Raw genomic sequence first — 288,358 nt, forward strand, 5'->3', positions numbered from 1 at the left:
GCTTTGTACAGATATTTGCTTCATCATTAGCTACTGGTGACATTCCAGAAGACTGCAGTACAGGGAATAAGGTGAATGATCTTGCAACGCACTTAGAGATCGGTGTTCATGACACTGTGGGCATCACTGAGTCGTAAATGAAAGGAGAACACAGTTGGGAGCTTAACATCCAAGGATACACCTTGTATCAAAAAGACAGGCAGGTAGGCAGAGGGGATAGAGTGGCTCAGTTGGTTAAAAATTAATTCTAATCCTTAGAAAGAAGTGATATAGGATCAGAAAATGTAGAATCCTTGTGGGTAGAGTTAAGAAACTGCAAGGTTAAAAATACCCTGATAGGAGTTATATACAGGCCTTCAAGTAGTAGCCAGGACATGGTCTACAAATTATAATGGGAGATAAAAAATGCATGTCAAAAAGGCAACGTTATGGTAGTTATCAGAGATTTCAATATCCAGGCCACTTGGGAAAATCAGGTTGGTACCGAGAGGTAATTTGTAGAATGCCTATAAGAAGGGTTTTTACAGCAGCTTGTGGTTGTGCCCACTCGGGGAAAGGCAAGTCTGGATTAGGTGCTGTATAATGAACTGAATTTGATTAGGGAGTTTAAGGTAAATGAACCCTTAGGAGTGAATGAACATATGATAAAATTCACCCTGCAATTTGAGAGGAAGAAGCTGAAGTCTGATACATTAATATTACACTGGAGTAAAGGGAATTAGTGAGGCATGAGAGGGGAGCTGGCCAAAGTTGATTGCAAGGAAACATTAGCAGGGATGATGGCAGAACAGCAATGGCTGGAGTTTCTGGGAGAAATTCGGAAGGTGCAGGATAGATACATCCCAAAGGAGAAGAAATGTTTGAAAGGCAGGATGCTGGAACCGTGGCTGATAGGGGAAGTCAAGAACACCATAAAAGCAAAAGCTAATGCATGTAATAGAGCAATGAAGGACAAGGAAATGGTGGACAACTAAATGTATATTTTGCATCTGTGTTCACTGTGGAAGACACTAGCAGTATGCTGGAAGTTCAAGAGAGTCAGAGGGCAGAAGTGAGTTCAATTTGTATTACTAAGGAGAAGGTGCTTAGGAAGCTGAAAATTTGAAGGTAGATAAGTCACCTATATCAGATGGACTACACCCCAATGTTCTGAATAATATAGCTAAAGAAATAGTGGAAGTATTAGTATTAGTAATGATATTTCAAGAATCAATAGATTCTTGCATGGCTCTGCAGGACTGCAAAATTGCAAATGTTACTCCGCTCCTCAAGAAGGGAGAGAGGCAGAAGAAAGGAAATTATAGGCTAAGTTACTAGTTGGGAAAAAGTTGATGTGGATTGTTAAAGATGAGGTCTCAGGGTACTTGGGGGAGTATTATAAAATAGACCAAAATCAGCATGATTTCCTTAAGGGAAAATTTTGCCTGAAAAATCCATTGGAAATCTTTGGGCAAATAACAAGTGGGGAATCAGTGGATGTTATGTACTTGGATTTTCAGAATGCTTTTGACAAGGAGCCACACATGAGACTACTTAACAAGATAAGGTTCCATGGTATTACAGGAAAGATATTAGCACAGATAGAGGATTGGCTGATTAGTAGGAGACAAAGAGTGGGAATAAAGGAGGCCTTTTATGGCTGGCTGCTTATGACTAGTGGTGTTCTGCAGGGACTGCTTTTCTTATGTTATATGTCAATGATTTGGATGATAGAATTGATGTCCTTATGGCCAGGTTTGTGGAAGATACAAAGCTAGGTGGAGGAGAAGATAGTTTTGAGGAAATGGAGAGACTACAGAAAAATTTAGACAGATTAAGAGAATGGGGAAAGAGATGACAGATGTAATACAGTGTGGGGAAACGTATGGACATGCAGTTTAGTAGAAGGAACAAAAACACAGACTACTTTCTAACCAGCCAGGAAATTTAAAACTCTGAGGTGCAAAGGGAATTGGGAGTCCTCATACAGTAATATAACCATAAAACAATTACAGCACGGAAACAGGCCATCTTGGCCCTTCTAGTCTGTGCCGAACACTTACTCTCACCTAGTCTAGCTGCACTCAGCCCATAACCCTCCATTCCTTTCCTGTCCATATACCTATCCAATTTTTTTTAATGACAAAGTCGAACCTGCCTCTACCACTTCTGCTGGAATCTCATTCCACACTGCTACCACTCTCTGACTAAAGAATTTCCCCCTCATGTTACCCCTAAACTTTTGCCCCTTAACTCTCAACTCATGTCCTTTTGTTTGAATCTCCCCCACTCTCAATGGAAAAAGCCTATCTACGTCAACTCTATCTATCCCCCTCATAATTTTAAATACCTCTATCAAGTCCTCCCTCAACCTTCTACGCTCTAAAGAATAAAGACCTAACTTGTTCAACCTTTCTCTGTAACTTAAGTGCTGAAACCCAGGTAACATACTAGTAAATCTCTTCTGTACTCTATTTGTTGACATCTTTCCTATAATTTGGTGACCAGAACTGTATACAATACTCCAAATTTGGCCTCACCAATGCCTTGTACAATTTTAGCATTACATCCCAACTCCTATACTCAATACTCTGATTTATAAAGGCCAGCATACTAAAAGCTTTCTTCACCACCCTATCCACATGAGATTCCACCTTCAGGCAACTATGCACCATTATTCCTAGATCCCTCTGTTCTACTGCATTCTTCAATGCCCTATCATTTACCATGTATGTCCTATTTTGATTAGTCCTACCAAAATGTAGCACCTCACACTTATCAGCATTAAACTCCATCTGCCATCTTTCAGCCCACTCTTCTAACTGGCCCAAATCTCTCTGCAAGCTTTGAAAACCTACTTCATTATCCACAACGCCACCTATCTTAGTATCATCTGCATATTTACTAATCCAATTTACCACCTCATCATCCCTAAAGGTTAACATATAGTTGAGTTGGTGGTGAGGAAGGCACATGCAATGTTGGCATTCATTTAAAGAGGAATAGAATGTAAAAGCAAGGATGTAGTACTGAGGTTTTATAAGGCACTGGTGAGGCCTCACTTGGAGTGTTATGAACAGTTTTGAGCCCCCTTTCTAAGTGTAACCCTCTCACCAGGCTCATAGGCAAACTTGGCTCAATAGCGAACTCAGCTAACAGCCACATGTCTCAACAGTGAGAAGGCCACCTCTGTAAACAATATGTCTAGGGTTAGATGCAAACAACAGGAATTCTGCAGATGCTGGAAATTCAAGCAATACACATAAAAGTTGCTGGTGAACACAGCAGGCCAGGCAGCATCTCTAGGAAGAGGTGCAGTCGACGTTTCAGGCCGAGACCCTTCGTCAGGACTAACTGAAGGAAGAGTGAGTAAGGGATTTGAAAGTTGGAGGGGGAGGGGGAGATCCAAAATGATAGGAGAAGACAGGAGGGGAGGGATGGAGCCAAGAGCTGGACAGGTGATAGGCAAAAGGGATACGAGAGGATCATGGGACAGGAGGTCCGGGAAGAAAGACAAGGGGGGGGAGGACCCAGAGGATGGGCAAGAGGTATATTCAGAGGGACTGAGGAAGAAAAAGGAGAGTGAGAGAAAGAATGTGTGTATAAAAATAAGTAACAGATGGGGTACAAGGGGGAGGTGGGGTATTAGCGGAAGTTAGAGAAGTCGATGTTCATGCCATCAGGTTGGAGGCTACCCAGACAGAATATAAGGTGTTGTTCCTCCAACCTGAGTGTAGCTTCATCTTTACAGTAGGGGAGGCCGTAGATAGACATGTCAGAATGGGAATGGGATGTGGAATTAAAATGTGTGGCCACTGGGAGATCCTGCTTTCTCTGGCGGACGGAGTGTAGATGTTCAGCAAAGCGGTTTCCCAGTCTGCGTCGGGTCTCACCGATATATAAAAGGTCACATCGGGAGCACCGGACACAGTATATCACCCCAGCCGACTCACAGGTGAAGTGTTGCCTCACCTGGAAGGACTGTCTGGGGCCCTGAATGGTGGTAAAGGAGGAAGTGTAAGGGCATGTGTAGCACTTGTTCCGCTTACACGGATAAGTGCCAGGAGGGAGATCAGTGGGGAGGGATGGGGGGGACGAATGGACAAGGGAGTTGCGTAGGGAGCGATCCCTGCAGAATGCAGGGGGGGGGGGGAGGGAAAGATGTGCTTAGTGGTGGGATCCCGTTGGAGGTGGCGGAAGTTACGGAGAATAATATGTTGGACCCGGAGGCTGGTGGGGTGGTAGGTGAGGACCAGGGGAACCCTATTCCTAGTGGGGTGGTGGGAGGATGGAGTGAGAGCAGATGTACGTGAAATGGGGGAGATGCGTTTAAGAGCAGAGTTGATAGTGGAGGAAGGGAAGCCCCTTTCTTTAAAAAAGGAAGACATGTCCCTCTTCCTAGAATGAAAAGCCTCATCCTGAGAGCAGATGCGACGGAGACGAAGGAATTGCGAGAAGGGGATTGCGTTTTTACAAGAGATATGGTGAGAAGAGGAATAGTCCAGATAGCTGTGAGAGTCAGTAGGCTTATATTAGACATCAGTGGATAAGCTGTCTCCAGAGACAGAGACAGAAATATCTAGAAAGGGGAGGGAGATGTCAGAAATGGACCGGGTAAACTTGAGGGCAGGGTGAAAGTTGGAGGCAAAGTTAATGAAGTCAACGAGCTCTGCATGCGTGCAGGAAGCAGCGCCAATGCAGTCGTCGATGTAGCAAAGGAAAAGTGGGGGACAGATACCAGAATAGGCACGGAACATAGATTGTTCCACAAAGCCAACAACAAGGCAGGCATAGCTAGGATTAGGATGATAAGCATAGGATGATTTTAAGTTACGTTCTTAAACTTTTCGATGATTTTAAGTTACGCTCTTAAACTTTTCGATGATTTTAAGTTACGCTCTTAAACTTTTTGATGATTTTAAGTTCCCTGGCCCCCACCGCTTTATTTTCACCATGGATGTCCAGTCCCTATATACTTCCATCCCCCATCAGGAAGGTCTCAAAGCTCTACGCTTCTTTTTGGATTCCAGACCTAATCAGTTCCCCTCTACCACCACTCTGCTCCGTCCAGCGGAATTAGTCCTTACTCTTAATAATTTCTCCTTTGGCTCCTCCCACTTCCTCCAAACTAAAGGTGTAGCTATGGGCACCCGCCGCATATTCGAACTCCCCTCAAAGACCATGTTGAGCGATCTCTCTCTCTCTCTCTTATTGTCATTCCTCTTTGGAGTCATTCGTCTGCACAAAGCACTTCTTGCAAAGGAAACTGTCCTTCCAACGGCATTCTGTGGTATCATGTCTTCTGTCCCTCTCTGCAACTCCCACCAAAACACCCCAAACCAGACTACTATACATCACAAAATGCTCTCTGCCCCACTCTCTCTAAACCTCGTTCCAATCCCTCTATCCTAATTGCCTGACACAACATTCCTAAGTTGAACAACTGGTGTCTTATCTCTAGCCAAAACCAAAACACTCTATGCAGGACACACTGCTTTCGCAGAAAATTGCTAAAATGAAATGCCTACAGCATAGCAGTAGAAATCTTAACCAGGGTGTTATATAAGAAAGAATTGTTGACATTAGAGAGGATTTAAAGGAGGTTCACGAGAATGATTACAGGAATTAATGGATTAACATTTGAGAAGTTTTTATGGCTCTGGTACAGGTACTTGCTGAAGTGAGGTAGGATTTCATTGAAACCTATCGAACGTTGAAAGGTCTAGATAGAGTGTATGTGGAGAGGACACTTCCTATGAGGACCAGAGGGCACACACCAAGAACAGAGGGATGTCAATTTAGAACAGAGATGCGAAGGAATTTCTTTAGCAAGGGGGTGGTGAAATTGTTGTCCCAGCATGCTGTGGAGGCCAGGCCATTGAATGTATTTATGGCAAAGGTTGATATGTTCTTCATTAGTCAGGGCATGAAAGGTTATGGAGAGAAGGCCGTATTTTGGGTAATGATGAGTTTGAGTACAGAGGGGAAATTAAGAACCAGGTGGCATGGTGCGAAGACAATAACCTATCCCTCAACGTCAGCAAGATGAAGAAATTGGTTGTTGACTTCAGAAGGAGTAGCAGACCGCACGACCTAATTTACATCGGTGGTGCGCAAGTGGAATAGGTCAAAAGCTTTAAGTTCCTTGGGGTCAATATCACAAATGACCTGACTTGGGCCAACCAAGCAGAGTTCACTGCCAAGAAGGTCCACCAGCGCCTTTGCTTCCTGAGAAAACTAAAGAAATTTGGCCTGTCCCCTAAAATCCTCACTAATTTTTATGGATGCACCGTAGAAAGCATTCTGCTAGGGTGCATCACAACCTGGTATGGAAGTTGTCCTGTCCAAGACTGAAAGAAGCTGCAGAAGATCGTGAACATGGAGCAGCACATCACACAAACTAATCAAACCAATCTTCCGTCTGTGGACTCACTTTACACCGCACGCTGTTGGAGCAGTGCTGCCAGGATAATCAAGGACCTGACCTACCCAGCCACTTTTCGTCCCTCTTCCCTCCGGGAGAAAGTTCAGGAGATTGAAGACTTGTATGGCCAGATTTGGGAACAGCTTTTTTCCAACTGTGATAAGACTGCTGAACGGATCCTGACCCAGATCTGGGCCGTACCCTCCAAATATCCGGACCTGCCTCTCAGTTTTTTTGCACTACCTTAGTTCCCATTTTTCTATTTTCTATTTATGATTTATAATTTAAATTTTTAATATTTACTAATCTTAACTATTTTAAATATTTTTAATAGTTAATATTTGTAATAGAAACCATAGAAAAACTACAGTACAGAAACAGGCCTTTTGGCCCTTCTTGGCTGTGCCGAACCATTTTCTGCCTAGTCTCACTGACATGCACACAGACCATATCCCTCCATACACCTCCCATCCATGTATCTGTCCAATTTCTTTTTAAATGTTAAAAAAGAACTCGCATTTACCACCTCGTCTGGCAGCTCATTCCATACTCCCACCACTCTCTGTGTGAAGAAGCCCCCGCTAATGTTCCCTTTAAACTTTTCTCCCCTCACCCTTAACCCATGTCCTCTGATTTTTTTCTCCCCTTGCCTCAGCAGAAGAAGCCTGCTTGCATTCACTCTATCTATACCCATCATAATTTTATATACCTCTATCAAATCTCCCCTCATTCTTCTACGCTCCAGGGAATAAAGTCCTAACCTATTCAACCTTTCTCTGTAACTGAGTTTCTCAAGTCCCGGCAACATCCTTGTAAACCTTCTCTGCACTCTTTCAACCTTATTTATATCCTTCCTGTAATTTGGTGACCGAAACTGAACACAATACTCTAGATTCGGCCTCACCAATGCCTTATACAACCTCATCATAACATTGTGGTGGTGGTTGTGGTGGTAGGGGATTTTAATTTTCCATATATATATTGGGACTCCCATACTGTTAGGGGTCTAGATGGTTCAGAGTTTGTAAAATGTGTTCAGGAAAGTTTTCTAAATCAATATATAGAGGGACCAACTAGAGGGAATGCAATATTGGATCTCCTGTTGGGAAACAAGTTAGGACAAGTGACAGAAGTCTGTGTAGGGGAGCAGTTTGGTTCCAGTGATCATAACACCACTAGTTTCAACTTGATCATGGACAAGGATAGATCTGGTCCTAGGGTTGAGGTTCTTAACTGGAAGAAGGCCAAATTTGAAGAAATGAGAAAGGATCTAAAAAGCGTGGATTGGGACAGGTTGTTCTCTGGCAAGGATGTGATCAGTAGGTGAGAAGCCTTCAAAGGTGAAATTTTGAGAGTGCAGAATTTGTATATTCCTGTCAGGATTAAAGGCAAAGTGAATAGGAATAAGGAACCTTGGTTCTTAAGGGATATTGCAACTCTGATAAAGAAGAAGAGGGAGTTGTATGACATGTATAGGAAGCAGGGAGTAAATAAGATGCTTGAGGAGTATAAGAAGTGCAAGAAAATACTTAAGAAAGAAATCAGGAGGGCTAAAAGAAGACATAAGGTTGCCTTGGCAGTCAAAGAGAAGGATAATCCTAAGAGCTTTTACAGGTATATCAAGAGCAAAAGGATTGTAAGGGATAAAATTGGTCCTCTTGAAGATCAGAGTGGTCGGCTATGTGCGAAACCAAAGGAAATTGGGGAGATCTTAAATAGGTTTTTTGCGTCTGTACTTACTAGGGAAACTGGCATGAAGTCCATGGAATTAAGGGAAACAAGTAGTGAGATCATGGAAACTATACAGATCAAAAAGGAGGAGGTCCTTGCTGTCTTGAGGAAAATTAAAGTGGATAAATCCCCGGGACCTGACAGGGTGTTCCCTCGGACCTTGAAGGAGACTAGTGTTGAAATTGCAGGGGCCCTGGCAGAAATATTTAAAATGTCGCTGTCTACAGGTGAGGTGCCGGAGGATTGGGGAGTGGCTCATGTTGTTCCGTTGTTTAAAAAAGGATCGAAAAGTAATCCAGGAAATTATAGGCTAGTAAGTTTAACATCGGTAGTAGGTAAGTTATTGGAGGGAGTACTAAGAGACAGAATCTACAAGCATTTGGATAGACAGGGACTTATCAGGGAGAGTCAACATGGCTTTGTGCGTGGTAGGTCATGTTTGACCAATCTATTGGAGTTTTTTGAGGAGGTTACCAGGAGAGTGGATGAAGGGAAGGCAGAGCATATTGTCTACATGGACTTCAGTAAGGCCGTTGACAAGGTCCCGCATGGGAGGTTAGTTAGGAAAATTCAGTCACTAGGTATACATGGAGAGGTGGTAAATTGAATTAGACATTGGCTCAATGGAAGAAGCTGAAGAGTGGTGGTAGAGAATTGCTTCTCTGAGTGGAGGCCTGTGACTAGTGGTGTGCCACAGGGATCAGTGCTGGGTCCATTGTTATTTGTCATCTATATCAATGATCTGGATGATAATGTGGTAAATTGGATCAGCAAATTTGCTGATTATACAAAGATTGGAGGTGTAGTAGATAGTGAGGAAGGTTTTCAGAGCCTGCAGAGGGACTTGGACCAGCTGGGAAAATGGGCTGAAAAATGGCAGATGGAGTTTGATACAGACAAGTGTGAGGTATTGCACGTTGGAAGGACAAACCGAGGTGAACATACAGGGTTAATGGTAAGGCACTGAGGAGTGCAGTGGAACAGAGGGATCTGGGAATACAGATACAAAATTCCCTAAAAGTAACGTCACAGGTAGATAGGGTCGTAAAGAGAGCTTTTGGTACATTGGCCTTTATTAATCAAAGTATTGAGTATAAGAGCTGGAATGTTATGAGGAGGTTGTATAAGGCATTGGTGAGGTCGAATCTGGAGTATTGAGTTCAGTTTTGGTCACCAAATTACAGGAAGGATATAAATAAGGTTGAAAGAGTGCAGAGAAGGTTTACAAGGATGTTGCCAGGACTTGAGAAACTCAGTTACAGAGAAAGGTTGAATAGGTTAGGACGTTATTCCCTGGAGTGTAGAAGAATGAGGGGAGATTTGATAGAGGTATATAAAATTATGATGGGTATAGATAGAGTGAATGCAAGCAGGCTTTTTCCACTGAGGCAAGGGGAGAAAAAAACCAGAGGACATGGGTTAAGGGTGAGGGGGGAAAAGTTTAAAGGGAACATTAGCGGGGGCTTCTTCACACAGAGAGTGGTGGGAGTATGGAATGAGCTGCCAGACGAGGTGATAAATGTGGGTTCTTTTTTAACATTTAAGAATAAATTGGACAGATACATGGATGGGAGGTGTATGGAGGGATATGGTCCGTGTGCAGGTCAGTGGGACTAGGCAGAAAATGGTTCGCCACAGCCAAGAAGGGCCAAAAGGCCTGTTTCTGTGCTGTAGTTTCTATGGTTTCTATGGTTCTATTCCAGCTCTTATACTCAATACTTTGATTAATCCAGGGAGTGTGAAGCGCAGAATCAAATATTGCTGTGATGATTGTGCATTCTAGTACCAATTGTTTGGCGACAATAAAGTATAAAGTAAAGGTAGGAGAATGGGGTTGAGAGGGAAAATGGATCTGCCATGATGAACTGTTCGAGCAGACTCGGATTCAGATTGGCTGAGTGGCCTAATTCTTATTTTATCACTTACGGTCTTATGGACTGGAGGCTGGCTAAAGTTATTCCATTTTTCAAGAAGGTTAGCGTGAACCTGCCTTCAATTGTAGGGATGTTACTTGCAGGGAATTCTGAAGGATAAGATCTTCCTTCATTTCAATAGTCAAGGCTTGATTGGGAGTATTGTGTGGGAGGTGATGTCCAATGAAACTTTCCAGTTTTCCAAGAGGTAACAAAGGGTATAAGTAGGGTAGCAGATGATTTCTATATGTAGTTTAGTAAGGCCTGTGATAAGGTCCCACATGGAAGACTGGTCTGGAAGGTTAGGTGGCTCGGGATTGAGGGGGAACTAGCAATATAGACTCAGAATTGGCTTGTTGTTATGAAGCAGTACGTGATGGTTGAAGGTCAATCCAATGACTGGATGCCAGTATCTAGTGGGGTGCCCCATAAGTCACTGATGAGACCTTCATTATCACGATTTATATAAATGATTTAGGGTTAGAAGTCTGCTGATTATACTGAATTAATGGTTTTTATTTATAGTGAAGCAGGTTACAGTGAATTGCAAAGAGATCTTGAGCATCACACACAAAATGCTGAAGGTACTCAGCAAGTTAGGCAGCATCTATGGAGGATAATAAACAGTGGATGCTTTGGGCCAATAACATTCATCAGGGCTGAAAAGGATTGAGGCTGAATCCACAATAAGAAATAGAGGAGGAAATACCTCTCCAGCATTTTATTGTTTTAGTTATTTCTGAGACTGCACTTGGAATATTGTGTCCAATTTTGGTCACCCTCCCATACGAAAGACATTGTCAAGCTGGAGAAGTTACAGAAGAGACTTACAAGGATGCTGACTGGACTAAAGGACGTAAGTTATAGGGAGAGGTTGACTGTGCTGGATCTTTATTCTCTGGAGCGCAGGAGATTGAGGAGTGACATCACAGAAATATATAAAACTGTGAGGGATATGGATAAGGTGGATGGGTATCATCATTTTCCCCAGTGATAGGGAGTTGAAAACAAAAGAGCACGGATACCAGATAAGATGTGACCCGAGAGGTGACTTCATGACACAGCAGGTAGTGAGTACCTGGAGTGAGTTGCTAGAGGAAGTAGTTAAGGCAGATGCAATTGCAATATTTAAGGGGCATTTGGACAGGTACATGGTGGAGGGAAGCTTGGCAGGTTATGGGCCAAATGTGGACACTGGGGCTAGCAGAGAGAATGCATCCAGTATGGACTTGTTGGGTCAAAGGCATATCACTCTAAGACAGTCCGACTTAGTTAAAAGAATTAATTGCATTTAAATCACATGTCAAATAAAAATGTCATAAAACCCTTATATGGATTTCTATTCTTCCCATTAAATGAAGTGAGGCCAGTAATCACACAGGAAAGCTAACTTAATACAAACCCAGAGGCAGATTTCCTAGTCTAGGAGCTGCAAAACCTAAAGAAGTCTGTGTCTTCCCCAGTGGACTTCAGCAGAGTCCTAGACTCTTCCACTATTGAAAGCTGCCACTATATTCAAATGGAGTTGGCTATGCCTGATGCTAACCAATGAGGAAAGTCTGCCCTGACCTCTGTAACTTAAGTGTCATTAACTTCCATACACAATCCATCAATACCATGACTGTGTGTAGGTATTATAGACTTTGTGCCCATGATACAAGGAGAATGGTGGGGTGCAGAACATCACTAATCAGCAGGAAAGAACTTTTGTGCACCACAGTCCCAAGGAGATATCGGGTTCTGCAGAGGGAGAGAGAGTTTAAATGAGTCAAGTGGGGGCAGTCGGCACATTTGGAGCATCTCAGTCGCCGAGGAGACATCAGATTGTGCATAATTAGGTACTTGGCAAGGGTCAATAAAAAGAAGTTGATTTTAAGTGCAGTGGCCATTGTGTGAGTGGACCAGTGTGGGAGTAGGGAAATGAGGCTTTGGTTCATCAAGGCTTTGGTGAGGTGAGGCGTAGGATTTGGCTTTTTTTGATATTTATTCTTTCTTTCTTGTTGTACATTTAGGGCAGTGGGTATGCCAGACAGGATAGTGGAATGCATCCCTTGCAGGATATGGGAAGGCAGGAAGACCTCCAGTGTCCCTGATGGCTACACCTACAAGAAGTGCACCCATGTTAAGGAGTTGAAGCTGGAACTGGATGAACTCCAGATCATTTGGGAGGCTGAGGTATTGATAAACAGGACATACATTTGCACCCAACCTGCAGGACACAGATCAGGAGCGGAGCCAGTGCAGAGTACCTCTGTGGCCTTTCCCCTCAACAAGAAGTATACTGCTTTGGATACTGTTGGGAGGAATGACCTAGCAGGTTTTTAAAGCTTGCAGAGAGACTTAGGCCAGTTAGAAGAGTGGGCTGAAAGATGGCAGATGGAGTTTAATGCTGATAAGTGTGAGGTGCTACATTTTGGTAGGACTAATCAAAATAGGACATACATGGTAAATGGTAGGGCATTGAGGAATGCAGTAGAACAGAGGGATCTAGAAATAATGGTGCATAGTTCCCTGAAGGTGGAATCTCATGTAGGTAGTGTGGTGAAGAAAGCTTTTGTTATGCTGGCCTTTATAAATCAGAGCATTGAGTATAGGAGTTGGAATGTATGTTAGAATTGTACAAGGCATTGGTAAGGACAAATTTGGAGTATTGTGTACAGTTCTGGTCAACGAATTATAGGAAAGATGTCAACAAAATAAAGAGTATGGAGAAGATTTACTTGAATGTTACCTGGGTTTCAGCGCCTGAGATACAGAGAAAGGTTGAACAAGTTAGGTCTTTATTCTTTGGAGTGTGGAAGGTTGATGGGGGGACTTGATAGAGGTATTTAAAATTGTGAGGGGGATAGATAGAGTTGACATGGATAGGCTTTTTCCATTAAGAGTAGGGGAAATTCAAAGAAGAGGACACGAATTGAGAGTTAGGGGGCAAAAATTTAGGGGTAACACGAGGGGGAACTTCTTTACTCAGAGATCGGTGGCAGTGGTGGAACGAGCTTCCAGTAGAAGTGGTAGAGGCAGGTTTGATATTGTCATTTAAAGAAAAATTGGATAGGTATATGGACAGGAAAGGAATGGAGGGTTATGGGCTGAGTGCAGATCAGTGGGACTAGGTAAGAGTAAGCGTTCGGCACGGACTAGAAGGGCCGAGATGGCTTGTTTCTGTGCTATAATTGTTATATGGTTATATAGCAGAGAAAAGCCACAGCAGCCAGGTCTCTGGCACTGAGTCTGGCTCAGAGGCTCAGAAGGGACAAGCTGTAGTGACAGGGGATTTGTTGATTAGGGGAACAGAAAGAAAGTTCTGTGGATGAGAATGAGAATGGTTTGCTGCCTCCTGGATGCCAGGATCTCAGACATCTTGTATTAAGTCTACAGCATTCTTAAGTGGGAGGGTGAGTTCCCAGATGCTGTGGTCAATGTCAGGACCAATGACATAGGTCGGATGGGTGCTGAGGTCCTGCAGAGTGAGTTCAGGGAGTTAAGTGCTAATCTGAAGTACAGGACCTCCAGGGTTGTGATCTCAGGATTGCTACCCATGTCAGGTGCTAGTGAGGCGATAAATAGGAAGATCATACACTGTAACGCATGTATTGACCATTCATCAATGGAACTAGATTAGGAAATTCACTACGCAGCACTTAATTGAAACTTGCACTTTATTGCCTTTGCACAAACAACAATTTAACTCTGTTGACCCAGATCAGCAACTTAGGACATGAATTCTACTGTTCCCTTTCTGCCAATACTCACTCGGACAATTTCTCCCATATATAACATGGAAACAGAGGATTTCCCATTGGCCAGATAATCAATGCTTCCTCTCCCAACCCCTGGCAAGGGTGTTCTTCCTTGTGATGGTTAATCTCCGGAATTGTTGTTACTTTGCATTCGAAGCCCCTGCTTTCATATTCACTCCTTACCAGTTCATATGTTACATTTCAGAGTTATTGGCTAAGGGTCATCTAATTTATAACACCTTCCCATTGGACTGCACAACTTCTTTTGTTCAAACCAGGCAAATCAGGTCACTCAAATACTGGGCCAAGATAATGAGCTTACCCCTGCAAAGCAACACACACAAATTGCTGGAGGAACTGAGCAGATCAGGCAGCATCTATAGAAAAGTGTAAATTAGACATTTCAGACTGAAAACCTTCTTCAGGACTTGAAGAGGTGTCCTGGCCCAAATTGACGACTGCTTACTCTTTTCCAAAGATGTTGCCAGATCTGCTGAGTTCCTCCAGAATTTTGTGTGTGTTGCTCAAGATTTCCAATATCTGTAGATTTTCTCATGTTTGTGATTTACTTCTGCAAATCTGCCACTGCACACAATACACAGTTTATCTGAGAATGATCTCAGGTTTAGCAGGTCAATAGCAGAAACTCCTTGTGTCCATGTTCAATTGCTCTATCCCAGAGCAAGAATCAGTTCTCAAACAGTTCACAAGTTGGTTACAGAGCAACTTCACAAAATGGCAGCCTCCATTTCTTCAAGCACATGACAAGAACAAAGACAATTGGTTTGTCTGTTTCCACTGCTCTTGACCGATTCTAGTTCAATGGTTTCTTCCATATTTTAAATTCTTGATGGCCAACAAGTGGCTAAGGAGTTGATGCATGTGGGAAGGCTTCAGATTGTATGATCATTGGGGTCTCTTCCAGGGAAGGTGGAACCTGTACAGAAGGGGCAGGGTACATCTGAATTGGAAGGAAACTAATATCCTAGTTGGAAGTTTTACTAGTTCTGCATGGTAGGGTTTAAACAAGATTTGCAGGGGGGTGGGAATCGGAGCACCAGAGCAGGTAGTGGAGTGATTGTGAAGACAGATGTTGTTAAGCCTACATACAAGGTCAGGAATCAAACTGTTCTGAGCTGAGTATATTTCAGTGCAAGGAGTATTGTAGAAAAGGCGGATGAGCTTAGGGTATGAACCAGCATGTGGAAATATGACATTGTAACCATTAGTGAGACTTGGTTGCAGGAAGGGCAGGACTAGCAGCTCAATATTCCAGTTTTCCAGTGTTTTAGACATGACAGAACAGGAGGGATTAAAGGGGAGGGGTAGCATTACTGTCACGGCATGGTTCAGTCAGAACAGACTAAAGAGCTGGTCTAGTGAGGATTTGTGGGTAGAACTGAGGAACAGGAAAGGTATGGTCACATGAATGGGATTATTTATAGTCCAGTCAACAAATTGCAGGATTTAGAGGAGCAAATTTGTAGATCGATTCCAGACTGTTGCAAGAAACATAAGGTTGTGACAGTAGGTGATTTTAGCTGTCCACCTATTGACTGGGACTCCTATACTGGAAAAACACTGGATAGGAAAGGGTTTGTTAAATGTGTTCAGGGAAGTTTCCTAAATCAACATGTAGAGAGAGTGTGATACTGCATGTCCTATTAGGGAATGAGACAGGAAAAGTGACCCAAGTTTGTGAAGGGGAACACTTTGCATCTCGTAATCTTAATGCCTTTAGTTTCAAGGTAATTATGGCAAAGGATAGGTCTGATCTTTGGGTTGAAATTCAAAACTGGAGAAAGGACAATTTTGATGGTCTCAGAAAAGATCTGGCAAGTGTCATTTGGGATAGGTTGTTTTCTAGGAAGGGTGTACTTGGTAAGTGGAAGGCTTTCAAAAGTGAAATTTTGAGAGTACAGAGTTTGTATGTTCCTGTCAGAATAAAAGGCAAGTATAACAGGTTTATATTACTTGTTTTTTTGAGAGTTTTTGAAGTCCTAGTTATGAAAAAAAGAGGACACCAAGTTTGGGAGTGCAGTGGACAATGAGGAAGGAAATTAAGGCTTGCAACGAGATCTGGACCAGCTTGAAAAATGGGCTAAAGTAAATGGCAGGTAGAATTTGATGCAGACAAGAGTGAGGTGTTGCATTTCTGGAGGACCTGCCAGGGTAGTCTTACAGTGTGAGCAGAAGGGAACTGAGAATTTCAGTAGAAAAAAGGATCTGGGAATAGAGGTCTGGTATTCTTTGAAAGTGGTGTCACGGGTAAATAGGTTGTAAAAATAGACTTTGGCACATTAGCCTTCATAAATCAATCCATTAATTACAGGAGTTGGAATGTTACGTTGAAATTTTATAAGACATTGGTGAGGCCTAATTTTGCGTATTATTTTGCGTTTCAAACACCTACGTATAGGGGAATCTTGAATAATATTGAGAGAAAATTTACAAGGATGTTGCCAGATCTGGAGGACCTGAATTATAGGAAAAGATCGAATAGGTTATGACATTATTCCCTAGAACACAGAAGATTAAGGGGAGATTTGATAGTGGTAAAATACATAATACTTAATATAATAATATGACAAAGTTGCACTCATTAATTATCATAAAATATAATATCAAGTAAAGAAAAATGACAGTAATCATGTACTTTACCATTTTAAAAGTAATTATCTACTTACCAAATGCCACCAATGAGAAATTTCACAATAATTTCCACAAAGGGTCAGGTGTAATATGTGTTCGGTGGTCTGAAGCAACTCTTGTCCTGGTGTCATCTGCTGATCTGTAGTATCGCAGCCATGATGTGACATACGGTTCAGGATTCCACCGAACTAGAGGAGGTCCGTGTAGTTTAACAAACATAAGTGTTGATACATGCTTTATGAGAATTCTCGAGGGTGTTGTTGTTATTATCAAGTTCATGTGACTTAATCCTCTCTCACACTCAGCAGTACTAATAGCAGTACTTGTGAACAGCTTAATAATGGGCGTAAATCTTGGGGACGCAGCGTCCACGATCCTCCATATAATCTCTGAAGGCATTTATTACAGAGGAAGAAGAAAGTTTAAACCTCTTACAGAGAGATGATATTGCAGCTTCTCCATAATTAGGTGGTATTTCAGCAGGCCAGTTATCTTTATCAAGGACACACATTTCATTTAGCAGGGATTTATACATACCTTGAGGTTTAGAAGTTTGAAGACCTTTCAAGGATGTTGCCGTGAACATGCGGTGCTGCAAATTGTTTATAGGGCTAGTAAGAAACTGTAGATAATTAATAGAGACAATTTTGTTGTTGCTTGTTGAGGTAATTTCTCCAAACTTCCCCTTTTCAACTGCCTCTTGAGCTTCTAGAGTTTTTGTACCAGGTTGCTCTTTCACTCCATGCAGTGATCTTATGCTCCGTTGGATCAGTTTGTCTGCATAAACAATCGTAGTAGTGCGTTTCTGTAAACACTCTGACAGTAAACCAAGTTCATGCAACGTGTCATACATTAGAGCTAAGTCCAATAGAAACTGTTCTGAAGAGAGTCTTTTCAACAGACCTTCATAGGTTTTTCTGACACTCCCAGATCTTGTTTCATCCTTCATTGCTTTTTCAAAATGAAAACACAGTGCTTCATAATTTTGCCACACTGATGAAACAGTTCGAAATGAGCTAGCTACTGAATCACCTACTGCAAGTTCTAATCTGTGATTAAGACAGTGCCAAATTATCACATTAGGGTAATGTTCCTTGAGAATTGTAGCAACACCATATTTGACACCAAGCATTATGCTCGCCCCGTCGCTAGCAAATGCTACAAGGTTCTGTTTCAAGTAAGAGTCGTCAAACCCATGGTTACTGAGACAGTTCAATAGATGCTTAGCAATAGTTGCAGCTTTCTGGTCAGGCAGTTCAATTAGATCTAAAAACATAAAATGGAGATCACCATCCTTTTCACTTTCACATTTCAAATAAACTGTTAGGGTGGTCTTAATGCTCAGGCTTGTTGATTCATCAATGAGAACAGAAAATGTGCTATTTATTTGCTTGATATGCTGGCAAATTTTCTTTTTCATATTAATGGCTATGTGATTAATTATCTTTGTAGTACTAGTGTGGGAATGCAGTCCAATTCCAATGTCAATACCATTTTTTTTTGAAGTTCCAATAAGCCAAGGTGATCAGAGTATGGTCTGTCATTCTGAGCTAAATAATATGCAGAACGAAAAATTGAACAAGTTGCCTTTGGATGCGAAGCATTCATGGTGTCACATAATTTTTCAAGAGCATCTTCACTAGCTATATTTTCAACACTTAGACCAGCAGTGTGAGCTTTTGATAGTCTGTGATCAACAATCTTTTTTCTGAGAGACTTCAAGCGTGTGCTTCGATCGGCTCCATAATAGGATACTTGGTACATCTGCCATGCTGATTCTCCCGTGATCCTTAAGTTCTTGAGGCTGTAGCGCTTTACATAGCTAGCCAGCCATCCCTTACTAGCCTCACACTCCTTCCACTCGCTCTCCTCAACCCCCTCACCATAGTGCTCATGAAGGCTAAGTGGTTTTTCACACATAATTTTTCCATCAACAGGGATATGCTTCTGTGACATATCCTCTAGCCACACACTTAATGCTTTCTCAGTCTTTGCAAGCACTTTATCACGAGCCAGAGAGACAATTTTTGCCATTGTAGGGGTAGCACTAACACTTCCACGAATTTCAGCTTTTTTCAGCTTTATTGTGCGAATGCTCGATTCGTTCTTACCGAACTTACGGCCCACTTCGGCAAGTGACATGCCACTTTTTGAAAAAAACTAAGATTTTTATTTTCTCGGTGAACGATGCTCAAACAATGAGTGCTGGAGAGAGATTGAGGATCTGTGACATGGCAGAAGGCTACAGCAGGGTATGCTGGGACAATGGGTCGAGCGAGGAGGAATTTCACAAATACCTAAATAAAAAAGTCACAGCTCCAGGATTTCACCAAAAACGATCAAGTATCCTAATATTATTAGTGGTATTTTCCCCAACAGCCACCACCCCCTCTCCCCAACCCCCGCTTCCGTAAAATTCCCTCTATGTAATATGCAGCTGCTGCTAAATTCCCCGCTTGTTCATTTTGACTTTTTTTTCCCCCACAGAGGTGCTGGAGCAGTGCTCCACTGAGCTCCGGCAGCACTGCACCCCTGGGTTACGGAGGAATCAGTTTTGGGACCACTGCTGTTCTTAATTTAATGATTTGGGTTAGCACATAACAAATAAACTAGTAAAGTTTGTAGATGACACAAAATTAGGGGGGCAGGCTGCTAACATTCAGACAGCAAGAATCCAGAAGTGGCTGCGTGACCTTGGCTTCACTAGAAGAGAGATCAAGTCAACCAGCAGGGCTGTAGCTGAGGCAGCAGAGAAAGGATCAGCATGGGTGTGGACCAAGTATGTCCCGAGGGGCAGATAGTCAGACAGTGTATACATACCTTGCAAACCCTTCAGTAGTTGCATAGACACCTGAAGAGCAGACTATCTGTTGGATGGAAGTGACCAACAACTCTGATGGAGGCAGATGCCAAGTTTTTAAGCTCACCAGTGGGAGGTGGTGCTTTAGCACTGCTGGCCCACCACCTCGAGGGAGTCTTGATCATAAGCGGGCCGAAACTCCTGAAGACAGGTGGCAGATCAACTGATGATCCCACTGGTGATAGCACAGGACAGTTAACATCTTAGTCCACGTGTATTTTGTAACATACAGTTAGATCTAAACAAAATCCAGATGTGGGCAGATAAATGGCAGATGAAATTTAATATAAGTAAACACAAAGTATTGCATATTGGAGGTAGAAATATTAGATACAAGTATACAATTGGGGTCTCTTGAGTTAGAAAATGCACTCTATGAGAAGGATCTGGGCGTCTTGGTAAACTCATCACTATCAACATCTAGACAATTCACAAAAGTGATTAGGAAGGCTAATAAGAATTTTGAGCTATATAATGCACCCAGTGTAGTTCAAGTTTAGAGACGTACTCTTTAAGCTGTATAATGTGCTTGTGAGGCCACACCTTGAGTACTGTGTACAATTTTGGTCTCCGTATTTCGTGAGCAATGAGAAGGCAGTGGAGATGGTTCAGAGAAGGGCAACCAGACTCATTCCAGGTCTGCAGTGTAAGACTATGAAGAAAGATTAAAATAATTAAATCTTTTCAACATAAATAGATGCAGTATGAGAAGAGACATGATAGAAGTGTTCAAAATCATTAAGGGTAAGGTGGATGCCAGCTGCTACTTCAAAATTAATCTGTCATCAAGGACACGGGGCCATACGTGGAGATTGGTTAAAGGGAGATTTCAGCCTAACATCAGGAAGCATTCCTTTATACAGTGAATTGTGGACACCAGGAACAAACTACCTAGTTATGTTGTTGAGAGTATTATCTTAAATACTTTCAAATCTAATCTCATTAGTTACTTTAACACACTTTTTGAATAGGAATTTGGCAAGCTTTCTTGGGCCAAATGGCTTGTTCTTGTCAAAAATTTTCTAATGTTCTAACATAATTTTCAACGACTCCCAACACTCCAGCCACCCAAAATGAATGCTAACCCCCATTGTCTCTCTATCTGCATTCATGCGTATGCAGACATCTCTGGTGATCAATCCCAGTCTGCAGAACCAAAGTTCACAGCTACAATTTACATTCAATCTGCAATCCACATTCAAATCTAACTCCAGGCCGGGTCTTTATGTGCTGCCATTGTGACTCCCGTCTCCCCTTCCCCCACCACCACTCTGCAACCCCGTTTCCCTCAGATCCCACCGTCAGCTCCTGGGCCCTCAGAGGCTCCATCTTCCTCTCACCCCAACCCTCCCCTCTCCACTGACACCCCCAGCCTCCCCCCTCCCCCCTCTGATCCCAGCTCTCATCCGTGCCAGGTCTTTACCATCCCGTCTGACCTTCAACTGTCTGAGGCAGAATGCTCTGTCCTCAGTAAGGGCCTCACCTTTGTCCCCCTTCGCCCACACCTCAGTGAATTCTGTGTTCGCCATGACGCGGAACTCTTCTTCCGCCATCTCCATCTCCGAGCCTACTTCTTCGGCAAGGACTCTTCCACCCCCACCGATGACCCCTTCTCCCGTCTTCAACCCTCCTCCTCTTCATGGACACCCCGCTCTGGTCTTCTGCCTGCTCTGGATCTCTTTATTGCTAACTGCTGATGAGATATCAACCGTCTCGACTTCACCGCATCTTGTTCCCATTCCAACCTCACTCCTTCCGAACGCTCTGCTCTCCACTCCCTCCGCACTAATCCTAACCTTATTATTGAACCCGCCGATAAGGGGGTTATTGTTGTAGTCTGGTGTACTGACCTCTACCTTGCCGAGGCACAACGACAACTCGCGGATACCTCTTCTTATTTACTCCTTGATGGTGACCCCACTAAGGAGCACCAGGCCATTGTCTCCCACACCATCACCGACTTTATCCGCTCAGGGGATCTCCCATCCACTGCTACCAACCTTATAGTTTCCACACCTCGCACTTCCCGTTTCTATCTCAAGATCCACAAACCTGCCTGTCCAGGTAGACCCATTGTCTCAGCTTGCTCCTGCCCCACCGAACTCTTTCTGCATACCTCGACACTGTTTTATCCCCCCTTGTTCAATCCCTTCCTACCAATGTTCGTGACACTTCTCACGCTCTTAAATTTTTTGCTGATTTTAAGTTCCCTGGCCCCCCCTGCTTTATTTTCACCATGGATGTCCAGCCCCTATATACTTCTATCCCCCATCAGGAAGGTCTCAAAGCTTTCCGCTTCTTTTTGGATTCCAGACTTAATCAGTTCCCCTCTACCACCACTCTGCTCCGTCTAGTGGAATTAGTCCTTACTCTTAATAATTTCTCCTTTGGCTCCTCCCACTTCCTCCAAACTAAAGGTGTAGCTATGGGCACCCACATGGGTTCCAGCTATGCCTGTCTTTTTGTTGGCTTTGTGGAACAATCTATGTTCCAAACCTATTCTGCTATCTGTCCCCCACTTTTCCTTCGCTACATCGACGACTGCATTGGCGCTGCTTCCTGCACACATGCTGAGCTCGTTGACTTCATTAACTTTGCCTCCAACTTTCACCCTGCCCTCAAGTTTACCCGGTCCATTTCCGACACCTCCCTCCCCTTTCTAGATCTTTCTGTCTCTGTCTCTGGAGACAGCTTATCTACTGATGTCTACTATAAGCCTACTGACTCTCACAGCTGTCTGGACTATTCCTGTTCTCACCCTGTCTCTTGCAAAAATGCCATCCCCTTCTCCCAATTCCTCCGTCTCTGCCGCATCTGCTCTCAGGAGGAGGCTTTTCATTCCAGGACGAGGGAGATGTCCTCCTTTTTTAATGGAAGGGGCTTCCCTTCCTCCATCATCAACTCTGCTCTCAAACGCATCTCCCCCATTTTACGCACATCTGCTCTCACTCCATCCTCCCGTCACCCCACTAGGAATAGGGTTCCCCTGGTCCTCGCCTACCACCCCACCAGCCTCCGGTTCCAACATATTATTCTCCGTAACTTCTGCCACCTCCAACGGGATCCAACCACTAAGCACATCTTTCCCTCCCCCCCACCCCGCTTTCCGCAGGGATCACTCCCTACGCAAATCCCTTGTCCATTCGTCCCCCCCATCCCTCCCCCCCCCCACTGATCTCCCTCCTGGCACTTATCCTTGTAAGCAGAACAAGTGTTACATATGCCCTTTCACTTCCTCCCTTACCACCATTCAGGGCCCCAGACGTCCTTCCAGGTGAGGCAACACTTCACCTGTGAGTCGACTGGGGTGATATACTGCGTCCGGTGCTCCCGATGTGGCCTTCTATATATTGGCGAGACCCGACGCAGACTGGGAGATCGCTTTGCTGAACACCTACGCTCTGTCCGCCAGAGAAAGCAGGATCTCCCAGTGGGCACACATTTTAATTCCACATCTCATTCCCATTCTGACATGTCTATCCATGGCCTCCTCTACTGTAAAGATGAAGCCACACTCAGGTTGGAGGAACAACACCTTATATTCCATCTGGTTAGCCTCCAACCGGATTGCATGAACACTGACTTCTCTAACTTCCGATAATGCCCCACCTCCCCCTCGTACCCTATCTGTTATTTATTTATATACACATTCTTTCTCTCTCTCTCTCTCTCTCCTTTTTCTTCCTCTGTCCCTCTCACTATACCCCTTGCCCAACCTCTGTGTTTTCCTCCCCCTCCCCCTTTTCTTTCTCCCTAGACCTTCTGTCCCATGATCCTCTCATATCCCTTTTGCCAATCACCTGACCAGCTCTTGGCTCCCTCCCTCCCCCTCCTGTCTTCTCCTATCATTTTGGATCTCCCCCTCCCCTTCCCACTTTCAAATCTCTTACTAACTCTTCCTTCAGTTAGTCCTGGCGAAGGGTCTCGGCCTGAAACGTCGACTATACCTCTTCCTAGAGATGCTGCCTGGCCTGATGCGTTCACCAGCAACTTTAATGTGTGTTGCTTCAAATCTAAAGACTGGCTGCCGCTAGATTAATATTTGTTATATACCTTAACTCCAGAATACAACCTAATAATGGATATCTATATTACAAGCAAAAGTATCTGATGTGTGTTGCTTCAAATCTAAAGACTGGCTGCTGCTAGATTAATATTTGCTATATACCTTAACTCCAGAATACAACCTAATAATGGATATCTATATTACAAGCAAAAGCAAGCATGTTGCAGTGTTGTTTAGCACTATAAAAAGCTCTTAAAGTTTCTCATTAATAGGAAGCCCAGAAGACCTTGCTGACTATCAAGTGTCAGACCTACTAACTGGGAGATTTTTCATCTTATCCATTAGTATGAGCTTCATAGTTTATAACAGCAATTACTAATTGCAGTAAGTAATTGAAAAGCAGAAGGTGGTTTTTAGTTAAGTCACCATGCTTAGTGAAGTTCCAAAGAGATGAGAAACTGGAGCAGAGTGTCAGGGCACTGGAGCAGGTATCCAATCGCAGACCAAGTACTGTGCACACAGTGATATTAATTGAGTAACAAATCCCAAGGTGCAAACAGGCAGAGATCAAAGCATCCAGAGAAATCCAGAAACCAGAATCAGGGAACAGGCAGAGTACAGATACAAATACTGGAAAGGCTCAGGAAAATTCACTAGCACAACCTGACAACAAACAGGTGAAAACACAGGACTAAAATACACTGAGCAATAAACAGAGAGGCAGATGATAGGTGGAGCACAATGAGACAGAAGTGGCAGCAAAGCAGGTAACAATGAGAAACAGGTGAGAGGCGGAGTACTCAGTAATACAGGTGCCAGAGTAGAACAGGAGCTGGGGCAGCGGCACATAGGACATGAAAACAAACAAGAGCACGTAGAAATACAAAACCACAGACTGATGGCTAGGGGGAAAACACACAAAAAGACAAAGTTCAGCTGGAGGTAGTGACACAGAGTTTCCCAACCTTTTTTGTGCCATGGACTAATACCATTAAGCAAGAGGTCCACAGACACCAATTTGGGAACCTCCTGATCTAGGGGGATTTGTTGCACAATTTAGCTAACCTGCTTTTCAGAGCCCTGTTCTGTCTTTCAGTTGTCCCATAAAATTGAGGATGGTAAGTCATAGTCATAGTCATACTTTATTGATCCGGGGGGAAATTGGTTTTCGTTACAGTTGCACCATAAATAATGCATAGTAATAGAACCATAAATAGTTAAATAGTAATATGTAAATTATGCCAGTAAATTATGAAATAAGTCCAGGACCAGCCTATTGGCTCAGGGTGTCTGACCCTCCAAGGGAGGAGTTGTAAAGTTTGATGGCCACAGGCAGGAATTACTTCCTAAGACTCTCTGTGTTGCATCTCGGTGGAATGAATGTACTCCTGTGCCCAGCCAGTACATTATGTAGTGGATGGGAGACATTGTCCAAGATGGCATGCAACTTGGACAACATCCCCTTTTCAGACACCGCCGTCAGAGAGTCCAGTTCCATCCCTACAACATCACTGGCCTTACGAATGAGTTTGTTGATTCTGCTGGTGTCTGCTACCCTTAGCCTGCTGCCCCAGCATGCAACAGCAAACATGATAGCACTGGCCACCACAGACTCGTAGAACATCCTCAACATCTTCCGGCAGGTGGTAAAGGACATCAGTCTCCTCAGGAAATAGAGACGGCTCTGACCCTCCTTATAGACAGCCTCAGTGTTCTTTGACCAGTCCAGTTTATTGTCAATTCGTATCCCCAGGTATTTGTAATCCTCCACCATGTCCACACTGACCCCCTGGATGGAAACAGGGGTCACCGGTACCTTAGCTCTCCTCAGCTCTACACCAGCTCCTTAGTCTTTTTCACATTAAGCTGCAGATAATTCTGCTCACACCATGTGACAAAGTTTCCTACCGTAGCCCTGTACTCAGCCTCATCTCCCTTGCTGATGCATCCAACTATGGCAGAGTCATCCGAAAACTTCTGAAGATGACAAGACTCTGTGCAGTAGTTGAAGTCCGAGGTGTAAATGGTGAAGAGAAAGGGAGACAAGACAGTCCCTTGTGGAGCCCCAGTGCTGCTGATCACTCTGTCGGACACACAGTGTTGCAAGCACACGTACTGTGGTCTGCCAGTCAGCTAATCAAGAATCCATGATACCAGGGAAGCATCCACCTGTATCGCTGTCAGCTTCTTCCCCAGCAGAGCAGGGCGGATGGTGTTGAACGCACTGGAGAAGTCAAAAAACATGACCCTCACAGTGCTCGCTGGCTTGTCCAGGTGGGCGTAGACACGGTTCTGCAGGTAGACGACAGTATCCTCAACTCCTATTCGGGGCTGGTAGGCGAACTGGAGGGGATCTAAGTGTGGCCTGACCATAGGCCGGAGCAGCTCCAGAACAAGTCTCTCCAGAACAAGTAAGGGCAGGAGAAATGATGCTTACACTACAAGGCATTCATCAATAGCAATGAGAAGAATGAGGGGTAACCTCACTGAAAACTGCGGAATGCTGAAAGGCCTCGATAGAGTGGATGTAGAGAGGATGTTTTTTTTATGGTGGGGGAGTCTAAGATGAGAATACAGCCTCAGAATAGAGTTCTGGAATGGAGGAGAGGGGGGATTTCTTTAACCTGAGAGTGCTGAATCTGTGGAATTTGTTGCCACAAGTGGCCGTACATCGTAAGTCATTGGGTATATTTAAGGCAGAAGTTGATAGGTTCATAAGAACATAAGAAATAGGAGCAGGAGTAGGTCATCTGGCCCATTGAGCTTGCTCCGCTATTCAATAAGATCATGGTTGATCTGACCATGGACTCATTTCCACCTACCTGCCTTTTCCCCATAACCCTTAATTCCCCTACTATGCAAAAATCTGTCCAACCTTGTCTTAAGTATATTTATTGAGGTAGCCTCCACTGCTTCATTGGACTGAGAATTCCATAGATTCCTCCTGAGAAAAGCAGTTCCTCTTCATCTCCATCCTGAATTTACTCCCCCGAATCTTGAAGCTATGTCCCCTAGTTCTAGTCTCACCTACCAGTGGAACAACTTTCCTGCCTCTATCTTATCTATCCCTTTCATAATTTTATATGTTTCTATAAGATCTCCTGAATTCCAGCAGGTACAGTCCCAGGTGGCTCCATCTCCCCTCATAGTTTAACCCTCTCATCTTCGATTCTTGATTAGTCAGGGCATGAGTGGATATTGGAAGAAGGCAGGAGTTTGGGGCTGAGAGGAAAGATAGATCAGCCATGATAAAATGGCAGAATAGACTCGATGCGTCAAATGGCCTAATTCTATTCTTATATCTTATGGTCTTCTGGTCTAACTCATATAACTTTATATCCACTCATATAGCAACTGTAACGAAAACCAATTTCCCCCGGGATCAATAAAGTATGACTATGACTATGACTATCAGTAAAGTGAGGACCGTTCTCACTTGAGATATTCTTGGGAATCCCAAACCTAGGAATAAATTCTCATAACAATAATTATCAATTCTCCGAATTGGATCAGTTTCTACCCAAGGAAATAACAAACAAAATAACAAGTGCACAATCACAGCTCAAACATCTAGGTAGCTGCCTAAAGTCCATTTGGAGATGCAGAAATGAATTCCAGGGGACGGACCCAGCAGCCGCAGATACAACAGTGTCCTTCAGAAATGGGTCTCTGGCAAATCATACAGTGCAGTTACCTTTCCTGCTATGGTCGAGAATCTCTTATTTTTGATTATATCCATCGTCCTTTATAGTTTTGCACATAGTGTTATTTAGTTCATAAAGTCCTTTCAGCCTGCGACACAACATGCTGTAATTGTATTTCATCAAAGAACTCAGGAAGTATTGGCAGCCTGATCATGTTCGAGTGCTACGTGGCCATAACGATCCGCTGTCCCTGCCTTTGCAAAGGAGTCATCTCGCTTGTTCCCTCCAGTCATTTCATCCTTCCCATTAGTATGAGCCGCACAGGTTATAAAAGCAATTGCAGTAAGTAAATTGAAAAGCAGGAAAAGTTCATAGTTAGTTCACAGCGTTTTATCAAAGTTCCGAAGAGGTGAGAAATCCATGTCTTTTCCATAATTATCCATTGTTATGTGCTACTCCTGAGGCATACTGAGATTCCATTCACCGGCTGAAAGGATGTAGGATTTTGTTCAGCAAAAAGGTTCAGCTGCTTGAGTAGGGCTGTGGGGAAGGTAGCTGCCCCGCCTCATTTGTTACATGACGTGCGCACACCACATATACACTGAAATAAACAAAAACAAACAAGAGAAAATCGAGCCGTGACCCTTCATCAGGACTGGTTCTACTAAGTTTCTTTTCCCAGTATCAGATCGGGAGGAAAACAACTAAAGAAGTTACGTGCAGGCTTACATCAGGAGGCATTTTTCAACGGGCAGAATTAAAATTGTACAAGATCTTTAACAGATTGTTTAAATTAAACTGTGCAGCTTAAATTAAACTGTTGGTAGTAGAGGAGGCGAAACTTATCAAAGTTGCCTCAGCCTGAGAGCATATTCGAGCCCAGGTGCCAGGCTGTCCGCAAGCAAAAACATTCCCCTCGTGGCAACTCCATGTTTACCTACCGTGTCCACCATCCCATTTCCTCACTCGTTGGATCAAAGAACTGTAAAACCCATACATTTAGAATAATACTATCGAAACAACTACGCTTTTCAAAACAAAAACTGACAGTCTCAGGTGAGTCACATGGGGCACATGTGTATAAAACAGGTCATGTTAAAAATGAAGTTTACAGTTAAATTTTATGTAGAAGTTAATCTGGGTAAGGACTAGCCAAAATTTGGTCACTGTCAAGTTTGCTAAATATAAAACAAAGCTACAAGTTGAAATAATATTCAAATTGTTTCGGATAGTTATCGCAATAGCTTTATAACAATGTCCAGTACTGCCCGGAGACCATAGTGCAGCACTGGGGCTCCACAGGGGACTGTCTTGTCTCCCTTTCTCTTCACCATTTACACCTCGGACTTCAACTACTGCACAGAGTCTTGTCATCTTCAGAAGTTTTCGGATGATTCTGCCATAGTTGGATGCATCAGCAAGGGAGATGAGGTTGAGTACAGGGCTACGGTAGGAAACTTTGTCACATGGTGTGAGCAGAATTATCTGCAGCTTAATGTGAAACAGACTAAGGAGCTGGTGGTAGACCTGAGGAGAGCTAAGGTACCGGTGACCCCTGTTTTCATCCAGGGGGTTAGTGTGGACATGGTGGAGGATTACAAATACCTGGGGATATGAATTGACAATAAACTGGACTGGTCAAAGAACACTGAGGCTGTCTACAAGAAGGGTCAGAGCCTTCTCTATTTCCTGAGGACAATGAGATCCTTTAACATCTGCCGGACGATGCTGAGGATGTTCTACGAGTCTGTGGTGGCCAGTGCTATCATGTTTGCTGTTGTGTGCTGGGGCAGCAGGCTGAGGGTAGCAGACACCAACAGAATCAACAAACTCATTCGTAAGGCCAGTGATGTTGTAGGGATGGAACTAGACTCTCTCACGGTGGTGTCTGAAAAGAGAACGCTGTCTAAGTTGCATGCCATCTTGGACAATGTCTCCCATCCACTACATAATGTACTGGGTGGACACAGGAGTACATTCAGCCAGAGACTCATTCCACCGAGATGCAACACAGAGCGTCATAGGAAGTCATTCCTGCCTGTGGCCATCAGACTTTACAACTCCTCCCTTGGAGGGTCAGACACTCTGAGCCAATAGGCTGGTCCTGGACTTATTTCATAATTTACTGGCATAATTTACATATTACTATTTAACTATTTATTGTTTTATTACTACTTATTATTTATGGTGCAACTGTAATGAAAACCAGTTTCCCCCGGGATCAATAAAGTACAACTAATCTAATCTGATAGTGGAGCAGCAGGGAAGTCTGACACAAGTATTGTTCCCATTCACGGTAACAGCTTTAATCCCTTGACATTGTAGTTGCTTTTGGCAATATTGTACTGCACTCGCAATTTAACCTAACTTTCTCATCTCACGCAAGTAACAGTACGTGTTTTTACCTTTAACCTAAATTGCAATTTAATTACGACAACATCTATCAAAATGGGCACAAACACGAGGTAGTCTGCAGATGCTGGAAATTCAAGCAACGCACATAAAAAATGCTAGTGAGCGCAGCAGATCAGGCCCTCAATCAGATCATCCCTCAGCCTCCAGCACTCCAAAGAAAACAACCTACATTTATCCAATGTCTCATGATAGCACATGCCCTCTAATCCAGGCAGCATACTCCAGATGTGGCCTAACCAGAGGTTTATAAAGTTGCAACGTAATCTTCTGACTTTTGAACTTGATGCCTTGACTAATAAAAACTAGCATTCCATCAGTCTTTAACTACCTTATTTCCCTACTAGCCTCACTAGCCACTTTCAAGGACCTATGAACATGGATCCCAAGACCTCTTTGCTCAGCAACACTGTTGCCCTTTACAGTGTACTGTCTCCTTGCATTTGCCCTGCTGGAGTACAGCACCTCACATTTATCTGGGTTAAACTCTGTCTGCCATTTCTCAACCCATATCTGCAACTGATCTATATCATGCCGTATTTTTTTTGCCAGTCTTCTACACTATACACAACTGTCAATCTTGGTATAATCTGCAAATTTACTAACCCACCCATCTACATTTTCATCCAGGCCATCTATATACATCATTTATATACATCATAGCAGAGGTCCAGCACAGATCCTTGCGGAACCCCACTAATTACAGACCTCCAGCTCAAATAAGTCCCTTTAAATACTGTCCTCAGTCTTCCATGTGTAAACCAGTTCTGAATCTAAACAGCCAATTCACTGCAAATCCCATGCATCTTAATTTTAGTCATAGTCATAGTCACAGTCATACTTTATTGATCCCAGGGGAAACTGGTTTTCATTACAGTTGTACCATAAATAATAAATAGTAATAGAACCATAAATAGTTAAATAGTAATATGTAAATTATGCCAGTAAATTATGAAATAAGTCCAGGACCAGCCTATTGGCTCAGGGTGTCTGACCCTCCAAGGGAGGAGTTGTAAAGTTTGGTGGCCACAGGCAGGAATGACTTCCTATGATGCTCTGTGCTACATCTCGGTGGAATGAGTCTCTGGCTGAATGTACTCCTGTGCCCACCCAGTACATTATGTAGTGGGTGGGAGACATTGACCAAGATGGCATGCAACTTAGACAGCATCCTCTTTTCAGACACCACCGTGAGAGAGCCCAGTTCCATCCCCACAACATCACTGGCCTTACGAATGAGTTTGTTGATTCTGCTGGTGTCTGCTACCCTCAGCCTGCTGCCCCAGCACATAACAGCAAACATGATAGCACTGGCCACCACAGACTCGTAGAACATCCTCAGCATCGTCCGGCAGATGTTAAAGGACCTCAGTGTCCTCAGGAAATAGAGATGGCTCTGACCCTTCTTGTAGACAGCCTCAGAGTTCTTTGACCAGTCCAGTTTATTGTCAATTCGTATCCCAGGTATTTGTAATCCTCCACCATGTCCACACTAATCCCCTGGATAAAAACAGGGGTCACCGGTACCTTAGCTCTCCTCAGGTCTACCACCAGCTCCTTAGTCTTTTTCACATTAAGCTGCAGATAACTCTGCTCACACCATGTGACACAGTTTCCTACCGTAGACCTGTACTCAGCCTCATCTCCCTTGCTGATGCATCCAACTATGGCAGAGTCATCCGAAAACTTCTGAAGATGACAAGACTCTGTGCAGTAGTTAAAGTCCGAGGTGTAAATGGTGAAGAGAAAAGGAGACAAGACAGTCCCCTGTGGAGCCCCAGTGCTGCTGATCACTCTGTCGTACACACAGTGTTGCAAGCACACGTACTGTGGTCTGCCAGTCAGCTAATCAAGAATCCATGATACCAGGAAAGCATCCACCTGCATTGCTGGATTAGCGTCCCACAAGGGATTTTCTCCATTTTAGTGAAATGTCCTAGTAATTGCCATCACTAATAATAAAATAAAATAACTAAAATAAATGGGCTCAGAACTCACAAACTCTTATCACTCTAAAATGCCTTTTATTTTGCTTCAGTACAAGGCGAACAGCATGGGCCTTGTCACCCACATTGTTATGAAGCTGAACACAAAACTGCTATTTTTATATAGAATTGGCTTATCAGATTTGGATATTGATCATTGTAGATTACACAGCACGTGTTTGAATTCCTCATTTGAAAGATCAGTCACCATTCACAACACAGGCATTAAAGTCAATTGAAACTTCAAACTGACAGCCGATGATATTTAGAAATTCGTAAAGACAACAGAGCCTTAGTTGTTGGGAATGTTTCTTATCCTTCTGTTATCCTTATCTTATCTACCTCTACCAACCCCCTATTGTGTAAAGGGTTGTTATGTTTCATTTAGTCCTGACGAAGGGTCTCGGCCAGAAACGTCGACTGTACCTCTTCCTAGAGATGCTGCCTGGCCTGCTGCGTTCACCAGCAACTTTTATGTGAGTTGCTTATGTTTTAGCAAGACCTTTCTTGAAAAATCTCATTACAGAGTCCTCACTTGTTTGGCTTGAGTACACATTGCCCCATTGCCCAACCTATCTTGTCTGTAGTAAGCAACTGCCTTGGCTTTCCTTGTCTTAACTCAACTACCCACAGTTGTACCCATGGCTCATGATTTCCAGAGATTAAGAAAGTGTTGGAATTCATTCTTCTTATTAAGAATAAACATTTTATCTCTCAGATTACTGGTTTGGCCCTCAGAGGGTCTATAAAACATTTTAAGGATTTTTATTTGATTTGAGTGCATTATCAACTGGTGTGGGTTGTTGTGTGTTTGGGGTACCTGGGTTTGCACTTGTATTTAAGATTTATTCTCTCTCAGTAGCGCATCCACCCTCTGTGTAAAATAATGTAGCTCTGAAATCCACTCTATACTTGCCTCCAATCACCTTAAAATTATGACCCCTTCTATTAGAATTTCCAACACCTTTGGAAATCCTGGCTGTCCATTTGGTAAAATCAAGTGAAGTGGCTGCAAAATGACTTCCTTACTCTTATATTCAATGCCTTAACAAACGAAGACAAACATTCTGCACACCTTACCACCATATATATCTATGCAGCCATTGAAGTGATTCCAATGTTCCTCTGTACATCAATACCCTCAATTGTATACTTTCCCCTTACATTTGATGTCCCAGAGTGCCATCTCTTCCACCACTATTCTCTGTATTCAATGGACAAGCCAACTCTGAAAGCAAACTACCAAGTCACCATAGACCTATGAACTTTAATGTTTGGGATCAGCCTACCATTTAAAAGCCTTACTAAAATCCATGTTTACATCATCTACTGCCTTTCCCTCATCAGTCACCTTTGTCACCTCAGCAAAAACGCTAAATTAAGTTTGTATGGCATGACCTACCTTGCATAAATCCAAGCTGACTGTACCTAATCAGACCTAGCTTTCCCAAATGTGCTTAAACCCTATCCCTAAGAATCCTCTTCAGAAGCTTCCCTCCCATTGATGAGAGGTTAGCCAGCCTGTAGTTTCTTGGATCATCCCTATTTTTCTTGTTGAGCAAAGGAACTCTATTGTCTACCCTCATCTGTGGCTAGAGGACACAAAGATCTCCAGAGCTCCAGCAATCTCATCTCTTGCCTCTTTCAAAAACCTGAGATATTTTCCATCAGGCCCTGAGGACATCCGGCTTGCTGCTCTCCAGAAGAACCAATGCCACCTCCTGTTGACCTCTAAATGCCCCAGTACGTCAGCAAGCCCCATACTAATCTCTCTGTCTTCCAATTCTTTCTATTTGGTGACCACCAGTACAAAGTAATTTAACACTACCTCTTCCACATCCTTCAAGCATCAAATCCCTCATATGTCCTTGAGTAGTCCCCTCCTCCTACACGTTCCCTAGTTATCCTCTTGGTGTTAACGTAAATGTAATACCCCGGTTAAGATTTCTACTGCTATGCTGTGAGGTTTTTCTTTAGTTTAGCAGTTTGAAGTTCACTAACAGGACACGTTGCACTTGTACAGTAGTCCGGTTTGGGGCTTTTGGCCAGAGCTGCAGAGCAGAACACAAGGGAGGATGCTCACATAATGCCGCTTGAAGCAGAGACCCTGTTGCCTTTTCTGCTAACTGTTTGGAAAATCGGTAAATATATTTCCTTGTATTTTATGCCAATGTATGATCTGTCATTTCCTGGTGAATGATAACGGTGTATGGGGCAGTATTTATACAGCATTTGCTATAATCTATGTCCCTCAATCAGAACATCCCAACTTTCCTGATTGGTGGAACCCAAATAAGATGGACCTTAGACATGTGTTGATTATGCAAGGTGGACTTCTCACTATTGAGTCTCGTGGTTATTAGCTGAGTTAGCTAATGAGGGCAGATCTTGTATATGAGCCTCAGTGAGAGGGTTGTATAAGAATCTTTTTAATCCTACTTGCCAAGTGCATTTATTGCCCCTTATCAGTCTTCCTTATCCTCTGTTTGAGCTCTTTCCTGTCATCATTATATTCCTCAGGATATAATTGATGAGTTAACACATCTGTTAGGCAGATCAACTCCCAAAAGGTTCTCCACAAAATCTAGACGTCCCCCATCCCAGGTAGTACAATGCCTTAAGTTGCTAAATCATCTTTGCTGAGTGAACCGAAGTATATGATCCAGGCTTGGGGTTTTCGACTATTAGATCAAGATTTGAGAAGAAGGAATGAATCAAATCCCTGAGCTACCTATTGTGGATGTATTAAAAAAAAACAGTTCTCTGAATTATAGCAGTTTCACAAACAGGACAGACTTGTATGATGGCTATACTTCGGAGACGGTCAATTCAAATACACAAACCAATCCTCCAAAACAACATTAAGCACACACTTTCTTTGGTTCATTGGGAGTTTGAAGTTGGTTTAGAGTCCATAAACGGAAAGTTGGTTTATGTAAAAGAACTTTGACCCTTGCATGCTCTCCCCCAATTTCTTCTCTCATCTATTCTCTAAAGTCATCCACACTTCAATTTTTTAGCTCTTTCTCAAACCATGAATGCTGCAAAAATTAACAGTTCAGAGTTTGGTAGTGCTCCTAACAGAAACATGTAATTGTGAATGCAACCTGTTTTATAGAAAGGAATTTCTTTTATTTTTATTATTTAGACATATAACACACTGACAGGCCCTTCTGGTCCAACGTGTTCATGCCACCCAATTGTCCCACTAATCTATCTGTCATTTTTTGGCAGCCTCCAAACTGATGGCATGAACATTGATTTCTCTAGCTTCTGGTAATTTTTCTCCCCCTCCCTTCCCTTTACTTCCATTCCTCACTCTAGCTCTCCTCATCACTTCTCCTTATTTGCCTATCACCTCCCCCTGGTGACCCTCCTCCTTCCATAGTCTACTCTTCTCTCCCAGCAGATTCCTTCTTCTTCAGCCCCTTACATTTTCCACCTGTCCTCTCCCTGCTTCCCACTTTATCCCCCTACCCCCACTTCCACCTACCTGGTTTCACCTATCACTTTCTAGCTTGTCCTCCTTCACTTCCTCCCCACTTTCATATTCTGGCTTCTTCCCCCTTCCTTTCCAGTCCTAATGAAAGGTCTTGGCCCAAAACATTGCTTGTTTACTCCTTTCCATAGGTGTACCTGAGATGCTGAGTTCTTCCAGCATTTCGTGTCAATTGCTTTGGGTTTTCAGTATCTGCAGAATCTCTTGTGCTTGTGTCTTTCTTTGGAATATGGGAGCAGACTGGAACATCCAGAGGAAACTCACGCTGCCACGGTGAGAACATACAAACTCCATACATACAGCACCGGGAATTGAACTCACATCCCTGGCATTGTAAAAATGTTACACTACACGCTACACTAACATGCAACCCTTTGTAATGTCGAAACACAGAAATGCAGTGACATGGGTACATTTACACCATTAGACCTTAAGATATAGGAGCAGAATTAGGCCTTTTGGCTCCTCAAGAGCTTGACCATTTCATCATGCCTGATCCATTTTCCCATTCCGCCCCAATCTCCTGCCTTACCCCTGTATCTTTTCATGCCCTGACTATTCAAGAATCTACCAACCTCTGTCCCAAATATACCAAATGACTTGGCCTCCAGGGACACCTGAGGCAATGAATTTCACAGAAGGACCATTCTCTGGCTAAAGAAATTCCTCCTCAGCTCTGCTCTAAATAGATATCTCTCTATTCTGAGGCTGCGGCACATAATACATTTTCTTGCTCACTGTCACACGGTAATACTGACGCTCATCCCATATTTCTTCTTGATCAAAACCATTATTTCAGCAGTTTGTAACACCGAGGTTCGAGTTTACAGGAGGGTTGTGTGATTGCCGGTGTCACATGCTAAATATGGTACTCTGGAGAAATAGCATAAAGTAAAAGGCACTCGAGTTGCACAAAAATAGAAAATTTTGGGTCAAATGTAGTCCACTGCAATCAGATTACACATCTAGTTCTTGCAGTTGGTTTATATTCGAACAAGTCTGCATTGTCAAAATGCTTAATATAAAAATACAATGAATAAGGTAACTAGAGAAAAACCAAATGATTATTTACAATATAAGAGACAATGAATCGATATTCTGCAATCAGGTGAATCCAACAATAGAAGTGTTAAAAAGTAATCATTGCATGCCAAGTACTGTTTGAAAATTGTTTGGTTTAGCACTCACATAAATACTTAACCACTAATAGATTGAGTAGCAGCTTCAATGGTATCAGTGACACATCACCAGTTAGCAATCTGTCATTATCCTATCAACTCCTTCTGATTGCAAAATGGCAGAGAAGCGATTACAGCTTGCAAATCAGCTTTCAATCCATGGGGGCCGTTATGTCTCAGAGCATTTAGAAATGTTCACTGCTGTCTAATCAGTTATCCTGAAAATAGTGAAGCAACATGTCCAAAACGCAGAAGTGGTTGGCGTTCAGCTGCCATCTCCTATGGCAGCAACACGGTGTATGAAAGAAAGAAAGATTAGCTTTAAGTAAATTGAAACATCAAAATATCCAGTGAAATGCGCCATTTTTGCTTCAAAGATCGGTCTGAGGATTGTCCTAGGGTAGATCACAGAGCTCTCCATGCTTCTGGCACCAACAGAGCATGCCCATAGCTCACGAACTCTGACTGTACGTGTTTGGAATGTAGAAGGAAACCCCAACACCCAGTGGAAACCCATGCAGTCACAGGAAAAACATCCAAGCTCCTTATAGACAGCAGCGGGAATTGACTTCCAAGCGATTCTGCTAACTGCTACACTACCATGCCACCCTTAGCTTTACTCCCACTTATCCCCAACCATCTCTTCAGTGAGCCATTTCAGGCTTGGAGATACATAAAGCCCTCTGTCCTATCAAGAACTTTTCATGGAGCATGAGGAACCAACCTGCAAGGAAAGGCTTGATATGTGCAATAAAGGTGTGTGCAAGAACAGTGTTGCTGAAAAAGAAGTGCAAAGTGAACACTTCTTAACTTTACAATAGGACTTAATTAGGTTCATCTGTACACCTGCTCCTTTATGCAAAGATCTAGTCAGTCAATCAGCAACTCAGTGCATTAATGATGCAGCTCTATAAAACTCTTGTCAGGCCACACTTGGAGTACTGTGTCCAGTTCTGATCGCCTCACTATAGGAAGGATGTGGAAGCATTGGAAAGGGTACAGAGGAGATTTACCAGGATGCTGCCTGGTTCAGAGAGTATGCATTATGATCAGAGGTTAAGGGAGCTAGGGCTTTACTCTTTGGAGAGAAGGAGGATGAGAGGAGACATGATAGGGGTGTACAAGATAATAAGAGGAATAGATAGAGTGGATAGTCAGCGCCTCTTCCCCAGGGCACCACTGCTCAATACAAGAGGACATGGCTTTAAGGTAAGGGGTGGGAAGTTCAAGGGGGATATAAGAGGAAGGTTTTTTACTCAGAGAGTGGTTGGTGCGTGGAATGCACGGCCCGAGTCAGTGGTGGAGGCAGATACACCCGTGAAGTTTAAGAGACTACTAGACAGGTATATGGAGGAATTTAAGGTGGGGGGTTATATGGGAGACAGGGTTTGAGGGTCGACACAACATTGTGGGCTGAAGGGCCTGTAATGTGCTGTACTATTCTATGTTCTATAAAACATGCAGACATGGTCAAGAGGTTCAGTTGTTGTTCAGAGAAAACATCAGAATGGGTAGGAAATGTGATCTTAGTGACTTCAACCATTGACTGATTGTTGATGCTACATGGTGTGGTTTGAGTATCTCAGAAACTGCTGATTGCCCGGGATTTTCACGTACAATAGTCTCCAGAGTTTACATAGAATGAATCAGAATCAGAATCAGGTTTATTATCACCGGCATGTGATGTGAAATTTGTTAACTTAGCAGCAGCAGTTCAATGCAATACATAATATAGAAGAGAAAAAATAAATAAAATAAAAAAGTAATAAATAAATAAGTAAATCGATTACAGTATACGTATGTTGAATAGATTAACAATGTGAAAAAAATGGTGCAAAAAAAATCCAGTGAGTGACAATTCTGCGGGTGAAAATGCCTTGTCAATGAGAGAGGTCAGAGAAGAATGGTCAGGCTGGTTCACGATGACAGGACTTACCTATTTAAGCCCATCACCCCTACTAGGGCATAAGCCACCAATATCAGCTCGACAGAGTTCTCTGTCCTTTCTTTCAAATTGTCCCCGGGCATAGCCCATCTTCTTGGTGTATCTTTCCTCTCCCGGGGATGAGGTTGCAGTTTCTGCTGGTATTTCTGTAGCATGGGTTTTTATGGGATGGGTTTGCTAGCCCCATGCCCAACCCTCCATGGCGAAGTTAAGTTGACAGGAAGGCAACAGTAACTCAAATATGCTCGCATTACAATAGTGATGCACAGAAGAGCATCACTGAATGCACAACATTCCGAACCTTGCAGTGGCTGGGCTAGAGCAGCATAAGAGCATGAACCTACACTCAGTGGCCACTTTATTAGGAACAGAAGGTATGTACCTAATAAAGTGGCCACTGAATGTATGGTATAATCATAGCATTTGTTATTGATGAGGGTTAGAATTTAACAGATAAAGGTACACTTATGAAAGGCTGACATTCTACAATGTGTCAGTAACTGCAAACCATGTAAAAGTAAAGAGGGATGACATACTATTAAACAATAAACTTGTAATTTGGAGAAATCCTTTGAGAAACAGAGAGATGAAGATGGAGTTTAGGTGTCAAGGATAGATTACATTAAACAGACCACAAAAGATGCACAAATGAAGTAGTTGCTGGAGAGTCTCTTCGTAAATGCTTTTCACTCCTTTATTTACAGCACAGAGATGGGCAATTTGGCCCCACTGGTCAAGTAATTGGGCTTTAATCTGTACACTTTCTCTTGCTCTTTTTATCCCCTTTCACTCTGCCCTTTTATATTATGCTCCTTTTCTTTACACAAGCTCAATTAAAATGTATGAAGATTTTTTTTTCTTTAATCTTTCTATTTGACACTGAATTCCAAGTTCTTATCACTGTGCAAAGGAGCTCTCCTGAATTCCCTTTCTGTGCTGTTAGATTTTATGTTTCTTGTGGATTCGATCATCCTCCTCCAACCAATTCAACCTTATGTTAAAGGTACTTCATCAGGTTTTCTCCTCTCCAGAGCAGAGAACTTCTGCCGACTTAATCTTACCAATCCCTCTTCCCAGCTTTACTCACTGAAGGCATGTAAAATACTTAATATCGCAAACTAAAATGTATTAAAATTAGTTCCAAGTTACAGGCTTTTAAGCTCACTGCATGCTATCAGCCACTCATCTCTAGCCTTTTGTAGCTGATTCTGTAGAAATCTCAATTTTTATGGAGCAAGGAAAGATTACAGTCGACTTGCTAGAGATACAGATATAAGAGGCAGAGATAGGGTGATCAGACAGCACATTTTTCCTTAGCCCAGAAATGGCCACTACAAGAGAAGATAATTTGAAAGTGATTGAAGGAAAGTATGGGGGATATTACAGAGTCTGAATTTTTTAACCTCTGTATAAAACCTGTGTAGTTTTTTTTCTACACAGAGGGTGGTGGGTGTATGGAAACTGCTGCCATGGTTGGTGGTAGAATTAGAAATATTTGGGACATTTAGGATACTCTTAGAAAGAAGCATGGATGATAGAGGAATGGAAGGCGATGTGGGATGGATCTTGAAGTAGATTAAATGGTCCAAACACTCCAAAGGGCCTGTTCTGTGTTCTATGTTCTAAACTACCCAGGGAAATATTGGAATGCAAGACCAAGAAATTTAGCTCTGCAAAACCACTGGCCTTGATTTAGATGTATGCTAATTCAGTGGGTGGTGCTTCCGGCAAAAGTGTGAGAATTCTAAAGGGCTATTTCTATTTATATGGTGGAGATTCTCACCATCTGACATTTCTGTCAAAACAGACAAATGTCACCCGTTTAAGCACTATAAATGACAGAAACAGGAAAGAAATTCATCACCTTTGAAGTATTGAACTAAGCTGTTGTCTTCAAATGACACTGATGTATACCCGCACAGGTTTTGTGAGGTGATTACGTCAAGGCATTTACATTTTTGAATGTTAACAATGCATCCTGGGAGGTTTCCAATACTACACAGGAATGAGTTTCAATTGAGAGTTACTGATCTGGAAAACAACACTGAAGCAAAGATTTCAGCAGCAGTTATGGCCTCTGAAAACATCAATTGCTAACCACTGCTTTCACTCCTGCTGTATCTCTGCCTCAAACAATACTTTATTTAAGAAATGGCAGTACAATTTATCACTGGGTAACAAATAGTTCTGATTTTTCTAATGTCTGTATATAAATCAGAAAATGCTCAAAAATTACTTGATATGATAATGATATACCTTCAGAGAAGTATGTAATGAATGGTGTCATAAGCACGCAAGATGGATAAAAAAAACAGTAATTACAAGGAGTGGATAAAAGAGAAACAATTTCTGCTGTTTGTAACAACAAACTTATTTATGTTTGTTGGACTTCCCAATTTAATAATATTATTGGAGCTCACTTGTGTGAACATGTATCAATAAGTGGTGTTAACTTTTGGATGACTTGAAGTAAGTTGCTTTCATTACATAAAATATTAAATATGATCACTTTTATTTAATCAAAGAGAAGTAGAACCAGATAGTCAATGACTCAGGATGACAGAAGTAAGATTCAGAGGATAGTTCATACTGTATATCAAGGTTCAAAGGAACTTTATTATCAAAGTATGTACAGTACATGTTACCATACGCAGTACTGTGCAAACGTGTGTGGCGCGTGGCCAAGTGGTTAGGGTGTTGGGCTCACGATCTCGGCCAAGGCAGCCTGTTGTGTCTTTGAGCAAGGCACTTAACCACACACTGCTCCAGTCCACTCAGCTGAAAATGGGTACCGGCAAATGCTGGGGATTAACCTCACGATAGACTGGCGTCCTATCGGGGGGTGGGGGTGTCTCGTACTCTCAGTCACTTCACGCCACAGAAACCAGCATACGCACCGGCCTGATGGGCCACAAGGCTTGGGACAGACTTTAACTAGACTGTGCAAATGTTTTACGCACATATATATAGCTAGGTTAAAAATTTTGTACAGTACTGTATTTGTCAACATGGATAGGAGAGTGAGTTTGGAAATTTGGTCAGAGCAAAGAATGTTGGGAATGGCAAGGATGGAGCACCGTGGGAGGGGTAAAGGACTGGTGGCAGAGAAAGAGTGTCAGGGAGGAGGGAAGGGTGTGTTGCAGACACACCCATCCCTGAGACACCAAGCAAGGTCACTTGATTCCAAACGATTGGTTTATTGATCATTAGATAATGTCTCTCAGGTGCTTCCTGCTCCCTCCCTTCTCCCTTCCCCCTTTCCTAATCATGATTCCTCTCTCCCTGCCCCCTTCCCATTCTCAGTCCACAATAGAGACCCATATTAGAATCAGGTTTATCATCCTCAGGACACGGCCTGGATGACTAATGTGCCCTCATGGCACTGGAGTTTCATGGGTCTGGAGACCTGCTGATTCTAGGCCGGTGCCCCTGACTGAAGCATCGTCGGAAAACACAGAACATCGGGAGCAGCAGGTTAGCTGCTGTGGGTTGTGTGTCCAGAGAGCTGCTAACTCTCTGGGTGCAGAGCTCGAGAAAAAGCAACGCAACAGACTTTTAACATTGTAAATCAGTTGTTGTTTGTTATATCTCCCCTCTCTCTGTTAAATGGGGACACCTCTTTTCCCTTATTAGGAAGAGAGAGAAAGCCTGTGGAATGTCAAATTACCGGGTGAACGAGTAGTCTTTTGAGTACTACAACTATGTACCTTTATTGATACATGCTACACATACTCAATGAAGGGTGCTGATACTTTTTTGCTGGTGGAGGTGGGGGTGGGGAGGTGTCGTTGCCTTGTTACTGCTTGTGCATGGTAGAGGGAGCTGGGGGTGACTTTCTGGTTCCAATGTTTAAATATCATTCATTCTTCGCAGCACTCCTCTGTTTTCATGGATGTTTGCACAGAAAAAGAATTTCAGGATGTATATTGTATACATTTCTCTGACATTAAATGCACCTATTGAACCTATTGAATCTATTGAACTCACGTATGTCATGAAATGTGTGTGTTTTTTGTGGAAGCAGTACAGTACAATACATAAAATCACTACCAGTACTGTGCAAATTTCTTAGGTACCCTAGCTATGCATATGTGCCTAAGACTTTTGCACAGTACTGTACCACCTTAAAATTTATTTTCAGAAAAAAACAGTAGAATTTATAAAAAAAGAATACATAGACATTGAAAAAGTGCCAAACAATCAATATTCAAAAGAGACTAACTAAGCAAATAAAGAAAAATGCTATGAGTGAGTTGTAAAGAGTCATTGAAGCAGAGTCTGTAGATTGTAGAATCAGTCCAGGGTGTAGTGATTGACTTTATCAATGCTGGTTCAGTTGCCCGATGGTTGTAGGAAATAGCCGTTCCTGAACCCAGTGGTGGGGGGTGGGGGGTTCTAAGGCTCCTACACGTCCTGATTTATGGTAGAAGTGAGAAGAGAGCAGGCCTGGATGGTGGGTTTCTTTAATGATGGATGCTGCTTTCTGTGGCACTGCTCTTTGTAAGTGTACTCAGTGATGGTGAGTGCTTTTGCTGTGTTTGACTGGGCTGTATCCACCATTTTCTGCATCCTTATCTGTTCCTGGGCATGTGTGGTTCCACACCAGGCCATGATGCAACTAATTGAGATACTTGTCACTGTGGATCTATAGAAATTTGTCCACATAGATGAGTAGTGGTTTTGATTTGAGTGTGGTATGTAAAGGGATCAGGAAATGGATGGAATGTTTTATTGAGCACCTTCACTCCATCCGCCACAAAAAACGTGATTTCCTGGTGGCCACCCATTTTAATTCTACACCTATTCTCATTCTGACATGTCAATCCAGAGGCTCCTCTACTGCTGCAATGGGGCCATTCTGTTGGTGGAGCAACGCCTCATCGGGTGGTGTCCAACTTGTGGCATGAACATTGATTTCTATAACATCCCGTAATTTAAACACCCTTCTCTTTCTCTCGTCTTACCTTCCCTTCCCTATTCTGTCTTCTCACTTGTCCTTCCCTTCTCCTCACCTGCTCATCACCTCCCTCTGTTTCCTCTCGTCCTTTCCTTTCTCCCATAGACCACTCTCCTCATCTATGAGATTCTTCAACCCTTTACATCTTCATCCTATCATCTCTCTTCTTCCACCCACTCGCCTTCCCCTCACCTGGTCTCACCTATAACCTCCCAGCTTGTACTACTTCCCCCCATCTTTTTATTCTGTCTTTATCCCCCATTCTTTCCAGTCCTGGTGAAGGGTCTTGACCCGAAATGTTGGCTGTTTATTTCCCTCCACAGGTGATGACTGACTTGCTGAGTTCTTTCAGCATTCTAGATTTCCAGCAACTGCAGGATATCTGTGTGTACTTCCCTGGCTTGTATATCACGTAGACCACTGGGACACAATATCGATGGTCAACCCTGATGACGGAGGTTCTCAAATGGATGAAGTAGTAACTTTCAATAGCAAATTCAAAATGTATTGACAAAGGGAAATCTTATAAGGATATGGCTAAATGGATTAATACACTGAAGTGTATATGATCCTTAACTGAACCAATAAAAATTTCTTCCCTCTGCTCCTCTTCTCCCTGTCAGAGGAAGGATACTGGTCCAAGCAACATTCATAGACTGCTGGAGGAACTCATCAGACCCGTCAGCATCTATGGAAAAAGTACAGTCAACATTTCAGGCTAAGACCCTTCGGATACAGGTCCACTTGTTCTCACCTTTCACCAACCAGCGTCTATCCTCAATACTCATTTTCTGTCATTCCATACACCTTTAATCAGATGCTACCACCAGATGCATCTTTTCCTTCCCTCCCCTTCCTGCATTCTGAAGGGACTGCTTCCTTCATTACACCTCAAAGGTTCAAATGTTCATTAATTATCAAAGTATACAACTCTGAAATTCTTCATCTTCAGATGGCCACGAAAACAAGAAAGAAAAGAAGAGCAGCATGATCATTAACCCCTATAACCCTCTCTTCTGCGCAAAAAAATTTGAGGAAGATCGGGCGAAAAACGCAGCACACAAAAATCCATAAGACTGAAAGAAAGTCCACAGTCCAAGTGCACATCCAAAATGCAGAAAACCTGGGCAACATTCTCCATCTCGTAGCGCTTACATCTATTTTTTCTTCTCCACCCACTCCTTCCCATGTGGCACAATTGCATGTAATGGTAGGAGATGTATCACTCTCCTTCTCACCTCCTCCTTCTTCAATCCAACTCCTCAAACACTTTTAGAACATAGAACATTACAGCACAGTACAGGTCCTTCAGTCCATAAAGTTGTGCAGATCTTTTAACCTACTCTAAGATCAATCTAGCTCTTCATTCCCACATAACCCTCCATTTTCCTATTATCTATTATTTGCCTGTCTAAGAATTTCTTAAATGCCCCTAATACTTCTGTCTCTACCACCACCACTGTAGGGTGTTCCTACCTTTTAAAAAAACGCTGTACAAAAACAATCCACATATACTTTTCTTGAATCACCTTAAAATTATACACCCTTGTATTGGCCATCTCTGTTCTGGGAAAAAGTCTCTGGCTGTCCACTCTGTATATGCCTTTTATTATTTTCTACACCTCCAATAAGTCACCTTTCATCCTCCTTCACTCCAAAGAGAAAAGCCGCAGCTTGCTGAGCCTATCTTCATAAGACATTCTTTCTAATCCAGTCACAAACCTGGCAAATCTTAACTGCATCCTCTCTAAAGCTTCCACATCCTTCCTATAATAAGGCACCCAGAAATGAACACAATATTCCAAGTGTGGTCTCAGCAGGGTTTTATAGAGCTGTAATATTATCTTGTGGCTCTTGAACTCAGTCCCTCAAGTAATATACATCTTGTTAACAACCCTATCAACCTCTGGGCACAGAGCTCGGAAAGAGCGATGTAACGGAGTTTTAACATCATAAACCAGCGAGCTGTTTGTTATGTTTCCCCGCTGGCTGGTGAAAAACGGAGACACCTTTTCCTCCCTTATTAGGGAGAGAGAGAATCTGCAGTGTGTCAAATACTGGGTGTAAAGTGAAGTCTTTGGGGTAACTGCAAGTCTGTGTCCTTGCTATTGCTTTGCTTACACTGAGTGCTCGTTGGTGGTGATGAAGCTTGCTTTTTTTTGCCGGTGGGTGGGGGGGGGGAATTGCTGCTCACTGCCGCTTATGCACGGGAGGGAGGGGAGCTGGGGGAGGACTTTGCAGTTCTTACATTTATCTGTTGTTCATTCTTTGTGGCATTCCTCTGTTTTCGTGCATGTTTTACAAAGAAAAAGCATTTCAGGATGTACTAACGTATATTATACATATTCCTCTGACATTAAATCGGACCTTTAAACCTTTGAACCTTTGAACCCGCGTGGGAACTTTGAGGAAACCTATGGACCCCAAGATCCTTCTGTTGCTTCACACTGCCATTAACTATATATTCTGCCTTCATATTTGACATTCCAATATTAATCGCTTCACACTTTTCAGGGTTGAACTCCATCTGCCACTTCTCAGCCCAGTTCTGCATCCTGTCAATGATCATTATCATCCTACAACACCCTCCACACTACCCACAACTCCACCGACCTTCGTGTCATCTGCAAACATACTAACCCACCTTTCCACTTGCTTATCCAAATAATTTATACAAATCACAAGGGAAGGTGTTCCAGAACAGATCCCTGTGGAACATCACTGGTCACCGATTTCTTGGCAGAATACTCTCCACCTACTACTATTCTGTGCCTTCTTTGACAAACCAATTCTTTATCCACGCAGCCAAATTTTTCTGGATCCTATGCCTCCTGACTTTCTGAATGAAATTTCTGCCAATGAAAGAAACAATTTAATCCTTCCTCTTTGTGTATTGCATTTGTTGCTCCCAGTGTGGTCTCCTCTATATTTGGGAAAGCAAATTGGATTTGGAATTGGAATTGGTTTATCATTATCAGATATACCAAGATACAATGAAAAGCTTGTCTTGCATTCTGCTCATACAGATCAGATCATTACACAGTGCATTGAGGTAGAACAAGCTAAGACAATAGCAATGCAGAATAAAGTGTAAGAGCTGTAATGCACGTAAACAGTAAGGTGCAAGATCATAACGAGATTTTACCGAGATAGATTGTGAGGTCAAGAATCCAATTTATTGTAGCAACGAACTTTTAATTAGCCTTATAATGGTGGGACAGAAGCTGTCCTTGAGCCTGGTGATACATATTTTCAGGCTTTTTATGGGAGAGGTTTGGGGGTTCGGCTCAAGCTAACAACCCTGACTATTAAAACAAAATTGTTACAGAAACAGCAATGACGAATCCTTCTATATCTGAGTGCAATGGTATTCCTCAGTCTCCACCCAGGACTTACGTGACTGACAGTACTGAATACTGAGAGGAAGCTACTGACGCAATGAAAGAAGCCCAAAACACTGCCCGAGATGGAGGACCTTCATTCCTGCTCCGAATGCCAAAGGCCTAACAGGCAGTAAGTTCCACTACTGCCAACCAAGTTCACAATAACATTTGAGGAGCAGCACCTGATCTTCTGATGTAGTTATGTCACCTCTTTTCAAACTCATTGTTGAATTGAACAATTTCAGTGAATCAGCCATCCTAACCTTGTATCTCACTTTCTTTTAGTTCCTCTCTTCTGTTGGTGATTTTGCATTTCATCTCTCTCCAACTACTGAGAAAAAAATGAAAAATGAAAAGTGAGAAAATACTAACCATATAACATATAACCATATAACAATTACAGCAGGGAAACAGGCCATCTTGGCCCTTCTAGTCCGTGCCGAACTCTTACTCTCACCTAGTCCCACCAACCTGCACTCAGCCCATAATCCTCCATTCCTTTCCTGTCCATATATCTATCCAATTTAACTTTAAATGACAACATCGAATCTGCCTCAGCCACTTCTGCTGGAAGCTCGTTCCACACAGCTACCACTCTCTGAGTAAAGAAGTTCCCCCTCATGTTACCCCTAAACTTTTGCCCTCTAACTCTCAACTCATGTCCTCTTGTTTGAATCTCTCCCATTCTCAATGGAAAAAGCCTATCCATGTCAACTCTATCAAACCCCCTCATAATTTTAAACACCTCTATCAAGTCCCCCTCAACCTTCAACGCTCCAAAGAATAAAGACCTAACTTGTTCAACCTTTCTCTGTAACTTAAGAGATGAAACCCAGGCAACGTTTTAGTCAACCTCCTCTGAACTCTCTCAATTTTATTGACATCTTTCCTATAATTCGGTGACCAGAACTGTACACAATACTCCAAATTTGGGCTTACCAATGCCTTATACAATTTCAACATTACATCCCAACTCCTATACTCAATGCTCTGGTTTATAAAGGCCAGCATACCAAAAGCTTTCTTCACCACCCTATCCACGTGAGATTGCACCTTCAGGGAACTATGCAACATTATTCCTAGATCCCTCTGTTCTACAGCATTCCTCAATGCCCTACCATTTACCATGTATGTCCTATTTTGATTAGTCCTACCAAAATGTAGCACCTCACATTTTTCAGCTTTAAACTCCATCTGCCATCTTTCAGCCCACTCTTCTAACTGGCCTAAATCTCTCTGCAAACTTTGAAAACCTACTTCATTATCCACAACGCCACCTATCTTAGTATCATCTGCATATTTAGTAATCCAATTTATCACCCCATCATCCAGATGATTAATATATATGACAAACAACATTGGATCCAGTACAGATCCCTGAGGCACACCGCTACACACCCTCCTCCAATCTGACATACAGTTATCCACCACTACTCTCTGGCTTCTCCCATCTAGCCACTGCTGAATCCATTTTACTACTTCGATATTAATGCCTAATGATTGAACCTTCCCAACTAACCTTCCGTGTGGAACCTTGTCAAAGGCCTTACTGAAGTCCATATAGACAACATCCACTGCTTTACCGTCATCAACTTTCTTAGTAACCTCATCAAAAAATTCAATAAGTTTTGTCAAACATGACCTTCCACGCACAAATCCATGTTGACTGTTCCTAATCAGACCCTGTCTATCCAGATAATTATATACATCATCTCTAAGAATACTTTCCATCAATTTACCCACCACTGACGTCAAACTCACAGGCCGATAATTGCTAGGTTTACTCTTAGAATCCTTTTTAAACAATGGAACCACAAGAGCAATACGTCAATCCTCTGGCGCCATCCCCGTTTCTAATGAAATTTGAAACATTTCTGTCAGTGTCCCTGCTATTTCCCTCAAAGTCCTAGGGATTATCTTGTCTGGACCCAGAGACTTATCCACTTTTATATTCCTTAAAAACACCAGTACTTCCTCTTCTTTTGATCATCATACTTTCCATAACTACCCTTCTTGTTTCCTTTACGTTATGCAATTCAATATCCTCTACTGAAGAAAAGAAATTGTTCAAAATCTCCCCCATCTCTTTTGGCTCCGCACATAGCCGTCCACTCTGATTCTCTAAGGGACAAATTTTATCCCTCACTATCCTTTTGCTATTAACATAACTGTAAAAACCCTTTGGATTTGTGTAGAAACCCTTTGGATAGTTAAGGAAATAATAGAAAACTGAGATAAAAGGAACAGCAGAGTAAGGCTTGTGAATTGTAAGTGACATCTTACAAAAAAATTCACAAGCCTTTATCAATTCTGTCATCCATTTCATTTTTGTTAGCCAGTCTCTGCTTGTCTTCGTTGACTAATGTTTTGTTCTTTCCCACTCTTTCCTATTAGTCTACAAGTTACAATTATTCTGATCTCAAACTTTCCCCCATTCTGATGCAAAATAATTGACTTGTTATGTTAATGTTGTTACTCTCTGCCTGACTAGCTGAGTTTTATTTCAACCTTTCCTGTATTTATTTCAAATTCTGCATTTCACTATAGTCAGTTGATCACAGTCCACCAGAACCATTGAGAGCTGAGTGTGGCTTCATTGTAATGGCCAGCAATGACTTGCTTATGTTTGTTCATTTGGCTGCTGGTAACAGACATTGTTAAGTGAAATGTTACCCTTCAGAATGGCGAAAAACCTTTTTGATTAACACAAGCAGACAATTTATTTGCCAGTCAGACTATAATGATCCTTTGAATGGCAGTGTATAATCTTTTATTGAAATGGCATCTGTTGCCAGAAGTAGAGCGACAGGCATTTCAGTTAAAGGCCCATCTTTTCTACTTTGTCAGCTCTTTGGCTTCCATCTATCCAGAAAGAGTATACTTCACTGATATTTCTGATAAATTCTGCAATATGTCCAGGAGATTCCCTTCTCATTCTTATGCACCAATTTCTTAATGTTATTGTAGTGACAAACCCATTACAAGGGAGAGTCAGAAAATAAATATTTTTACAAATGAAAATATGAGCAGGAGTGGGCCATAAGGGCCCACAAGCCTGTCCCACCATTCAGTGTAGTTATAATCACTTTTTCAGGCTTGCGTGGGGTGCCAGAGATCACTGGGCTCTGAGGTTTTTCTAGTAGCTGAATTGATTAATTGTTGTTTAACAGCAGTTGTTTAATCATTTAGAGTTCCTTCTGTCTTTTTTATTTTGTTATGTTTATTTTGATACGCTCATGGATTCCATGTTTCTTGTATTATTTATGCAGATGCTTGATTGGCGCTAATTGCAGTGTCCTAGTTTTGAGAATGTTACCTCTCGCAGTATACTCAGCTCAGCCGCCGATGTTCTTTTGACATTATTGTAAATAAACTCTCATCGTCATCTCTACATCAAAGTCTGTTTGTCCTCTGCATTTGGGTTTGAATATTGCCAGCGCATATCGTGACAATAGTCATGGTTGATCTATGCTGAACTCAGCTACTCGATACCCATTCCCCATAATTCTCCATTCTTTGATCATTCAAGTATTTGTCCATCCCCTCCTTAAGTATACCCACATAAACTCAGTGACCACTTTATTATACCTGCATGTTCATGCAAATAACAAATTAGCCAATCATGCAGTAACAATTCAATGCATAAAAACTGCAGACCTTGTTGTTCTGATCAGACATCAGAATGGGAAAGAGATGTGATCTAATTGACTTTGATCGTGGAACGATTTGTTCTGACTGTGAACAAGGTCACCGGGAGATACTGAAATGGTGAGATATGGAAATCTTCATTCAGCAAAACAAGCCTGCATCATACTCGAGACACTTTTGGAAGAAGGGGCCTTCTGACCCAATATTACATTATATTTTATATGTTAAAGAACAAAGGTAACAGGATAATTTCTATAGTTACAATACCACTTTTGAGTTACATGTAATTTTTCAAATACCTGGATCTTCCCACCAACGCACCCAAAAATGAGTGTTAATGGGTGGTTTCTAAGTCATATTCATGCATATATAGACACCTCAGGTGAATGGATGTTTCCTGGTTTGCAATCAACCCCGGTCTGCAGCTCCAGGAAGACTATTGTTCTGGGCTCCATTTTAAGTTCAATTTATAGTCCACGTTCAGGTCTGAAAACTGGTTGCTGTTGAAATTAATATTTGCTATACACCATAACTCCATAATATGCCTTAACATTACAACTGGTGCCAAGTGGTGTGGTTTGAATGTCTCAGAAACTGCTAATCTGGGATTTTCACACACAACAGTCTCTGGAGTTTACAGAGAATGGTGCGAGAAACATAAAAAAAATCCAGTGAGCAGCGATTCTGAGGGTAAAACTGCCTTGTTAATGAGAGAGGTCAGAGGACAATGGCCAAACTGGTTCAGGCTGAGGTGACAGTAACTCAAATAACCATGCGTTACAACAGTATTGTACAGAAGAAATCTCTGAATGCACAGCACGTTGAAACTTAAGTGGATGAGCTACAGCAGCAAAAGACCATGAACAAATGCACAGTTGCCACTTTATTAGATGCAGAAGTTACCTAATAGAGTGGGTAGAGTTTACCCATTTTATATGATCTGGCCTCCACCATCCTCTAGGCGTAAAGAATTCCAGAGATTGCTATTCTGAGAGAAGACATTTCTATACAGCTTAGCTTTAAATGATCAACCTCTTATTTTACAGCAATGTCCGCTTGTTCCTGACTCTTCACACTAGCAAGAATTTCTCAATATTTATCCTTCTAAGTCTTCTTTGGACTTTAATTGTCTGAAAGAGGCTATATTACTAAACTCCAAATTATGCAAATCTAAACTATCCAGCCTCTCTTTCTTTTCAAATCTTTTTATTGTTATATTTTACAAAAGAAATAACACGAGTACATTGAAGTAACAACACTTACAATGTCTCAAAAAAGACATTATCTTAAAGATCGAAAAAAAAAATTGTGATTTTTCCAGCCTCTCTTGATTGGACAACACTCTTCTTCGGGAAAGAATTTTCTTCAGTTTGCCTTCAGTGTTACTATATTCTTTTTCTTCAGTGAAAGGACCAAAACTATTCTCCACCCCCCCCCCCCCCGCCGCCCACCTACAGCCTGTAAAAATGTGATAATACCTCCTATTCTTTGCAGTTCGGATGAAGGATCTATCTAGGCCTTTTAACGTTCGGTAGGTTTCAATGCAATCTGCCCTCCTTCATCCTTCTAAGCTTCAGCGAGTACAATCCCAGAGCCATCAAATGCTCTTTATACATTAACCCCTTCATTCCGTGGTTTATTCTCGGGAACCTTCTATGGACCCCCTTAAATGCCAGCACATCTTTTCTTAGCCTGGTATGTCAACAATACTCCAAATGCAGTCTGACCAATGCCTTAAAAAACCTCAGCATTACATACTTGCTTTTATATTCTGGTCCTCTCAAAATGAATACTGACCTTTCGAATGAATGCCATGCTCTGTTCTTGGATCTGACATGGAATAAATGATTGTGATGGAAAGCTGGGCCACAATTAAGCAGCAGTTTTGTGCTGTGATTAAAACAGAAATTGCCAGGAACACTGAGCAGGTCAGGCGGCATCTCTGAATAGAAACTACTAGTGATTCAAGTCTGCCACCCTTCATTGTGGCTCTTCAGTTGAATGGATTATTTGTGCCCTATAATATAAACAAAGTGCTGACCTTTGCTTTCTTTATATTTGTTTAAAGTATGATATGACAACTGGAACCATTATTTTCTTGACTAATATCATCGCTTACTTTTTGTAGGTGTACACATTCTAATTAATTAAAATTGATTCAATGGGTATAGTGTTCATTGCGAATAACTTAATTAATGCACATTAATAAATGACTGAATTAATTTAAGCATGTGTAAGGCAGATTCAAAACTTTTCAAATGATAGTTTATAAACCATTGTTCTATATGGAACGATGTTTTGTTCAGCTGTAATCATGTTTGCTTGAATGATAATTGAACTTCAATCGCCACAGTGCGCATGCGCCAGTCGTGCATGCAGCCTGGTACAGCCGTTCCGATCTATTCTTACTTTCTTCTTCTTACTTTTTAATTTACATTATTTTTTGTTTTTTTTTCTCACGGTAACACGTCGAAGTTGCACCCTCTCTAACATGCTGGTAGAGAGAGTTTTATTTGGGTTTTCTTCAGCGCTGGAAATGGTTTCATCCCGACACGCGGGACAGAAGCAAGGTCGCATTGCGTATTCCACAGACCAGCAAAGACCGGCCGGCTTAGCGAACAAAGCGGCGGACACCCCTGCTGAAATCCGGAGGAAAACACACAGAGGAAAGCCAAGGAAAGAGGACCGGGTTGAGACAACAGAGACTTTTGGAGAAGAGGAGTTCGGTGGGTAATACCGTTCGGGCTGACCAGAAGTGCACTGAGAGCGGTAAGCATAAAGGAATTGGGTGCTTACTGTTCTGGCTAACAACGGATGGTGCAATCCGGGGTATATTACGATCGAGGAACGTGTTTGCAGACTGGATATTGAACTTTTTACTGTTGGACTTCGGCCACATTCCACCGTGATACAACACTTGGCGGCACGGGAGGTTGTTCCTGCCTGTGGCCATCGAACGTGCAGCTCCTCCCGTGGAGGGTCAGACACCCTGAGCCAATAGACTGGTCCTGGACTTATTTTCCATCTGGCATAGTTTGCATTTTGGTGTTTGATTGTTGGGATTTTTTGTATTGCTATATTTACGCTCTATTCTTGTTTGGTGCGGCTGTAATGAAACCAAATTTTCCTCGGGATTAATGAAGTATATCTATCTATCTATCTATCTATCTAACTTGAACTTGAAACCCTATTCCCTTGCCACTGACTCAATTCCTCCTCTGTCACTGAAATGAAACCAGCAAGTTTGCAAACCTATTTTCATCTTTAACCTTGAGGTGACGTTTGGATCTCAGACGTAGGTAATTATTAGGACAGTATATTTCCATTGCCTTAATCACAGTACATTTTCTGCTCATCATACCTTTTTACTTCTGGAGTTGACTATTTTAAGGTATGCTGGGATGACCTCCTTCATTACCTTCTCCATTAAATTGAGGTCATCCAAAATTCTCATACCTAACACCTAATTTACACCAAACCTACACCAAACCATCCACCTGCAATCAATCAGCTTCTTCGATGAACAGTGGGTCCTTGTTATGCAACATAGAATTTTAAAAATTTCCTTCCTTGTTGCCAAATTTCTCCACAGATGTCCTATGTCATCGAACACTATGGCACAGAAACAGGCCCTTCAGCCCATTTTGTCCATGCTGAACTATTACTTAATTCCAGAAACCTGTACCCAGATCATAGCCCTCCAAACTGCTCCCGTCCATGTACCTATCCAAATTCCTTTTGAGTGGTGAAAATGAACTCACGTCCATCACTTTGTGTGGCAACTCATTTCACACTCTCAGCATCCTCTGAATGAAGGAATTTCCATCATGTTCCCCTTAAAATTTCACGTTTCATCCTTAACCTAAGATCTCTATTTTTAGTCTCACACAACCTCGGTGGAAAAAGCCTGCTTGCCTTTACCTACTCCTCATAATTTTGTATACTTCGGTCAAATCTCCCTTCACTTCTCTGTGCTCTAGGGAATGAAGTGCTAACCTATTCAACCTTTCCCCATCTGCCTCCATCCATAGGGATTACTGTACTCTTTAAATTCTGTCTCATCTCAGAACTATTCACTCCAGCACGAGCAACCAAATCCTAAATCTCTAGATAATACTTCCCTTAATCACAGGACTCTGCAGAGAGTGGTGCAGACAGCCCAGCGCATCTGTAGTTGTGAACTTCCCATGATTCAGGATAAGGACAGGTGTGTAAAAATGGCCTGTAGGTTCACTGGGGACCCAAGCCATCCCAGCCACAATCTATTCCAGCTGCTACCATCCAGGAAGCGGTACCGCAACATAAAAGCCAGGACCAACAGGCTCTGGGACAGCTTCTTCCACCAGGCCATCAGACTGATTAACTCGCGCTGACTTGAGTGTACTCTATATTACATTTACTGTTCTATTTATTATAAATTATTATAAATTACTATGATTGCACATTGCACATTTAGACGGAGATGTCACGTAAAGATTTTTACTCCTCGTGTATGTGAAGGATGTAAGAAATAAAATCAATTCAATTCAATATTTCCCTCTAAACCTGATTGCTTCCCTATACTTCTTTAAGAAGTTATTCTTTGAAGAAAATCTATTGGCTAACTTTGTATTCATCAGTACTAAGCTCCCCCCCCCCGCCCCATGTGGCATTTGAAGCTTATGTATCGTGTGATTGTGCTGAAATGTTTTGAGACATTTTACCTACATTATGGTGTTTTATCTTTGATAGGGAGTGCTTGTTTTTGGTTTGTATTTCCCAAGCCAAAAATATACCAAAAAATAATTACAGAATAATTTTTCATATTTGCTGCCCATTACACTGCTGGGATTTATGGCAGTAACAAAGGTCCTCCATCTCTGATGGTGCTGAGGGCTTTCTTCATCAAGTCAATGGTTTCTTCTTTGTTCTTCCTACCGTCAGTCAAGCAAGCATGGGCGAAGACCCAGGAATATCATTATACTCAGATGCAGGATTCATCATTGCTGTTTCAGTAACAATTTTGTTTTACCAGGCAGAGTTGTTAGCCCTGAACTTAAACCCCCAAACCTAGTGGACCTCTCTCAGTCAGATTTATACCTTTTGATCTGTTTGGCATGAGTGACCCTACCAATAGCCAAAATATAAAGCTCTGACTCCAGCCAACATAGCTCTCCGGGTCATTGCGGCATGCAAGTCTGCAAACCATGACAAGGTTGTGGTCCTCTTGGAGAATACATGATATGGTTGTTACTTAACAGTAATGAACATAGAATATCACAGCATAGCACAAGCTCTTCATCACATAATACTGTGCCAACCTTTTAATCTAAGATCAATCTAACCCTTCCCTCCTATATAGCTTTCCATTTTTCTATCGTCCATGTGCCTTTCTAAGAGATTCCTTCGTGTATCTGCCTCTATCATAACCCCTGGCAGCATGTTTCTCTCATCCACCAATCTCTGTGTGAAATCTTCCCACTGCTAACCCTCCCTATAGTTTCCTCCAATCACCTTAAATTATGTCCCCATATCTAAGCCATTTTCTCCCTGGGAAAAAGTCTTTGGCTATCCACTCGATCGACACTCAGTGGCCATTTTATTATCTGCTGTATCTATAAAGTGACCACTGACTGTATGCTTGTGATCTTCTGCTACTGTGGTCCATCCACCTCAAGGCTCGAGATGTAGTGAATTCAAGGATGTTCTTCTGCAGACCATGGTTTCTAACACGTGGTCATTTGAGTTACTGTCGTCTTCCTGTCAGTTTGAACCAGTCTGGCCATTGTCCTCTGACCTCTCTCATTAACAACATGTTTTCAAGCACAGAACTGCCGCTCACTCAATTTTTTCTTGCACGTTTCTTCTTACACTCTGGAGACTGTTGTTTGTGAACACCCCAGGAGATTAGCAGTTTCTGAGATACTCAAACCCACCCGGTCTGGCACCAACAATCATCCCACAATCAAAGTCATGTAGGTCACTCTATTCTTCCCCATTTTGATGTTTGGTCTGAACAAAAACTGAACCCCTTGACCATGTCTTCATGTGTTTATGCATTCAATTGCTGCAACGTGACTGGCTGATTAGATATTTGCATTATTGAGCAGTTGTACAGGTGTTCTTAATAAAGTGGCAACTGAGAGTCTGTCTCTTATCATCTTATACGTCTCTAACAAGTCACTTCACATTATAATTCACTCCAATTCACATCCTCCTAAGACATGGTCACCAGCACAGGCATCATTCTGATAAATTTCCTCTGCACCCTGTTTTTCTGTAATCTTCCTATCATGTAGTGACTAGAACTGAATTCAATATTCCAACTGTGGAGTAACCAGAGTATGAAAGAGCATTATCTCACAGCTCTCAAACTCGGTGTCCTGGCTAATGAAGGGTCAACACAACTTGGACCTTATCACCCCCTTCAACTTGTACTGTAACTTTGAGGGTTCTCTGGATGTGGGACAAGCAATTTGAATGCATATTTTAAAGCAACCATTTTGAATGCATGTTTTAGTCTTAGTAAATGTAACACTTACATATTGTTAAGAAGCATCCATCAGTTCAATGTACTTCCAGGTATTTAAGTGTCTCTCTGCACTTATTCCAAATTCAGCTTTAATTAAGTAGTAAAATCTTTTGATAGTGAACTTAAAACACCACATGAGTCAATTAACAGTGAAGGAAATAAAACACTGCTCAAATTAAATAATGTTCAGTATTTTAAAATGGAATTTATATTAATTATCAAGATGAAACAAAACAGTTCTACAACTTGCACAATAGACATTTCAATGCCTTGATTAAAGGAGATTCACAGAATTATATTTGTATCTTGCCCAGCAATGATGGCATTGCCTAAAGAGATGCACTTTGTATGAATGAAGCAGGAGCATAAGAAAGGATCAATAAAGAGGAGGTTGCTCCCTGAGGAATGTCTACTCAGTGCTCAAATGAACTCACTAGCTGTGATTGTGAAGCTGCATATAAGGACATTTAGGCTCAATAGAGAAGTAATTACTATATTTGTGAATTGCTGACTACATATGAAGCCGCATCCTCTTTGACTCCAACTGCTTTGATTGTAGTTCTTTAAGTTGCAGTATTCATTAACTACTTTGACCATTGAGCCCTTCCAGACCCTAGAGGTACATTAGTCAAGGTTCCTTGGTCTCTGTCAATGTTCATGAGATGACTGATGCAGTGCTCCTCAGGACTGACATATTCATTCATTTCTCCAGCAAGGCAGTAAAAGCATCTGAGCATGTTATAAAAATGTATGCAATTCCAAGTTTATCAGAGACCTGGGCATAGTTGATTGCACCTGAGCATTGAAGGATGCATCAATCAATACAGTTAATTTTGCCAGTGAGTAAAACATGTATTCCTGTACCACTCAGGTATTTGGAGCTGTTAGAAAATAAACTTCATTATGACTGTCAGTTACCTGGGTTTAATGTGCATCTTTGGTTCCATGGGCAATTTCATTTTGAGAGAGAGGGAGAGACTGACACTCTTATATATCTGCTTCTACCACCATATCAGGTAGCAGATTCCAGGTATCCACCACTCTCTGAGTAAAAATTTACCCCTCACATCCGAGTGTGGAGTTCAACTCTGACACTGTCTGAAAATCGTCTTGCTGTTGTGTGTAAGGAGTCTTGGATGTCATGTGATTCGGCAAAGGTTAAATCGGGAATAGCTGGGCAGGGTGGCTCAAAGCGATGGAGGGGCCTGTTCCACGCTGTGTCACAACAATTAAAAAAAAAATCTTTGTACATCCTTCCCGTCAGTGTATGGGTTTTATCCAGGCTTCTTCCCGCATTGCAAAGATGTACTGATTAGTAGGTCGTTGTAAATTGTCCTGTGATTAGGCAAGGGTTACAGTAAATGGGTGGTTTGCTAGGCAGTGTGGGTCTTTGGGCCAGATGGGCCTGTTCTGCTTTAAATAAATAAAATAAAAATAAAATAAAATGACTCCTAGTGTTGCAGTAATAAAGCCCAGTGCCATCATAGAGAGCATCTTTACATCAGCCTGGCTTGGTGCAACAACCTCTCACAATATACGAAAACTACAGCAGAAAAGGTCATCGGCTGAAGACTACCATCATTACAGGACTTGCATGTGTTGTTGGTTTCTGATGTTTGAATCTAAGGTTCTTTCAGAAGTCAGGAAAGAGTCATAAAACTTGTTGCTTCACAATTGCTTTATGAAGTGTTGACTGAGGATGAGAGGTGGAGAGGGTCAACAACTTTAAAATCCTTGGTGTTATCATTTCAGGGGATCTGTCCCGGGCCCAGCACATAGGTGCAACTACAAAGAAAGCACAGCAGAACCTCTACTTCCTTTGGAGTTTGCGAAGATTCAACATGACATCTAAAACTTTTGCAAACTTCTGTAGATGTGCGGTGAAGGGTATATTGATGGACTGCATCACTACCTGGTATGGAATCGCCAATGTCCTTGAATGGAAGATCCTACAAAGAGTAGTGGATATGGTCTATCATGGGTAGAATCCTCTCCACCATTGAGCACACCTACATGGAGTGTTGCAGGAAAGCAGCATCCACCACACTCGACATGCTCTCTTCTCGCTGCTGCCATCAAGGAGAAGGTACAGGAGCCTCAGAACCCACATCACCAGGTTCAGGAACAGATATTACCCATCAACCATCAAACTATTGAACCAGAAGGGATAACTTCACTCAACTTCACTTGCCCCATCATTGAAATGTTCCCACAACCTCTGGACTCACGTTGAAGGAATCTTCATCTCATGTTCTCGATATTTATTGTTGATTTATTTATTATTAGTATTTCTTTCTTTTTGTATTTGCACAGTCTGTGGTCTTTTACACACCGGTTGAATGCACGAGCTGGTGTTTTCTTTTACTGATTCCATTCTGGAAATTATTCTGTTATAGACTTATTGAGCATATCTTAAAGAAAAAAATCTCAGGGTTGCACATATACGGTGACATAGGTACTTTGATAATAAATTTACTTTGAATTTTGAACTTTGAACAAAGGAATACTGAAGCAAATGGTGAGGGGGGGAGGGGAAGAGGGGAATGTCGCCTCAGACCATGAGAGGCCCGCGTCGGGCATTTTCATGCCTTACAAGGTGCTGATAGAGGTTTATTAAGTGAAGGGAGAGACAAAAGAACTAAGTTCTAAGAAGATGTCACCCAGAATGGAGCAGCGGCTTTGTACTATGCAGATAACTGAAAATTCCGTTAAATTTGTAGACAAGAGTTAACCAAAGGGAAAGGCATAACTCAAATAATGCAGAACAAAGAATCTTTCAGAATCAAGTCTAGTTCATTACATAACACCCAATCCAGAATTGCCTTTCCCCTAGTGAGCTCAACCACAAGCTGCTCTAAAAAGCCATTTTGTAGGTATTCTACAAATTCCCTCTCTTGGGATGCAGCATCAATCTGGTTTTCCCAATCTACCTGCGTATTGAAATCTCCTATGACTAATGTAACATTGCCCTTACTACATGCCTTTTCTATTTCCCTTTGAAATAGAGAGATATTAAAGCCAAAAAAAAACGTCATCTTCAAACAACAGGAATTCTGCAGATGCTGGAAATTCAAACAACACACATCAAAGTTGCTGGTGAACACAGCAGGCCAGGCAGCATCTCTAGGAAGAGGTACAGTCGACGTTTCAGGCCGAGACCCTTCGTCAGGACTAACTGAATGAAGAGTTAGTTCCCACTTTCAAACCTCTTACTAACCCTTCCTTCAGTTAGTCCTGACGAAGGGTCTCGGCCTGAAACATCGACTGTACCTCTTCCTAGAGATGCTGCCTGGCCTGCTGCGTTCACCAGCAACTTTGATGTGTGGTGCTTGTCATCTTCAAAGTTATTTTCCTCAGGAAAGTTTCTCGTCTCATCTAATCAACTACTCCAGTTAGAATCCCCCCCCCATCTATTACCCCCATCACTGCACTGTATTTGCTGTATTGTGTATACTTTAAACCGTTTTTTGTAATACTGTTTACATTATAAATATATGCTGCTATTTGTATTGTGCATCTATGTTCATTTTCTTCCATATCTGTACTTTAACCTTTAACTTTATATAATTCTTTTTAGTTGTTGAATGTTGTTTTTTTATTGCATGTTGCACCCTGATCAACACACCACAGCAAATTTGTAATGCATGTAAACGTACTGTACAGCATATAGTGAATAAAGCTAATCCCTTATCCTTGCATAACTTCAAATGCAAAACATATTCTGCTCTAGTAATATACATTTGTATAACTGGGGAAGCAATCATAGTACAATGTCAGGGTTAACGATCTATTGTACAGCTGTAGGTGAGGCAACGTTAATAGCTCTGGTGCCATCAGAAATGGATATCTTAGGGCAGTAGTTCATTATCGGGATGATGACATGGCACTTGAGGAGCAGCTGAATATATTTGTTTTCCTTCGTCCGCTGGAGACTGTTGTGTTCCTTGAAATACATAATATAGTTCAGGAATTCATTCTCTTGGATCAGATACCAAATTATGGTTATTAATGTTTATGTGTTAGTCAAGATAAATGCTGTTAAAATGGGGAGTTGTAATTGGATTGTATGGCCCAGTGTGTGTACCTTAGGGCCTGAGGAAATTTAGCCAGGAGCTTGGGTTGCAGGTGAGTTTTAAAGTCCTGATCAATCACAGTGTTCTTAGTGGTTTTTGTGAGTAAAAGTGATTTTCCAATCAAAATTTTTCTTCAAGTAGCATTTTTGTACTGTTTGAAACTACAATGCATTAAAGCTAGTTCTACCTCACATTGTGAATTATAGCCGCAAACATGAGGAAATCTGCAGATGCTGGAATTTCAAGCAACACACATAAAAGTTGCTGGTGAACGCAGCAGGCCAGGCAGCATCTCTAGGAAGAGGTAGAGTCGATGTCTCGGGCCGAGACCTATCGTCAGGACTAACTGAAAGAAAGCTGTAAGAGATATGAAAGTGGGAGGGTGAGGGGGACATCCGAAATGATAGAAGAAGGCAGGAGTTCTTACAGATTTTGTTCACCGCATTATCAACTTTACCCAGTACTCCACAATGTGATCGATTTGATACCAGTCTAAAAAACACAGATTTTTGGGATTTGGGATGGAGGAACAAATGGGTTATGTAGCAAAATCTATGATTGGTTTAAGTATCAACTTTACTGTATGATGTTTTATGTGGGCGAAAGACCTCATTAGAGAGTGCAAGATGGCAGTGGTATGGCGGTGTTCAGCAGGCTGTGTACAGTACTTCTAAATATACCTCTTTTGAATTACTCTCATTAGGTATTCATACATATGTATGTCAAACTGATTGATTGACATTTGCTTGAAATATGCATCACTGCTTAAAAAAAGATGTAAGAGATTTGCTTTATTTGTCACATCTCATTGAAACATATAACTAAATACATCTTTTGGGTCAACTACAAACACAGTGAATTTGTGCTGGGGTAGACTGCAAGGTCGCCAAGTTTCCAGCACCACCATAGCATGCACAAAGCTTACTAATCCTAACATGAGTGTCTTTGGAAAGTGGAAGGAAAGTGGAGGAAGCCAACGTGGTCATGGGCAAAATGTACAGACTCCTTACAGACAGTGGTGGGAATTGAACCCCAGGTGCTGTTGACTGACTATGACTTGTTTTTTTTTTACCTTATTGCAGAATTGCTCTCACCTTAATGCAGTGTTGTTTAGAATAGAGAGAAGTAATCATGATGTAACTGGAAAGTCAGTCAATACTAAGACCATAAAACCAAAAGATATTGGAGCAGAATTGGGCCAAGGTATGGTCCGTCATGAGTGATGCCACCTTTATAAGACCATAAGATATAGGACCAAATTTAGGCCATTTGGCCCATCAAGTCTGCTCTGTCATTTCATCATGGCTGATCTAATTTTCCTCTCAGCCCTAATCTCTGGCCTTTTCCCTTCATGCCCTGACTAATCAAGAATCTACCAACCTTTGCCTTAAATATACACAAAGACTTGGCCTCCACAGCTGCCTGTGGCAAAGAATTCTACAGATTCACCACCCTCTGGCTAAAGAGATTCCTCCTCAGCTCCATTCTAAATGGACGCCCCTCTATTTTGAAGCTATGTCTTAGACTCTCCCACAATAGGAAACATCCTCTCCAAATCCACTCTATCAAGGCCCTTTACCATTTTATAGGTTTCAATGAAGTCACCCACCATTCTTCTGAATTCTAGTGAATACAGGCCCAGAGCCATCAGATACTCTTCATATAACAAACCATTCAATCCTGGAATCATTTTCATGAACCTCCTTTGAATCATCTCCTGATTCAGAATACACATCAAAGTTGCTGGTGAACGCAGCAGGCCAGGCAGCATCTCTAGGAAGAGTTAGTTCGACGTTTCAGGCCGAGACCCTTCGTCAGGACTAACTGAAGGAAGAGTTAGTTTCCGCTTTCAAATCCCTTACTAACTCATCCTTCAGTTAGTCCTGACGAAGGGTCTCGGCCTGAAACGTAAACTGTACCTCTTCCTAGAGATGCTGCCTGGCCTGCTGCGTTCACCAACAACTTTGATGTGTGTTGCTTGAATTTCCAGCATCTGCAGAATTCCTGTTGTTTCCTGATTCAGAATGTCCTGTCTATGATAAGGGGCCCAAAACTGCTCACAATACTCCAAGTGAGTGCTTTATAAAATCTCAACATTATATCCTTGCTTTTTGTAATTCTGGGGTATCTGAAATATCAGTTTGCCAAAACATCTTAAGTAATTAATCTGTAACAGATTGATCTTTTAGCAGATGCAATGCAACTATTGCTCCATGTATTGTAAAGTCACGTAATAAAATATTCAGCCACGATGGTTAATCTAGACTGTCAGGATTGAACCAACAGTTTACACTTGCGTGAAATTTATTTGTCACTCAGTTCAGGATAAAACACAGCTGGTGATAAAACTGGGGTGTATTAACTGTGCTTTTCTGAAACCAGCTTCTGAGGGGTAATAGGTGGCCGCATGCTCGACAGTTCAAAGCTAGGTTCATTAATTCCCTTCAGGATATCGCACAAACCTTCTTTCGTTAATGGAAATGTTAACAGTGGAAAATATGTGGTGTATGGATCCATCTAGAGGACTTTATGAGATTTCTTTGTACCTAATAAAATAAAGTGAAAAACAGAATTTTTACTGACATGAGAAAATCTGCAGATGCTGGAAATCCGAGCAACACCCACAAAATGCTGGGGGACCTCAGCAGGCCAGGCAGCATCGATGGGAATGAGTAAACAGTCAACATTTCAGCCTGAGACCCTTCATCGGGACTGGAAAGGAAAGGAAGAAACCAGATTAAGAAGGTGTGGGGAGGGAGGAAGACGTAGGAGGTGGCCTGTGATAGGTGAAACTGCGAGGGGGGAAAGGTGAAGTAAAGAGCTGGAAAGTTGATTGGTGAAAGAGATAAAGGGCTGGAAAAGAGGACATCTGTTAGGAGATGACAGAAGACCATGGAAGAAAGGGAAGGGGGTGCAGCACTAGAGGGAGGTGATGGGCAGGTAAGAAGAGAAGATGTGAAAGGGAAGCAGGAGTGGGGAATGGTGAAGAAGAGGAGGGGAGGACAATTACTGGAAGTTTGAGAAATCAATGATTATGCAATCAGGTTGGAAGCTCCCCAGACAGGATGGAGATAAGAACATTTTCCTGAAATTAATATAAAATGCAGATACTACTAAAAGTGTTTAAAAGCACAGATCATTTTTTGATTATCTGGAGTACAGGATATAATGAGCATATGCAAGGCAATTTTTTAAGTGCATATTCTTACCATGGGGCATACAGTAGCACAGTGGTTACTGTAACACTTCACAGTTCCAGCAACTCAGGTTCAAATCCTTACTGTTTGCAAGGAAATTGTATCTTCTCCCTAAAACTGCATGGGTTTCTCCAACATTCCAAAGATGTACGGTTTATGGTTAGCAAGTACTGGACAAGCTAAATTGGCACAAAAAGCATGGCGATACTTGTTGGCTGTCCCCAGCATATCATGAGACCAAAAGATATAGGAGGAGAATAAGGCCATTTGTCCATCAAGTCTGCTGTGCCATTTCATTCTGGCTGATCCAATTTTCCTCGCAACCCCAATCTCCTGCCTTCTCCCCATATCCCTTCATGCCCTGACCAATCAATAATCTATCAAGCTCTGCCTTAAATAAGCATAAATACTTGGCCTCGACAGCTGCCTGTGGCAAAGAATTCCACAGATTCACCACTCTCTGATTAAAGGAATTCTTCCTCATCTCCATTCTTAAATGATACTCCTCTATTCTGAAGCTGGGTCCTCTGATCTTAGACTCTCTCACCATAGGAAACAACCTCTCCACATCCGCTCTATCAAGGCCTTTCATCATTCGATAGGGTTCAATGAGGTCACCTTTCATTCTACTGAATGCTAGTAAATACAGGCTCAGAGGCATCAAACACTCTTCATATGACAAGCCATTTAATCCTGGAATCATTTTCGTAAACCTCCTTTCAATCCCCTCCAATTTCAGAATGTCCTGTCTAAGATAAGGAGCTCAAACTTGCTCCCTGGTGAAGCCTCACCAGTGCTTTATAAAGTCTCAACATGACATCCTTACTTTTATATTTTAGTGCTTTTGAAATGAATTGCCCTTCCTCACCACAGACTCAACCTGCAAATTAACCTTTAGGGAATCCTGCATAAGGACTTCCAAGTCCCTTTGTGGCTCAGTGCTTTGTATTTTCTCTCCATTTAGAAAATACTCAACTTTTTCATTTATTCAACCAAAATGCATAACTGTATACTATATTCTATCTGCCACTTTTTTGCCCATTCTCCTAATCTAAGTCCTTCTGTACCCTCTATCTCCTCAAAACTATCTACCCCTCCATCCATCTTCATACCGTCTGAAAACTTTGCAACAATGCCAACAATTCCATCATCCAAATCATTGATATAAAACAGCGGTCCCCAGCCACCGGGCCGTGGACCAGTACCGGGCTGCAAAGCATGTGCTACCTGGCCGCGAGGAAACGATATGAGTCAGCTGCAACTTTTCTCATTCCCTGTCACGCCCACTGTTGAACTTTAACACACGCGAGGTCATCAGTGACCCAAGACGTGCAAAGGAATGGGTCCATGACCCACTTGTGAATGTCCCCGGTGAATCTTCCATGTCAGCGCGGGAAAAAATGAACTCCTCGAGCTTGCAAATGACGGTGGTCCGAAAAGTATGTTCGACATAACATCTCTGCCGGCATTCTGGATCAAAGTCGAGGCTGAATATCCTGAGTTAGCCACGAAAGCACTGAAAACGTTGCTTCCATTTGCAACATCATATCGCTACGAAGCGGTGTTTTCTACGTTGAATGCAACGAAATCTAAATTGCGAAATAGACTGACATAAGGAACCCCCTTCGAGTATTGCTGTCCATCACCCCTCAAAGGGACTGTCTTGTTGCAGGGAAACAAGCCCAGGGCTCCCACTGATTCAGCGATATTTGTGTGTTGCAATGATTTTATATGTTCATACAGGGAAAATATGCACTGTGTGTTTAATATCCAAATGTTACTTATAATGTTATGATGCTATTGACTAATAATTCAGTGGTCCCCAACCTCCGGGCTGCGAAGAATGCAGCAGTACAGCGGTGGCCGGGACGCACCCAGCACATCTTTAAGAAAAAACCCGAAATAAACAAGCTAATTAATTAGGTGCCGCCCGGCACGTAAATGTTGGCCCAGATCCGATTGCATCGCCTCTGATCTGGGCCAACACTTATGTGCCCAGCGGCACTAAATCAATTAGCGTGTTTATTTCAGTAATTTTTCTTAAAGAGGTGCTGGGTGCGTTCGGACTACCACTGTACCGCTGCATTCTTCACGGCAATGTATCAGTCCACGGCCCGGAGGTTGGGAACCACTGTTATAATTGACTTATCACTACATTCATACGAGGAAAATATGCGCTGTGTGTTTACTATTAAATTTGTTAGATAAACCCCTTTAGAACTGAAATTGAGTGTATTAGCCACTTATGAGTGACTTATCACCTATTTTTCCAGTCGTGATTAACACCCATCCCGTCCCGCCCTGCCCCCCCGGTCGGCCAGTCCGCAAGAATATTGTTAATATTAAACCGGTCCGCGGTGGAAAAAAGGTCAGGGACCCCTGATATAAAATATCTCTTCAGCCATCTCTCTTCTCTCTTGGAACCCTGGTGTGTACACCATCTGGTCCAGGTGACTTAACTACCAGGTGACTTTTCAGTTTCTCAAGAATCTTCTCTCTAGTAATGATAACTTCACACATTTCATGACACCTGACACCTAGAACTTCCACTACACTGCTAATATCTTCCACAGTGAAGACTGATGCAAAATACTTACTAGGTTCATCCTCCATTTCATTACTACCTGTCCAGCATTGTTTTCCAGTGGTCCAATATCCACTCTTGCTCTCTTTACACAATCCTTGGGTTGTGTTTGTCATGGATGCAAATGATGCATTTCACTGCATACTTCAATGTTTTCATATACATGATATAAGCAAATTAGGCTAATCTTTATCAGTGAGTGCTTAATTTTAAATCTTTTCATAAAAGAAGCATAATAATAAAAATGAATAAATACAACTTAATAAATAACAAATATTGAAAAGTTAACTTGCAGTCTGTAGAAAGATGGTCAATTTCTGTTTGGTTGCATTCAAGACAACCAAGAAAATAACCTGGGTATCGCAGGTCTAGGGTAGAGCAAACCAGCTGGAGTGCGCAGTCCTGATAGCTTTCTTGTAGGTGATATTAGAACAATAGAGGGCAGAAGTGAGCCGAGTCGTGGTGCTTACCTCAAACCCTCCATTTACTGTTAGAGTGAGGTTATTAATCTTACATTAGAAGAAAACCCTAAACAAGATTCTAGAACATTAGTGCCACAAATGGAACTACAAGCTAACATTCAGGAAAAAGAGAAATCACTCTACAATACCATAAATAAAATTACCAAAAACAAATAAAGTTAACCAAGCAGATTAAACATTTGTGTAACCCTAAATTTACCCTTTGACTGAACTGCTTGCTTTAAACTCTAACACTTGTTTCCCTTTCTTTGTCTAATGTTTTCTTATCAAGAAATGTCTTGAAAATAATTTCATCTCAAATTTAAAATTATAAATGTTTTGTATGTAAATTCTGCTCTTACATAATAAAAAAAACAATGCTTTTCTTCCAAGTCACAAAAACAGTGTTTCAAACTTCATATTGGGATCGTGTGAATAAATATATTGCCACAGTTTATGTTTCAAGAATGCCTTATTCTTAAGTCATCTTCAGCATCATAGCAACCAATTGCAACAAAAACAAGAAATACATGATAATGTATTTAACAACAGGAATTCTGCAGATGCTGGAAATTCAAGCAACACACATCAAAGTTGCTGGTGAATGCAGCAGGCCAGGCAGCATCTCTAGGAAGAGGTGCAGTCGACGTTTCAGGCCGAGACCCTTCGTCAGGACTAACTGAAGGAAGAGTGAGTAAGAGATTTGAAAGTTGGAGGGGGAGGGGGAGATCCAAAATGATAGGAGAAGACAGGAGGGGGAGGGATAGAGCCAAGAGCTGGACAGGTGATAGGCAAAAGGGATATGAGAGGATCATGGGACAGGAGGTCCGGGAAGAAAGGCAGGGGGGGGGGACCCAGAGGATGGGCAAGGGTTATATTCAGAGGGACAGAGGGAGAAAAAGGAGAGTGAGAGAAAGAATGTGTGCATAAAAATAAGTAACAGATGGGGTACGAGGGGAAGGTGGGGCCTTAGCGGAAGTTAAAGAAGTTGATGTTCTGCCATCAGGTTGGAGGCTACCCAGACGGAATATAAGGTGTTGTTCCTCCAACCTGAGTGTGGCTTCATCTTTACAGTAGAGGAGGCCGTGGATAGACATGTCAGAATGGGAATGGGATGTGGAATTAAAATGTGTGGCCACTGGGAGATCCTGCTTTCTCTGGCGGACAGAGCGTAGATGTTCAGCAAAGCAGTCTCCCAGTCTGCGTCGGGTCTCGCCAATATATAAAAGATCACATCGGGAGCACCGGACGCAGTATATCACCCCAGTCGACTCACAGGTGAAGTGTTGCCTCACCTGGAAGGATTGCTTGGGGCCCTGAATGGTGGTAAGGGAGGAAGTGTAAGGGCATGTGTAGCACTTGTTCCACTTACACGGATAAGTGCCAGGAGGGAGATCAGTGGGGAGGGATGGGGGGGACGAATGGACAAGGGAGTTGCGTAGGGAGCGATCCCTGCGGAATGCAGAGAGAGGGAGGGAGGGAAAGATGTGCTTAGTGGTGGGATCCCATTGGAGGTGGCGGAAGTTACGGAGAATAATATGTTGGACCCGGAGGCTGGTGGGGTGGTAGGTGAGGACCAGGGGAACCCTATTCCTAGTGGGGTGGCGAGAGGATGGAGTGAGAGCAGATGTCCGTGAAATGGGGGAGATGCGTTTAAGAGCAGAGTTGATAGTGGAGGAAGGGAAGCCCCTTTCTTTAAAAAAGGAAAACATCTCCCTCGTCCTAGAATGAAAAGCCTCATCCTGAGAGCAGATGCGGCGGAGACGGAGGAATTGCGAGAAGCGGATGGCGTTTTTGCAAGAGACAGGGTGAGAAGAGGAATAGTCCAGATAGCTGTGAGAGACAGTAGGCTTATAGTAGACATGTAGACATCAGTGGATAAGCTGTCTCCAGAGACAGAGACAGAAAGATCTAGAAAGGGGAGGGAGGTGTCGGAAATGGACCAGGTAAACTTGAGGGCAGGGTGAAAGTTGGAGGCAAAGTTAATAAAGTCAACGAGTTCTGCATGCGTGCAGGAAGCAGCGCCAATGCAGTCGTCGATGTAGCGAAGGAAAAGTGGGGGACAGATACCAGAATAGGCACGGAACATAGATTGTTCCACAAACCCAACAAAAAGGCAGGCATAGCTGGGACCCATACAGGTGCCCATAGCTACAGCTTTAGTTTGGAGGAAGTGGGAGGAGCCAAAGAAGAAATTATTAAGAGTAAGGACTAATTCCACTAGACGGAGCAGAGTGGTGGTAGAGGGGAACTGATTAGGTCTGGAATCCAAAAAGAAGCGTAGAGCTTTGAGACCTTCCTGATGGGGGATGGAAGTATATAAGGACTGGACTTCCATGGTGAAAATAAAGCGGTGGGAGCCAGGGAACTTAAAATCATCGAAAAGTTTAAGAGCGTGAGAAGTGTCACGAACATAGGTCGGAAGGGATTGAACAAGGGGTGATAAAACCGTGTCGAGGTATGCAGAAACGAGTTCCGTGGGGCAGGAGCAAGCTGAGACAATAGGTCGGCCAGGACAGGCAGGTTTGTGGATCTTGGGTAGGAGGTAGAAACGGGAAGTGCGGGGTGTGGGAACTATAAGGTTGGTAGCAGTGGATGGGAGATCCCCTGAGCGGATAAAGTCGGTGATGGTGTGGGAGACAATGGCCTGGTGCTCCTTAGTGGGGTCACGATCGAGGGGTAAATAAGAGGAGGTATCCGCGAGTTGTCGCTGTGCCTCGGCAAGGTAGAGGTCAGCCTATGTTTTTCTTAGGTTTTGTAACTTCAAAACATTAAACTAATTCAAAGGAAGGCACGGGAGTCCGTAATGTAAGTCCAACTTCGAGTTTACTTTAAGCGAGGTGCGCACGTGTCACGTGGTAGTGTGATGATGTATGCAATTCATGTTTTTCGTACATATACCCAGTAATGATTTATTGAAATGAATAAAAATGCTTAATCAAGCAATATATTTATAATATTACTTAAATAATAACCACACAACTGTATTATACAAAGTATTTGACAAATAAGAAAAACTTGCTCTGTATAAAAACTTATGTTCAAAGTTCAAGGTTCAAAGTAAAATTTATTAACAGATATTACATACCTGTCACCATTTACAAACTTGAGATTCTTTTTCCTGCAGAAGTACTCAGCAAATTTGTAGAACAGTACTATAAAAGGATCAATAAAAGAGCAAGCATAGCATAGAAGACAGCAAACTGCAAATGCAAAATAAATAAATTGCAATAAATAACAAGAGCATGAAATATCATGATAAAGAGTCCTTAATATGAGATCATTAGTTATGGGAACATCTCAATAGATGAGTGTAGTTATCCTCTTTTGTCCAAGAGATGGTTAAGGGGTAGTATCTGCTCTTGAACCTGGTGGCGCGAGTCCTGAGGCTCTTGTATTTTCTACCTGCTGTGTTTTCTCTCATACACTTCAAGTCTTTTGTTTGAACATCAGGTGACAACAATATAATGCTTTCCTATGCGCAAAATTTTGCTGTTGTGATTGCCTGTTAAAAGCTAGAAAGATCTTTCAGGGGATATCAGTGTCCACATTACCACTGAGCAGGATAAATGTGTTAGTCTTTGGAATTCATGCTGATGTTTGTGGTGTCCAGGGAGTAAGAGTCCTCTCTAAATATTAAAACCTGCCAGTGCGGACCGAAGTTGGGAAAGAGTGAGAGAATGCTAGAAATTTAGGAGTCTCATCCATAAAGAGCGTATTATTTTATTAATCAAGGGGTAAGAAGCCACAAATTCATGGATTAGACTTACACATTTAAGACGGTCAGATGCTGCCTGACTTGCCAGGAATGTTTCCAGCATTTTCTACTTTAAATCAGGTTTTCAACTGCTATACATTTTTAATATATTTTCAGTAGGTTGTTTAAATGTGTGGGTTTGTTCCTTAAATTCCTGGCTGTTTTTGACCTTATTTCATAAACCGATCTCCTCCCTTAATCCCTTGGTATCTTTGGTTAATTTAAAAACACATGCTCTTTATGGATGAGAATCCTAAATTTCTAGCACTCTCTCACACTTTTTTGACTTCAGCTGGAAACACTCGACAGGCCAGGCAGCATCTATGGAGAGTGAAAACTGGTGACATTTTAGGTTGTAGACCATGCAGCAGATTTCTCATAGCTTACCACGTTCATGTGTTCAGCAGAATTAAGAGAATCAGCAAAGACATGGTAGATGGAATACAGTGCAGGGAAGTGTATGGTCATGCACTTTGGTAGAAGGAATAAAGGCATGGACTATTTTTTAAATGGGGACCAAATTCAGAAATCAGAGGTTCGTTGACTATCAAAGTATGATGAAGTCAGTTCATTTATTATCAAAGTATTTATGCCATATGCAACTCTGAGGTCCGTCTTCTCTGGATAGCCACAAAACAAAGAAAACCATGGAAGTTAGTTCAAAAAAAAAGCAGATCCACCCCCTCCCCACGTAATAAAAAGAATGGCAATATGATCATCAACCTCCCGAAACCCCTTCTCCACACAAATTGCAACAAGACCATTGCCTCCCAAATCCCACTCCTCCACACAAAAAAAAAACAAAACACAGCAGGAACAATGACCCCCAAACTCCCTCATCTGCACTACAAAACATCAACAAAAATGCACTGGCAAAAACAAACAATATGAAAAGGATAAGACTGAACAATTCCATAGTCCACAGACCAAATCCATAATCGCAGTACCTCGGTAATATCCTCAATGGGCAGAATGGCTTAAATCTGCCCCTATCTCTTATAGTCTTGTCATGTTTCTATGCTTTGCTTTCAGATTTTGCCACTGGCAAAACATCAGACCAGCATCGAATTCATAAGACCATAAGACTATAAGACATAGGAGCAGAATTAGGCCATTTAGCCCATTGAATCTGCTCTACCATTCAATCATGGCTGATCTTTTTTTCCCCTCCTCAGCCCCATTCCCCAGTCTTCTCTCCATAACCTTTGATGCCATGTCCAATCAAGAACCTATTAATCTCTATCTTAAGTACACCCAATGACCTGGCCTCCACAGCTGCATGTGGAAACCAATTCCACAAATTCATCACCCTCTGGCTGAAGAAGTTTCTCTGCATCTCTGTTTTAAATGGATGCCCCTCTATCTTGAGGCTGTGCCCTGTTGTCCCGGACTCACCCACCAAGTCACCACCAACACAACATTCAAGTTAACCTTTAGTGTGTTTTGGACAAGGTCTCCCAAGTCCCTTTGTATCTCAGAGTTTTGGATTTTCTCCCATTTAAGAAATAGCCTGCACAGTTATTTCAACTATCAAAGTGCATGATGCATTTTCCAACATTGTATTTCATTTGCCACTTTCTTGCCCATTCTCTTAATCTGTCTAAGTCCTTCTGCCACACTACCTGCCGCTCCACCAATCTTTAGCATTATCTGCAAACTTGACAACAAACCCATCTATTCCTTTATCTAAATTATTAATATATAGCATAAAAAGGGAGCTTAAGGTAAAAGAACCCTCAGGAATCAGTGATCACAATATGATTGAGTTCAACTTGAAATTTGATAGGGAGAAAGTAAAATCTGATGTAGCAGTATTTCAGTGGGGTAAGGGAAATTACGGTGGTACGAGAGAGGAACTGGCCAAAGTAAATTAGAAGGAGCTGCTGGCATGGATGTCAGCAGAGCAACAATGGTGCACATTTCTGGGGAAAATGAGGAAGGTGCGGGATAGATGTATTCCAAAAATGAAGAAATACACAAACGGTAAAATAGTACAACAGTGGCTGACAAGGGAAGTCAAAGCTATTGTAAAAGCAAAAAAAAGGGCATAGAGCAAAGCAAAAGTCAGTGGGAAGATAGAGAATTGGGAAGTTTTTTTAAAAACTACAGAGAGCAACTAAAAAAGTCATTAGAAGGGAAAAGATGAAATATGAAAGCAAGTTAGCAAATAATATCAAAGTGGATAGTAAAAGTTTTTTTCAAGTATGTTAAAAATAAAAGAGAAATGAGAGTGGACATAGAATCTCTAGAAAATGAGGCAGAAGAAGTAATAACGGGGGACAAAGAGATGGCTGATGAACTAAATGAGTATTTTGCATCAGTCTTCACTGTGGAAGACACTGACGGTATGCCTGATATTGCAGTGTTTAAAGGAAGAGAAGTAGGTGCCATTACTATGGAAAGAAAGAAGGTTTTCAAAAAGCTAAAATAACTAAAAGTGCTTTAATCACCTGGACCAAATTTGGAGGAGGCAGAGATTGAGAATAAATGGATCCTTTTCTGGTTGGCTGTCAGTGACTAGTGGTGTTCAGTGGGGGGGGGGGGGCGGGGGGGGGCGGGTGGAATCGGTGTTGGGACCGCTTCTTTTAATGCTGTATATAAATGAATTAGATGATGGAACAGATGGCTTCGTTGTCAAGTTTGCAGATGATACAAAGATTGGTGGAGGGGCAGGTAATGTTGAGGAAACAGGTAGGATGCAGAGGACTTAGATTCGGAGAATGGGCAAGAAATTGGCAAATGAAATACAATGCTGGAAAATGCATGGTCATGCACTTTGGTAGTAGCAATAAATGTGTGGACTATTTTCTAGACAGGGAGAAAATCCAAAAATCTGAGATGCAAAGGGACTTGTGAGTCCTTGTGCAGAACACCCTAAAGGTTAGTTTGCAGGTCCAGTTGGTAGTGAGGAAGGCAAATGCTACGTTAGCATTCATTTCAAGAGGTCCAGAATACAAGAGCAAGAATGTGATGCTGAGACTTTATAAGGCACTGGTGAGGCCTCACCTTGAGTATTGTGAACAGTTTTGGGCCCTTCATCTTAGAAAAGATGTGCTGGCATTGGAGAGGGTTCAGAGGACGTTGACAAGGATGATTCCAGGAATGTAAGAGTTATCATATGAGGAGCATTTGATGGCTCTGGGTCTGTACTCACTGGAATTCAGAAAGATGAGGGGGGATCTCATTGAAACCTTTTGAATATTACCCAATTTCCCTTGGGATAAGTAAAGTATATCTATCTATCTATCTATCTATCTATCTATTAAAAGGCCTAGACAGAGTAACGTGGAAAGGATGTTTCCCATGGTGGGAGAGTCTAAGACAAGACTCAGGATAGAGGGGCGCCCTTTCAAAACATAGATGTGGAGAAATTCCTTTAGCCAAAGGGTGCTGAATTTGTGGAATTTGCTGCCACATGCAGCTGTGGAGGACAATCGTTGGGCATATTTAAGGCAGAGTTTGATAGGTTCTTGATTGGACATGGCATCAAAGATTACAGGGAGGAGGCCAGGAACGTGGGGTTGAGGAGGAGAAAAATAAAGAATCAGCCATGATTGAATGGCAGAGCAGACTCAATAGGCCAAATGACCTAATTCTGCTCCTATGACCCATTATCTTATTATCTTATGGTCTAATATCCACTGCATCCCCTTTATCTATCCTACTTGTAATTTCCTCAAAAAATTACATCAAGTTTGTCAGGAAAGATTTTTGCTTAAGGAAACCCCACTGACTTTCTCCTAACTTGTCCTGTGTCATTAAGTACTCCAAAACCTCATCCTTAACAATTGACTCCAACATCTTCCCAACCACCGAGGACAGACTAGCTGATCTATAATTTCCTTTCTGCTACCTTCCTTCGTCCTTCCTTGAAGAGTGGAGTGACTTTTGTGATTTTCCAGTCCTCTGGCACCATGCCGGACTTCAATGCTTTTTGAAAAATCATTAGTAATGCTTCCACAATCTCTGATGCTACCTCTTTCAGAGCCCTAGGGTGCAGTTAACCTGGTCCAGGTGACTTCTGTACCCTTAGGTCTTCCAGCTTTTTGAGCACCTTCTCCCCTGTAATAGTAACTGCACTCACTTCTCTTCCCTCATACCCTGCAACATCTGGCACACTGCTTGTGTCTTCCACAGTGAAGACTGATGCAAAATACTCATTTAGTTCATCTGCCATCTCCTTGTCCCTCGTTATTATTTCTCCTGCCTCATTTTCTAGTGGTCCGATATCCACTCTCATCTCTCTTCTGTTTTTTACATATTTGAAAAAGCTTTTATTATCCACTTTGATATTATTTGCTGGCTTGCTTTCATATTTCATTTTTTCCCTTCTAATGATTCTTTTAATTACTCTCTGCAGGCTTTTAAAAGCTTCCCAATCCTTTATCTTCCCGCTAATTTTAGCTTTGTTGTGTGCCTTCTCTTTTACTTTCATACTAGTTTTGACTTTCCTTGTCCACCGTTGTACTATTTTGCCATTTGAGTTTTTGGAATGCGTCTATCCTGCACCTTCCTCATTTTTTTCCAGAAGTTTATGTCATTGCTGGTCTGCTGTCATCTATGCCAGCTGCTCCTTCCAATTTACTTTGGCCAACTCCCCTCTCATACCACTCCCCTGAAATACTGCTATTTTGAACTTTATTTTCTCTCTATTAAATTTCAGATCGTATTGTGATCTGTAGCTCCTATGTGCTCTTTTATCTCAAGCTCCCTCATCACCTCTGGTTCATTACGTAATACCCGATCCAGTATAGTTGATCCACTAGCAGGCTCAACGACAAACATGAATGGTCGGGCACTAGGGCTTGTAAAGAAACAAAGGAGCCCAGGAGTACAAGTGCGTGGTTCATTGATTTCGGGTAGGCATTGTGGTGAAAATGGTGTTTAGCATACTGGGCTTCCACACGGGTCATTGAGTTTGGACATTGCGTTGGAGTTGGATAAGGAGTTGTCAAGGCCACATTGGGAGTACTGTGCACAGATCTGGTCAACCTGTTATAGGGAAGACAGGGTTAAACTGCAAAAGTTGCAGACAAATTTTCCAAATATACAGCCATGACTTGAGGGACCAATCTTTAGGGTTAGATTGGGCAGGCTAGATCTTCAACGTTTGGAATGTTGCAGAATGAAAGGTGACCTTTTATAAGTATTTGCAATTACAACGGGCACAGATAAAGTAGCAGTCTTTGCCCCAGGGTAGTTGAGTCCAGACTACAAGGCACAGATTTAGATATACCCAAAATGAGTGTTAATTACTATGGTGTCTGAGGCATATTCATGCAATGGGGTGTTGCTTGTATTCATGCATATGTAGACCTCTCAGGCCAATTGCAAGTTCCTTCATCTGCAACTTACTCTTAGGGTACGTCCACACTACGCCGGATAATTTTGAAAACGAATCTTTTTCTCTTCGTTTTGCCCTCCCGTCCACACTGAGCCGGCGTTTTCAGCCCCCGAAAACGGAGATTTTCGAAAACACTCTCCAGAGTGAATAAATCTGAAAACGCTTAATATCTGGTATAGTGTGTACGGGGTAACCGGAGAGCTTTTAAAACGCTGTCATGACAACACAACAACAATGCTTTTTTCTGCTTCTACTTGGTACTGCGCAAGCTGTTATAACGCGCAGTTGGTGTGAACGGCGTGAGAGTTAAATTGTAAAGTGAGTTTTTTTGACTATTTAAAAATGCTGTCAAGACGTGCCGGATCAGATGTTCGTTGTTTTCTTGAACGCCACCACCTAACAATTCAGAACAGACGGACGAGACTGAAGCCAGTTGACCCATAGCTTACTGAATAAATAAGTATACTCACTTCGCCCTGTTTTCTATCCTTGCTTGTATGAAGGTGGTTTACCTATTTATGCAAGTACTTCTCTGACAATAGATGTGTAACAGCCTAATGTTACATTGTATGGAAATACAAGATAACGCTGATGCAGACGTTTTATACATTTAACAAGGTGCTTTATTAATGTAACAGAGTTAGTTTTTCGTTGTCAGCTGGGTCATACTGTCCGTGAACTCCCTGTCGGTTGCCTCCATACGCTCCAGTATTTGTTTTTTTTTTAAGTTTTAAGTCCTCCTGTGCGAAAGCCAAGAGCAATTCCTTTAAAGTTTTTCTACTCTGTAACTGGACAAACGCGCACGAAGTATATCGTTCCCTCTTCGCTTATTTTCTGTGTGTGTGTGTCCTGCACATGCCCAGTAGGAGGAGATTCACCCAAATATCCGCCTCATGTGGACGGAGATATTTTGAAAAATCCTTCGTCTGGTCGCCTGTCGTTTTCACTCGAAACCGGCATTTTCAAAATTATCTGGTGTAGTCTGGACGTAGCCTAAAATTCAGCTCAGGAAGACTATTCTTCTGAGCTGCATTTTAAATTCAATTTCCAATCCATTTTCAGGTATGAAAACTGGTTGTTGTTGAAATTAATAGTTGCTATATTGCATATCTCCAGAATAGTAAGCGGGTTATAGGCCTAATGCAGGAACTTGGGACTAGCTGGGTGTGAATTATGGTCAGCATGGACTTTTTGGTTTAAAAATTATCAAAAGCTATTAAAAGGATAAAGTATTACATTCATGCTGTAATACACTATGACTGTTTAATGCAGAAGACTCCAATGCAGCAGATATAGCAAAAATGGACGTGATCTTTAATGCAAGGAGCATACACTGAGATGTAATGTGAATCTGTATTATGAACTCTTTTCACTTGTAAAATTATGCTTATTTCTCCACACAACACACATCAAAGTTGCTGGTGAACGCAGCAGGCCAGGCAGCATCTCTAGGAAGAGGTACAGTCGACGTTTCAGGCCGAGACCCTTTTGCAGCTTAACCATGTTTTTCCTGTGTCCTGACGAAGGGTCTCGGCCTGAAACGTCGACTCTGAAACTCTTCCTAGAGATGCTGCCTGGCCTGCTGCGTTCACCAGCAACTCTGATGTGTGTTGCTTGAATTTCCAGCATCTGCCTGTTGTTTGCTTATTTCTCCATAAGTCACTTCACTGCATCTTCCAATGTAGGAGGCATCATGTTGTATGTACTGATTTAAATTAACAGAGGATGGAGATTTCTGTGCCTTAACGTGTTCTTGCATGTTAACAGATCTTTAATGTATTAAAATATAAACATTATGTCAAAACATATAAATATGGTGCCAATCATATTAAAAAGAAAGTCTGAAAATTTTTTTTAAACCGCCGAAGAATAATGGGAGCAAACAGAGTGTCGTTTCAAAAATCTCTAACAAGCAAAACTTTATGAAGCAAATTTTGTCGAATTATTCCATGTCAAGAGCCATGAGGTAATGCTGCAGCTCTATAAAACTCTGGTTTAGGCCACACTTGGAATATTGTTTTCAGTTCTTATCACCTCATTATAGGAAGGAAGTGGAAGCTACAGAGATGTTAAAGAGTTTTACTAGGATGCCTCCTTAACTGGTCCTTCACAAAGAGCAGATTATTATTTAAATTGTCAAAAAATGCAGTATGCTGCTGTGCAGAGAGACTTGGGAGTGCTTGTGCATGAATCACAAAAGGTTGGTTTGCAGGTGCAGCAGGCTATCAAGAATGCAAATAGAATGTTGGCCTTCATTACTAGAGGGATTGAATTTAAGAGCAGGAAGGTTATACTGCAGCTGTACAGGGTACTATTGAAGCCACATCTGGAGTACTGTATGCAGTTCTTGTCGTCTTACTTGAGGAAGGATATACTGAATTTGGAGATGGTGCAGAGGAGGCTCATCAGATTCATTCCAAAGATGAGGGGGTTAGACTATGAGGAGAGATTGAGTTGCCTGGGACTGTACTCGCTGGAGTTCAGAAGAATGAGAGGAGATCTTATAGAAACATATAAAATTATGAAAGGGATAGATAAGACAGAGGTAGGAAAGTTGTTTCCACTAGTGGCTGAGGCTAGAACTAGGGGACATATTCTCAAGATTCGGGGGAGTAGATTTAGGATGGAGATGAGGAGGAATTGTTTTTCCCAGAGAGTGGTGAATCTGTGGAATTCTCTGCCCAATGAAGTAGTGGAGACTACCTCAGTAAATATATTTAAGGCAAGATTGGATAGATTTTTGCATAGTAGGGAAATTTAGGGTTATGGGGAAAAGGGAGGTAGGTGGCGATGAGTCCATGACCAGATCAGCCATGATCTTATTGAATGACGGAGCAGACTCGATGGGCCAGAAGGCCGACTCCTGCTCCTATTTCTTATGTCCTTATATTCTTATGGTTGAGTAAACTAGGGCTTTCCCCTTTGGAATGAAGGAAGATAAGAGGTGACTGAGTGAACAGCCAGAGATATTTTCCCAATTGAAAATGGCTAATACAAGAAAAAAAAATTAAGCTATATATTGAAGAAATTTAAGAGACTCTTTGATAGAATATGAATGATAAAAATATGGGATGGAACAGTTAGAATGATCTTAGAGCAGGATAAATGGTCAGCATAACAGCATGATCCAAAAGGTCCGTACTGTACCGTAATGCCTATAAAATGCCTCAAGGCTAGCAAATTGATGAGGAGAATTTTGAGTCATGGGTAGTGTCAGAGGACCAGCAATGGGAATGGGGAAAGTTCAACGATCTTACTGTGTAAAGAAGCAAACTTTTAAAGAGCTTCTTTGGAAAGAGAAGCTTAAGTTCAATGGAGATTAGAATTGAGAACGTGCTGTATTATTAAATACACCTCAATTCTTATAACCCCTTCAAATTCAGTAAGATACCTTGAAGAAAGTTGGGTGTGGGATGCTGTTATAAAGAGTGATAATGGAACCATGCACAGATTTTGGTTGTGTTGCTAGATGGACTAAAAGTTGGGAGTATATTTTTTGATAGAAGAAATTACATAAATTGAAGTCACAGAATTAAGTCACAGGAACCAGTGCGGACTAGGAGGGCCAAGATGGCCTGTTTCCGTGCTGTAATTGTTATATGGCTATGTATGATACGCATGAGCAATAGGTACAGCTGTTAGAATAGAACCTGTAAAAATGTTTCAAGAACCAGTTTGACTGGGTGTAGAAACGATAAATGTTAGGATTCATACTGAAATGATGTGACACTTCAATTTCATCTGGTAGGATGTCATTGGTATTAAACAAATAATATGTTGGACAGAAGTAAGATTTACAATGTATCGCAAAGAAGAGCGTTGACCTAAAGCATTTCTTCTCTATGTAATCTGTATCTTTATCTATATCTCTGTTGGCTGTCTTCAATTGAATTACACCAATCCATCTTTACCGGCTGTGTTTTATTCATTACTGTTTATTTCAGCAGTGATTAGAAACAAGTGTCACATTTTATGCATCCTAGCGGTGAACTGTAGATCATGTCTCAAGCAGGATCTGTGAAGGAACATGCAACGAGGGATGGGTATAAATTTATTCTGGATAGCGATCGAATTTGCTGAATTTTTGAAGGTTGCATATTTTCAACTTCAGCTCACCAGAGTTCAATTTTTTTAGATTAGATTATGAGGACCCACAGTCCTCTTAATTGTCATTTAGTAATGCATGCATTAAGAAATGATACAATGTTTCTCCAGAATGATATCACAGAAACACAAGACAAATGAAGACTGAAAAACTGACAAAAACCACATAATTACAACATATAGTTACAACAGTGCAAAACAATACTGTACTTTGATAAAGAGCAGACCACGGGCACGGTAAAAAAAGTCTCAAAGTCTCTCGAAAGCCCCATCATATCACGCAGACGGTAGAAGGAAGAAAAAAAACTCTCTGCCATGAACCTCCAGCGCCGCAAACTTGCCGATGCAGCATCCTGGAAGCACCCAACCACAGCCGACTCTTGAGTCCGTCCGAAAACTTCGAGCCTCCAACCAGCCCTCCGACGCCGAGCACCGAGCACCATCTCTGCCGAGTGCTCCAACCCCGGCCCTGGCAATAGGCAAAGCCGAGGATTTGGGACCTTCCCCTCTGGAGATTCTTGATCGCACAGTAGCAGCAGCAACGAAGCAGGCATTTCAAAGTTTTCTGCAGATGTTCCTCCATGCTTCTCACGTCTGTCTCCATCAAATCAGGATTGTACACGGGCTCTACTTAACAAACACAATATCATTTCGGAGCGGCTGCACGCGCTGCGTTGCACCGCCATCTTCTCCTCCCCTCCTGTTTGAAGAACATGTAGGATTTTATTCCTTGAAGCACAGGAGAATGAGAGGAAATTTGGTAGAGGTATACAAAATTATGAGGGCTATATGTAGATAGGGTAAATGCAAGAAGGATTTTCCCACTGTGGTTGTTTGAGATTAGATGTAGAGGTCATGGGTTAAGGCTGAAGAGCGAAATGTTTAAGAGGAACATAGAGGCAACTTCTTCAATCAGAGGGTCATGAGAGTGTGGAACAAGCTGCCAGTGGAAGTGGTGGATACAGGTTTAGTTTCAACATTTAAGATAAATTTGGATAGGTACAGTACATAGATGGAAGGAGTTTGGGTAGCCATGGTCCAGATGCAAGAATGTGGGACAAGGCAGAATAATAGTTTGGCAGGGTCTAGATGGGCTGAAGGTCATTTTTCTGTGTTATACTGCTCTATAGTTCTATGACTCTATGAAATAGAATCGAGAGGATCTGAAAGATCTTATCCCCTCCGCCTACAATGTCCATTCACCTTATTCTGATCATCACCTGAAATTAAATCAAGTAGAAACTTTGGTAGGTCACAAAGTTAGAACAGATTAGCAGACTGCATTGAAAGCAATGCAGGCAATGGAAAGCGGAGGGTGATGATAAAAGGAGTAAAGCTTTACCTGAATTTAATGACTGGTTGAAATCTGCAGAGTTTCCTGTACGTTATGCACACAGGAAAACACCATTGTAATATGTAAAAATTTGTCGCTGAAACTGAACCATGCAGCCAGATGTTGTGCCGAAGGCACATTTATTGCATTCAAGTGGATTTGGATCACTGAAGCAACGGATGACAGATGGATGTTAATGTAGATGGATGTGTGATATTTTATAATTGAGCAGGAAATATTAAACAGGTACACAGGTAAAGATTTGTTAAAAATGACAACTGGATTAGAACTTGTTTATGAACACAAATATATTGTTCACAAATTTGACATTAAGCAATATTACAGAGAAGAAAACAGTCAATGATATTCCACCAACTAAAAATACTAAATCTGAAATTATAACAATTAGTCAAGCGTTGCATTCTGTCCTGAGGTCAGCCAGCATCTATTGAGAAAGAAACATTTCAGATTGTTTCAGAAGTTTCTATGTTTCTAAGTTTGGATGAAAGGTCATTGACATGAAACTATGAAACACAGATACTGCTTTCTTGCAATAACACTCCTTGTAGATGTGCTCAATGGTGGGAAGGGCTTTAGCCGTGATGGACTGGGCTGTATGCACTATTTTTTGTAGGACTTTCTGTTCAATGGCATTGGCATTTCTAAACCAGGCTGTGATGCAACAAGTCAGTATACTCTCCACCACAGAGCTATAGAAGTTTGTCAAAGTTTTAGATATTATGCCGAATCTTTGCAAACTCCTAAGAAAGTAGAGGCGCTGCTGTGCTTTCTTTGCAATGACACTTACATGCTGGACCCAAGACAGTTCCTCTGAAGTGAAATGATAACGCCAATGAATTTAAAGTTGCTCACCCTCACCATCTCTGATCCCCCAATGATGATTGGCTTTTTGACCTCTGGATTCCTCCTCCTGGGGTTAATAATCAGCTCCTTGGTCTTGCTGCTATTGAGTGAGAGGTTGTTGTTGTGGCACCACTCAGCCAGGTTTTCAGTCAACCCTGCTACCTGGTGATTTGTCACCACCTGTGATTCGGCCAGGGACAGTGGTGTTGTCAGCAAACTTAAATATGTGCTTAGCCTCATAGAATGGTTTCTCCTCTCTTCCTTTCATAAAGTCATAGAGTCATAGAAAATTACACCACAAAGGCCCTTCAGCCCAACTAGTCAATCCCGAACCATTTAAACTGCCTGCTCCCATTGACCTGAAGCCAGAGCCTTCCATACCCCTACCATCCATGTACCTATCCAAACTTACCTAAAACATTGAAATCGAGCTTGCATGCACCACTTGCGCTGGCAGCTTGTTCCACACTATCACGACCCTCCGAGTGAAGAAGTGTCCCCTCATGTTCTCCTTAAACTTTTCACCTTTCACCCTTAACCCATGGCTTCTAGTTGTAGTTCCACCCAACCTCAGTAGTAAAAGCCTATTTACATTTACCCTATCTATAACCCTGTTAATTTTGTATACCTCTATCAAATCTTCCCTCAAATCCTGATGAAGAGCCTTGGCCTGAAAGGTCGACTGTTCATTTCCCTCTGTAGGTGCTGCCTGACTTGCCGAGTTCCCTCAGCATTTTGTATGTGTTGATGAAACTTCTCTGCACTTCCTTTGTTACGGGTCCATCTTTCCTTAAGTCGGGGGACCAGAGGTATTTCCAAATGTGGCCTCTATGTAACTAGAGCAAGGAGTCTCTACTGTTGTATTTATGCAACAAGTACCAATATAATGATTGCCTTCCTAATTGCTTGCCCTTGCTCCCTGTTAATGTTGACTTTGATCTCTGCTGCTCCAGTCCTGATGAAGGGTCTCACCTGAAACATCAACTGTTCACTTCTCTCCATAGAAGCTGCCTAACCTGCTGAGTTCCACCTGCATTTTGTGTGTTACTGCAGACCTCCAGCTTCTGAAGTCTCTCTTGTGTCTCCAGCTCATGAAAATAATCTTTGCCATTGGGATTCCGTAAGTAAAAAAGTAGAATGATTTGAACGTTTCTCAAATCATATAAAATTAAAGACGAGAAAAACTGCAGATGCTGGAAATCCAAGCAACACCCACAAAATGTTGGAGGAACTCAGTAGACAAGCCGCATCTACGGAAAAGAGTAAGCCATTGATATTTTGGGCTGAGACCCTTCACCAGTCCTGACGAAGGGTCTCAGCCCAAAAAATCGACTGTACGCTTTTCCATAGGTGCTGCCTGGCCTGCAGAGTTCTCCCAGCATTTTATGAGTGTTGCTTTTATAAAATTCAAAATCTATTCAATGCAAATACGTTAACTTCCGTCTAAGTTCATGGCTGCTGAAGATCTTCCAGAGGTAAAATATCTTAACAGAACTGAAGTATTTTAAGAGGATAACCACACTGCTCAGGTTGATGACCAGACCTTACTGTGTCTCTGTAGATTCTTATTTATTTGTTTGTTTGTTGTGATACAGAGCAGACGAGGACTGTAAGAAGGCTAAGCCTGAACTGCTCTCTGTTACTACTGATGATGAGGACCTACAAGTACCTGGGGGTGCACCTGGAGGACAGACTTGAGGCTGTGTAGAAGGGCCAGAGTTGCCTCTACTTCCTGAGGAGATTGAAATTCTTTGGAGTATGCAGGCCTCTCCTTCACATGTTCTACCTGCCTGTTGTCACCAGTACGGTCTTCTATACGCTGGTTTCTGGGGCAATGACATCAACATAAGTGATGCCAGTAGGCTCAACAAACTGATTAGGAAGGCTGTCTCTGTTATAGGAGTCAAACTGGACACAGGCTGTGGGAGAACAAAGGACCCTACAGAAAATCCTGGCAATTCTGGACAATGTTTCTCACCCCCTGTGTGTCATCTTGGTTGAACAAAGAAGCATTTTTAGCAATAGACTAAGATATCTGCACTGCTCCAAAGAGCGCTATATGAGGTCATTCTTACCCTCAGCCATCAGCTCTATAGCCAGAGAAGTGACCTTATACTCTTTGACTTTTAAATCTTGTACATTTCATTTTTAAGGTAACTTATTTTTATTCTTTCTTACTTCTCTTCTAATATTTGTATATCTGGACACTTGTAATGCTACTACGACACTGTAATTTCCTTTGGAATCAATTAAGTATCCAATAAAAAGGCCATCATGCTGCACTGGCCAGCAACCCCTGATTAATATCGGGACAATTTAATATGACCAATTAACCTGACAACCAGTACATGGAGGAAACCAATACAATCACAAGGAGAATGTACAAACTCCTTTCAGTCAGTAGCAGGACTTGAACTGGGGTTGCTGGTAATATAAAACTTTGTGCTAATCACTACACTACGGTGCTGCCCCATGTTTTTGGCTGCTGGGATTTCAGGAGCAGGCCACATACCCAGACTCTTCTAACTACTCCTGTGCTTGAGTGCCTAACAACACACTCAGAGGCCACTTTATTAGGTACAAGAGTTGAACCCGGCTTGGCGTTCTATTGCTATAGCCCTTCCACTTCAAGGTTCAGTGCACTTAGAGATGCTCTTTTGCAAACCGCTATTGTTATGGGAGGTTACTTACGTAACTGTTACCTTTCTGTCAGCTCAAACCAATCTGGCCATTCCTCTGACTGCTCCCAATAACAAGGCATTTTTGCCCACAGAAACTTAGCTCACAGGACTTTTTTTTGTTTTTTTTTGCACCATTCTGTGTAAACTCTAGAGACTGTTATGTGTGAAAATCTCAGGAGATAAGTAGTTTCTGAGATACTCAAGCCACCCATATAGCACTAATAATCATTCCACAGTTAAAGTTACTTAGATCACATTTCTTCACCATTCTGATGTTTGTTCTGAACAACAATTGAACCTCTTGACCACATCTGCATGCTTTTATGTATTGAGATGCTGCCACATGATTGGCTGATTAGATATTTGCATTAACAAGCCAGGTCAAGTGAAGTCAAGCAACACGCATAAAAGTTGCTGGAGAACGCAGCAGGCCAGGCAGCATCTCTAGGAAGAGGTACAGTCGACGTTTCGAGCCGAGACCCTTCGTCAGGACTAACTGAAAGAAGAGCTAGAAAAGATTTGAAAGAGGGAGGGGGAGGGGGAGATCCAAAATGATAGGAGAAGACAGAAGGGGGAGGGATGGAGCCAAGAGCTGGACAGGTGATTGGCAAAAGGGATATGAGAGGATCATGGGACGGGAGGCCTAGGGAGAAAGAAAAGGGGAGGGGGGAAGCCCAGAGGATGGGCAAAGGGTATAGTGAGAGGGACAGAGGGAGAAAAAGGAGAGAATGAGAAAGAATATATATATCTCTCTCTCTCATAATAAATAATAAATATAAATACATAAGTAAATAACAGATGGGGTACGGGGGGGAGGTGGGGCAGTAGAGAAGTCAATGTTCATGCCATCAGGTTGGAGGCTACCCAGATGGAATATAAGGTGTTGTTCCTCCAACCTGAGTGTGGCTTCACCTTGACAGTAGAGGAGGCCGTGGATAGACATCAGAATGGGAATGGGACGTGAAATCAAGTGAAGTCAATTTTATTGACATGCATACAATGTATATGGCCATATAATGTACATAGAAACAAGATAATGTTTCTTCAGATCAGGATGTAAACCACAGCAGTACACATAACATAGATAACACATGATAACTTATGAAGATAAGTTAACAAAGACGTATAGGATGTGGATAAACTGTTACACCCAGAGACAAGGTGGTCGCTGCATCCGAATGTGCTGCTAATTTGGACCACCTTGGATGTACAAGTGTACCCAATGAAGTGTCTACTGAGTGCATTTCCAAATCATTAAAAAAACATTGCCTGGAAGGGCCCATGTGAAATCATTATCATGGCTCCAATTGGCCAGCACCTCCTGCAGAAACAGGCCAGGCCTGAGTTTCAGAAATGAAGCTAGAATTCATATTTCTTTTCTCAGCTAGTCTTTGTTATGTTCAGAGACAAGTAAAAATCAAAACATTTACTGGAGAATCCAAATAACATTTCTTCATCCTTCATGATCTCATCATCAAGACAACTAAATCTATCAGCTTTTAGAAATACAAACAGTGAAGCAGAAGCAATCTATTTTAATACAGTGTGGTGCCAGAAGGGCCATTCTGCTTACTCACTCTGTTGGCAGAGTCATTTAATCTCAACATTTTTGCCTTACGAATATGATACCTACAATCGTCTGGTAGATTTTATATTCAGGTATTCTCAGCAAATATACCAATTCAATGGATATAAATGTACATCTTGAAACACAAGAGGCAAATACATGAAATAAATCTGATATTTACACTGCAGAAAGAAACTTAAGCTCTCATTATGACTTGAAGGTTTGGACAGCAAATGTATTCTCAGGATCTGTTGAATAATAGCTTCATCTAGCTGTGAAGGGCGGTATCTCTGTATCAGTTCTCATTGCATATACAGACTCTCTTGCTGATGTACAATGACACTAAGTATAACTCGGAGACAATCCAACCTGTTAATAATAATTGGTCTGGACATCCAGAAATTATTCCTATCACAATCCAGCTGTACTACTGAATTGTTTACAGTGTAAGGAAAAATACATCTCTTTAAGGTATAGATTAGTTTTATTTTTCACATGCACTTCAAAACATTGAAATGTACAGCAAAATGCGTCTTTTGCTAGAATGCGCTGAGAGCTGACCGCAAGTGTCATCATCCTTCCGAAGCCATCATAGCATGCCCACAACTTACTAACAATATACAACCCAAGTCATTAGGTATATCTAAGGCAGAGGTTGATAGATTCTTGAGTACGCAGGTATGAAGGAATACGAGGGGTGGTGAAGGCAGGAATTGGCGCTGAATGGAAAATTGGATCAGCCAAGATGAAATGGCAGAGCAGACTCGATGGGCCAAATGGCTTAATTCTGCTCCTATATCTTATATTCTCATGTTCCATATTTGGAACATAGGAGGGAACTGGGGCAAGAGGAGGAAAACCACATGGTCACGGAGATAACGTTCGAACTTCTTACAGACAATACAGGTCTTGGACTCTGGTGATCACTGACAGTGTAAAGTGTTATGCTAGCTGCTACATGATCATGACGCCTACCCTGAAGGAGCTTTCCTCCTCTCTTCCATGGGAGTTCTGTGAGACCTCTCTCACTGGAACCCTCCCCCGCCACCCGTAATCTCCACTACTGCAGTCCTGATGGAGGGTTCAAGCCTATAATGTTGATAGTTTATTTCTCTCGATAGATGTACTGAGTGGTAGGGTGGATAGACATCTCTACCAAAGGAGGTTTTAAGATGCTTCTTCCCTCCGCTAGCCTGCAGGTCATGCTTGGACAAGTTGTAGAACCTGCTTAGCCTCCCCACCAAGAAGCCATGGGTGCAGGTGTTGGATGGTCATATGAGCAGCTGGTGCATATCATATGTCTTGGTTATGTGACCACTGACGCCAATCTCTGAAGAGTATTGGTAATAACTGGGGTCACCCATCCTGTCAAGAAACTACCCAGAAGAAGGCAATGGCAAAACACTTCTGGAGAAAAATTTGCCAAGAACAGTCATGGTCATGGAAAGACCATGATTACCTACGTCATATGACATGGCACATAACAATCGATAGATTTGCCCTGACATGCTGAATTCATCCAGCATTTTGTGTGTGTTACTGCAAATTTCCAGCATCTGCAATCTCTCTTGTGTCTCCAGCTAACTAAAATGTATCTTTTTCATTGGGATTCATTAATTAAAAATGTAGAATGATTTGAATGCAACTCAAATTATATAAAATAAAAAATCTATTCAATAGAAATATATTAAAAAGCAGACAGTAATTTTTAAAACATCTTTCACATGGATAAGTAACATTCTTTCATTGAGAAGTTTGAAGAATGAATTAATCAGTAATGAATTCATAAATCTGCCAAAGTAATCCTGACTAAATCTTTGCTCACCTTGCCATCTGGAAGACTCTAATCAGTTCTCTTATTTACACCATCTTTTTTGTACCTGCTCTGATGAAGGGGTTTCTACACAGTTGTCTCAAAGCTGCCTTCTTTCTCCTTCACCTTAACGTCCGATCAGTCATAATTGGAAGAGTTCTTGGCTATGTTTTATCTAATTCCCATACCTCTGTACTCTGCTCAAATCCTCCCGTTAAAACCAAGTACATAGTTCCTAGTTCCTCACCTTCTACCTCATTAGCCATGCATTCACTGAATCAGCCTTCATCACTTTATTTCCAATAGGATTTCATGAGCAGACAGATTGAATCGTAGAGCACCACAGTGCAGTCCCCTTGCCCCATCCAGTCCATACCACATATTATTCTACCTAAATCCATCTATCTGCACGCAGATCATAGCTCTCCATTCTCCTCACATCCATGTACCTCTCCAAACTTCTCTTAAATGTTGAAATCAAACTTGAATCTACCACTTCCATTCTCAGCTTGTTCCACGCCCACAATACCCTCTGAGTGAACACATTCCCCCTCATGTTCCCAATGTTCAAAGTTCAAAGTAAATTTATTAGAACACAGAACGGTATAACACAGGAACAGGCCATTCAGCCTACAATGTTGTGCTGAACCAGATAAAAAGCAAATCATAAACAGCCAAACACTAATCCCTCCTACCTACACCATGCTCCATGTGCGTATCCAAATCTCTTAAAAGCCTCTAATGTATTACTTGTTTCTACCACCATACCAGACAGCGCATTCCAGGCATCCACAACTCTCCGAGTAAAAAACTTACCCCTCACATCCCCTTTGACTCTACCCCCAATGCATGCCCACAGGTATTAGTCATTTCAACCTTGGGAAACAGATACTCTTTGTCTATTCTATCTATGCCTCTCATATATCCAAGGGTACTTAAGGAGGTCTGTGATTGTATATACAAACCCCCAACATTTATTTTTCAAAAGTCAGTTAAGATTGTTGACTGCAAATGGGTTAATGTTGTCCCGGTACATAATAAGGGTGACCACGTTGACCCAGGTAACAATCGACCAGTAAGCTTAACGTGTATTGTAAGTAAGGTAATGCAAACAATAATAAAGAATGAGATGGAACAGCAGCTGATAACTATATAACAAACCATATAACCATATAACAATTACAGCACGGAAACAGGCCATCTCGGCCCTTCTAGTCCGTGCTGAACTCCTACTCTCACCTAGTCCCACTGACCTGCACTCAGCCCATAACCCTCCATTCCCTTCCTGTGCATATATCTATCCAATTTAACTTTAAACGACAGCATCAACCACTTCTGCTGGAAGCTCGTTCCACACAGCCACCACTCTCCGAGTAAAGAAGTTCCCCCTCATGTTACCCCTAAACTTTTGCCTTTTAACTCTCAACTCATGTCCTCTTGTTTGAATCTCCCCCACCCTCAATGGAAAAAGCTTATCCACGTCAACTCTATCAATCCCTTCATAATTTTAAACACCTCTATCAAGTCCCCTCTCAACCTTCTACGCTCCAAAGAATAAAGACCTAACTTGTTCAACCTTTTTCTGTAACTTAGGAGGTGAAACCCAGGCAACATTTTAGTAAACCTCCTCTGTACTCTCTCAATTTTATTGACATCTTTCCTATAATTTGGTGACCTGAACTGTACACAATACTCCAAATTTGGGCTTACCAATGCCTTATACAATTTCAACATTACATCCCAACTCCTATACTCAATGCTCTGATTTATAAAGGCCAGCATACCAAAAGCTCTCTTCACCACCCTATCCACATGAGATTCCACCTTCAGGGAACTATGCACCATTATTCCTAGATCCCTCTGTTCTTCAGCATTCTTCAATACCCTACCATTTACCATGTATGTCCTATTTTGATTAGTCCTATCAAAATGTAGCACCTCACACTTATCAGCATTAAACTCCATCTGCCATCTTTCAGCCCACTCTTCTAACTGGCCTAAATCTCTCTGCAAGCCTTGAAAGTCTACTTCATTATCCACAACGTCACCTATTTTAGTATCATCTACATATTTATTAATCCAATTTACCACCCCATCATCCAGATCATTAATATATATGACAAACAACATTGGATCCAGAATATAAGAACAGGCATGTTAGCAGAAAGCCAGCATGGGTTCAGAAAAGGGAAATCATGTTTTACTAATATGCTGGATTTCTATGAAGAGGCAACTAAAATTTATGATAATAGAGTGCTTAATATCATTTACTTGGACTTTCAGAAGGCTTTTGACAAGGTATCCCATAATTTTGTGTACCTCTATCAGATTTCCCTTCATTCTTCTGTGCTTCAGGGAATAACATCCTAACCCATTCAACCTTTCCTTATAACTCAGATCTGGCCACCTCCTCGTAAATTTTTTCTATACTCTTTCAACCATTTTGATATCCTTCCTGCAGTTAGGTGACCAAAACTGCACTCAATACTCAAAAATAGGCCTTATCTTTCTTTCATTCAAACTTCTGAAAGGTCTATTCCCTTTGATATTAACTAGTCCTCTTTTAGATCTCCATCAATTATTTCCTACTCTCCGATCTTTCCTCAGGCACCACAGGAGATGGAATGACTTGCTTTTAACTCATACTTCCATATTGTATGGGGATGCCATAAATTCTTTCAGATGATGCAATGATCTGCTTAACCTAATTCCAACACAGATTGGGTGAGTGCCTTACGGAGTAACTTCACAGGTTACGGAGGTGAGTCTGAGCCTGTCAGTTTCATTTTCCACCCCACTCACTCTCTGACATGCCTCTCTGTGGCCCAATGCACTAATCCAATGGCATCCAGTGTAATCTTGAAGAATTGTATCTTATTCTTCATCTAGGCAGATTGTAACCTTCCAGATTTAATAGTGAATTGAACAAGTTTAGATAATTCATGTTTTCTGATTGTATCTGGACTGGTCAGTTATACTATAAGTGTATCCAAGTGTTCAAAGTTCAAGGTTCAAATTAATTATCAAGGAATGTATGTCATATACAACCTTGAGATTTGTCTTCTTGCAGGCACCCAGAAAACCAAAGAAACACAATAGAATCGATGAAAAACCAGACACAATCAAAACTGACAAACATCTAATGCGCAAAAGAGTACAAATTTTGCAAATTGTTAAAAAAAACAAAAAATACACAGAACCTGAGCTGCAGAGTCCCTCAAAGTGAGTCTACAGGTTGTGGAGGCAGTTCAGTACTGTTGCCTGCCAAGCAATAACTGCTCTCTGCCCTGGCGGTGTGGAACCCAAGGCTCCTGCACCTCACATCCAATGGCAGTAGCGAGGAGAGAGGGAGATAGGTCTACTGATTCCATTGTTACCTTTTTTTACAGACATCGCTGAGATTGGCTTCTGACATTTTTCTTTCAATATCTAGTTTAGGCAACAACTCTGACCTGCATTTCTCAATGTTTACATGCCCTTTTGTTTGTCCTTTCTAACTTTTCTCATTAATCGATAGATGGCAGACCAGATGGCATGGTAAACCGTGTATTGCTACTTACTACCTCCATTGTTCTGCTCTCTGCACTAACGTTGCCACCAACTATACCCATTGTATCTCGTCTCCGCCAGGACGCCACCAAAAGGATCAAAGATTTGCATTCTTTATTCCATTTTGATGCTGAGTTTAATTTTTCAAATGTTCATTATTTCATTTTTATTGCATCTGTAGTAAGTACTTGGTAAATAACAGGGCAGTCAGTCAATCTGCATTCGGCTAATGTTAATTATTAAACATTTATTTGGACCTTCACAGTAACCTCTATGGTAGTTCCTATCAATGGAAAATACTTTTACCAGAGCAACACACACACAAAACACTGGAGCAACTCAGCAATCCAGGCAGCTTCTATGGAAATGATTAAACAGTTGATATTTCCACCCGAGACCCTTCACCAGGATCGGAAAGGAAGGGGGAAGAAGCTGCCTGACCTGCTGAGTTCCTTCAAGATTTTGTGTGTGTTGTTGTGGATTTCCAGCATCTCCAGAGTCTCATGTGTTTACATTTTTGCCAGATGTGTTTGCATATCAACATATTTGATGTTTGCCTTCAACAGATTTGATTATATGACTTACTTGGCAACCATCACCTTCACAGAGGAGTGGTTTGCAGCTGATTCCATTGAAATCCTTTTCCTACAATTGATCTGGCGTGTTCTTCTGCTGCTCAGTTGGACTGCTCCAGAGTGAGGTCTTTTTGTTCCTTTATTGTCAGTTCTGCTGATAAATTGGCCATCTCAAAGTTGTTTATATACCAAAGCTCATCTCTGAGCTTTAAGGCAGCACAAAAATGAAGGTGCTTTGCCTGTGAGCAAGAGGAAAAGGGGGGACAGTTTAACATCTCTTTATTGCCTTTCCATCTGCTAAAGGTTGAATTTTACATAATCCCAAGGAACCAATCTCAGAAGGCTTGTGGCCCATAGCTATTTAAAATGGTAGCCTTGATTCATGTATTCATAAATTCCTTTGAACATTGTTAGTCAGCAGATTACTAAATATATGGAATACAGCATTTCATCTCAGAAAGTTCATGCTTTACTTGCTTCAGTCATTTAATGAGAGTTGTGCAGGAAATTATTATAAATCGTTTCCCTCCTATTATTAGCTACTATATGTTAATACCTTTATATTTCAAGGATTTCAATATAATGTGGCAACCATTAAAATTCGATGTAGATTAAGTTCTCTTGAAGAATAAAGTGCTTGTTTATTTTGTTTTATTTTCTTTGTGTCTGACTGACTGCAATTGGGATGCATTACTGGAGTTAGGATTCTTTTTGTATGATGGTTGTATCTGCACTAAATTTGTTAGGTCAGGTTCTAACTAGTCGTATTACTGTACCATTTAGACCAGGGGTTTCTAACCTGGGGCAGTACCATTAACCCTTGCTCCATGGTCCATGGCATAACAAAAGGCTGGGAACCCCCGATTTAGACATTACAGCCTGCAGCACAGTGCTCATAATGCAAAACAGCATTATGAGCTCCACCTTCATCACTCCCAAAAAGAAATTTACAAAATTATTTGTGGGAATGTCACCAAACATGAGCAATATTTATTAACCTTGAGAATGGCCACACTGGATCACTTCTTAGATGAGGTCCAATGTATCAACATATTGTACAGTGAACAACACACACAAAATACTAGAGAAACACAGTAGGTCAGACAGCATCTCTAGAAGGAAATGTTTTATCTCAAAAAATAGTGCGACATTAGAGGATTGGGAAGCTTTTAAAAACCAACAAAAGGCAACTAAAAACAATGAGGAGAGAAAAGATGAAATATGAAAATAAGCTAGCTAATAATATATATCAGGATGCCAAATGTTTTTTTCAGATATATAACGATCAAAAGAGAGACGAGAGTGGATCACTGGAAAATGACACTGAGAGGTGGCAATGGGGGCAAACTTCATAGTATTTTGCATTAGTCTTCATCCTGGAAGACACTAGCATTTTGCCAGAAATTAGAAAGTGTTGGTGGTGGGGAGAAGTGAATGTAGTCACTATCACTAAGGAAAAGGTGTTTGGAAGTAGAAAGGTCTAAAGATAAATAAGTCTATGAGTATTGTGGGAAAGGCGGATGAGCCTAGGGCATGGATCAGCATGAGGAATTATGACATTGTAGCCATTAATGAGATTTGATTGCAGGGCAGGCAGATCATTGTTCAGGGGTTCTGTTGTTTTAGATGTGACAGAGCGGGAAGGATTACTCGTCAGGGAAAATGTCACGGCAGTGCTCAGACAAGACAGACTGGAGAGCTCAGCTATTGAGGCTTTATGGTGGAACTGAAGAATAAGAAAGGTATAATCACATTAATGGGATTATATCATAGACCACTCAACAGTCCCTGGGATTTAGAGGAGCAAATTTGTAGAGAGGTCACAAATTATTGCAAGAAACATAAAGTTGTGATAGTACGTGATTTTAACTCTTGACTTGTTGAATGGGACTCCCGTACGGTAAAAAGGAGTAGATGGGAAAGAGTTTGTCAAGTGTGCTCAGGAAAGTTTTCTTAATTATGGTCAATAAAACCAAGGGCCTGACAAGGAGTACCCTTGGGATCCTGTGGGAAGCTAGTGCAGAAATTGCAAGGGCCCTAGCAGAGAAATTTAAAATGTCGTTAGCTACAGGTGAGGTGCCGGAGGACTGGAGGATAGTTAACATTGTTCCATTGTTTAAGAAAGGCTCTGAGAATAAGTCATGAAATTATAGGCCGGTGAGCCTGACATCAGCAGTGGAAAGGTTATTGGAAGATATTCTAAAGGACTGGATATATTATTATTTGGCTAGATAGTCAACATGGCTTTGTGGGTGGTAAGTTGTGTCTAATCAATCTTGTGCAGTTTTTTGAGGAAGTTACCAGGAAAGTTGATGAGGGCAAGGCAGTGGATGTTGCCTACATGGACTTCAGCAAGGAAGGTCCCACATGGGAGGTTGGTCAAGAAGGCTCAGTCAATCAGCATTCAAGATGTGGTAGTAAATTGGATTAGGCATTGGCTTTGTGGAAGAAGCCAGAGAGTGGTGGTAGATGGTTGTCTCTAGTGAACATAGTTCTTCTCATAATTCTCAAGGATTTACAGTTGCACTTATCCTCCACTGATTAAGAATGCCTATATCTAGCTGTACAGCACTCTGCTTTGCAAGAGAGAGTGGTACGCCGACAAGTGTTGTGGTTTAGAAACATAGAAACATAGAAAATAGGTGCAGGAGTAGGCCATTCGGCCCTTTGAGCCTGCACCGCCATTTATTATGATCATGGCTGATCATCCAACTCAGAACCCCGCCCCAGCCTTCCCTCCATACCCCCTGAACCCCGTAGCCACTAGGGCCATATCTAACTCCCTCTTAAATATAGCCAATGAACTGGCCTCAACTGTTTCCTGTGGCAGAGAATTCCACAGATTCACCACTCTCTGTGTGAAGAAGTTTTTCCTAATCTCGGTCCTAAAAGGCTTCCCCTCTATCCTCAAACTGTGGCCCCTCGTTCTGGACTTCCCCAACATCGGGAACAATCTTCCTGCATCTAGCCTGTCCAATCCCTTTAGGATCTTATACGTTTCAATCAGATCCCCCCTCAATCTTCTAAATTCCAATGAGTACAAGCCCAGTTCATCCAGTCTTTCTTCATATGAAAGTCCTGCCATCCCAGGAATCAATCTGGTGAACCTTCTTTGTACTCTCTCTATGGCAAGGATGTCTTTCCTCAGATTAGGGGACCAAAACTGCACACAATACTCCAGGTGTGGTCTCACCAAGGCCTTGTACAACTGCAGTAGTACCTCCCTGCTCCTGTACTTGAATCCTCTCGCTATAAATGCCAGCATACCATTCGCCTTTTTCACCACCTGCTGTACCTGCATGCCCACTTTCAACGACTGGTGTATAATGACACCCAGGTCTCGTTGCACCTCCCCTTTTCCTAATCGGCCACCATTCAGATAATAATCTGTTTTCCTATTTTTGCCACCAAAGTGGACAACTTCACATTTATCCACATTAAATTGCATCTGCCATGAATTTGCCCACTCTCCCAACCTATCCAAGTCACCCTGCATCCTCTTAGCATCCTCCTCACAGCTAACACTGCCACCCAGCTTTGTGTCATCCACAAACTTGGAGATGCTGCATTTAATTCCCTCATCCAAGTCATTAATATATATTGTAAACAACTGGGTTCCCAGCACTGAGCCTTGCGGTACCCCACTAGTCACCGCCTGCCATTCTGAAAAGGTCCCGTTTATTCCCACTCTTTGCTTCCTGTCTGCTAACCAATTCTCCACCCACACCAATACCTTACCCCCAATACCGTGTGCTTTAAGTTTGCACACTAATCTCCTGTGTGGGACCTTGTCAAAAGCCTTTTGAAAATCCAAATATACCACATCCACTGGTTCTCCCCTATCCACTCTACTAGTTACATCCTCAAAAAATTCTATGAGATTCGTCAGACATGATTTTCCTTTCACAAATCCATGCTGACTTTGTCCGATCATTTCACCGCTTTCCAAATGTGCTGTTATCACATCCTTGATAACTGACTCCAGCAGTTTCCCCACCACCGACGTTAGGCTAACCGGTCTATAATTCCCCGGTTTCTCTCTCCCTCCTTTTTTAAAAAGTGGAGTTACATTAGCCACCCTCCAATCCTCAGGAACTAGTCCAGAATCTAACGAGTTTTGAAAAATTATCACTAATGCATCCACTATTTCTTGGGCTACTTCCTTAAGCACTCTAGGATGCAGACCATCTGGCCCTGGGGATTTTGTGTTTCTGTGATACATGTTCCTACTGCTGCCTTGTTCTATGTCTGGTGGACTTCCTCCCCCAGTGTGTACAGGCAATGTTTGGGCTTTGTCTTCAGAATAAGAATCAGGTTCACTTCTGCTGAGATACATCGTGAAATTTGTTGGTTTATGACAGCAGTACAGTGCAAGTCATAAAAATTATATAAGTTTTAATTAAAAAATTAAAAATAAATAAGTAGAAAAAGAATCGTGAGGTAGTGATCATGGGTTCATGGATGTTTCAGCAATCTGACGGTGGAGGGGAGGAAACTGTTCCTAAAATGTTGAGTGTGGGTCTTTAGGCTCTTGAACTTCCTCCCTGATGGTAGTAACATAACACAGAACATAGAACAAAGAACACTACAGTACAGTACAGGCTCTGCAACCTATGATGTTGTGCCAAATTTTTAACCAACTCTAATCTCCTTGACCTTACTCCAAAGGTGATGGGTTGGATATATGCCTCTAGCAAAGAAGATGCAAGGCACTCCTTCCCTTGGCTATCTTGTATGTCACCATGTGCAATGAGGACTCTCCTTCCCACGGCATCCTCAGCCATCTTCCCTCCTACCGGTTCCGCAGATTCCGCCAAAAGGACCACAGACCCCACCAGTGTCCGACATAAATCTCCCTCTTTCCAGCTTTCTTTAGAATCTTTCTGCAACTCCACCATCCGGATTGGCTGATACAGCATTCCTTGGTTCCTCAGCTCTTTATCTTTAGCTGAGGCCCCAAACATGCTAAAAGCCCAACACACTGTTTTTACATGTAGCCCCCCAGCCACCCTCAGGGTCGCTCGGCTCGCTGTCGTCTAGGAAAACAACCCTCGGCCCCGCCAAACTGGGTAATTAGTTTGTGTGGATGCTGTGTGATGTAACCCACTCCGCCCAAATAACAGGCAATACACCAGATACAATTAAATGATTTACAGTTTATAGATATTACTGGAACTATATAATTAATAGAGAATAAAATATAAAAGGAAAATAAAAGGCGCCACACTCATCAAAGCTCAATTTCTTCGTGCACAAAACAGTTGGAGCTCAAGAACCTTTTTCTTCACCCTGCGACCCCTCGGACCACCTTGACCAGCCGCCTGGGAGCGACAACAGTGGTCGACCAGACGCTCCACATGAGTCCGTCTCCGTCTTCTCGCCGAACGCCATCCTCGGGGTCCAACCCCGATAGCGGACATCACAGCACCTTGTCCATCCTCTGTCTCTCTCTCCCGTCTTCTCCCCCAAAACCCCGCGCATACAGTATCTTCAAATACACCAAAATCATAACAACTATCCCAATTGGTTCATAACATTCTCTGATCAGTAACGTGATTCAACAAACTGCTAGCAGGAAGGACCTTCTCAGCGTTTAACATAACAAAGAAGCATTCCCAAGTATAACATAACAAAGAAGCCACTTTAAATTTAACATACAAAAAAGAAAGACCCTGTACATACAGAACTGCTAAAATGAAATACCTGGAGCATAGCAGTAAGAATCTTAACCAGGGCGTTACATGTAGAAAAATTGCCAGAAATAATCATGGTCATGGAATGACCATGATTGCCTACGTCATATGATACAGCACATAATGAACAAACGACCTATTCTAACCACTCCCTCCTACCTAGCCGTCCATTTTTCTTCCTTCAATGTGCCTTTCTAACAGTCTCTTAAAAATCCTTAATATGTCTGCGTCTGCCACAACCTCTGAAAGCATGCTCCATGCGCCCACCATTCTCTGTGTAAAAGGATATACCTCTGATATCGTCTCTATACTTTCCTCCAATACCTTAAATTTATGCCCCCTAGTATTCGCCATTTTAACTCTGGTAACAATTCTCTGGCTACCCACTCGATTTATGTCTCTTAGCATATCATACACATCTATGAAGCCACAGGAGGACGTAGTAAAGCCCGTCCTCATTCATTGCTGTTTGAAATGCAGTGTTATTCGGAATAAACTCAACACCTCCAGTAATCACAGTGTGCCCTCCCTTTAAACGCTGCAGACTACATTAAAGTAGTGTGATTGAGTAGCAGTCTCACACCACCTGCTTATAAGTGTAATCATTGCATATTGCTGTTCATGTTGTCTCTTCCCATCAGCCCCATGTGGGTCGTGCAGCTGTCTGGGGTATTAATAGACCATAAAATCTACTGGTCTGGAACCACAAAAGTCCCAAAGGTGCTAGATTATCAGTTTTATTACATAGAAGTAACTGCAGCACTAGTTTATCTCTCTCACTATTTCATGACTATTTGTATATCACAGATGAAGTAAACATCAGACTAGACTCATAATCTTACATATTTGGCACATCTAAGAGAGAAAGAAATTTCTTAGCTGCAGGCAACAACTTCATCCCCACCTGTCCAGTGGAACAGTGCTGAATGATAATTCAAACCCAGCAGGTCAGGCAGCATCTATGGAGGGGAATTAATAGTCTATGCTTCAGGCCAAGAGACATTATCAGGACAGCTTTTAGTATTTTCCAATAGATCTTTCAAACTCTATGTTAATTCGCTTGGAATGCAAACAATCAAAAACATAAATATACAATCTTTAGTACTGATGTCTTTAATCCCATGCAACATCACAAGAGTATAATTAAAAAGAATCAGCCTTGAATTTATTGAATACAGAAACAGCACTAAGAGCCAGCAACCTTTTTTCTCTATTATTGCTTCTAAAAATTGGCTCTGATGAAGCGTCTCGGCCAAAAGTGTCGACCGTTAATTCTCCTCCATAGATGCCACCAGATCTGCTGAGTTCCTCCGGCATTTTGGATTTGTTGCTCCAGATTTCCAGCCTTTGCAGAATCTCTTGTCCTTAATTATCATTTCAATTTTTTTCATGGTAATTTCCTTGCAAACATTTGAAAACATGAAGCACCACATGCAAAATGCTGGAGGAACTCAGCAGAACAGGCAGCATCTGTGGAAATAAACGGTCGACAATGGGCTGAAATCCTTCTTCAGTCTCGACCTGAAACGTCGACTGTTTATTCATTTCCATATATGCTGCCTGACCTGCTGAGTTCCTTCAGCATTTTGTGTGTGTTGCTTTGGATTTCCAGCATCTGTGGACTTTCTCATGTTTATGATTTGAAGACATAAATATGCAATCTTTAGCACTAATGCCTTTAATGTCAAGAAATTTTACAGAAGTATATTTAAAAATAATCAGCCATGAATTGAACAACAGCAGTAGGGTTGGTCGGTACCATCTGAGGGGAATAATGCTCATAGTGGTTTTTGGCAAGGTATACATCTCTAGAGTTAAAAAATATGGGATAGCATTGCACTAGTGGTAGCTTTATTACTTCAAATAAGCGATCACTTATTGTATATATTCCATATTAACATCAGTACAGCAGAAAATGTTACTCCACCCCCCAAAAGGTAAAAAACCTCATTTGGAGAGATTTCTGGAGTTTTATCAATGTCATGTTATTTTCCATCTTGTATCAAATCAAAACAATCTTAAGCTTTTGTCATAGCATATAGAATTACAGTACAATAATTCAAATGTGGGGTTCCACACAGCCATAACCTAGGCCTCATTTGGTTGTAAAATGAATATATTTAACCAAAGACTGTTTTCCATACTTTCATAACTATTAATAATCATAATAATTTTCGAAGTCTTTCATGTCTTCCACATCTTCATCTGAACTTTCCACACTCTCTGAGGTGGATGCCTGGTCCTCACAGTCTGCCAGTCAGTATACCTGAGGCCATTTGCAACACACATACATCTTGGGAGTGAACATTTTTTTGGATAGTTACAGGCCAGTAGATCCAGGATGGCATCGGGTGCCGGCTGGCCTTCCATCCAGTGCACCATCAACTGTTCAGCTTCCTCTTCCCTCTCCATCTTCCATCTTCTGCCAACAGGTCTTGGCAAGTTTTGGTCCTTCTCCAAACGTCTTCTACATATACCAGCCTGGTAGTTGGCTCTCTGTGCATGTTTTGTTAAGCAGTCCTTGCATGGTGGGAGTTGATGACTTTCGATTTCACCTTTTTTGGCACAGAAAAGGTGATACCTGAGCTCATTGTCCTTGGTGGTCGATGCTTTTGGGGCATACAGGAGACATGTAAATGCCTCCAGTTTGTCCATCAGTGCTGGGGAGAGATCCCATTCCTGACCCAACTCTAGGAATGTGTCCTGAGTTTCTGTGTTTTTGGTCAGAAGTTTTACGGCACTTGTCTTCCCTTTGCCTGCAAAAGCGCTTACAGTGCCACATCCTGTACATGCGTGCAACCCGATTAGAGCCCTACAAACCCCTGTGCCAACAGTGGCAGCAACCTTCCTGATGTCTACAAGCCTTGTACAGGTTCTAGTGCCACACTTCTGGAACAATGGGGCCTCCATCTTGTCACAAAATGCTAAAGGCGTGATAAAGACATCTGTGTCTTCTGAGCAGATCACTACAGATTGGTATCCCTCTCTTGTGGCATGGGCAGCATGGAGATGTAGGCGGCCATCTGCCTCTTCTTGTTGATAATGAAGAGCTGACACCTCCTCAGTGTCTTGAGATGTGATTCTGTAACATTTGTCATTCACAGTTGCATACAGAATCTTCTCCTGTAGCTTTGCTCTGTACTCTGCCTTCCTTCATTCATTGACTATGAAGCTAATGAGACTATTTTTGTTACTGACTTTGATCAGGAAGAAGCTCCTCTACTGCCTCACCATCTGTGTGCCTGTGATACCTTGCAACTCATGACCAGTCTCTTCACCCCATAGAGGTCTTTCACTATTCTTGACAGAGTTCTCTTTGTATGTGTCGAACACAACATCTATTCTGCTACTCTGACTGCCTTCCCTCAGAGCCATACCAGAACTGTTGTGGCGACATCTCTGAAAATAACTTGATCACCTTTCACCCTTTGGACCAAGTTCATTCCATCAACCACTGTAACAGAGTTTCCTGGGAGTTGCTCTTCTACTGCTACATTTTTCTGCAAGGTTGTGGCTAAGGTTATTTGTCTTTCTCAGCAATCCTTCTGGTGTGGACAGGGCCCAGGGCAATGTTCCAAGGGGATGAGAAAGGATATCCTTCGCACATAGACTGCACCCTTGTGTCTTCACTATGATGCGTCCAAAAAAAAGATCTGTCTGCTTTCAAAATGATCGCCCTCCCATTTGATTTCACTTCTCTCTTCTTACACATATCAATGAATGTTTTCAGCTTGCTGGTTTTCATTGGGTCATGGAATTTCTTTGCTGGTTGGTCTTCCTCTAGTCTCTCATCCTTGAAGGTTGCCTTGCATTGCTCACCAATCTCATATGCCTTCATCAGGTCGGAGGTAATGTCCTTGGGGGCTGCCTTTGCCATTGAGATGCTGATGAGGTCCTGCTTCTCTGCAAATGGGTTGACCCATTCATGTATGAGGCTAACCACTGCTGAAACTGCTTCCTCATCTTTCTGGATTCTTGGCCGCTGTAGCTCCACATGACAAAGCTCTGATTTGTTGCCTTGCACCATCTCCCTTAACTGTCCCAGGAATGCACTGCGGTGCTCAGCTGTTATGTAGTAATGCTTGATAGCTCCAGTATTCATGCTGAACCGTGATGTGCCTCCAGGAGTCAGTGCATCTTTGTTTACTGTGGCTTCAATAGCCTGGTCCACAGGGATCTGCCCAAAGGGGTTGTTACTTGACAGCTGCACTGAGAATTGGCCTGCCTTGAAGGCCTCATACACAGAAGTATTCTTCTCTGGGAGGTTCATCATCTGAGCAAAGTAAGGGGACATAATTCATCTTATCATATGCAAAGCACCATGGGATCATGGATCTTATAGCATTGAGGTGCAACTCCCAGTCTCCCTCACAAGAGGCGCGCAGAAGCCCAAGTACCACGTTCTCTACCATGTCAATGTATGATATCCAGAATGCGGATAGCTCTCCATTGTTGTGACGGAGGTTTTCCAGGCAGTCTGTCCATAGGGTTATCAGCTCAGCTAAGAGTGGACTTTGCAACAGATTGTTCAACTTCTGTTTGTTCAAGTCACTGGCCATGTCGTTCACATGGTCTAAGAATGATTTGATCATCCCACTCCTCTCTGGAACGTTGTCCTCAACCCACAATGTGAACTCTGCCCGTGCGAGTCTCATCAGTGCTTCATAGATGTACCTGTGGACCCTGACAGCACAATTGGAGTTTTACCAATAAGGACTTCATTGATGGACCCCTCTGCGACAATTCCAGCCTCTATGCATACGTCCTTTAGACCAGCATCCCTAAATCGCTTTCCTAGGATGGCTAAGGCATTACATATGGTATGGAATGCCCCCATCCAGAGCAGAATGTTGGCGAAGTGCTCTTTGTGCTTCCAGGCAATTTCAGTGGCTTTTTCATAGAGTGCTTGATCCACGACTACCACAATTGTTACTAGATGAAGTTCCTTCCTGATTAGCTCTGATTGGTTCAGAATTTCAAATACTGTGGTCAACTCTGTGGCTGGTGAATTGATGGTTGGCAGATACCCAACAATATCTTGTGAGATTGGCTGTTGATCCCTGGTGCTGATATTATAACCAGTCCAGCTTGGGATTGTCTGATTCTCTGGATCTGTTTGCCTTGCCACACCACACCAGGTTCTCCTTGCAGGCAAGAAAGCTACCACTGCTGCAATGCTATCACATATTTTCTAGCACTGGGGTTGTATACCTTGCCAAAAATCATAATACAAATTATTCCCCCCAGATGGTACCAGTGGCCCAAATTTGGGGTCCTGGCTCACGGACTATTAAAGGCCAGCAATTTTGTCTCTCTAATTATTGTTTCTAAAAATGGGCAGCAAAGAATATAAAAAAGATATTAGCCCAGTTGATAAAATTGCTTTGAAATAAAAAGATTTTTTTTGTGTTTGTTTACAAATAATAGAAGTAGGAAGATTTGGGGATTGGACTCCAGATTGAAGCGTTCAGCAGTCGATCGCATGTACATCAATATTAACTCTATTAAAGAATTTCCAATTCAGGGCTGTTCAAAAGGTCGAAATTGGCAAATAATGAAGGTTTTGTACGATTATATATATATGTAGAGATGGACAAGGCTGTAGCAAGATTTAAGGACTGCTGAGTCATTGAATCATAGAGCTGTATAGTACAGAAACAATTTTATTTTTAACTCTGTGTGTAATTAAGTCAGCAAGAACCGATGTGCTGGATGCGCAGAACCTTTCCAATGTCAAGACAGGTACAGCAGAGTTCAGGATGGACATAACTTTATGGAAATAGAACTACAGATATTGGCCAAGAATAGGCTAATATTATCCAGTCTGGTGGCAGACAGATGACATGAAACGTACATGTATTAGTGCCTCAGTGGCAGATGAGTTCCACTACACAGATAGTTACAGGGAGTCAAAATTTAATGAGAACCGCACAGTCATGTTTAACACAAAGTCAACATTAAGCAATTAACTATAGTTTCAGTGGATAGAAAGAACTTGAGTTCAGATGAGTAGAATTTTGAAGAATATATATTAATATTGGGAACACATCACAAATGATTAGAATCCTTTTGAATATTCAAATACTAGTCTGAAAGTTCTGAGCATAAAACTCCTGTCACTGAAAATATACTGCCTTAATTGCAGTGTTGAGGGATGGCTCTCTAGATGTACAAATAGTGAAAAGATGTACAAAAGCAAGAGAAAATCTGCAGATGCTGGAAATCCAAGCAACACATGCAAAATGCTGGAGGAACTCAGCAAGTCAGGCAGCATCTGTGGAAATGAGTAAACAGTCGACGTTTCAGGCCGAGAGCCTTCAGCCGGACAGAATTAAGTGAGAAAATGGACGTGTCCTGAATTGAATATACAAAGTGGCAGAGATGGGCCGTAGTGGTTAGCGCAACCCAATTACAGCTCAGGGCGTCGGAGCTCAGAGTTCAGTTTAGGCACTGTATGTGAGGAGTTTGCATGTGTTCCCCATAATCTCCAGGTGCTCTGAATTCATCTCACAGTGCAAAGATGTACCAAAATAGGTTAATTGGTCATTGTAAATGGTTCTGTAATTAGGCTAGGGTTAAATAGGTGGGTTGCTTGGCAGCATGGCTCACTGGGCCACACTGTATATCTAAATAAAATAAAATAAATCTGTCTTTAACAATATGTTAATACAGAAGACTGTCAGTTAATGCCTTTACTGGTCTCATCATGAGCATTTTAATGAGGGCCAATTAACATGACCATTAAATTTATTGTCTTCCCCGTGGCACAGAATCTGAATGTCCCACACTCAATGATTTGTTGTTTGAATGGCCTTAAAGTATCAGTGGAAGTTAAATCGTCAGTAGTTTTTTTTGAACACTGGGTTTCTTTTGATTAATACTCACTAGCTACGTAATTCTATTATTCCTATAACATCCAAGATAATCATAGATCTCACCCACCCCAGCAATTCTGTCTTCTGCCCTCTCGCATTGGGCAGAAGATATGAAAGCATGTCCCACCAGGCTCAAGGACTGTCATCAGACTTTTGTATAGTAAAATGCATCACTACCTACTTTGTTACGTTCTTGCACTTGATCACTTCACTGCACTGCATTCTACTGGTAAATTTCACACTTTATTGTGCATTGCTTTTATTTTATCTTGCATTGCCTCAATGCACTGGGCAAGGAGGTAGTCTGTATAAACAGCATGCAAGGCAGGCCTCTTACTGTATCTTCCTATGTGACGATAAACCAATACAAAAACATTTGCTCAAACATCTCCTTTTGCCTTACTGTCACATCACATTTCCCTTGTCCCAATATTGAACCGGTACAGTGTTGTGCAAAAGTCTGAGGCATTTTTATACATCAAACACGACAAAATCTGCCAAAGCTAGAAATCCAAAGCATACACACAGAATTCTAGATGCAGCATCTATGGGAGAGAGTAAACAGCTGATGTTTCAGAGCTGAGACCCTTCTTCAGGACTGGAAAGCAAAAGGAAATCAGTGTAAGAAGGTGGGGGGAGGTGAGGAAGAAGTACAACATGATAGTTGAAACCAGGAGATGGGGAGGAGATGAAGTAAAGAGCTGAGAAGTTGATTAGAGAAAAAGATAAAGGGGTGGAGAAGGGGGAAGAAACTCTTCTTATCTGCCTATCACCTTTCCCTGGTGCCTCCCCTTTCTCCCATGTTCCATTCTCCTCTCTTATCAGCTTCCTTCTTCTCCAGCCCTTTGTCAGTTTCATTTATCACTTCCCAGTTTCTTACCTCATTCTCTCTTCCCCCACCCACCTGGCTCAACCTATCACCATCTATCTTGTCCTCCTCCCCATTCCTTTGCAGTTCCAATGGAGGGTCTCAGCCTGAAACATTGACTGTTCATTCACTTCCATAGATGTTCCTGACCTGCTGAGTTCATCTAGTACTTTGTGTGTGTTGCTCAATATATTATTATTGTTTATGCTGCAAGGTTTGAAGTTCAGAGGAAAATAAAAATACAAATTAGCACATGCATTTGTGACAGCAAGTTCTTATTCTGCATCTAAAATTTTGCTTGTAGAGATTCTGACTTTTATAAGGGCAAACTTCCAATATCCAGATGTTGTAATCCAGAGGACTGTAGTTTGTTTTTACTTTTAAAAAAGGACTATTACTGAACTTACAGTGAGGTTGCATTCTTTGCTTGTAGAAAACTTGATTTAGCATTTCTGCTGATGACTTACACTGTACAGGGAGCAATGAAATGTATTGTTCTTTAGGACAGTCAACATCTGTCAGTGCATTGAGAAATCCTGTTGGTTTGACAATTGCTGGCATTATTTCGCACCTTGTAACATCTCACTTACTGAGGATACCAGTGTCATTCATCGCAAGGCAACTGATTTGAAGTTAACCTAAATTGTTGCTGGCTCATGAGAGATGCCTTCTGAATGGAGAGGACTGCTGCACTAACAGAAGTGTGAAATAACTGCGACAGATGCCAGAACTGTCGTGTAATTCTTGTGATGAATGTGCTTGACCTTCAGTGTGGAGTCAAGCACTGTCTCAAGAGACGTCTATGAATTTTGCTCCTTCCTGTACTTGCAATGGCAGTTTTTGAGGGAGAGACTCCGATGGAACATTGATGAGTATGAGCAGGTGGAAGGAAACATCTCAATGTACCTGCACCCATTCCAAATCTTGCACCCACCACCACCCACACCCCCAGAAAGCCTTTATAACATGGATCCTTAAACTCTAGGTATATGGACAACTGAGATGAAGTTAGCCAGACTGATTGCTTGATTAATGCAGTGTAGCACCAAAGAAGGCAGAGTGGAGTGGTGATGGCGCTAAATAGCGACTCCTTTGCCTACATCTTCGGAAACAGCTCTATTTCCATCTTTAATATGTTTATGTTGCTGCCACTTAAACACAGGAAGGGGGGGAGATGGGGGAGGACTTTGGCGTTCTAACATTTAACTGTCATTCACTCTTTGGGGCACTCCTCTGGTTTCGTGGATGGTTGGGAAGAGAAAGCATTTCGGGACGTATATTGTATACATTTCTCTGACATTAAATTCTACCTTTGAACTTTTGATGATATCTGCTTGCTGTGAACAGAGCAAAACCCTTGAACCATCAGGCTCCTGGCCCAGTATGGCTTCACTTACCACACCACTGAACTGACTCCACAACCTACGGACTCACTTTCAAGGACTCTACAATTCATGTTATCAGCAATGTTTATTTACTTATTTATTTTATTTTTCTTTGTTTTCTTTTTGTACTTGAATAGTTTGCCTCCTTTTGCACATTGATAGTCAGCGTAGTTTTTCATTGATTCTGTTGTATTCCCTTGTTCTACTGTGAATGCCTGCAAGAAAATGAATCAGGGTAATATATGGTGACATATATGTACTTTGATAATACATTTACTTTTGAAATGAATTTCTTCTAAAGATATAATTTAGCTTTATTTGTCAAATGTACATTGAAACATACGGTGAAAAGTATCATTTTGTCAACAAACAACACAGTACAAGGATTATGCTCGGGGGCAGTCTGCAAGTGTTACCACACATCTGATGCCAACAAAGCTTGCCCACAACTCACTAATCATAACTGAATGTCTTTGATGTTCGAGGCAGCCAGAGCACCCAGAAGAAACCCATGTAGACAAGAGAGAATGTAAAATTCCTCACAGACGCCAATGAGAAACAAACACCAATTAGCATTTTCTGGCACTGTAAAGACTGCAAGAACTGCTGTGCTACATTGCTGCTCTGGTGCTGACTTCATTGGATGCTTCACCTTATGTATCTTGGACTGGTCTACTGGTTCATTGGCTTAAATTCATAAATTTTAACAGGGATTTCCTATAGCTGTGACTTCATTGGCATGAACCTTTGGCTGATCAATTCGTGTCACTACCTGCCATATGCCAAAGTGTTCATTATTTTGTGATGGGCATTGGCTTTGAAGGTGATTATCCGTTACCCATAAGTCCAGACTACACCGGATAATTTTGAAAACACCGGTTTCGAGTAAAAACGACAGGCGTCCACACTAAGGATTTTTCAAAATATCTCCGCCCACATTAGGCGGATATTTGGGCGAATCTCCTCCTACTGGGCATGCGCAAGACACACACACACAGAAAATAAGCGAGGAGGGAACGATATACTTCGTGCGCGTTTGTCCAGTTACAGAGTAGAAAAACTTTAAAGGAATTGCTCTTGGCTTTCGCACAGGAGGACTTAAAACTTAAAAAAAAAACAAATACTGGAGCGTATGGAGGCAACCGACAGGGAGTTCACGGATAGTATGACCCAGCTGACGACGAACATTGAAAAACTGACTACCTCTGTTACATTAATAAAGCACCTTGTTAAATGTATAAAACGTCTGCATCAGCGTTATCTTGTATTTCCATACAATGTTACATTAGGCTGTTACACATCTATTGACAGAGAAGAACTTGCATAAATAGGTAAACCACCTTCATACAAGCAAGGATAGAAAACAGGGCGAAGTGAGTATACTTATTTATTCAGTAAGCTATGGGTCAACTGGCTTCAGTCTCGTCCGTCTGTTCTGAATTGTTAGGTGGTGGCGTTCAAGAAAACAACGAACATCTGTTCCGGTACGTCTTGACAGCATTTTTAAATAGTCAAAAAAACTCACTTTACAATTTAACTCTCACAGCGACTGCGCGTTATTACAGCTTGCGCAGTACCAAGCAGAAGCAGAAAAAAGCATTGTTGTTGTGTTGTCATGACAGCGTTTTAAAAGCTCTCCGGTTACCCCGTACACACTATACCAGATATTAAGCGTTTTCAGATTTATTCACTCTGGAGAGTGTTTTCGAAAATCTCCATTTTCGGGGGCTGAAAACGCCGGCTCAGTGTGGATGGGAGGGCAAAACGAAGAGAAAAAGCTTTGTTTTAAAAATTATCTCAGAAGGTTCTCAATCACTGTTAATAGGTGCAAAGTGGGAGCTCCTCTGAGGAATGCATTTTGAATAGTGGTCAGAGAGCTTCAACTGGAGTGGCATTCATCAAGAACTAAGCAGTTATAGCTGGAAACAATGATGGGTGTTACTCTGGTTGGCAATCAGTTGTGAGTGGGCCCCCAACTGTTCACGATATACATTAACGATCTGGAAGAGGGGACCCAGTGTAGAGTATCTAAGTTTGCTGATGATACTAAATTAAGTGGAAAAGCAAATTGTGCAGAAGGTATGGAGAGTCTGCAGAGAGATATAGATAGGTTAAGTGAGTGGGCAAGGGTCTGGCAGATGGAATACAATGCTGGTAAATTCATGGTCATCCACTTTATAAGGAAAAATTAAAGAGCAAATTATTTAAATGGTGAAAAATTACAGCATGCTGCTGTGTAGAGGGACTTGGGAGTGTTTGTGCATGAATCACAAAAGGTTGGTTTGCATGTGCAGCAGGCTATCAAGAAGGCAAATAGAAAGTTGGCCTTCATTACTAGAGGGATTGAATTTAAGAGCAGGGAGGTTATGCTACAACCGTACAGGGTACTGGTGAGGCCGCACCTGAAGTAATGCCTGCAGTTCTGGTCTCCTTACTTGAGGAAGGATGTACTTGCTTTGGTGGAGGTGCAGAGGAGGTTCACCAGGTTGATTCCAGGGATGGAGGGGTTAATCTATGAGGAGAGATTGAGTCGCCTGGGACTATACTGTCTGGAGTTCAGAAGAATGAGGGGGGATCTTATAGAAACATACAAAGTTTTGAAAGGGACAGATAAGTTAGAAGTAGGAAAGTTGTTTCCACTGGTAGGTGAGACTTGAACTAGGAGACATAGCCTCAAGATTCGAGGGAGTACATTTAGGACGGAGATGAGGAGAAACTGCTTTTCCAAGAGAGTAGTGAATATGTGGAATTCTCTGCCCAGTGAAGCAGAGGAGGCTACTGGGTAAATATAATTAAGGCAAGGTTGGATAGCTTTTTGCATAGTAGGGGAATTAAGGGTTATGGGAAAGAGGGTGGTAGGTGGAGATGAGTCCATGGCCAGATCAACCATATCTTATTGAATGGTGGAGCATACTGGACAGGCCAGGTGGCCTACTCCTGCTCCTATTTCTTCTGTTCTTAACCTCATTGAAACGTATCAAATGTTGAAAGGTCTCAATAGACTGGATGTGGAGAGCATGCTTCCTATGGTGGGGGAATCTAAGAGCAAAGGACAAGCCTCAGAATAGAGGGACATCCATTTAGAACAGAGGTGAGGAGGAATTTATTTTCTCAGAGAGTGGTGAACCTGTGGAATTCGTTGCCACAGGTGGCTGTGGAGACCGAGTCATTGGGCATATCTAAAGCAGAGAATGATAGATTCCTGATTAGTCAGGGCATGAAGGGATCCAGGGATGAGAGGGAAATGGATCACCTATGATGAAATGGCAGAGCAGACTTGACAGGCCAAATGGTCTAATTCGTGCTATATCATATAGTCACATATGTAACAAACAGTACAACTAGACCTGCAAAACAGGAGAAACATTAGAAAGACAACTGCAGGGATCATTTTTGGTCCATTTTTGTTTATCATCTATATTACTGATTTTGATGATAATGTGATAAACTGGATCAGAAAGTTTGTTGGAATGCACCAAGATTGGGGTGTAGCAGTGATCTCGGTGTGTGATCTTGACCAGTTGGGAAAATGGGCTGTAAAATGGCACATGGAATTTAATACAATCAAATGTGAGGTGTTGACAGAATAGGACTTGCACAGTGAATGGTAGAACTCCGAGGTATGCCATAAAACAGAGGGACCAGGGAATACATGAGCACAAGAGATTCTGCAGATCCTGGAAATCCAGAGCAACACATACAAAATGTTGCAGGAACTTAGCAGGTTAAGCAGCATTCATGGAAAGGAATAAACGATTGACATTTCAGGCCAAGACCCCTCACTTCAGGAGACTGGAAAGGAAGGAGAAAGAAACCAGACCAAGAAGGTGGAGGGGAGAGGAAAGAGTACAAACTGGAAGGTGATCGGTGAAGCCAGGTGGGTAGGGAAGGGGTCATGGTGTGTGAAGCTGGGGGTGATAGATGGAAAAGGTAAAGGGACATAGAATGCAGCAATGATGACACACACATTTCAGGAGCTTCATTAATTATAGCATGTACTGATTGTTATAATACAAAATTAGATTTACTGTTAGAACTGTGGGTATTCATTCTATTTTGTAATCAGAACCCATTCTGTTACTTCCTATAGGCACCATTCTGTTAGCAAAATGTAGTTTTATAGGTAATCTTGTCAACTGAGAATGTAGAAGCACATGCTCGGGTAGATCAGCCTTGACTGGTCTACTGGTGCACCTGTTTGTTAAGAAATTGCCCATTATTTTAAATACTGACTTCGTGGGGCTTTTCGGTTTTCTCCCTCAATTGGCAGTGTTGGCAGGATTCAACCTTTGTAAAGAATGCGGTTTTCTGCTTCAGTATCTCTGAATTGTATCCTTCAGAAAAAACATGGTTCAACTGTATTCTTATATGGTTATATTGCAGGTAGATGGGACTAGGTGAGAGTAAGAGTTCAGCACGGACTAAAAGGGCTGAGATGGCCTGTTTCCGTGCTGTAATTGTTATATGGTTATATGTAAATTTTCTAAAGTACCCAAATTGCAAAATTTTGTTTGTAAGTTTTCTCTTTGCATTTATTATTTGGGATTTAGATGCTACTGGCAATCTTCATTGGCTAGACTCTCATCTAGATATATAACTCAATTTCAGGGCATCACCTGTGCATGAGTTCAGCTTTGGAAGTTTGATTTGTCTCAGCATTTTGTTTCTGTAGGCTAGGGGTTCCCAACCTGGGGCCCACGAAACTCTTAGTTCATGGTCGGGGTCTATGGCATCAAAAAAGACTGGGAAATCCTGTATTGTGATTTTAATAAACTCTTCAGATGAAATGGTAAAACATCTGCCTTTGCTTTGATACCACCATTTCATCTCAAGTATCTCTACAATAAACATAATGGTTTTAATGTGTGGGTCACTTTTCTGATTTTGGTATCTCAGAAGTTATATCTTTGCCAAATCACAACCTAAATCTGGAAAAGGAGTTTGCATCAAAACTTCTTAGATTCAAATGTGACTGCAGAAAGTTCTGAGTTTTCCACTTCATTGAAAACTTGCAGAAATAACTTGTATCAAGATCAAAACATTTCTGTGCCCTGTGCACATTTAGATGTATTAATAACTTTAATAATATTTGTCTGATATTAGGGGAATGCATTTCTTTCTTAATTGATGTCTTCTCTAAATGAACGTACAAACCACTTCAGCAACCCCCACGCATCTAAATACAGAACAACAGTCTCAATTACTCAACTTAAATCCTTCCCTGATAAATATATGTTACTGTTCAAAGACTGCCAGAGATATTTTTACAAACATTATTTGGAAATGCGATGAAGTCGCAAGGTGAGGGGAAGGACTTTTGACTTTGCTCTGTCATATAAAGTTTAAGGCAAACTGTCACCCATTTGCATTTTCTATTTCCATTTGATAAGCCTCAAAAGGTGGCATCTATCATGACGGACCCCCACCATTGAGGACATGGCCCCTTCTCATGACCCCTTATCATCAGGGTGGAGGTACAGGAGCCTGAATACACACACACTCAATGTTTTAGGAACAGCGTACTTCCCTCTGGAATGGTCCATGAATCCACGAATATCACCTTAGTATTTTTGCTCTCTTTTTGCACTATTATTTATCTTTTTTATTATATCTTTCTCATTGTAAATATATATTTATGTATTACACTGTACTGTTGGCACAATGAGTAAATTTCACAGCCTATTCCAGTGATAATAAACCTGATTAAGACACAGAAAATGCTAGGGAAACTCAGCAGTTCAGGCAGCATCTACTAAGAGGAATAAAGAGCTGAAGTTTCAGGTTGAAACCTTTCATCGGGATCTGCAGGATCCTGATGATAAAACTTCTGCTTCTGATTCTGAAGTAAATTTCCTTGATAAGTCAGATGATTTAATGAAAAACTGGCTCTGGACAATGCAGATCATAGTGTGTAGGAAATTTCATAAAACTTAAAACTCAATTGACCAGGAGTCAGACTGGTCAGTTCACCCTGAGTGGAACACTTCTAGTTGTTGGTCTCTAAACTTCCTTCAATCTCAAAGAGTGTACCCTAGATGTATTGCCTTTGGTTTCCATAATCTGCTAGGCATGGTGATGATTTATCTAAAGAATCAATGGATTCAACAAGAGTGAACAAAAAAAAAATGCAGCAGACTAGGATTAGCTGAAAATCTAAAAAATTGTAGAAAAATCATAAATATGAGAAAGACTGAAGATACTGAGACCCTTCGTTCGAACTAGAAAGGAAGGAGGAAGACGGCAGAATAAAAAGGTAGGGGAGGGAGAAGGTGGCTAGCTGGAAGGTGAACCCAGGTGGGTGGGAAAGGTAAAGGGCTGGAGGAGAAGGAATCTAATACAACATTCCCTTTAATTTGTAATGACAAGCATGCACAAAAATCTTGTGCTCTGCAATTTTTTTTGCCCAGTGACAACAATATGTGCACATTGAATTTTTAAGTGGAAGTAAACCTAAAGCTATTCTAAGGATCATAATAGATAGATAGATAGATTGATAGATAGACATACTTTATTGATCCCGAGGGAAACTGGGTTATGTTACAGTTGCATCAACCAAGAATAGAGTATAAATATAGCAATATAAAATCATAAATTATTAAATAATAATATGTAAATTATGCCAGATGGAAATAATTCCAGGACCAGCCTATTGGCTCAGAGTTTTTTTTTTAAGCCATTCTGTTTTAAAGGAACTAGCAGTTCTTTTGCACTTCATGCCATTTGCTTCTTTGCAATTCGACAGAGTGAATCAATACTTTCTTTAATAAAAACAGTATAAATAAGCCAGTTCAAAAATCTGCAGGCAGATCACTGCAAGCTTCACGTTGTCAACAATGTCCGCATCAGAAACCAGAAAAGGAAATGTGATTGTGTACAATCATGAAATATACTTAACTGGCCAACAAGGTAGAGGATGACAATCTTCTGTGACCAGTTTAAATTCCTTTGTGTGCTATTAGCAAAAGATGTGTGCACGTGCACACCTGAGAGGGAACGTTCATCTGATAGGAGAGGAGAGAGGGCCATAGGAGAAAGGGAAGGAGGAGCGGACCCAGGGAGAAGTGATAAACAGGAGAGAAGAGGTAAAAGGCCAATGTGGGGAATAGATGAAGAGGGGAGGGGGAGGAAAATTGCATGGCCACCAGGAAGTTCTGCTTTTGGCAGATAGAGAGGGGTGCTCAATGAAGTGGTCCCCCAATTTACAATGGGTCTCACCAATGAAGAGGAGGCTGCATCAGGAGCACCCGTCACAATAGATGACTCCAGTAGTTTCGCAGGTAAAAGGTTGCTGCACCTGGAAGGACGGTTTAGGGCCCTGAATGGAGGCGAATGGGCAGGTATATCACTTAAGCGGCTTTTGGATAAGTGCTTGGAGGGAGATTAATGGGGAGGAACAAATGGACATGGGAATCATGGAGGGAGTAATCCCTGTGGAAAGTGGAGAAGGAGAGGAGTGAAGATATGTTTAGTGCTAGGATCCCTTTGGAGATGGTAGAAATTGCAAAGGATATCATGTTGGATGTGGAGGCTCATGGGACGGTAGGTGAGGACAAGAGGAAAAAGTTGACAATGTCAACAATATCCCTAAAGTATACCCACAAACAGATATGTTCTCTGCCATTTTGTACATCTGACAATCATCATGGAATTTTGACACATACTTTAACATACAGTCCTTCAAATACATTTTATTAAAATAAGGACAGTTACTGGTAAAATGGGGCACCTAAAATGAAGAATCTGTTGTTTTATAGATGATGAGCTGAAAATAAGTAAAAGATATGTCGTAATTGCATTGCCTATCTTACAAAAGTGATGGACGTGGTGGGTGTGTATAACTACTTGGCTGATGGCTGAGGCGGATATATTAGGGGCATTGAAGAAACTCTTAGGTAAGCATATGGTTGATAGAAAAGTGGAGGGGTATATTGAGGGGAAGAGTTAAATTGATCTTAAAGTAGGTTAAAAAGTCAGCAAAACATTGTGGGCCAAAGAGCCAGTACTGTGTTGTAATGGTCTATGATCTATATTATCTGGATGTGTCTTCAGAACTCGTACTGAAGGCAATAGTCCTGATCTTCTGACCAGCTGATCATTGGTCTTGGGTTAACTCCTGTTTGGCTGTTACTGGAGTCAAATGGGGGACTATGAAGCTCTGCAGTTTTCCCAGCACATAGGGAGGGAAATTTGCTCACCTCTGCAGCTGATTAACCTTGTGCTAACGCAATGAGCTCATTCATTCCAATAGGAAGGAGCAGTTCAGAACAGAAATGCAATTGAAATCTAACTTATATTTTGTTGTATGAAGTGAGTGATGCTTAGATGCTTTCTAGGATGTGCTGGGACACATCATCAGTGATGTAACCTGGTATCATCGGATGTTACGAGTTCTTCAACATCAGACACTCTTGCCCAGGTGACCCAACCAGGGTTGTTGCCCTGGCTTGTGTCCCAGCAGCACTGGTCCACGGGTCACACCTTTAGATCCATAGACATCTGGAGATTCATTCGGCATCCTCTGTGACAGCCCTGGTGGCTCCTTTCTTTACGGCCCCAATAATACCAAGGAGAGAGTTAGGCTGTACGGAGCAAGCAGCCATCAGAACCTCTACACTACACCTCTACAGGTTCACACCGTGTCCTCCACCCTGATTCTGGCACTGCTCTACCAGTTCCTGGTACTTGGCTTTATTATGTTGAAACACCTCCTCCTGGTCTTCCCAACGAACTGTCAGTTCTACCATGACCAGTTGCTTTGAGATTTCTGACAGAATTTAAATCAAATCAATCATTAAATTAAATAAAATCAATATTTATACTAAATACTTACATTATTTAAAAATAACAGAGTCATTCATAAAGATTCAATTTAAAATGTTGATTTTATTTAGACATACAGTGCAGGGCACCCCCACCCCAAGCCCAACAAGGTGCACCGCCCAGCAACCCACCTATTTAACCCCAACCCAGTCACGGGACAATTTACAATGACGAATTAATCTAATCGGTACGTTTTTAGGAACGTAGGAGGAAACCGGAACACCCAGAGGAAACCCATATGATCACAGGGAGAACATACAGTCTCCTTACAGAGAGTGGTGGAATTGAATCCGGGTCGTTAGCGCTGTAGTAGCGTTACTCCAACCTTTAAGCTACATTGCAGTCCGTGCCACTCCTACCTGTATTTTTGAGGGCCATTTTCAGTTTATAAACCACATACTTCTTTCAATTTTAGCATTACAAACAATTTATGTTAGTGTCACATTTGGGGAGAAAATGTCCTTTGACTATAACATATAGCATTCAGTATTAAATCATTTCCATTTCCCATGTACAAAACTCATGAAAAATGAAAATCAATTGCATTGTTAAATAGGCTTTGATTCATTCTCAGTGGCTTTGCAATGCCATCCATTAGTCTTGCGAGATCTGGATATGGACCTGTGCCAGGAAAGTCTTCACTCTCCAGGGCGCAGGCCTGGGCAAGGATGTATGAAAGACAGGCAGTTACCCATGCTGCATGTCTCCCCTCTCCATGACACCAATGTTGTCCAAGGGAAGGGCATTAGGACCCATTCAGCTCGGCACCAGTGTCGTCGCAGAGCAATGTGTGATTAAGTGCCTTGCTCAAGGACACAACACGTTGCCTTGGCTGGGGCTCGAACCCACAACCTTCAGGTTGCTAGTCCAATGCCTTAACCACTTGGCCACATGCCCACACAATTTGCAATGCCACTGAAGATGAATTCCCCTTCCTTTTCCTTGTGTTATTGCCATCTGATTGTTCAGCAAAACAGGATATTATTCTGGATTATCACTCTCAGTTAACCTACTCCACCTGGACCCAGACATAAGAGTTCAGGACCTCTATGAATCATATGGATGGAGGCACCAGCCTTTTCTATTTTATTTTGCAAGTGCAAATGCACAATCTAGGCTGCTGCTATATAAAAAAATCCTACAGAGAAACCTCAGTTGTACAATAAGAGGAGTTATCATGGCCAAGAGAGGCATGAGGAGTTATTCCTTTTTTAAGAATTTACTTTTCCATTAAAATAGTCTCAGGACAGTATTGATTATACAGAGATCAATACATAAGCACTGTTCACAAACAAAACACATCACTAACCAATTCAGGTTCAGATTCAGATTCAATTACTTACCACATGTACATTAAAACATACTGTGAAATGTATTGTTTGCGTTAACAACCAACACAACCTACGCACGTGTTGTCGGCAGCCTGTAAGTATCTGAATCAGAATCCGAATGAGATTTAATATCATAGGCATACACTGCAAAACTTTTTCACTTTATGGCAGCAGTTCAATAAAGTACATGATAAATAAATATAGAGAAAAGAACTGAGTTACATGATGTATATATACAGTATGTCTATTAAACAGTTAAGTTAAAATTAATAATGCAAAACAAAAACAGAAATAAAAAAGTAGTGAGGTATCATTCATGGGTTCAATGTCTATTTAGAAATTGGATGGGAGAGGGGAAGAAGCTGCTTCTGAATCACTGAGTGTGTGCCTTCAGGCTTCTGTTCCTCCCTTCTGACGTTGCCACACATTTAGCATGCCCAAGATATTCAGCAGAAGAACCCAAGCAACAACAGCAACAACAGACCAACAGCAACAAAACAGCAACAGCAAAGCAAGCCCTTTTCCTTCCTCAACTGCACAGTCAATCCTCCAACTCCAGGGCATGGTTCCTCCGAGCCTCAATGCCAAGTAGCAGTTGCTGATTGGTTAATCTGTGTGGTGAAGATGGAGAAGAGAGGAACACCACATTTGAAATGGCTGACAAATAAAAAAAAGTAGGGCAGGGGAAAGGGAGGCCACACTAAGGCATTCACGTACTGAAGTCCAGGACTTAGCATTACCTCAAAGTTCATGTCTGGTATTAACACTAAATAGTGTGTAAGCAGTTTCACTTGTCATCTCCCAGCTCCTTATTTCATTCCCCACTCCCCCACCCATCTATCTTCTCCCTCACTTGGTTTTCCCTATCACTTGCCTGCTTATATTCCCTCCCCACCCTCCCATCTTCTTATTGTAGCTTCTACCCCTTCCTTTCCAGTCCTGATGAAGAGTCTCATCCTGAAGTAGCAACTGTTTATTCTGCTTCATAGACGCTGTCTGAATTGCTGAGTTCCTCCAGCATTTTGTGCATGTTGCTCAAAATTTTCAGCATTTGCATGCAGAGTGCCTTTTGTTTATGGGCAATAATATACTTGTTCATACAATTGTTGTTTTTAACTATTTGAAACCATTTGAACTTCCATTAGAATATACTTCAGGTGGGAATTTTTCATTTATGGTTTTCATCATGTGGCTTCCTAGCATCTAGATGGGTAGGCACCACAGAGCTACTAAAATTATATACAGCTGCAGGAGAGTGTGGGGGATTGGGTGAAAGCTTCAGGCTGAATCGAACAGAGATTGTCACCTGCCTTATACCACCTCAAATTTGGAAGTTCAAAATGGGCCTGTGATTCCTCTTGGCTGGGCTTACAACATGGGTCATGAAAGCACAGTACAGACCTCTCAGTCCATGATGTTATGCAACCTTTTAACCTACTCAAGACAATCTAACCCTTCCCACTCACATAGCCCTCCATTGCCACAGATGGCTGTGGAGGCCAAGCCACTGAGTATATTTAAAGCGAAGGTTGATAGGTTCTTGATTAGTCAGGGTGTCAAAGGTTACAGGGAGAAGGCAGAATGATGTTGAGAGGGATAATACTTCAGTCATAGTGGAATGACGGAGCAGACTCGATGGGCTGAGTCGTCTATTGGTGCTTCTATGTCTTATGGTCTTGGCTCCAAAGAGTAAACCCCCAGCTTGCTCAACCTTTCCAAATAAGACATACTCTCTAGTTCAGGCAGCATCCTGGTAAATCTCCTCTGTACCCTCTCTAAACCCTTCCATATCCTTTCTATAATGACCAGAACTGAACACAAAATACTCCAATAATATGTTTATTTCATATAATTTACTTCATAATGTCTACTTCAGCAACTTGTTGCTTTTAACAACTAGGAATTGGAAGTTAGCTTTCTATTCAATTTTCAACTCCGACCTATCGGATTTACATTACGGACCCTGAAATAGATTTCCCTCATAATTTCAAAGGTTGATGAAACAGAAGGCATTCTCAACGTCATCGAAGTCAATGAATGGAACACTACAGCACAGAAACAGGACTATTGGCCCATCTAGTCTGTGTCAAACTATTATTCTGCTTTGTCGCATTCACCTGCACCTGTATCACAGCCCACGATACCATTCTCATTCATGTTCCTATTCTCTTAAATGTTGAAATCGACCCTGTTGGATCGCTGTTATTTTTCAGATCCTTGGAGTTCCTCTGGGGGTCAAGAATGGTGAGGAATTTTAATTCTTAATGATCATTTATTTTGAAATTTAAACATATATGTAAATACTAAGCAAAGCAGAGTTTCAATGAAAAGCAAAGATAAAGAAGGTGAAAATAAAAAGAAAAGATGAAGACGAAGAGTTGAAGTAGGAGATAATGCTTCTGAAAAATCCATCACCTTTATAATCAAGATAAAGAGAAAATTCCTTAGATAAAAATAAGCCAATCACCAGTTTGCACAATTACATCACCTGGGTAATGTGCTGACACTTGGCCAATGAGCAATGAGAAAGGTGATAAACCGTTGTGTAACTGTTGTACTGCTTTCTGCCAGTAAGTGGGGTTGAACCATCACATACTGTGAAAAATACATGAGTTTGTTAAAAAAGTACGAATTATGATTAAACTATGATTTTAGTTTTACATTAATTCAACTAATATCTTATAAAAAGTATTAAAAAACAGTGGATTCGAACAACACCCATCCCACCACTTCAACTGGCAGCTCATTCCACATTTCCACCACATTCTGAGCGAAGAAGAGCCCCTCATGTTCCTCTCAAGCATTTTACCTTTCACCGCTAATCTATGACCTCTAGTTCTAGTCTCACCCAACCTCTGGACCAGATGAAGGGTCTTGTCCCAAAACGTCAACTGTACACTTTTCCAAAGATGAGTTTTGTGCGTGTTGCTTGGATTTCCAGCATCTGCAGTTTTCTCTTGTTTGTGATTGGAAAAAAGTCTGATTACATTTACCCGATCAATGCCTCTGTCAAATCGCTTTCCCATTCTCCAATGCTCTAGAGAATAAAATCCTAATCTATTGAACCTTTCCCTACAACTCTGATCCTCAAGTCCCAGCAACATTCTTGTAAATTTTCTCTTTCAATCTTATTGATACCTTTCTTGTATTTGGGTGACCAGAACTGCACACAATATTCCAAATTTGGCCTCACAACTGTCTTATACAAATTCAACGTAACATCACAATATCCCAAAGATCTGTTACACTCTATTTATTCCATTAATTAATTCAGATTGATGCATCTTATGTAGCTACAATGCAAGCTCCTAGACATATTAATTGTTACATTCTGTAAATTGCTGTGGGATAATTATGCTAGGCTCTGACAAGCAATAAGCTTGTGTATAATATAACAAAAATAATGCATTTAAATGAACATCACTGATTTCTACCAGTACTGTATTTTAGCAGATCATTAGTCGTGATTACATAGCTGATGACTATATGGTAATGCAGAAGACATACTGTCTCTCGTAAGTATAGAAGACATTATATATTCAGGGAGGTAAATCTTGTTTTCTTCTGGGGCAATTTGAAGAATGATGTTTATATAATCAGAATATAATGATAACTGAAATTATTGAAAATACGTAATCTGTTCTGTGATTAGAGAACCACTACAGCATAACAAAACGTAAGATGATTTCTGCTGATGAATCAAAAGCTGATTTTGTGTGTAGCTGTTTATGTATTAGTAATAGATGTTTGTTTGAAATACATGCACCCAGAAAACACAACCTGAATAGATGGCCAGCACAGTGGCTGAGATCTAGTAACCTGGATCAATCCAACATAACTGTCCATGGCCGCCTCTTCTGCCTCAGTGAAGCCACGCTCAGGTTGAAGGAGCAACGTCTTATATTCTGTCTGGGTAGCCTCCAACCTGATGGCATGAACATCGATTTCTTGAACATCTGGTAATTTCCCCACCTGCCATTTACTCTTCCTCATTCCTATTTCCCTCACTCAACTTATCTCCTTACCTGCCCATCACCTCCCTCTGGTGCTCCTCCCCTTCCCTTTCTTCCATGGCCTCCTGTCCTCTCCTATCAGATTCCCCCTTCTCCATGTCTTTATCTCTTTCACCAATCAACTTCCCTGCTCTTTACTTCACCCCCCCCACCTATCACCAACTACTTTGTATTTCTTCCTCCCCTCCTCCACCTTCTTATTCTGACTTCTCATCTTTTTTGTCCAGTCCTGATGAAGGGTCTCGGCCTGAAACGTCAACTGTTTACTCTTTGCCATAGATGCTGCCTGGCCTGCTGAGGTCCTGTAGCATTTTGTGTGTACAACCGGGATCATACCACTGGTACAGTTCATGTGGAGTTTAGACATGGGTTTCTTCTAGGTAGTTCAACATCCCACCACATCCCAGAAATAAAAGGCCAAAGTGACATGTCTGAACGACTGGCGTCCTGTCGCACTCACCTCAATGATAAGAAAATGCTTTGAGAGGCTGGTCAAGGACTACATCTGCAGCATGCTACCACCCAAACTAGACCACCTACAATTCGCCTACCGACACAACCGACAGACAGACAGCCACAGCTCTACACACCATCATTACACATCTGGAAAAGAGGAATGCTTATGTGAGAACGCTGTTCTTGGACTACAGTTCAGCATTCAACATCATAGTTCCCTCCAGGCTCGTCAAGAAGCTCAGAGATCTCGGCCTTGTGAAGCTGGATCCTGGACTTCCTGTCAGATTACCGGCAGCTGGTAAGAATCGGCTCCTTGACCTCTGCCCCTCTGACCCTCGACACAGGTGCCTCTCAGGGCTGTGTACTAAGCCCTCTCCTTTACTCTCTGTATACCCATGATAGTGTCGCCACCCACAGCTCCAATCTACGAATTAAATTTACTGATGACACTACACTAATTGGCCTAATCTCAGATAATAATAAGGCAGCCTACAGAGAGAAAATCATCACCCTGACACAGTGGTGTCAAGAAAACAACATCTCCCTCAATGTCACAAAAACAAAGGAGCTGGTTGTAGACTGCAGGAGGAATGGAGACAGGCTAACCCCAATAGACATCAATGGATCTGGGGTTGAGAAGGTGAACAGCTTTAAGTTCCTCTGCATAAACGTTACCCAGGATCGCACAACAGCGCCTCTTGCACCTCAGATAGTTGAAGGAGTTTGGTATGGTCCCCCCCCCACCAATCCTAAGAACTTTCTACAGGGGCACAATTGTGAGCATCCTGACTGGCTGCATCACTGCCTGGTATGGGAACTGTACCTCCCTCAATCACAGGACTCTGCAGAGAGTGGTGCAGACAGCCCAGTGCATCAGTACTGTATACGACTCTTTAAAGTTTTGTAACATTTTAGAATCAGAATCACTTACTTATTTACTGACCGTTACGCAGCTGGCATTTAGGGCGGCAATGAAGGTCCTCCATCTCTGGTGGTGTTCAGGGTTTCCTTCGTCATGTCAGTAGCTTCCTCTCGATTTTCACTACTGCTAGTCATGCAAGTTCCGGGTGAAGACACAGAATACCATCATATTCAGATGTAGAGAAATTCTTTATTGCTCTTTGCATAACCATTTTGTTTTATCAGTGGGGGTTGTTAGCCCTGAGCTGAATTCCTGAACCCGGAGGACCGGTGGACCACTCTTAGTCTGGCCTCTATCCATTGGCTTGTTTGGCATGGTTGACCATACCAAACATTGAAGCACAAGGCCATGGCTCCAGCCAACATAGCTTTCTGGGTCACTGAGGCATGCAAGTCTCCAAATCACAACAAGGTTGTGGTCCTTTTGGAGGAGAGTTAGAAAATAGAATCAGATTTAGTATCACTGGCATATATCATGAAATTTGTTGTTTTGCAGCAGCAGTACAGTGCAGTACATAATAAATTAAAAAATCTATAAGTTACAATAAGAAGTACAGGGGCGCAATTGAGAGCATCCTGACTGGCTGCATTACAGTCAGGTATGAGAACTGTACCTCCCTCAATCAACGGATTCTACAGAGAGAGGTAGTTGTGAACTTCCCATGAGCCACAATGAACCAGTAAACCACACTTCAGTATTCTACGTTACCAATGTCCAGCAGGTTCTAATGATCACAATAACAATATCGTAGAAAATCATTTACACTGCGCATCTTTTGGTACGCAGGAAGTCCAGCCCGTTCACTATTGAGCAACTCACTGGTGGATAGTCCCTAAATACATGATGTTCTTAGTATCCAGCAGTGCTTGCAATTGTGAAAAAGATAAACAAGATGAACAAATACACTTTTGATTAGATCTAAAGTGGCCACTGTTCTTGTGTTGCCATCTTACTGGAAACCTGGTACAAAATTGTTTTAACACCACTCAACCAGCTGAACTATCTTATGCCTGTATACCTCCTCATCACCAACAATGGATTGATCATTGGAAAATTTATAGATGGCAATTGAGCATGGAGTGTTAAATAGGCATGGGTGCAGAGAGAGTAGAGGAATGGGTTAAGCACACATCCTTGAGGTGCTCCAGTGTTGATTGTCAGTGAGGAGGAGACGTCGTTTCTGATCTGTACTAACTGTGGTCTCCCAATAAGGATGTGTTGATCCAGCTGCAGTGGGAAGAACAGGGGCTTAGATTTTGAAGCGTGTTGATTAGTATTGATGGTGTGGAACACTAAGCTGTAATCAGTAAACAACACCCTGATGCAGGTATTGTTATTGTCAAGTTTTATCTATAAGTTATGGTTGAAGCAAGTCCATTTCCAGAACGTAAACATTTCCATTTTACAATTCACTTTTCCCACTTTCCAAGTGTCTCCACCTTTATGATCTAAAGCCTGAACTCCCCACTCTAACACTGGACCGCTCCCACAATGGTAGCTCTACTTAAACCTAATTTCTTTTTATTAGCCCTTTCCAAGTGCCTAATTATGCACAATCCAATGTCTCTAAGAGAAAGTGGCATGCAGAATTTGCCGAATATCCTGCTTACTTCTTTTAAAATCTCTCTTTCATTAGGTAGTCCAACGTCTCCAAGGGAACTGTGACATGCAGAATGTCACAGAATAAGTCTTATGGTCTTATTGTCTTATAGGATTTGCAGTAGTATCAACTGGAATTGTGTTTTGCTCCTTGGTATAACTTTTCCCTGTTGTTTCATTAAGCTGTCTTACCAAATGCCAAACTTCTTACATTACATGAAAAAAACTGAAAACTATTTACATCAGAGCGATAAGCTAACATTTAACAGCTGTCAATCAAACAAGCTTTTATCAATGAAACGCTGCTTGTCACACTCTGCAGAACAGATTTTTAAACAGCATTGTTACCAATTTCTATAGTGAATATCTCCTTGGCAGTTGTGTCAAATTCTTCCTTACTGAGCTGTGGCTGATATCTTGGCAGGATGTAAACCCTTGTATACAGATGGGTTTGAGAAAGTGTGAGTTGGATGGAGTGTTAAATATGTTATACTTTCTGATGCATCAGACTCATGAAGTCAACAGACTTACTAAAATCCTAAATAGAACTTCTTTAGTAATTTAAATATGCTGAACGCTCTTTAAAAGTAACTTTAAATGAAACCATGACATATACCATAAGACATAGATGCAGAAATATGCCATTCAGTCCATTGTGTCTCTCTGCCATTCCATCATGGCTGATTTATTTTCCCTCTTAACCCTATTCTCCTGCCTTCTCCATGTAACCTTTGACATTTTTATGAATCAAGAAACTATCAAACTCTGCTTTAATATACCCAAAGACTTGTTCTCCATGGCCAAATTTGCCATAGATTCACCATCTTATGGCAAAAATTATTCCTCCTCTTCTCTGTTCTAAAGGGATGTTCTTGTATTCAGAGTTTGTACCCTTTGGTCCTGGACTCCCCCACTACAGGAAACATCCTCCCCACATCCATTCTATCTAGGCTTTCCAATATTTGATAAGTTTCAATGAGATCCCCCTCACCCTTCAAGAGAGCCATCAAATACTCCTCATACTGTGAGTCAAGTCTTTCATTCCCATCATTTTTGTGATCCTCTCCAATGCCAGCACATTCTTTTTTAGATAAGGGATCCAAAACTGCTCACGATACCCCAAGTGCAGTCTGATCCAAGCTCTCTGAGAGGAGGCAGTTGCTGCAGGAAGTTGGTGGACCACAGTTCCTGTCAAGCTGCTATAGTTCAAGCAGAGTAGAATTGTTCATGAAGAGAATCGAGAACTGGAACAGATAAACTGCATAGAAAAATCTGTATTGGATCATTGTGGCAAACAGTCAAGCTTAAAGATGCTCTGAAGAAGAGCCTGATGTTCATGCCTGTGCAATTCTTGAATATATTGAACCAAATAAACTTGGAGTTAGAATGACTTGCTGAAAAAAAGTGTATCAATGAATGAAGATAAAAGAATGAATGAAGTCCAAAGTCAAAGCCAAATCCCTTCTACATACAGAGGTACACACAGCGTTAATGTTAAAATTTGCACAGATTCGGCCTGTCATCTAAAACTTTGACACACTTCTATAGATGCACAGTGGAGAGTATTCTGACTGGTTCCATCAGCACCAGTGGCAGGATCTGAGAAGTCTACAGTAAGAGGTGGATACAGCCTAGTCCATCACAGGCAAAGTCCTCTCCACCGTTAAGCACATTTGCAAGAGGTGCAGGCATAAGAAAGCAGCATCCATCATCAAGGACTGCCACCATCCAGGCTATGTTCTCTTCTCACTTCTACCATAGGGCAGGAGGTGCAGGAGCCTCAGGTACCACCAGATTTAGGAACAGCTATTGACCATCAGGCTCCTGTACCAATGTAGATAACATCACTCACCTCAACTCTGACTGATTCCATAACCTACAGATACACTTTCAAGGACTCTAGAACTCATGATCTCAGTATTATTTATTTGTTTTTTTTATTTTGCACAATTTGTTTTCTGTTGCATATTGATTGTTGTCAGTCTTTTTATGTATAGTTTTTCATAATTTTTTGTCTTTTGTTAGTTTCCTGTAAATGCCTGCAAGAGAAGTACTTTGATAATAGATTTACATAGACTTTGCGTTTAATGATACTTTCTCAGTGCAGTGTGGTTTGGGCAAGGCGTATGGTGTCCGATCTGAAATGAACACCACAGCTGCATACCAGAAAGAGAAACAGAAGATGAAGGGGATAGGTGCAACAAGAGTCTGAGGAAAGAAGACAATGGAAAAGCACAACATCTAGATACATTAGCTATACAAGCGAAAATCAGTGCACAGGCATAGGCCATCTGGGGTTGTGACCTATAGACTCACTTTCAATGACTCTCCAACTTATGTTCCCGATATTGATTGTTTTTTAATTGGTATTATTTTGTTGTTTTATCTTTGTGTATTTGGACAGTTTGCTGTCTTTTGCACACTGGATATTTGGTTGTCTTTGTCGTGTGTGATCTTTCATTGATTCTGTTTTGTTTCTTGGCACTTACTGTGAATGCCCATAAGAAAATGAATCTCATGGTTGTATATGGTGACATACACGTACTTTGATCCTAAATTTACTTTGAACTTTGAAAGAGGAAGGATTATTTGGCTTTGGGGGAAGATCAATGGAAGAGAATACTGCTCATGCTTGCTCCTACAAAAGTTCAAAGTAAATTTATGATCAAAGTACATATATGTCATCATATACAACCCTGAGATTCATTTTCTTGTGGGCATATTCAATAAATCTATATGACAGAATTAATGAAAGAACGCCTAACTTGGGCATTCAGCCAGAGAGTAGAAGACAATAAACTGTGCAAATACAGAAAGGAAGAAATCATAATAATGAATAAATAAGCTGTAAATATTGAGAACATGAGATGAAGAGTCCTTGAAATTGGGAACATTGGTTGTGGGCCAATCATGAACAAATGAAAGTCTGCCGGTGCCTGAAATTCAAGCAACACACACAAAATGCTGGAGAAACTCAGCAGGTCAGGCAGCATCTACGGAAAAGAGTAAAGACCATGTTTCAGGCCGAAACCCTTCTCAGGAAACGTAGGAACATTTTAATGATGGGGCAAGTGAAACTTCCCACTTTAGTTCAAAAGTTATCCAAGGGTTGATGTGAACCTATGAGTGTGCCAAATTCAGTTAATTTTTCATCTGGCTTGTGAATCATAATAAATTCTGTTGTATTTCCTTATTTTCCTGTAAATGCCTGTAGGAAAACAAATCACAATATAGTATATACTAACATATATGTAATTTGATAATAAATTTACTTTGAACTTTTGAAGGAACAAGCATGTGCAGTATTTCACTTCCATTAATCTTCCCCTAAAGCCAAATAATTTTTCCTCTTTCTGTTTGAATAACAACACATTAAAGTTCAAGTTTGGAAATACTACATCAACCACAATGTTAAAAAAAAATGAATAGAACTTGAGAGATTAAAATTCTGTGTAACTACTGTGCATTGTAATGTTGTGCATGTGAATCTGTTACTTGTGTTCTCAGGGCATTCAAGTGACCAGTTAAGTTATGTTTATCTGGTTATATAGCCTTGTTCTCTTATTTCTTTTCAAGCAAGAAGTTGTGTTTGTTAGCCGCTAGGATAAGTGCTACCTTGATCAGTTGCCACTACCCTAATAGACTGTATCATGGAATTCGGACTTGTAACTTTGTTCTACCATGCATGTAGTTTAGCTGAAGGCTAATTCTTACTAGTAAGGGGGTGTGCACAGAATCAGGTCAGGCTTATTGTCACTGACATTAGGTGCAGAATTTGTTGTTTTGCAGTAGCAGTACAATGCAGGCATAACAAATTACTATAAGTTACAGTACAAAGTATATAAATAAATAGCATGGACATGGGACAAAGAGGTGGTGTCCATTGGATCACGAACTGTTCAGAAATCTGTTTGCAGTGGGGAAGGAACAGTTCCTTGAACACTGAGTGTAGGACGTCAGGCTCTTTTACCCATGTCCTGATAGTGGTGATGTTCTGCATCTAAGAAGGTTTACTAAATTTAAATTGCCTGGACAATTTAAATGCCGGTCTAGATAGACTGGAAAGGACGAGTGTCAGGCTGATTTCGCTCGCTGTCCCGTGATGTTCGTTCATCTCTCGGTGGTGAGCTGCTCCAGCTGCTGTGCTACTGAGAACGAAGCTTAGGCCTACGCCGGCTGCTCCAGGGAGCGTGTCTAAGGACAAAATCGGATTCGGAATGCTGTCACTTGCTTCTATTAGCAGCAGGATTGTGTTTTATGCTTCTCTTTCTCTGTGCAATGGTTTTGGTCTTTCTTTTTTAAATTGGGTTCTAAACAATTTTATTGTCATGCAGCATCCTCATAGAAGTAACTTGATAAAACTTGCCCTTTATTGCAAGTTTCCTTAATTAACTGATGCCAAAGAACAAATTACGATAATACCATATTAGCTCAAGATATTAGGATTGCTCAGAGAAAGGGGGCTGAGCATTGAGGTATGAAGCTCGTCAATAACAGGCTGGATTAAGATGTGGCACAATATATCATAGAAACATAGAAAATAGGTGCAGGAGTAGGCCATTCCACCCTTCAAGCCTGCACCTCCATTTATTATGATCATGGCTGATCATCCAACTCAGAACCCCATCGAACATGAAGAACTGATTACAGCAAAATGTCTTCAATTCTGGAGGGGATTCTTACTGGGAAAAGAAAAATCTCAATTAGATACAGAGTTTGAAATGGTGCACTAACTGTGGAGGAGCTCCATATCACGCCTTGGTGCAATGCATCGGCAGATCAATACTAAGTCCATTTGTAACAGCATTTCGCTAACCGTGACACTTCCATGGCACCATGGTAGCGTAGAGGTTACTGTGACATTATTACAGCTCAGGGATTTCTGGAGTTCCGACTAAAATTCTTGTACTGTTCTGCAAGGAGTCTCTGTATGACCTCCCCAAGGAGTGCCTGGGTTTTCCCCGGGTCCTCTGCGTTCCTCCCATACTCCAAAGATGTATGGGTAGGTTAACTGGTCATTGTAAATTGCTTCATGATTAAATTAGTAGTAATTGGGTTTGCCGGGGGTTGCTGGGGTGTGTCGCTCAAAGGGCCGTAAGGGCCTACTCCGTATGTATCACTCAATCAATCAATAAATAGATAGATAGATAGATAAAATGAACCTATTACTCAGCCAGCTCTATCATGGACATTAACCTTCCACCACTGAGGACATCTTTGGAGCCATATAAAATATCCTTAAATACCTACTGAAGTATAGCTGCTGGCGTGCCTTCTTCGTAAATGTGTCAGTATGCTGGTACCAGGATAGATCTTCAGATATTCAGATGTTGTCAACAGAGAAGCTGCCACTGATGGTATGACTGTGGCCCAGGGCTGTGGGGTGCTTGCCGGTCTTTCTTTGATTCTAGGTGGCTTTACGTGGTCCTCATGCAATGCAGATGTTACTCTGTCTCATACTCTGCCTGTAAGGCAGACACTAGTCTTTTGAGACCATGAATCTGCACCTGGAAAGTCTTCACTCTCCAGGGCGCAGGCCTGGGCAGGGTTGTATGGAAGACCGGCAGTTGCCCATGTTGCTAGTCTCCCTTCTCCACGACACCAATGTTGTCCAAGGGAAGGGCAAGGGCTTGTACAGCTTGGCACCAGTGTCGTTGCAGAGCACTGTGTGGTTAAGTGCCTTTCTCAAGGACACAACATGCTGCCTTGGCTGGGGCTCGAACTCATGACCTTCAGATTGCTAGTCGAGTACCTTAACTACTTGGCCACTTCTGTCTGTAATACACACAAAATGCTGAAGGAACTCAGTAGCCAGGTAGCATCTATGGAGAAGAGTAAACAGTTGACATCTTGGGTCAAGACCCTTCACCAGGACTGGAAAAAATAGTTTAGAAGGCCGAGTAAGAGGTGGGAAGAGGAGAGGAAGATACAAGGTAGTAGGTGAAATGGGAGAGTGGGAGGGGTGAGGTAGAGCTGGGAAGTCGATTGGTGAAAGAGATAAAGGTCTGGAGAAGGGGAAATTTAATGGGGGAGGACAGACAGCCATGGAAGGAGTGGAGCACCAGAGGGAGGTGATAGGCAGGTTAGGAGATAAGGTGAGAGGGAAATGAGAATGGGGAATGGTGAAGGAGAAGGGGGGGAGGGCAATGATTGGAAGTTTGAGAAATTGATGTTCATGCCATCTGGAGGCTAACAAAACTGAATGTAAAACGTTACTCTGCCAACCTTAGTGTGGCCTTATCGTGGCATTAGAGGAGGCCATGGACTGACATGTCAGAATGGGGATGGGAAGTAGAATTGAAATGGGAGGCCACTGGGAGTTCCCGCCTTTTCTGGCGGTGCTCGGTGAAGCGGTCTCCCAATATTCCATCTGGGCAGCCTCCAACCTGACGGCATGAAAGCCGATTACACCTTCTGGAATTTTTTTCTGCCCCCCCCCCCCCCTTCTATTCCCCACACTGGCTTCTTACTTCATCTCACCTGCCTATCACCCCACCCCCAGGTCCCCTCCTCCTTCCCTTTCTCTTATGGTCCATTCTCCCCTCCTATCAAATTCCTTCCTCTCCAGCCCTTTATCTTTACAACCCACCTGGTTTCACCTATCACCTTCTGGCTATCCTCGTTCCCCACCCCACCCACCTTTTCCCTCTGGCAGCTTCTCGAAACATTGACTGCTGACTCATTTCCGTAGATGCTACCTGACCTGCAGAGTTCCTCCAGCATTTTGTTTGTGCTGTTTTGGATTTCCAACATCTGCAAACTACCTCAAGTATATAATGCAGACAATACCTGTCACGGTCAACAAATCATTGGTTGTTCTCCAAATCCTTTTACTGGCTGTGACTCCACCATACAAAGTCTTGCCTTGCATCGTTTCAGTGATAGGTTATGATAATTTCAGTGTTTTTGGGCATCAGACTTGTTGTCAAAGCAAGTTCTTTTCAGTTCTTCAAAATTAAATTAATCCACCAGAGCTAAAAACTGTTTACTGTGTGAAGCACCTTCAATTACTCCAAAAGACTGAGGTTTGGTAAAATACTGAAAGGCTTTTATTCGCTGTACAATACGACCTCCACAGTGAGTGTCTGCCCCCGGACTGAGGGGGAGGGGCAAGGCGAACACTTTTATACAGGACTCTGTGGGAGGAGCCACAGGGGCAGTCAGCAGATGGGTGTGTCCAGACAGGTAACTGAGTTACAACATATATACATGGTTTACCACATTCACCCCTCCTTTTTTTAAAAAGGAGTCCCGCGGGGTGAAGTGACTGACAATATTTACAAGAAGTATATTTACAGGTTAAGTCTATCAGGCGGTCGAGTCCGTCGCTGTGACCTACGTAGCACCGGCGGTGATTGCACCGGCGATGGCGGTTGTGCTGGCTCCGGCCTGACGTCAGGTGCCAGCACGTTAGGCGTCGGTAATCCCTCGTGCATGTGCGTCGCGCCCGGTATGGGAGTGTCGTGTGGTGTCTGTATAGGGTTTGGTGTGCACGGTGTCTCGTTGGTACATACATTGCTGGGTACGGGGTCAATAGTCACCACGGAGTGTTCAGGGTAGGGGCCCGGAGCTCCTGTGGGTGCCAGGTCGCGGATGGAGACCGTGTCCTCCCGCCCATCAGATAAAACCACGTAGGCATACTGGGGGTTCGCATGAAGTAAGTGAACCCTCTCGACTATCGGGGAGTATTTATTGCTCCTCGCATGTTTCCGGAGCAGCACTGGCCCCGGGGACGTCAGCCAAGATGGTAGGGTGGTTCCAGTGGTCGATTTTCTGGGAAAAGAAAAGAGCCGCTCATGAGGGGTGGCATTGGTGGCTGTGCATAACAGGGAGCGGATGGAGTGGAGTGCCTCGGGAAGGACCTCCTGCCAGCGGGAGACCGGCAGTCCCTTTGACCTGAGGGCTAAGAGTGTGGCTTTCCACACTGTGACATTCTCCTTCTCTACCTGTCCATTCCCCCGGGGATTATAGCTCGTGGTCCTACTGGTTGCAATTCCCCTAGCCAGTAGATATTGGCGCAGCTCGTCACTCATAAACGAGGACCCTCTGTCACTGTGGATATAGCATGGGTATCCGAACAGAGTGAAGAGCTTGTGCAAGGCTTTTATAACTGACGTGGTAGTGGTGTCGGGGCAGGGGATGGTGAAGGGGAACCTCGAGTACTCGTCAATTACGTTAAGAAAGTACACATTGCGGTCGATGGAGGGAAGGGGGCCCTTAAAGTCAACACTCAGTCGCTCAAAGGGGCAGGTGGCCTTGATGAGTGGTGCCTTTTCGGGTCGGTAGAAGTGCGGTTTGCACTCTGCGCAGACTTGGCAGTCCCTGGTCATCATCCTGATCTCCTCAACGGAGTAAGGCAGGTTCTGGGCTTTCACGAAGTGGAAAAGCCGGGTGACTCCTGGGTGGCAAAGGTCTACATGTAGGGTGTATAGCTGGTCGATCTGTGAACTGGCGCATGTTCCCCGGGATAGGGCATCGGAGTTGAGCTTCCCAGGCCGGTACATGATGTCATAGTTGTAGGTGGAGAGTTCGGTTCTCCACCTCAGAATTTTATCATTTTTGATTTTGCTCCGCTGATGATTATTAAACATGAATGCGACTGAGCGCTGGTCAGTTAGCAGGGTGAACCTTTTGCCGGCAAGATAGTGCCTCCAGTGCCTTATAGCTTCCACTATGGCCTGGGCCTCTTTCTCTACCGCAGAGTGCCGAATTTCAGGGCCTTGAAGGGTACGGGAGAAGAACGCCACTGGTCTTCCTGCCTGGTTGAGGGTAGCAGCCAGCGCAAAGTCGGAGGCATCACTCTCTACTTGGAAGGGAATGGCCTCATCCACCGCATGCATTGCTGCTTTGGCAATGTCCCCTTTTATGCGGTTGAAGGCCGCGTGGGCCTCGGCAGAAAGGGGGAATGTGGTGGACTTGACCGGGGGTGGACCTTGTCTGCATAGTTAGAGACGCATTGGGCGTAATATGAAAAGAAGCCCAGGTACCTTTTGAGGGCTCTGAGGGTATTGGGAAGAGGGAGTTCCAACAAGGGGCACATACGGTCGGGGTCAGGGCCAATGACTCCATTCTCCACGACACACCCAAGGATAGCAAGTCGGGTGGTCCCAAATACACACTTGCCCTTGTTATAGGTGAGGTTGAAAGATTTGGCCGCTTGGAGAAATTTTTAGAGGTTGTTGTCGTGATCCTGCTGGTCGTGACTGCAGATGGTGATGTTATCCAGATATGGGAACGTGGCCTTCAGTTGGCACTGGTCCACCATCCGGTCCATTGCCCTCTGGAAGACAGATACACCATTCGTGACACCAAAGGGGACGCGCAGGAATTGATAAAGCCTGCCGTCCGCCTCGAAGGCAGTGTAAGGGCGGTCCTCCCGGCGGATGGGGAGCTGATGGTAAGCGGATTTTAGGTCTATGGTCGAGTACACCTTGTACTGTGCTATCTGATTGACCCTATCCGCGATGCGGGGTAGAGGGTACATGTCGAGCTGCATGAACCTATTGATGGTCTGGCTATAGTCCACAACCATCCTATTCTTCTCCCCGTTCCGAACAATCACCACCTGCGCCCTCCAAGGACTTGTGCTTGCCTCAATGACCCCCTCCCTGAGCAGCCGCTGCACCTCCGACTTAATGAAAGCTCTGTCCCCCGCGCTGTACCTCCTGCTTTTAGTTGCAACAGGTTTACAGTCGGGGGTCAGGTTGGCGAACAGCGGTGGGGGAGGGATCCTGAGGGTGGAGAGGCCGCAAGTGGTGTTGGTAGTGTGGCAGTTGGAATGATGTTGGGTGGGATGTGTGGGTCGGTGTGTGTGTGTGTGGTCAGTAGCGGGGTACGTGACATATCTCTACAAAACAGGGGATTTATGACAGTAATTGGTGGGAGGGGCCCATCATACTTCATTGTCACGCTTTTCAGGTGGCTCTGGAAGTCCAACCCCAACAGCACAGGGGCACACAGTTGAGGCAAGACCAGTAACGTAAAGTCCCGATATTCTGTGCCCTGCACCACTAGCGTCGCTACATAACCCCCCCGGATGTCTGTTGTATGCGACCCGGAGGCCATGGTGACCCTCCGACTTACCGGCCGTATCATGAGTCCACAATGCTGCACCGTGGCCGGGTGGATAAAACTCTCCGTGCTGCCTGTGTCAAACAGGCAGCTTGTCCTGTGCCCCCCCACCAGGATGTCCATCATCGACCTTGCGAGCTGGTGGGGAGCGCTTTGGTCGAGGGTCACGGAAGCCAGGGTGGGGTCGCTGTCTTGGTCCGGCGTGGTGGGGTGCCCCGTGAGCACCCATTGGTCGTAGGCGGTGGGAGGTGGTGCCGACCAAGATGGCCGCCCCCATGTCTCGCACGTGGTGGTGGCGTGCAGGGAAGATGGCGGCAGGCAAGATGGCGACCCCCACATCTCGCATGCGGCGCTGCTCAATCCCGCTCGCGGTTTTGACTTACAGACCTTAGCGAAGTGGCCCTTCTTTCCGCAGCTGGAGCAGGTAGCTTGTCGGGCCGGGCAGCGTTTCCGGGGGTGCTTCTCCAGTCCGCAGAAGTAGCACTTCGCGGACTCACGACTGGCGGCAGCCGAGGTCGATTCGCCGGCAGGTTGCGGGGTCTGCGGCACCCACAAGGCCATCGGGGGATCGCGTGCCTGGAGAGCCTCGGAGTTATGCAGAGCGGCCTCCAACGTATCAGCCAGCTCCGTCGCCGAACTTAAGGTAAGATCGGCTTTTTCCAGCAGCCGCTGACCTGGTCCCCGTGACGAAGGCGTCTCTCACTAGGAGTTCTGCATGCTGCACCGCCGTCAGCTCCTGGCAATTGCAGGCTCGCACGAGCGTCCGTAGGGCCTGGACAAACTCAGCACTCGATTCCCCGAGGCGTTGTTGCCGTGTCGCTAAACGGTGCCGAGCATAGACGCTGTTTATCGGCCGCAGGTATTGTCTTTTGAGTGCGTTCATTGCGCTGTCGTAGTTCGGCTGGTCTCTGATCAGCGAATAGACCCGTGGACTGACCCTGGAGAGTAGAACTCTGCGCTTCGCTAAGGGGTCGGTCGCTTTAATCTCCTCTAGATATGCTTCGAAGCAGGCCAGCCAGAGTTCAAAAGCGCTTCCAGCTTCAGATGTTTGCAGATTGAGGTCTAATTTTTCTGGTCTCAGGGACTGTTCCATGTTTTAAAACGTACAGCGAATGAAATTGAAGCACCTTCAATTACTCCAAAAGACTGAAGTTTGGTAAAATACTGAAAGGCTTTTATTCGCTGTACAATACGACCTCCACAGTGAGTGTCTGCCCCCGGACTGAGGGGGAGGGGCAAGGCGAACACCTTTATACAGGACTCTGTGGGAGGAGCCACAGGGGCAGTCAGCAGAGGGGTGTGTCCAGACAGGTAACCGAGTTACAACATATATACATGGTTTACCACACTGTGCTGATTACAAGGTTCTTTTGTACATTGCTTTTAATCAGTTATTCTACTGTGCTCTAATTAAAAGCAAACATCAACAAATTTGATGACACAACTTTAACATCAACACAACCACTGGCTTATACTAACAAACAAAACAATTATTTGGTCACATCCAATCGAGCCTCAGAAAAAGCCATTATATCTGCACAATTGAAACATGAACAAAGATACCTATTTCACTCTTTGTGTGGATCAGATGACTAGCCCACACACTCTTTCAAGACCAGGAGGAGAAGATGGGTGGGGTTAGCTTGTAATTAGCCTGGGGTTTTATCAGCTAGGCACAGGTCCCTTCATGCCCTGGAGTCCAGTTAAAGGACAGTGCTAACCCCTCATTGGATTTGTCCTCCTGATTCTTGCCTGGTGAAGTTCAGACTGAGTTACCTGAGACTTTGTAAGTTTTACTGTTCTGGGTTTGTCATTTTTGATAATAAAATCCCTAGTTTAATCCTTCTGAGTTACTGTGTGATCCTGCATATGCTTCCAAAGATGCAGTGTGACAGATGCATTCTCATAATGGAATCAGAAGGCAAGGCTGAGGCTCTAACTGAGTACTTTAACATCTGTCTTTGAGAGGTAGAAGTTAACTCAAGACCAATAATCAGTTGTTCAGATGATGAGGATTATTGTCTTCAATAGGAGTCCTGAAAACCCATCCAGTTAATTGAACATAGAACATTACAGCACAGTTATAGGTCTTTTGGTCCACATTGTTGTGCTGGCATTTTAACCTACTTCCAGAGGAATCTATCCCTTCCTTCCAGCATATCCCTCCACTTTTCTATCAACAGGTGCTTATCTAGGAGTTTCTTAAATGCCCCTAATTCATTTGCCTCAGCCTTCACCCAAGTCTTTACACACAACCACCACTCTGTGCAAATAAAACTTACATCTGACTTCCCTGCTATACTTTCTTTCAAACACTTTAAAAACTATTCCCCTTATATTAACCATCTCCATCCTGTGGGAAAAATGTCCTTGGCTATCCATTCGATCCATAGCGGCCAGACCAAACAAAAACCAAAACCATAACAACTGCCGCTGCTGGTGTCCCTACAGATTTGTTATACTTGCATGACACACCCTCACTCCTGTAACGATTGCTCCAAAGGTTTGAGGGTATGTATTCGATCCTTTATTAGCGTATCCAAGTGTAAACTAAGTGTAATTGGGTGTTATTGAGCGCTCAGCAAAAGATACGACACCCGCCAGTCCCAAGCACAAACAGCATAGAATGACGCATGAAGACTCAGCAATAGTTGGGTGAAAAAGGAAGGATGAGAGGTTGAGTGCAGGGATCCGATGGAAGACTTTGTTAAATGGTGCAAACTGAATCATCTGCAGCTCACCATCAGTAAGACAAAGGTGACGAACTTTTGAAAAACTAAGTCAGTTATTATTGATGGTGAGGATGTGGATGTGGTGAGGACTTACAAAGAGGCTGTGTACAAGAAGGGCCAGAGTAGCCGCTACTTCCTGAGGAGACTGAGGTCCTTTGGAGCGTGCAGGCCTCTCCTTCACATGTTCTGCCAGCCTGTTGTCACCAGTACAAGCTTCTATGAGGTGGTGTGCTGGGGCAATGGCATCAACACGGGTGATGCCAACAGGCTCAATAAACTGATTAGAAAGGCTGGCTCTGAGTCAAACTGGGCACACTGGAGGCTGTGGTAGAACAAAGGACCCTACAGAAAATTTTGGCCATTCTGGACAATGTTCCTCACCATCTGCTTGCCACCTTGGCTGAACAGAGGAGCACTTTTAGTCATAGACTAGGACAACTGCGCTGTTCCAAAGAGTGCTATATCAGGTAATTTTGACCCTCAGTCATTAGGCTCTATATTAAGTCAACCTATAGCCGAGGAAGTGATGACCCCTCCTGTCAGACTGTTTGAGGTAACTTATTTTTTTTTATTCTTCTTACTTCTCTTCTAATATTTGTATATCTGTGCATTAGTAATGCTACTGTGACACTGTAATTTCCTTTGGGATCAATTAAGTATCTATCTATTTATTCCTTTTGCTTCTGTCGCGCCCCCACTCGTGATTGATTACCATAATAAACATATGACAAGCAGATTGAGATCAGATACATGGCTTCTACAAAATCTATGCCTCTTATTATCTTGTACTCTTCTATCAAGTCACCTCTCATCCTCCTTCACTCCTGTGACGGGATCCTGAATTACCCCTACGAACTGTGCTCGTTTACCCCTATTAACTGTGCTTTTGAAAAGAGAGAGTTATTTAACATCGATATCTTGTTTTGAAGAGAGAGAGAGAGACGAAGACTAACTGTTGGACTGTCACTTTAAGGAACAAGAAAGAACTGGTTAAGTTTTGGATTTCTGCTGAGTTGGAGATGGCACCGAGCAGCTCGTAAGTTGCTATGGTGACCGAAGGCAGCGTTATTTAATGGACACTCGATGTTATGATTTTCGACAGGTTGTTGATACTTCTTAAGGGCAGTCCGCTGCTTGTGCATTTCTTACACAGAGAGAAGAAGGAGGAGTTATTTGAATGACAGTTGATCCTCTGCATGGGAAGAAAAATAGGAGGTCAGATGACAGACCTCAGACAGATGTTCTGGACACTAAATGAGCATTGTTGTGCCCGCAGGAAAAGTGGGTTTTGGAGGATCGATCAGGCGGATCGATCAGTCACTCTTGCAGTGAAAAGGAAAGGGGTTGACTGGGGGGAGTTGTCCGTGTGTTCACCCTCGCCTGGGGGATAGCTCCACCACAGAAAACCAGTCCCCTTTGTTTAAGTCATAGTCAGTGACTTTTAAAGGATTTCGAAGGACGAGAAGATCGACGGTGTCAGCTCACTTGAAGACTCAAATCTCTCCCTCTCTCTCTCTCCATCACTACTCAACTCATTACGATGAACTGAACTGAACTGAACTGAACTTTACTCATCATCGTAAGACTATCTTTTTACCCCTAGACTTAAAGAAGCTTGGTTTTTCATACATATATTTCCACACTTACTGATTTAGTTACTTATATATATATATATATATATATATATATATATATATATATATATATATATATATATAAAACCACTGTGAACATGTTTGATTTATCTACATTTATATTACTGTATTGCGTAGTTACTAATAAATATTTTTAGTTTATAGCAATACTGGACTCCAAAGTGTTTTTCATCTCTGCTGGTTCTTTATTCCCGTCACGGGATACGTGACACTCCAAAGAAAAAAGCCCAAACTCACGCAGCCTGTCCTCTTAAGACAGTGAGGACAGTTTGAGCAAGTAATAGTACTGTGATATACATGAAAATTAGTCACGAGTTGGAATAGGATTTTTCTGAATTCAAATATTTTGAACCGACTGTAGGATTACCTCTGATTATAATCCAAGACATTACTGATGATGGAATTTTATTTCCAAATATTTTGTTATGTAAGGATCAAGTTCACTGTGATTTTCTTCTGGAAAACTGTGGCTATTGAAATCAATGTCATATTTTCAGGATCCAGGATTGCTTCATAACACTGTGGTGCTTGAAGATGCTTTGTCATTACTTAAATGTCTTAAAATGTGTCTTTTGGCCATTGCAACTCTCTCAACGAGTACAAGGTATGCTTGCTTTCTAGTGTCTATCACTTTAGTAAGATATTGAATTACAAGATAGCTTTTATTTATTTTTGGTCATCATTTATAAAACAAACGGTTCTTCATTTTACCAGTAACTGTCCTTAGTTTAACAAAATGCATTGGAAGGACTTTAGAGCAGCATGTTAGTGTAGTGGTTTGCACAACACTTTGCAGCACTAGTAACCTGGGTTCAATTCCCGCTACTGCCTGTAAGGAGTTTGCATGTTCTCGCTGTGACCACGTGGGTTTTCTCTGGGTGCTCCGTGCCACAGTCCAAAGGCATACAAGTTTGTAACAAAATGATTATTGTAAATCGTTCCGTGATTAAGCTAGGATTAAACTGAGGGATTGCTGGGCAGCCTGACTTGAAGGGCCGGAAGGGTCTATTCTACACTGTATATCAATAAATAAATTCATTTAAATATATGTCAAAATTCCACAATGATTGACAGATGTACAGAATGACAGAGATTATTTCTGTTTCTCGGTATATTTCAGGGACTTTGTTGATATTGTCAACTTGTTGTGCTATGTTTTAGATTTTCAACTACTCCTAGTCTGCTGCTGTCCAAGTCTGACCAGCCCAACCTGCCCAATTAAGACCATAAGACTATAAGATATAGGAGCAAAATTTGGCCATTTGGCTCATCGAGTCTGCTCTGCTATTTCATCATGGCTGATCCAATTTTCCTCTCAGCCCCAATCTCCTGCTTTCTCACGGTATCCCTTCATACCCTGACCAATCAAGACTCTGTCAACCTTTGCCTTAAAGGCTAGGTGTCCACAGCTGCCTGTGGCAAAGAATTCCACTCTCTCGCTAAAGAAATTCCTCCTTATCTCTGCTCTAAAAGGATTCCCTTCTATTCTGAGGCTGTGTCCTCTGGTCCTAGACTTTCCCACCATAGGAAACATCCTCTCCTCATCCACTCTAACAAGGCTGTTTCACTATTCGATAGGTTTCAATTTGGTCATCTCTAATTCTTCTGAATTCCAGTGAATACAAGCCCAGAGCCATCAAATGCTCTTCATATGACAAGCCATTCAATCCTGGAATCAAATTTATGAACCTCCTTTGAACCCTCTCAGTTTTAGCTCATCCTTTCTGAGATAAGGGCCCAAAACTGCACAGAATACTCCAAGTGAGGCCTCATCAGTGCTTCATTGTTAGATCCTTGCTTTTATACACACACATACTTACTCCAATATCCACTCTATATGTTCCTCCAATCACCTTAAAATTATACAAGATTGTGTTCTCTGGTACTAGTTATTTCCACCCTGGGAAAAAGGCACTGTCTATCCACTTGATTTAGGCCTCATCTTACACATCTCTATCATGTCACCTCTCATTCTCCTTCACTGTAAAGAGAAAAGCCCAAGCCTGCTTAAACTTTTCTCATAAGACATGTTCTTTATAAGAATCCAGCTCAATCTCCTCTGTATTCTCTCTAAAGCTTCCACATCCTCATTTGTGCCTTGATATTGGGCAACTAGCAGGTCATTTCTTTTGAGAGCAGTGTACTTAGCCCAACCCATGTTACAAATGTTGCTTTGTAAGACCCCTCCCAAAATCAAGACTTATTATAGCAGTAAAATTGCACACCTAGCTGAAGAGTGTCAATGAGGTGTGGGACGGAGAATGATACTAATCTTACCAAGTGTGCATTTGTTAAGTTTATCATGAGGTAATTTATTAGTGGCATGTGGGCTTCTACTTGAGAGGAACACTCTATTCTTCAGGGAAGGCAGCAATCTTTAAAATGATGAAGGCATCATTTAGCTACCATCAGAAGGAGGCACAGAACCCTGAAGACCCATGTGTAAAGTTTTAGGAACAGCTTCGCCCCTCCCAACATCAGATTTCGGAATGGTCCATGAACTCGTGAGCACTAACTCACTATTCCGTTTTTGCTCTATTTGCTCATTTAGTTATTTTTATAATTTATAGCATTTATTATGTCTTGCTGCCACAAAACAACAGATTTCACGACATATATCAGTGATAATAAATCTGATTCTGAATCATTTAGTGGAACTAATTGCAGTTAAGATGTTTCGACTTGTGATCATAAATATAAGACAGTTATTAATAGGTTCACTGTTCCTAGTAAGAAGTAGTTAATATGTGGAGTTTGCAACCACTGGGAGCAGCTGACATGAACCTTAATTGGAGACTAGGCTAGCACATAAGATAGAAAGACTGGCAGGATATCATGATAGCCTTGATTAAATAAAATGGCTCCCATGCAGTGCAAGCTCTGGCCCAAAATCGATTGAACTGAATGAGGTTTTAGTGTTGTAAATGCCATATAATTCTGCGCAAATTCAAACCGATTGTCACTGTGCAGCACGTAGACAGATGAAAGGAGATTGCCAGTGGTGTGGGCAAAGAACTGATATCTCCACTAACCAAACAGAGACTGGAGGGCTAGAGCAGGCTTCCTTTTTGATGAGCCAGTAGGCCTCAGCCTGTAGTCTGTGAGGTCAGGAGGCCCTTTGCTCGGCTATTGTTAGGATTCTACTAGCTGTGAGAAACACTGTATATCTTGTGTCAGTGCTTTTTTTTAAACATTCCTTTGCAACAGTGGAAAGGAAAAGCCATGAAGGACAGCCTTTACTAGATTGCTTGAGATTGGTCTGTCCAGTAGAGTTGCAAGTCCTCAGCCTTATCTGCTTAAGATGGCTCTCCCAAGGATATTGCTTGGTGATTTGTTAGTCCCAACTGATTTATTTTAGACATAAAGGTGGAACAATTCAATTTTTGCTCCTGCTTGAAGCACAATACCAAGCTGTCACAGCTCTGTTCAGTGGTAATGAGGTCATAAGTCTGCTTCAATATGGTGTACACTTACAATAAGTTTCTAATCATGGAGAATGAGGACAGGAAAAAGAAATGGGGACAGTAGCAATTACTTTACTTTTCAGCGTATCTTGTAGTTCAGAGATAGTACCCCAATATGTTCTAAAAGGGTAAAATTCCACATAATATGTTATTTTTAGTCAATAAGTTAGTATGAATTAGATATCATGATTTCACACTAAATCCAGAAAGGTTAATGATGTCATTGAGGTCCAAGTGATCTAACAAAGTTAAGTAAGAGATAAAAATAATGATGTTAACTGAAAGTATATCCTGACTGGCTGCATCACTGCCTGGCTTGGGACCTGTTCCTCCCTTAATCACAGGATTCTGCAGAGTGGTGCGGACAACCCAGCGCATCTATAATTGTGCATTTCCCATGATTCGGGACAATTACAAGGACAGCTGTGTAAAGAGGGCCCATGGGAACATTGGGAATCCGAGTCTCCCCAACCACAATCTATTCCAGCTGCTACCATCTGGGAAACTGTACCGCAGCATAAAAGCCAGCTACCTATGAACAGGCTCCAGGACAGCTTCTTCCACCTGGCCATCAGACTGATTAACTCACGCTGATTTGAGTTGACTGTTCTATTTATTATAAATTACTATGATTACACCTTGCACATTTAGACGGCGACATAACGTAAAGATTTTTACTCCTCGTGTATGTGAAGGATGTAAGAAATAAATTCAATTCAATTCAATTCTTTATAAGACAACATAGAATTAGTGTAATGGGCTGGGATGATCGGACCCACAAGACCCAAACCATTTTGAGTGTCCAGGAGATGTGGTAATAAGTGTACAAGCATAACAGAGTAACTTAGGCCTAATCTATTATCATAAAGCAGAAAGCACAAACAAAGCACACTAAATACTACATAGTAAGTTACAAAGATTTCCACAAGGACTTCAGGGTTCATGATTCTTAGTCTCCACTTGATTGTTGCTGTTGTTGGGGGACTTGATTGTCACTGTTTCAGGGGAACTCCGAGTTCCGACTCGTGAAACCATTCTGGGTCTGTCCTAGGCACTGATCGATTGTGATGTTTTGGTCTAGGTGAAGTCCCAAGAACCAAGCAAAAGGTGCCTCAATAATTAGCAGTACAATCCACAAGCATAGCGAGACATGCAGAGACATTCTTTGGTAACACGCACAAAATGCTGGAGGAACTCAGCAGACCAGGCAGCTTCTATGGAAAAGAGAACAGTCAACGTTTCGGGCCGAGACCCTTCTGTAGGACTGGTCTTTTGTTTTCATGCCACTGGTGCCTTGAGGCTAAGAAAGAATCCAGAGGCTATAAGCAAACATTTAACATACCTTCAGTGTTTAACTTGTACAGACATCTTAGGCTATGTCCACACTAGACTGGATAAATCCGTAACCGAAGCTTTTTCTCTCCATTTTGACCCTCCGTCCACATTGAAATGGCGTTTTCCCTCCCCCAGAAACGGAATTTTTCAGAAGCGCTCTCCAGAGTGAATAAATCTGAAAACACCTAATATCCAGTGTCACGTACCCCGTGACAGGTTAAAGAACCTGCAGAAATAGAAAACACTTTGGAGCCTGGTATTGCTATTGACTAATTGCTACTGACTTCCAGGGAGCGGGAAGCGCAGAATCAAATATCGCTATGATGATTGTACGTTCTAGTATCAATTGTTTGGCGGCAATAAAGTATGAAGTATAATACTATTTATTAGCAACTATGCAATACAGTAATATAAATTCAGATATATCAAACAGGTTAGCAAAGAATATATGTATATAAGTGTGGAAACATAGAAACCAAGCTTCTTCAAGCCTAGGAGTAAATAGATACAGTCTTACCGTGATGGGTAAAGTTCAGTTCAGTTCGTGGTATTGAGTCGAGTAGTGATGGAGAGAGAGAGAGATTTGTAATCCACGGTAAATGTTGAGAAAAGGCAATTACGTCGATATTCCACAGATTCCACGACGGCAATACAAAATGACCATAGTAGTAGGTTTTAGCTCCGAAGTTGTTCCACTCCACACACGAAATATCACTGACAGTGATCTTCAACGAATATCCTTTCAACACAGGTTGTGCCACACCCGAATTCAGCTACGGGACATTCCAAAGTGGTGGCCAAAGGATACTCCAACAGAATTCACGTATGGATTATCACCAACAGTAGCTTAACATTACAGGGACCTTCTTCAATGGAACCAACCTCAAACTCACAAAGTGATAGCCACTTATCCAGTTCCACGACATACGAAATAACTCCAACAGTGATTTGCCACAGGGGTGCCTTTCTTCAGTGAACTACCACACCCAGACAAGGGTAACGCATAAGTGGTATTCACAAAGGTACTCCCCTCACCAGAGAACCCACTCTTGTGGATTAACTACGTGACAGTCACACCTTTGTATTCGAATGGAACTCAAACCCACCCTTATGGGCTACTTAGAGAGAGAGAGTCCAAACAGTGACCTCTTTATCACTAGGTTTCTTCTGATTCAAACCTATCACTCGTCTCTTCTCTTCCTTTGAAGTCACCAAACGTGACCACAAAAAAGGAGACCGTCTTCTGTGGTAATGTTATTAACCCCAGGCAAGGGTTGGACACATTGGTAACTTCCCACCGGTCACACCTTTTCTACACTGCGAGAGCCACTGATCGATTCTCCTGATCGATCCTCCAAAAACCCACCTTTCTGTGGGCACAACAAAGCTCATCCAGTATCCAAAATCATGTGTCTTTGTGTCCATCAGCTGACCTTGTATTTATCTCACCATGCTGAACACCAGCTGTCCATCAAGTAGCTCCTCCCTTCTCTCTCTGTAAGAACACAGAAGCTGGCAGTGTCCTTGCAAAAGTGTAAACATGCTGCAGAGAAACCATAACACCATCTCAAAGCAGTCTTTGCCTCTCTCTCTCTCATAATAACAAGGTGTTTGTGTTCCACAACTCTCTCTCTCTTTTTAAAGGTATAGTCCATAAAAAATATGACCCCTAGGGGTACATAACACCGGCGTAGTGTGTACGGGGTAACTGGCTATTTTTAAAACCACTCTTATGATGTGCCAGAACAAATTGTGGCGGCAGTGCGGCATTTCATTGTTTTCTTGAACGTAACCTCCAACACTACAACAATATCTGTCAATAGATATGTAACATTGTATGGAAATACAAGATAACACTGAAGCAGACATGTTTTATACATTTAACAAATTTCACTTTTGCCCAGTAACAAGCCTTATTGCATTTAGTTGTAGCTGTCGTCCCTTTCATCAGTGAAGAGACTATGGCTGTAGAAAATGTTTCTGGACAAATGTGCACCAAGTCTTTCGTTTGGCAATTTCCTTTTAAGTTTTTCTAGTCTGTAATTGGACAAACACGCACCAAGTATACCGTTTCCTCTTCGCTTGTTTTCTGTGTCCTGCGCATGCCCATAAGGAGGAGATTCGTCCAAATATCCATTTTAATGTAGACAGAGATATTTTCAAAAACGCCTAGTGTGGATACCTGTTGTTTTTATGTGAAACCTGTGTTTTCAAAATTATCTGGTCTAGTGTGGACGTAGCCTTACATGCTGCGAGCTCACCAAGAGTTAAAGTGTCACTTGGAATTGTTCAGGCTTTCATCTGATATATTAAAAATTTAATGTAACAGAACACAATCCGACATTAATCAAATTACAGAAGCAACATTTTAATAGCTTAATAACTTATGTGAGAAGACAGAAAATACAGTGTGTTGCTCATGAACATTACTGTGCAGCAGGCTTCTTGCTAGTGACCTTGCAGTGAACAATCAGTTGTCAAATATAATAACTTCATTATTTTCTGGGGTTTCTGTATGCCTTCTGCAAACTGACTTGCAATATGTTACATACCCCGGAGGATTCAACTGCTGGTCCCTTTCACGAAAATCCCAGGAGGTTTGACAATTAGAATCCTGACCAAAAATATTTCATGCTGAGTACAAAGCAAAGATGAAACAGATAGAGTGCATCCGACAACATCAACCCATCACTGTAAACTAACAGACCCCATTGACAGCTGTGCCAAGATTCAATGTCATTTCAGCAGTTACCATGTGTGTGGTCTGCTCCAGTTTCTCTTGCAATGTTACAACAAGTGTGACATAAATAGGGTTGTCTGCACATTAGGAATATTTGTTTTTCATTTTAATAAGTAAATTGTTTATAAAATGGTTTAGTGCAAGATAAGCACCTTGTAACCCTGGGCTTCCCACCACTACTCTTGATCTATTGAATTAGGGAAAACACTTAAACTCTCATACTTGTTGATCTATTAATGATCTGTTAATTTAGTAGGTATCAATTCAGGATACTTTAATATCCACAAAGCAAGAATACTGGATTTGGATGGCTCTGAATGATCCATATTTAAAGTAAATCTTTAATAGCTTTGACTCTTCACAATCTAAGTTGGGCTGACCAATACTTGTAGTTTGCTGTTTTTATAGCTCTTTATAGAGAACCAGAATCCAGATGCGTGTTCCTTTAAACCTTTGTTAGATACATAACCGGTAAAGGCAATTTCTTGGATACAATATCCTCTGTTGAGTAAAAGTAAAGACATCTGTTAGTCTTGCGAGACCATGGATCTGCACCTGGAAAGTCTTCACTTTCCAGGGCGCAGGCCTGGGCAAGGTTGTATGGAAGACCAGCAGTTGCCCATGCTGCAAGTCTCCCCTCTCCACGACACCAATGTTGTCCAAGGAAAGGGCATTAGGACCCATACAGCTTGGCACCAGCGTCGTCGCAGAGCAATGTGTGATTAAGTGCCTGCTCAAGGACACAACACGTTGCCTCCGCTGGGGTTCGAACTCACGACCTTCAGGTCGCTAGCCCAATGCCTTAACCACTTGGCTACATGCCCATCTGTTGAGTACCATTTGAATAATATTGGAAAAATTTCCATTTTCTGAATAAATAACTTGCACAGATGTACTCTGTTATGCAAGGTAACCATTATTTTTCAATTCTATAAAAATATTCCTTAATCTACTTAAGACTTGTAACATGTTAATAAAAAGTGAAAAAGAGTTTATCACTCAGAATGTGCATTTTTATGAAGACCTCCCCAGTCAGTAAATGAGGCCATAAGACCATACGATATAACAGCGGAATTAGGCCATTTGATCCATTGGATCTGCTCCACTGTTTCATCATGGCTGATGCATTTTCCCTCTCAACCCCAATTGCTTTCCTCCTCCCTGTATCCCTACAGTCCCTGACTAATCATGAATCTATCGACCTCTGCCTTAAATATACCCAATGACTTGGTCTCCACAGCTGCCTGTGGCAATGTATTCCACAGATTCACCACTCACCGGCTAAATAAATTCCTCCTCATCTCTGTTCTAAATGGATATCAATCTATCCTGAAGTTGGATCCTCTGGCCTTAGACTCACCCATCACAGGAAACATGCTCTTCACATCCACTCTATCAAAGGCTTTAAACATTCATTAGTTTCAGTCTTAATTCCTGGTGCTGTCTGTTCACATTCTTCCTCTCACTCTGTGGGTGTCTTCCAGCTGCTCCAGTTTCCTCCACCATCTTAAAAATGTATGGGTTGGTAGGTGGATTGTCTGGAAGTTACTCCTGTGTGATAATGAGTGGTAGAATGTGAAGGAAGTTAATGGGAATATGTGGAGAAATAAATGGGACAATCGGTGTAAAGATGGGTGCTCCACGACTGAAACAGTCTCTGTGGGCTGAAAGGCCTGGATGGCGGGATGAGGCTGCGTCCCTACCAAAAGAGGTGTAAGCCGCTCCTTCTATATCTTCCTATTTATTGAGAACTCTGCTGTCTGGTTGCCCTTTCAAATATACACCTGGATTGAGCTCCTTTTGCCACTTTCTGGCTGAGCTCACCAGGCCATCTACTGTATATCCTGCTGCAGTCACAAGTCCCCTTCCTCACTCACAATCACACAGCCAATTCTGACATCATCTGTAAATGTTGAGGCCAGTTCATTGGCTATATTTAAGAGGGAGTTAGATATGGCCCCTGTGGCTAAAGGGATCAGGGGGTATGGAGGGAATGCTGGTGCAGGGTTCTGAGTTGGATGATCAGCCATGATCATACTGAGTGGCGGTGCAGGCTCGAAGGGCCGAATGGCCTACTCCTGCACCTATTTTCTATGTTTCTATGTTTCTAAACCTCCTTTTCACACTCTCTACAAAATCATGAATAGGCACAATAAATAGCAACGGACCTTGAGCCCTATGGTACTATTTTGTGAATCAATATACCGGTCTCTCTTAGATTCCACAGCCTTATACTTTTTTTTGACTAGCTTGCCCCATGGGAAACTTGTCAAAAGTCTAGCTAAAATAATCAGAGTCTGCGTCACATTCACTGCCCATTGATATTCCATGTTGCAGTACCCTTGTAAAGAGTTAGCCAAGTTTGTTGAACACAGTCACATTTAACAATTCTATATCAAACATTCTGATTAATTGGTATTCACTTATTTTTGTAACATGATAATTTTCACACCTTGCACTGTACTGTAGCCACAAGATGATTTTCACAACATATATCAGTGATAATAAACCTGATTTGATTTTGAGATACAGTGGAAAACTTGTCTTGCATTCCATTCCTATAGATACAACAGCTCACCGGGATGGTACAAGGTAAAACAATAAGAGAGCAGAATAAAGTATTATAGTTACAAAGAAGGTGCAGTGCAGGTAGAATGTGAGGTCAAGAGTCCATCTTATTGTATCAAGGAAATATTGGATAGTTTTCTACACCAAGGAAGAAGCTGACTTGAGCCTGGTGGTCCGTGCTTTCAGGCTTTTGCCTGATGGGGGTGGGGTGGGGGGAGAAGTGGGAATGTCCAGGCTGAGTGGAGTCTTTGGTAATGTTGGCTACTTTACCATAGCAAGGTGACAGAGTAGAGATGTATTCTTGCCAAAGGGGGCAAGGTGTAGTATCTGCTTACCTCCCCATCAAGGTCTCGTGAAGCCGTGCGAGCAGGTGGGGGATGGTCGTATGAGCAGCTGGTGCACATCGCAAGTCCTGGTTATGCGACCACTGACTCCAGGCAGACAATCTCTGAAATGTATTGATGATGGCTGGGGTGACCTGTCTTGTAAACACACGACCCAGAAGAAGGCAATGGCAAACTAATTCTGCAGAAAAATTGACCAACAATCTTGGTCATGGAAAGATCTTGTTCACCTGCTTATGTCATACAAAACAGCACATAATGAACAGACATTACCATGGCAGAGTGCCTGGAGGGGAGACTGGTTTCCATGATGTGCTGAGCTATGCTCACAACTCTCTGCAGTTTCTTGCAGTCACAGGCAGAGCAGATGCCAAACTATCCATGATGCATAGAGATAGGATTCTTTCTGTGGTGCATCGATTAAAATTGATGAGGTCAAAGTGGTATGCCAAAAGAGGAAATAAAGATTCTTGTGAGCTTTCTTGGCCATGGCATCCCCATGGTTGGGCTTGGTCAGTCTAAGAGGCAGGACATCCAACTGGACTCAAAGAAGGATGGGATTTGAGAGCGTAGTGTGGTCAGTGTTATAGAAACATAGAAAACCTACAGCACAATACAGGCCCTTTGGCCCACAAAGCTGTGCCGAAAATGTCCTTCCCTTAGAACTACCAAGGCTTACCCATAGCTCTCTATTTTTCTGAGCTACATGTACCTATCCAGGAGCCTATTAAAAGACCCTATCACTTCCGCCTCCACCACCGCCATGGGCAGCCCATTCCACTAACTCGCCACTCTCTGCGTAAAAAAGCTTACATAGTCATAGTCATACTTTATTGATCCCGGGGGAAATTGGTTTTCGTTACAGTTGCACCATAAATAATGAATAGTAATAGAAATAGTAATAGTAATACTACTATTAGTAAATAGTAATAGTCATGGAAATAATAAATAGTAATAGAATCGTAAGAGAAAAATAGTAATAAATAGTTAAATAGTAATATGTAAATTATGCCAGTAAATTATGAAATAAGTCCAGGACCAGCCTATCGGCTCAGGGTGTCTGACCCTCCAACGGAGGAGTTGTAAAGTTTGATGGCCACAGGCAGGAATGACTTCCTATGATGCTGTGTTGCATCTCGGTGGAATGAGTCTCTGGCTGAATGTACTCCTGTGCCCACCCAGTACATTATGTAGTGGATGGGAGACATTGACCAAGATGGCATGCAACTTAGACAGCATTCTCTTTTCAGACACCACCGTGAGAGAGTCCAGTTCCATCCCCACAACATCACTGGCCTTACGAATGAGTTTGTTGATTCTGTTGGTGTCTGCTACACTCAGCCTGCTGCCCCAGCACACAACAGCAAACATGATAGCACTGGCCACCACATCTGACATCTCCTCTGTACCTGCTTCCAAGCACCTTAAAACTGTGCCCTCTCGCGCTAGCCATTTCAGCCCTGGGAAAAAGCCCCTGACTATCCACATGATCAATGCCTCTCATTATCTTGTACACCTCTATCAGGTCACCTCTCATCCTCCATTGCTCCAAAGAAAAAAAGGCCAAGTTCACTCAACCTATTCTCGTAAGGCATGCTCCCCAATCCAGGCAACATCTTTGTGAATCTCCTCTGCACCATTTCTATGGTTTCCACGTAGTGAGGTGACCAGAATTGAGCACAGTACTCCAAGTGGGGTCTGACCAGGGTCCTATATAGCTGCAACATTACCTCTCGACTCTTAAACTCAGTCCCACGGTTGATGAAGGCCAATGCACTGCATGCCTTCTTACCCATTGAGTCAACCTGTGTAACAGCTTTGATTGTCCTATGTTATGTTCAGATACTTTCCTGTCTTCCACCATCTTCACCCAGAATATGAAGTTACATTGAAAATGTCATGCACATTAAGAGGAGGTGAAAGCCTCCTCTTGCCTGAATCTCTTGCCTCTCTATTATGCATTATGGGTAATTATTATAAGATATAATCCATTAGGCTCTGGAAATTTTTGAAGTCCTAAGCTCTTCCATCTTCTTTCCACAGGAGAAACATTTTGAAAATGGACAAGATGGATTTTCAGTTCATATATACTCAAGTATTGTCATTTAGGTGACACAAGGTAGATATTATTACATCTGAGGGCTTTACATTACAACGTTAAGTCAAACAGCAGAAATTTATTTAAAATGCAATACTCAAGGCACAGAAATATTTTAGTGTTATGCCATCTTGCACATGAATTAATGCTTTGAGTGCCAAGAAAAAAAGGATAAATCATACAGCAATCATATTTATTGTTCAGTAATAAAATAAAACCAATGCTATCCAGATAGAAGAGTCTTTATATGAGAATCTTGTTTTTTCTGTTCTTTTATGTCCTTGAAAAGTATGTGCACAATTTTATTTCTGTTCTTCTTTGGTTTATGGATTTCACATTTGCACTCTCAAGCACAACTCTCGAGATATCTTTAAACACTCAAGGATCATTCATCAAGGTCAGATATGCCTTGAAACAAGTGCAGGACACCTGACTATCCCAGTAATAATGTAATATTTCTGGAGCAGTCAATCGCCAATGTGGGAAAATATGAAGATATAATTGCACATCTAGAAATTTAATTGGGATTCTAATGCCGGTGTGAAATACCATTGTGGAATTCTGGTGGTACCAGTGTTGTCTAATTTCAAAATTCAGTCTCAATAATCAGCAGAGTGTTGGAAGAAGTCATTGCCAGTTTTGTGATGAAACTTCTCCAAGACACCATCAACCTTGTCATTAGGTTTGGAGGCTTGCATGCCTTAATGACCCAAAGAACTATGTTGACAGGAGTCAGGGCCTTGAGCTTTGAATCTTGGTAGTGTCACCCATGCTAAACAGGGCAAAGGGTAGAGGCTAGGGTAAGAGTAGTCCAGCGGTCTTCCAGGTTTAGATGTTCAACTCAGCGCTAACAACCCCGACTGGTCAAAGAAAATTGTTATAGAAACAGCAATGAAGATGGAAGAGCTTCTTTGTTGCCCTAATTGCCTGCAGTGCAATGGGCAGTAAGTAAATCTGGGGCAGTCAATTGTCATTGAGGGAAAATATGGACATTTCATTGCAGATTTAGAAATTTAATTAGGATTGTATTGCTGGTGTAGACGATCACTGTAGAATTCTAGTGGTACCAGTGTTGACTGGAGTCAAAATTCACTCTTAATAACCAGCAGTGTTGGAAGGTGTCATCACCAGTTTCGTCATGAAACCTATTCACTAAGAACCAAAAGAGCTGCAGCAGTTCAAGGAGACAGCTTACCTCCACTTTATCACAGGCAGTTAATGATGGTCAATTAATGCTGAGCTTGTCTGCAATATCCACATCCTGAAAAATGACAATAAACACATTATTAAGGGAATCAGACCTCTGAACTAACGTGCTCACACCTTGGTCTTATATTTGACCCCCAAAATGTATTATTTGGCTTAATTTCCCACTCTCAGCGTCTACTTCCGGTTCAGTCTTAATTGGCCCCTTTGATTTTTGCAACTCTCTAAATAACTTTTCATGCGTTGTTGTTTTGCTGCTGTTGTTGTGCTGTGGTGATCTTGCGTAATTCTGCTCAACATTGCAGACGTGCTATGTTGGTGCTGGAATATATGGCAGAATTGTGGGCTGCTCCTAGCATATTCTTAGGTTGTGTTTGTTGTTAATGCAAATGATGCATTTCACTGTGTTTTGAAGTACATGTGGTAATTAAATGAATTTGAATCTGAATTTTCAAATCTGTTAACCTGCCATGCTGAACTGCTAACCATCTTATAACTTGAACCAGGCCCCAAGTCTTTGTTCAATCATTACCCATTACCCTCAGCCTGTTGACCAATATTGGGCTCACTTTCTGTTCGCCTTCACCCTTCAGACTTTCCCTGCTGACTTGCATTCCTCCCGCTTAAGCAACAGATTGCTTTTAAGACTGTCATCTTAGGACTTCATCTTTCCCCTACCATTGTAATTCCTTTGGATATCAAGACCCTCTAAAATACCTATGTGTACAGGGCTAAAGGCAGGAATTTAAATGCTGTGTTGGAAGAGAGATCTTGGTGGTCTTTGAGAACAGACCCCTCAAGTTGCCACATAAGCTGATGGGATTGTTAAGAAGCCATTTAGGAAGGATATGAAAGTTTTAGAGAGGATGCAGTGGAGATTTGCCAGGATGAAAGAACCATAGAACCATAGAACACTACAGCACAGAAAGCAGGCCATTTAGCCCTTCTAGACTGTGCCAAAACTTTATTCCGATAGTGCCATTGACCTGCACCCAGTCCATAACCCTCCAGACCTCTCCCCATCCATGTATCTATACAAACTATCAAACTTAAGAGTGAGCCCACATTTACCACGTCAGATGGCAGCTCGTTTCACACTCCCACCACTCTTTGACTGAAGAAGTTCCCCCTAAACCTTTCCCCTTTCACCCTAGAGCCATGTCCTCTTGTATTTATCTCTCCTAATCTAAGTGGAAAGAGCCTACTCGCACTTACTCTGTTTATACCCCTCATAATTTTGTAAACCTCTATCAAATCTCCCCTCATTCTTCTACGCTCCAAGGAATAAAGTCCTAACCTGTTCAATCTTTCCCTGTAACTCAACTCCTGAAGACCTGGCAACATCCTAGTAAACCTTCTGATTAGAGAATATTTTTTATGAGAAAATATTCAGTGAGCAAGGGCTTTTCTCTTCAGAGCGATTAAGGATGAGAGGTGACTTGATAGAGGTGTATAAGATAATAAGAGGCATTGATTAGGTGGATAGCCATCACCTTTTTCCAAGGGCAGAGCACATAATTTTGAGCTAAGTGTAGGGGAGATGTCAGAGGTAGGCACATGGATAAAAGGAATCTGAAGAGATAGGGAAGGCTCAGATTGGTCTTAGAGCAGGTTAAAAGGTTGGCATAACATAATGATCGATACTTTGTTGTTCTTTACTGATATTTGCAAAGTTGGGCTCTCTGCAACAAAGTCTTAAATTCTGGAATTATACTTCTGGATTTTTACATAATTATGGTTCTCTTCCTCCTTAAAGATGTCCTTACATCACACCTCTTTGATAGTAGCTTGGGCCATATTCCTGAAAATTTCCTTATCTATACTAGCTGCAGTTCTTCGTTGGATAATGATTTGTGAAGAGTCTTGGGATATATTTGTCTTATAAGTGGTTGTGCCTGCTGGTATAAAATATGTAAATCCAGAACTTGGCATTGTTTCTGCTTTGTGTGATCGGGTACCTATTCTCAGCAGTATCTCTACTTTCTCAGAAGCATTCTGCACTTCAATTAGCAAGAAGAAGGAACTGAAGTCTTAATAGCTTCAGGGAAGAAAACAAAATGCTAAGCAAAAGAAAAGCGTTTCAAAATGACATTTATTTTATAAAGTAAACTTTGGAAAAGGAAACAGAAATCCAACCTCCTCCCACCCCTTAATACACTTCCAAGCTCTCAATGTACACCACAGATGAGATTCCTGAGAATACATAGCCCATTAGAAAAGGACACAAACAGAACAAAAAAATTGATGGATTATAAATTTTAAAAGTTTTTTTTTACTATCACTGACATATGCCATTAAAATGTGTTGTTTTGTGGCAGCAGTACAGTGTAAGACACAAAATTATTCTCAGTTACATTAAGAAAATACTGAAAAAAAATAGCAATTTCATGCTATTATTTCATGCAATTTCATTCAGAAATCTGATGGCAGAGGGGAAGAAGCTATTCTTAAAATGTTGAGTGGGTATCTTCAGGCTTCTGTATGTCTTAGTTATTGATGTCTAATCTCAACTCCTTATCTCACCAGTATGAATCATACAGGTTTCGAGGGGCTTCTTAAAACCCCAGACAGCTAAAATCTCAGACCTGGCTGAGTAGAAGTGTCAGATATAGAATGCAAATCTATTAAGCAATTGAACTTACTGCTTCTCTTCCAAATGCAAATTAACTCCAAATTCTGGAATTCAGAGTGTCTCAGGAATCTTCTCAGTAGCTGTTCTCCGACTCTGTTCTGACAGAGCTTGGGAAGATCAAGCCATTAGCTCATTATAAACTCAGAAGCTTTTGTGCAGCTTCACTTTAGTTGGGCAGGATGCCAGCAACCTCTGACTGTTAGTATGACCAACAACATCATTCTCCTGATCAACCAGCCCAGCGTGGACTATAATGAGAATAATGACTGTGATGCAACCACAATAGGTAGATTCTGCAAGTTCAGCAAGAGAGTTCTGTCTTTCCAGTTTAAGATAGTGCTGGTGAAGCACAGCAAGTACTTGCTGGTGTCAAACAAAACAAATAAAACTGCTAACTACTTTATTACTAGCATTTTTCTGGTAATCGGAAGAGTCTGTAACTTCCCTTTCCAGACATCCCACCCTGCAAAAACTCATTTCAGGGAGGTAGCACCCCCACTTCCTGCAACCCCATATCCCCCCCCCCCGACTGTCCGACTTCCAAGGGTGTATGTAACACCTTGTTTAGTAATTTTGTCTAATCTGTCAACCAAGTTGGATATATGCAGAAAATGTGACATTAAAATATGTACTTATATTATATTATCATGGAGTTGTTTTTTTACTGTATTACAATTAAGCAAGTCTACAGGGAGTTTGGCATCATCACGTAGGACATCAATAGAGTAGCTCCTTAGCAACTAGCCAGCTAGTTTAAATAACATTAGCTATGCCAATGAACGAATGACACCTGTTAAACTCACCTCAACACGTCTTTTACAGTCTTAACCCACCATGGGCAATAGAAAAGTCACTGTTGCAAACAGTGCAGCGAGCAGCACTGTCATTACTTTTGAGGAGAAAACTGATAGGTCTACTTAGTACAAAGAGAGACCAATCAGGATGTTCACTCTCCCTCTCATAAAAATCGATTTCTGGGATATTGCATATAATTTCTGGGCGTCAGGGAGCCGCCATTAATATGTGGGAGGCTCCTTGAACTTCTGAGAGAGGTGGGATGTCTCCCTTTCGGAGTTGAGCTTTTGAACCGCCTGCATGACCTAGCATTTTTGAAGGGTAAGGCCAGATTTGGGAACACCTTCTTTCCAACTGTGATAAGACTGCTGAACGGATCCTGACCGGGATCTGGGCCGTACCCTCCAAATATCCGGATCTGCCTCTCGGATTTTTTGCACTACCTTACTTTCCTTTTTCTATTTTCTATTTATGATTTATAATTTAAATTTTTAATATTTACTATCGATTTGTACTCCGGGGAGCATGAAGAGCAGAATCAAATATCGCTGTGATGATTGTAGGCTCCAGTATCAATTGTTTGGTGACAATAAAGTATAAAGTATCGGGTAAACTGGTTTTGAAGATGCAGTAGGTTGTGGCATGGTGCGTATGGGTGAGATTGAGGTGGCGATGCCCATGCCCAAAAGTTAGGAATGGGCCTATGTTTGGCCATTGCTGGAGAGGACTTGGAGGCAATTCGCTGTGACAGACTTGAGGTGAAGCGAGGCTGATTCGAGGCAGCAGGGCCTGGAAACCAAGACTGAGTGCGAGGAAAGACCCAAGGTTTGATTGTTTTACGTGCCGGGCTGAATTGAAGTGGAAGGGCCTGGGTTCAAGAGTGAGGAACCACCGACGTTTGGACAATTTCAGCGCTGGGCCAGATTGAAAAGGTCAGGGTGTCGGGGTCGAAGGTGAGGGATGGACAGGCCAGTTCAGCTCATTGCTCTGCAAGGTTTACTTGTGTTTGCACTGAACTGAGGCTGTGGCCTGCAACTAATGGGCTCCTGGACCAGCTGCGATGGTGACTGACTTCATGGCTTCGTGTACTTCAGTTCTTAATGTCAGTTGCTTACTTCTATTGTTTGCAAGATTTGTTTTTTTTTTCTGCACACTGGGTGTTTGACAGTGTTTTTTAAAATTGGTTCTATTGAGGTTTTTTGTTTTGTGACATCCTGGAAGGAGACAAATCTCAGGGATGTATATATTGCGCATATTTTGATAATAAAGGTACTTTGTAGAATGTCTGACAACAGGTCCTATGGATGATATTTTTTTCCTTGCTTCAGCACATGACATCATATAGAAAACTAGTATGGCTTGTTCATGTCCTGGACGGCTCTGTTAGAGTAGTTGCAAAGCAGAAGGGGAACTGTGAAGCAAAAACAGAGCGCTTTAAAAAAAAGATTGATCGTCATTTGAAACAGCCGAGCTGTTGTAAAACCTAATGATAATGCAGGTTTTATTTAGACCAGATGGGCTATTATAAAGGACTATGAGGAAAATGAGGCTATATTCGTGGGCTCCATTCATCTGTGACACAGCGCAATTATGCAAAAAATAACCCCAAACAACTTCTCTGGTTATTCAACCATAACCAGGAGCCCATATTTTCCTGAGTTGGCCTGCCATCCCTACTCACTGCCTGGATTCAAAGTTCAATGTATGTGTCGCCGTATACTAACTAGAGATTCATTTTCTTGCAGACATTCACAATAGGACAGAGAAAGACAACAGAATCAAAAAAGGAAACTATGCACAAAGACTAACACATGACCAATGTGCAAAGGAAGACAAAATCAGACATCCCACCCTGCAAAAACTCATTTCAGGGAGGTAGCACCATCAATTTGCAAGAGACTCCCGGAACTTCCGGGAGAGGTGGGATGTCTGCAATAGAGTAGCTCCTTAGCAGTTAGCCAGCTAGTTTAAATAACGTTAGCTATGCTAATGAACGAATGACACCTGTTAAACTCACCTCAACATGTCTTTTACAGGCTTAACCCACCATGGCAATAGAAAAGACACTGTTGCAAACAGTGCAGCGAGCAACACTGTCATTACTTTTGACCCCTATTAGGCAGAGATACACTTTAGTGTAGTCTGGGGTGATGTCTGGGCTTTTATATTTTCTTTTTTTGGAAAACTCTGCCATGGCGCTGTCTCCCTCTCTCTCTCATGGTCGCTCTCTCTCTCACTCTCATGGTCGCTCCCGCTCGCTCTCGCGCGCGCTCTCGTGGTCTCTCCCACTCTCTCTCTCTCTCTGTTGCTCTCATGGTCTCTCTCACACTCTCTCTCACTCGCTCGCTCTTGCTCTCGAGAAGATTGATTTCCGGGGCATTGTATATTGTATATAATTTGGGGGCATCAGGGAGCCACTATTAATATGTGGGAGACTCCCGGAACTTCCGGGAGAGGTCTGCAAAATGAACAACAACAAAAAAAAAAGAATGATAAATAAATAAATAATATAAAGATATATAGGTAAGTACAACTGAAAACATGAATTGCAGAGTGCTTGGAAGTGACTTCATAGATTTCCCACTCCCCTTAACTTATCTCGGCATTCAGAAGACTGATCCCATAAGATCAGTTGAACATGGAACCCCAACAGTGAGCTCTTGCTTGGCAATGGTGCCCCAAGTGATGCAACTGAAACACATTAAAAAAAACTGAAGATTCTGGGAATCTGAGATAAAAAAACAGAAAAATTCTGGAGATACTCACCAAATCAGGCGGCGATTATGGACAAAATTAAAAAAAAAATCACCAGAGCCTGCCCAGAGTGTTGAGGATTGTAGTAGATTGCAAAGGTTTTAAAAGCTAGCAGCAAATTTGAGAAATGTTCAGTGCTGTAGTCTTGGCAAAATCTGTGTCAAATATTCAGCTAAAATCTGATCTAAGCAAGAGAGGGATTTAGACCATAAGACCATAAGATATGGAAGCAGAATTAGGCCATTTAGCCCATTAAGTCTGCTCCACCATTTCATAATGGCAGATCCATTTTCCCTCTCAGTGCCAGTCTCCTGTCTTAACCCTATATCCCTTCATGCCCTGACTAATCAAGAATCTATCAACCTCTGCCTTAAATATACACAGCTGTCTGTGGCAATGAATTTCACAGATTCACTCCTCTCTGGCTAAAGAAGTTCCTCCTTATTTCATTTCTAAAATAACGCCACTCAATTCTGAAGCTGTGTCATCTGGTGTTAGACTCTCCCACCATAGGAAACAACCTCTTCACATGTACCCTATCAAGGCCTTTCACCATTCAATAGGTTTCAATTAGGTCACCCCTCATTTTTCTGAATTCTAGTAAATGCAGGCCCAGAGCTATCAAATGGTCTTCATATGATGAGCCGTTTAACCCTGGAATCATTTTCGTAAGCGTCCTTTGATCTCTCTCCAATGTTAGCACATCCTTTCCAAGATAAGGGACCTAAAACTGCTCGCAAAGTCTTAACATTACATTCTTGCTTTTATATTTGAATCCTCTTGAAATGAATGCTAATACAGGTTTCCCCCGCCATCCGAAGGTAGAGTGTTCCTATGAAATGGTTCGTAAGCCGGAATGCCGTAAAGTGAAGGAGCAATTACCATTTATTTATATGGGAAAAATTTGTGAGCGTACGCAGACCCAAAAAATAAGCTACCAAATCATGTCAAATAACACATAAAACCTAAAATACAGTAACTTATAGTAAAAGCAGGAATGATATGATAAATACACAGCCTATATAAAGTAGAAATAATGTATGTACAGTGTAGTATCACTTACTGGAATCAGGAAGACAGCTCCGAGCACACTGATGATGGTGTGTTAGGCTGAGTCATCGGAGGCTGGGGTGGTGCAGTGGTCCACAACCTCCCGGCCGCCGACTGGTACCGATCCGCGAAGCATGCAGGTGTATAGTGGTGGCCGGGAATCACCCAGCACATCTTTAAGAAAAAAGCCGAAATAAACAAACTAATTAATTAGGTGCCGCCCGGCACAAATTGTCGACCCAGTCCAAATCATCTCTGATCTGGGCCAACATTTACGTGCTGGGCTGCGCCTAATTAATTAGCTTGTTTTTTTTTCAGCTGGGTGCATTGCGGCTACCGCTGCATTCTCCGTGGCAATGTATCGGTCCGCGGCCTGGGAGTTGGGGTGGTGGGACACTGGGGTGTCATCTTATCATCATCTGTTTCCATCAGGGCAGGTAGGTCATCTTCTTCTATGTCTGCCTGCTTCGATGTCGAAAGTCAAGGTTCGTCATCTGCCGTGGCTGATGTGGAAGGCTTGAAAAACGACAGTATGCTTGACTGTTAGCCTCGTGCATTTTTCTATCATACAGTTTCTGTAAGCTCTCAAACCATCTTGCAAATATGCCCTAAACCTACGTAACCTTTCAAAATTAAAATCGTACTTTTCTGCAATCATTGCAGCAAAAATCTCACGCAGTTACTTCACGTTCAGTTCTTGGACGACTTCACTTTCAGTCCAATTGCTACTGCATTTGGTTTCAATTGTTATCCTTTCTTCTTCCAATTGCTCAGCTCTTCATCTATCAGCTCTTGGTCATGGGATGCCAAAACCTCTTCAACATCATCTTCGTCAACTTCCACAAGCCAAACTCACTTTGTCCTTACTTCGTTCACCACTATCGAAATGCTTAATTATGTCTAGTTTTACGCTGTGTAACATCCTTACGAGCTCTTTTAGGCTTTTCCGATACCTTAGAGCTCATTTTGCTAACAGCTGCTCACAGGCACGTGTTTAAGAAATGCCGGCTAGAATGCAGATCCGGGGGAGGAGCTTGGCTGCTCGGAGCATGCGCTGCCTTTTTTCGTAACAGTGAAAACACCTTCTGTTAGCGAAAACAGGTAACTAATGTAGGTCTTTCGTAACAGAGAGGTTTCGTAAAGCGAACGTTCGAAAAGTGGGGGACACCTGTATTGCATTTGCCTTCCTCACTAGAGATTCAAACTACAAATTAACCTTAAGGGAATCCTGCACAAGAACTCCCAAATCCCTTTGCACCTCAGATTTTTGTATTTTCTCTCCATTTAGAAAATTGTCAACCTTTTCATTTCAAAGACATCCTTGCCATAGAGGGAGTACAAAGAAGGTTCACCAGATTGATTCCTGGGATGGCAGGACTTTCATATGATGAAAGACTGGATGAACTAGGCTTATACTCATTGGAATTTAGAAGATTGAGGGGGGATCTGATTGAAACGTATAAAATCCTAAAGGGATTGGACAGGCTAAATGCAGGAAGATTGTTCCCGATGTTGGGGAAGTCCAGAACGAGGGGTCACAGTTTGAGGATAAAGGGGAAGCCTTTTAGGACCAAGATTAGGAAAAACTTCTTCACACAGAGAGTGGTGAATCTGTGGAATTCTCTGCCACAGGAAACAGTTGAGGCCAGTTCATTGGCTATATTTAAGAGGGAGTTAGATATGGCCCTTGTGGCTACGGGGATCAGGGGGTATGGAGGGAAGGCTGGTGCAGGGTTCTGAGTTGGATGATCAGCCATGATCATACTGAATGGCGGTGCAGGCTCGAAGGGCCGAATGGCCTACTCCTGCACCTATTTTCTATGTTTCTATGTTTCTACCAAAGTGCATGACTTCCCAACACTATGTTCCATCTGCCACTTTTTTGCCCATTCTCCTAATCTGTCTAAGTCTTTCTGTAGCCTCTCTCTTTCCTCAAAACTACCTGCCCCTCCAGCTAACTCTGCAGACTTTGTAACAAAGCCATCAATTTCATCATCCAAATTATTGGCATATAATGTAAGAAGAATCGGTCCCAGCACAGACCCCTGTGGAACACCACTAGTCACTGGCAGCCAACCAGAAAAGGCTCCCTTTATTCCCACCCTTTTCCTCCTGTGAATCAGCCCTGCTTTATCCATGCCAGAATTTTTCCTGTGATGCTATGAGCTCATAGCTTGTTAAGCAGCCTCATGTGTAGCAGCTAGTCAAAGGTCTTCTGAACATCCAAATACAGAACATCAACTGAATTTCCTTTGTCTAGCCCGCTTGCTATTTCTCCAAAAATTCCAGCAGATCTGTCAGGCAAGATGTTCCCTTGATGAGGCCATGCTGACTACAGCCTATTTTATTATGTGTCTCCAAGAACCCCGAAACCACATCCTAAACAATTGACCCCAACACCTTCCCAATCACTGAGGTCACACTAACTGGCCTATAATTTTCTTAAACACAAAATACTCTGCAGATGCTGGGGTCAAAGCAACACGCACAACACGCTGGAGGAACTCAGCAGGTCGGGCAGCATCCGTGGAAACAAACAGGCAACGTTTCGGGCTGAGACACTTCGTCAGGACTCAAGAGGGAGGGGGCAGGGGCCCTATAAAGAAGGTGGGGGGAGGGTGGGAAGGAGAAAGCAGGTAGGTTCCAGGTGAAAAACCAGTAAGGGGAAAGATAAAGAGGTGGGGGAGGGCAAATAGGGAGGGGATAGGCAGGAAAGGTGAAGAAGGAATGGGGGAAAGTACAATGGGTAGTAGAAGGAGGCAGAACCAACAGGGAGGTGATAGGCAGCTGGAGGAGGGGGAAGAGTGAAACTGGGATGGGGGAAGGGAGGGGGAGGGATTTACTGGAAATTGAAGAACTCAGTGGTCATGCCCAGGGGCTGGAGACTACCCAGACGGTATATGATCTGTTGCTCCTCCATCCTAAGTTTAGCCTCATCATGGCAGTAGAGGAGGCCATGTATGGACATATCTGAATGGGAATGCGAAGCAGAGTTGAAGTGGGTGGCAACTGGGAGATCCTGTCTGTTAAGGCGGACAGAGCGGAGGTGTTTGACGAAGTGGTCCCCCAAGCTGCGTCGGGTCTCACCGGTGTAGAGGAGGCTGCACCGGGAGCACCGGATGCAATAGATGACCCCAACAGACTCACAAGTGAAGTGTTGCCTCACCTGGAAGGACTGTTTGGGGCCCTGAATAGCGGTGAGAGAGGAGGTGTAGGGACAGGTGCAGGGGATAAGTGCCAGGTGGGAGATCCGTGGGGAGGGACATGTGGACCAGAGAGTTGCGGAGGGAACAATCCCTGTGGAAAAAGGAGAGGGGTGGACAGGGAAAGATGTGCTTAGTGGCTCGGTGCTGTTGAAGGTGGCGGAAGTTGTAGAGGATAATGTACTGGATCCGGAGTCTGGTGGGGTGGTAGGTGTGGACAAGGGGAACTCTGTCCCTTTTGTGGTGGCAGGAGGATGGGGTGAGGGCTGAAGTGCAGGAAATGGAGGAGATGCAGGTGAGGGCATTATTGATGATGGCAGAAGGGAAACCACAATCCTTAAAGAAAGAGGACATTTGAGATGTCCTGGAATGGAAAGCCTCATCCTCGGAGCAGATGCGGAGGAGACAGAGGAACTGGGAATAGGAAATGGCATTTTTGCATGTGGCAGGGTGGGAAGAGGTATAGTCGAGGTAGTTATGAGAGTCAGTGGGCTTGTAGAAGATGTCAGTGGTCAGTCTGTCTCCAGAGATGGAGACCGAGAGATCGAGAAAGGGGAGAGAAGTGTCCGAGATGGACTAAGTGAATTTGAGGGCTGGGTGGAAGTTAGAAGTAAAGTCGATGAAATTGACGACCTCAGCATGGGCGCAGGAAGCAGCACCAATGTAGTGGTCAATCTAGTGAAGGAAAAGTTGGGGAGGAGTACCAGTATAGGTTTGGAGCATAGATTGTCCCACATAACCAACGAAGAGGCAGGCATAGCTGGGGCCCATGTGAGTGCTCATAGCTACACCCTTGGTCCGAAGAAAGTGGGAAGAGCCAAAAGAGAAGTTATTAAGTGTCAGTACCAGTTCCGCCAACCGGAGGAGGGTGGTGGTGGTGGGGAACTGGTGAGATCTATTGTCCAGAAAGTAGCGGAGGTCTTTGAGGCCTTCTTGATGGGGAACAAAGGTGTATAAGGATTGGACATCCATAGTGAGAATGAAGCAGTCGGGACCGGAGAACAGGAAGTTATTGAAGAGGTGGAGGGCATGGGATGTGTCCTGGCTGTAGGTGGGGAGGGACTGAACTATGGGTGACAAAATGGAGTCCAGGTAGGCAGATACAAGTTGGGTAGGGCAAGAGCAGGCAGAAACTATGGGTCTACTGGGACAGTCAGGTTTGTGGATCTTGGGGAGGAGGTAAAACTGAGCAATAATTTTCTTTCTTCTGCCTCTTTTTCTTCTTCAAGAGTGGAGTGACATTTGCAATTTTCCAGTCTTCTGGAACCATTCAAGAATCAGGTAGTTCTTGAAAGATCATTACTAATGCCTCCACAATCTCTTCAGCCACCTCTTTCAGAACCCTGCGGTATACATCTTCTGGTCCAGGTGATTTATCTAACTTCAGACCTTTTAGTTTCTCAAACCTTCTCTCTAGTTATGACAACTTCACACACCTCATGCTCCCTGACAGCTGGAACTTCCACCATACTGCTCGTGTCTTCCACAGTTAAGACCAGTGCAAAATACTTACTCAGTTCATCTGCAATTTGCTTGTCCCCGTTATTACCTCTCCAGCATCACTTTCCTGCGGTCCGATATCTACTCTCATCTCACACTTGCACTTTATGTTTCTGAAGAAACTTCTGGTACCTTCTTAATATTATTGGCTAGCTTACTTTCATATTCCATCCTTACTTTCCTAATGACTTTTTATTTGCCTTTTGTTGGTATTTCAAAACCCAATCTTCTAACTTCCCACTAATTTTTGCTCTATTATATGCTCTCTCTTTGGCTTTTATGTTGGCTTTGACTTCCCTTATTAGCCATGGTTGTGTCATCTTGCCTTTAGAATACTTCTTCTTCTTTGGGATGTATTTACCTTGTGCCTTCTGAATTGCTTCCAGAATTCCAGCCATTGCTGCTCTGCTTTAATCTATGCCAGTGTTCTTTTCCAATCTTTTCCAAGCTCCTCTCTCATGCCTCTGTAATTTCCTTTATTCCACCATTATACTGATACATTCAACTTAAACTACACACATCAAAGTTGCTGGTGAACGCAGCAGGCCAGGCAGCATCTCTAGGAAGAGGTACAGTCGACGTTTCAGGCCGAGACCCTTCGTCAGGTCTAACTGAAGAAAGAGCTAGTAAGAGATTTGAAAGTGGGAGGGGGAGGGGGAGATCCAAAATGATAGGAGAAGACAGGAGAGGGAGGGATGGAGCCAAGAGCTGGACAGGTGATTGGCAAAAGGGATATGAGAGGATCATGGGACAGGAGGCCCAGGGAGAAGGAAAGGGGAAGGGGGGGGGGGACCCCAGAGGATGGACAAGGGGTATAGTCAGAGGGACAGAGGGAGAAAAAGGAGAGTGAAAGAAAGAATGTGTGTATATAAATAATGGATAGGGTACAAGGGGGAGGTGGGGCATTAGTGGAAGTTAGAGAAGTCAATGTTCATGCCATCAGGTTGGAGGCTACCCAGACGGAATATAAGGTGTTGTTCCTCCAACCTGAATGTGGCTTCATCTTTATAGTAGAGGAAGCCGTAGATACACATGTCAGAATGGGAATGGGATGTGGAATTAAAATGTGTGCCCACTGGGAGATCCTGTTTTCTCTGGCGGACAGAGTGTAGGTGTTCAGCAAAATGATCTCCCAGTCTGCATCGGGTCTCGCCAATATATAGAAGGCCACATCGGGAGCACCACTGGTAGATTGTCTCCCTCAATGGTATCTAAAGTTGTATACTTATTATTGAGGTGAATGGCTGCAGGTGTACTCTGCACTAGCTGTGAGTTTCCTCTCCTTCTCATGGCCGTCACCTGTCTCCTGCAACATAGGGGCGACTACAGTACCTCTCTGTAGCTCCTGTTTATCACCTCCTCATTCGCCCATATGGGTCGAAGGTCACTGAGCTGCAGCTCCAATTCAATAATACATTCTCTCAAGAGTTGCAGCTCAGTGCACTGGTGCAGATATGTTTATCTGGGAGACTTCCTTGTAAATCCAGGCAACATCCTTGGAAATCTCCTCTGCACTCGCTCTATTGCATTCACATCCTTCTTTTAGTAGAAAAAAGCATTGTTAATGTTCCACAATAGTTGTATCCTCCTAGAGGTACCTTCATAATGGTCATGGCCTTGTTCTAATGTAAGATTCTTTAGCAAGAATAAAAATTGCACTGAAATCTGACAAGAGTAATCAGGAATAGCGAGAGCTACTGCTGATAACGACCACTTACAGCAACTTATGCCTTGCATAAGACTGAAAACTATCAAAGCCTCTCCAGTGAATTTTGTAAAGCTTTTCACCTTGTGCCTCATGCATTTGTGATAATAAAACCTAAATTTCCGGGAATTCAAGCTAATATTTGGATATTGTTCAAGATTTCCATACTGTCTCTATGGAACCAGCATTTATGTAATATATTTCAAACCCTCAAGTCATCTTAGAGCATGCTGCACATACTGAATTATGTTTGAAAGGAGCTTGGGCAAGTGTGTCAGCTAATTTAGATGCAAAAGGGTTCCAGAAAGCATCATTAATGCATGAGTTATAATTGGCTGCGATAGCATTTTTTTAATTGCACGAACATTGACCAAAGCGTTGGGGGTGCTTCACGTTTTTGTGAAAAAGTGGCAATAGGAGCTTACCATGAAAGTACATTAGACAATCTAACAATCAAAGACGTCATAGGTCTTTGTCAGTTGAGGCTTTATAAGGCACTAGCCAGATCATACTTGGAGTATTGTGAGCCGTTCTGGGCACCCATTTTTAAGAAGGGGCACACTGGTATTGGAGAGGATCCAGAGCAGGTTCACAAGAATGATCCCGGGAGTGAAAGGGTTAATACATTGGTATGAGGAGTGTTTGATGGCTCTGAGCCTGTACTTACTGGGCTTTAGAAGAATAGGGGGGTGGTATCTTTTTGAAACATATCAAATATTGCCTAGACAATGGATGTGGGGAGGAGGTTTCCTGTAGTGGATGAGTGGTTGAATCTAGGACTAGAGGGACAGACTCAGAAGGACATCCTTGTAGAACAGAAATGAGGAGGAATTTCTTTAGCCAGAGGGTAGTAAATCTGTGGAACTCATTGCCATATGGGTCAGAGGAGGCCAATTCAATTTAAAGTGCAGGTTGGTAGATTCTTGATTAGTCAGGGTGTCAAAGGTTACGGGAAGAAGACAGGTGAAAAGGGTTGGGAGAGATATTAAATCAGCTATGATGGAATGGCGGAGCAGAATCAATGGGCCAAATGGCTTAATTCTTCTCTTATGCCTTATGGTACGATAGTGTCAGCCTTGGTGGCTTGGAATGAGTAGAGAATGCAACCACCGATTCTTGAAAATCTTTAAACATCTTAGCGACACAAGATTTCATGTGTTGATGGAGAAATGCTGTTTGACCTCTTCTAATGTCATTATACAATTAATTTGTTTTGCATCCACATGATGTTTGTTTAACATGTTAGTTTATTTAAGCTGAATAATTAATCTAAAATTTAGTTCTCAGGAGTACCAAGTTAAAATATTTTTTCCAAATATCTGCTTAACAACTTGAGTGCAAAGAAATGCTTGGATAACTTCACTCACTTCAACACTGAATTGAGTCTACAACCTATAGACGCACTTTCAAAAACTCTACAACTCATGTTGTTAGTATTATTTATGTACTTATTTGTAATTATTACATTGTTTGTATTTGCACAGTTCATCTTTTCACATTTGTTGTTTGTCAGTCTTTACAAGTTGTTTTTCATTGATTCTATTGTATTTTTTTTCCTACTGTGAATGCCTGCAAGAAAATAAATCTCATGGTAGGAGACAGTGACAATAAACACTTTGATAATCAATTTACTTTGAACTTTGAATGCTCGCTAGAACAAGCATTCTCTGTAATTAACGTAATAGTATAAGATCCAGTGTGTATGCTCTGAAATACCATCCAGTACAACCTTGTCAAGAAGAGTACCACAAGGGAGTTGAAAGGATTTTCCAACCCACTATTAACTTACTATATTCTAGATTCAACAGATTTCTGTCTGCTTAAACATGATACCGCATCAGACTCATTTTGTCCTTCCGTCCCCTTTAGCCAGAGGGTGGTGGATCTGTGGAATTCATTGTTATAGACAGCTGTGGATGCAAGTCACTGGGTATATTTAAGTTTGAAGTTGATAGGATCTTGATTAGTTAGGGTGTTAAAGTCTACAGGGAGAAGGCAGGAGAGTGGGGTTGAGAGTGATAATAAATCAGGCACTGTGAAATGGTGGAGCAGACTTGATGGTCCAATTAGCCTATATCTTATAGCTTTTCTAGTTCTGCATTTCACTACTTCCTGCACTTTGATTCCCAACCCTCCTTCAGTTGTCTACAATGTCAAGCACGAGGCTTCCAGTAACGAAGTGTTACCAGGGGTATGATCACTGAGGTACCCATTGAATCAGTTGCTCAGCAGTTAAATGCTATAACAAATGCTCCCTGCTGCTGTGAGCCTACACAGGGAGTTCAATGGTTGGCAGCTGATTTCATAACTGTCTTGCGACATGTTCCTAAGTCAGCAGATTTACCTTTTAAATCCAACTAACTGAAGAGGACAGTGAATTATTCTCCTGAGCCTGTTCACCGACTTGTTTTCTAGAACTTATAGCTCTGAATTATATGAGAAGGAGTAGAAATTGCATAATTATTGGCAATATTTCCTTTCTCCCCCTCTTCATCATAAATATTACTTAACTTTCTAACTTTTCCAAATTCTGATGAAAGGTCATTGTTTTGAAAGGATAACTGCTTCTCTCTCTGTAGATGGTGTATTTTTTCCACATAGAGAGTGGTAGTTGCCTGAAACATAATCAGAGGTGATGGTAGAGGCTGATGCAATAGGGTAATCCATGCAAGAAAATGGAGGAAAATGGGCTGTGTAAGAGGGAGGGGTTAGATTGATTGTGCAGTAGATTTGTACGCTGTAGGTCAGCACAATATTGTGGGCCAAAGGTCCGTACTGTGCTGTAATGTTCTACGTTCTATTTTACATGTTCTACTGTATGTCCCAGCAACTTTTCTTTTCATGGTGCCAATTCAATCTTCTTTCTCTGCATAATATGCCATCTGTGCATTAAACATGTAGCAGAGGGCTGCATGATGTTCCCTGCTGTATTTCTACATTAATTAAAGACTAAAGAGATCAAAGATTAGCTTTGTTTGTCATATATTCATCAAAACATACAGTGAAATGCATATTTGCCTCAGATTAAATCATCGAGGATTGTGCTTGGGCAGCCTGCAAGTATTATCATGCTTCTGACACCAACATTGCATGTGTTAGGGGATATTCTGGAGTTACATGAAATAGCAGATATTAATTAAAACAAAATCAGGCTTCAGTTCTTATTGTAAATGTAAGTAAGTTCAAGAAGTTTGCAATTAACCTCCAGCTGTTTTGTAAATTGCAAGCGGTAAATTGACGTTAGAAGTACAGGCTGCTCCACAGACTAAGAGATTGCATATGCAATAGCCAAGCGTTACGACAATTTGGTTGTGGGCTTGCATCAAACCAGGCAACATGGCTAAGTTATTTGCACCATTGGGACTGAGTTCAAACTGACTGACCAGATGGATGTTGTCAATTAGCATACAAAGCATGGTCACAGATGTAGGCAATCAATAGTTTTTGTGTACTTTGATAGTTGTGTTCTCAGAGACAGCCTTGACAACATTAATGTCCCAGAAGCTTTTAGACTATTTGTGTGAATTACTTTGTGAAAAAAGTGTTTGAACATTCAGAGCATCTGTCACTGTAGATATGCAATTCAAAGAAAGTATTGCCAACCCAAAATATAAAAGTAAACAATATCATTTGAACTATTGAAATTGTATTCAGCTACTGTTACTTTTGATCTTAAAGATACAAAAATGTGAGTCATCTTTGGGATTGTGAGCCTGTACTAAGAGGGTCTCCAGAATGATGCCTGCTTGATGTCATCAATAAAGACTTCTATCTCATCAGTTTTGGTGTCTCTTTAGAGACTTTGATCACAGTCATATTGGCATGCTCAAAACTTACTAACCCTAATGATAACTTTGCTTCTTTGGAATGTGGGAGGAAGCCAGAACACCTGAAGGAAACCCACGTGGTTATGGGGAGAAGGTACAAACTTCTTATAGGCAGCTACAGGAATCGAACCTCGATTGGTGATCGCTGGTGCTGCTAACCGCTCCACTGCCAAGGGGTTTCGGCCCAAAACGTCAACTGTACTTTTTTCCATACATGCTGCCTGGTCTGCTGAGCTCCTTCAGCTTTTTGTGAGTGCCACAGTAGAGATGTGATCCTAGTGGTACACTGCAGAAAACATTCTTCTGCTGAGGAGGCTTCACTCTAGTGAAGAGCAGTCAGGAGATTTGCAGACTGAGGTCCACGAAGCACAAGCTGAAAATCAGCAGGTGGCCAGACGAGTGACAAGTCTTCATGAAGAGTGTTCATTCAACATCAGGAACTCACTCCTGCTGAGCAAAGGGGAGAGGCAGTTTCCAGTGGGAATAATGGATTCACCAAAGGAGAGGCAATCTCATGAAACCTATTCATAATTACTGACTCCCCGTAGAACAATAAGTTTCCTCACAGAGTTACAACCAAAGTCAAAGTAAATGTTATTATCAAAGTACATGTTGTTGTGGCATGGATGACATCACTAGAGAGACAGAGTCACTGGTAGCTTCTTTATTCGACACAACAAGGTACAGCAGGCATCATACGGGTGGAGATGCTTTCGGTGGAAAGGTCTGCTAGCCCAATGTGGGCTCGATATTTATATGCTAAACACAAAGGGCAATTCCTATTTACAAAGTTGTAGACAATGCTTTCTTTTGAAGCTACATACAAAACATCACACCTTCTGACTTCATCCTCTCCTCCCGACGCCAACATGTCTGGGTTGGTACTCACAGCCTTTAGGAGTACAAGTCAAATCTACAATACATTTATTTGGTATTTTACGTGCTAACATAGAGGGCATTTAATATTTATAAACTATAGATAATACTGTCTTCGAAACTACCTGTAAACTTCACACTTCCATCCGTAGCATCTGGCTAGTATTCTGATATTCACAGCTTTTAGGAAATGCATTGTTGTGAACTCAATCCACAGCACTTTGTCAAACAGGAGACTGGTGGTCAGAGTTATTTAAGTGTAAATGAATCATCTACCCCAAAACTCACTCTAACACATATAAGTCACCATTAAAGCCCTGAGATTCATTTTCATGTGGGCATACTCAGCAAATCTATAGAACAGTAACTATAACAGGATCAATAAAAGATCAACCAGAGCGCAGAAAACAACAAACTGTGAAAATGCAAATACAAATAAATAGCATTAAATAATGAGAACATGAGATAAAGAGTCCTTAAAGTGAGATCATTAATTTTGGGGAAACATCTCAATGAGGGACAGGTAAGTGTAGTTATCTCCTTTTATTCAAGGGGCTGATGGTTGAGGAGGAAGAACTGTTGTTGAGTGTGGTGGTGTGAGTCCTGAGGCATCACTAATGCACTAACAACCAATCAAAAGAGCTCAGATGATGCCAAGAATTTCTCAAAGTTTCACCAGCACTATTATCATACATTCAACTTGCTACAAAAATCTTGGGAAATGTTATCCGTGTGAAATCACTTCTCTGGCAATGTATAAGGTTCATTTTCATGTATGTTAGAGTCATCCAGAAAATAAACAGGCTTTTTGCTCTGCTTTATCTGCACTGATCGACCATTAAGCACCCATTTATACCAATTCCATTTTCCCTCTCACAGCCCATCAACTTTAGATAGATGGGAGGGGTTTGGAGGACTATGGTCTGGGTCCAGGTAGATGGAACTCGGCAGAAGATCAGGTCAACATGGTCCAGATAGGCTGAATCCCCTGTTTCTGTGCTGCAATTCTCTATGGCTGTAGCTCGATGTCTTACTACACAACTATTCCAGGGCAGTATACAGCAGCTCTCACAGGGGTGCCGCGGTAGTGTAGTGATTAGCACAGGGTATTACAGCTTGGGGCCTGTAAGTTCAGAGTTCAGTCCCAGCGTGCTCTGGTAGAAAATTTGTCTGTTTTTCCTCTGTTTGTGTGTGCTGGTTTTTTCCTGATGCTCCGGTTTTCTTCCACAGTCCAAAGATAAACTGGTTAATTAGCCATTGTATATTGTCCTGAGGTTAGGCGGGTTGTTGGGCATTGCGGTTTGTTGGGCTGGAAGGTCCTGTTCAGTGCTATACATCTTGTGACGGGGTCCTGAATTACCCCTATGAACTGTGCTTTTAAAAAGAGAGCGAGAGAGGTGCTCAACAACAGACACCTTGTTAAAAAGAGAGACAGAAAGAAGGAGAGAGAGGGATGAAGACTGCTTACAGTTTGTTTATACTTTCCCAAGGACATTGCTTGCTTGTATGTTCTTACAGAAAGAGAAGGGAGGAGCTGTTATTTGAAAGACAGTTGGTACTCAGCACGGGGAGATAAATAGAAGGTCAGATGATAGACCCCTGAGAGACATGATTTTGGACACTGAATGAGCTTTGTTGTGCCCACAGAAAAAGTGGGTTTTGGAGGATCAATCAGGCGGATCGATCTGTGGCTCTTGCAGTGTGAAGAGGGTGTGGCCGGTGGGGAGTTATTTGAGTTTCCAACCCTTGCCTGGGTTGATAGCTCCACCACAGAAGAAAGGTCCCCTTTGTTGTGGTCACAGTCGGTGATTGCATCGGCACTGATCTGGGCCGACAATTACGTGCTAGGCGGCACCTAATTAATTAGCATGTTTATTTTGGCTTTTTTCTTAAAGATGTGCTGTGTGTGTCCCGGCTACCGTTGCATTTTCCACGAATCGGTATCTGTCCGTGGCCTGGTGGTTGGGGTGGTGGGACACTGGGGTGTCATCACATTGTCGATCAGGGCAGGCAGCTCATCTCCTCCTATGACTGCCCGCCTCGATGTCGAAGGTCGAGGTTCATCGTCTGCTGTGGCTGATGTGGAAGGCTTACTTGACTGCTGAGCCTCGTGCATTTTTCTATCACACAGTTCTTTAATAAGGACTCAAACCATCCTGCAAATATCTCCTAAACCGACATACCCTTTCAAAATTAAAGTCGTACTTTATCATTACTCATTCGGTTTCGATTGTTATCCTTTTTTCTTCCAATTGCATCAGCTCTTCATCAGTCAGTTCTTGGTCATGGGATGCCAAAACCTCTTCAACATCATGTTCGTCAGCTTCGACAAGCCAAACTCACGTTGTCCTTACTTCGTTCACCACGATCAAAATGCTTAATTATGTCTAGTTTTACCGTAAGTGTAACACCCTTACGAGCTCTTTCAGGCTTTTCTGATACCATAGAACTCATCTTGCAAATGGCTGCTCACAGGCACATGTTAAAGCAAAGGAGTTTCCAATCCGGGGGAGAGCAAGTGCTCGGGGCGCGCTCTGCCTTTTATCGCGCGCTGAATTTTTTTTCGTAACAGTAAAAACACCTTCTGAAAGCGAAAGCAGGGTACTAACGTAGGTCTTTCGTAACAGTGAGTTTCCGTAAAGTGAACGTTCGAAAAGCGGGGGACACCTGTACCACGAACTGAACTGAACTTTACTCATCATCGTAAGAATATCTATTTACCCCTAGACTTGAAGAAGCTTGGTTTTCATATATTTCCACACTTACTGATATACTTACTTATATATAATCATTGTTAATCTGTTTGATTTATCTGCATTTATATTACTGTATTGTGTAGTTACTAATAAATACCATTAGTTAATAGCAATACTGGACTCCAAAGTGTTTTCCATTTCTGCTGGTTCTTTAACCCGTCACGGGGTACGTGACAGTCTAAATAAATAAATATTTAACCTACCAACCAGCACATCTTTGGCCTGTTGGAGGCACCAAGAGAAACCCACCAGTTAGAAGATAAATGTGCAAACTCCGTACAGCCAACACATAAGGCCAGGACCACTGCTGGGTCACTGGTCCTGTGAGCTGGCAAAACTTGTGTCACTGTACAACATATCCTTGGAGGAGATCTATTCTCTAGGTGCAAATCATGGCAAGTATTTTGGCTTGCTGATCAATAATAGTATCACCATGAAGTTCAAAGTTCAGAGTTCAAATTAAATTAATATCAAAGTACATACGCCACATACTGCATATGTGGCATGGTAGCATAATGCTCTAGAGCACCAGCTGCAAGATCAGGGTTTACTCTCTGCCGTTGTCTATAAGGAGTTTGTATATTCTCCCCATGACCATGTGGGTTTTCTCCGGGTGCTTCAGATTCCTCCCACATTCCAAAGGCGTATGGATTAGAGTTCGTAAGTTGCAGGCATGCTACGTTGATGCTGGAAGCATGGTGACACTTGTCGGCTGCCCCCAGTACATCCTCAGTTTGTGTTGGCCGTTGACACAAACAACGGATTTCACTGTATATTCCAATGTTTTGATCTACATGTGACAAGCAAACCCAACCTTTAATCTTTTTGGTACATTGGACTGATATTTTAAACCGATAAATCCCGCACTAACTCAACTGTAAGAAACCGCTTCGAAGACTCACCTGGAGTCATTCGGCTAATTTGATCCATTGAACCAACTAACCTGTTCAAGATAGACAAGGCAAATGAACTCAAGGTTCAAGATCACTTATTGTTATACATGAATATAAAGGAGAATGGAATGATTGTTACTCCAGGTCCTATGCAGCATAAAATAAAATATAAAAAGAACTGTAAGGAAAAACAAAAATTACATAATAAATATAAAATCAATCCTATAAAGACACAATGTACAAGTAACTGTTGTATATGTGGACTGATAATATGTACATAAAGTGATGCTAGGTGATGTGTTTGTAGTGGTGTTAGGCAGTGGAGGGGTGGGTTAATGGGCAGAGGTGTTAATCAGCTTTGGGAACTTTGTTTTACTTAGCTGATGTGGTCATTGTAGTGCCACACTTTTCTGCTCGATCAATCACTTCTGATTGATACCATCCTACTCGTTACTACAAGATATCTCTTAATCCTATGTATGAAAGAAGGCTTGGAGGGAAGAGGAAGGCCTGAGCTGATGTTTCCTTCCGCCATGAAAGCTCTTGTATGTTCCCCAGCCTCTCACAGAATTACTCTCTGAGAGGCTTCCATTATAAGTGCAGGAAGATGAGACCAAGGAAGAGAAGAATCTTGTGATGTCAATTGATTCTGTAAGAGGTCACATTCATGGCAGCTTTGGTGGGGGAGGAAAGCATTTGTTTCACTTATTTCATGCCTGTGATGCACTGCAGTGAAATGATCCTGAACAACAATCAATACTGACTTCAAGCCAACCTCTAAACCAGGGATTCCCAACTTTTTTATGCCATGGACCAATAGCATTAAGCAAAGGGTCTGTGGACCCCCAGTTGGAATCCCCTGCTCTAAACTGATGCTCCCCTTCTCCTTGTGGTCACACAGTTGTATGTAGTGACTCTCAAGAAGCCCTTAATGGCAGGGCTCCAGCCAACTGAAATAACAGCCTAGGATAGCTGACTGTGGGACACAGATAAATATAGAGTGCATGAGGGATGAGAGACCATGGCAGGAGGCGAATTATTGATTATTGAAAGGCACAGCAATTTTCTGACATGGGATAACAGATAATCTGTCAAAGCTCTGGGAAAATGGTGCTGAAACTGTCAGCTCAAAAATCAGACAACATCCACTCAGTCTCCAGACTCTGTGATGATCTGGCTGAATCAAGAGTGTCTGCCTGCACATTCCTTCTCAGCGTCATCTCTCTGCTCACGCAGGACCGCAGTCTGCTGATGAGCCTAATCTCTCAGTCCGTGGGAAGCAGCTTGCCGTCCATGTACAGCATCGATTTGTTCCTGGAGAACTGCAAAGTTCTCCTGAGCAGCTTCTCTGTGTTGCGTGTGGCTACTTGAATCACTATCATCTTCCTGTCAGCTTGAACCAACCTGGCCATTCTCCTCTGATGGCTACCGGGCCACGAGGAAATGATACGATTTGGCGATATGAATCAGCTGCACCTTTCCTTATTCCGTTGAGCTTGAACACACGTGAGGTCATTACCCGCGCGTCATCCATGTCAGCGCGGGAAGGAGATCAACTCTGCGAGCTTGCAAAAGACGGCAAGCTGAAACGTATGTTTGACATAACATCTCTGCCGGCATTCTGGATCAAAGTCAAGGCTAAATATCCTGAGATAGCCATGAAAGCACTGAAAACGTTGCTTCCATTTCCAACGTACCTCTGCAATGAATGCAACGAAAACTAAATTGCGGAATAGACTGGACATAAGGAACCCCCTTCGAGTGTCGCTGGCTCCCATCACCCCTCGATAGGACCATCTTGTTGCAGAGAAACAAGCCCAGGGCTCCCACTGATTCAGCGATATTGGTGTGTTGCAATGATTTTATATGTTCATACGGGGAAAATATGTGCTGTGTGTTTAATATCCTTTCTTTCTTTTTAAGTCTTTTTATTAATTTTCAAAATTATAAACACAGTAACAATATTGATACAAAGAGATTGGAACAATCTTAATAAACATATACAAAAAAGATTTTAAGTAACATAGGTATGATAAACTTCCAAACTCATAATGAAATTAGTCATAAAGAGAAAAAAAGAAATAAAAAGAAAAAAATATATATATAAACAAAGAAAAACCCCCAAAAGAAAAAGAAGAAAAAACTGAATACTAAACCCAAAAAAAGAACAAAACAGGGCTAGACCAATATCTTGAATCAGACACGTTCAACAATGTTGTCAACTCCGCTCCTCTATTCATATAATTTAAGTTAATAAAAAAGATTTGGAAAGGTCAAATTACATCATATGAAAATGTTGCATAAAAGGTTTCCAAGTTTCTTCAAATTTAACCGAAGGATCGAAAATATCACTTCTAATTATTTCTAAACTTAAACTTAATATAGTTTGAGAAAACCATTGGAATGTAGTAGGAGGTTTGGTTTCCTTCCAGTTCAATAAATTAGATCTTCTGGCCATTAAAGTAACAAATGCTATTATCCGACAGGCTGAAGAAGACAAAGATCTATGTCCTACCATTGGCAATCCAAAAGTTGCCGTAATAGGATGGGGTTGTAAATCAAAACGTAGAACTGTTGAAATAATATCAAAAATATCTTTCCAATATTTTTCCAAAAGAGGACAGGACCAAAACATATGAGTTAAAGAAGCTACCTCAGAGTGACATCTGTCACAAATAGGGTTTATATGGGAATAAAAACAGGCTAATTTATCTTTGGACATATGGGCTCTATGCACTACCTTAAATTGTATTAATGTACGTTTAGCACATATAGAAGAAATACTAACTAATTGAAAAGTTTTATTCCATTTCTCTATAGGTAGACAAAGTTGAAGTTCTCTTTACCATTCATTTTTAATTTTATTAGATATAACTGGCTGTAATTTCATAATTATATCATAAATAATTGCTATTAGTCCCTTCTGAAATGGATTTAAACCTAAAATTTTATCAATAATATCAGTAGGATATGAAGTCGGAAAGGTAGGCAACGAAGTATTTAAAAATTTTCTTATTTGTAAGTATCTAAAAAAATGGGATCTAGGCAAATCAAATTTCTTAGATAACTGCTGAAAAGACATAAAACAGTTATCCAGATATAAGTCACGAAAACATATTATACCTTTCGTTTTCCATATCAAAAAGACTTGGTCCATAACCGAGGGTTGAAAAAGAAATTAGATATAATAGGACTTGATAACATAAATTCATTCAGGCCAAAAAATTTACGAAATTGAAACCATATTCGCAATGTATGTTTAACTATAGGGTTAAACATTTGTTTATTCAATTTAGATAGTACAAAAGGAAGTGAAGTTCCTAAAATGGAAGCTAAAGAAAACCCCAGTACAGAGTGGCCTTCAGGGTTTAACCAATGTGGGCTTGGAGTTGTATTCCAATCTTGTGTCCAAAATATTAAATATCGAGTATTAATTGCCCAATAATAAAATCTTAGGTTAGGCAATGCCAAACCACCATCTTTCTTGGATTTCTGTAAGTATTTTTTACTTAATCTGGGATTTTTGTTTTGCCATGTATAAGAGGAAATTTTAGAATCAATAGTATCAAAAAAGGATTTAGGAATAAAAATTGGTATCGTTTGAAATAAATATAAACATTTAGGTAAAATAATCATTTTAATAGCACTGATTCGGTCAATCAATGATAGAGACAATGGGGACCACTTAGTAATCAGTTGTTTAACCTGATCAATTAACGGTAAAAGGTTGAAATTGGATAGATCCTTATGTCTCTTAGGAATTTTAACTCCTATATAAGTAAAATAGTCAGTAGTCACTCAAAATGGAGAATTTCTATAAATGGAAACCTATATATTTAATGGAAAAAGTTCAATCTTACCTAGGTTCAGTTTATAATCAGAAAAACTACCAAACTGAGCAAGCAAAGTTAATACTGTCGGAATAGATTTTCCTGGGTTAGAAATATATGATAGGACATCATCTGCATGCTTATGAGTCTCATTTCCATGGATAATACTAAATATATTAGGGGAGTCGCGAATAACAATAGCTAGCGGTTCCAAAGCAATATCAAATAGTAGTGGACTAAGAGGACAACCCTGCCTAGTACCACGGAATAGATGAAAAAGAGGGGATCTTTGATTATTAGTAAATACCGAAGCCAAAGGGGTGAGATATATCAGTTTAATCCAAGATATCAATATCGAACTAAAATTAAATTACTCAAGGGTGTTAAATAAATATATCCATGTTTAATATCCAAACGTTACTTAAAATGTTATGATGCTATTGACTTATAAGTGACTTATGTAACCATATAACAATTACAGCACGGAAACAGGCCACCTCTGCCCTTCTAGTCCGTGCCAAACGCTACTCTCACCTAGTCCCACCGACCTGCACTCAGCCCATAATCCACCATTCCTTTCCTGTCCATACAGCTATCCAATTTAACTTTAACTGATAATATCGAACTTGCCTCTACCACTTCTGCTGGAAGTTCATCCAACACTTACTTCAAGCTCCCCGTCCTCCCCTGATAATTGACTTATCACTATATTCATGCCAGGAAAATATGCGCTGTGTGTTTACTATTAAATTCGTTAGATAAAGCCTTTTAGAAACAAAATTGACTGTATTAGCCACTTATCACCTATATTTCGGTCGTGATTAACAACCTCCCCGAACAGAATCGTCAAAGATGATTTGTAGAAAAAAATCGGCATGTACATGCATGCGCATGTCACTCATGTGCACACAGGTGCCAGCGCAAGGCTTCGTGGTCATGACAGTCTTTCTCAGGGTAAGCACAACGTATTTGACTGCTACTCTTGTCCGTTGGCAACCCTACCCCCCCCCGCCCCCCAGTCAGCCGGTCCGCAAGAATACTGTCAATTTACGAAACATGTATCACACTACTGGCGCTTCATATTATCTGATTGCTAAAAAGTTAAGTTTGCAGGTAAGATAAAGTGGGGCACAAGGAAGTTGTCCTTGTTTGTTTGTCTCGAGTGAACTGCCCCAGAGCCTGCCACTACCGCCAGGCTTATATCTGTATGCAATACCCAGATGAATTGGAACCAGATGTATCAGCTGATGCTACAGGAAGGTATATCATAGGAATACCCTAATGTCCCATTTACAAGGTAAATAATCTAAGAAAGCATACCTCAGTGTATATCTTGTCAGCCTGGTGAACATTACTTGTTGCCATTGGCAATCCTTCATATAAACCTCCAGTGGTTTAAATGCATCTCATGCATTATCTCTGCTCATTAGAGGAAAATGCAACTTTCTAAGATCCGGCAGCAACTTTCTAAGATCCAGCAGCAAGCCATGGGAAAAAAAAATCCATCAGCTTGATGTGAAATCGCTTGCAGACACTTGGATGAGGCACAAATTACATGATGGCTTCTAAACCTTTAAGTGCTCCTCTATCTTTCAGCAGGTCAACTGTATCGTTCCGTGCAAAATTCTGACCAGATCTCATTGGTGCTGTTACAAGGATATAACCCTTAGTAATAATGATCAGAGAGGCACAGAGGGAATCTGAAATTACTGACAAGTGCCTTTATTGTCTCATTGGAAGAGCATGTGAATTTACACAACCAAATACCTGTGTGCACACCTGCTAAGTTTTCCTGACCCTCCATGAACAGTCAAAGAACAGAAAGGGTAATGCCTGGAAAAGGAGTGTATCCTGGCCATGTATTCCCAGTGGTCCTGATCTAATCTTCGCGTGTCCATGGGCTACTCCACATCCAATATGGTTGTGGCTGGAGAGTTGTCGCTGTTTTGCATTCAAAGCCTCTGCTTTTATGTTGTTTGCTTACCAGTTCAAATGTTGCATTTCGGTGTCATTGGTGAGCCTATAAGGGATTCCCATTGGAGGTAGTCCAAGAGCTACACAATTTCATGCCGTAGGTGACTTCTTTTGTTCTACGAATAAACTCTTTTCGGGCTTCCAGCTGGATACAGGTGTCAATTTTAAACAATGTTTCAATGAAAAACTCTCCCATCTTCATCAGGAATGAAGCCTGGGCATACCTAGTCCGGTGGTATTTACCACCGTCATCTATTCCTCCTGACTGGTTATTCCTAATCCAAACAGGTTTCTGCTCTCCCACCTTGTTTACAATTGAATTCCAGTTCTTACTTACAGTGAGACCTTCATCTTTACCAAAATATTTTTCCCCCAGTTTTATTTCAATGGCTTCCTTCACCAGCTGGTCCCAAAAGCTATTGGTGTGGCACAGTAATTTTGTGTCGTCGTAGTCAATCCTATGGCCATTGCGAATGCAATGTTCTGTTACCACCAACTTCTCCAGGTAACCCAAATGGATACACCTCCTGTGTTTCTTGATGCGGGTTTCCACTGTGCATCCTGTCTGGCCAATATATGCTGCTCTGCATTGACAGGGAATCCGGTAAATGCTAACTTACCTAAGTTCCAGGTCATGTTTGATCCACATAAGCTGTGATTTGTGCTTCTTTATGGGTTTGTAGGTGGTATTAATCTAGTATTTCTTCAGGATCCTGGTGATCCTTCCAGAAACCATGGAAATATAGGGAAGACAGGTGGCAGTGATATTTTCCTCCTCGTTGTTAGGAACTGATGAATGGGGTATAAATAACACCTAATTAGATATGCCTAGACATCATCCCTGATGAAGATGGCAGAATTTGTCTTTGTATCGTTGGTTAAATTTGATACTTGTACCAACCTGGAAGCCCGAGAAGAGTTTATTCATTATATATGCTGGGAAAGTACTAATTCCTGTTTCTTTAGTTCTCTTCAACTCTGGTTCAAACCAGTCAAACCAGCTCACTCAGACTCTGGACCAAAATAATGATATTATTTCCGCAACCTTCCATTGTACACAATATACAGCTTATCTGAGAATGATCTCAGGTTTAGCAGGTCAATAAAAGAAACTCCTCGTGTCCACATTTAATTGCTTTGATTATATTATCTCAGAGCAAGAATCAGTTCTCTACCAATTCACAAGATGGAGGCTACAGAGCAGCTTCACAAAATGTCAGCCTTTATTCCTTCAAACACATGGCAAGAACAAAGACAATTCATTTGTCTACTTCTGCAGTCCTTCATTCATTTGAATTCATTGATGTGTAGACTGTAGATATTTCTGGCCAACAGTGATGAGTAGGTGTATAGTGGCATTTATTCTCATTGGATTATGGATGTTCTGAATAAGGCATAATGCTTGCGGTGGAAGGAAGGGACCTCAAGCCATACTGAAGGATTGATTTGTTTCACTTACCTCAGGTGCAAGAAGACCAGATTCTGAAATATCCTGAAATCATATTTTAAACTGGAGCTGTCTGAAAGCAAGGTTTATTTAAAGTTTGATTTTGTCACTGGCTTATCAAGTTCTATCAGAATGAGAAAAGGTTAAGCAAAAGCATTACTTATAAAAATTATAAGGTCGATCTATCACAAAAGTGAACCGGTTAGACAGGCTTAAATTAGAAGTGTGTTGGCGAGAAATCAATGTCAAGGTTCCTTGAGTAGCAGAGTCACAATGGTTTGTCAAACAGTTTCTTTCCTGCTCTGATTTGGGACATTAGGAGCAGGAACATCATTATCAGACTGATGTATGAAGACTGCAGGCTCAGGCAATATCCAACTGCAATACGGCTGACTTGTGACTCTGATCTAACCACACATCAGGCCAAGCTGTCCCTGTACTTCAACAAGACTGGGATCTATGTTTGTATCTCAATCTCATATTTTTTCTTTCCTTGTAAATTCTTCTGACAAAGAAGGAGCTCATTTGGCCCACTAAATGTCTGCCACCTTTGAAAACACTCTTGGGTCATTGAAGAATACTTCTAGGGCCGTAATAAACTACACGTGCAGGATGGGTTGCACCTGCACTGGAAAAGGTCCAATATCCTTGCTGACAGATTTACTTGTGCTGTTGGCAAGATATTAAATCAATTTCACGGGGGATTGGGTCACAGAATAGGTTCACAGTTGGAGTGAGGTTCAGTCAAATATCAAAGGAAGAGAAGTCTAATGGCAAGGCAGGCATAGGCGTGATAAGTCACATAAGGTGACTGGAAGGCTAAATATAACATGGAATATGCACACAGGGGCCACTTTATTAGGTACCCTTGATCGTTAAAGCAAATCTCTAATGATTCAATCATGTGGCAAAAGGTTCAGTTGTTGTTCAAACCAAATGTCAGAATGGGGTTGAGATGTGATCTAAATAGCTCTTCACATGGCTTTAGACCACCTGGACAACACAAGCACCTATGTCAGGATGCTGTTCATTGACTAATGCTCAGCATTTAATACCATCGTTCCCACAATCCTGATTGAGAAGTTGCAGAACCTGGGCCTCTGTACCTCCCTCTGCAATTGGATCCTCGACTTCCTAACCAGAAGACCACAATCTGTGCAGATTGGTGATAACACCTCCTACTTGCTGACGATCAATACTGCTTAGCCCACTGCTCTACTCTGTATATTCACATGACTGTGTGGCTAGGCATTGCTCAAATACCATCTATAAACTTGCTGAAGATACTGTGGCGACCCACTTTCGGGCACACACGAACCGGCTCACAACAGCGCGTGCAGGCAGAGGGCCGGCCCCAAAAAGGGCGCCAGGCCATCTTCACCAGCAGGGGGAAAATCCCGCGCGCGGAAAGGGTCTGGGAATATGCATTCCCCACAGCAGTCCCGCCCCAGGGAGGGCGGGAACGGGAAGGCTTTAAAGCAGGCCGCAAAGTTTGAATAAATCTTTTTCATCGCAGCACTAACTCACCGACTCCGCATCTGTTCACGCACACCGCTACAATTGGTGACCCCGACGGCCCAAACGATATTTGGACCAGAGATGACCAACGCCGCATCTGTTAATGCAGTTTCGTTAAAACTGCCAAGCTTCTGGACGCTGTGACCCCATTTATGGTTCGAACAAGCAGAAGCACAATTCCACATTCGGCAGATAACCTTGGAGTCCACTCGTTACTACTACGTGCTGAGCTCTTTCGACCAGGAGACTGCTGCACAAGTTGAGGAGTTTATACAGTCGCTCCTGGAGAACAGCAAATACATAGCATTCAAAGCCCTGCTCATAAGGACTTTCGGACTCTCACGGCGCGAACGAGCACGCCGCTTAATGCACCTGGATGGTTTGGGAGACAGGCCGCTGTCAGCATTAATGAACGAGATGCTGGCCCTGGCTGAAGGACACAAACCCTGCCTCATGTTTGAGCAGGCGTTCCTAGAGCAACTGCCCGAGGACATATGCCTGCTGCTGTCCGATGCAGATTTCAGCAACCCCCGGGAGATGGCGGCCCGAGCAGGTGTGCTGTGGAATGCCAGGAAAGAGAGAGGGGCGCCCGTCGCACAGATCACCAAGCCGTGTGCTCAAAGACAGACCAGACCAGGCCCGGCAGCAGAGCCTACAAAACCCGGCGACGGGAGTGAGGAGCCCAACGAACAATGGCGTTTCTACCACCAGCAGTGGGGCACAGAGGCCCGCCGCTGCAGACCACCCTGCAAATTCCCGGGAAACGCCAGGGCCAGCCGCCGCCGATGGCTATGGCGGCTGGCCATCAGGACAGCCTCCTGTACGTCTGGGACAAGCAGTCTGGACGCCGCTTTTTGGTCGACACCAGAGCGGAGATCAGCGTCTTACCTCCAACGAGTTATGACACCCACAACAGAGAACCGGGACCCACCCTGAGGGCCACAAATGGCAGCACAATACGAACCTACGGCACCCGCACGGTGCGGCTGCAGTTCAGCTCCAGCCGGTTCACGTGGGACTTCACACTGGCCGCCGTGGCCCAACCACTCCTGGGGGCGGATTTTCTACGAGCCCACAGCCTGCTGGTCGACCTGCAAGGGAAGCGATTAGTCCATGCCAAGATTTTTCAAACGTTCTCCCTGGGTGAACCACAGTTGCCAGCCCCACATCTGGACTCCATCACGCTGTCCGACGACGAATTCATCAGGGTCCTGGCGGATTTCCCATCAGTACTGACACCGCAATTCATGGCAGCCATGCCCAGACACGGAGTACAGCACCACATCCCGACTCAGGGACCACCCCTCCACGCCCATGCTCGAAGGCTTCCCCCGGACAAGCTCCGACTGACAAAGGAGGAGTTCAAGAAGATGGAGGAATTGGGGATCATACGACGGTCCAACAGCCCATGGGCCTCCCCTCTTCACATGGTGCCCAAGGCAACGGGGGGCTGGAGACCATGCGGTGACTACCGCAGACTGAACGAGGCTACAACGCCAGACCGCTACCCTGTGCTGCACATTCAAGACTTTGCAGCAAACCTACACGGCGCAAGGATCTTTTCCAAGGTAGACCTCGTCTGGGGATACCATCAAATCCCTGTACACCCGGACGACATCCCCAAAACAGCACTTATCACCCCGTTTGGACTTTTCGAATTCCTCCGAATGCCGTTTGGTCTAAAGAATGCCGCACAGACTTTCCAGCGGCTAATGGACACGGTGGGACGCGACCTGGACTTTGCATTCATCTATTTGGATGACATCCTCATAGCAAGCAGTAGTCGGCAGGAGCATCTGTCCCACCTCCGCCAGCTCTACTCCCGCCTGAGCGAATTCGGCCTTACAATCAATCCAGCCAAATGCCAGTTCGAACTCGACACCATCGACTTCCTGGGCCACAGGATTACTAAAGACGGGGCAATCCCGCTGCCCGCCAAGGTAGACATGGTCCGCAACTTCCCCTGACCCAACACAATCAAAGCCCTGCAGGAATTCGTGGGTATGGTGAATTTCTACCACCGTTTCCTCCCCTCAGCAGCCCGAACCATGCGCCCCCTGTCCACTTCAATGTTGGGTAAGGGCAAGGACATTACCTGGGACGAGGAGGCCGCAACTGCTTTTGTTAAAACCAAAGAAGCCTTGGCAAACGCCGCGATGCTAGTGCACCCCAGAACGGACGTTCCTACTGCCCTCACGGTGGACGCATCCAACACAGCAGTCGGTGGAGTGCTGGAACAACTCATCGAGGGTCGCTGGCAACCCCTGGCATCCTTCAGCAAACACCTACGACCACCTGACCTCAAATACAGTGCTTTCGACCGGGAGCTATTGGCACTATACCTGGCAATCCGGCATTTCAGGTACTTCTTAGAAGGTAGGCCCTTCACTGCGTTCACAGACCACAAACCGTTTACCTTTGCGTTCACGAAGGTGTCCAACCCCTGGTCATCCCGCCAGCAGCGACATCTGTCCTACATCTCCGAGTACGTGACGGACATCCGGCATGTCTCTGGAAAGGACAACGTCGTGGCGGACGCACTATCCAGGCCTACCATACAGGCCCTGTCCCAGGGGGTGGACTATGCAGCGCTGGCAGAGGCACAGCAGGCAGACGCTGAGATCCCCAGTTACAGGACTGCAGTCTCCGGTTTGCAGCTCCAAGACCTCCCCGTAGGCCCAGGTGAGAGGACCCTACTATGTGACGTAGCTACCGGCCAACCTCGCCCCGTCGTCCCAGCAGACTGGTGCCAGCGGGTTTTTGAATCCATTCACAACTTAGCGCACCCCTCCATCAGGACAACCGTCCGGCTGGTCGCCAACAGGTTCGTGTGGCATGGACTACAGGAACATGAACCAGAGGTGATTGGAGAGATTGTGGTGAAGGAACTCTTAGGAGGCAGTGATCATAACATGATTGAGTTTACTGTGAAATTAGAAAAAGAGAAGCCGAAATCTGATGTGTCGGTATTTCAGTGGAGTAAAGGAAATTACAGTGGCATGAGAGAGGAACTGGCCAAAGTTGACTGGAAAGAGACACTGGCGGGAAAGACAGCAGAGCAGCAGTGGCTGGAGTTTATGCGAGAAATGAGGAATGTGCAAGACAGGTATATTCCAAAAAAGAAGAAATTTTCGAGTGGAAAAAGGATGCAACCGTGGTTGACAAGAGAAGTCAAAGCCAAAGTTAAAGCAAAAGAGAGGGCATACAAGGAAGCAAAAATTAGTGGGAAGAGAGAGGATTGGGAAATTTTTAAAACCTTACAAAAGGAAACCAAGAAGGTCATTAAGAGAGAAAATATGAACTATGAAAGGAAGCTAGCAAATAATATTGAAGAGGATACTAAAAGCTTTTTCGAGTATATAAAGAGTAAAAGACAGGTGAGAGTAGATATAGGACCGATAGAAAATGATGCTGGAGAAATTGTAATGGGAGATGAGGAGATGGCAGAGGAACTGAACAAGTATTTTGTATCAGTCTTCACTGAGGAAGACAGCAGTATACCGAACACTCAAGGGTGGCAGGGAAGAGAAGTGTGCACAGTCACGATTACGACAGAGAAAGTACTCAGGAAGCTGAATAGGCTAAAGGTAGATAAATCTCCTGGACCAGATGGAATGCACCCTCATGTTCTGAAGGAAGTAGCTGGGGAGATTGCGGAGGCATTAGCGATGATCTTTCAAAAGTCAATAGATTCTGGCATGGTTCCGGAGGACTGGAAGATTGCAAATGTCACTCTGCTATTTAAGAAGGGGGCAAGGAAGCAAAAAGGAAATTATAGACCTGTTAGCTTGACATCTGTAGTTGGGAAGTTGTTGGAGTCGATTGTCAAGGATGAGGTCACAGAGTACCTGGAGGCATATGACAAGATAGGCAGAACTCAGCATGGATTCCTTAAAGGAAAATCCTGCCTGACAAACCTATTACAACTTTTTGAGGAAATTACCAGTAGGCTAGACAAGGGAGATGTAGTGGATGTTGTATATTTGGATTTTCAGAAGGCCTTTGACAAGGTGCCACACATGAGGCTACTTAACAAGATAAGAGCCTATGGAATTACAGGAAAGTTACATACGTGGATAGAGCGTTGGCTAATTGGCAGGAAACAGAGAGTGGGAATAAAGGGATCCTATTCTGGTTGGCTGCCGGTTACCAGTGGGGTTCCGCAGGGATCAGTGTTGGGGCCGCTTCTTTTTACATTGTACATCAACGATTTAGATTATGGAATAGATGGCTTTGTGGCTAAGTTTGCTGACTTTACAAAGATAGGTGGAGGGGCCGGTAGTGCTGAGGAAACGGAGAGTCTGCAGAGAGACTTGGATAGATTGGAAGAATGGGCAGAGAAGTGGCAAATGAAGTACAATGTTGGAAAGTGTATGGTTATGCACTTTGACAGAAAAAATAAACGGGCAGACTATTATTTAAATGGGGAAAGAATTCAAAGTTCTGAGATGCAACGGGACTTGGGAGTCCTCGTACAGGATACCCTTAAAGTTAACCTCCAGGTTGAGTCAGTAGTGAAGAAGGCGAATGCAATGTTGGCATTCATTTCTAGAGGAATAGAGTATAGGAGCAGGGATGTGAGGTTGAGGCTCTATAAGGCGCTGGTGAGACCTCACTTGGAGTACTGTGGGCAGTTTTGGTCTCCTTATTTAAAAAAGGATGTGCTGACGTTGGAGAGGGTACAGAGAAGATTCACTAGAATGATTTCAGGAATGAGAGGGTTAACATATGAGGAACGTTTGTCCACTCTTGGACTGTATTCCTTGGAGTTTAGAAGAATGAGGGGAGACCTTGTAGAAACATTTCGAATGTTAAAAGGCATGGACAGAGTGGATGTGGCAAAGTTGTTTCCCATGATGGGGGAGTCTAGTACGAGAGGGCATGACTTAAGGATTGAAGGGCGCCCTTTCAGAACAGAAATGCGAAGAAATTTTTTTAGTCAGAGGGTGGTGAATCTATGGAATTTGTTGCCACGAGCAGCAGTGGAGGCCAAGTCATTGGGTGTATTTAAGGCAGAGATTGATAGGTATCTGAGTAGCCAGGGCATCAAAGGTTATGGTGAGAAGGCAGGGGAGTGGGACTAAATAGGAGAAAATGGATCAGCTCATGATAAAAATGGCGGAGCAGACGCGATGGGCCGAATGGCCTACTTCTGCTCCTTTGTCTTATGGTCTTATGGACTGCGTAAACAGGTCAGTGAATGGGCCAAAACGTGCATGCAGTGCCAAACGGCCAAGGTGCAGCGGCACACCAAGGCTCCGCCGCAGCGGTTCGAACCCACCCGCCAGAGGTTCGACCACATTCATGTGGATATCGTGGGGCCCCTGCCAGTGTCACGAGGAGTGTGGTACCTCCTAACTATGATAGACCGGTTCACCAGATGGCCAGAGGCAGTCCCACTCACCGACACCACCTCCGAATCCTGTGCCCGAGCACTGATCGCAACCTGGGTAGCCCGCTTTGGGGTACCGGCCCACATTACCTCCGACTGGGGCGCCCAGTTCACCTCCAGCCTGTGGTCGGCTATGGCCAGCCTTTTAGGATCACAGCTACACCACACAACTGCCTACCACCCACAGTCGAACGGACTAGTGGAGCGCTTCCACCGTCACCTGAAATCGGCTCTCATGGCCCGCCTGGAGGGGCCTAACTGGGTGGATGAACTTCCCTCGGCCCTGCTCGGAATCCGCACGGCGCCCAAAGAAGATCTGCACACCTCGTCGGCCAAGTTGCTGTACGGCGCACCCCTGGTAGTCCCAGGAGATTTCATACCAGCCTCAAGGGGGCAAGAGGAAGAACCCACGGCAGTCCTGGATAGACTACGGGAGAGGCTCGGTAACCTGGCCCCCATCCCCACTTCACAGCACGGACAGAGCCCGACCTGCGTACCCAAAGACCTGCAGAACTGTAAGTTTCTTTTTGTACGACGAGGCGGACACCGGGCACCACTACAGCAGCCCTATGAGGGGCCGTTTAAGGTGATCAGGAACAACAGGTCCACGTTCGTGCTGGACATTGGGGGGGAGAAAGGAGGTTTTCACGGTGGACCGAGTGGAAATTTAATTTGCCCCAAACCAGCTCCTCAAAATGTAATTCGCTGATGTTCGAATATTTTGTTTTTTTATAAAAAGAAGGTTTTGATAGTGAATTGTTACAGACAGAGTGCCAGGGACAATTCCTCTGCTGTTTAGTTAAGTAAGTTCATGGGTCCTTTGAGCAAAAAGGGATTCAGTGTAATAGTCTATTGAAACGCAGCTGGTTAACAATGGAGTACTCCCCCAGAACAGCACTAGGGCATCAGTCTTTGTGCTTGTCTCTCTGCAGCTAGCTGAAGTTGGCATCAGACATACTAACAGCACAAATCTAGATAGGTGCACACAGGCATACTCAAGATGCAGGCATTCATGATATATACTTGATCTGCACTTGGAGATTCTTCCACTATTCAGAAAAGGTATCATCACTTGACTGAGTGCATCTCCAGGGCATTTTGCAGCTATACCTCATTGAGTTGTTGTCCTCAGAAAATAATTTTATGATATTAACAATGGTGTTTGACAGTTATATTGTCTTGAAAGAATTCAGTGTTATCATAGAGTCATAAAGTCACTCGATAGGCTGGGTCTGTTTCCCTGAGAGCAGGGGATGCTGAGAGGCAATCTGGTAGAATTGTACAAGATGAGAGTCATACAGCACTACAACACAGAGAGAGCACTACAACACAGAAACAGGTCCTTCAGTCTACCTAGTTTGTGCTGAACTGTTATTCCTTCTTGTCCCACCGATTTACACCTGGACCATTGACGCCCATACACCTCCTATGCATATACCTATTATGGCAAACAAAGAATTACTTTCTTCTCTGTTGTATGTGGTAACATATATGTTACAATTTCAAGGGGGACAAAAATGAATGGAGGGTCCTAGTGAAGGGTCTTGCTCCAAAATGTCAACTGTACATCTCCCTCTATAGATGCTGTCTGGCCCACTGAGTTCCTCCAGTGCTTTGTGAATTGCACAAGGGACTACCGATGCTAGAACTCGGAGCAAGAAACGATCTAGTAGAGGGGGCATCTTACAGAAACCTATTGAGTATTGAGAGGCCCAGAGTAGATATGGAGGGAATTTTCCCTGTAGTGGAGGAGTTGAAGACCAGAGGGCAGGGACTCAGATTAGAAGGATGTCCTTACAGAGTAGAGATGAGGAACAATTTCTTTAGCTGGAGAATGGTGAATCTGTGGAATTCATTGCCACAGACGGATACAGGAGGGCGTCATTGGATCTATTTAAAGTGGAGCTTTATAGGATCTTGATTAGTAAGGGGAGAAGGCAGGAGAATAGGGTTGATAGGGATAATAAATTAGTCATAATGGAATGATGAACAGACACAATGGACTGAGAGGCACAATTCTGCTCTAGTATCTGATGGTCTTATGGTTTTCTCAGTAGGTCAGGCAGCATTCATGGAAGAAAAAGCATGGTCGAAATTCCAGAATGAGACCATGTATCAGGTCAATCTTATGTGCATGTGTGCATAAATGTTCCCGTAATCAAATATATTCTGTATGTATATGTAAATTTTACCTACACTTGTATGTAATAATTTAACATTCCCAATGGAGGATAAGTTTCATTGCAGGATCCTAATCTGAAATGTTGACCACTCCTTTATCTCCAAAAATACTAATTCGTCCATACAATTCTTCTGACATTTTGTGTTTACTGACGATTTCAAACCTGGTTATATGTGAGATTCATAATTCCTTCTACAGTATATACTACAGTTACCCACCTGAATAATACAACAGGAACAAATGCTGGAGGAACTCAGCAAGTCAGGCAGCATCAATAGAGGGAAATAAACAGTTGACCTTACAGACTAAGACCCTTCCTCTGATAAAGTCCGGATGAATGGTCTCAGCCTGAAATGCCTACTGTTTATTTCAGTCCGTAGATGACATCTGATCTGCTGAGTTTCTCCAGCATTCCATGTTTTTGTTGCCCAGATTTTCTTCATCCGCATGACTTGTTGTGTCAGAGCTACTCACTTGGGCTACTCCGACATCTTGGTCCAAATGAGCGACCAGCACCTTCAAATAAACAAGAGAAGATCAGCAGACCCATGGGAGCCTGCACCGCCTGTTGGTTTCTCTCCATGTTGTACCTCCATCTGATTGGTAATGGATCACCAGTCCTTCATCACTTTTGGATACATGTTTGGGTTGACAGTAACAGTTCAAAAAGTCAGCTTACTGCAATCTTCTCAAAGGTGATCAAGGACAGGCAATAAATGAATACAAAGAATGTTGATATCCATTGGCACAACATTAAAGGTTGCAGAATTATTGCTGTGAAGTATCTGTGTTTGCTGTTTGACACACCGTACCTGTATGCTTAACAAGCATAATCAAATAAATCATGCAATGGGTCTAATTTTAGGGGTCATAGGCCTTTTAGAACATTGTAAATATGAGAAAATCTGCAGATGTTAGAAATCCAAAGTGGCAGATACACAAAATCTCAAGAGTCCTGCCAAAAGGTCTCGACCCAAAACTCTTTTCCATAGAAGCTAGGCACATAAAAGTTGCTGGTGAACGCAGCAGGCCAGGCAACATGCATAGAAGCTGCCTGGCCTGCTGAGTTCGTCCAGCATTTTGTGTATGTTGCTTGGATTGCCAGTATCTGCAGATGTTCTCTGGTTTATGATTTGAAATGTACAAAATGCTGGAGGAACTCAGCAGGTCCGGCAATGAATAAACAGTCCACATTTCAGGCTGAGGTCCTCCTTCAGGACTGAAAAAGAATAAAAATGTGGGGAAACGGAGAAAGAGGCTAGCTAGAAGGTGATAAGTGAAGCCAGGTAGGGCCAGAAGACCATAAGATATAAGAGTAGAATTAGGTCACTTAGCCCAGCCAGTCTGCTCCAGTATTTCATCATGGCTGATCCATTTCCCCCCTCAGCTCCAATCTCCTGCCTTCTCCCTGTATCCCTTCATGCCTTAAATAATCAAGAATCTATCAACCTCTGCCTTAAATATACCCAATGACTTGGCTTCCACAGATGCCTAAGGCAATGAATTCCACAGATTCAACAGTTTCTGGCTGAAGAAAATCCTCTTCACCTCCATTCTGAAAGGACACCTCTCTTTTCTGAGGATCTGTCCTCTTGTTAGATTCCCACAGGATAGGAAACATCCTCTCCACATTCAATCTATCAAGGCTTTTCAACATTCAATAGGTTTCAATGAGGTTACACCCTCATTCTCCCACCCTCTGCATCCTGGTGTTTGACAGACATCTTTTGCCTTTAATGGGTTCTATTGGGGTTCTTTGTTTTGTGGCTGTGGTAAGGAGAAAAATGTCAAAGTTGTATAAAGTATACGTACTTTGATAATAAAGTGAACTTTGAACTTTATTTACCATTAATGAATTTCTCTCTTATATATCTTCTATGTCACCCTTATATGTCTTTATTGTGCCCTTTATTATCCTCTTTCCCATTGTTCTTGTCATTTCAGCACTTCTGGCCTCCACCCTGTCATGAACCTCCTGTTCTCTGGTTTGGCTGCATCCTTAATGTCTTTATCTCCAACTTTGCCAAGCTCTGATGGAAGGTCTTTAAGCTGAAGCTGTGGGCCACATCTTATTGATCAGTGCTTGTACCACAACTCTGATACTGTGCTGGGCGCTCACTCCACTTTCTGTAGCTGTGTGGCTCCTGGTGACCACCAAGCACTTTCCCTTGGCCCACACCCCCAACCCAATGGTCACAACCCCCAGCATCTCTGCCATTCAAAATCTACTGCAATTGGCAATCAAGGACCACAAGACCATAAAACATAAAAGCAGAATCAGGCCATTTAGCTCATCGAGTCTGCTCTGCCATTTCCATCATGTCTGTTTTATTGTCTCCCTTAACCCCATTCTTCTGCTTTCTCTCTGTAACCTTTGACACCTTTACTAATCAAGAACCTATCAGCCTCTGCTTTAAATATACCTAATGACTTGGCCTATTACAACTGTTCGTGGCAATAAATTCCACAGATTCAACACCCTCTGGCTTAGGAGATTTCTCATTATCTCTGTTCTAAAATGATGTCTTTCTACTCTGAGGCTCTGTCCTCTGGTCCTAGACTGCCCCACAGACAGAGTTCCTCCCCACTAACAACCAACAGTGGCTTCTGATGTCTTGTCCTGATGAAGTATTGTCAATGTCTTCAAGCGTCTCTGGTTTAGAAATAGTTGCACATTTAAATAATTAATTAAATGTCAATTTTAAAAAATAGAAACAATCAGTTCACTTAGAAATTAGATTAATTTATCTGATTAGTATATTGATATTGATTAAAATATAAATAAAAGCAAACAGATCACTTATCTTTATTTACTGTGTTAAAAGTCAGATGTGACATCCATAAACTGATGGATCAAATACAAATGTAATTAGTCTGTCTGCTCGTTACTTTAGGAATGTTCTAGATTGAATAATGTGTCCAGGGATACAACAGATGGTTGAAGCAAGGATGTGGAGTTTCAAATTGAATGATGTGTATTCTCTATACATTTGCTGGGCAGCTGTAAGTGTGATCTAACTCATCAACTCTGTTTCTCTCTCTCCACGGATGCCGTCTGACCAATTCAGTATTTCCAGCTCTTTCTATTTTCTTTTCTGATTTCTGGAACCCACAGCGATTTCATTTTGTATGACGAACAGCTGTTTACTTGATTTAACTTGAACAGGCACGGCTTGACGTCTATCTTTTTAATTAATCTTAGTTATTGGGAAAAATGTTAGTTGCACTAAGCACTGAGTAAAATAAGACTGAAATGAGAAATGAGAATGAGAACCAAGCCAAAACCCTTCTGGTCCTGAAGAAGGGTTTCAGCCTGAAACACCATCTGTTTACTTATTTCCTTAGATGCTGCCTGACTGCTGAGTTTTTTAAATTGAGGTACAGTGCAATATAGGCCCTTCCAACCTTTCAAGTCATGCCACCCAGAAATCCTCCCACTTAATCCTAGCCTAATCATGGGAATCACCAATTAACCTACCAATCTATATGCCTTTGGACTGTGGGAGGAAACCGGAGCACCTGGAGGAACCCACACAGTTATGGGGAGAATGTACAAATTCTTTACAAGCAGTGGCAGAAATTGAACCTGTGTCACCTGGTTTGGAAAGCATGGTGCTAACTACTATGCCACCGTGGCTCTAGCAATTTGTGTTTGTTGCTTTGGATTTCCAGCATCTGTAGGCTTTCTTGTTTATAAAATGTAAATCTTATACTTTCTTTAATGTCCAGCGTTCTTTCCTAGGTATAGAGTCCTAGATCCATACAGCAAGGAAACAGGAACTTTGACGATCCTAGACCATGCCAGCTAAGACACCTAAGATATCTAGGATAGTCCCATTTAGTCATGTTTGGTCTATATCCCTTTAAACCTTTCCTCTGCATGTACCTGTCCAAGTTTTTTTAAATTGTTGTCAATGTACCATATGACCATAAGACATGGAGAAGAATTAGACTATTTGGCACATCAAGTCTGCCATACAATTAAGACTGACTTATTATCCACCTGAACCCCACTCTCCCAGCATCCTTTGGCACCCTTAATAATCAAGATATTTCTCCATCACCTTTTCAGGCAAAGCTCTTCTTGATAAGTGGGAGGCCATCAAAATTTTTTTTTTTTGAGAGTGCAAAGCTTATATATGTCTGTCAGAATAAAAGGTAACGATAACAAGTGCCAGGAACTTTTGGTTTTCAAGAGGTATTGAGGCCATGGTTAAGAGAAAACAGGAGATGTAAAGACATTGGCTTTGTGGGAGAAGCTAGAGGGTGGTAGTAGAGGGTTGCCCTCTGACCGGAGGACTGTGACTGGTGGTGTGCCGCAGGGAATGGTGTTGGTCCTTTGCTGTTTGTCATCCATATCAATGATCTGGATGAAAATATGGTTAACTATATCAACAAATTTACAGATGACAGCAATACTGGGGGTGTAGCGAACAGTGAGGAAGGCTATCATGGCTTGCAGAGGGATCTGCATTAGCTGGAAAAATGGGCTGAAAAATGGCAGGTGGAATTTAATACAGACAAGTGCAAGGTTTTGCACTTCAGTAGGACCAACTAGGGGTAGGTCTTACACAGTGAACAGTAGGGCACTGAGGAGTGTGGTAGAACAAAGAGATCTGGGACAGGTCCATAATTCGATGAAAGTGGTGTCACAGATAGACAGGGTTGTAAAGAAATCTTTTGGCACATGAGCTTTCATAAATCAATGTACTGAATACAGGAAATGGGATGCTATATTGAAGTTGTATAACACATTGGTGAGGCCTAATTTGGAGAATTCTATACAGTTTTGGTCACCTACCTACAGGAAAGGTATAAAGTTGGAAGAATACAGAGAAAATTTACAAAGATCTTGCTGGGTCTGAAGGACCTTGGTTATAAAGAAAGATTTAATAGATTAGAATTGTATTTTTTAAAACATAGAAGATTGAGAGGAGATTTGATAGAGGTATACAAAATTATGAGAGGTATAGATAGGGTAAATCCAAGCAGACTTTTTCCACTGAGTTGGGTGGGACTACAACCAGAGGTCATAGGTTAAGAGTGAAAGCTGAGAAGTTTAAGGAGAGCATGAGAGGAAATTTCTTCACTCAGAGGGTCATGAGAGTGTGGAATGAGCCGCCAGCACAAGTGGTTGGTGCATGTGAGCTTGATTTCAATGTTTAAGAGAAGTTTGGATAGGTATATGGATAGTAGGGATATGGATAGGAGGGTTATGGTCTCGGTGCAGGTTGATGGGAGTAGGCAGATTAAATGGTTTCGGCATGGAATTGATGGGGCTAAGGGCCTGTTTCTGTGTTGTGCTCTATGACTCTATGACCTTAAAAATCTATCAGCCTCAACTTTAACTATACCCAATGTAAGTGTCTCAACCACTTCCTCTGGCACTCACTGTGTATACTGACTACCCACTGGATGAAAATGTTGCCGTATCAGTTTGTTACTAAATCTGTCACTTTTTACCGTGAATCTATGCCCTGTTCTACATTGGTGAGACCCATCGTAAATTGGGGGACCGCTTCTTCGAGCACCTCTGAACTGTCTGCCACAAATGGGACTTCCTGGTTTTCATTCCTATTCTCTTTTCTGTTCTGAGAAGTCGGTCCATGGCCTCCTCTTATTCCAAGACGAGGCCACTCTTAGGGTGGAGGAGCAACATCTTATATTCCATTTGGGTACCATTGAATCTGATGGCATGAATATTGATTTATTCTTTCAATAAACAATTTCCACCACCCCCTCCTCCCATTCCTTTATTCTCCACTCTGACCTTTTATCTCTTGTCAACTGCCTATGACTTCCCACTGGGTCTGTCTTCTCCTTATTTTTCTCCAATGGTCTGCTCTCCTCTCCTATGAGATTCTTTCTCCTCCAGCCCCTGACCCACCCACCTGGCTTCACCTGTCACTTGGCAAGCTAGCCTCTTTCCCCTCCCTTCACTTTTTTATTCTTGCATCTTCCCCCTTCCTTCTGAATCTTGAAGAAGGGTCTCAGACCGAAACTTCAACTATCTATTCATTTCCACAGATGCTGTCTGACCTGCTGAGTTCCCCCTGCATTTTGTGTGTTTTGCTCTGGACTTTCAGCATTTGCAGACTTCCTTGTATTTACCCACATCCTTGTTCCAGATAAGACCCAGCAACATCTTTGTAAATTTTCTTATTCAACGGCCTTGGGAAGAAGATGTTTTCATTTTGATTACGCTTCTGCATAGAAATTACTTCTGTTCACAAATGTAATCTATATGTAGGAAGATGCTTTGAAAAGTTTTAAAATTCCATTGCCCACGTTTATTTTGCAAGTTCTTTGTTTCAATTACTGTATAATTCTGTTTTGTATAACTTTAACTAACTTAAATATGTATGTTGCTGTCTGCAGGTTATAGCTGTTCAATAAAGAATTCCCTGGTTTCTTTGAAATGTAGGTAGCAGTAACACAGGCATGATTACAAACTATTGTGCTTTGCAAAAAGCGGTAGAAGTAAATAGATCAGCAATTCCTGAAGTTGTATTCTCAGTGCTTCCATACAATTATGGCTAATGGCCCCCTTTCCTGATCATGGAACCAGTGTGCATGCCGGTAGCAGGCTGGACACCAATCATTGGATGTCTGGGGTTTTCACTCTCCCAGCAAGGGACCTCTTGACCTCCACAGGTTTTTGAGCAAGAGAAGTCAGGTGAGGTGGGGAGGTGGCACTGGAGTTAAAGTGCATGCTGGGATTGCAATGCAACTTTAAATTGCATCCACCCAACCTTTTGCAGGAATGGCACAGAATTGCTGTTGTGACCTTGTTCGTGTGATTTCAGCGTCCAGCTATGGGTTTCCATTTTAATTTTTAAAAATGCTTTATATATTAGAATTTTAAATGCATACAAAGCAGAACTTTCAATCAATATTTTCATAAGAGACCATTTGCTTAATATCAGCACATTACTTATCCTTCATATCTAGTACAGTGCAAAAGTCTTAGGCACACATACATAGCTGGGATATATGTACTGTACTGTAATAATTTTATGTATTGCATTGTACCATTGCCACAAATACATATATCATGACATGTGAGCAATGATAAACCTGATTCTGATATGGCTCTCCATTGTGGTTGAGAGTGGGTAGGAGGCTGGGAGAGGGGAACCAAAGTTGGGAAAAGTGGAAGTGAGAGAGGAAGGAGCGGACACACCAGAGAGACGTACTGTAATGATCAGTGAACTGATTGTAGGAATCAAATGACCTTGCCTGGTGTCTCAAGGCTGGGTGCGTCTGCATCCACGCCATACCCCACCCCTGCTACTCCTGCTCTGCAACCTGTCCCACGCCCCTCCCGCGGTGCTCCACCCTCACCGTTCCCAACATCCTTTGCTCCTGCCTGATTTACAAACTCATTCTCCACTCCCTGTTGACAAATACAGTACTGTGCAAAAGGTTCAGGTACCCTAGGTTGGGGCTTGCCTTCAGACAGTTGCATTGTACTGCACTACGCATGAGCAAATTGTTCTTGATTTCTTAATGCAAGCCACAACCTTTCTATCCACAATAGATGAGAGCTTGAACTATGGCTCCTCTCCATTCAGCTTTGTCCAGTTTTAGCCTATTGCTCACAATTTATTCCTACCCTTAAAGGGTTAACATATGAGGACTGTTTGATGATTCTGGGCCTATTTTCACTGGAGTTTAGAAGAATGGGGTGGGATCTTATTGAAGCCTACTGAATGTTGAAAGGCCAGTTTACAGTGGACATGGAGAGGAAGTTTCGATAGCGGGGAAGTTAAAGATCAGAGGATATGGCCTCAGCATACAAGGACATCCTTTTAGAACAAAGATGAGGAGGAATTTCTTTAGCCAGAGAGCGGTGAATCTGGAATTCATTACCACAGGTGTCTGTGGAGGTCAAGTCATTGCGTACATTTCAGGCAGAGGTTGATAGATACGCAAACAACAGGAGTTCTGCAGATGCTGGAAATTCAAGCGACACACATCAAAGTTGCTGGTGAACGCAGCAGGCCAGGCAGCATCTCTGGGAAGAGGTATAGTCGACGTTTCAGGCCGAGACCCTTCGTCAGGACCAACTGAAGGAAGAGTTAGTAAGAGATTTGAAAGTGGGAGGGGGAGGGGGAGATCCAAAATGATAGGAGAAGACAGGAGGGGGAGGGATGGAGCCAAGAGCTGGACAGGTGATTGGCAAAGGGGATATGAGAGGATCATAGGACCGGAGGCCCGGGGAGAAAGACGGGGGGTGGGGGGGAGAAACCCAGAGGATGGGCAAGGGGTATAGTTAGAGGGACAGAGGGAGAAGAAGGAGAGTGAGAGAAAGAATGTGTGTATAAAAATAAATAATGGATGGGGTACGAGGGGGAGGTTGATAGATTATTGATTAGTCAAGGCATGAAGAGATATGGGGAAAAGGCAAGAGATTGGAATTGAGAAGGAAAATGGATCAGCCATGATGAAAATGGTGGAACAGACTTGTTAGGCCAAATGGCCTTCTTCTCCTCCTATATCTTATGGTCTTGTGGTCATAAAACACCATAAGGCATAAGAACAGAATAGCGTCATATGGTTCATTGAGTCTACTGTGCTATTCAATCATGGCTGAATTATTATTCCTCTCAAATGGTCCAATGGACTTTATGGAGAGTATACTAGTTTGCAGAGCTCCATCGCAGTCAACACTTTCCTCTGGAAGACTGATGAATTTTAGATAGGTCTAATGCTGTGTTATTACTGAGCTAGTAATAGTTGCCTCTGTGTGCGTGTCATGGGAACAATTTTTGCAGCACAAGCAACAGTGTTGCGTGGATCTTATCACACACCTCGAAAATGTGTGTTGCCAAGTCATTTTGTTAATGAAGGAGATGTGATTCTCCCACACGAGATCCTGTGAAATAATGATGCTCAGGAAGCTGAGTGCCGAAGCAGCGTTAACTGCGGAGTTGTTGATGATGATTGGGTGGAGCGGAGACACATTTCTCGTGAGATCGATATGCACCTCTGCGGTTTTGAAGGCATTCAGCTCCTAACTTGCTTACTAATTCCAAGTCCAATTCCAAGTATCTGCTCCAAATGAATATCAACTATTGCAGAGGGCAGAGGAAATGTCTTCCTGTTAGATTTTTCTTGTATCAGCAACGTTTCACGCCATCTTAAAAATTTCTTTCCCCAGGCAGTTAATCTCATCAACTATTCTAGTTAGTTCCTCCACCAGCGTCTACCTATTAATCCCGTCGCTGCACTGCACTGTAAACACTTCTAATGCATTGGAAATACTTGATGGTGTTTATGCATTCATGCATTTTTATTCCATATCTGCACTTCAATCAATAACATTATTTTTTATCTCATTCTTTATTCTTTATAATTGTATACAATGAATAAAGTTTATGGAAAAGCTGTCTTGCCTACTGTTCAGTGCATTGAGGTGCTGCAAGGCAAAACAATGACAGAATGCAGAAGAATTGCAACAGCTACAGAGAAAGTGCAGTGCAGGGAGAAAAATAATATTGGGTTCCCTACCTGTGAGGTTCCAAACTCAAAAGAAGATTTTAACCCCTATCCAATATAGGTACTGTATCCACAGCTACCCTTAATACAGAGCAATTATACTGTACCTGCATTACATACTTTTCAAGGTCCATCTTGCTTCCCAGTCTAGTCTCTGTGGAGAGGTGTAGCTGCCAAAACCCACTATTTTAGTAATGGGTTCCCTCTTACAAGCAAGGAGATACTTCCAGATAACAAAGTAGTTTAAAAAAGGTTTATTTTATTTTTAATGATACATTTATATTTAGACAAATAGTTCTTAACACACTTTTAACGCTCACAGAAGATTCCGAATTTATAGAAGACTTCTGAATTACAAAGGACTTATAAAAGATTTTAAAACACAGGAACAATTTGTATAAACAAAAAGAACATACCAATGAGTGCAGATGTACAAGTAATCCATCGTGGAAATTGAAGACTGGGGAATGATTTCTAGTTGCTCTTTCTGTCACCCCTGTCATTCTCCTTGTCATTCCTAACAATCGCTAAAGCTTCCTAATACTTACTATGTTTTCTACTAAATCTCTCATCATCTTAGGAAACAACATTTCCACATCCACTCTATCAAGGTCTTTCCCCATTCGATAGGTTTCAATTAGGTCACCCCTCGTTCTTCTAAATTTCAGTGAATACAGGCACAGAGACATCAAACACTCTTCATATGAAAAACTATTCAACCTTGGATCATTTTCGTGAATCTCCCATGAACCCTCTCCAGATTCAGCACATCCTTTCTAAGATAAGAGGCCCAAACCTGCTCACAATATTCCACGTGAGGCCTTGCCAGTTCGTTATAATGTTGCAACATTCTATCCTTGCTTTTTATGTTCGAGTCCTCTTGAAATAAATACTAGTATCGCATTTGCCTTCCTCACCACAGACTCAACCTGCAAATTAACCATTAGGGAATCCTGCCCAAGGTCTCCCAAATCCCCTTGCAGCTCGGATTTTTGTATTTTTTCTCCATTTAGAAAATAGTCAACTATTTCATTTCTTCTACCAAAGTGCATGATCATACACTTCCTGACACTGTATTCCATCTACATCTTCTTTGCTCATTCTCCTAATCTGTCTGAGACCTTCTGTAGCCTCCCTATTTCCACAAACCTCCACATATCGTCATATCATCTGCAAACTTTGAATCTAAGCTATCAATTCTATCATCCAAATTATTGACATGTAATGTAAAGAGAAACAGTCCCAACGCAGAACCCTGTGGAACACCACTAGTCACTGACAGCCAACCAGAAAAATCTTACACTTTGCCTGCTGCCCTGCTTTATCCATGCTAGAATCTTTCCTGTAATACCCTGGGCTCATAGCTTGTTAAGCATTCTCATGTGTGGCACCTTGTCAAAGGCCTTCTGAAAAACCAAGTACACAACATCAACTGATTCTCCTTTGTCTCTCCTGCTTGTTATTTCTTCAAAGAATTCCAACAGATTTGTCAGACAAGATTTTCCCTTGAGGAAGCTATGCTGACTACAGCTATTTTATCAAGTGTCTCCAAGTACCCTGAAACTTCATCCTTAATAATTGACTCCAAAATCTTTCCGACCACTGAGGTCAGACGAATTAGCCTATAATTTCCTTTCTGCAGCCTCTTTCCCTTCTTGAAGATTGGAGTGACAGTTGCAATTTTCCAGATCTGCAAAACCATTGCAGAATTGGGTGATTCTTGAAAGATCATTACTATTTCCTCCACAATCTATCAGTCGCCTCCTTCAGAGCACCATCTTGCCTAGCTAACTTATCTACCTTCAGACCTTTCCGTTTCCAAAGAAGTAACTTCACACACTTCATGACCCCTGAGAGCTGGAACTTCAACCATGCTGCTAGTATCTTCCGAGAAGACTGATGCAAAATACTTATTCAGTTTATCTGCCATTTCCTTGTTCTCCATTACTACTTCTCCAGCATTATTTTCCAACAGATCAATATCTGTTCTCACTTCTCCTTTACACTTTATGTAGCTGAAGAAACGTATGGTATCTTTTTTAATGTTATTAGCTAGCTCACTTTCATATTCCATCTCTACCTTCTTAATAACTTTTTGATTGCCTTCTGTTGATATTTAAAAGCTTCTCAATCCCCTAATTTCCCAATAATTTTTGCTCTATTATATACCCTCTATTTGGTTTTTAGCTGGCTGGTGGCGCAGAGACATCAGTGCCAGACTCCAGAGTGAAGGTTCCCAAGTTCAAATCCAGTCGGGCCGCTCCCGGGCACGCTTTCCATCCGTGCCGGGTTGAGTGTCGATCTTGCAACTTGGCCTCTCAAAAAAAACTGTGCTGTGAGAAGGACGTGGGGGACCCTCACAGAATCTTTCCTCCAAGACAACCACTTGAAATGGTGGTTGCCGAGGCTCTGGCAGAGTATGGCACACAAAAAGTAAAAAAAAAATTGGCTTTTTTGCAGACTTTGATTTCACTTGTTAGCTATGCTTGTGTTAGCTTGCCTTTAGAATAATTCTTCTTCTTTGGACTGTATTTATCCTGTGCCTTCCGAATTGCTTCCAGAAATTACTGCTCTGCCATCATCCCTGCCAGTGTTTTTTTTTCCAATCAATTCTGGACAACTCCTCTCTCATGCCTGTGTAATTTCCTTTACTCCACTTTAATACTAATACATCTGAATTTAGCTGTTCCTTCTCAAATTTCAGGGTGAATTCAATCATATTTTGATCACGTTTTCCCTAAGCGTTCTTTTAATTTAAGCTCTCTAATCAATTGCACGACATCCAATCCAGAATAGCTGATCCCCTGGCGGGCTCAACCATGAGCTGCTCTAAAAAGCCATCTCATAGGTATTCTACAAATTCTCCCTCTTGGAATCCTGCACCAACTTGATTTTCCCAACCTGCCTGCATAATGAAATACCCATGACAATTGTAACGTTGCCCTTTTGGCATGCCGATTTTATCTCCTGTTGTAACTTGTAGACACATCTTTACTACTGTTGCGGGAATGTATATAACTCCCATCAGGATCTTTTTACCTTTGCAGTTCCTTAGCTCTTATCTCAATATGTGATTTAACACATATTGACCTGATTTAATTTCATTTTTACCAACAGACCCATGTCACCCCTTTGCCTTCCTACCTGTCCCATCAATACAATGTGTATCCTTGGGCATCAAGCTTTTAGCTATAATCTTCTTTCAGCTATGATTCAGTGATGCCTACAACATCATACATGCCAATCTGTAACTATGCTTCAATTCATCGACCTTATTCTGTTTACTGCCAGCATTCAAATATAACACCTTTATTCCTGTATTCACCTTTTTCGATTTTGTCCACCTTTTCCATTGTAACTCGTCCTGTTGACTGCAATTTTGCCCTGTCATCAGCCTCTCTTTGCTAGGAGTCTCACTACACATTGCCTCTGTTTGTAAACCAATACCTCACCTTCAGCACTATCATTCCAGTTCCCATCCCCCTGCCAAACCCACCCAAACAACTCTAGCCAACCTGTCCGTAAGCATATTGGATCCCCTCGGGTTCAGGTGTAACCCATCCTTTTTTGTATGGGCCATACCTTCCCCAGAAGAGATCCCTATGATCCAGAAATCTGAACCCCTGCCTCCTGCGCCAGCTCCTCAGCCACACATTCACTGCCAAATCATCCTATCCTTACCTTCACTGGCACGTGGCACAGGCAACAATCCAGAGATTACTACCCTGGAAGTCCTGTTTGTCAGCTTTCTACTCCTTATAATCTCTCTTTACGACCTTCTCAGCTTGTATACTTATGTCATTGGAGCCAATGTGTACCAAGACTTCTGACTGCTCACTCCTCCCCTTGAGAATGCCATGGACACTATCTGAGACATCCCTGATCCTGGCACTAGGGAAGCAACATTAATCAGGAAACAGCAGCTGGAATTTCTGAAATATGTGCTGAGGAAAGAGAAGCTTGAACATTTTGTGGTGATGGGAAAAATTGATGACTGGAAAGTCATAGTCAAGAGCGCATAATATTCAGTGAGTTATATCAAGGGAAAGATAGGTAAAGGTTTTGAAAAGACTATTAGAACTTCTCAGGTTAAAAACAAATGGAAGACCATGCTTGCCCATGTCATACAAATGCAGCACGTAATGATGATGATGGTCTTAAAGCTTTGAAAGAAAATGGTGCAAATTTCTTGGCTGTAGTTCCCTGGCTTAATGTAAGCCATTTAACATAGTCCCATTGTCTTTCATTTGTTTAGTGCAGATAAGAAGACTCATGGTCACTTCACTTTGCAAACCACATCTCCCAGCAGACAGCCCTGGTGTCCTTTTAACTTCAAATTGATTACTGCTTGCAATTTCCATTAAGAACAGGAGTCTTGTTCTTATATACAACAAGAAGTTGAACAGAGAACATTTTTCAGAAGTTTAACTTTGTCAGAAATAATGCTGACCCTTTGGAAAAATTATGCTGTTATAATAGAAAGCTGAGGTTGGCAATAAGCTTCTCAGGCTCTGTAAGTGAGTATCCATCACAATAACGTTCAAGTAGAGTTGGAGGTTAAGGGTTAATTCTCTGTCACAGGTTAACCATATCTTTGATTGTGAATATTAAAGAAAATATTAATTTTTATCTGGAAGAAGGGACTAAAGCTGTATTCTTCATGAGGTACTGATAAGAGATTGACATTGAAGATAGCATTCTGACATTGCTCTATTTTCTTCATAAGTAATCATGCCTTGATACAGCCAGGGGGAAAGAACATTTCTGTCCACTAGCTGTAAGACATTTTGTTCAGTGGAAATGTCTAAACACAAATCATCAATTTAATCAAACAAGCGAGGAATGGGCAGCTCTTTCAATCAAATGTAATTTATGTTATTATTATAAAATATAATTCATGTTATTCCATCTGAATGTGCAGGGCAGTCAGTATACATAATAATAAGTCTTAATTAATTTATCATCTCACCAGCATTAAAAAGTCAAACACCTGCCTTTCCTTTGTTCAACATTCAAGAAGGAAGATATGTCGACCACCTGTGCACAAACAGAACTTCCTGGTCACCTGGTTTTAATTCTGATTCCCACTCCCATTCCAACATATCAATCTATGGCCTCCTCTTGTTCCAAGAGGAGGCCACCCTCAGGGTGGAGGAGCAACACCTTATATTCCGTCTGGGCACCCTCCAAGATGATGGTATGCATATAGATTTCTCCCTCTGGTAAACAATTTCACCACCCCTAACTCATTCCCCACTCTGACCTTTTACTTCTTCACACCTGGCTGTTACTTCCCCAGGTCCCCTCTTCCTTCCCTTTCTTCTGTGGTCTACTCTCCTCTCAAAAGGTTTTATTTTTCTTAAGAGTTTGACCTTCCCCACCCACCAGGCTTCACCTATCACCTTCCAGCTAGTCCACCTTCCCCTCCCCCCGCATCCTTATTCTGGATCTTACCCCTCATACATCTCAGCCCCAAAGAAAGGTCTCGGCCTGAAACGTCAACTGTTTATTCTTCTCCATAGATACTGCCTGACCTGCTAAGTTTCTCCAGAGTTTTGTGTACATTGCTTTGGATTTCCAGCATCTGCAGACTTTCTCGTGCTCGTGATTATGGCACACTTTGTTTCTTACTGAAAGCTTTGGTTTTGTGTTTACTACCAACTTGTTGCTGATAGCTTCACTGCGATAGTAAATAGTTTGGTGCATCGCATTCTGGAAAGTAATCAGTAAGATTATTTTATGGATTGTATACTGGGGCTCCACAGGGCCTTGTCTCCCTTTCTCTTCACCATTTACACCTTGGACTTCAACTACTGCACAGAGTCTTGTCATCTTCAGAAGTTTTCGGATGACTCTGCCATATTTGGATGCATCAGCAAGGGAGATGAGGTTGAGTACAGGTCTACGGTAGGAAACTTTGTCACATGGTGTGAGCAGAATTATCTGCAGCTTAAAGTGAAAAAGACTAAGGAGCTGGTGGTAGACCTGAGGAGAGCTAAGGCACCGGTGACCCCTGTTTCCATCCAGGGGGTCAGTGTGGACATGGTGGAGGATTACAAATACCTGGGGATACGACTTGACAATAAACTGGACTGGTCTAAGAGCACTGAGGCTGTCTACAAGAAGGGTCAGAGCCGTCTCTATTTCCTGAGGAGACTGAGGTCCTTTAACATCTGCCGGACGATGCTGAGGATGTTCTATGAGTCTGTGGTGGCCAGTGCTATCATGTTTGCTGTTGTGTGCTGGGGCAACAGGCTGAGGATAGCAGACACCAACAGAATCAACAAACTCATTCGTAAGGCCAGTGATGTTGTAGTGATGGAACTGGACTCTTTCACGGTGGTGTCTGAAAAGAGGATGCTGTCCAAGTTGCATGCCATCTTGGTCAATGTCTCCCATCCACTACATAATGTACTGGGTGGACACAGGAGTACATTCAGCCAGAGACTCATTCCACCGAGATGCAGCACAAAGTGTCATAGGAAGTCATTCCTGCCTGTGGCCATCAAACTTTACAACTCCTCCCTTGGAGGATCAAACACCCTGAGCCGATAGGCTGGTCCTGGACTTACTTCATAATTTACTGACATAATTCACATATTACTATTTAACTATTTATGGTTCTATTACTATTTATTATTTATGGTGCAACTGTAATGAAAACCAATTTTCCCCAGGATCAATAAAGTATGACTAAGACTATGACTATGGGGTATCCAGGGAGGGGTAGCACATCTGGTGAAGGGGCCTGTCATGTCCATTCTGGGGCAGCTCTCTCACACTAGTCCCCACCAGACACTCAGCTCTCACCTGTGGTTCCAAGTAGCTGTTTGCATTACTAATGGCTACATCACAGTAGAACGTTTCAACAGGCAGGTTAAACCAGGTGATGGTAGACAGCGGCCTCATACTTTGGAGAGATGGAGACATGCCTGGCCTAGCATGCAAAGTTAGCTCTGTAAGATTTACAGTGAGATCCAGTGGTTAGGAAGGCAATATTGCGATTCTCCGTGGGGAGTGAAGGGTATGACAAGGCATTGAAGCAGTCATGGTCATCCATTGCAACCATGGAAAATTCCAGTTTGTGACACTTGTCCAGACCACTGCACCCGGACTTCTGAAGTTGAGAGAGTGGAACTGCCCAAGTTCAATGGATTTTCCTCTTTAAAAACTCTCTCACAGAGGTTTCCTACCATCGTCAGACAAACTGGACAACCACCAATCAGTGGAAAAGGAAACTTGTTTCATTTGAAAATTCTTGTTCTTGAAAGTTGACAAGAGGGACATAACTTTCAGCACTAAGTATTTCTGACAAAACTTATGGTCAAGGACCATATGGCTATCATAGAGTAATAATTAATCCTACTCACAATGTTCAAGGCTGTTGGAGTCCATGATATCAACTGAGATATATTCATTGAAAGTGAAAGACCTTGTTTCATAGCACCATAGGAACAGGATAAATATTGAGCCAGTCTACTTCAGCCAACCATTGCCAGGCATTATCTTCTCTTTCTCTATTTTCATTCCACAGTCTTCCCAGCACCTGCTCTAGGAGCAACTGCTGGCAAGGTAGGTGATCTGAGACTGACATGTTCCCTTAGGCAAGCCACATATGGAAGCGAGGGAGGCATCAGCAGCCTATTCTGACTGGTAGGGTAGCCCAGTAGAGTAACAGTGAGCACAACACATTACAACACCAGCGATCACTGATTGTCTTTCGATTCCCACCGCTGTTGATAAGAAGTTTTGTACATTCTTCTCATACCTATGTAGGTTTCCTCTGGGTGCTCCCGTTTCCTCCCACGTTTCAAAGATGCACAGTTAGGGTTAAGCTTGGTGAGTTGGGGGCATCCTATATTGGTGCACGAAGTGTGGCAACACTTGCAGGCTTCTCCAACCAGCTCAATCCTCGAACCATGTTGGTCTATGAGACCATAAGGCCATAAAACAGGAGCAGAATCATGCCATTTGGCCCATCGAGTCTGCTCCACCATTTCATCATGGCTAAGCTATATCCTGCCAATCCCATTTTCCTTCCTTCTCCCTGTGATCTTTGATGTCATGATAAACAAAGACCCTATGAATCTCTGCTTTAATTATACCCAATGGCTTGGTTTCCACAGCCATCTGTGACAATGAATTCCACAGATTCACCACCCTCTGGCTATTTCATCGTATTTATCAATGTTTCAGTATGCATGTGACAAGTAAAACTAATCTATCTAATCCCTCAAACATGAGGAAATCTGCAGATGCTGGAAATTCAAGCAACACACACAAAATGCTGGTGGAATGCAGCAGGCCAGGCAGCATCTCTAGGAAGAGGTACAGTCGATGTTTCGGGCCGAGACCCTTCATCAGGACTAACTGAAAGAAGAGATAGTAAGAAATTTGAAAGTGGGAGGGGGAGGGGGAGATCCGAAATGATAGGAGAAGACAGGATGGGGAGGGATAGAGCTAGGAGCTGGAAAGTTGATTGGCAAAAAGGATACATGGCTGGAGAAGGGAGAGGATCATGGGACGGGAAGCCTAGGGAGAAAGAAAGGGGTAGGGGAGCACCAGAGGAAGACGAAGAGCAGGCAAGGAGTAATTGTGAGAGGGACAGAGAGAGAAAAGAGAGAGAGAGGGAAAAAAGGAATAACTAAATAAATAAACAAACAAGCAAACAAGCAAACAAATAAATAAGGGATGGGGTGAGAATGGGAGGAGGGGCATTAATGGAAGTTAGAGAAGTCCATGTTCATGTCATCAGGTTGGAGGCTACCCAGATGGAATATAAGGTGTTGTTCCTCCAACCTGAGTGTGGTTTCATCTTGACAGTAGAGGAGGCCGTGGGTAGACATATCAGAATGGGAATGGGATGTGGAATTAAAATGTGTGGCCACTGGGAGATCCTGCTTTCTCTGGCAGACAGAGCGTAGGTGTTCAGCGATACTAATCCCTCTCTGGTTGAGGCTCAAGATCCAAACTTTAGAGATCGTGAGTCTTCTGTCCTTAGTTGTACACTTTGGTCCACAGGTATCATCTGCATGAGCAGCGCTGCCTGCAGTCGGTCCCCTTTAGGAATTAACCACCATGAGAAAACAAACAGTCTGAAAGCTCCCTTTGTAGAATAAGAGCCACCTTTCTCGAGGGTTCTTGCCACTGAAGCCACTTCTGCAAGAAGTATAACCTTGTGACACTTCCATATATTGTTATAAAAAAGTTTCTTTGTGCTAGCAAGTGCAGACATACTGTGGACACAGTTTGGATTTTCATCACTGTTACAATGACATAGAATGTTACAGTACAGTATAGGCCCTTTGGTCTATGATTTTTGTGCCAACCTACTCTAAAACCATGGAGGTGCACTATGTGTACTTGGAAAGATTTGGAAGCCATTATCATGTGCTTGAGTGAGAATCTCAGGAAGCGTTGCATGCTGAGGAATATCTGTTAATGTTCACATTTCTGTGGAAGAAATAAGTTATGGTGCACATAGCTCGAATTGTGAAGTGAACAACAACTAATCACTTTGCTTGGATGTCCAGCATCTGCAGATCTTCTCTTGTTTGTGAACACCAAACTCTTTAGTTTAACAGTGCTCATATTTGTCATCTCCCAGTTGAAACTACCTTTTCTCACAAATTTCTACAGACATACAATGGAGAACATTGTAACTGGTTACATTGCCACTTGGTATTGAGGGGCCACTGCACAGGATCAACGTAAACTGCAGGAAGTTGCAAACTCAGCCAGCTCCATTGTGGACACTAGCTGCTCCCAGCATCGAGGATATCTTCAAAAGGTGATGCCGTCCATCATTAGGGACCTCAATCACACAGGACATTCCCTCTTCCCATTGATACCATCAAGGAAGAGGTACAGAAGCCCGAAGATACACACTCAACCTTTAAGAAACAGCTATTTCCCTTCCACCATCTAATTTTTGAAAGGACAAGGAAGCTATGTACATGAATCATGTGTTTTCCTTTATTTGCTCTCTTTTTGTACAACTTATCTAATTGTATATATTTTATATTTCTTATTGAAATTTATAGTTTCTCTTACATATTGCGCCATACTGTGGCCACAATACAACATATTTCACAACATTTGCCATATGCCGGTGATATTAAACCTGATTCTGATGCAAGAAATGCCAATACCTCTTAGCATATCATAGAAGAAACAAAAAGTAAGGGGTAGTTTCTGTCACTAAAAGATCTATAAACTTACGTATGGAAAAGTTATTGAAAACATTGTATCAAACCAGTCAACACAGCTAATCATAAACATAAGCAATTCTGCAGATGCTGGAAATCCAAAGCAACATACACTCTGGAGCAATGTTTTGCAACAACTCAGAACCTCAGGCATGAGTTCTGTGGAAGGGAATGAACAGTTGACATTTTGGGTTATCAGGACTGAAAGAGAAAGGGAAAGAAGCCAGAATAAGAAGGTGTGGGGGGGGGTGGGGAAGGAGTACAAGCTGGCAGGTGATAGGTGAAGCAAAGCGAGGGGTAAGGTGGGTGAATGGGGATGATGAGAATACTGGGGAAATGATAGAAGGAAGAGGTAAAGGCTAATGTGGAAGTATCTGATAGAAGAGATGAGTGGACTATGGGAGAATGGGAAGGAGCAGATGCACCAGAGGGAGGTGATAGACAGGTGAGGAGAAGGGAAGGGGTAATAGTAGTAAAAACAGCAAAGGGAAAATCTGCGGATGCTGGAAATCCAAGCAGCACACACAAAATGCTGAAGGAACTCAGCAGACCAGGCAGCATCTACTGAAAAAAGCAAATAGTCGACACTTTGGGTCGAGACACTTCATAAGGACTTAACGAGGTCCTGACGAAGGGTCTCGCTTTAAAATGTCAAGTGTACTTTTTTCCATAGATGGTGCCTGGCCTGCTGAGTTCCTTCAGCTTTTTGTGTGTGTTGCTTGGGGTAAATATAGCCGTCTCGTTGGCTGTAAGTCACAATTGATTCTTGATTCTGAAATTCAAGGTAATGCTTTTCAATGATTTGATGCAGCAGAAACAACATCAACAAGATCTTAATAAAAGGAAGATAATGTCTTCAGAAAAGTGACCCGCAGCACTGTGGCTACCAAGCTTGACCAACAAGGAAGGTAGCCGATCATCTCATTATGGCTGTGTCACGGAGGATTTTTTAATTGATTTATTTTGTGTGTTGTCTTTAAGAAAAGTGTGCCTGCATTTCATGGATAGAGTCAATTCATGAATATCCTGTGAGATTTTGATTTACAATTTGTTGCTGCCTTTTCCTTTCAACAACAGACCAACTGAAAAACAATATTTAAGTATGTATAAAGTATGAATTCAATGCAAATAGCATAAATTACCTTTTGGAATTTACTGCCTATAACATGGAAATCGAGATAATGGTTCATCTCAGAGAATTTCAAATAGGAAATATATTCATGATCTGCAGCAAAATTGAAGTATAATTAGGTTTGTCTTTTGAAAAGTGCAATCAAATATGTGCAAGGAAAATGGACATGCTGAATTATAATTTTAGCTGAGGGTCACCCCTACTTTAAAACAACTCAATTAGTAGAGATCACAGCTCACTGCCTTTGAAATATGTGTCACTTCTAACAAGAGTTACCAATTAGCTTGCATCTTATCTTGAAGACATCAAGGAATTGACACAAGCACAGCATGAGTGAATGAACAAAGCTAATTTATTTGACATAATATATGGATCGTAATGAAAGCTTCGATGTGGTTCAGGCTGGTGTGTACAACAGGCACAATTTCTATAATTAAAGGAAATGAGGTACAGATGTAATTAACAGTATTAAATAATTATTAGCATTAAACTACTTTTGGAGTCACTGTATTGCTACAAATCCGAGTTTGTAATTTAGATAAGAAGACATTCAAGTTTGTGCTTCTCTCCAGATCACACATATAATTTACACTTTCTATAGAACTTTGCATGCCAGTGTTTTTAAATGTCCTAAGGGAGACAGATAATTAAAAGTACATTTCTGAAAAAGGTAGAGTTCCTTGAAACGACTCCTTTATGACTGCAGGTAATATAAAAGTATGATACGGTAACGTGATTACTGTGACACTAATAGAAAGCCAGTGGCCAGGGTTCAATTCTACCGCTGTCTGTAAGAAGTTTGTACGTTCTCCCCGTGACCATGTGGGTTTCCTCTGGGTGTGCTGGTTTCACCCCACTTTCCAAAGTTGTACAGTATAATAGGTTAATTGTCACATGGATATAGTGGGTGGCGTGGGCTTGTTGAGCCATGCTATATCTCTCTATAAAATAAAATATAACAATAATGACACACAAGGCAATTGACAGAACTGAATACATCTTGTATTTCACAGCCGTCGGTTATGATTTAACATACTTGTGCAAAGGTGACTCATGTTCAACCAGACAAGTGATTACCCCACTATGGTATTAAACTTCAGGGTACCAGTTAGTTTTCCAGCACTGCATTGGATCTGGTATGCTTGAAGGGGGTTGCCTGTTTTCTAACTTGAGGAGAGTGGGGCTGGAACGAAAGGGGAAAGAAATCAAAATAAAAATGAAGGCATGGTATATTTGTAACGAGAAACCATGTGACCTAGCCTCACACGCTCTAGAGATGTATCTCCCATGTCACACTATTGTAATTGTGTTGAATTGAGCCAATCATATAAAAAAAAATTCAATTCCACTTCCCATTTCCATTCCAACATGTCAGTCCTGGCCTTCTCTGCTGCCACAATGAGGCCACACTTCGAATGGAGAAGCGACACCTTATATTCCATTTGGGTAGCCTCCAAACTAATGGCATGAACGTCAATTTCTCTAACTTCCAGTTATTTCTCCCCTCCCCCCTCCACTTTTCTCATTTACCATTCCCCATTCTGGATCCCCTCTCACTCCTTCTTTCCACCTCATGCACCTATCAACTCACTCTTTTCCTTTCTCTTATGGTCCACTGTCCTTTCCTGTTAGATTCCTTCTTCTTCAGCCCTTTACCTCTTCCACCTATCACCTCCCAGCTACTTACTTTATTTCCTCTCCCCTACACCCCGCCCCCCATCTGGTTTCACTTATCCAGCCAGCTTGTGCTTATTCCCCTACCCCCATTTTCTTATTCTGGCTTCTTCCCCTTTTCTTTCCATAGCTGATGAAGGGACTTGACCTGAAACATCGACTGTTTATACCTTTCTAGATGCTGTCTGACTTGCTCAGTTCCTCCAGCATTTCCTGTGTGTTGGTATAAAAACATATTCATGTTCCTGTCATCTGCAAGACTGGAATTCTGCAAGGCCTAGCAATGCTGGTGTTTGAGCCCTGGAGTTTGTGCCCTCATTGAGGGACCCATTCATCATCATGTGAGTCTAGCTCGATACCGAAAATCAAAGCTTGAAAGTCAATCAGGGGTCCAGACTGAAGCACAAAAGTCAACTGGAGGTCCAGATCAAGGTTTGTCGAAAACATCACTGCCATTGGCTGTATCAGCATATAGGAGGGATGTTAAGAACTTGGCTGATTGGTGCCATCCTCTCACTCAAAGCAAACAAGACCAAGGAATTGATTATTGACCAGGAGGTGGAAACTGGAGCTCCATGAGGCAGTCCTCAATGGGAGATAAAAGGTGGAGAGAGTCGGTAATTTAAAATTCCTTGGTGTTATCATTTCAGAGGCCCAGCACTTAACTGCAATTATGAAGAAAGCATGACACCAACTCTATTTCCTTAGAAGTTTGTGAATATTCGGCATGATATCTAATTATTTGAAAAAAACCTCTATAGATGTGTGATGGAGAGTATATTGACTGGTTGCATCACAGCCTGTTATGGAAACACCAATGCCCTTGAATAGAAAGTCCAACAAATAATATTGGCTATGACCCAGTCTATCATGGGTAAAGCCCTCCTCTACATCGAGCACATCTACACGCAGTGCTGTCACAGCAAAGCAGAATCCATCATCAGGGACCCCCTCCCCCCCCCACCACCCAGGACATGCTCTCTTTTCACTGCTACCATCAGGAAGAAGATACAGGAGACTCAGGTTCCACATGACCAGCTTTAGCAGCAGTTACTACCCCTCAACCATTGGGCTCTTGAACCACAGGGATAATTGAGGCAATATCACATACCTCATCACTGAACTGTTCCTACAATCTATGGACTCACTTTCAATGATCTCATGTTCCCAATATTTATTGTTTATTTATCTTTTGTATTTGCACAGTTTGTTATCATCCTGAAACTTGGGAAGGAGAAGCTAAAGTCAGATGTATCAATATTTGTAAAAGGAATTACAGAGGCATGAGAGAGGAGTTGGCCAGAATTGATGGGAAAAGAACACTGGCAGGGATGATGGTAGAGTAGCAATGTCTGGAATTTCTGGAAGCAATTTGGAAGGCACAGGAAATAAACATCCCAAAGAGGAAGAAGTATTCTAAAGGCAAGATGACACAGCCATGGCTAACAAAAAAGCTGAAGTGATGGTATATAATAGAGCAAAAATTACTGGGAAGTTAGAGGATTGGGAAACTTTTAAAAACCAACAGAAGGCAACTAAAAAGTGATTGAGAAAATAAAGATGGAATACAAAATTAAACTGTCCAGTAATATTAAAGAGGATACCAAAAGTTTCTTCAGATACATAAAGTGTGAAAGAGAGGCAAGAATGGATATCGGATAATGGAAAACAATGCTGGAGAGAGAGTCATGGGGGATAAGGAAATGGCAGACAAGCCGAATAAGTATTTTGCATCAGTCTTCACTGTGGAAGACACTAGCAGTATGTGAAAGTTCCAGGTGTCAAGGGGCATGAAGTATGTGAAGTTATCGTTACTAGAGAGAAGGCTCTTGGGAAACTGAAAGGTCTGAAGGTAAATAAGTCTCTGGGACAGATGGTAATCACCCTAATGTTCTGAAAGAGATAGATGAAAAGGTTGTGGAGGCATTAGTAATGATCCTTCTGCTGTGTACATACATCTATTAATGCTTTTGGACACATCTTCAGTGATGTTCCTGGAAGCATTGGGTGCTTCGGGTCTTTCAACATCATACAAGCTCCTCCAGGTGACCCAGCTGGGGCTGATCAGACTCCAACTTGCGTCCAGATGGCTAGCTACTTATGACTCCTTGGCTTCCCTCTCTTGAGTCACAGCCATCTTGAGGCCCTCTCTGCCGCATCTGTGGTACTGCGGATGGCTCTCCTCTTCCTCTCTCCCTCGATGCCCAAAATGCTGAAGGCTCTAACTAAAGAATGGGCTACGAATCCCCTACAACCAACCTCCACTGGGAGACACCTCACTCTCCATCCAGCCTGCTGATAGTTGCTGACCAGTCCTGCGTACTTGGAGAGCTTCTTTCAAAGGCGTCTTCTAAGTTATCTTCCCATGGGACTGTCAGCTCCAGCAGCACCACTTGCTTAGTCGACTCAGACACAAGAATTACTATATTCTGGAATAGTTCCGGAAGACTGGAAAATTGTAAATGTCACTCCACTCTTCAAGAAGAGAGAAAGGCAGAAGAAACAAAACTATAGGCCAGTTAATCTGACCTCAATAGTTCGGGAGAAGTTGGAGTCAATTATTATGGTGAGGTTTCAGGGTATTTCGGAGTATATGCTTAAATAGGCCGTAGTCAATGTAGTTTCCTCAAGGGAAGATCTTGTCCGACCTATCTGCTAGAATTCTTTGAAGTAATAGCTACTAGTCAGACAATGGAGAATTGGTTCATGTTGTGTGCTTGGATTTTCAGAAGACCTTTATCAAGGTGCCATTTATTTTTATTTATTTATTCACTTACGGGATGTGGGTGTCTCCAGCTAAGCCAGCATTTATTGCCCATCCCTAGTTGCCCTTGAGGAGGTGGTGATGAGCTGCCTTCTTGAACCGCTGCAGTCCCTGAGGTGTAGGAACACCCATAGTAGGGAGGGAATCCATGATTTTGACTCACCGACAATTAAGGAACAGTGATATGTTTCCAAGTCAGGGTGGTGAGTGACTTGGAGGAGGATTTCCAAGCGATGGTGTTCCCAGGTATCTGCTTTTCTCATCCTTCTAGATGGTGGTGGTTGTGGGTCTGGAAGGTGCTGCCTTAGGAACTTTGGTGTGTTGTTGCAGTGTATCTTGTAGATGGTACACACTGCTGCAGCTGTTCATTGATGGTGGAGGGATTGGATGCTTGTGGAAGGGGTACCAATCAAGTGGGCTGCCTCGTACTGGATGGTGTCAAACTTCATGAATGTTGATGGAGCTGCACTCATCCAGGTGAGTGGTGAGTATTCCAGTACACTCCCAACCTGAGCCATGTAGATGGTGGACAGGCTTCAGGGAGTCAGGAGGTGAGTTACATGCCGCCGGATTCCTAGCCTTCGACCTGCTCTGGTAGCCACAGTGTTTATATGGCGAGACCAGTTCAGTTTCCTGTCTATGGTAACTCCCAGGATGTTGACAGTAGAGGATTCAGTGATGGTGATAACACTGAAGGTCAAGGGACAATAGTTAGGGCCTCTCTTGTTGGAGATGGTCATTGTCTGGCATTTGCATGGCTCGAATGTTACTTGCCACTTGTCAGCCCAAGTCTGGATATTGTCCAGGTCCTGCTGCATCTGGGTGTGAACTGCTTCACTATTTGAGGAGTCATGAATGGTGCAGAACATTGTGCAGTCACCTGCAAAAATCCCCATTTCTGACCTTATGACGGAAGGAAGGTCATTGATGAAACAGCTGAAGATGGTTGGTACTTGGACACTTCCCTGACGAACTCTTGCAGTGGTGTCCTGAAGATGAGATGATTGGCCTCCAACCACTACAACCATCTTCCTTTGTGCCAGGTATGATTAAAACCCACAAAGGGTTTTTTCCCTAATTCCCATTGTCTCCATTTTAGCTAGGGTACTTTGATGTCATACTCGGTCACATGCTGCCTTGATGTTGAGGGCTATCACTCTCACCACATCTCTGGTATTTAGCTCTTTCATCCATGTTTGGACCAAGTAGGTGATGAGATCAGGAGCTGAGTGGCTTTGACAGAACCCAAACTGGGCAGCTGTAAGCTGAGTAGGTGCTGCATGATAGCACTGTTGATAACCCCTTCTGTTATTTTGCTGATGATTGAGAGTAGGCTGATAATAGGCTGGGTTGGACTTGTCCTGTTTCTTGTGTACAGGATATACCTGGGCAATTTTCCATATTGCCAGGTAAATGCCCGTGTTGTAGCTGTACTGGAACAAGTTGGCTAGTGGTGCAACAAACTGTACAGCGTAAGCCTTCAGGATTATTGCTGGAATTTTGTCTGGGCCCATAGCCTTTGCAGTATCCAGTGCTTTCAGCCGTTTCTTGATATCACATGGAGTGAAGCTGATGAAGCTGCTTAACAGCTTTGAGCCCATGGTATTACAGAAAAGAATCAAGAATGGATAAAACAGTGGCTGATTGGCAGGAGGTGAAGTGTGGTAATAAAGAGAGCCTTTTTTGACCGGCTGCACGGCTGTAGTGGTGTTCCATGGGGGTCTGTTTTGGGGCCAATTTTTTTTTACACGAAATGTCAATGACTTGGATAATGGAGTTGATGGCTTTGCTGCTAGGTTTGCAGGTGGTATGAAGGTAGCTGAAGGCCAGGTAGTTCTGAAGAAATAGTGAGGCTATGAAAGGACTTAAACAGATTTGGGGAATGATCAAAGAAATGGCAGATGGAATACAGTGTCAGGAAGTGTATAGTCATGCACTTTGGCAGAGTAAATGAAAGGACTGACTCTTTTCTAAGTGGAGAGAATATACAAAAAACTGAGATGCGGGCGGTGGGGGGGTAGTCCTTGTACAGGATTTGCTAAAGGTTAATTTGTATGTTGAGTCTGTGGCGAGGGAGGCAAATGCAATGTGTTAGCATTCATTTCAAGAGGACTAGAATAGAAAAGCAAGGATGTAATGTTGAAACTTCATAAAGCACTGGTGAGGCCTCTCTTGGAATATTGTGAGCAGTTTTGGGTCCCTTATCTTAGAAAGGATGTGCTGAAACTGAAGAGGGTTCAAAGGAGGTTCACGAAAACAATTCTAGGATTGAATGGCTTGTCATATGAAGAGCTTTTGATGGCTCTGGGCCTGTATTCACTGGAATGCAGAAGAATAAGGGATAACGTCATTGAGCCCTATCCAATGATAAAAGGCCTTGTTAGAGTGGATGTGCAGAGAATGTTTCCTGTGGTGAGAAAGCCTTAGATCGGAGGACACAGCCTCAGAAGAGAGGGATGTCCTTTTAGAGTGGAGATAAGGAGGAATATTTTTAGCTACAGAATGGAGAATCAATAGAATTCTTTGCCACAGGCAGCTGTGGAGACCAACTCTTTATTTATATTTAAGGCAGGGGTTGATAGATTCTTGATTAGGCAGGGATAATGCGCATGAAGAGAGCCTCTGCAATTTGATCCTCAACTTCCTAACCAGGAGAGCACAATCTGTGCGGCTTGGTGATAATATCTCCTCCTTGCTGATGATCAACACTGGTGCCCCTCAGAGGTGTGTGCTTAGCCCACTGCTCTACTTTCTCTATACCCACAACTGTGCAGCGAGGTATAACTCAAATACCATCAATAAATTTGCTGGTGATGCAACCACTGTTGGTAGAATCTCAGATGAAGATGAGAGGTTGTACAGGAGAGAGATAAAGCAGCCAGTTGAGTGGTGTCACAGCATTAACCTTCCACTCAATGTCAGTAAGATCAAAGAGCAGACTGTGGACTTTAGGAAGGGTAAGACGAGGAAACATGAACCAATCCTTATAGAGGGATCAGAAGTGGACGGAGTGAGCAATTTCATGTTCCTAGATGTCAAGATCTCTGAGGATCTAACCTGGTCCCAACATATCGATGCTGCTATAAAAAAGGCAAGACAGCTGCTGTATTTCATCAGGAGTTTGAAGAGATTGTGTTTGTCTGTGGAGAGCATTCTGACAGGCTGCTTCATTGTCTGGTAAGAGAGGGAGGGGGCTACTGCACAAGACCGAAAGAAGCTACAGAAAGTCGTAACATAGTCAGCTCCAACTTGGGTACCAGCTCCATAGTATCCAAGACATCTTCAAGGAACAGTGTCTCAGGAAGGCAACATCCATTATTAAGAACCTCCATCATTCGGGGCATGCCCTCTTCTCTTTGTTACTATCAGGAACATGGTACAGAAGCCTGAAGGCACACAGTCTGTGATTCAGGAACAATTTCTTCCCCTCTTCCATATGATTCCTAAATGGACATTGAAACCACTTTTTTAATATATATTATTTCTGTTTTGCACTATTTAAAATCTATTCAGTATGTGAATATACACTTACTATAATTTATTTATTTATTTATCTCTTTTCCTTTCTATATTATCATGTATTGCATTGTACAGGTATGTCGAATTATTGGGCGAATGAGTAATTTTTGGTGTACTGCAAGTGTGTGTCTTTATCGATGCTTTGCTGCACGCTTGAGTGCTCGTTGAAGGGTGCTGATGCTTTTTTGCTAGTGAGAGTGGGTGGGGGGTAGGGGTTGTTGCCTTTCTGCTGCTTGTAAGTGGGAGGGGGAGTTGGGGGGTGCTTTGGGTTTCTAACATTTTAGCTGTCATTCATTCTTTGGGCACCCCTCTGTTTTCATGGATGTCTGCGAAGAAAAAAAATTTCAGCATGTATATTGTTTGCATTTCTCCGACATTAACTGCACATATTGAAACCTATTAAAGGTGAGGCCTAATTTGGAACATTGTGTGTAATTTTGGTCACCCGCCTACAGGAAAGATGTTAATAAGGTTGAAACAGTACAAAGAAAACTTATAAGGATGTTGGCGGGTTTGAAGGACCTGAGCAATAAGGTAAGGTTGAATACATTAGGACTTTATTCCTTGGAATGTAGAATATTGAGGTGAGATTTGATAGGGGTATACAAAGTTTTGAGGGGTATCAATAGGATAAATGCAAGCAGATTTTTTCCACTGAGGTTGGATGGGAGTACAGTAGAGGTCATGTGTTAAGGGTTAAAGATGAAAGGTTTGGGCACCCCTCTTTCTTAATTGGACAGATACATGGATGGGAGGTGTATGGAGGGATATGTTCCATGTGCAGGTCTGTGGGACCAGGCAGAAAATAGTTCGGCACAGCCAAGAAAGGCCAAAAGGCCTGTTTCTGTGCCGTAGTTTTTCCATGGTTTCTAAGGTTTAAGGGGAACGTGAAGGGAAACTTCTTCACTCAGACGGTCGTGAGAGTGTGGAACAAGCTGCCAGTACAAGTGCTGCACATGAGCTAAATTTCAACATTTAAGAGACGTTTGAATAGAATGGATGGTCAGGGTATAGAGGGCTATAGTTTGGGTGCAGGTTAATGGGAGTAAGCAGTTTAAATGATCTGGCCTGGACTAGATGGGCCAAAGGGCCTGTTTCTGTGCTGTAATTTCCAATGACTCTATGACACATTTCACCGTATGTTTCAATGTACATGTAATAAATAAATCTGAATTTGAATATTGTTAGTTTATGATATATAACCTACTGTAGGATTTTGACAGTTCATTGGCTAAAGGAGCCAACAGGTCACTTTGTGGGATGATGAAGTGGTAGGTTATACTCTCCAGAGTTGTTATATTAAAATTGTATGCTGATTGTAGTCAAATTGAGAACATACCGTCCTTATCACCAAGACTACATAAAAATAGAGAATGATAAATCACTGGCTATCAAGAGGACAAGATAACTCCTATCTGTAACAAAGTTTCTTATACTCTGAGCAAACAACTGTGGGAGGTTTTTTATTGACTCAGAATGAAAAATCTTTGGATCTTAAAATAACAACCGTGATCCCCAACTCATTGTGCTCATTATCTCTTCTCGAGGACGGTAACATTTTAAATTTTAGTTGATTGAAGATTTCTAATTTGAGATCCAGTTCCCCATTTAGATCCCAAGCTGACAACCAGTGCTGGATAATGTATCTCAATGCATTATGGGTAAGTTTAGGCTCAGTGGTGAGGGTGATCTGCCATTTACAGCAGAATAGACTCTGGGGACTCACTAATAATCCAAATGGTGGAATATTGGCCTCATGGGAAAGAAATTAAATGGCAACTGTAAATGATTCTGGTCAAGTTGGTGATGGGCTCAGGTCTCTGTTGATTTTGTTGTTCTTTTAGGTTTGTTGCAATGGTTTTGGGGACAGAAGGGGAGTTAGTGGCTAGGTTAGGATTCAGGCACAGCGATAAGGGGAAGTTCAAATGAAAAGTCTGGGCGGAAGTTTGAGTCTAGGTCAAAATGCTCCACGTTTGAATGTCAGCGATCCTGGAAGTCAAGTCATAGATACTGAGGAGATCAGTGATCCTCAAGATGGAGAACAACAATCGCAAGGACAGAGACTGGTCCCAGGGCAGCAAGACTCAGGTATGGGCAGGAGTTTCTAGGACCTATTATCCCCAGGTCACTGGAGTCCGAGTTCAGTGTGAGTCCGGAAGTCAATGTCCATACGAGTTTAGAAGTAGAGGCCCACCCAAAGGTCAAAGCCAGTGAAGTTCAGAGGACAAAGCTGAAGGTTGAAGTCCAGGGCAGAATGAATAATGAGATAAAATAATGAGATAAAAGCCCAAAGGAGCCATGAGAGTCTGAAGGAATCAGCAGGGCCAGAAGCACCTGGTTCAGAGGTTCATGTGAATCTGAAGTTGAAGCCCGAAGTTTAAACCCATGATTGCATGCTGGGGTGGCCCAAAGTTCAAGGCCCAATGTCTGCAAATCTGAGGATCTGGGAACAAGGACTGTTGGCCTGGAGGCAGCCTGTCCAGGGTTGGAGGTCGGTCTGGCTGTGTGAATGGGCTGGTGGGTGGATGGGAAGGATGGAAAGGGGGTTTATTTTTGCTGTTGTTGTCATGTTTTGTTCTGTTATTGTTACTGCTTGTGTTGTTCGGTGGAGCATTGTGGGCATGCTACTTTGGCATCAGAATGGGTGGCAATGCTTGCAGCACATCCTTGGGTTTGCTGGTTGTTCATGCAAACACTCATTTCATTGTATATTTCAATGTACATGTATTAAATAAATCTGAATATGAATTTGAACAAAACTGCACGATAGCAAGGAATCAATAAATTAAAAAAAAATCACAGGAGCAAAACTGCAAGATGAAGAAAAATAATTTGGTCTCTGAAAATGTGAACAGCCCAGGATTTTATCCACAAATGTAATTAAACCTGAACATTGCAAAGCACAGAAATCTAAGCATGAGGTAATATTTGAGCTTCTCACAAGATGATGTGGATACTTGGTGAGTCAATATATTTCCATGGGTGTCAAAATGGATCAATTTTTACAAGTGCTCTACACTGTGAACTTTGTGGACTATGAAGCATAACCCTTAAGGCTGAGAAAGATTTATCACAGCTCTGGAAAAAAATAACAATGGGGCGAATTATCCATGCAGCTGTATCTTCCTCTCACTGGTAATTACTTTGTCCCTCACTGGTAATTTATTTGTTTTAAATGATGGTTCACTGGATGGATATCTGACTGACTTCACCTTTTTTTAAACATAAGAGCTCGCGAAGCAAACTATACATTGATAAGGAAGACACGCTGAGTGAGCCTAATGTGCTTTTCATTCAATTGCCATGTCTGTGTAGCAAGAAAATAACATACTGAACGCATTTTCACATTGAATTGAATTACATATATCCTTTTAATCTTCATCAGGAGCAAAACCTGATGAGCTCAAATAGATGCTTGAACACAGTTAGATAAAACAAAGGCTCTTTATTAAAATGCAAAGAGAGTGGGTTATCAATTAGTATATGGCATGCTGATTTAGATATAATTAGGATGCTCAATTAGCCAAGACATTTGAATCAGATAATCATTATGATGTAAGACGTTCATGCGCCAAAAATTATGCTGGACTGTTTTTATGTGAAACACGCAACTAGATGATATCTAATTGATGAATCATTCAGTTTTAAATATTGCTTGCTCAATGACCAATCCTTTCTTTTTTCCTTAGAAGCAACTTGCTGCATCTAAGCGAACTTGACAAGCTTATGCTTCGTTAAACTATTATCTGTGATGTTAAGCATAAAGTATTTTCAGCTATACAGTCACTGCCCATGACACCCTCCCCACCATCCAAACTCTTGCCCATCTCCACAACGGCAGCACCACCTAACGGATGTACTAGAGCAGCGTGAAACTTCATGAAGTTTCATCAGTCCACGACCATCAGTCCACCTTAGAGCAAAAGAACAGGAATATCCTTGCAAGAACATGGCTATATTTCATCAGGAGTTTGAGGAGCTCTGGTACGTCACCAAAGATTGTAGCAAATTTCTACAGACGCACTGTGGAGAGCATTCTAACTGGTTGCACCACCGTCTAGAATGAGGGGCCATGGCACAAGACTGGAAAAAGCTGCAGAAGGATGTAGAGACAGCCATCACCATCATGGGCACTAGCCCCCCAACTATTGAAAACATTTTCAAAAGATGATGCCTCAAGCAGTTGACACCCATCATTAAAAAACCCCACCACCCAGGAAATGCCCTCTTCTTATTACTACCATTGTGGAGAAGGCACAGGAGGCTGAAGACACACACTCAACATTTTAGGAACCACTTCTTTCCCTCTGTCATCAGATTTCTGAATGGACAATGAACTCATGAACACTACTTCACTATTTTTGTTCTCTCTTTGCACTACTAATTTACTTTAATTTAACTTAACAGTGGCTGGGTGGAGATACAACTGCGCCAAAGGAAGGGTAAAGTGCTCCTTCTCTCCGCTAGCCTGCAGATCACCTTTGGCAAAGTGCAGCACCAGCTTAGCCACCCCAATCAGGGTCATGTGATGCCATGGGAGCAGGTGATGGACGGTCGTATCAGCAGCTGATGCATATCACAAGTCCTGGTTATGCAACCACTGACGCCCGTTAGACAACCTCTGAAGAGTATTGGTAATGGCTGGGGTCACCCATCTTGTAAAGACACTGCCCAGAAGGCAGCACTTCCGCAGAAAATTTTGCCATGAACAATCATGGTCACAGAAAGCCAGTATATACAGTAATTTTATATATAGATTTTTTAATGTATTGTACTGTACTGCTGTGGCAAAGCAACAAGTTTCATGACATATGTAGGTGGTAATAGACCTGATATTTATTCAGATACTATGCTTTGAGCTCTGTTGGTGAAATAATAGGAGGTGACAAAATTCTCATAACCTGATCCCCCTTCTCTCATGCCACATCTCCCACATTCCACAGTGGGTTCTTGATGACGTAGAAGCCTATCTCAAATACTTACACTCACAGCTTCACCCTTGTACCCTTTTGATTTCAGATCATCAAGGATTACAACGGCAAGGTAATACGGTGGAGCAAGAGTTGGAAGAGTGAGACAGCTGAGAAGAATGAACACTCCTGGAAATTGAAGTGAAGACACCAGCTCAGTTATCAGATAATTGATAGGATAGCTTGCACTGTGATGAGTACAGTTCGAGATGGGGAAGCCGAGCAACCTGCAGCCTGGATAGTCAATAGGAGCAGCTGAGACCCATCTTCACAGAGGGTGTGGTTGGACACGGTTTCCACTGCACAAGATTTCGATCAACTCTCTGATGATGCAGCCCGCAGGAAACAGTGAAATTCTTGGGAATCCAGTAAGAAAAACTTAAATGAATCATCATGGAGAATGAAGGATTTTGCACAGGACTTACTGAAAAGTTTGGGTCTTATCCTATACAACATGCAAATGATTTCTGGGCAACTCCATTTTGGACCCAGAAATGTTGCAACATCTCAGTTCTAGCAAGATTTCAGCACTGACCAGTTAAGTCTACCCAGTCATGGCAGCGGCAGTGGCCTGAAATCTGCTGTCTTCTCTCAGGGAATTCTAGCCTTGCTGCTTCTCCTGTGCACTAACTGCTGCTTTACAGCTGGCATGCATAGTCTGCTCTAGATATCACCAATGTGGTGCAATCAGAGCAGCTCAAGGTCAAATCTCTATAATTACCTCCACTGAGGACCAGTAGCCTCCAGCCGTTGAGGTGGAAATGCAGCGGAGGAGCACAAAGCCAGGTTTCCCCCCACATTCCAAAGACATACAACATACAGTTAGGGTTAATAAATTGTGGGATGGGGCCATGCTATGTTGGCCCCTGAAGCATGGCGACACTTGCAAGCTGCCTCCAGTGCATCCACAACACAAACAATGTACTTCATGCTATGTTTCGATGGTTCAATACACGTGATAAATAAAGCCAATCTTTCTTTCCTTTCTTTCTTTCTTTCTTTCTTCCTTTCTTTCTTTCTTTCTTTCTTTTTCTTTCTTTCTTTCCATTATTTTTGTATCCTAGCTAAACAGCATTATGATATATCCGTAGAATGCAAGGTTGGGGTGTTTCTGCAGAATATCAGCTAATCCAGTCATGTCGGACAACAGCCAATGTGTGCAGAGTCCTAAAGATGGGAACACTCACAAATTTCTACAGACCTACTATGGAGGGCATTCTAACTGGCTGCATCACCAGCTGGTATTGGAGGGGGCATTGCTCAGGATTGAAATAAGCTGCGGGAAGTTGTAAACTCAGCCAGCTCCATCATGGGCACTAGCCGACCCAGCATAGAACATAGAAACAGTCCATTTGGCCCACAATGTGATGCTGAACCAGGTAAAGAACAAATCAAAAACACCCAAACACTAATCCCTCCTACCTACATCATGTCCATATCCCTCCATTCTCCTGAAATCTATGTGCCTATCCAAACATCTCTTAAAAGCCTCTCATGTATTTAAGCATCCAAGACATCTTCAAGGAGCGATGCTTCAAAAAGGCTGCATCTATCATTAAGGAACTTCTTCACCCAGGATATACCCGCTTCTTATTGCTACCATCAGGGAGGAGGTACAGGAGTCTGAAAACTGTCATCATTGTCGTGGCTATCCCTTCAGGTCGAGAATGATGGTCTTCTTTCTGAAGAAGTGGCCCACAGAGTGAATTTGTTTAATGTGTACTTGATGCTGCACTCCAAGAAGCACACGATACTTCACAAATCAACCAACAGATTCCAATGGCATGGAAACCACGATTGGAACTGATGAGTTTGTTGCTGCCTTCATCCGCCTTCACAGCCGTTGAGTTCGAAGTAACTTCGTCCGCCTGTTCCACCGTTGAGGTCTTGGTTGGATTGTTCTTTGTCAGGGACCTCATCCTCGACCTTACCACCATGGGTGGCCCTACCAGGAGCATAGCTCCAGACGGCAGCGCTCTCGGGATCACAGGACCACACAAGCTTCTCCACCACGACAAGGTGACAATCCATGGAGAAGTCTGAAAACACGCACTCAATGATTCAGGTATAATTTCTTTCCCTCTGCCATCAGATTTCTGAATGGACAATGAACCCATGAACACTACCTCACTACTTTTTTATCTTTTTGCACTACTTATTTAATTTAAGGTTAAAAAATATATATACTTGTTGCTGTAATTTACAGTTTTTATTAGTATGTATTGCACTGTACTGCTGCTGCATAACATCAGATTTCTCAACATATGCCGGTGATATTAAACCGGATTCCGACTCTGATACTAACTTATCCTTCAAAACTTTCCATAACAGTTCATTTAGATTTCAGGATCTTTAATAGACTTGAGAAAATACCAGACACTTGCACTTTCATATCAACAGCTATCGGAAATCAATTAATATAAACTGCATCAATAATCCCTTTTAAGTATCATTGGTGGTCGGGGAAATGCATTAAGTTCCTTTCCCGCTGATGAACGTATGTTGAACTGTGCAAGGCTAACAGAGGGCATCAGTGGGAGCATTGAACTCCAGTTTGATAGCAGAGACATCAAAGCAGTGTTGCATTCACACATTACAGTCTACTCTCTATACCTTCAGTACATAATACCTGTGCATCCTCTGTTTTTAATAATGTCATCTGCTGAAACTCTACTTTGTCACGAAACAGCCTCCTTTAAGCCTAAGATTGCAAGCTATAGAAAATAATTTTATACCAATTATTTTATTTTATCTTTTTTTTTTCATTTTATCTATGAAATTGCCTTTGTATCAAAGTCCATAACTAGATATAAAGCAGAAGTTGATAAGGCTGAGCCCTTTGATAGGTTCCTGCTTTCTACAGAGATCAAGATGATCAAAGACAGAATGGAAGATCATAATTCCTTTCCTGTCAGATTCATCGAAATATCTTCAGTAGCCCACCGTTTAAAACCTATTTTGAAATGTTAAATGGAAATCTGGACATTTCAGTAAACTTACTTACTGCCTGTTATGACACTGGCATTTAGGGCAGCAATGAAAATCCTCTAACTCTGGTGGTGCTCAGGGCTTCTTTCATCATGTCATTAGCTTCCTCTTCGTTTTCACCACTGTCAGTCATGCAAGTCCCAGGTGGAGACTCAGGAATGCCATCACACTCAGATGTAGAATGATCCTTCATTGCTGCTTCCATAACAATTTCAATTAACCAGTCAGGGTTGTTAGCACTGAGCTGAACCCCCGAGCCTGGAGAATTAGAGGACCTCTCTTAGACCATTTAGACTATAAGACTATAATGCATAAGAGAAGAGTTAGACCATTCAGCCCGTTGAGTCTGCTCCATCATTCCATTATGGCTGATCCCGGATCCCACTCAATCCCATACACCTGCCTTCTCGCCATATCCTTTGGTGCCCTGACCAGTCAGGAAACTATCAACTTGTTTGGCATGGAAAATCCTACCAAAAGCCAAAGCATAAAGCCCTGACTCCGCCCAATATAGTTCTCCACGTTATTGAGGTACATAAGCCTCCAAACCACAACAAGATTGTCGTCCTCTTGGAGAATTTCAATATAGTACAAGTAGAAATCAGGAATTCATTTTGAGTAGCTTTATCCTCTCAGGAGTTGATTTGTTAGGACATTCCCTGGGGGAATGTATGCAAAATATATTTCTAAGTAAAATAGTCATAAAGGAAAGAAATCCTTTTCCTTTTAGAATATTTGTTATGTTCTCATGTACCTATGCCACGGTCTATTTTAACGTACTGTAATTCTCTTTCTCTTGCCAATAAATTATGATAATAACTTTGAAACTGCAGGAAAAATGAGGGGGGATCTCATTGAAACCTATTGAATTTTGAAAGGCCTGGACAGAATGGGTGTGGAAAAGATGTTTTCGATGGAGAACAAGTCTAGGACCAGAGGGAACAGCCTCAGAATGCAAGGACATTCCTTTAGAACAGCAGTGAGGTGGAATTTCTTTTGCCAAAGGGTGGTGAATCTGCAGTTCATTGCCAGAGACAACTGTGGAGGCCAAGTCATTGATTATATTTAAAGAAAAAATTTGTAAGGTTTTTGATTATTAAGGACTTTAAAGGTTACTAGAAGAAGGCAAGAGTATAGAGTTAAGCCAGATAAGAAAATCAACCATGATGTAATGGTGGAGCAGGCTTGATGGGCCAATTGCCTAAATCTGCTCCTATGTCTTATGGTCTTATGGTGTAAAAAGAGCAAGTTAATTAAGATTTTTGCATGTTAATGATGCAACAATGAACCTACAAATTTGAGAAAAAATATCTTAATTTTTGTCCGCAATGTTCTATATTTAAGGGAATACTGATAGGGTAGTCACCTAAAGTCATAGTAAAACCAGCCAAATGATTTTTATCAAAATGGTACAAATGGAAAAAAGGATTATTATTTAATTTTTCTAGTCCCAAATTCTTTCATATCACTACTTAGAGACTTCGTTATCTATCGCAGCAGTAAGAGTCAACATTCATCTTTATGAAATCAGGCACTTAGCAACAGATGTATAAAGAAAATGACATTCAATGTTAACCACAAAGGGATAATTTTCACAAATTGCCATGGCTGGATGTTGCCAAGTAGAAGTGTGTTTCGAACATTTGGGCAAGCATATTTTTTTGTTATTTAAAAAAATGCTGGTAGTAAGCAAAGAAATCCACTTTTACAATGTGCATTCCCAATGGAAAAGACTATCCAGGTAACCAGAAGTTGGAAAAGCAAAAAGCTTGTCAACTTCATTCTGATGGTATCTTTCTTACTAACTCATGTATGTGTGAATTATTACTAATTCAGGTCTGTATTTATTCTGCAGACCTAACTGCACTTGGGAAGTTGGTGATGAGTTGCCTTGAAATGCTGCAACCCATGCAGAGAAGGTACTCCAGTTCTTCATGGATTTAGTCTCAGTAGCAACGAAGCGACTTCAATTACGGAGAGAGAGAACCCGTTGGTTGCCGAATGCCAGATGAAGTGCGATAGTCTTTGGAGTAACTGCAAGGTCCGCGTCTTTGCTATCACTTAGCTCATGCTTGTGGTCGGTAACGGGTGCACTTTTGATTGCCGGGGGGAGGGCAGTATCATTGTCTTGCTGCCGCTTAAGCGTGGGAGGGGGGTTACTTTGGGGTTCTCATGTTTAACTGTCGCTCATTCTTTGGGGCACTTCTCTGGTTTTGTGAAGAAAAAACATTTCTCCTGTGATAACCATTTCCTGGTAAGGTTCTTTTTACCAGCCACCAGCAGTATATTCATTAAATATTTTAAATGTATGGATGGAAATTACAATGGACATTTACAAAATGGAGAAGATAACGGTATCTGTTAATCATAAGTTGGAACAATTTGTTTCATACTGGGAAAAATGAACTACATAACACCTCATAGGTCTGATTTTATTCTCACAAGTCAATGGATATGTTGTAAAAAACGATCACTCCCTACTTTGTACATAGTTTTCTTCTTTTGATTGTTCTTACACCCCTCTCCTTTCTATAAGTGTATACCTCAGATAAATATTATGTGGAGATTTGGGACAAATATGATTATATGATATATATGTACAGTATCTGAAATACATCTTAATAGAAATGTTTGTTTGATGATGAACTTCAATAAAAAATAAATTACAAAAAAAAAGAAAAAGCATTTCAGGATGTATATTGTACACATTTTTCTGACATTAAATTGAATCTTTGAAATACAGCTTTGTAAACAACATTGTTTACAGAGCACAGGATGCTGGCACACAATGGAGCTGGCGGTTCCAGAGCTACGGTTATAAAAGTGAGTTGACCATCATATCTCTTGTCTGCTTTAGCCAAATGTTAAACAATGGGTTTATATCACTTAGTGCATCAAACATGGTCACAGGCAGAGTTGATTTATCAATGGTTGGGATAAATCAGAATCCCTCTTTGGGTGTTATAAGTGTGTTAAGAACTATTTGTCTAACTGTGATTAAACTACTTTGTTATCTGAAAGTATTTCCTCATTGGTAGAGAAGAGGGAACCCACCATTGAAACAATGGGTATCAGGAGCTGGATCTTGCCACAGATTTTTAAGACAAGAAAGTAATTGTGATGCATATTTACCATCCAGGGCCTGGAGGAAGATTCTTTTGCCAAGCTCGGCTTTCCAACAGCAGCTGACACTTCTAGAGATCAGAGTTGTTTTTGAATATGTTAAACTTCCAAACAATATTCTTTATTTTAGCTTCATATCATAAACTGGAGTTAGGCTACGTCCACAGTAGACGGGATAATTTTGAAAACACCGATTTCGAGTAAAAATGACAGGCGTCCACACTAGGTGTTTTTCAAAATAACTCTGTCTACATTAAAACGGATATTTGGGGGAATCTACTCCTACTGGGCATGTGCAGACACATCTACAGAAAACAAGCGAAGAGGAAACAGTATAATATTTATGTTTCCGCGGCGGTGTTGTGGTATTTCCATTGGTCAAAAACTAGAGTACCAACAACAACAGTGAAAGAAAGTTTTCAACAATGTCCTTGAGGAATACAAAGAAAACCTCCGCTGGAGAAGCAGACCGGACTTCTTCGTTTAGACAGACAATGAAGTCGAGCTGTTTCTGCGAGTTAGAAACGACTGGAAAGCAAATCAGTGGAGAATCCGGAGATGTTTAACTCCAAACAAGCTATTAACATAGACAATAAAGTAAACAACACACGCATGAAGCTGTCCTCTACCCAAGATCGACAAGAGAGTGGAATCTTCTGCCGCCAGACCTGCGCAGTATTTCTGACATTAGTATTTTTAAGGATAGACTCAATCAAATCAATTTAGTGTATCTAGTCAAAAAAACTCACTTTACAATTTAACTCTCACGCCATTCACATCGACTGTGCGTTATAACAGCCGCCCGGCAGTGCTTGCGCAGTACCAAGCAGAAGCAGAAAATGCATTGTTGTTGTGGTGTTGTCAAGACAGAGTTCTTAAATCTCTCCATTCACCCCGTCTACACTACAACGTGCAACAATCGTTTTCAAATTTACACACTCTGGAGAGTGTTTTAGAAAAGCTCTGTTCTTGGGGGATGAAAACGCCGTTTCAGTGTGGACGGAGGGTCAAAAGAAAGAGGAAAAGCTTTGTTTTCAAAATTATCCGGTGTAGTGCCTTAGTCTTCAGTTTTAAATGTAAATTGCAAGCAATAATCAGTCTGAAATTGCAAGGAAAACTTTGCAAGCAAACAGCACTGAAAATAGAGCACAGACTGCTGGTCCACTGCACAGGGCTGGCTGCTCAAGAGATACAGTGTAAGACAATGGAGTTAATTTAATTGGGCTTGCATCAAACGAGATAGTCTATCCTATTGAACCAGGCATGATGGTTAGAATTGGGTGACATGCACAGTAGGCAACAAGGTTACAGAGTGTGGTGCAGTGCATACCTTTTTACTGCTGCTTATGTGTGCTAAGTTTGAGCCAGCTCTATTTGTTCTAAGCTGCCCCCCCACCCGTTAACCAAATGGTCATTTTACGCAACAGAATGGATAATGTTGTTATGGAGAAGAACTCTCATTTTTACAATTAGAACGGGGTGGTGATCACTCCTAGTGGCTGTTGCATACGGATGCATTACGGAGACTGAGTCAAATAGATTTTTTTTTGAGGTAATTATCATTGTGTATTTCATTTCAAAGCTGCTATCTTTATCTTCCAGGAGTAGCTCAGAATGCACAACAACATGAGCTATCTTCAAACTTGAGGAACTGCCAAGTCGGAGAAGAAAGGGCTGAGTATAGCTTTAAAATCTCCTCTATATGGAATGGAACATTAGGGCTTAGAAATTCAATTGAGTGGCAAGGTTGGATAAATTTTTGCATAGTAGGGGAAGTAAGGGTTATGGGGAAAATGCAGGTAGGAGGAGATATGTCCATGGTCAGGTCAACCATGATCCTATTGAATAGTGGAGTAGGCTCGGTGGGCCAGATGGCCTACTCCCGCTCCCATTTCTTATGTTCTTAAGTTTACAGTTGATGTTCCATGTGAACAAAATGAATCATACAACATCATGACCACTTCCCAGTACTGAGAGGGAATAAAAGAGTTTTTAAAATCAATGTATAATTTGATTTTAATGTAGAGTTCTGTATACAGTACAAATTCTAGACCAAGATGGATTATTATCTCATTACAGAAACTTGCAGAAGCCACACCTAGAAAGACTGGAGAGATCAAATTAAAAGTGTCCATCAGGACATTTGGTTGAAAATTATAGCAGGTGAGAGAGGTGGAGGCATTGATTAGCAGTCCTACAACTGATCATTGAATAAATCCAAATAAATGGATTTTCCAGTCGACTTAGAATATATCATTCTTGCTATTGAGGGAATGCAGCGTAGGTTCACAAGGTTAATTCCCGGGATGGCGGGATTGTCATATGTCAAAAGATTGGAGTGACTGGGCTTGTATACTCTGGAATTTAGAAGGCTGAGAGGGGATCGTATTGAAACGTATAAGATTATTAAGGGATTGGACACGCTGCAGGCAGGAAGCATGTTCCCGCTGATGGGTGAGTCCAGAACCAGAGGCCACAGTTTAAGAATAAGGGGTAGGCCATTTAGAACGGAGTTGAGGAAAAACTTTTTCACCCAGAGAGTGGTGGATATTTGGAATGCTCGGCCACAGAAGGCTGTGGAGGCCAAGTCTCCGGATGCTTTCAAAAAAGAGATGGATAGAGCTCTTAAAGATAGTGGAATCAAAGATTATGGGGATAAGGCAGGAACTGGATAATGATAGTGGATGATCAGCCATGATCACAGTGAATGGCGGTGCTGGCTCGAAAGGCCGAATGGCCTACTCCTGCACCTATTGTCTATTGTCTAAAAGACAAAGGAACTCATTGTTTGGTAAGAAAAACACAGAGAGCACAAAAAAAATTGTTTTTGTCTTTCCTTCCCAAGTAGACTAATGACAACAAGTGATACAAATCTGAAGGTCTTAAAACTCAATATTAGTGCTTCTATTTATTTCGTGACATTGTAAACTAGATTGTTTGTGTGATTCACACTTAATCTCAGTCATCTATTATAATAACGAAGGCATGTCAGATTTCAGTATTTAATTAGTAGGCAGAAGCTGATGGTGAAAGATATTTTATTGTGATTAGTGATTTACTAAGATATTGAAACAGAGCCCTTGCAGTTTATAGAGTCATAGAATAATATTGCATTGAACCTGTGGTATTTTTGATTTTGCAAGACAATAAGTAAATGGCTGTCAGGTCAAGTAACAACTTTTCCCTTTCTGTGTCAGGATATTGAGGGAATAATGAATAGGCAGTGACCATTAAAATACCTAATTAATTTATGAGGGTATGCTGAACACTGAGTTAATGGACACATGTTGTTTGAGTGAAAGAAATCAGACCAAGTTAATGGCTTGAGAACAAAAACCAAATAGTTTGTCGTTCTCTGAGTGTCTCTGTATTGGGCTGGATTAATCAGTCCCAAACTAATCAGTGTCCAGAAGATGTGGTAATATGCATGCATATACAACAAAGCAACTTAATTCTAGTTTATTATCTTAAAATATAAAGTATAAATAAATCACACAAAATACTACGCGGCAAGTCACAAAGATTTTAGGGCTCATGATTCTTAATCACTATATGATTATTGTTGTTGTTGTTGGAGGATCTCTGAATTCCAAGTCACTTGTGAATATATTGGGCTGCTTTTTGAATTTTCTTTGGACTGCTATCTTATATGTGTTTTGTGCTGTGTATGACTGTTGTACTGTGTTTACACCTTGGCCCCAGAGGTACACTGTTTTGTTCAGCTGAGTTCATGGGTACTGATGTAAGGTTGCATGATAATTAAACTTGAACTTCAACTTGAAAAGGAGAATGGACAAACTCCAGATACAGATGTCACCCAATGTCAGCATTAAACCTGGGTCACTGAATTGTGAAACCGTGGCTCTACCAGCTGTTTGCTATTGATGATCTAGATCTGAATGTCAGAGGTATAATTGATAAGTTTGCAGATGACATAAAGATTGGTGTTGTATTTAATAAGACCATAAATGACACTTAAAGGATTGACGGTGGATATGCAATGGCAAGCATTTAAAGATCGCATGGATGAACTACAACAATTGTTCATCCCAGTTTGGTAAAAAGAATAAATCAAGGAAGGTAGTGCACCCGTGGCTGACAAGAGAAATTAGGGATAGTATCAATTCCAAAGAAGAAGCATAGAAAATGGCTCACCTGAGGACTGGGAGAAATTCAGAGTTCAGCAGAGGAGGACAAAGGGCTTAATTAGGAAGGGGATAAAAGATTATGAGAGAAAACTGGCAGGGAACATAAAAACGGACTGTAAAAGCTTTTATAGATATGTAAAAAGGAAAAGACTGGTAAAGACAAATGTAGGTCCCCTGCAGACAGAAACAGGTGAATTGATTATGGGGAGCAAGGACATGGCAGACCAATTGAATAATTACTTTGGTTCTGTCTTCACTAAGGAGGACATGAATAATCTTCCAGAAATAGTAGGGGACAGAGGGTCCAGTGAGATGGAGGAACTGAGCGAAATACATGTTAGTAGGGAAGTGGTGTTAGGTAAATTGAAGGGATTGAAGGCAGATAAATCCCGAGGGCCAGATGGTCTGCATCCCAGAGTGCTTAAGGAAGTAGCCCAAGAAATAGTGGATGTATTAGTGATAATTTTTCAAAACTCGTTAGATTCTGGACTAGTTCCTGAGGATTGGAGGGTGGCTAATGTAACTCCACTTTTTAAAAAAGGAGGGAGAGAGAAACCGGGGAATTATAGACCGGTTAGCCTAATGTCGGTGGTGGGGAAACTGCTGGAGTCAGTTATCAAGGATGTGATAACAGCACATTTGGAAAGCGGTGAAATGATCGGACAAAGTCAGCATGGATTTGTGAAAGGAAAATCATGTCTGACGAATCTCATAGAATTTTTTGAGGATGTAACTAGTAGAGTGGATAGGGGAGAACCTGTGGATGTGGTATATTTGGATTTTCAGAAGGCTTTTGACAAGGTCCCACACAGGAGATTAGTGTGCAAACTTAAAGCACACAGTATTGGGGGTAAGGTATTGATTGGTTAGCAGACAGGAAGCAAAGAGTGGGAATAAACGGGACCTTTTCAGAATGGCAGGCGGTGACTAGTGGGTTACCACAAGGCTCAGTGCTGGGACCCCAGTTGTTTACAATATATATTAATGACTTGGATGAGGGAATTAAATGCAGCATCTCCAAGTTTGCAGATGACACGAAGCTGGGGGGCAGTGTTAGCTGTGAGGAGGATGCTAAGAGGATGCAGGGTGACTTGGATAGGTTGGGTGAGTGGGCAAATTCATGGCAGATGCAATTTAATGTGGATAAATGTGAAGTTATCCACTTTGGTGGCAAAAATAGGAAAACGGATTATTATCTGAATGGTGGCCGATTAGGAAAAGGGGAGGTGCAACGAGACCTGGGTGTCATTATACACCAGTCATTGAAAGTGGGCATGCAGGTACAGCAGGCGGTGAAAAAGGCGAATGGTATGCTGGCATTTATAGCGAGAGGATTCGAGTACAGGAGCAGGGAGGTACTACTGCAGTTGTACAAGGCCTTGGTGAGACCACACCTGGAGTATTGTGTGCAGTTTTGGTCCCCTAATCTGAGGAAAGACATCCTTGCCATAGAGGGAGTACAAAGAAGGTTCACCAGATTGATTCCTGGGATGGCAGGACTTTCATATGAAGAAAGACTGGATGAACTGGGCTTGTACTCGTTGGAATTTAGAAGATTGAGGGGGGATCTGATTGAAACGTATAAGATCCTAAAGGGATTGGACAGGCTAGATGCAGGAAGATTGTTCCCGATGTTGGGAAGTTCAGAACGAGGGGCCACAGTTTGAGGATAGAGGGGAAGCCTTTTAGGACCGAGATTAGGAAAAACTTCTTCACACAGAGAGTGGTGAATCTGTGGAATTCTCTGCCACAGGAAGCAGTTGAGGCCAGTTCATTGGCTATATTTAAGAGGGAGTTAGATATGGCCCTTGTGGCTACGGGGGTCAGGGGGTATGGAGGGAAGGCTGGGGCGGGGTTCTGAGTTGGATGATCAGCCATGATCATAATAAATGGCAGTGCAGGCTCGAAGGGCCGAATGGCCTACTCCTGCACCTATTTTCTATGTTTCTATGTTTCTATAAGACGTAAGAGAATTAGGCCATTTGGCCCATGGAGTCTGTTCCAACATTCAATCATGGTTGTTCCTTTTTCCACTCCTCCGCCCCTCTCCCTAGCTTTCTCCCTGTAACCTTTGATGCCATGTCCAATCAAGAATATATCAATCTCTTCCTTAAATATACCTATTGACCTGGCTTCCACAGCACTGTGGTAACAAATTCCACAAATTCACTACCCTTTGGCTAAAGAAATTTCTCCGCATCTCTGTTTTAAATGGAGAATCCTCTATTTTAAGACCATGCCCTCTTGTCCTAGACTCCCCCACCATGGGAAATATCCTTTCCACAGCTACTCAGTCTAGGCCTTTCAACATTCGAAAGGTTTCAATGAGATCGCCCCCCTCATCCTTCTAAATTTCAACAAGTATATATCCAAAGCTATCAAATGTTCCTCATATGATAAATCTTTCATTCCCAGAATCATCCTTGTGCACCTCCTCTGAACCCTCTCCGTTGCCAGCACATCTTTTCTTAGATGAGGAGCCCAAAACTGTTTACAATACTCACGGTGAGGCATCTCCAGTGCCTTCTAAAGCCTCAACATTTTGTCCTTGCTCTTGTGTTCTAGACCACTTGAAATAGATACTAACATTGCATTTGCCTTCCTCACCACCAACTTTACCTGCAAGTTAACCTTTAGGGTATTCTGCAAAAAGAATTCCCATGTCCCTTTGCCTATTACATTTTTGGATTTTCTCCCCATTTAGAAAATAATCTGCACATTTATTTCTATTACCAATGTGCATGCTATGCATTTTACAACATTGTATTTCATTTGCCGCCTTCTTGCTCATTCTCCGAATCTGTCCACGTCCTTTTGCAGCCAATCTGTTTCCTCAACACTACCTGCCTCCCACCAATCTTTGTATCATCTGTGAACTTGGCAACAAAGCCTTCTATTCCATCATCTTAATCACTGATATACAGCATAAAAAGAAGTGGTCCTCACACCGACCCCTGCAGAACACCACTAATCACTGGCAGCCAACCAGAAAAGGATCCTTTTATAAACACAAAATAATCTGCAGATGCTGTAAAAGATCAAAGCAACACTTTCAGTACGCTGGATGAACTCAGCAGGTCGGGCAGCATCAGTCAGAAACGATGAGACGACGTTTCGGGCCGGAACCCTTCAAAGAATGACAGATGTGGAATGGATTTGAAGAACGCTTGTAGCGTCGGTTGAAAGACCAGTAATTTGAAAGACAAAGGGGTGGGGGAGGGGAAGCATTGAGCCCTGAAAACAATGGGTAGTAGAAGAAGGAGGCGGAACCATGAGGGAGCTGGGGGAGAGGGTAGAGTGAAATAGGGATAGAGGAAGGGAGGGTCCTTTTATCCCCACTTGCTGACTCCTACCAATCAGTCAATGCTCTAACCATATCTGTAATAGATTCTGATTTATTTATCATACATACATCAAAACATACAGTGAAATGCATCATTTGCGTCAATAACCAACACACCCAAGTATGTGTTGGGGGCAGCCCTCAAGTGTGGCAACATATTCTGGCACCAACGTAGTGTGCCCATGATGCTGAGCAGAACAGAACACAACAAGTGTCAAAAGAACAACAGCTAAACAAACTCCCTTCCTACCTTCCTACCTTCCTACCATCCCAGGGCAAGCGTGTAGTCTTAGGCTTCAAGACAGTATTGAGCAATTGGTAAGGTGAACAAAGCAATGGCCATTAAGTTTTGATAATTATCAGATGAAATATTTTCAGAAGAATAAAAGGGCTAGGACAAGTTTTTGAAAGTGGAAGCATAGGGAGTATAGATGGTTAAGTAGGTAAAGAGGATACATGCCTTTATTAGGTGTTGGAAGTTTGACAGAGTGTAGAGAGATTATGGTGCAACTTAATGAAGCATTGATTAAGCCAGAACTGAAGTACAGTTGACAGACTAGTCACAGCACTCCTAGATGGGTGAGATTGAACTGGACAGTGTGCTAAGGAGATTCACCAGGTTATTAACACAGATGATACATTTCAGTTATGTGGAGAGGCTGGATAGGCTGGATTTACTGTGCATGAAGCAAAGGAGGCTGAGTGAAGACCTGGATGAAATACACATAATTACAAAGGACATTGATATAATAGATTATAAGATTTTGTTTTTCTCATAGCAGAAATATTTAAAATCAGAGGGCATAAGTTCAAGGTGAAATGCAGGACATTTAGTAAGAATATGATGAACGTTTTTTTCTTCAACCAGAATATTTTTTTGGAATCTGTTGCACTACCAGTAAGGATGTTGGAGGCAAAAAACCTCACAAAATTTAAATCCTCAAGGAAATGAATCTGAGGGTTGTATATGGTGACATATATGTACTTTGATAATAAATTTACTTTTTGCACTTTGAATCTAGCTGAACACTTGAATTTCTAAGATATTACAAGGGTTGGGGAATAGGATGAGTAAAGATATGGGGATAAACGTAGTGGACGGGATTGCCTGTTTCTGTATTGTATTACTCATTGACTTTATTGTTGTGTTGCCACAGCTTGTAAATACATTTCCCATATGTCGAACATTAAAGATAAAGTCTCAAACTTGAGATATGGAGACCTGTTGAAGGCTCTTAGACCAAAACATTAACAATTTAGTCCTCTCTATAGATGCCTTCTGACCAACCGAGTTCTTTCAGCTCTTCATGTGTATTACTCAAGAATCCAACAGAAAATTAACCAATCAAAATTTATTATTGCCATTTTATTTGCTCCAAATTGATTAAAAAATGAAATCAGGAAATTATACTGAGTTGCTTTCTGATAGCACCCAGATTCCATTCAGATTAACAAACAGAAAATGTTATGTGCATTCAGTGTATCAACAACATCTGCACAGAAAGGGGCTGTGTTAATGTTTCAGGTTGGTCTCCATGATATCTCTTGAAGATTTCTCATGGTGAAGGTCATGATCAAATTGCAATTTAGAGAGCTGTGATTCAGGTACTGGAGTGAGATGGTTGAGAAGGACCATTGTGATGACTTGCCTTGCGGCAGACAGCAGGAGGACTGTTCTGTGCTTGCTTTAATCCTTGTTTGACAATATCACCTCTGGGACATGTCTAAGTTTTCCTGTCATGATCCCCCTTCCAGATATGGAAGAGAAGGCTGTTCCTATCTGCTAAATTTTGTAACCTCATTGGGATTATTTGTTTTTCAGTTTACATACAGTCTTAGAAATTTCTTACACATAAATAAATATCTTGCAGGAACTCATCAGGCCACAACAACTGCCCATTCCTCTACACAGATGCATCTGGTGGCCTTCCACTATGTGGTCCATCTAGTCCATGCCAAACTATTATTCTCCCTAATCCCACCGAGCTGCACCTGGAGAATGGCCTTTCATACCCTTCCCTTCTCATGTACTTATCCAGAAGTTAATGAAAAGACTTTATTTCCGTAGATCCATGAGCTGCTTTAACTTTTCTCAAATAAAATCACCTCTAAGAAACATCCATATTATCTTTCTGAACAAGATCAAAATTTGGCTTGATGATTGTGTATTTTATAATGTGGCTGACTGCCCTCGTATCCGCACCTGTGTCTTCTTTGCATGGTGACTACCACAAGGAATGCCAGCCAGAATAACCATGCTGAGTACCAGTGACAAGGACTTCCAAAGAGAGTAGCAATCATTTGCCAAGAGGTGCTGACGAAGTAAGTATCATTTGCAGTTATTGCAGCTATTGAGAGGGGCAATGATGGATTGTGGTTAAAGATTCAAAAATTTAGAGTAGATTTATTATCAAAGTATGTATGCAGTATACAACCCTGAGATTTGTCTTCCCCACAGAAAGCCACAAAATAAACCATGGAACCCATTCAAAGAATAAACATCAACAGCTCCGCCCCCCCCCCACCCCAACACACAAGAAAAAACAAATTGTGCAAATGACAACAATAGCAAGAGTGAAAAGCTCAGAATGTAAAATACAAACTTGAAAAAGTCCAGTCATATTTAGTTCAGCTCAGTGCCCATTACCTGCAGGCCACCCTGATTTCAAAATCATCCAAAATAGCAACCAGAAAAGGTGAGACCAGAAACTAGAAACACATTAAAAAGTGAACTGCAGAGTCCAATTCACCTTTTTAATTTAAAGTTTGAAACATCATTCATAATTTTGCATTTTTCATTATTCTGTGTCTTTTAAAAAAACTAGTGTAGGACAATGATAATGAATTTCTGAACCTTAACAATGATAATCAAAACCTAATATACAGTATAATGTATTTGAAGTCACATAAATAACCAGATAAGAAACCATTTTAATAATAAAATACATTTCTCTTTTATAATAGATCATGAACAGAAATGGAACTAAAACATTTAAGTGAAGTAAGTAACTAGGCACAGCAATAATTATCAGCAACTAGATCTGAAAAGCTGAAAGCCTATAAGCCATTAAAAGGAATTAAGTGTAGGTTGTTTGCACTGAAATAGCTGCTGACTGAGAGCTCAGAAGCCACAGCCAAACTGGCTACAGAAATCGATACATTGTGGTGGAAATGCACTGGTGATCATCTCCTTAAAGGGTGACTAAGAGTGAGGCTGCAGAAGTTAGTCAAAATGTAGCATACATTCAATGGCCGCTATATCCGGTACACTGTGTATACACCAGCTCGTTAATGCATGTTTATAATCGGCCAAGCGTGTTACGAAGGGAGCAAAGCATTGTTGAGGATCCCTATAGCCCTGTCCCACAATCTCTTTGACCCACTACCACCAGGAAAGAGGTACAGGAGTATCAGGACTAGTTCAGCCAGAATGAGTAACAACTACATCCCCTGGGCTGTGAAATTAATGAGTATCCCTGCAAGCACTGAGGTCTATGCACCTGGGCAGCGAGGTTTTAACGGTTTACTGTTTACCTGTGCACTCTGAACTATATTTTATTAACTTATTTGTGGTAGTATTTTGTTTTATGCATGTGTGTGATATATGATTTGTGGATGCACTGTTTCACTTGGTTGTATGTATGTATGGTCAGATGACAATAAACTTCAACTTGATGTGGCAGCAACTCGATGCATAAAAGCATGCAGAAATGATCGAGGGGTTCAATTGCTGTTCAGACCAAACATCAGAATGAGGAAGGTATGTGATCTAAGTGACTTTGAATGATTGTTTGTGCCAGACAGGGTGGTTTGAATATCGTAGAAACTGGTGGTTTCCTGGGATTTTCATACACAGCAGTCTCTAGAGTTTACGGAGAATGGCGCGAGAAACAAAAAAACATCTAATGAGTGTCAGTTCTGGGGATGAAAATGCCTTGCTAATGAAAGAGGTGAGAGGAAAATGTTCAGATTAGCGCAAGCTGACAGGAAGGTGACAGTAACTCAAACAACCATGTGTGGATGGACTACAGCAGCAGAAGACCACAAAGATACACTCAGTGACAAACAAGAGAAAATTTGAAGATACTGGAAATCCAAGCAACACTCACATAAAATGTTAGAGGAACTCAGCAGGCAAGGCAGCATCTATAGAACAGTCGATGTTCTATTGAGGATTGGTGTCACAACTCGGGCTGAGACCCTTCATCAAGGCTGGAGAATAACAGATGAGGTCAAAGTAAGAAGGCAGGGGGAGGGAAGGAAGAAATACATGGTGATAGGTCAAAGGTGAAACCGGTAGAGGGGGAGCAGAAAAGTAAAGAGCTAGGAAGTCAATTGGTGAAAGAGATAAAGTGCTGGAGATGGGGGAATCTGACTGGAGAGGACATAAGGCCATGGAAGAAATAAAAGGGGGTGGAGCACCGGAGGTGATGGGCAGGTAAGGAGATAAGGAGAGAGAGAAATGGGAATGGGAAGTAGAATTAAAATGGGTAGGCCAGTGGAAGATCCCGCTTTTTGCGGCAGACAGAGCGTAGGTGCTCGGTGAAGCGGTTCCCCCAGTCTACGTCAGGTCTCACTGGAGGCCACACTGGAAGCAACCGGATACAGTATATGATCCCAACAGACTGACATGAACTGTCGCCTCCCCTGGAAAGACTTTCTGGGACCCTGAGTGGTAGTTAATGGAGATGGTGTAGGGACAGGTGTTGCACTTGTTCTGCTTGTAAGGATAAGTGCCAGGAGGGAGATCAGTGCAGAGGGATGAATGGACAAGGGTGTCATATAGGGAGCTATCCTGTTGGAGAGCAGAAAGTAGGAGAAACACTCAGTAGCCATTTTATTAGATACAGGATCTACCTAACAGAGTGACCATCGAGTGCAGGTGATAATACAAACTGCAAGCAGGTGTATGAAACTCAAGCTACAAGAATATTTTTAACAACACACACAAAATGCTGGAGGACCTCAGCAGGCCAGGCAGTATCTATGCAAAGGAGAAAACAGTTGATATTTCCATGGTTCAAAGGTTCAATTTAATGTCAGAGAAATGTATACAATATACATCCTGATACGTTTTTTCTTTGCAAACATCCACGAAAACAGAGTGCCCCAAAGAATGAAGGACAGTTAAATGTAAGTTCCCAAAGTACCACCCCCAGTTCCCCTCCCTCCCCACACGTAAGCAACAGCAAGCCAAGATACCCCCTCCCCCCACCAGCAAAAAAAAAGCATCGACACCCACCACCAAGCACTCAAGCATGATCAAAGCAATAGCAAAGACACGGTCTTGCGGTTACCCCAAAGACTTTGCATTTCACCCGGCATTCAACATACCACAGGCTCTCTCTCTCCATAATAAGGGAGAAAGAGGTGTCTCCATTTTTCCCAGCGAGCAGGGAGACATAACAAACAACTTGGTGGTTTACAATGTTAAAAGTCCATTACATTGCCTTTCTCGAGCTCAGCTCCCAACGATCTCAAAGATCCTGGATCTTCGGGCACACGGCAGTAGATTTTCCAACTCCCCTGACGACACACGGGTCTCCTGCTGTGACACCAATCCTCGACCCGCCTGTCTCCAGAGCCCCGAGATCTTAGGCTTCCAAATCCGAGCCAGACTCTCAGACCGCACCCTTGCCGTGTTGAACAACGGCCAGTCCTGAAACCCCGAGACAGGGTCCCATTCCCACAAAGAACCGAAGTCAGGGTGTAACTCCTGGTCAGGATCTTCAAAAAAACCTTGAAAGGGAAAAATAGAGATATTAAAGATGGAAAGGCTGAGATCCTTCATCAGGCTAAAAAAAAAAATCTCTTCAATCGGGGAAGGAGACAGAAGAAAGGATATTATAAGCCTGTTAGCCTGAATTCAGTGGTTTGAAATATGTTGGAGTTTATTATTATTGAAGATGAGATTTTGGGGTATCTAGAAGCACTTGACAAAATAGGCCAAAGTCAATATGGTTTCCTTAAGGGAAAATCTTGCCAGCCAAAGTAAATAACGGGCAGGATAGACAAAGGAGAGTCAATGGATGTTGTTTATTTGAATTTTCAAGAAACCTTGGACAAGATACCGCACATGAGCCTATCTAGCAAGAAAGGACCCCATGGTGTTACAGGACAGATAACAACATGAATAGAAGATTGGCTGACAGGCAGGAGGCAAAGAGAAGGAACAAAAGGGTCCTTTTCTGTTTGGCTGCTGGTGACTATTGGTGCTCCACAGGGGTCGGTGTAGGGACCACTCCTTCCTATGTTATGTGTCAATGATTTGGATGAAGAATACCATAGCTTTGTGGCTAAGTTTATGGATGATATGAAGATAGGTGGAGGGGCAGGTAGTATTAGGGAAGCAGGGTATCTGCAGGAGAACTTGGACTGATTGGGGGAATGGGCAAGCAGTGTCAAATGGAATATAGTGGAGAGAGCTGCATTGTCCTGCTCTTTGGCAGTAGGAATAAAGGTGTGGACTATTGGACTATTTTCTAAATGGGGAGAAAATTCTAAATTCAGATGTAGCGCTCAGCTATATCGGTTCGTATTTATTTAGGGGAAACCCTGTCCGCCGCCCAATCGTGTCTCCCGGTTGTGTCGGTTGCTGTGCAATGCCACCTGATTCGACCTCAAACTTCAATCATCAGACAGCACACAACATGCATTTTACAGATTACACTTTATAAATCTTACTAGGACTATGAGATTAATAGAGGTACAATATAAAAGGAAAAGAAAAAGGCGCCAGACTTAACAAAGTTCAATTTCTTCGTGCACACAGTTGGAGCTCAAATGCCCGGGGTCTTCTCTCGTCACCCTGCGATCCACTCCAATCCCCTTGACTCACAGCTCGGGACCAGAGCACTTCCAGCACGTCCATCTTACTCCCGGTCTCTCCTCCAAAAGCCCGCCAAAAACACCGTTTCCCAGCCATTTGAGACAGAGTATCACCACAAAAAATAATAACACAGACACTCATTGGTTCACTTGCTCTCTTATCAATAATATAACCCAAACAAGCTGCAGTGAGAGAACTTTCTCAGCATTTAACATAACAAAGAAGCCATTTTGATTAACCTACACAGTAAGATTAAAGAAGAAACCCCTTTCACAGAGGTGCAAATGGACTTGTGCAGGAATTCCCAAAAGGCTAACTTGCCAGTCGAGTTGGTGGTAAAGAAGACAAATGCAATCTCAGCATTCATTTAAAGAATACAAGAATACAAAAGCAACGATGTAATACTGAGGCTTCTTAAGGCATTAGTCAAACCACACTGTGTATTGCGAGCAGTTTTGAGAACCTTATAAGATCACAAGACCATAAGATATTGAAGCAGTATTTGGTCATTTGGCTCATCGAGTCTGCTCAGCCATTTCATCGTGGCTCGTCCATTATCCCTCTCAGCCCCAACCTCCTGCTTTCTCTCCATATTCCTTCATGCTCTGACTTATAAAAAATTTATCACAATCTGCTTTAAATATACCCAGTTACTTTGTGGAGGTCCCAAGTCCCTTTACCCCTCACATTTTTGAATTTTCTCTCCAATTGGATATTAGTCAATACTTTTTATTTTTTCTACCAAAGAAAATGACCCCAAACTTCTCGACACTGTGGTCCATCTGCCACTTCTTTGCTCATTCTCCTAATCTGTTAAAGTCCTTATGTAGCCTCTCTACTTCCTCAACACTACATGTCTCACAACCTATTTTTGTAGCAAACCTGGCCACAAAGCCATCAATTTTCTCATCCAAATAATTGAAATACAATGTAAAAAGAAGTGGTCCCAACACTTCTGTGGAACACCACTAGTCATCAGCAGCTAACCAGAAAAGGCTCTCTTTATTCACACTCTTTGCCTCCTGCCAATCAGCCAATGCTCTATCCATCCTAGTATCTTACCTGTAATATCAAGTCTGTTAACTTGTTAAGCAGCCTCATGTGTGGCACCTTCTGAAATTCCAAGTACACAACATTCACTGATTCTCCATTGTCTATCCTGTTTGTTATTTCTTCAAACAATTCTAACAGATTTGTCAGGCAAGATTTTACCTTAAGGAAACCATACTGACTTTGGCCTATTCTGTCATGTGCCTCCAAGTTCCCTGAAACCATATCCTTGTCAATTGACTCCAACATCTTCCCAACCACTGAGGTCAGAATAACTGGCCTATAATTTCCTCCTGCCCCTCTCTCTTCTTGAAGAGTGGAGTGACATTTATAATTCCCCCACCCTCGGGAATTATGCCAGAATCTATTGATTCTTGAAAGATCGTCACCAATGAAAAGATGTGCTAGCACGGAGAGGGTCCAGAGGAGGTTCACGAGAATGATCCTAGGAATGAAAGGTTGCTATATGAGGAGTATTTGATGAGTCTGGACCTGTACTCATTGGTGTGTAGAAGAATGAGGCAGGAAGAGGGGATCTCATTGAAACCTTTCAAATATTGAAACTCCGAGACAGAGTGGATGTGGAGAGGATATTTCCTACAGTGGGGGAGTCTAGATTCAGAGGGCACAACCTGAGAATTGAGGGATGTCCACTTACTACAGAAATAAGGAAAAATTTCTTTAGCCAGAGGGTGGTGATCTGGAATTGATTGCCAGCTGTGCAGTCCATTTCATTGGGTATTTTTCTGGTGGCAGTTGATCATTCCTTCATTATGTGCCATGTCATAAGACATAGGTGATCATGGACTTTTGATGACCATGATTGTTCTTGGAAAACATTTTTACAGAAGTGGTTTGCCTTTACCTTCTTCTGGGCAGTGTATTGACAAGATGTGTGACCTCAGCCATTGTCAATAATCTTCAAAGAGTGTTTGCCTGGCATCAATAGTCGCATAATTAGGACTTGTGATATGTACCAGCCGTTCATACGAGATCCACCACCTGCTTGCATAGCTTCATCTGACACTGATCTGGTCAGTGGGGGTGGATTTGGGGTTAAGCAGTTGCTACATATCAAGGGTGACCTGCAAGCTAGCAGAGGAAAGGAGTGCCTTACACTTTCTTTGGTAGAGACATATTTCCACCCCACCTCCCAGTTTGAAAGGTTCTTGATTAATCAGGGCATCAAAGGTTATGGGGAGAATGCAGGAGAATGGAGTTGAGATAGATAATAAATCAGATGGATAATAAATGGAGCAGACTTAATGGGTTGAATGGCCTAATTCTACTCCTATGATTTATGGTCTTTTAGACTGTGAATTGGATGACTTCGATGAACTTGCAATGTTCTAGAAATGGGCATGATTATCCGTATTTTAGTGCTATCCGTTGATTACTTGATTAGAATTAACATTCTTATATCCCATTCACAACCACACATAATGTCCCCCATCCATGTTCAAAATTCAGTGGCTGAGATTGACCATTCTCTTATGTAGAAAATAAGAAGAAAACAAATAGAGTTGTGGATAAGGGTGGTCACTTCAGTTGGCCTTTACTGATGGCAGGACCTGCAGCCAGCAGCTGCAGGAGATAGGTGGGCATTGATGGTCCTCTTACATAGACTGAAGCTACTGAATTGCCATGCCAATAATCTACAGAGACTGGCAGGGTCAGAGGGAACTGATCAATCTAGTCATGTGATTGATGCTTCTTTAAGGATCCTGTCTTATAAAACTCATAATCAGTGGATGTGAAGATTTTCTTAAAAATGATCTGAGAAAGAAAGAATATTGGAAAATTGGGCAGGTCAAAATGTAAACTGATAAATTTTGAAGTTGTAAATAAAAAGGACCAACAAACAAAACATTGCATTGAAAGCAGCTATTTCCAGAGAAGACAGGGAAAAAATTGTTATTCTAAGCACCTGCTCTGTGTATTTCCGAAGCTATGAAATTTAGATAATTCTGGTATTATTATACTTTATTTCTGTAAATGGCCTTGCTTGACTGTACAATTTCAAGTTGAAATATGATTACACGCAACTGCAGTATTTTCTATTAAGACATTGAAGGTATAGATCAATAAGCTCCTGTGTTGTTTTTTCCCAAGGTAAATCTGCATTTTCTTCTCATTTCTTCTGGTAGAAGCAGTATTAAACTTTCCTTGCAACAATCTGACAGGTATTGAACACTATGTCAATGGTACTCTGTGTAAGGTACAAATTAATAGAAACAAAGAAGGTAGAGAATGCCACAGTTTGTTTAAGATTCAAAGCCATTGCACAACGCAATTCAAAACCAATTTTAAACACTACAGTAATGATCATTTATTGATGAAGCTGTGCCAAATGGGCACAGATATTCTGTTTATGATCAACATTAGCGAGCCTAATCTTTTCCCCGTGTTGAATGCATCCCTAATGAAATCCATCATTGTGCATCACATGCTTCAGCTCAGATTGACAAACATTTGGGAGCTCTAAGCTTCAAACAATGACTGCCATGAAGCAGTTTCAAGTGAGTTAGGGGCTCACAAAATGTTACACCTTCATTTTACTGTAGTCGCAATTTAAAGGGACACTGCTGTCATCTGAAGATTATTCCCACATACAAATATTAGAATTTGTGCTCATAATTTCAGTTCTGAAGCAGTTCAGTTTCTGAACTGAAGTTATGAGTACAAAATCTTTTCAATCTCTCTATACCATGGTATTATCAATGAGATACTAAAAAAAAGATATTTCAATAGCTAACAGTTTGAACACAGCCTGTGAACCCATCTAAAAACGCAAACACGAGGAAATCTGCAGATGCTGGAAGTTCAAGCCACACACGTCAAAGTTGCTGGTGAACGCAGCAGGCCAGGCAGCATCTCTAGGAAGTCCTGACGAAGGGTCTCGGCCTGAAACGTCGACTGTACCTCTTCCTAGAGATGCTACCTGGCCTGCTGTGTTCACCAGCAACTTTGATGTGTGTGGCTGTGAACCCATCCATTCTCTCTGTCGAGACGAAGAAAGTAGCTTGCATCTTTCTGCTCCTTCGATCATTCTAGGCTGCTCAAGAGATTTGGTTTGCAAACTGACATTGACATGAGATGTTCTATGCTTCTCCAAAATGTAAGATTTTGCACTTAATGTCAGCAAGACCAAGGGATTGATTGTGGACTTCAGGAAGGGGAAGTCAATAAAACACACACCAGTCCTCAATCAGGGGTCAGTAATGGAAATTGTGAGCAGCTTCAAGTTCTTGGATGCCAACATCTAAGGTAGGGGTTTCCAAATAAAGGTCCATGGACCCCTCAGTTAATGGTAGGTGTCCATGACATAAAAAGGTTGGGAACTCCTGTTCTAAGAGGATCTATCCTCTTCCAATATATCAAAGCAATCACGAAGAAGGCACACCAGCATCTCTACATCATTAGGAATTTGAGGAGATTTGGTATGCGGCCAAAGACTTACGAATTTTACGTATGTATGATGAGAGCATTCTGACTGGCTGCATCACAGCCTGGTGTGAAGGCACAAGTGCATAGCCTTGAAAGAGGCTGCAGAGGGCTATAGGCTCCACCAGCTCCATCACAAGCACAACCATCTCCACCACCGAGAACATCGTCAAGAGGCAGTACTTCAAGAAGATGGCTTCCGTCACTAAAGACCCTCACCATCTCCACGTGCCTTCTCTGTATTACTTCCATCGGCAAGGAGGTACGGGAGCCTGAAGACCTATACTCAATGATTCAGACATAGCATCTCCCCTCTATCATCAGATTTCTAAACCCATGAACTCTACGTCGGTTATAGTATAATACAGCAGTGAAATAGGCCCTTTGACCTTCCAAATTGCACTGACCAATCCATGCTAATTCCATTTCCATTCTTTTCATCTTCCCTTCTATTGCCCCTCCACAGGCTTCTGTAACACACCGATGAACTAGGGACAGCCAAATTTCTCAAGGCTTTCTTTGACTTTTGACAAAAATTGGCTTGATTTAAATTTCATTCCATAATACATAGGTGCAGTCGTACAAGGTGCTGTACCTGAAAAACTGTATCCAGTTTTGACTTCCCTTCTATAGGAAAGATGCTATTCAGCTGGAAAGAGTACAGTGGAGATGTACAAAGCTGTAGTGGAGGCCTGAGGGACTGAGTTATGGAGAGAGGTTGACCAGCTTGAGACCTTTTTCAAGAGAGGATATAGAGTGAGGAGTGAAGTTATAGATGTGTATAAAAACATAAAGGGCATAAATAGAGTTAATTCACGGTCTTTTTCCATAACTTGGGAAATCAAGTCCTTGAGGGCACAGCTTTAAGGTGAGAGGACAGAGGAACCCAAGGAGCAACTTTTTCATCCAGTGGATGGTTAGTATGAGGAATGAGCTGCCATTGAAAGTGGTTAAGGCAGGTGCCTTTACAATATTTAAAAGATACAACATATGAGGTTCCCACAGTCTACATTTAAATTAGGATGTTCCTTCACCTCAAGAAATATAGGATCATTATAGGATATGGAAAAAAAACAACAGACACTACTGGCTGACCTCTTGCGCATCTCCAGTATTTTCGATTTTCCTTTAATGAGTGGAATTCCTGGGTGAGTGCATTTCACTGTGATTAACAGCAAATTAAGCTGAATGATTTTCATTCCTTGCTAATATACCCACATGTAATTTTCCAAGCACTTCAGCCTGAGAGAGAAGTCACAAAGACTTCATAAAGTAATTTTACTTTTGAAATGCCAGCGTCATCGTTGAATATGTCAATCCAATCACAGACTTAATATGTTAGTCAACATTGGATGTTACCATCTGGAATTACTGTGATTTTTCTTGCAAAATGCCTGCTTTACTAATACTTGCATCTCCATTTGCCCCAGCCCAGCAGGAGAAAGCATATCAACAGTTTGAACATAGTACAATAGAGGCCATGCGACTGATCATGGAGTAGGTCTCTTATCTACTCTAAGATCAATCTAACCCTTTCCTCCTACATAGCTCTCTATTTTTTTCTGTCATCCATATGCCTATCTAAGAGCTTCCGAAATGCCTCTACTACTATTCCTGGCAGGGCATTCCAACTACTCATCACTCTCTGTGTAAAAAACTTAACTCCGACATTCTCTCTATACTTTCCTCCAATCATCTTAAAATTATTCCCCCTTGTGTTAGCCATTCCAACCTTGGGGAAAAGATCTCTGGCTATCCACTCAATCTATGCCTCTTATTCTTGTACACCTCTCCCAAGTTACCACTCATCCTCCTTCACTCCAAAGTGAAAAGCCCTAGCTTGCTCAGCCTATCTTCATAAAATGTGCTCTCTAGTTCAGCCAGCATACTTGTAAATCTTCTCTGCTAAAGCTTCTAAACCCTTCCTATAATGACACAGCCAGAACTGAACACAATGTTCCAAGGCTGGCCTAGCTGGAGTTTTATAGGGCCGCAATGTTACCTCATGGTTCCTCACCTAAATCCTCTGACTAATGAAGACTGACACACCATATGCCTTCTTAACAACCTTCATCAACTTGCGCTTTGTTAAGCTTGCACACTTGCACAGATATGAATGAGGTGAGTGTCTCAGGTCAGCCATTTCAGATACTGACAATATACTTCTTCTGGAAATCCAGAAAGTTATGTTAATGTTCCCAATAAGGATTTCTGCTGCTGATCCTGTCAAGGGCTGTGACATCAGAGGAGGAGTTTATGAACTATAACCAGAGATTGGATTGGCTGGTATTGTTCTCCTTGAAGCTGGAGATTGTACAATCATGAGGCACATTGAGAGGGCAGAAAGTCATAGCCCTTTTCTCCAGGGATAGTGGAGCCTAAAACCAGAAGGCCTACGTTTAAGGAAAGAGGAAAAAGAGCTGCGGGTGCAGGCACCGGAGAAAGTGGTAGAAGCAGGTACAATTATACATTTAAAACACATTTGGATAAGTACACGGATAGGAAAGGTTTAGAGGAGAGGTTCCTAACCTGGAGTCCACGGACCCCTTTCTTAATGGTATTGGTCCATGACAGAAAAGAAGGTTGGGCATCCTGGTTTAGAGGGAAAAGGGCCAAATGTAGGGAAATAGGAAAAGCATGGACCAAAAGGCCTGCTTCCATAGTATGTAATCTTTGACTCTATAATCTTTATTTCACATGGTAATTATGGAAAACTGGAATCAATGATGAGGATGATGAAGTCAAGGACCCACTTATAATGGAGCCAGATTAAAACTATTAGGATCTGGTGCCTGTGACCTTGGTTTCACCATGCTAAGTGACAAATGTCCTTGGAAATTACCTTAGAAAGTTCTCCTCAGCTTGTGCTTTGCCAGTCCAGACTATCCACGACCTTTCTTAATATTCTTTGTGTTCATAGAGTCACAGATTCACAGAATATTACAGCATTGTAACAGGTCTTTTCTCACCTGGTTCATGCCAACTTGATTTTCTGCCTAGTATCAAATAACCCGCACCCAAACCATATCCCTCCACCCCCTCCCATCCATGTACCCATCCAAATTGAACCCACTTCTGCCAGCCACCCTTTCCACACTCATACCACCCTCTGAGTGAAGAAGCTTTCAGTCAGATTCCCTTTAAGTATTTCTCCTTTCACTCTTAACCTATGACCCCTTGTTCTGGTTGGCATTTGGCAGAAATGACCAATAAAAGGAGCCACAGGAAATTCTGAAGTAAAGCTGCATTGTCCCTTCATCCTGGTGTGCGTACAGAGCCCTGACTCAGCACAATACATTAACCGCACAATGATCTGCTGGTCCCTCCAGCTCTGCTTGGTCATCAGGTCAGGGAGCAACATGCTGGTGCTCAAAGAACTAATTCACCACAATAGAAATAATAATCTGTAGAGCAGTGGGGTAATATATGGGGATGGGGTGTGTGGAATTATAGGACTCATTTTAAAACATCATACACTGGTAATGAAGTAGGTAAAACAAAACAATCGATGAGGAAAAAGGCATAAACCGCAAGATCAAAAGGCCATAAGATCATAAGACACAGGACATGCTCTCTTCTCATTGCTGCCATCAGAAAGAAGGTACAGGAGCCCCAGGACTCTCACCAACAGGATCTGAAACAATCCAGGGAGTGGAGCAGAGGAGGGGAAAAAAGGATCAGCCGTGATTGAATGGTGGAGCAGACTTGATGGGCCAAATGGCCTAATTCTATCCCTATGTCTTATGGTCTTATTATTAACTCTCAACCATCAAACTTTTGAACAAAAGGGGATAACTTCACTTGCCCCATCATTGAAATGTTCCCATAACCAATGGATTCACTTTCAAGGACTCTTCATCTCACATTCTAGATATTTATTGCTTGATTATTTATTGTTATTGCTCTTTTTATACTTGCACAGTTTGTTGTCTTTTGCACACTGGTTCAATACCCAGGTTGCTGATTTTGCAATGGTTATCATTCTTTGGATTTATGGAGTATGCCTGTAAGAATATGAATCTCAGGGTTGTATATGGTGAACTTTGAAATTTAAACCTAGGAGAAGAATTATGCTAATTGATCCACTGAGTCCGCTCTGCCATTCCATCTTGCCCAATTTATTATCCCTCTCAATGCCATTCTCCTGCCTTATCCCCATTACATTCAACAGTAAGAACCTATCAATCATCACTTTAAATACACCCAATGACTTGGCCTCCACTGTCATCTGTGGAAATGCATTCCAGAAATTCACTACCCTCTGGCTTAAGAAATTCCTCCTCATCTACGCTGTAAATGGACATCCCTCTATTCTGACGCTGTGCTCTCTGGTCCTAGACTCCCCCATGATAGGAAGCATTCTCTCCACATTCACTCTATCTAGGACTTTCAATGTCTGATGGATGTCAAAGAGATCCGGCCTCATTCTTCTAAACTCTGGAGAGTACAGGCCCAGAACCATCAAACACTCCTCATACATTAACCCTTTCATTTCTAGGTTTATTCTCGTGAATTCTCTCTGAACCCTCTCCAAGGCCATTACAATTCTAAAGCATCATCACTGGAAGTGAAGTTGGTAGGAGAAAACAATTGATGGGGAATTGGCAAACTCTCTACATTGTACACAGCCCCTGCCCTGCCCGTGTACTATGCCTAGAGCAGCCAGGAGAACTTGTTCTTCACTGTTCACTGATTATGACTCATTGGATGTCATCTGAGCAATGAATAGGATCTGCTAGACTACCTATAGAACATCTCTCCTGATTTTTGCTTCCGTCAATGGAAATGAGTACAGGCAGAAACTTATAAGCGGGAGGCCAGGTCGATATTTCTGTTATATATCATCCATGCTCAAGATCACCATTGGTGAATCACAGTCTATAGATAATAAAGAGCAAGTGTTGTGAAGCTTTCAAATGCCAGAGCAGCACGTGCAGTGGTTTTGCGGGGTGGGGGGGGGAAGGGGGGTGCACTGTAGGGTTTGCTTACTGAGATTGCTGACAGAACAAATTTGCCTAGAAGAGCTCCGCCTTGCACAGACACACACTGCAGATCGCGGAGATCATACAGAATCTGCCACATTCTTCAATTAATTGCTGTGGTGCACGCAACATAAATGGTATCTATAGGAGACCTCAGGGTGGTCAGAATTTCAGAATGCTTGTTGTTAAAATTTTTAAACATTGAACAAAGTGATTTGGGAATCTAAACTCCAAAAAAGCAATCTTTGTCAGCTTCCATCAGCCTGTGTGGCCTAATTTCCTCCTTTATAATTCTTCTGATCTTTGTTTGATAAATTATTCAATAATGGTGAGCTATCTGCAAAATGAGCTCAAACAAAAGAAGCTGCTACAGAGGCAAAATTATCTGCCGCTGTACTTTTAAATGTGCCTGCTAAATTCACCAGATGTGCGAGTCACAGAATAGTATTCAAGGTACCTGCAAACTACAGTTGTTGCTCTAGTACCATGCAAATTCATATTAAGTGCAAAATCTCCATTTAGGTTCTTCAGTTTCTTTGGGGGGGAGGAACTTTAGAAGCACCAGTGAGAGCGAGGGAGAAGTTAAGGTCTGAAATTCCTTTCGGTTAATACATAATCGGCAGATACAATTATTGCAAAGGCAAGTTGAGTTTCAAATCAATATCACCCTAGGCTGATGGCTAACCAGCTTATATTAAAGGGTAATTGGCAATTAATGAGAATGTGATTTCAAATTGGAATTTTGATATTTTTAGTCAAAGGCCTATAACAATGATTGTCATAAACTGATCAGATGAAAGATCCTCAAAAAAATGTGAATAGCTACTAATCCTACCAGGGACCCAGGTAAAGTGGCCCAGAGCTGTTATAATTTGTTAGCTATTCAAATCCCTCATGGATAATTGTATTATTGGAATTACTGGGTACAGATTCTGTTGAAAATCAAGATATCAGGGATATCGAGGAGCAGATAGGGAAACAGACCTGGAAAGGTTAATAATAACAGAGTTGTCATGGTGAGAGATTTTAGTTTCCCAAATATCGATTGGCATCTCCCTAGAGCAAGGGGTTTAGATGGGGTGGAGTTTGTTAGGTGTGTTCAGGAAGGTTTCTTGACACAATATGTAGATAAGCCTACAAGGGGAGAGGTTGTACTTGATTTGGTATTGGGAAATCAACCTGGTCAGGTGTCAAATCTCTCAGTGGGAGAGCATTTTGGAGATAGTGATCATAATTCAATCTCCTTTACAATAGCATTGGAGAGAGATAGGAACAGACAATCTGAAAAGTGTTTAATTGGAGGAAGGGGAATTATGAGGCTATCAGGCAGGGACTTGGAAGCTTAAATTGGGAACAAATGTTCTCAGGGAATGAGAAATGTGGGAAATGTTCAGGGGATATTTGTGTGGAGTTCTGCAATAGGTACTTTCCAATGTGACAGGGAAGTTATGGTAGGGTACAGGAACCGTGGTGTACAAAAGCTGTAGTAAATCGAGTCAAGAAGAAAAGAAGAGCTTATGAAAGGTTTAGGGAGTTAGGTAATGTTAGAGATCTAGAAGATTGTAAGGCTAAAAGGAAAGAGCTTAAGAAGGAAAATAGGAGAATCAGATGGGGCCATGAGAAGACCTTGGCGAGCAGGATTAAGGAAAACCCCAAGGCATTCTACACGTATGAGAAGAGTAAGAGGATAAGACATGAAAGAATAGGACCTATCAAGTGTGACAGTGGGAAACTGTGTATGGAACCAGAGGAAATAGCAGGGGTACTTAATGAATAGGATCTTGGTGATTGTAGTGATGACTTGCAGTGGACTGAAAAGCTTGAACAAGTAGATATTAAAAAAGAGGATGTGCTGGAGTTTTTGGAAAGCAGAAAGTTGGAAAAGTTGTCGGGAATGGATGAGATGTACCCCAGGGTACTGTGGGAGGTGAGGGAAGAGATTGCTGAGCCTCTGGCGATGATCTTTGCATCATCAATGGAGACGGGAGAGGTTCCGGAGGATTGGAGGGTTGCAGATGTTGTATCCTTATTCAAGAAAGAGAGTAGAGATAGCCCAGGAAGTTATAGACCAGTGAGTCTTACTTCAATGGTTGGTAAGTTGATGGAGTAGATCCCAAGAGGCAGGATTTATGAACATTTGGAGAGGTATAATACGATTAGGAATAGTCAGCATGGCTTTGTCAAAGGCAGGTTGTGCCTTACGAGCCTGAATGAATTTTTTGAGGATGTGACTAAACACATTGATGAAGGAAGAGCAGTAGATGTAGTGTATATGGATTTCAGCAAGGCATTTGATAAGGTAGCTCATGCTAGGCTTATTGAGAAAATAAGGAGGTATGGGAACCAAGGGGACATTGTTTTATGGATCCAGAACTGGCTTGCCCACAGAAGGCGAAGAGTAGTTGTAGATAGGTCATATTCTGCATGGAGGCCAGTGACCAGTGGTGTGCCTCAGGGATCTGTTCTGGGACCCTTACTCTTCGTGATTTCTATAAATGACCTGGATGAGGAAGTGGAGGGATGGGTTAGTAAGTTTGCTGATGACACAAAGGTTGGGGGTGTTGTGGATAGTGTGGAGGGCTGTCAGAGGTTACAGCGGGACATTGATTGGATGCAAGACTGGGCTGAGAAGTAGCAGATGGAGTTCAACCCAGATAAGTGTGAAGTGGTTCATTTTGGTAGGTCAAATATGATAGCAGAATATAGTATTAATGGTAAGACTCTTGGCAGTGTGGAGGATCAGAGGGATCTTGGGGTTTGAGTCCATAGGACACTCAAAGCAGCTGCGCAGGTTGACTCTGTGGTTAAGAAGTCATACAGTGTATTGGCCTGAAATTAGGAGCCTCGAGGCAACGTTGCAGCTATATAGGACCCTGGTCAGACCCCACTTGGAGTACTGTGCCCAGTTCTGGTCGCCTCACTACAGGAAGGATGTGGAAGCCATAGAAAGGGTGCAGGGGTGATTTACAAGGATGTGGCCTGGATTGGGGTACATGCCTTATGAAAACAGGTTAAGTAAACTCGGCCTTTTCTCCACAGATTGACGGAGGATGAGAGGTGACCTGATAGATGTGTATAAGATGATGAGAGGCATTGATCTTGAGGATAGTCAGAGGCTTTTTCCCAGGGCTGATATGGCTGCCACAAGAGGGCATAGGTTTAAGGTGCTTGGGAGTAGGTACAGAGGAGATGTCAGGGGTAAGATCTTTTACGCAGGGAGTGGTGATTGCGTGGAATGGGCTGCCAGCAACCGTGGTGGAGGTGGATACAACAGAGACTTTTAAGAGACTTTTGGATGAGTACATGGAGTTTAGAAAAATAGAGGGCTACAGGTAACTCTAGTAATTTTAAGATAGGGACATGTTCGGCACAACCTTGTGGGCTGAAGGGCCTGTATTGTGCTGTAGTTTTTCTATGTTTCTAAAATAAATACACCTTCAAAAGAGCTCCAACGATCAAGGCTTAAGCCGAACAAGACAGTCTGTTGCTCTCCATTCTCTATTCGTAGTCTCTGTTTATCTCTCTCTCTCTCTCTCTCTCTCTCTCTCTCTCTCTCTCTCTCTCTCACTTCCTCCTCTCTGGTGGGCATCACTGAAGATTGAGTTAGCAACACAATATAGACTGTATACCAGAAATATATAGAAGAGCAATGACTCTTACAGCTTGCAGACCATGGCAGGATCCAACATTAGTGTACTTTCCCAGGTCAATATCCCCAACATTCAGTCAGCTCTTCTGAACTGGCCACAAGGAGAATTAACCCACATTCTAAAAATTAGTACCTGAGAAATAATGCTAAACACATGCCTAACAACAGAAATACCCGAATAGTCTCTAATTATAAGAACTGTAGCTATCTGGTCAAAGAATTTCAAATTTGGAAGATCCATAAACAAACTTCCAGCTTCTCTTCATGGACAGTCTCCCAGGACCACAATTGACTTGCTTCCACTCCAGAACAGATCTTCTGACTGCCTTGGTCATGTCACAGATGCCACATTTTGCTGTATGTTTTGATGTTTTGATGTATGGTACATGAAATTTTTTTTAAAAAAGCTGATTTTTAATCTTTAAAGCTAGACATTCTTTTAACAGCAAGAGATCATTAGATGGACAGAGAGAATGATTCAAGGCTGTTCTTAAAACAAATTGAAAGATTGTAACATTGTTACCAACTGATGGCAATCTTTTGACATTGGGAAGGTAGACGTTGAGAACCTTTATGTTCAGTATGTGATTGTGTTTAGGATTTCTGTCTCTTTGGTATTCCCATCTAATCTCGTTAGGTTCTCATCTAGCATCTAGTCAAGAACTCTGCTGTTGTCTTACTCTCAAACTCGTGTCTCAACGTTGACTGTGCTTTTTTCCATAGTTGCTGCCTGGCCTGCTGGATTCTTCCAGCATTTTGTGTGTTTTTCTCATTTCTCACCTGTACATTTTTTAGAATGTGTGCTCATTGTCCTTGAACAAGCACCAGTGAGCAAATTTCAGACCTATAGTTTTTTTGCTGAAGATGCACCTTCCAAATACAACCAGGTTGGACCTCTCAAAGCATGGGGTCCCTTTTTCGGTGTCTCATTGTAGTTCTTGCCACAGAGCACTCAAGCACAAAAATAGTCAGCTCATTAGCCTCGCAAACATGAGGAAATCAACCTGTTGATTTCCTCCCCTGGATTGTTTGTTGCTTTGCATTCCAACCTCTGAGGTCTCTTGTGTCTCATGAAGGTGAAGCTGACAATTAAATTGAAATATACAATCTGCTCAGCCTTTGTGGTACATTTGAGAGCAGTGCAGATACACTACACAGTCACTAGTAATTTTCAAGAGTTAATGGGCTTCCAGTGAAGCAGGGTGATCTGCAGGTTAAGTGCAGAAATAAACAATATGCAGGCACTGAGGCATTATTCACAAGACAAAGGAGCAGAAGTAGGCTATTTGGCCCATTGAGTCTGCTCCGCAGCTCCCCCATGAGCTAAACTATTCACCCATTTAGTTCCAATTTCCGGCTTTTTCCCCATATCCCTTGATACCCTGACTAATTAGATACCTGTCAATCTCCTCCTTAAACATCCTCAATGATCGGGCCTCCACAGCTGTACGTGGCAACGAATTCCACAAATCCACGACCCTCTGGCTAAAAAAATTTCTCCTCATCTCTGTTTTAACTGGGTACCCTCTAATTCTAAGACTATGGCCTCTTGTCCTGGACTCATCCATCAAGGGAAAGAACCTTTCCACATCTACTCTGTCCAGCCCTTTCAACATTCGAAATGTTTCTATGAGATCCCCTCTCATTCTTCTGTACTCTAATGAATACAGTCCAAGAGCCGACAGACGCTCCTCATATGTTAGCCCCTGCATTCCAGGAATCAACCTCGTAAATCTTCTCTGAACTCTCTCCAACATCAGTACATCCTTTCTAAGATAGGGGGCCCAAAACTGCACACAGTATTCCAAATGAGGTCTCACTAATGCCCCATAGAGCCTCATCAGCACCTCCTTGCTCTTATACACTATTCCTCTTGAAATGAATGCCAACATAGCATTCCCTTTCCTTACCGCCAATCCAACTTGGTGGTTAACCTTTAGGGTATCCTGCACGAGGACCCCCAAATCCCTTTGCACTTCCGATTTTTGAATTTTCTCCCCATCTAAATAATAATCTGCCGATTATTTCATCTTCAACAATGTACAACCGTACATTTCTCAACATTGTATCTCATCTGCCATTCTTTGCCCACTCTCCTAAACTGACCAAGTCTCTCTGCAACCTTTCCGTTTCTTCATCACTTCCTACTCTTCCACCTATCTTGGTGTCATCCGGAAATTTAGCCACAAAACCATTTAATCCATAATCCAAATCATCGATATACATCGTAAAAAGGAGCTGTTGCTTTGGTTGCATCTTGTTGAAGTATTGTGTGAGTTTATTGGGCCAAGGCTCAAAATGTTAAGTTTGTTTCCCTCCATAGATGCTACCTGACCAGTCATTCAGACAATAGATCTGCAGAGTGTTTACAATGGCATGTACATCTCCAGCCTGCAATGCATCTCTAAGTGTTATTGAAATTTTTTCTCCGTGTTGACGGCATGTGGAAGCTTGCATGCTTCAAGAACTCCATCAGGCGATGCCAGCTCAGGACCACTCATATTGAAATGGCTGTAGATGAGATAGCAGGTGAAGATCAATCCAATCACAGCTCCTGAAAGGACAGACTTGTGTCAATAGATGTGCGAATGCCATACGAAATAACACCACTGAAAGTTTGCTGTATGATGGATGCATTGGCAATAGCCGATTTTTCTCAAATGAAATGACACTATTTTCAATGTAGGCTGTGATAACATTAAGACAAAGAAATTACTGTTGATGTACCAGGTGTCATGGTCCGGTCCGTGTACTCAGGACTCCGGGTCTTCCAGCTCTCCCTTGTTTGAGTTAATCATTGGCACCTGATTCCCCTCTTTGGGCTTGCAATATAAGTAGCCTTGGGATTGAGTGTGGGCTGCTGGTTTGTCTTGTCAGTCCCTGCTGGAGTAACCTGCTGGTGGAAGGCTAGAGCAGCCAATTGCCATCTTTGGGCTGTGTTGGGAAACCAGCCCCTTGTGGAGCCTTGCTGTCAGTAGTTGGAGCTGTCTTTGTGGTATGGCTTTGGCTGTTTCCTGGGCCAGCTGAGTAGCTGCCAGCTACTCTGAGCTAGGAAGGGATCTGGCTGTTTCTGTAGCCAGCAGAGGTTGCTGGCTGAACTGAGACTTGGAGCTACCCTGGAGCAGAGATGGAATTGTCTGTTGTTCTTTGGTGTTTGTCTCTTGTCCTTGCCTCTGGGGTAAGTTAGGCTGTCTTGCTGTTGCCCTGCAGGGGGTCATGTCTTGTCTTTGCCTCTGTTGGGTAAGTCTGGCTGTCCTGCTGTGACCCAACAGGTGGACCTGTCCCACCTTGGTGTGGAGATGAAGTTGAGTCATGGCTTGTCATAGGATAAGTGCTGGCTCTATGTCTATGTTCTGTCCTGTCTCACATTAGTATTGTTAAAGATGAGTCCTGGTTTGTCAAAGGATAAGTCCTGGCTCTATGCTGATGTTTAGTTCCCAGTCTGTCTCTCAGCTCCAGCCTCTGAGTTATCAGCCTCTGCATTTCAAGACGAGTATCCTGCAGCCAAGCTCCAAGAACCCAAGCCTTGAGGATCCCTAGCCAAGCCTTCAAGACCAACACCCCAAGCCTTGAGCCTTCAAGACCAAGATCCCAAGCCAAGCTCAAGACCCAAGACCCCAGCCTGTCTCCAAACTCAGGCCTCTAGACCCCAGCCACGTCCTGTCCTGAAGCCATGTCATGTCCTTGCCTGGTTCCGGTTCCAAGCCTGAGGCAAGACCCAGGTTCTGGGTCCTTGTCCAGTCTCGGGCTCGGAGTCCAAGCCTTGTCTCCTAATCCATAGTTTCTAGTCCTGGTCCTGGTCCTGCTTTCCCTACCCAACTCTGCATTCTTGTCCCTGCTCCTTGCCTGAACCCTGTCGCGTCCCTACTCTAGTCAAGTCCTGTTTCTTGTACTTCAGTGTCTGTGTCTTGCATTTGGGTCCATTCCCAGCACCCTGTTGTGACACCAGAAATGCACTGACCATCAGGTATCTATTTGTACTAGTTCTACCTTATTCCTTTCCATTCACACCCTCTGTAGATTTGATCATTCACCATTAATCACTTTATGGTGCCCAATTTTCTCAAAGCTTTCTTTGACTTTTGCCAACAATTAGTTCAATTTGAATATCATTCCAAATGATGTGACTGATTTTGCAAAGGACTTTTCAGAAATTCTTGGTGATTATCCTATGAAGAATATAATGTAACTTAATCTTCAAGATTGTTATCTTACAAGGTATCAAGTGATGAAAATAACCAAAGCATTAAGGCAAGATTTTCAAGTGACTCCATTTACTGCAATGATGGCAGACAAGCACAAAAATAATGTATTGACACGAGGAACTATATACTAACATTGTAATTTTTAAAGAAACACAAATTATATGGGACTACAGTTGATGAGTGTGTCTGAAAAATATAATGATACACTTTGCATCAAGCCCTGTGATTCTGTAAATTACAGAATGTGTCTGTGTGGAATTGTCAACAATCCTATACAGAAACATAGAAAACCTACAGTACAATACAGGCCCTTTGGCCTACAAAGCTGTGCTGTACTTACCTTAGAAACTATCTAGGGTTACCCATAGCCCCCTATTTTTCTGAGCTCCTCGTGCCTATCCAGGAGTCTCTTAAAACACCCTATTGTATCCGCCTCCACCACTGTCGCCGGCAGCCACTCGATACACTCACCACTCTCTGCATAAAACACTTACCCCTGACATCTCCTCTGTACCTACTTCCGAGCACCTTAAACCTGTGCCCTCTCGTGCTAGTCATTTCAGCCCTGGGGGAAAAAACCTCTGACTATCCACACGATCAATGCCACTCATTGTCTTATATACCTTTATTAAGTCACCTCTCATCCTCTGTTGCTCCAAGGATAAAAGGCCAAATTCACTCAACCTATTCTCATAAGGCATGCTCCCCAATCCAGGCAACATCCTGGTAAATCCCCTCTGCACCCTTTTGGTTTCCACATCCATCCTGTAGTGAGGTGACCAGAACTGAGCACAGTATTCCAAGTGAGGTCTGACCAGGGCCCTATATAGCTGCAACATTAACTCTCGGCTCCTAAACTCAATCCCATGATTGAAGAAAGCTAATCCATTGTATGCTTTCTTAACCACAGAGTCAACCTATGCAGTAGCTTTGAGTCTCCAATGGACTCAGACCCCAAGATCCCTCTGATCCTCCACATTGCCAAGAGTCTTACCATAAATACTATATTCTGCCATCATACTTGACCTACCAAAATGAACCACCTCACACTTATCTGGGTTGAACTCCATCTGCAACTTCTCAGTCTAGTTTTGCATCCTGTCAATGTCCCGCTATAACCTCTGACAGCCCTCTACACTATCCACAACACCCCCAACCTTTGTATCATCACAAATTTACTAACCTAACCCTCCACTTCCTCATCTAGGTCATTTATAAAAATCACGAAGAGTAGGGGTCCCCGAACAGATCCCTGAGGCACACCACTGGTCACCGTCCTCCAAGTAGAATATGACCCGTCTACAACCACTCTTTGCCTTCTGTGGGCAAGCCAGTTCCGGATCCACAAAGCAATGTCCCTTTGGATCCCATGTCTCCTTACTTTAGCAATAAGCCTTACATGGGATACCTTGTCAAATGCCTTGCTGAAATCCATGTACATTTCATCCACTGCTCTGCCTTCATCAATGTGTTTAGTCACATCCTCAAAAAAATTCAATCAGACTCATAAGGCACAACCTTCCTTTGACAAAGCCATGCTGACTATTCCTAATCATATTATGCCTCTTCAAATGTTCATAAATCCTGACTCTCAGGAATTTTTCCATCAACTTACCAACCACTGAATTAAGACTCACTGGTCTATAATTTCCTGGGCTATCCCTACTCCCTTTCTTGAATAAGGGAACAACATCCACAGCCCTCCAATCCTCCAGAACCTCTCCTGTCCCCATTGATGATGCAAAGATCATCACCAGAGTCTCAGCAATCTCCTCCCTCGTTTCCCACAGTAGCCTGGGGTACATCTCATCCAGTACCGGCGACTTATCCAACTTGATTCTTTTCAAAAGTTCCAGCATATCCTCTTTCTTAATACCTACATGCTCAAGTTTTTCAATCCACTGTTAGTCATCCCTACAATTGCCAAGATCTGAAAGGAAAGTTAGTTATCCTATTTGATATTGATGCATAATGCCTATTTTTGTTTGGGTGTACTAAGGAGAGTCCAAATCTTTAAAAGGAGTCATTGGTGGCATGATCACATGGGTTATGGGGTGAGAAATGTTTATTGTGCAGGAAGAGTTCAATTAAAACAGTAAATGTTGAAGGTGGGACTGAGTACCCGACCACATTGACATAATGAAGCATTCAGTGAAACACATTGTTTGTGTCAAATTAAATCATCTGGGATTGTGCCGGGCTGCCTGGAATTGTTGCCATGCTTCAGCATCAACAGAGCATGTCCAGAACTCTCTAACCCTAATCGTGCAACTTTGGAATGGGGTAGGAAACCCAGCAGGGCATGGAGAGAACATGAAAAATCCTTACAATCAGCCGTGGGATTTGACCGATCAATGATTGTTGAAACTGAAAAGCAATATGCTAACTGCTGTGCAATTATGAGATGTCCCAGAGATATGAGGGACTGCTGTGTACTCTGGTTCACAGAGATATGGCTCACCCCCCCAGCTCTCTGGACACAGCACTCAAAGCTGAAGGTTTCACCAACCACTACATGGACTGGGTGGGGGTATTAGTTGAAGGTAGACAGTGGTGTTTGTTGTTTGATTATCTTGATGTGATGCTCATATGTGATAGAACATAGAATAGTACAGCACAGTACAGGCCCTTTGGCCCACAATATTGTGCCGACCCTCAAACCCTGCCTCCCATATAAGCCCCCACCTTAAATTCCTCCATATACCTGTCTAGTAGTCTCTTAAACTTCACTAGTGTATCTGCCTCCACCACTGACTCAGGCAGTGCATTCCACGCACCAACCACTCTCTGAGTAAAAAACCTTCCTCTAATATCCCCTTTGAACTTCCCACCCCTTACCTTAAAGCCATGTCCTCTTGTATTGCATCCTCCTTCTCTCCAAAGAGTAAAGCCCTGGCTCCCTTAATCTCTGATCATAATGCATACTTTCTAAACCAGGCAGCATCCTGGTAAATCTGTTCTGTACCCTTTCCAATGCTTCCACATCCTTCCTATAGTGACTTGACCAGAACTGGACACAGTACTCCAAGTGTGGCCTAACCAGAGTTTTGATTTGGTCTCTGTCCTACTCACTTGAACTGGAGAATCTGGTAGCCAAATATCATCCATACTATCTGCCAAGGGAGTTCTCTACAATTACCCTGGTTGCTGTACACACCCAACCCAAGCAAAACTCAAGCTGGCACTTGAGGAATTGAGCGCTTTGTTTAACAGGCATGGAGAAGCACACTCTGAAGCCTCACCCATCATTGCGGAGAACTTCAATCAAGTTAACTTATAGAATCCTCTGGTGAACTACTACCAGCATGTCACCTGCAACACCAAAGGACTCATCACACTGATCATTGATGCAGCACCATCAACAATTCCCACTGAGCCATTCTGTGTCCGCAGCTCTGTAAATCTGACCATCTGACTGTGTTTCCAGTCGCTGCATACAGGGAGAAAATAAGCAGTGTGGCACCAGTGGAGCGGACTCTGATTGAGGTCCAGGGAGGCTTGTTTTGTATTGGTTGCCTGTACTATATTCAAGGATTCATTAATGGAATTGAATAAATGTGCTACAGATATCACAAAATTCACTAAGAACGACTGTGTGTCCGTACAAGCATATAGGATCTTCTCAAACCAGGAGATTTGTTGTTTGCTGAGGGTGAGATCTGAAGTGTTCGTGAATGGCCTCTGGAAGGCTGCATGAGAGCAAAGAGACAATTATAGAAGCAGCTGGGGAAACAAGAGGATGCTCAACAGCTATGGGAGAGTTTTCACGCCATTAGCTTCTATAAGGGGAAAACAAAAAGCATTAAGCAGCAAAGATCATTACGCCCTGCGGAGTTTCACAAACAAAAGAAAACCTGCAGATGCTGGAAATCTGAGCGACACATGCAAAATGCTAGAGGAACTCAGCAGGCCAGGCAGGAAATATGGATAAAAGTACAATCAGCGTTTTGGCCTGAAACATCGACTGTACTTTTTTCAGCGATGCTGTCTGGCCTGCTGAGTTCCTCCAGCATTGTGTGTGCATTTCCCTGAAGAGTTTTGTCTTTTATGCATGCCTTGAGAAGGAGATTAGTGACACACCCATGCAAGACCCAAAAGCAACTGTACCTTGTGATATCAGTCTCAAAGCTCAAAGTAAATTCATTATCAAAGTATCTTTATGTTTCCATATACTACCTTGCAAGTATTTACATGAAAATGAAGAAATACAATAGAATTTATGAAAAGACATATAAAGACTGACAAACAACCAAGATGCAAAAGAAGACAAACTATCCGATAAAACAAATAATACTGAGAACAGGAGTTGTAAAGAGTCCTCGAAAGTGAGTTTTGTAAATTGTATAATCAGTTAAGGATAGTGGTCAATTAAGTTCCATCACAGTGTTGGCCAGAAAGGAATTAATAACTTCAAAGCAGCTAACTCGAATGAGTCAAGGACAGTGAAATTAAACAAGCCAAGAGTCTTTGTTCTTGCCATGTGAGCAAAGGCATGGAGGCAACCATTTTGTGGGATTATTCTTGTGGCCACCATTTTGTTAGTGATTTTGTAATCTGGTCCACATCTAATGACCTTAATCAAGTGAGCCAGAGGCAGCAAAATTGAAAAACAGAAGTTTGATCAGATAAAAAATTACGAAAGCTCTGGAGACCAAACATTGTGGAAGTGGATGACACCCTCCCCCCACCACAGTGGAAACGTGGAGATTGTGTTGGGTTGAAGAGGAAAGTCTGAGCAGAGTAAACTCCTTTTACAGGGTATCACCTTTCTGTTCATTAACTGTTCAGGAATTGTTGGAGAATCCAAGCAGGAGTGCGCGGAGCGTAGAAATTTCATTTTGTATGACTTGCATGTTTTAACTGAAATAAAAGAAACATAGAAACATAGAAAACCTACAGCACAATACAGGTCCTTCTGCCCACAAAGCTGTGCCGAACATGCCCTTACCTTAGAAAATACCTAGAGTTACCCATAGCCCCCAAATTTTCTAAGCTCCATGTACCTATCCAGGAGTTTCTTAAAAGACCCTATCGTATCTGCCTCCACCACCGTCACTGGCAGCCCATTCCATGCACTCACCACTCTCTGCATAAGAAACTTGCCTATGACATCTCCACTGTAGCTACTTCCAAGCACCTCAAAACAGTGCCCTCTCATGCTAGCCATTTCGGCCCTGGAAGAAAGCCTCTAACTATTCACGCGATCAATGCTTCTCATCATATTATACACCTCTATCAAGTCACCTCTCATCCTCCATTGCTCCAGGTAGAAAAGGCCAAGTTCATTCAACCTATTCTCATAAGGCATGCTCCCCAATACAGGCAATGTCCTTGTAAGTCCCCTCTGCAGCCTTTCTATGGTTTCCACATCCTTATAGAGGGGCAACCAGAACTGAGCACAGTACTCCAAGTGTGGTCTGACCAGGGTCCTATATAGCTGTAACATTACCTTTTGGCTCCTAAACTCAATCCCATAATTGATGAAAGCCAGTGCACCGTATGCCTTACTACCCAGAGGGTCAAACTGCGCAGTAGCTTTGAGTATCCTATGGCCTCAGACTCCAAAATCCCTCTGATCCTCCACACTGTCAAGAGTCTTACCATTAATACTATATTCTGCCATCATATTTGACCTACCAAAATGAACCACCTCACACTTATCTGGGTTGAACTCCATCTGCTACCACTCAGCCCAGTTTTGCATCCTATTAATGTCCCACTGTAACCTCTGACAGCCCTCCACGCTAGCCACAACACCCCCAACCTTTGTGTCATCAGCAAATTTACTAATCCATCCATTCACTTCCTCATCTAGGTCATTTATAAAAATCATGAAGAGAAGGGGTCCCAGAACAGATCCCTGAGGCACACCATTGGCCGCCGACTTCCATGCAGAATATGACCCGTCTACAACCACTCTTTGCCTTCTGTGGGCAAGCCAATTCTAGATCCACAAAGCAAGGTCTCCTTGGATCCCATGCCTCCTTACTTTCTCAATTGATAAGGGTACCTTATCAAATGCCTTGCTGAAATCCATATACACTACATCCATTGCTCTACCTCCATCGATGTGTTTAGTCACATCCTCAAAAAATTCAATCAGGCTGGTAAGTACGACCTGCCTTCGATAAAGCCATGCTGACTATTCCTAATCATATTATTCCTCTCCAAATGTTCATACATCCTGCTTTTCAGGATCTTCTCCATCAACTTACCAACCGCTGAAGTAAGACTCACTGGTCTATAATTTCCTGGGCTATCACTACTCCTTTTCTTGAATAAGAAAACAATGTCCGCAACCCTCCAATCCTCCGGAACCTCTCCTGTTCCCATTTATGATGCAAAGATCATTGCCAGTGGCTCAGCAATTTCTTCCCTCGCCTCCCACAGTAGCCTGGGGTACACCTCATCCGGTCGCGGAGACTTATCCGATTTGATGCTTTCCAAAATCTCCAGCACAGCCTCTTTCTTAATGTCTGTATGCTCAAGCTGTTCAGTCGCTGTAAGTCATCCCTACAATCGCCAAGATCCTTTTCCATAGTAAATACTGAAGCAAAGTATTCATTTAGTACCTCAGCTATCTCCTCCGGTTCCATACACACTTTTCCACTGTCACATTGGATTGGTCCTATTCTCTCATGTCTTATCATCTTGCTGTTCACATACTTGTAGAATGCCTTGGGGTTTTCCTTAATCCTATCCACCAACACATTCTCATCGTCCCTTCTGGCTCTCCTAATTTCTTTTCTGCCCAATAGCCTCATATTTCCCCTTATTCCAATTAAATGCCTACCTAACTTGTCTGTTCCTATCCCTCTCCAATGCTCTGGTAAAAGAGATAGAATTGTGATCACTATCTTCAAAACGCTCTTCCACTAAGAGATCTGACATCAGACCAGGTTAATTTCCCAATGCCAGATTCAGTCCAGCCCCTTCTTGTAGGCTTATCTACATGTTATGTCAAGACACCTTCCTGAACACACCTAACAAACTCCACCCCATCTGAACCCAAGGTATCAAGGGATATGGGGAAAAAGCCGGAAATTGGAACTAGATGGGTGAATAGTTTAGCTCATGGGGGAACTGCGGAGCAGACTCAATGGGCCGAATGGCCTACTTCTGCTCCTTTGTCTTGAGATCTTGTAAACCCCTTGCTTTAGGGAAATGCCAATCAATATTTGGGAAACAAAAATCTCCCACCATGACAACCCAGTAATTATTACACCTTTCCAGAATCTGTCTCCTGATCTGCTCCTTGATGTCCCTGTTACTATTGGGAAGGCTATAAAAAACACCCAGTAGAGTTATTGACTCCTTGCTGTTCCTAACTTCTACCTATAGAGACTCCGTAGACAATACCTCCATGACTTCCTCCTTTTCTGCAGCCGTGACACTATCTCTGATCAGCAGTGCCACGTCCCCACCTCTTTTGCCTCCCTCCCTGTCCTTTCTGAAACAGCTAAAGCCTGGCATTCGAAGTAACTATTCGTGCCCCTGATCCATCCAAGTCTACTTAATGGTCACAACATCATAACATCAATAAATGTAATTGGAATTAGTATGGGTTCTCCTTGCACCTAATCAATTTTAGTTATTGAGGGTGAATACCTGCAGCCACGTGTACCGTTCTCCAAACCATTAAGAGGCGATGTCTCAGAAAAGCAACAGCTATCATCAAGGACTCCCATTACCACACCACAGTTTCTGACAAGTGCCAGTAGACATGGTATTTACAGTATATGACTGGAGAGGATGGATTTCTTGCCATTGGTGTTGATGGGGAATGTAATCAGTTATGGTATTGCCATTGAAGATCAAGGATAAACCAAGGTGTGTTTAACTTTTAATATGCAGTTCACAACAGTGGAACGAACCTCTTAATAACCTTTCAGGGTGCCACAGAATGTACCAGTTTAACAGAAGTTTGGATGGGTACATGGATGGTAGGCATATGGAGGGTTGTGGTCCCGGAGCAGGTCAATGTGGTGTAAGCAGTTTAAATGGCTCAGCACAGACTGGATGGGCCAAAGGACCTGTTTCTAGGCTGTACTTTCCTCTCACTCTATGACCAATGAATTTTGCAATATTAGACATTTTAACAAGCCTTAAATGACTGGTGTATCCTGCCCCATCAATGTGCCTTCGATCATAATTCTCACCTTACCTGGGGAGACAAAGGTGGAGATTTTCATCTTATTTCCAGGATATGAAAATGTTGTTGTGATTTTTAGAATCCACTTAATGATTCTTTCCATTAAACCCAATCATTTCAATAACAGATGAGTAATCTGTAATTCAAACATTGCATCTGAACTTCAAGCTCAAATCAATAAAAAATTTATAGGCAAGAATTATTCTGTCCTTTTGGGAAATAAATGCAACACAAAGTAAAAGTTTATTAATTCAAGCACAGAAAATGACGCAATTTTAAATCCCACTATACATTGACCATTCAGACCCATGTCTGGAAATCTCACAAGATGCAGACATAATTCTGTAGTAGCTATGGATAAATTTTTTAAAATCCATTTTGAATCTAAATTTAATCGCTCCTTTTACTTTCAGGCAACACCTCTCAGAGAGGTATACAAAAACATAAATGGCTTTGTGAAACGGTATTGAACATAATGCGAGGAGAAGGCAGGAGAATGGGGAAGAGGGGAATAATAAATCAGCCATGATGGAATAGGGGAGCAGACTCAACGAGCCTAACTCTGCTCCTATGTCTTATGGACTTAGCATTTTAGCCATTAACTGTAAAATGTATCAATTTTTCATCTCACAAAGCTGAAAGTTATGCCAGGCAGAATATGACCCACTTCAACTCTGCTTCCCACTCCCAATCAGAAATGTCCATACATGGCCTCATCTACTGCCATGATGAGGCTAAACTCAGGCTGGAGGAGCAACACCTCATATACCGTGTAGGTAGTCTCCAGCCCCTTGGTATGAACATAGAATTCTCCAACTTCTGGTAATTCCCTCCCCCTCCCTTCCTCTATCCCTATGTCACTCTGCCCCCTCCCCCAGCTGCCTATCACCTCCCTGCTTCCCCTCCCCCACCCCTTGATCTTTCCCCTTACTGGTTTTTCACCTGGAACCTACCAGCCTTCTCCTTCCCACCCTGCTCCCACCTTCTTTATAGGGCCTCTGCCCCTTCCCTCTTCAGTCCTGATGAAGGGTTCTGGCCTGAAACGTCGACCCATCTTTTCCACGGATGCTGCCCAACCTGCTGAGTTCCTCCAGCGTGTTGTGAGTATTACCTAATTATATGATTGGGAAAGTTAGTAAGGGAAGAAAACAAGAGGAAATCAATAGGAGGAGCTCCTGTGTTCAAAAGTGTATTCCATGATGGTGTGTTTTGTCCATCAAGAAAGGATTAGTGACTGGGTATGAGGAAGTGAAGAACCACCCCAGAGAGACATCATGACCAAATTCTTTCTCCCTGTTGTTCTGGTTCTCACACTTACTGTATGATTAAAAATGAAGTCACAGAAACATAGAAAACCTGCAACACAATACAGGCCGTACATGATGCTGTGCCGAACATGTACTTATTTTAGAAATTACCCAGGGTTACCCATAGCCCTCTATTTTTCTAAGCTCAATGTACCTATCCAGCAGTCTCTTAAAAAACCCTATTGTATCCACCTCCACCACCATCGCCGGCAGCCCATTCCACACACTCACCACTCTCTGCATAAAAAAAGTGCCCATGACATATCCTCTGTACCTACTTCCAACCACCTTAAAACTGTGCCCTCTCACGTCAGCCATTTCAGCCCTGGGAAAAGGCTCTTGACTATCCACACCATCAATGCCTCTCATCAACTTATAAACCTCTATCAGGTCGCCTCTCATCCTCCTTCGCTCCAAGGAGAAAAGACCAAGTTCACTCAACCTGATTTCATAAGGCATGCTCCCCAATCCAGACAACATTCTTGTAAATCTTCTCTGCACCCTTTCTATAGTTTCTCTATCCTTCCTGTAGTGAGGTGACCAGAGCTGAGCACAGTACTCCAAGTGGGGTTTGATCAGGGTCCTCTTAAGCTGTAACATTACCTCTCGGTTCTTAAACTCAATCCCATGGTTGATGAAGGCCAATGCACCATATGACATCTTAACCACACAGTCAACCTGTGCAGCAGCTTTGAGTGTCCTATGGACTCAGATCCCAAGATCCCTCTGATCCTCCACATTGCCAAGAGTCTTACAATTAACACTATATTCTGCCATGATATTTGACCTACCAAAATGAATCACCTCACACCTATTTGGGTTGAATTTCCTGGACTATCTCTACTTCCTTTCTTGAATAAGGGAACAACATTTGAAATCCTCCAATCCTCCAGAACCTCTCCCGTCCCCATTGATGATACAAGGATCATTGCCAGAAGATCAGCAATCTCCTCCCTCGGCTCCCACAGTAGCCTGGGGTACATCTCGTCCGGTCCCGGTGACTTATCCAACTTGATGCTTTCCAAAAGCTCCAGCATATCTTCTTTCTTAATATCTACATGCTCAAGCTTTTCAGTCCGTTGTAAGTCATCCCTACAATCGCCAAGGTCCTTTTCCTTAGTGAATACTGAAGCAAAGTATTCATTAAGTACCTCTGCTATCTCCTCTGGTTCCATACACACTTTTCCACTGTCACACTTGACTGGTCCTATTCTCTCACGTCTTATCCTCTTGCTCTTCACATACTTGTAGAATGCCTTGGGGTTTTCCTTAATCCTGTTCGCCAAGGCCTTCTCATGGCCCCTTCTGTCTTTCCTAATTTCATTCTTAAGCTCCTTCCTGCTGGTCTTATAATTTTCTAGAACTCTATCATTACCTAGTTTTTTGAACCTTTCGTAAGTTTTTCTTTGCTTCTTGACTAAATTTTCAACATCCTTTGTATACCACATTTCCTATACCCTACCTTTCCCTGTCTCATTGGAACGTACCTATGCAGAATGTCTCGCAAATATCACCTGAACATTTGCCACATTTGTGCCGTATATTTTCCTGAGAACATCTGTTTCCAATTTATACTTCCAAGTTCCTGCCTGATAGCTTCATATTTCCACTTACTCCAGTTAAGCACTTTCCTAACTTGACTGTTCCTATCCCTCTCCAATGCTATGGTAAAGGAGATAGAATTATGATCACTATCTTCAAAACGCTCTCCCACTGAGAGACCTGACACGTGGCCAGGTTCATTTCCCATTACCAAATCAAGTATAGCCTCTGCTCTTTTGGCTTATCTACATATTGTGTCAGGGAACCTTCCTGAACACATCTTACAAACTCTAACCCATCTAAACCCCTTGTTCTAGGAAGATGCCAATCAATATTTGAGAAATTAAAATCTCCCACCATGATGACCCTTTTATTATCACACCTTTCCATAATCTGTCTCCCTATCTGCTCCTTGATGTCCCTGTTACTGTTGGGAGGTCCTTCCTGTTCCTAAGGTCCACCCACAATCCTTCCATGACTTCCTCCTTTTCTGCAGCCATGACACTATCTCTAGTCAACAGTGCCATGCCCCCAACTCCTTTGCCTCCCTCCTTGTCATTTCTGAAACATCTAAAGCCTAGCACTCTAAGTACCCATTCCTGCTCTTGAGCCATCCAAGTCTCTGTAATGCTACAACATCAAATCACCAAGTACTAATCCATGCTCTAAGCTCATGTGCTTTGTTCATGATTCTCCTCGCATTAAAATAGACACATCTCAAACCATCAGTCTGAGCACATCCCTTCTCTATCACCTGCCTATCCTACCTCTCATATTGCCTACAAGCTTTCTCTATTTGTGAGCCAACTGCCCCCTTCTCTGTCTCTTCCGTTCGGTTCCCACCCCCCAGCAATTCAAGCTTAAACTCTCCCTATTAGCCTTAGAAACCTCCCTGCCAGGATATTGAACCCCCTTGTATTCTTTTTATACAGGTCACGACTGCCCCAAAAGAGGTCCCAATAATCCAGAAATCTGAATCCCTGCCCTCTGCTCCAATCCCTCAGCCATGCATTTATCCTCCACCTCACTCTATTCCTATACTCACTGTCACATGGCACAGTCAGTAATCCCAAGATTACTACCTTTGAGGTCCTGCTTCACAACTTCCTTCCTAACTCCCTGTAGTCTGTTTTCAGGACCTCCTCCCTTTCCCTACCTATGTCATTGGTACCAATATGCACCACAACCTCTGGCTGTTCACCTTCCCACTTCAGGACATCACGGACGTGATCAGAAACATCTTGGACCCTGACACCTGGGAGGCAAACTACCATCTTTCCTGCATCCACAGAATTGCCTGTCTGGCCCCCATAACTATAGAGTCCCCTATCACTCCTGCCATCCTCTTCCTTTCCCTACCCTTCTGAGCCACAGGGCCAGACTCTGTGCCGGTAGCCGACCACTGTTGCTTCCCCCAGGTAGGCCATCCCCCACAACAGTACTCAAACAGGAGTACTTATTGTTAAGGGGGACAGCCGCTGGGATACTCTCTAGTATTTGACTTTTGTCCTTCCCTCTTTTGACTTATCTGTGTCCCGAGGCACCGGTGTGACTACATGCCTATAGCTCCTCTCTATCACCTCCTCACTTTCCCTGACCAGTTGAAGTCATGGAGCTGCATATCCAGTTCCCTAACCAGGTCCCTAAGGATCTGCAGCTCGACGCATCTGGTGCAGATGTGGCTGTCCAGGAGGTTGGGAGTCTCCCGCACTTCTCACATCTGACACCCAGTACAGAACACTGGCCTCACAGACATACTTTCTATTCCTCACCAGGAGCTTACCTCGCCTCAAACCATCATCGCCGAAGCCCGGTCTAACAAAGCCCTCCTACTCTGTCTCCCTCTACTCCATCGCCTGCTCCTCTGACACCCGTTCTATAAAGACGTCTTCTTTTAAATCCTTCCTGCCGGTCTAACTCACTGACGTCCACGCGCTTGCGCAGTCGTGCCTCGATCAAGCAGTTAAGGAAAAAACTTTTTTCTTTTATATCCTTCCCGCCAGTCTAACTTGCTAATGTTCACGTGCTTGCATAATCGTGCCTTGATCAAACCCATAAGTGACTAGCAGAAGCTAGAAACATTGTAAGGAATATGGACACAGATTCACATGATGAGTTGAAACCAATCAGACAAGAGCTGCAGATGAAGCTTTTGAGATTCCTGAAAGATCTGGTTAAATAGTGGAACCTTCAGAGTAACAAACACAAAATGCTGGAGGAACTCAGCAGGTCAGGCAAAATCTATGGAAAGGAATAAAGATTTGGAGTTTCCCTCCAAGACCCTTCATCAGGATGTTCCATGGTGGAGACTTCAAGCTGCTGTAGGTGCAACCTATGATGTACGTTCCTGCAAGCTGTGCAGATTCATAAGTTATATTTTGTCACTTCAGTTTGACAGTAGGGAGGGTGATTCAGGTACTTACTTTACCAAACACAACAGCAGGGGTTTGTTTGAGTGAGGCATGAAATGTAGACTAACTAATGATACAAATATTCCTCATGGCAGAATGGAAGATGCCTGAGGCAAAGACCTCAGGGTAGCAACAAGCAATGCTGTGCTTACTATTGCAGTTTGATGTTTATTTTCTTGTAGACTGTGGCATCCTTCTTGCTTTCTTACGGCAGAAGTACATCTTCCTTATATACTGAACAAGAGAAGTGCAGGCTTGGAGTTCTGGGCTTATCATATCAGTTGGGAGGGTGCAAATCTCAAGGAGGTGCTCTTGCAGATGTTTTCCCTCCACTCCCACATGCATTACTCTCATAGCTCCTCATCTTGCTGCTTTCCCCCTTCCTTTTCGAATTGCTCTAAACATCCAATTAAGTGCATCTTCAGATGATTTCCCAATGCTCAAATTTTATTTTCCTCTACAGATGCTGCCTGAGTTGTTGAATTCTTCTGGGATTTTGTGTATGTTACTTTGGAAAATCTGATTAGCAGGAAAGTACTCACTATTCTAAGCAGGGTCGCTCTCAGCATTCCAAAGTATTCCAGGGACTTTTACCTCTGGGTACTCTGGTTTCTTCCCACATTGGAAGGAAAAAGCAAAGTCAACGTAAATATCTTATCAGGGTGCAAATAAGTCACCATATACTACCTTGAGAGTTATTTTCTTGCAGGAATGTACAGGGAAAAATAGAATTCCAATAGAATTTACAAAAAAAAATCAAAAATAAAAACTCACAAACAACCAATGATAAAGACAAAATGTACAAGTTAACAAAAAATGCTAAGAACATGAGTTTTTAGTGTTCTTGAAAGAGAGCCTATAGATTGAGGAATAACTTCTGAGTTGCATTGAGTGAAGTCTTAGACTTGTTGGGCCAGAAGGGTCTGTTACTATGCTGTATCTCTAAATAAATTTTAAAAAGTTTACTTTTCATTTCCTTAGTGTTTTGAAATTGTCTCTTAATTCAGCATTGTAAATAATAGTTTTGTTGGATCATTCTCACACTATAAACTGTTGGAACTTTGGATATAAAATCTGCAGAATTGAGTTTTAATTGAGTGGACAAATACTTCTGAGCAAGTTTGATAGGGTAGGGGCAGTGAGGAGTGGGAGAATTCAAGATTAGATGGCAGCACCTCATGATAAAATACCTGAAATGAGGCAAATTTGTTACAACCTGGAGAGCTGTAGATAAAGTTTATCTTTATCTGTCAACTGTACATTGAAAGATCGACACTTACAAGGAAATGCATCATTTGCATCAAAATCAGGCGTATTATCACTGGCGTGTGTTGTGAAATTTGTTAATTTAGCAGCAGTAATACATGATATTTGTTGAGATTCTTTGAGGAGATTACAAGTAGGATAGATAAAGGGGCTGTAATAGATGTTATATACTTGGACTTTCAGAAGGCCTTTGACAAGGTGCTACACATGAGAATGCTTACCAAGTTAAGAGCCCATAGTATTACAGGAAAGTTACTGACGTGGTTAGAGCTTTGGCTGACTGGTCGGAGGCAGCGAGTGGGAATAAAAGGATCCTTGTCTGGTTGGCTGCCAGTAACTAGTTGTGTTCCGCAGGTGTCGGTATTGGGTCCGCTTCTTTTAATGCTGTATATCAATGATTTAGATGATGGAATAGAAGGCTTTGTTGCCAAGATTGCAGATAATACAAAGATTGGTAGTGTTGAGGAAACAGGTAGGCTGCAGAAGAACTTAGACAGGTTAGGAGAATGGGCAAGAAAGTGGCAAATGAAATACAACATTGGAAAATGCATGGTTATGCACTTTGGTAGTAGAAATAAATGTGCAGACTATTTTCTAAACATGGAGAAAATCCAAAAATCTGACATGCATAGGGACTTGGGTGTCCTTGTGCAGAACATCTTAAAGGTTAACTCGCAGGTAGAGTCAATGGTGAGGAAGGCAAATGCAATGATAGCATTCATTTCAAGAGGTCTTGAATACCAGAGCAGGGATGTGATGCTGAGGCTTTATAAGACACCAGTGAGGCCTCAGATTGAGTACTGTGAACAGTTTTGGGCTCCTCATCTAAGAAAAGTTGTGCTGGCATTGGAGAGAGTCCAGAGACGGTTCACAAGGATGATTCTGGGAATGAAAGGGTTATCATACGAGGAAAGTCTGATGGCTTGGGTCTGTACTTGCTGGAATCTTGAAAAATAATGAGGGGGATCTCAGTGAAAGGCCTAGACAGAGTAGATGTAGAAAGGACGTTTCCCATGGTGGCGAAGTGTAGGGCAAGAGGACACAGCCTCAGGCTAGAGGGGTGTACATTTAAAACAGAGATGCAGAGAAATTTCTTTAGCCAGAGGGTGGTGAATTTGTAGAATTTGTAACCAGAGGCAGTTGTGGAGGTCAGGTCATTGGGTGTATTTAAGGCAAAGATTCATCAGCTCTTGATTGGACAAAGGTTACAGTGAAAATGCCAGAATGGGGTTGGAGGGGTAGAAAAGGAATAGCCATGATTGAATAGTGGAGCACACTCGATGAAACTAATGGCCAAAGTTTGCTCCTATATCTTATGGCTTAATATAGAAAGAAGAAAAAAATAGATCAATTACACTAAGTAGTGAAAAACAGAAATTATGTATATATACATATAAACAGTGAAGTAATGTTCATGGAATCATATGGCAGAGGGGAAGAAGCTGTTTCTGAATAGCTGAGTGTGTGCCTTCAGGCTTCTGTACCTCCTTCCTGATGGTATCAATAAAGAAGAGAACATGTCCTGGCTGATGGGAATCCTCAATATCTTAATATTAGACACCACCTTTCTGAGGCACCAATCCTTGAAGATGTCTTCGATGTCATGGAGGCTAGTATCCAAGATGGTGTTGACTAATTTAACATCTTTCTGTACCCTCTTTTGGTCCCTGGTAGTAGCCCTCCCACTTATACCCATCAGAATGCTCTCCATAGTACATAAGACATAGGAGCAGAATTAGGCCATTTGGCCCATCGCATATGATCCACCGTTCAATCATTAGAAGTTTTCAAGTGTTTTAATTGATAAATCAAATCACTTCAAACTCTGAATGAAATATAGCCATTGTTTTACTTTCTTTACAGCTGCATCGATATGTTGGGACCTCAGAGATCTTGACACCCAGGAACTTGAAATTGCTCACTCTCTCCATTTCTGATCTCTCTACGAGGACTGTTTGCTGTTCCCTCGTCTTACCCTTCCTGAAGTCTTCAATCAGCTCTTTTGTTTTACAACATTGAGTGCAAGGTGGTTGCTGTGACAACGCTCAGCTAGCTGGTTTATCTCGCTCTGTAGGCCCTTACATCTCCATCTGCGATTCTACCAGCAATGGTTGTATCATCAGCAAATTTCTAGATGGCATTTGAGCTATACCTAGCCACACAGCACAACACAGTCTAAATATGTGTTGGGAGAAGCGCACAAGTGTTGCCATGCTTCGAACTCCAGCTTCTGTGCTTCCATGCTTCTGTGGAGACTAATTCATTATGTATAGTCAAGGTTAAGTCATATCTATATCTCATTAATATTGAATCCCGGTCGCTGGTACAGTGAAGCACCAGTATGCCAACCACTAGGCTACAATGCTACCCCAGGTAGAGGTACAGTGAAATTATATAAAATTACTATAAATTATAAAATAATAAATGGTGCCAAAATTAATAATGAGGTTGGTAAATATGAATAATGATAGATTCATGTAGTGTTCAGAAATCTGACAATGGAGAAGAAGAAATTGGAGAAGTCATGGAAAATATACAGCACCGAAGTAGCCCCTTTGGCTCATCCGGTCCCTGATGAATGATTTAATCCGCGTACTCCCATCCACCTGCAATGGGACCGTAGCCCTGCCTACTCCTACCGTCCATGTACCTGTCTAAACTTCTCCTAAATGTTTAAACTGAGCTCACAGTGCCCACTTTTGCTGGCAGCTCGCTCCACACCCCCATGACCCTCTGAGTGAAGATGGTCCCCTTAAACCTTCTCCCTTTCACCCTTAACCCACGTCCTCTGATTGTAGTCCTACCCAACCTCACTGGAAAAAGCCTGCTTTCATTTACCCTATCTATACCACTCATAATTTTGTATACCTGTATCAAATCTCCTCTCAGTCCTTCATGTTTCAAGTACTAACCTATTCAATCTTTCCATATAACTCAGGTCCTCCAGACCTGGCAACATCATTGTAACTTTTCTCTGTACTCTTACACCACAATGTGCCCACCATCTTTACATACAATAATTCATTCAAATTACTGTGTAGGAGAATATACAACATACTACCTGCTCATATGGGGTAATACACTGAATGAAGGATAAATTTCCTGATCTCTTCTATGTTCGTCTGCAAAGTCAAACAGAGCCTTGGTTTCTTGCTCTATGTGAAAGGCAGCAATTCCAGCAAATGTAACATAAGTAACATCTTTGAGTACTCAGTTTTATGGATTGGATTTGCTTATTCAGAGATTAAATTGCGGCCACTGACACACATACAGCAATAAATAATGTGGTGGTTGTCCACCATGTCCAATGATGACAGAAAGCCTGTGTGGGAGAATTTTTAAGGTGGAAAAACCGTTGCACTGAGACGGTTCCACTCTCTCGACCTTGGAAGTCCAAGTCCAGAGGTACAAACAATTGTCACAGACTGAGATTTTCCTTGGGTGCAGTGGATGACCATGGCATCTTCTATGCCTTGTCATGCATTTCACTCTCCACGAAGCATTGCAGTGCCACCTTCCTGCCTGTTGGATTTCGCTATAGGTCTCATCCACCCAGTCAACCAAAACTGACATTGCACGCTAGGACAGACATATCCCTATATCTTTGGGGTTTACATAGAACATAGAATAGTACAGCACATTACAGGCCCTTCGGCCCACAATGTTGTGCTGACCTTCAAACCCTGCCTCCCATATAAGCCCCCACCTTAAATTCCTCCAGATACCTGTCTAGTAGTCTCTTAAACGTCACTAGTGTATCTGCCTCCACCACTGACTCAGGCAGTGCATTCCACGCACCAACCACTCTCTGAGTAAAGAACCTTCCTCTAATATCCCCCTTGAACTTCCCACCCCTTACCTTAAAGCCATGTCCTCTTGTATTGAGCAGTGATGCCCTGGGGAAGAAGTGCTGGCTATCCACTCTATCTATTCCTCTTATTATCTTGTACACCTCTATCATGTCTCCTCTCATCCTCCTTCTCTCCAAAGAGTAAAGCCCTACCTCCCTTAATGCATACTCTCTAAACCAGGCAGCATCCTGGTAAATCTCCTCTGTACCCTTTCCAATGCTTCCACATCCTTCCTATAGTGAGGTGACCAGAACTGGACACAGTACTCCAAGTGTGGCCTAACCAGAGTTTTATAGAGCTGCATCATTACATTGCGACTCTTAAACTCTATCCCTCAACTTATGAAAGCTAACACCCCTAAGCTTTCTTAACTACCCTATCCACCTGTGAGACAACTTTCAGGGATCTGTGGATATGTACCCCCAGATCCCTCTGCTCCTCCACACTACCAAGTATCCTGCCATTGACTTTGTACTCTGCTTTGGAGTTAGTCTTTCCAAAGTGTACCACCTCACACTTCTCCGGGTTGAACTCCATCTGCCACCTCTCAGCCCACTTCTGCATCCTATCAATGTCTCTCTGCAATCTTTGACAATCCTCTACACTATCTACAACACCACCAACCTTTGTGTTGTCTGCAAACTTGCCAACCCAGCCTTCTACTCCCACATCCAGGTCGTTAATAAAAATCACGAAAAGTAGAGGTCCCAGAACAGATCCTTGTGGGACACCACTAGTCACAATCCTCCAATCTGAATGTACCCCCTCCACCACCACCCCCTGCCTTCTGCAGGCAAGCCAATTCTGAATCCATCTGGCCAAACTTCCCTGGATCTCATGCCTTCTGACTTTCTGAATAAGCCTACCGTGTGGAACCTTGTCAAATGCCTTATTCAAATCCATATAGATCACATCCACTACACTACCCTCATCTATATGCCTGGTTATCTCCTCAAGGAACTCTATCAGGCTTGTTAGACACGATCTGCCCTTCAGAAAGCCATGTTGACTGTCCCTGATCAGACAATGATTCTCTAGATGCCCATAGATCCTATCTCTAAGAATCTTTTCCAACAGCTTTCCCACCACAGACATAAGGCTCACTGGTCTATAATTACCTGGACTATCCCAGCTACCTTTTTTGAACAAGGGGACAACATTCGCCTCCCTCCAATCCTCTGGTACCATTCCCGTGGACAACGAGGACATAAAGATCCTAGCCCACTTGTCAAAGTGGTTTACCAGGAAATGGCAATGTGGGTTGAAGGGCCTGTAATGTGATGTAAATTTCAATAGACAATAGACAATAGGTACAGGAGTAGGCCATTCGGCCCTACGAGCCAGCACCACCATTCACTGTGATCATGGCTGATCATCCACAATCAGAATCCAGTTCCTGCCTTATCCCCATAACCTTTGATTCCGCTATCTTTAAGAGCTCTATCCATCTCTTTCTTGAAAGCACCCAGAGGCTTGGCCTCCGCAGCCTTCTGGGGCACAGCATTCCATATATCCACCACTCTCTGGGTGAAAAAGTTTTTCCTCAACTCCGTTCTAAATGGCCTACCCCTTATTCTTAAACTGTGGCCTCTGGTTCTGGACTCACCCATCAGCGGGAACATGCTTCCTGCCTCCAGCGTGTCTAATCCCTTAATAATCTTATATGTTTCAATAGGATCCCCTCTCAGCCTTCTAAATTCCAGAGTATACAAGCCCAGTCGCTCCAATCTTTCGACATACGACAGTCCCACCATCCTGGGAATTAAGCTTGTGAACCTACGCTGCACTCCCTCAATAGCAAGAATGTCCTTCTCAAATTTGGAGACCAAAACTGCACACAGTGCTCCAGGCATGGTCTCACCAGGGCCCTGTACAGCTGCAGAAGGACTTGCTCTTATACTCAGTTCCCCTTGTTATGAAGGCCAGCATGCCATTAGCTTTCTTCACTGCCTGCTGTACTTGCATGCTTGCTTTCAGTGACTGATGTACAAGAACACGTAGATCTCGTTGTGCTTCCCCTTTTCCTTACTTGAGTCCATTTAGATAATAATCTGCCTTCCCGTTCTTACCACCAAAATGGATAACCTCACATTTATTCACATTAAACTGCATCTGCCATGCATCTGCCCATTCACCCAGCCTGTCCAAGTCACCCTGCATTCTCATAACATCCTCCTCACATTTCACACTGCCACCCAGCTTTGTGTCATTGGAAAATTTGGTAATGTTACTTTTAATTCCCTCATCTAAATCATTAATATATATTGTAAACAGCTGTGGTCTCACCACTGAACACTGCGGTACCCCACTGATCACCACCTACCATTTCGATAGGGACCCGTTAATCGCTACTCTTTGTTTTCTGTCAGCCAGCCAATTTTCAATCCATTTCAGTACTCTGCCCCCAATACCATGTGCCCTAATTTTGCCCACTAATCTCCTATGTGGGACTTTATCAAAGGCTTTCTGAAAGTCCAGGTACACTACATCCTATGTTCTATGTTCTGTGTTTGCTAGGCATCAACATGCCCAGCAATGTGAGTTCTATTCCTGGGCCCAGCATATTAATGTAGTTATGAAGAAGACACTCCGGTGGCTCTAATTCATTATGAATCTGAGAAGATTTGGTATTTTACCAAAGACAAGAGCAAATTTCTACAGAAGTGTCAGAATCAGATCAGAATTAGGTTTAATATCACTGGCTTATGTCATGAAATTCATTATGTATGGTGGAGAGCATTCTGATTAGATGCATGACTGTCTGGTGTAGAGCCTCCATTGCAAGAGGCAGCAGAGGGATGTTGACACCATCCACCCACAATCAAAGATGTCTTCAAGTGGCGGTGTCTCAAGAAAGTGGCATCCATCATTAAGGACCCTCACCATTCAGAACATTCCCTCTTCCTCTTACTACCAATGGGAAGGAGGTACTTGAAGACTTCCACTCCACATTCTGAAGAACAGCTTCTTCACCAACACATGTTCAAACAGTCCATGAACCCAAAAACACTACCTTGCTTTTTGTGTTTTGCACTATTTATTTATCTTTGTAACTTATAATAATTTTGTTTTTTTTAATTTTATTTTTATTTGGATAAGGAATTCACAAATATCATGTACTTTTTTCACACATATAACCTTTTCCATTTTTTTATATGTATAAAACTACAATTATTTATACATTCTTAAGTACACATTGAGATGGTATAAAAGGAAAATAAACACTTAAATAGATAATTATGTACTGTGGTAAATCTAACCTATTAGGCTAAGTAGCGGTATTAGTTGTTAAGAAAAATGGTAATAATTGTTTCCATATAACCCTTCTGGACCATTTCCACTGGTCCAAAATGTTGTATATAAGCCTATGTAACAACCATTGTAGGTGTTTATATCCTAATTTGTTCATGCTTGCTCCTGCCTGCAGAAATAATTATCCAATCCCTATGTACTTATTTACTTAATTTTTTCATTTTTTTTATCCCTTTCCCAAATCTTTCCCTTTACTTGTGTTAATTCTCTATTTTCCAAAAGAAAACAAAAAAAAAAGACATTTAGACTAGGGGTGCTTACGTTAGCAATATTACTGTGTTGATGAGAAGAGCAGTATAAATCATTAGGAGAGTCATCTAAAGTCTGCTCGCATTGGGGTTATATATTCAATCCATTTATTCCAAATTTGATAAAATTTTTCTTTTTGAATTCTCAGGGAGTAAGTCAACTTTTCCATTTTAAATATTTCCAAGATAATTTCGTGCCAATCTTCTAATGTAGGTGGTATTGGATTTAGCCATTTTCTAGTGATTGATTTCTTACTTGCCGCTAAGAGGGCCTGCAGCAACTTTATATCTTCCTTCTGTTCAAGAAACAGTATATGCCCCAAATAGAGCGTCTCAAAGTTCAGAGGTACCTGGGACCTAAGGACCTTAACTAATGTTCTATGAATACCTTCCCAATATAGACTTAATTTAGGGCAATCCCAGAAAATATGAAAATGATTTGCCTCCTTGGAGCCGCACCTTCTCCAACACATCACATTTGTATCTTTATATTTTTCCTGATATGGAGTCTTGAAGTATCTTATAATGTTTTTCCAACAATGTTCTCTCCAAGTCAAAGAATTAGTCGAGGACCATTGAAAGCTGCAGGTTTTCCCCCAAGCCTCCTCTGAAAGTACCAGCCCCATTCTTTCTCCCACTTCTCTTTAATATACAGTGTATTTACATTTTTAGCATGGGAGAGTGCATTATATAATCGAGAAACTGATTTACTAGGTATCGAACTGCAAACCAAATTCAGAATCTTGAAAAATTCTAATTCTACTGTTGATAGGTCTGTATATCTACAACTCTGGTTAACATAGTTTCGTACTTGAAGGTACCTAAAAAAGTCATTATGTTCTAGGCCATGTTTGTCCTGCAGGATTTGGAAACTTTGTAATACTCTTTTATCTATAAATGAGAGGTAGGTTGTAAGACCTTTCTTTATCCATAGCTCAAATCCTTTATCTCCTCTGTTGGGAAGGAATTCGGTATCATATGCACACCATCTAAAGAGTTTTAACATGTTATTAATTCCACATGAATTAACCACCTTCTGCCATACTTTTAATGTAAGATTTATCCAACTGTTTTTAAATTTTTCCAACTGGGCCATCAATCCTTTGTCAGCTATTGAGGCCTGTAGAGGAAAACTGTCAACTAATCCAAATTCTATTTCCTTCCATCTAGCCTTATATTCCCTATTACACCAATATAACAGAGGGGTTATCTGTGAGGCATAAAAATAATTTCTCAGGCAAGGAAGAACCATACCTCCTCCTTCCTTCCCTAACTGTAAGGTACTATATCGAATTCTAGGTTTCTTTCCTTGCCAAATGAAGCGGGAAATCCATTTGTCCCATTCCCTGAATTGATTATCATCCACTTCCACCGGTGAAGCACGGGAAAGATACAATAACTGAGGAAGAATATTCATTTTTATAGTATTTATCCTTGAATTTAAACTTAAAAAGGGGATAAGATTCCATCTATGCATATCTCCTTTTATCTCTGAGATTAATGGCCCATAATTTACCTGTGACAGTGTTGAAAGATCCTTCGGCAGGGTTATTCCTAAATATTTTAATGATTTAGCTTCCCACTTAAGATCGTATGTATCCTGCAATTTTCTGAATGGTGTATAATTTAGGGACATAACCTGCGTTTTCTTTACATTTATTTTATAACCTGATATTTTCCCAAAGTTATCCAACAGTGTAAACAATCCTATAAATGATTTTTCTGGTTCACTCAGATAGACCAAAACATCATCTGCGAATAACTCCACTTTCTGTTCAATCCTTGCCACCTTGATACCTTTTACGATTTCGCTCTGTCTTATTAGTTGGGCAAGCGGTTCAATATATAGCACAAAAAGGAGAGGAGAAATTGGGCATCCCTGTCTAGTGCCTCTCTCTAAGATGAAGGAGTCAGAGAGGTCCCCATTTATCTTAATTCGGGCTGTAGGGCTGTCATATAGAGTCTGAATTACTTTAATAAACTCTTCTTGAAAGCCGAATCTTCCTAACACTCTGTATTGGAATGCCCAACTAACCGAATCAAAAGCTTTCCCAGCGTCCAATCCTACTACCATTGTCTCTGTCTCGTTCTTATTAACCTGCTCTAATATGTGCAGAGTTCTCCTTATGTTGTCCTGTGTTTGTCTTTGTTGAATAAATCCAGTCTGGTCTAAGTGGATTAGGCCAGGTAAAAACTTTTCCAATCTGGGCGCTAATATAGATGTAAATAGTTTGTAATCTAAATTAAGAACACTAATTGGCCGATAATTGCCACATTCTAGTTTATCTTTACCCTCTTTAGGAATAACTGAAATAATCGCTTCTCTCCAGGAAGGTGGAGTTTCTCCTCTCTGCAAGATCCAATTAAAGGTGTTAAGTAGTAATGGGGCTAACTGTGTCTTCAGGGACTTGTACCACTCTGAGGTAAACCCATCAGAACCCGGGGACTTTCCAGCCTTTAACCTAGAGATGGCCACGTTCAGTTCTTTGACAGTTACTGGTTCTAATAAACTTTCATTTTGTAAATCTGTAAGTATAGGTAGATCTAAAAAATTCAATACACCGTCTATATAGGGCTCACTGGGGGCCCGGGGTTGGGAGTACAGCTCTCGATAATATGTTTCAAAACTCTCTTGAATTTTCCCTATTGTACTCTCCACAAGCTTTGTCTTTGGATTCTTTATTTTATGAATTGTATTGTCTGCTTGTTGTTTTCATAATTTATATGCTAATAATCTATCTGATTTACCTCCTACTTCATAATTCTTTTGTCTCAGGTAAAGAAAATTTCTTTGAGTTTCCAACGTATAAATATCGTCAATTTCACTTTGCAATTTCCTAATTTCCTGTTTTTGATTTGAATTACTTTTGTTGCTATCTACAACTTGAAGTTGTTTTAATTTTCCTTGAAGGTCTGCTAATTTTTGTGCATTGATTTTTTTCATGTGAGTGGTAATGGAAATAATTTTCCCTCTCAGTACAGCTTTCAATGTATCCCATAAGATCACTGGTGATGTTTCTCCCGTGTCATTAAGGTCTAGATATTCTTTGATTTCTCCCCTTAATCTCTCCATTACTTTCGGGTTATTGAGTATATGTGAGTTTAGCCTCCATAGTGTTTTCCTCATTTTCCTTTCCAGGATTAGAGACATAGAGACTGGGCTATGATCCGACAGATCAATTGTTGCAATATTACAGTTTTTTATCCTGAGTCTATCTGTATTAAAGATAAAGAAATAGTCTATCCTTGAATAGGCTGAATGAGGGAAAGAGTAATATGTATAATCTTTACTAGTAGGGTGTAATTCCCTCCAGACATCTATAATTCCCAACTCCTCCATCAATGAATTCACTTTCCGAGTCAGAGGTTTATTCTGAGTAACTATTCTTGAAGAATCTAATACAGGATTTAATCTAATATTAAAATCCCCTCCACAAATTACTACCCCTTGAGAACTGATCATTAGGTCAAAAATGTGTCTATAAAATGACCATTCACAACCTGGAGGAGCATAAACATTCAGCAATGTTATTTCTGTACCTTCTATTCTTCCTGTGAATTTTACGAACTGTCCTGCTTTGTCTTTAGTCTCCGAAATATGTTCATAATTAAGAGTACTTGATATTATAGTAGCTACCCCTCTTTTGTGACTCAATTTATATGATGAATAAAATACATGCTTAAAGCCCATTCTTTTTAATTTTCCATGTTCAGATTGGCTCGTATGTGTTTCCTGGAGGAAAGCTATTTGTGCCCTCTCTTTTTTCAATTTAGACATAATCTTATTTCTTTTAATTGGATTCAAAACCCCATTAACATTATAGGAAATTATTTTTACCAATTCAGTTTGCATTTTTCTCTA

The sequence above is a fragment of the Mobula birostris genome, chromosome 1, assembly GCF_030028105.1.
Source record: "Mobula birostris isolate sMobBir1 chromosome 1, sMobBir1.hap1, whole genome shotgun sequence".
Classification (NCBI taxonomy): domain Eukaryota; kingdom Metazoa; phylum Chordata; class Chondrichthyes; order Myliobatiformes; family Myliobatidae; genus Mobula; species Mobula birostris.